General features: G+C 38.1%; 1 protein-coding gene and 1 pseudogene across 3 annotated transcripts; one reads left to right on the top strand and one right to left on the bottom strand.

Annotated features, from left to right (window-relative positions):
• The first annotated feature begins 6,160 nt into the window (after positions 1-6,160).
• AFG1L (AFG1 like ATPase) lies at positions 6,161-227,364 on the top strand. Of its 3 annotated transcripts, none has more exons than XM_028104251.2 (13): positions 6,161-6,439; positions 41,122-41,345; positions 78,656-78,707; positions 90,524-90,625; positions 91,560-91,690; positions 101,180-101,279; positions 125,460-125,518; positions 160,201-160,283; positions 188,826-188,896; positions 189,153-189,253; positions 220,703-220,843; positions 224,142-224,255; positions 226,233-227,364. In XM_028104251.2, the coding sequence occupies exons 1-13, from the start codon at positions 6,304-6,306 to the stop codon at positions 226,359-226,361; spliced, it is 1,443 nt and encodes a 480-aa protein (XP_027960052.1). In that variant the 5' UTR covers positions 6,161-6,303; the 3' UTR covers positions 226,362-227,364. The 3 variants fall into 3 exon arrangements, with proteins under 3 accessions (XP_027960052.1, XP_087880025.1, XP_087880026.1); XM_088023899.1 differs by lacking the exon at positions 226,233-227,364 and adding an exon at positions 225,894-226,040; XM_088023900.1 differs by lacking the exon at positions 90,524-90,625 and having other exon boundaries at positions 225,894-226,323.
• LOC114210051 (U4 spliceosomal RNA) lies at positions 124,789-124,917 on the bottom strand (annotated as a pseudogene).
• Positions 227,365-247,286: the final 19,922 nt, after the last annotated feature.

Here is a 247,286-nt window from a genome sequence, read left to right as displayed (position 1 = left end):
CCGTATTGAGATGATAGGATTCAGGTGTTATCTGGTGAAAGATTGGGTGTGAGTGATGAGGAACAGAAACTAATTGAAGGTGGCTGCCAGATTACAAATTTGCATATGGGGTTGGGGGGGTTAAAATTTGTTGGGGGTCACTGCTCTTTTAAAAAGAAAGATGGCAGAGAGGGCATGTGGAGAAATTATATAAGGAAAGCTTCAACCACCCCCCCCCCAAAGGTTGGGTAAAGAACATTTAAGGAGGAAAAATATAGGTAAATACAGACGTGTTGTCCTGTGGTTCAAATTATTATTATTTTTTTTACATTCATGCAATATAATACTCTTTAGCAATAAAAAGTTATAAACTCTTGATATAAGCAATGATAACCAATGTGGTTCAAATTAAAAAAGAAAAAAGAAAGAATAGCCCAGTAAAGGATATTAAAAACTGAAAGACAAAACACAACCAGTTATTTTTAATCTGTTGTTGAGAATAGGGTGAAAGTAAATAAAGATTTGAGCATGGGACTTGACTTCCAAATATTTTGTCTTTGGGCAGTCTCTAGTTACAGGTTAAACAATGTTTCAGTAAAGGAAAAAAATGGTAACTTTTGTTGGAAAGTTAGCAAATATATAATTCTTACTTATTAGAAGGAATGGACTTCTTGCAACAAAATTTATACTTTATGTAAATTCATGTTACTGAAGTAGGTGTATCTTGTTTAGAAGTTTCCATAGTGGGGTGCCTGGGTGGCTCGGTCGTTAAGCGGCTGCCTTCGGGTCAGATCATGATCCTAGGGTCCTGGGATGGAGCCCCGCATCAGGCTCCCCGCTCCACCCTTCCCCCTCCCACCCCCCCTGCTTGTGTTCCCTCTCTTGCTGTGTCTCTCTCTGTCAAATAAATAAATAAAACCCTTAGAAGTTTCCATAGTTAATGAGGCACCTAACCATGTTTAATTAGTTTGTGGAAATTAAGTAACTTAAATTATATTTTTGGTTCAGAATCTTTAAATACAAACGGAATTTTAAAAGCTAGATATTTGATTTTACTTTACAAAATGAGTTATCGTTTTATTTATTTTTTTAAAGATTTTATTTATTTATTTGAGAGAAAGACAATGAGAGATAGAGAGCATGAGAGGGAAGAGGGTCAGAGGGAGAAGCAGACTCCCTGCTGAGCAGGGAGCCCGATGTGGGACTCGATCCCAGGACTCCGGGATCATGACCTGAGCCGAAGGCAGTTGCTTAACCAACTGAGCCACCCAGGCACCCTCCAAGTTGTTATGGTTTTAAATCATTCCTTATGTGTCTTTGAATGAACCATATTGTTTCTTGTAGCTCTGAAGTATTTCTTTGTTAAATTAGAAGAACCTATAATTACGAGGCACAGTAATTATGAGGAGTCATGTGTAATGACAAGTCAATGAATAAATAAGTGGAAAATAAGTGCCCTTTGATTGTAATCCACTTCTGTGATACTGAGTTTGATGGTGTTTTTAATCTTGAAAATGGGCCAATTGGGTGTCTCATTTGGTTAAGCATCTGAATCTTGATTTCAGCTCAGGTCGTGATCTCAGAGTCATGAGATGGAGCCCTGCCTTGGGCTCCACTCTCAGGGGGGAGTCTGCTTGAGATTCTCTCTTCCTGTCCCTCTGCCCCCCTTCCTGCTTGTGCACTCTCTCTCTCTCTTTCTCTAAAATAAATGGATAAATCTTTAAAAACAAAATAAAATGGGCTTGAAATATTAGGAATATAACTGATTTCATGAAACAAGTAATTGGCTTTTTTTTAAAAAAGATTGTATTAATTTATTTGAGAGAGAGAGAGTAAGAGAGCATGAGAGGGGGGAGGGTCAGAGGGAGTAGCAGACTCCCTGCTGATCAGGGAGCCCGATGAGGGATCATGACCTGAGCTTAAGGCAGTCGCTTAACCAACTGAGCCACCCAGGAGCCCATTATTTGCTTTTTTGTAGAGATTAAAACAATACATTTTGTAGTTTTACTAAGACTTCTCATTCAGTCATTCAACAAAACTTGTTTACTAACCTAGGTGTTATCCTAAACCTTGGTTTTACAGCAGTAAACAAAACAGATATAAATCCCTGTCCACATGGAGCTTAAATTCTGGGAAGAGCGGATAATCAACTAATAAATTAGTGAAGTATGTATTATGCCATGATGGTAACTGTTGTGGAGAAAATAAAGCTGGGGGGGAAGAAAAAGTGCTGGGTGAGACTAATTTTATATAGGTAGCCAGGGAAGGCCTTAACTGAGAAGATATAAGGAAGTATGGACATGTGGAAGTGAACTAAGTAGATCTCTTGGAGGAGAGCATTCTAGGCAGAAGGCATAAGAACTGCAAAAGCTTTGGGGTGGTAAGCAGACTTGTGAGTTCCAGGAGTAGCAAAAAAGCCAATGTAGATGGACTGGGAAGATAAGGAAGAGTGGCATGAGATGAGATCACAAAGCCAGTTGGGGGCCAAGTCATGACACCTTTTAGGATGTTTTAATAATTGAGTGACAGGGGAAGACACTAGTGGATGTTAAACACAGGAATGGCATGATTCAACTTAACATTTTATTTTATTTTAGAGACTTATTTATTTATTTGGGGGTGAGGGGCAGAGGGAGAGAAAGAGAGAATCTCAAGCAGATTCCATGCAGAGTGTGGACCCCAGTGCGGGGCTTGGACTCATGACACTGAGGTCACTACCTGAGCCGAAACCAAGAGTTGGACGCCTCACTGACTTTGTGTTACCCAGACGCCCCTCAATTTAACATTTAAAACATAAATCTGGCTGCTGTGTGGAGAATGGACTGTAGGGGACAAGAGGGGAGCAGAGAGACAAGTTGGAAGGCATCTGCAACAACACAGCAGGGAGATGATAGTGACTTAGACCAGTATTGGTGGTGGCAATGTTGATGGTGTAAAGTGATGGGATTCTGAATTCTTTCTAAGGTGAAGCCAACAAATTCACTGTTGGACTGGATGTTGGAGGAGAGAGAAAGAGGATGACTGACTCTCTTATGATAGATGGCCTGAGCAACTGGAAGGCCAGTTGCCATCTACTATGATGGAGGGCCTACAGATGGGGGAGTGGAAGTGGGAATGAGAGATTAGGGTATCCTGTTCCCCCAAAGGAAATGGTCAAAGAAGAACAATAATAACAGTATTAGCAAGTGGTATCCTGGCTTGTTCATGCCAATGGTCTATTCTATCTGCTCCTCTGCAGTCTAGTCTGTCTCTGCATGGCTAAAAAGCACTTTCTAAAATGGCAACCTCATGAACCTAGGGTTTGAAAATCATAGTGTATTAGAGCTGGGGAAAAATTAGATATTCTAAATCACCCATATTTATTGTGGATTATTATCTCATTTATTTAAATCCTATTTAATTTTTTTTTTTTTTTTTTTGCTTTGAATGAGTGTCATAAATTTGCCACTTGAAGTATTAAGTTTCAGTAGAACTTCTTTTTTTTGGTCTACCAAAGGTATGTATGTATGTATGTATGTATGTATGTATGTATGTATTTATTTTTCTGAGTATTTCATTTTTATTTTAATTTTTAAAAAATTTTTATTAACATATAATGTATTATTTGTTTCAGAGGTACAGGTCTGTGATTCATCAGTCTTACACAATTCACAGCGCTCACGATAGCACATACCCTCCCCAATGTCCATCAACCAGCCACCCCGTCCCTCTCACCCCCCTCCACTCCAGCAACCCTCAGTTTGTTTCCTGAGATTAAGAGTCCCTTATGGTTTGTTTCCCTCTCTGGTTTCATCTTGTTTCATTTTTCCCTCCCTTCCCCTATGATTCTCTGTCTTGTTTCTCAAATTCCTCATATCAGTGAGATCATATGATAATTGTCTTTTTCTGATTGACTTATTTCACTTAGCATAATACCCTCTAGTTCCATCCATGTTGTTGCAAATGGCAAGATTTCATTTTTTTGATGGCTGCATAATATTCCATTATATATGTATATATACCACATCTTCTTTACCCATTCATCTGTTGATGGATAGAACTTCTATTTATTAAAATTTCTCCCTACATTTTACAAGCTTTAGAGTACATTCCTTATTTTTACAATTCTTGGATATCATGAATCCATGCTGTCCTAGACCCATTATTTTAGATTTTGACCTTATCCCCTTTCAGTTTCTGTTTATAAGTATATTTCATTAACCCTTTGTGTATATACATTATCTCATTTAATTCTCACAAAACCTCTGGAAGGTAGTCAGGATAGACATTATCTTAATTTTATAGAAAAGGAAAACAAAGGGAGAGGTTAATTTAGTGACAAAATCAGAGCCCAAATATAACTTCTGATTTCTGCCATAGTATGTTTTCTATGGACCAAACCACTTTCTTTCCTATTTCCTTCATTACTTTATTTGTCCCTCTCTTGATACTTTCAGTTTGCTTTTGTCCTTGAGATTAGATGCCAAAAGTACTTGGCATTTTCTCTAGGGAGGTTTTTAAAATAAGGACATGATAATGCTTTCTGGTTTTCTGCTTTACTTCTATTACTTTTTCCGATAATGTTACAAAATTACTTTCAGGGTTATTTTTGCTTTTTCATTTGTTTTAGCAATTGCAGGAACTGCAGGAACACAGGATTAATGTTTTAATAAAATGGTTTACAATGGCTACTTAATTAGTCTTCTGGTCATAATGAATTCTCTTGAATACAACAAATGTAATCTAAGTTACCTCATACTGGCACGCAATAAAGTTCATTTGCCATGTTTCTGTTCACTTGCACAGCCATGTGAAAATTTCTTATAGATGTTCCCACCAATTTGTCAATAAACTGTCTGAGTGCTGTTTCACTTCCATAATTGTTAAGCTGTTGGAATCTCTAATAAAAAGTAATTTCATTGACCAAGGCAAGCAACTATTTTCCCAAAGCAAACAAAATGACACATAGATAATCCCTGAAAGTCTTGAGTGTGATAAATATGTAAGTCAAGGAAGAATAGTTCAATCTTTTCAAAAGGTTTTTCACAAAGTGTCACACCCCAAATTAATAACATTAAATGAAATAAAGAAACATTCACTGTAGTATGGAGGAATAGTCATGTCAGACAATAGAATTAAAGATAGAAAACAAATAGTGTAAATTGACTTATTTTGACATACAATCAAAATAACTTTTTCATAAATAATTTGACAGTAGAGAGTCTCCAAACTATACCATGCTATGCTCTTTTTTCTGTTTCTTTGGCATTTTCTATTGTGGATGAACTGCTTAACTTCCTGGAATGCTTTCTAGGTAGTTGTTTTAATTTTCACTCATCTGAAATGTGGCTTTGTCCTTCCTATAATTCAGACTTTCTTGCCTGCCTGCCTTAGTTCTGTCTATTTCCTGTTCTTGGAAGGTCTTCATCTCCTGTTAAAAGTAAAGCTTCCAGAAGGCCTTTCTGATTTCCCAGCCAAAGTGCTCTCCTTTCATTGATTCCACATCTGGTAGAATCTTTTGTTGCTTTTTTCATCCCTCCTGCTGGATTGTCCTCCTCTTCTGGACAGCAGTTTGTATTCTTAATGCACTTATAATAACAAACATTTTTTGTTTAATCAAATTAGGGCAACCACTTAGAAATTCGTTTTTGGATACACTATACCATGGCCACTCCATCCACTAATTGTCCATCTTGGGTCATTCGCTTTCCCATGACAGTTACAAATTCTTTCAAAACATTTGAGTGTATGCCATTTTGAAAATGATTTATGCTATTCAAATATAGAAAGTAAAAGTGTAAGGAGCACATTTCAGGTACTCTGCCAAAGATGAGTTGGACGCTGGAGGCAAAACAATTAGGGCTACCATTTAGGGGGTGTGACCAGGTAGGTAACGTCAATATTTCGTTAAAATATGAGTGCCCACTGGGTCACCCACATTTTATTTAGGTCTCGAAATTTCGGTCAGGTACTTAAACTGAGAAGACTCAGGGGTGGTTACGTGACTAGACATCATAATCACTTTACAATTCCCCGAAACGTTTCGGGATCTTGTGCCGCGAAAGTGGGCCGGCGCTGGGCGCAGGATTGCCCTCCTCCCGAACCCATCCTTCGCCTCCGGCGCCCCGGCGCTGCCGCACTGCATGCCGGGAGTCGTAGTTCCGGTTGGAGGCACCCGGAAGGACGGAAGTCTAACCAGCTCTGTCGCTAGTGGAGGTCGCGTTCTTCTCTGGCTCCCTTTCGTTCTCTCCGGCGTAGCTTTGTGTGAGCACCGCTTCATTTGTCTGTGCCACCGTTTCTCTTTTGGGTTTCAATAAAGTTTTCTTCCCTTGTACAGAGCTCAAGATGGCGGCCTCCTGGTCTCCCTTGGTTACTCTGCGCTTAGTGCAGAGCCGGCTGAGAGGGAGATGTGTTGGGTGCGGGGCCTGGGCTGCTGCTCTCGCCCCTCCGGCTACCGCCCCAGGAAACACCTTTTGGAAAGGTCAGTGACTGTGCCATGAGTAGGCCGAGCCGACTGCATATGACCGGGGAAACCTCGGGTCACTCTCCCTACTCTGTTTCTCCCAGTTGCCTCCTGGTTTCACGATTTTCGGAGCTAGGGGCCCTTGGAGAGGAGTTTCAGCCTCTCTTGTCCTTGTCTCACTGCTCATGAAGGAGCCCTGAGCCTTGAGGAAGCTGACCCAGGGCGACTTAAATTTTGAGGTCAGAGGTCGACTAAGAGTTTGTTCCCTTCAGGCTGTTAGAGTTGACACCAGGTGAGCTCAGGTGTAGGAGTGCCTGGCTGAAGGGATGCAAGTGTGGGATAGGGGACTGGGGACCATTATACTTGCGCCTTCCTTGCTCTCCAACTGCACCTAAAAGCCAAACCTCGGACTTCTGCGGGCCAAGCTGGCTCTCGGGATTCTGGGAACGCAAGTGTGCAAGTATTCTCAGACTGAGGAAACAATTCCTGTTCAAGTCACCAGAGGCTTCAGTGGGGTGTATTTTCTCACTGGGCTTGCTCCATTCATTCATTCAAATCGTTACATGTTCGTGAGTGAATGATCATATATTATGAGTAACTAAGTCTTCAGGAGTGCTGATTTTGCTGCTATATTCATATACTCCCATTAAACTGCAGGCTACTCAAAAGCAAGGACCAGGTGTCTTGTTTCCTCAGCACTTGGCACAGTGTTTGGTGCCTGATGGTTAAGGTATATTTCCTGAATGAATGAATGATGTTATTATTGTTTTTTCCCTCCACACACTTACCTGTTTTTTTTCTCATCTCCAAGTACCCCTTCTTCTGTGTCTTAATAAATTGATTCTCATTGGCTTGTCTAGTAAAACCCTATCAGTCTTTAGAGTTGAAATTAATACTAGAACTCTGATTAAGTCACCTTAGGTTCTTCTGCAAAGTTTAGCATAATTCACTTACTATATAATGGAGTATTTTGGTAGTGTAAGGGTTGGGTCATAATGTAAATTTTATTTTTTTAAATTTATGAAATAGGTAATAAAAGCAACTGATACAAGAAGAAATGTGGTAAAATGTTCCATTCCCCCTATCCCTTAGCCACTTAGTTTTCCTCCCTAGAGGCAACCTCTAATACTAGTTTCTTATGTATTCTTCGGGGCATTATGTGTATGAAGAAACATGTATGTGTATATATAAGCGTCTATATTTAAAAAAAAGTGGTAACATACATATCCTCCTGTACCTTTTTTTTGTTTTGTTTAGTATATTTTGGAAGTCATTACATATTAATACATATAGAACTGCCTTATTTTATTTTTAAAAAATTAATTAATTAATTAATTAATCTGATAGAGAAAGAGCACAAGCAGGGGGAGTGGCAGGCAGAGGGAGAGGGAGAAGCAGGCTTCCCGCAGAGTGGGGAGTCCGATGCCGGGCTCCATCCCAGGACCCCAGGATCATGACCTGAGCCAAAGGCAGTTGCTTAACTGACTGAGCCACCCAGCTGCCTCTAGAACGACCTCATTTTATTTTATTTTTTTTTAAAGATTTTATTTATTTATTAGAGAGAGAGAGATCGTGAGAAGGGGGAGGGTCAGAGGGAGAAGCAGGCTCCCTGCCGAGCAGGGAGCCCGATGCAGGATTCGATGCAGGATTCAATCCAGGATTCGATACGGGGACTCCAGGATCATGACCTGAGCCAAAAGCAGTCGCTTAACCAACTGAGCCACCCAGGCACCCAGAACTACCTCATTCTAAATGGTTAAAATAGAATTTTATTCAATGCATGTACCATAATTTATGAAATTTAAGGTTTAAGGAACATCATCATAACATAAGAGTTACTGAATGCTTATTCTGTGCCATGCAGTATGCTAAGTGCTTTCTACATACTTTATCTTATTTAATTCTTACTATCCTCATTTTGGGGTTGATGAATCCAAGGTTGCAGAAGTTATACAGCTAGTTAAGTGTCAGAACTTTTGGCTTCAAGTAAAGGCTATACTTGGATTTACACCTGACCATAAAGGCTTTGCTATTAACCTGTACTCATATTTTTTAAAAATTAAATCAAGATATTATTGCATTCAGAATTATCTCTTAGAATTTCAAAACTCGGGCGCCTGGGTGGCTCAGTTGGTTAAGCGACTGCCTTCAGCTCAGGTCATGATCTCAGGGTCCTGGGATCGAGCCCCGCATTGGGCTCCCTGCTCAGCGGGAAGCCTGCTTCTCCCTTTCCCACTCCCCCTGCTTGTGTTCCCTCTCTCGCTGTCTCTCTCTGTCAAATAAATAAATAAAATCTTTAAAAAAAATTTTTTTTTCAAAACTCACCAGAAGCCAAAGCGTTAATGGGACTCATTGCAGCTGCAGGCTAAAAAGCACAGCTGCAACTTTTCCTCCAGACCTTTTTCATTTGCCTTTAAATTTTCCTCCTCCTTCGGAGAGGTGGATTTGAGGCTTGTTCTCCCATCTTCTCATTTGGCTGCCTCTCTAGTAAACCCTTTTCCTGCTGCCTACTTCATTCTCAGTGATTGTCTTTGCTGCACATTGGGCAGCCAAACTTGGGTTTTGTTACAGATTTGGCAAGCTAGCTAGGAGTTCTTTGCCTGCCTGTGGGTGGTTTGTTGGCCCCCAGTTGGTGATGGGGGCCTGGTGACAAGTCCAAGCAGCTGCCAAGGTTCTTTGCCCTTAGGGACTGTCCGGGGTCCCCACCCCAACTGGGTACTTTTGACTTTCGGCACCTAATTTAACCTTTGTGGCAAGGAAATGTTTTCTTGGATTCAGTTTGGACGGTTGTCTCTTGGTGAGTAGTATTTCATGTGTGATGGCATGTGAACTTATTTCTTCCTTCTGTTTGGTTTGGCTCTCAGATTTCTTCCTCCCATTCGGTTGCCTCCAAATAGTGGGTTTTGGTTCTCTTAGCCTCCTTTTCTTTTCTTTTTTTTTATTTTATTTTTTTAAAGATTTATTTATTTATTTGAGAGAGAGACAATGAGAGATAGCGAGCTTGAGAGGGAAGAGGGTCAGAGGGAGAAGCAGACTCCCTGCTGAGCAGGAAGCCCGATGTGGGACTCGATCCCGGGACTCCAGGATCATGACCTGAGCCGAAGGCAGTCACTCAACCAACTGAGCCACCCAGGCGCCCATCTTAGCCTCCTTTTCTTAAGAAAAGGCTTGACTAGGAAGCCATTTGGTTCAGTCCGTGAAGCCCCAACTTTTGGGGAGGAACTGATGTTCACGGAGGTACTCTGGGCTTCATTTTGTTGTTGTTGTTGTTGCTGCAGCTTTTGGAATTTTTGAATAAAACAAGCTGTGTTCTAATTGGAAAATGGGAAATGACAATTTCATCCCCACATGCAGCTCTTTGGGCTATATTCTCCAAAATTGGGCAGTCTTTTTTGGCAACACTGCTTGGCCACATCCATTAATTATAATACCATCTTGCCATTAGATTTGTGTTGGGAAAGGGGGATATTTGGAAATTGGGCCTTTAAGATTTTGTTTGCGTCTTGTGTATTTGTGTGTCCATGTATGTTGTAAATGTGAGATATTTTCTCTACCTCTGGATGTTACTGCTAAAATTAATTTTGTAAAAGAGCTCTATTTAGTTGGGTTAAAGGCAAGAACTTGTAAGAACTGGGCATTCTAATACTGAGAAAGATGGAAACTAACCAAGCTGTTTTTTAAGTTCACATGATCTTGGAAAATATTCAGTATTAAGGCTAATTCAAGGTTATTGGTTTAATTAAAATGGACATGTCTTTAGAATTAGCAACATTAAATGTAAAGGTTTTATTCTGCCTGTCTTTACTGAAAGTCAAATAAATTCATGTTATCTCCATTGCAAAATTTGTTAGAAAAGAAAAAAAACCTTAGAACTTTCTTATTAAGTTTTATGGGTGATCTAAGAATAAACGGATGTAAATAATTTTAATAAATGTAATTAAGACTACTGGAAATAATAAGGGTAACAACTCTATATGCAAGGAAAGTGAGCCTGGTTACCTAAAGAGGGAAAACTCAGGACAAAATCTGAATGTGAAAAGTAAAATTGTTGTGAGAAGTTGTTGTGAGAAGTAAAGTTTTAGAAGGTTTGTGAGAAGGGAATTTTTGGAAAGGAATTTTGTGGAGACTAAAATTATGGAGATTAGTATATAAAGAAGTTTATTAGTGATCAACACCAGAAGAAGAGAAGGAAGCATAAAAGAGGCAGAAGTTGAGCAGTGATATAATATCAACAGAAGCCTTAACTGATTCTCTTGAGGAGTTCCAAAAATTGAATTATCCTCAGAACCATCCTAAATTGAGACAAAAGGGCTGGACTTTTATTAATTTATTTTTATTTTATTTTTAAAGATTTTATTTATTCATTTGAGACACAGAGATACACAGAGAGAGAGAGAGAGCATGAGCTGGGAGAGAGGCAGAGGTAGAGGGAGAAGCAGGCTCCTCGCTGAGCCAGGAGCCCGATGTGGGGCTCGATCCCAGCACCCTGGGATCGTGACCTGAGCCGAAGGTAGACGCTTAACCATCTGATCCACCCAGGCGCCCCAAGGGCTGGACTTTTATAATAGTGATTGGACATGACCACTTGGAAAGAGGGCATACCCTTGGCAAGGCAGCTGTCTTCAGTCAAGACAATCCTGATGGTGTCTGAGAGTTGAGGACTGTTGGGAGCGTTCCTACAGCTGAGAGTCCTTCACTCCTGATGGAGATATGTTTATGGGTGGAACAGTTTTATGGATCGAAGACAATGAAGAGCTGGATGCAATGGTGACCATCAGCTATTGTCCATTGCTGAGGACACCAGAAATTGGACTGATTGCTCAAGGGAACAATGGGCAGATTAAGCTGCCCATTTGGCAAAGATTCCAAAAATCTTCTATGATGACTTTAGTGCCCGACATGGGCTTAACTAAATATCAACCCAGTATTCCTGGGAGGACCTCAAAAGAGCTAAGAAATGGGAATTTTTTTTTTTTTTGGAACAGGAATTTGGACTCCATGTTGGCACTAAAGCCAGTTGAAACTAAGATGAATCCTTACCCCAGAACATCTTACGGAAGAAATGGTTAGCCATATTCACCAAAGCACCCCTTATGATTAAGATATTACTTTTTTTTTTTTTTTAAAGATTTTATTTATTTATTGGACAGAGAGAGACAGCGAGAGCAGGAACACAAGCAGGGGGAGTGGGAGAGGGAGAAGCAGGCTTCCTGCTGAGCAGGGAGCCTGATGTGGGACTCGATCCCAGGACCCTGGGATCATGACCTGAGCCGAAGGCAGACGCTTAACGACTGAGCCACCCAGGCGCCCAAGATACTACTCTTAAGTGGATCCAGAAGTATATAGTGGGTCCCAATTTTTAGAGCACTGTTCAAAAATGTGACGTTTGTGCTAAAAGCCATCCTAAGACTGGCCCCCACCAGTTCTAAAAGGTATACAACTTAGAGGTACCAAACCTGGAGAAAACCAGCAGGTAGACTTTACTCTTATGCCAAAAACAACAGGTAATTTTCAATATTTCTTAGTATTTGTAGACACCTTTACAAATTGTGTTGAAGCTTTTCCATGCCATTCAGAGAATGCCTCAGAAGTTGTCAAAAACACTTAAAAAAAAGATTTATATATTTATTTGAGAGAGAAATTGAGAGATTGAGAGAACAGGTGGGAGGGGGAGCAGAGGGAGAAGCCGATTTCCTGCAGAGCAGGGAACCCGATGCAGGGCTCCATCCCAGGACCCTGGGATCATGACCTGAGCTGAAGGCAGATGCTTAACCAACTGAGCCATCCAGGCGCCCTGTCAAAAACACTTTTTTTTTTTTAAGATTTTAATTTTATTTGAGAGAGAGTGAGTGAGAGAGAGAGCACAAGAGGGGGTAGGGTCAGAGGGAGGAGCAGACTCCCCGCTGAGCAGGGAGCCCGATGCGGAACTCGCTCCTGGGACTCCGGGATCATGACCTGAGCCGAAGGCAGTCGCCTAACCAGCTGAGCCACCCAGGCGCCCTGTCAAAAACACTTTTAAGCAAAATTATTGCTAGGTTTGGATGGTCACTAACAATTCACCAGAGCAACAATGGAGCAGCATTTGTGGCAAAAATCACACAAGTAGTGTTCAGTGCCTTGGCCATCCAATGGAAATTACATGCTTTCTGGAGAAGCTGATAGGAAAAACAAAAAATGAACTTTGGCAAAAATATGCCAAGAAACCAACTTAACTTGAGAAGAAGCCTTGCTGGCTTCTCTGCTTTGGGTAAGAGTGGCCCCTAGAAGTGGGCTTGGTTTAAGCCCCTATGAGATGTTATATGGAAAACTCTCTCTACACTCTTTTCATGACTTTAAAGTTCCTGATGGGGCTCACGTAGGGGAATTAATACTATCAGCTATGTTCGCTATGTAAGTTTGCTTCTAGCAGGCTGTTGTATCCCTACACTGCCTGAATCCTGGAGACTTGATGTTATTAAGAACCTGGAAGAAAAGTGCTTGGAGGGCCAGCTCCACCTTCATTAGACAGGACCTTATGAGGTACTGTTGATCACCCATTCTTCAGTAAAACTAAAGGGAATTAAGCCATGGATTCATTACACTCGAATTATAAGAATTCACAGGTTCCCTATACCCTGTCACAAGGAGAACATCAAAAAAGAGCCCTGCTTGGACTGGTAAGCCTTTGATGGGCCTGAAACTACTTTTTAGGGGAGCTGGTCTGAAGAAATCATTGACTTAATGTTAAATAGAAGGAGGAAATAGACCAAGGAAAGGAATGAGGGGAAAGGAAGAGCATGTTCTTTGTTTTTATGTCTCATCTAAACTTTAGTGCCAGCCCTGGCTCCAAGATGTTTGGGAAGCTGAGCTATGAAGAATTTAGGGGTCCTAAAATGCTCTTCATCCAAATCAACCTACCTGATTGCCTAACTTTAAATTCCTTAGGAAACAGAACATTATGAATTCCATTTTGGGATGTGTATTTCTATTAGTTTATTAAAATTTGAGTTGAGGGGTGCCTGGATGGCTCAGTCAGTTGGGCTGATCCCAGCTGGGCTCCTTGCTCAGGGGGGAGACTGCTTCTCCCTCTGCCTCTGCTGCCGCTGTGCCTGCTTGTGCGTGAAGCACGTGTGCTCTCTATCAAATAGAGAAGTAAAATCTTTTAAAAAAATACTTAAATTGAAATTTGGTATCATATTGTAATTTAAGTATAGATGCTCAATTTTTATTTTATTGCCTGTTTTCTTTTAGGTCTAAATGTATCTTCGTTTAATGTAATGGTTGTTCAGCCTCCAAATAGTTAAGGGGAAACTTTTTTTAGAGATTAGATGGCCATGGTGTGGGTGGAAAATGCCTCAAATTTGCTAATTCAATTGAAGCCTTGTATTAAGTGTTTGGGTGGGTAGGGGTGGTGGGGGGGTGGTGGTGGTGGTGGTAGGGGAAGTGAATGAAATTGAGTCCCAGCCGTTGAATAGCTCACAGTCTTGGAAGAGCGATGATATCATTATAGCTAACATTTATCGAGCCTTTTCTATGTTCCAGGCGATCTGCTAGCAGTTTCTTTCTCTCATAATTTAATCTTCCTAAAAACCCTGTAAAATTACTTGTTTACTCTATTTCATAGATGGATAAACAGGCATGGCCACCCAACTGGGATGTGAACCCAGGCACTTTTTGCTCCAGAACCACAAACTTAACCATTGTCTTCTGGCTCCTTTTTTTTTTTTTTTTTTGTTAAAGATTTTATTTATTTGACACACACACAGAGAGAGAGCACAAGTAGGCAGAGCAGCAGGCAGAGGGAGAGTGAGAAGCAGGCTGTCTGCCGAGCAGGGAGCCTGATGTGGGGCTCGATCCCAGGACGCTGGGATCACATCCCGAGCAGAAGGCAGACGCTTAACCGACTGAGCCACCCAGGCTAATATCACAATAGACATTAATAACCCATCATTTAGGCTCATCTTAAGTGTTGCAGGACTGTGAAGGTGAAAGCAGCTCTGGAGAGGGGAGGGTGTTGTAGCACAAGTCTAGAAGTGGGTTGTACATGGCCCTTATTGGATTATGGGCCCTCAGGGAGAGCAGCTAGAAATGAAGCTGGAAAGGTGGCCTGGATCTGGTTAAAAGTTCTGTATAGTGTGTGAAGACATCTAGGCTCAGCAGGATGCTGGTGGAGGTTTTATAAGAAGAAAAGTTGTATCGGTTTTAGCATGATTATTCTTATTGCTGCCTGAAAAGCAGATTGGAAATGCCCTGGGTGGGGAATACTGGAAGCTCAGTGGTGATTTAGGAGGAAGTTGTAGTTCTGGAGAGAATGGTTCATAGCCTGAATTACTGCTGTGGTGAGGTGGGAAGTAGGGCAGCAAGGGAGGGGATTCAGAGACAGTTCTTTGGTAGAATTGCCAGGCTTTGGGTGAGACAAGGAAAGAGAAGAGTTAGGATCAACTTAGGTTTCCTAGTTTGGGTAATTTGATGGCATCACCATCTATCAGGGTAAACAAACACACAGAAAGTAGGGCCAGAGGCCTTCTAGGGAGAGATTCCTTTTTGGACTTGTTAAATTTGAGGTGGTTATGACATTTCTGGATAAATAAATTTAATTAGTTGTAGGAAATATGGGGGTCTGAAATTAAGAAAGGAAATATGAGGTGTTGAGAGCCAGGAGAATGGAAGAACTAGCCTGGGAATATTTGTAGAGAGAAAAGGAGAAGACACTGACAGTGAGTCCTTGGGAAAATTGACATTTTATGAGAAGAACATGACCTTGTCGGAGAGCATTAAGAGAGGCCATAGGAAAACTAGAAGAGAAACCAAAGAGGAGAATGTTTCTAGGTTTTCTAAAATTGAACATTAGTGTATATGAAAATTCTATTTTATTTACGCTAGCCTTAAATAGATTGTTTCATGGAGGCAAGGTACTGTGAGAGCCACATCTTGTGATTTTTTTTTTTCCATAGTGTCTTTTTGTATCTCAATGTTGTATTTTTAGGTGTCTTTATTAAATGATGACTCATGTTTACCCTTGGTTCCACAACCTCTTTACTATGTGTATACAGGAGATCTTGATGAGGCATTAATATGAGAACTAATGTACCTCAGCCATATGAATTCATATAATTTATTGGTAGTATATATTAGTGATTAAGAAAATGGGCTTTGGACTTTACTACCCAATTAGATGAATACCCTTATGTGAATCCTCATGTTTCTTGGATTTTCATTAACATCTATTATATTAGAAAAGAATGTTCATGCCTACTCCTGAGACTGATAACTTCATGATAATGTTTTTTTCCAATTAGCTTTTGAAAAGCACAGCTTATTACATAGGCAAAGCTGGTGCCCTAGACATAGTTCTAGGGGAGGGAGAGGCAGATAACAAAGGGTGGGTCTAAGAATAGAACTGATAGGAAGGAATGTAAGAGGTCCAGAAATGGGTGATTGATCTACTGTAGATTAGCACTGCTTTACACCTCAAGAGCTTCATTTTCTTTGTTTAAGAAAATAGTATTTAAATGGGGGTATAACTATTCTTTTGATTTGCCTTTTTACTAAAAGTACCACAGAAATAGTAGGTGTTAAGATTCTAGAAACTGGAAGTTCAGCCTTGGGCCCAGTGTAGTAATATGTTCCATCTATAAATTCTCTGACAAGTGACCTAGCCTCTGCTTGAATATATCTAACACTTGTTTTCCTAGGTCACTCATATTTTTCACTGACCTGTAACTAAGATTTGTTCTAATTTCTCTCTTAAAAAGCCTTTTCGGTACGTCTGTTCTTCCTGCTATGTTATTTCATGCTTACCTAAGGTCCTCGATTGAGGTCCCATTTCTGCATCTACTGTCCTGGAGGTTCTTGATACTTTAATCTCCAGAATCTTTTTCATAGCATTTGTTCACTGTCCTGCTCGTGCTCCGTTATTTCTTCTCTTCATTGAGCCCATTCTAGGAGTTACTTTTCAACGCATCTATCCAGATTCTTGACCGGGTAGCAGTTTTCAACAACTTTTAAAGCCTGAATATGTATTTCTTAGAGTAGTTCCTTCATAGCTTCATAATGCAACTATATCTCAAATGTAAACCACGTAGATTCCATTAAAAAATTGTTAGGTGTATGAGTATATAAAATTTAAGTAAATGAACCTAAAAAATGTTATTTTTCTTTAGCACTTGAAAGAAAATAGACTCCTTAGATCTCATTATTAAATAGTGTATGAACAGGGTGAATATTAAGGAGTTACTCAGTATGCTAGGCCATGCCTATAATTACTTCAGAATAGCTTTATTCAGATTTTTAGGCGATATTTTACTGATTTGTTATCATGAAATTTAAAGTACTGTTTTTTCCTTTTGTAAAGTTATACACTGGCACATTAAGATTAACCAGCTTCTAAAGGAAAAGAATGATAACCAGCAAGCATTTAGTTTTAATTTTCATAATTTTTCTATTTAAATCAAAAGCACCCTTTTAAAGCCCCTAAATCAGCCTTTTATAAATAAAGTAAATCATCTTGTGATGCATTCCTTGATGATGGCTTATGTTGTTTTTCTAAAGAAAGAGTTTAATTAAGATTTGATTTTCTTCTATTCTGCACTTTGTTTATTCATCACTGAATCAAACATAGGTCTTTAATGTCACTGGTAAGTCTGACTTTTTGGGTCATTGATGACCATTGCAGTTTTCAAAAAAACAGCTGAATATTTGTATTTGGGGTATGATTAGAACATAATAGAGCATAAATGGGCTGCCTATGACCTTAGTATGGGCTTCTGTCATTGTAGGAGAACATTTCTGGTCAGTGGCCACTGTTTACAGTTTGTTAAAATCATCAACACAAATGTACAAATAACTCATGAATAATTGTGAACACAGTATTTGAATGGATGTTTAATAAATATGCATTAAAAATCTAATTACAGTAATGAAGTTTACAGCTGAAATTTTAATCCAGCCCTTTAGAAATATTAAATGTGCTTTTCCTGATTGTGCATTTTTCTCACAGCAGTTGGGTAAACATTTTAAACTGGAAATCTAAATTCCTTATATAGTTTTGATTTCATTTAACTAAGCATGTGTTCTTTTTGGCAACAATCTTCTTCCTCTTTGTGAAGAAGTGAACCTCCTTTTATTCCATAACTGTTACTTTGAAGAATTTTGATCAGTTCTATCTTAAGACTGATGAACATATGGGATACCAGATGAATAATGAAATGTGACCTGCAAAGACTAGATTGTGATTTTGGTTTCATTGATTATATTGGGACAATCATTTAATTTGGCATTTTCCATTTTCTCATCTGTAGAAATGGGATTAATTATCCTAACTCTACCTTCCTTGTAGGTCATTTATGAGGCTCAAATAAGTTGTTATGTGAGAAAGCACTTTGAAAACTATAAGAATTGTCATATAAATGTGGAGCTATGCCAGGAGTAATTGAAATATTATTAAAATGCCAGAGTTGGTAGATTCTAGTCAGTGAGTAGAAATGGAATGAATTCAACTCTATACAGAATTACTGAAGTAATTTTAACTTTGGGGAGGATTCATTAAATTAATGGCAAAGGACCCAGTCTGATTTCAGTGCTTTGAATTCTAGAAAATGCAGTTTTGATTTTTTTCTTTAAGATTGTGCAAAGGGCCTCTGTAGGTAACCAGTGATGGTTTTTGTTCTCCTGGATTTAACTACCTTTTCTCTAGATACTCTGAATACCGAGAGGTTCTTTGTCATGATGTTTCAAAGAAAGCTGTTGAACTTTGATTTATAGTACTCAAGTAAAATATCTTCATTTAGTAAGAAATTGATACTGTTTTCAAAAGTAACTCAAGTATTTGTGAATTATTTGCTGTGCAGAAAGATATAAAGATAATATTTTATAGAATGAAAGAATATTAGAACTGAAGAGGACCTCTGGGTCATGTAGTCAGACGATGTTAGATAGGCCTGTACTTTCTGCCTTAACTGTTTCTTTCATTTTTGGATGCCCTCTAGGTTAGAAAATTCTTTTTTTAAATTTTATTTACTTATTTTAAATAATCTCTACACCCAGCATGGGGCTTGAACTCACGACCCTGAGATTAAGAGTCTCCTGCTCTTCAGACTGAGCAGCCAGGTGCCCCTAGGATATTCTTTAAGCAGAAAGAAATTCGAGCTTTTCTTTACCTTCTTTCCATTCATCTTGAAACTTTCCTCAGGTACAGCATGTGTAACTCTAGTCCTGACTGCACATGACAGTTCTTTAAACCTATCAGGACTGATAATATCATTTACTTATTTGCTCATTTATTTATTCATTCATCATCCTTGTCCTAATTCCATTTGACATCCTTTCAAACATTAAAGACTTAGATTTCTTCCATTCATTCATTTATTCCCCAAATGTTTCTTGGTGCCATCTATATGCTAGACATAGGGTGCTGGGATATTGTTACTATGTCCCTTCTCAGTGTCAGCTGTCTCTGTCCTGTTAGTCAAATCTCATGACATCATTTCTAGATCCCTAGAACTACTTCCCTTCTTGAGATTACAATCTACTTTCTGAATGTCGCTCTGAAAATATGGCCCCCATATCTCAACATATTCCTTCAGATATATCTGGCTAGAGGAGTGTTGTAGGTTACCTTTCCTGTGTCCTATTATATTCATGTCTCACCTTAAGACTCCTAGGGCTGTTAAGACAGATCTCTCCAATTTGTATTTGATTAATTTTTTCTTTTTAAAAATAAATATTATAAAAATAGTACATGTGCATAGTAGAAAATACAGAAGAGACAACTATTAAGTATGCTCAAAAAATTAAAAAGTTGTGGGGTGCCTGCCTTTGGCTCAGGTCATGACCCCCAGGGTCCTGGGATTGAGCCCCACATTGGGCTCCCTGCTCAGTGGGGAGCCTGCTTCTCCCTCTCCCTCTGCCCCTCCCCCCACTCATGCTCTCTGTCTGTGTCTCTCTCTCTTCCCCCAAATAAATAAATAAAATCTTTTCAAAAAAATTAAAAAGTTATTGAGGTATAATTGTAAAGCCTGCTGAATTTTCGTAAAGAGAATAGATCTGTGTAAATACAACCTAAATCAAGAAATAGAACATTTTTAGTGCTGGAGGCAACTGTTGTGCACCCTCTGAGTCGCTAGCCCTTTACTTGCAATGGTAATCAACATCCTAATATATATTACTATTAATTTATTTTGCCTGTTTTTAAATTTTATGTAAATAGAATCATGATTCTGGCTTATTTCACTTAACATTATGTTTGTGAGGTTCATCAATCTTTTACATATAGCAACAGTTAATTCATTTGCTGACTGTAATATGACATTGTATAATTATACCACAATTTTCTTAAAGGTCTTTTTTTTTTAATTGCAGTATAGTTGGCATACAACGTCACAATGGTTCCAGGTGTACACCATAGTGATTGGATAACCCTATATGTTATGCTGTGCACAACAAGCGTAGCTACTACTGGTCACCAGACAATGTTATTACAGTACCGTTGATTATATTCCCTATGCTCTATCTTTCATCTCCATGATTTCTATCTTCTATAACTGGAAACTTGTACCTCCCAATCCGCTTCACCCATTTTGCCCGTCACCCACCTCCCTTTCCTTTGGAAACCACCAGTTTGTTCTGTGTTTATGGGTCTGTTTCTGCTTCTTGTTGTTGTTGTTCATTGGTTTTTAGATTTCACACATAAGTGAAATCCTATGATATTCGTCTTCCTGTCTGTCTTATTGCACTTAGCATAATACTCTTGAGGTCCATCCATATTGTTGCAAATGGCAAGATCTCATTCTTTTTTTATAGCTGAGTGATATTCCATTGTATATAAATACTGTATCTTTTTTATCAGTTCATCTGTTGATGGACACTTAGGTTGCTCCATATCTTGGCTATTGTAAATAATGCTGCAATAAACTAAACTAGGGGTGCATATATTTTTTCAAATTAGTGTTTTTGTTTTCTTTGGGTAAATATTCACTAGTGGAATTACTGGATTGTATGTGTTTCTATTTTTAATCTTTTGTGTTATCTCCATGTTTCCCCCAGTGGGTGCACAAATTTACATGTCCACCAACAGTGCATGAGGGTGCCTTTTTCTCCACATCCTCACTAATGCTTATATCCTTTTGTTTTGATGCTAGCCATTCTGATGTAAGGATTCTACCAGATTTTTAAATCCATTCTACAGTTTTAGGTGTTGAGGTTGTTTTTCAAGTTTTGGCTACTGCTATGAAAGTTTGTACATATATTTTGGTGGCATACATAAATGCTTTCTGATGGGCGGATACCTGAGAATTGCTGGATCATACAGTATATGTTCATCTTTAGTAGATAAGGCCAGTTTTCGAAAATGATTACATCAAAATATATTTCTACTAGCAATGTATGAGATTTCAGCTGCCATGTGTCCTCATGAATACTTGTATTCTTTTTAATTGTAGTCACTCTACTAAATGTGTAGTGATATCTCATTGTGGTTTTATTTTGCTTTTCTCTGATGACTTTTGAGGTTGACTACCTTTTTTTTGGTACATATTTATAGGACACTTGGATAGAATCTTTTGTGACACACCTTTTCAAGTGTTCTGCCCATTTTCCTAATGCATTTTTTTGGTCTATTAATAATTGTAGTTCTTTATATATTCTGGATATTAGTCCTTTGTCAGATGTATAAATTGTAAGTATTTTCTCTTGGTCTGTGGCTTGCACTTTAGTTTTTTTTTATTTTTTATTTTTTTATTATTTTTTTAAAGATTTTATTTATTCATTCATGAGAGACAGAGGGAGAGAGAGAGAGAGAGAGAGAAGCAGAGGGAGAAGCAGGCTCCCAAGGAGCAGGGAGCCCAATGTGGGACTCAATCCCAGGACCCTGGGATCATGACCTGAGCCGAAGGCAGACGCTTAACCATCTGAGCCACCCAGGCACCCTTTTTTAGTTTTTTTTAATGGAGTTTTTTTATGAACAGAAGTACTTTATTGTAATGTCCATTTATCAGCCTTTTTTTTTTTTTTTTGTATCCTATTTAAGAAATCTTTGCTTACCTTAAGGTCATCAAGGTATTCTGATATCTTTTAGAAGTTTTATTATTTTTCTTTTCACACTTAGATCCATGGTCCATCTGGAATACTTGTATGTTATGTTAAACTGGGGTCAAGATTCATTTTTTTCTTTTCATGTGGATATTCATTGTCCTGGAACATTTTTTGAATAGAGTTATCTTTTTACCAGGCTACTGCAGCACTATCTTTGACATAAATCCAGTGACTGTATATATATCTCCAGTTTGTATTTGATTAATTTTTTCTTTTTAAAAATAAATATTATAGAAATAGTACATGTGCATAGTAGAAAATACAGAAGAGACAACTGTTAAGTAATAGTTGCTCTCTCTCTCTCTAGATATATAAAAATATATATATTATATTTATATACTTATACATAAATATATAAAATATAATAACATATAAATATATAAAATAGTTGCTCAATATATATATATATGGGTTTCCTTTTTTTTTTCCTTTGGTCTGTTTTTGTGCCGATACCACAGTGCCCAACTCTTTAGCTTTATAATTTTAATATCTATCTGTTTGAGTCCTTCAACTTCACTCTTTTTCAAGATTGACTAGACCTAAGTGAGCTGTCTGGTATCACAGCCACTAGCCACACATGGACATTGAGTGCTTGAAATATGGCTAATGTGACTGGGGAAGTAAATCTTAAATTTTATTTAATTTTAGTTAAATACAAATTTTAAAAAGGATACCTGATTCAGATATTGGAAAAAAAATTTTTTAAAGACTTAAAAAAATAATAAAATAAAAACAAAGATTTTATTTATTTATTTGACAGAGAGAGAAACAGCAAGAGAGGTAACACAAGTAGGGGGAGTGGGAAAAGGAGAAGTAGGCTCCCTGCTGAGCAGGGAGCCCAATGTGGGGCTCAATCCAGGACCTTGGGATCATGATCCAAGCCGAAGGCAGACGCCTAATGACTCAGCTACCCAGGCGCCCAAAAAGACTTTATTTTTATTTTTTTAGAAGATTTTATTTATTTATTTGAGAGAGAGAGAGAATGAGAGATAGAGAGCACGAATGGGAAGAGGGTCAGAGGGAGAAGCAGACTCCCTGCTGAGCAGAGAGCCCGATGTGGGACTCGATCCCAGGACTCCAGGATCATGACCTGAGCCGAAGGCAGTTGCTTAACCAACTGAGCCACCCAGGCGCCCAAAAGACTTTATTTTTAGAGCAGTTTTAGGTTCACAGCAAAATTGAGCAGAAGGTACTGAGATTTCTCAGATATCTCCTGCCTTCATACTTACATAGCTTTCCTCTTTATTAACATAAGTATTCTTGGGACAACTCAGGAATATGAATCTACTTTCTCGACTGTAGATTTTGTGAAGTCTAAGTACAGATTAAATATTTCCAGTGAAAAGTTAGCATCCAAATGGAGATATAGTCTAAGTGCAAAATACATACTGAAAAAAATATGAAAAAGATAACATATTTAAAAATGTAAAAATCTGAGGGGCGCCTGGGTGGCTCAGTTGGTTGAGCGACTGCCTTCGGCTCAGGTCATGATCCTGGAGTCCCGGGATCGAGTCCTGCATTGGGCTCCCTGCTCAGCCAGGAGCCTGCTTCTCCCTCTAACCCTCCCCCCTCTCGTGTACTCTCTCTCTCTCTCATTCTCGCTCTCTCAAATAAATAAATAAATCTTTTAAAAAAATGTAAAAATCTGAGTACATGTTGATTACAGTTCTTAATGTCAAGAACTGTGAAGGATCTGAGATTTTATCCTACTTGCAAGAATCATGTTAGCTTGTCAGGATTTCATGAATGTTGGCAGAAGATGTGAAACCCTGGGTCAGAGACAAAGAATTTTATTACTCATGGCCCAACAGGCGATGTATCATGTCTGCCTCCATTCCCCTTGCCCCTCAAGCCCCATGGGGGTGATGCAGAGGTTGGCCCAGGTGGATGCTGCCATACTCCGTGATTTTGTTTCACAATTGAGGAACCCTGAGCTTAGGAAACCCTGTCTTTTATAAGGGTATTGCAAGCAAATCTTAGCTTTTGACCTGTAGGGAGACATTATTATACTAGACAGCAACAACTATTGTTAAAAGACTCTCTAGGACAAAAGCTATCTGCCTCTACTCACAGGTGTGCAGAAATGCAAAACATCTATGAAAAATTATCTAACAGTTGAAATAATATTTTGGATATGTTGGATTAAATAAAATAATATGATTGAAATTAATTTCATGTTTTTGAAAAACCTTTTTATTTTATTTTTTAAAAGATTTTTTAAATTTATATTTGAGAGTGAGAGAGAGAGAGAGGGAGAGAGCACACGAGCAGGGGGAGGGGCAGAGGGAGAAGCCAACTCCCCACTGAGCAGAGAGCCTGATGCGGGACTGGATCCCAGGACCCCGGGATCATGACCTGAGCTGAAGACAGATGCTTAACCGACTGAGCCACCCAGACACCCTTAAAAAACTTTTTTTAAAAATGTAGCTCTTAGAAAAATTTAAGTTATATATGTTCACATTATATTTCTTTTGTATAGCACTGGTGTAGGCTATTCTGGGTCCTGTGCATTGCTATATAAATTTGAGAATCGGTTTAGGAATTTCCTCAAAAAAATATGTTGGGATTTTTAAAAAAGTGAAGTAAAATTTACCTAGAATGAAATGCACAGGTCTTACATGTGTTCAATGAGTTTCAGTAAATGTATTCACTGTTACTTGTACTCAATGAAGATACAGAATAGGGGTTGACATACTTACCTGGTAAAGGGTCAGATAGTAAATATTTTATGCTTTGTGGGCTGTAGGGTTTCTGTCACATTTTTTTCTTGCCCTTGTTGTGCAAAAGCAGCCATAGATAATATATAAATGAACATGGCTGTGTTCCAGTGAAACTTTTATTTATAAAAACAGGCAGTGAGCTGGATTTGGCCCATGGTCTATAGCTTGCCGACTTCTGATAAAGAACGTTTCCATCACCCTAGAAAGTTCATTCTGCCCTTTTATTCATTTTTATATCCTATAAAGGTGATCTCTGTTCTGATTTCTATCACCATAGTTTAATTTTGCCATAGATTAATTTTTCTATCACAATGCTTTTATCTGTTCTCGGAATTCATAAATGGAATTATATAGTATATATTTGTGTCTGGTTTCTTTGACTTTACATGTTTTTTAGATAAACTGCTAAAACATGAAATCACATGAGTTAATTTTTATTGTTGAGTAGTATTCCTTTATATGAATATACCACAATTTGTTTATCCATTCTCCTTTCAATAGACATTTGAGTTGTTTCCAGCTGCTACAATCTTATATTAATTATTTTTGGATATGTTTTCATTTCTCTTGGGTATATACCTAGGAATGGCATTTCTAGTTCATATAGAGTGTAGCTTAACTTTATAAGAAACTGCCAAACTTGTCTAAAGTGATTTTATTACTTCATACTCTCAATAATGTATGAATGTTCTATGTGCTATGTATCTTTACCAACAATTGGGGTTGTCAAGGTTTTAAATTTTAACCATTTTAGTGAATGGAAATGGTATCTTATTGTGGCTTAAAATTGCATATACCGGGGCACCTGGCTAGCTCAGTTGGTAGACCATGTGACTCTTGATCTTGAGGTTGTGAGTTTGAGCCCCATGTTGGGTGTAGAGCTAGCTTAAAAAAAAAAAGAACTTAAAAAAATTTGCATCTACCTAATGTCTAAAGATGTTGAGCAATTTTTCATGTGTTTATTACCATTCATATATCTTCTTTTGCCAAATACCTGTTGATACTCTTCTGTCCCTTTTATTATTTATTTACTTATTTATTTTAAAGCTTTTATTTATTAGAGTGAGAGCATGGGTCAGAGGGGCAGAGGGAGAGAGAATCTCAAGCTGACTCTGCAGTGAGTATGGAGCCTGATGTGGGGCTTGATCTCATGAACCTGAGATCATGGCCTGAGCTGAAATCAAGAGTCAGCTGCTTAATCAGCTGAGCCACCCAGGTGCCCCACTTCTGTCCCCTTTTTAAAATTGGGTTGTGGGGCTTATTGGGAGATGTTCTTTATATTACACTGGTACAAGTTTTTTTTTTTTTTTTAATATGTATGTATTGGGAATATTCCTGTTGGATTTTTTTAGAACTTTTTAATTAAAAAATTATACAATTCATATTCCATAAAATTCACCCTATTAAAGTATACAATTCAGTATATTTAGCATATTTACAAAATTGTGGCGATATCACCACTATCTAATACTTGTTAGCAGTCACTACCTATCCCCCTCCTACTCTCTTCTCCACGCTCCCAGGCCTTGGCAACCACTAATTTACTTTATGTCTGTATGGATTTGCCTACTGAAATTTCATGTAAATGGAACCATAAAACACGTGGTCTTCTCTTGACTTCCTTCACTTAGCATAATGTTTTTTGAGGTTTATCCAAGTTGTATCAGTACTTGTATGTATGTATCAGTACTTCATTCCTTATTATGGCTGTATAGATGGATATACCATATTTTATTCATCAGTTGATGGACTTTTGGCTTGTTTCCACTTTTTGGCTAATACGAATAATGCTGCCATGAACATTTGTGTATACATTTTTCTGTGGACGTGTGTTTTCATTTCTCCTGGGTGTATACTTAGGAGTAGAATTGCTGGATCATGTCCTAACTCTAACTTTTTGAGGAACTGTTACTGTTTTCCGAAGTACCTGCACTATTTTACATTCCCACCAGTAATATCTGAAGGTTCTAATTTCTCCGTATCCTCTTCAACACTTATTGTTGTCATTTTGATCTTCACTCTCCTAGTGGGTGTGAAGTGGTATATCGTATTGTGGTTTTGATTGACATTTCCCTATCGACTACTCATACTGAACATCTTTTCATGTATTTACTGACCATTCATATAAATGTGTCTGTTCAAATCCTTTACCTATTTAAAAAATTGGGTCATAAAATTGAGTTGTAAGAATTTATATATTCTGGAGCCAAGTTCCATAGCAGATATGTGATTTGCAAATATTTTCCTCATTCTTTCGGTGGTTTTTTCACTTTCTTGATATTCTTTGTATAAAAGTTTTAATAAAAAAATTTGAATTTTGATGAAGTTCAATTTATTTTTTCTTCAGTTGCTTTTTGATGTCATTTCTAGGAATCATTGCCTAATACAAAGTCATAAAGATTTACAATTATGTTTTCTTCTAAGCATTTTATAGTTCTTTACATTTAGGTTTTTGATCCATTCCTACTGGCATTTAATTGGGATTCATTAAGTCTGAGTTTCACAGGTGATTGTGATGTCCAGACAGGATTGGGCTTAGAAAGTCCACACTTATTAGGAGAATAGATCAGAGATTGGCAAACTTTTTTTTTTTTCTTTTTGTAAAGCAGCAGATAACAAATATTTTTGACCTTGCAGGTCATATGGTCTTTGTTGCAACTACTCAACTCTGGTATTGTAGTGTGAAAACTGTCATAGACAATACATAAACAATGAGTATGGCTGAATTTGGCCTGTAGGCCATAGTTTGCAGACTAATATGCTAAATAAATATTCTTGTGTAGTTTCTTGTTTGAATTTAATATTTATATTTTAAAACCACCTGGAATTTATTTAGGTATGTAGTATGAAGGGATAATCTAATCTTTTCTATTGTCTCCCAGTGGTCCAAATGTCACTTGTTCAATAATCTGTTGTCTCCCATTGCTTAATTTATTTATTCAACAAATATTTATTGTGTGCCTATCATATGTCAGGCATTGTAGGTGTTAGGTATATAGTGAATTGAACAGACAACCTATCCTCTTGTAGCCTGTAGTCTCGTTGAGAGGAACAGACAAGATGAATAACAAAAATATAAGTTAGGTGACCAAAGAACAGTGATAAGATTTAATATGCCTCCCTCTTTTATTATATATTAAATTATGCCATGAAGACTTTTTTTTAGTATTCTATTTTTTTTAAGATTTATTTGAGATTGTGAGAGAGAGAGAGAGAGCGAGCACGCACATGTGTGTGTCTGCACATGCGAGAGGGGAAAGGGCAGAGGGAGAGGGAGAGGGACTCCCTAGCCAACAGCGCTGAGCGCAGAGCCTGAAGTGGGGCTTGATCTTAGGACCCCCTAGATCAGGACCTGAGCTGAAACCAAGAGTTGGATGCTTAACCGACTGAGCCACTCAGGTGCCCCTATTCATTGATGTTTTGATCATAATGCTTCATTTTCACATCTGGTAGGCGAGGGCCCCTCTCATTACTTCTTCACAATTTTCTAAGGATTTTTGGTGGAACTGTATTTAATCTGTAAATTGTGAAGAATGGAAGAATTGGCAGTGTTGGTAAAGTTGTGTGTGTTTCTAATATTATGTCTATTTTTCCAAATTTTCATTTATGCCTTTGAGATTTTTTATCTTACAAAGATAATATTGTTCATCTTTATTCTAGACCTTTTATTGTAATGGTAAGTAGGATCCTTTTTTTTTTCTATTGTATTTTCCAGCTGGTTATTGCGAGCATGTTAGGAAGATAACTGTTAAGATATTTTTCCAGTAACCTTCTTTTTTGCTTAAGAGGGGACATAATCAAGCTACTGCATTCTTAAAAACTCGTAAGTGGCTTCCTATTGTCTTCAAGGTTAAATTCCACTTGCTTATCATTGCAAGGCCCTGTATCACCTGGCTCCTTTATAATTCTCTAGTATCTCATCTTCTGACCCATTCCCTCGGAGTACCCTTCCTTACCTCCCTAGGCTAGGTTACTAGCTTTGGCTCTGTGATCTCCGAGCATTCTCATCTTTCCTTTACTACTTCCTATACTGCATTAGAGCTGTTGATCCACTTGTTTGTATGTCTCCCAGTACACAGGCAGTATTTTGCGTGCAGTTACTGTCTTTCCAGCTCACCCCCGATTGTATTAGAAGTTTTTAGCACAGAACTTTGCGCTTTATAGATTCTTTATAAATATTGTTTAGCTGCTGACTGAATTCAGTTCTTTTATTTCATAGGTTTTCAATTGATTCTTTTCAGTCTAATTAAGCTTTTGAACTTAAATGCACCTTAGTTAAATTTTATGTTGGGAGTTTCATCCAATTTTTGTAGCACGTTAACATCCTCTTGAATCAGGATTGTGATCCAGCATTGATTTGTCTCCCAACTTTGTGTCGTCTTCATGTTTGAGGGCTAGGTCATTGTCTTATTTAGTGCCAAATATATTAGTATTTTATCATGAAAGCTCAAAAAGGTATACATAAATCTGGTTTGTCAAAACCCTAAAAGCCAACAATGTGAAATATAAGGGCTTTTTGATTTTATAGAGGGAGAGGAGTTCTTTCCTCTAGCACTTCGGTTTGGGGCTTTTAATAGAAAAAGCTGCTGCTGGTGTGTTTTGGAAGTGCTGTTTCTTAGCAGAGGCAGGCTGACCCTGGCGTGCAGGCAGGGCAGAGCTCTGGCAGGGTTTGGGGAGGATGGAGATCCAGGAGAAGAAGGGGTTGGTGGTTGCTCCAAGAGGCTTGAGTACTTTCAGATTAGAGGGCCTGAGAGAGGTTCGTGTTGTGATTTTCTGTTGCCTGGCTATGACAGGTGGGAGCACAGCCCTCACTCATCGATAGCATTATGGTTGTTTTAATGCGAGTGACATTCTGGTGGTTTGGGTCACTTAGCTTCAGATCATGGCTTGGTCATTCACTTAAGTTTTCTAACCTTTTAAGTTATTTTAGTTCCCTCATTTATAAAGAATAACAATAGCTACCTCAGATTTTTTTGAGAGAAGATAATGTACAGAAAGTGCTGTGTGCTAAGTAAGTACATAGTAGAAACTTCATAGTGTTAGTTTTCTTTACCTTTCAGAGTTCTGTCACTCATGAATTTTCTTTTTTTTTCCACTCATGAATTTTCAAATGAATCCAAGTTTTACAAAGAAAACCTGAAGCTGCTAAAATGATCATAAAGCATATAGCTTTCTGGGTTATATAAATACCTCTTGTAGTCTGTTGATTTTGTGTAACTTCTTTGATTATTCTACTGCAGTAAACACACATACTGCCTTGAAGTGGTCAGATTCATCACATTGTATTGAGTATTCTGGATATACAATTGTTCAGGAATGAATAATGCAAAAAGATAGTTACCTTGGAAACTCTTTATATTTGTATGGTTGTGTGTTGTGTTGCATATCTTTATTTCTTTCCTTTAATCATAGGATATTTTTGAGCTGAGAAATCTTTATAGAAGATTTTTGAACTGAACCGCACTTTACTGACAAGTTATATGTAAAGTTTCTGCTCATTAGGCCACATCTTTACTGATTTTGAGTATAAAGTTAGAGATAGGTTCTCAAAAAATATTTAACTTTGGGCACCTGGGTGGCTCAGTCGGTTAGGTGTCTGCCTTCAGCTCAGGTCATGATCCCAGGGTCCTGGAATTGAACCCTGTGTCAGGCTTCCTGCTCAGTGGGAAGCCTGCTTTTCCCTCTCCCTCTGCCTGCCGCTTCCCCTGATTGTGCTCTCTCTCTCTGTCAAATAAATAAAATGTTTAAAAAATATTTAATTTCAAGTATTAGAAAACCTCAAGGATGAAGCAGACCTTTAAAGTAACATTTTTAGAAAAATTTTTTATTTTAAGTAATCTCTCCACCCAGTGTGGGACTCGAACCCATGACCCCAAGATCAAGAGTTATATGCTCCATTACTGATCCATCCAGGTGCCCCTAAAATAACATTTCTTAATGGAAAAATGCTTACCTTCTGCTGAAATAGTCTGGTCTACCATTTTGCTTAAGTCTCTAAAGAGCATCTTCAAAATATTCTCAACTATCTACCTACATGTAGAATTAGAAATCTGTTCCAATTTAAAGCACCAAAGAATACAAAGTTCACATATTCCCTTTGCTATTATCACTCCAGCTCTATAGAAACTGTGTTAATACAATTAAGCTTATTAGTCAGGGTTCTCTAAAAAAACACAGCAAGTAGAATATATATACATTTAGAAAGAGAAAGAGGTTTATTGTAAGGAATTGGTTCATGCGATTATGGAGGCTGATAAGTCCCAACATCTGCAGTCAGCAAGTTGGAGACCAAGAGTCCCAGGACAGTTGGTGGTGTAATTCCACTCCAAGTCTGAAGGCCTGTGAACCAGGAGAGCGGATATTATAGTTTTAGTCTAGAGACTAGCAGGCTTAACGCTCAGGAAGAGCCTGTATTTCAGTTGGAGAGCAAAGACAGGAGAAAACTGACGTCCCAGCTTAAAGGCAGACAGTAATTCTCTCTGACTCAGGAAGGGTCAGCCTTTTCTTCTAGTTAGGGCTTTAGCTGATTGGACGAAGCCCATCCACATTAGGGAGAGCAGTTTGCATTACTCAGTCTACTGATTCAAATGCTCATCTCATCCAGAAATACCCTCACAGACACATCTAGAATAATGTTTGACTAAATGTATGGGCATCTCATGGTCCAGTCACCTCGAAACATAAACTTAACCATCACAACATATATCAAGACTATGATTGTCCTCCATGTATCACCATTTTCCCTCATGTTCTTAAGATGCTTGTAGCCGTACAGGTATTCTCCTTTGACAGATAAAAGTACAAAGGCAGGGGGCACCTGGGTGGCGCTGCCGGTTAAGCATCCGACTCTTGGTTTCGTGTCAGGTCCTGATCTCAGGGTTGTGTAATTGAGCCCCTCCATTGGGCTCCATGCTCACTGCAGAGTCTGCTTAGGACTGGCTCTCCCTCTCTTTCTACACACCCCGCCTCCCTGCACTCGCTCACGCATTCTTTCTCTCTGTCCCTCTAATAAATCTTTAAAAAAAGTACAAAGGCAGAAACGAATGAGTTCTTGTTCTGGTCTCCTTTTAAAGAGCACTGGGGGAAACTTTGGCAGAAGGCCTCAGGCATCATTGGCTAGGATGGTGATCACCTGCCCAATCTGCCATAGAGAATATTACCATGACTGAGAGTTGACTCCAGAGCCCATCCTGCCTCCCTGCTGTACCTGTTGGGACAGATGCTTGCTCTGCCACCGCCTGACTATTGGAACCCGGACAGGTTACCTACTTAGCCCCTCTCTGCCTCAGTTTCTTCACCTTTAAAGATAATGGTAGTACCTATGTCATAGAGTGGTTGTGAAGATTAAATGAGTTAATGTGTGGAAAGTACTTAGAAAAGTACCTGGCACCTAGTAGGTACTTAGTAAAGGTTAGCAGTTGTTGCTGCTACTGTTATTGGCCACATGATCTTGGTCAGTTTACTTAACTTGCAATGCTAACTCTGGTCCAAATTATGGACATCTTTGAACTAGACTGTTGTTATAGTTTCCTAACTGGTCTCTCTGCTTCTACTTAAAAAATATATATGTAATAACTTTATTGAGCTATAACTCATATACCATACAATCTATCCATTTCTGCTTCTATTTTGCATTCCTACCATCTTATTTTCTATAGAAGTAATCTTTTAAAAAATCATGTCATGCTATTGATCAAAACCTACTTGTTCTTAATCCTATTTGTACGTCTACACTGTTTACCATGGTTTAGAAGACCCTAAATGATCTGGTTCTTCCTCTTCTTTCCAACTTCATCTTATGATATACTCTATTTTGTTCATGTAAATCGGCCACATAAACTTATGTTTTCTCCCTCAAAAATGTAAAGCTTATTTCCATTTACACTTGAGGGTTTTTGCAAGAGCTCTTCTCTACCCAGGGTGTTCTCCCGGATCTTCCTCAGGGCTGACTCCTTTTGGCATTCAGGTGTCAACTTAAATGTCCCTTTCATAGGAAGGCTTTTTCTTACAACTCTTAGGAGTCCCTAGTCATTTCCTAGCATTGTGCTTTTTAAACTTTAATGTGCATATGAAATGCCCAGGTATTTTGTTATACTGCACGTTTTGATTCAGACCCCTGGTGTGGGGCCCAAGATTCTATTTTTCTGTTAAACTCGCTGGGGATGCCCATGCTGTTGGTCAGAGACCCTAGGATATCACTTTTATTTTCATCAGTGTACTGATCACTGTCTGTTCCTTTCTTTAATTTTTTGTTTCTTTTTCCCTTGACTGGAGTGAAGGTTCCACAAGGAAAGGAATTTGTTTTTAGTGTTTTTTTCCACTGATAGTACCTCAGATGTAGCTGGTTTTCAACAAACAGTGAATGAATCAACAAATTTATCCATGGATTTTTTTTTTAGTTATTTGTATAATAGGATTATTATGAGGATTAATAAAAATAATTATGTTGTTACTTACCCTAGTCCCTGGCACAAAGTGAGTGCTTAATAAAAGTGAGCTGCTATTAATAGATTTTCCTTCTAAAACTCTTAAGTTTTGGCAGTTCTTTAAAACAGTGGTTCTTGACCAGTTTTTGTTCACAAACTTGTTTGAAAATTTGAAGGAGGCTATAGTATATTTAGAGATCTTGCCTCAGAAAAAATACACAATAACACACATACATACACATAATTTTCTTTTAGTAGGCTCCCAGACCTCTCCTCCCTGACCCCCGTCATGGACCATAAGTTAAGACCTTTTTAAAAAAAAGAACTGTGTGTTATATAACAACTTTTGTCAGGGCTATTAGTGACAATTTGCCTTTTTCTAATTTTTTTTTATAATTGTGCTGTTCAGTTGCCTTTTTCTGCATTATAGGCTACCTATGTGCCATTAAGACAAGCATAACTGTGGTTTATTATTTATCAATGTAGTGAGATTAGTTAAGTGGGGCATATTAGCTTGTTGACTGCAGAACTAAAGAAGAATTTTTTTCTTCCAAATTTCTGTATTAGGATGAAAACTTAATAATTGGGGGAGAAGAAACCTAACTCTTGCTCAGCTCTGGTCCTTGGAAACACAGTTTGGGCCAAGATACAGACAGGGACAGGAGCCAGAGAGAGGTTCTCCTGTGCAGAGAGCCAGGTACCAGTGAGTATGTTGCAATCCTGGAAGTAATTCTGCAAACTGCTTTGATGAAAAGGGACCGATATTCAACCTACTTCGGGTGAATTCAGCAGAATCTTCCCTCCAAGCACTCAACCCTTCTTCCATGACAAGATTCCGGAACTTGAATGATGTCTTTCCTCTTTCTGAGAACTGTTTTGGATCTGGCTCTGGATCAGGAGGTGGAAGTGGCTTCCTAACTGAAATTGAACAAGAATACAAACCAGTAGATGAAAACAATGCTTTTTATTATAACTTCAGACCTCTCAAGAGAAGTCTGCCCTCAGACAACCAGGACTTGGGCCAAGATGGACCAGAAAAGATGATTTTATTATATAAGAGAGAGGGTTTCCCATATTGATGCCTGGCAATGCATTCAATATATTTTATATACCACAGTTAAATAATTAACTTTGGAACAAAAGGTTTTGTGGAAATTTTAAAACATCTGAAAAACAAGTTTAGGTTTTATCTTCCTCCCCCCCCCCCCATGAATTCTTAAAGCTTCCTTTACCTATCCCATTGTCCTGGAAAATACCTGTTTCCTTTGTATCATATTCAACCAACATCACTATGAAATTAACTAGACTGCCTATATCTATACAATTGCTTTAAAGAATAAATTACTGTTTTTTAAAAAAAATTCAGTCTGAGAAGCAAATTGACAGTATTTTGGCAGTGTTTTATATCTCAGTCTTCAGAAACCTGACTCTAATTGTGAACTATAGATATGCCTCAATTCTTTTGAAAAACCCAGATGCAACACAGGGTGAATTTATAGAGTGGGTATTTGACAAGCCCAGTGTAAAGTGCTCTAATGTTACGATTGCTTGTAGAGCTGGTGGACATTGTTGAGAAGTATGATTGCTGTTACAATTAGAAACTTAAGACCCAGCTAAAGCACAGTTATGCTTTCAATACTTCATACTGCTTTATTTTTTTCCTGGATATCTGTATATTTTCAAATGTTACTCTATCAAAGCAGAGCTATAACCAATGAAAAAAATTGGGAGCAATCACTTTCCCTGCTAATAGTGCCCCAGCAGACAAACATGGTGAACATTCCCAAAAACTGTGGCGTTTCTTATAAGAAGTGGGGCACAGAGTGACAAGGGACAAAAAGGGCAAAGATTCTTTGTATGCCCAGGGAAAGTGGCCTTTGATGTGGAAATGTTGGGGTTTGGAGCAAACAGTCTAGAAAGAATTCTTGAGATGTCTTCGGTGCAAAAAGGTGGTTTTATTAAAGCCCAGGGACAGGCCCCGGGGGCAGAAGGAGCTGCACTGGGGGTGTGAGGGGTGGCCCATTATATACTTTCAAGTTGGGGGTGGGGTTTAGGGATAACGTAAGTCTCTAAGGAATTTAGAAGTGAGGTTTCCAGGACCTTGAGGGGTCCTTTACTATTGTCTAGTAAAGTCTTAGTCATGAGACCCTTCAGATGTGTATCAGTGGGCCATATGCTTGGAGGATGATTGCTAACATATATCTTGGGGGGTAGAGATAAAGGAAGTTTCCAAAGGGGTTTTTGTACGTTAAAGTAGACTTTTAGGATCCTGGAGGTCAGGATAATGTTAAGCTAAGATTGCCTTTTGCCCTTAGCAAAGTAGTAACACCAAGGCAGTTGAGTTCCTAGATGAAGGTTACTCTGCCTGTCTCAAGGACTTGTTAATGGGCTGTAAGTTATAAGGAAATTTAATTTTTTTTCTTCTGCCTTTGTTCCCCACATCAGCCTTATTACAGGAAGCAGAGAGGTTATGGTGGCAGACTAAGCAGATTTTCTGGGAAAAAGCTAAAACTACAAAGGAGATGGTGCTGATGCCTGAATGCATTGAGCCCAACTGCAGATCTAGACAGTGCCGGCCATTAAGACATTTTAAACTGGGAGGTGGTAAGAAGAGAAAGGGTCAACTGATCCAGTTCTAAGCCTCATCTCTTGTTTAATATGAAGATAATAAAATCTTGAGGTTATGTTCACTTCAAAAAAAAAAAAGGAAATTGAAGTAATCATAAATGCAGTCAAAGGCTGGAGAAATTATTTTTTCTGGAGGTGGGTGTGTGTGGATAGAAATAATTGTCAAAATACTATCTAGGAAGTTATAATCATTCAGACAGGAGGACATCTTGACTAAGTCTTGCGGCACATGGGCTATGGAGTTCAGTGGGATCTTTCTAAAACTTATTTAGGAGAAAGTAGTAAAATAAAGTACAAAATTGAAACAATGCAGGCTTTATGGGCCTTAAAATCTTCCATTTATGTTTGTAGATCAGTGTGTGGATCTTCAGAATGGCATTTTCCCACTGTCCATTTGGAATACAATAAGACAAATTAATACAAATCAAAATAATATGGCAGCAGCATCCCATAATTTGTGTACACTGATGTAGTAACAGATTTAATTTAGTGCAGCTTTTGAGAAGCCTTTTGTGTTTCAATTTATACAGCTGCTATCCAGGCCTAAGCTGGCCAATCTCTCAGTCTTAAGTGTCTTGTCTGACTGATTCTCTCTCTTTTTTAGACATTGTTTTTTTCAATATCAGTTTTAGATTCATAGCAAAATTGAGAGGAAGGTACAGAGATTTCCCATATTCTCCCTACTCCCCCTCCCCCGCACATGCATGGATGCCCCTGTTTTCAATATCCCCCACCATGGTGGTACATTTGTTAGAACTGATAACCTATGTGGACGCATTATAATTACCTAAAGTCCATGCTTTACATTTGGGTTTACTCTTGAACTACGGGTACCTATGTATAATGAATGATGTGTATCCGTCATTATAGTATCATGCAGAGTAGTTTCACTGCCCTAAAAATCCTCTGTGCTCTGTTCCCTCCTCCCTGCCTCCCCACCCTTTCTCTACTGCTCATCTTTTTACTGTTTCCATAGTGTTGCCCTTTCCAGAATGTCATATAGTTAGAATATCTGACCTTATAATATGCAGCTTTTTCAAATTGGCTCTTTCACTTAGTTACATGCATTTAAATTTTCTCCATGTGTTTTCATGGCCTGATAGCTCATTTCTTTTTAGCGCTGAATAATATTCCATTGTCTAGATATACCAATTTATTTGTCCATTTGCCTACTGAAGGATGTCTTGATGGCTTTCAAGTTTTGGCTATTATGAATACAGCTCCTGTAAACATCTGAGTGCAGGGTTTTTTTGTGGATTTAAGTTTTCAGCTCCTTTGGGTAAATACCAGGGAGCATGATTCCTGGATATATAGTAACAGTATGCTTAGTTTTGTAAGAAACTGCCAACCTATCTTCCAAAGTGGTTTTACCATTTTACATTCCCACCAGGAATGAATGAGAGTTCCTGTTGCTCCACATTCCGGTCAGCATTGTTGGTGCTCTGAATTTTGGCCATTCTAATAGGTGTATAGTGGTATGCCATTATTGTAAAAAGGAATATGAAGACTGAGGAGTAGCTTCTGGGTTTGGCAACAATAGGTCTTGGGTGGACTTGGCAGAAGCTATCTCAGTAGAAGCTTGACCACAGTGGGTTGAGAATTGAGCAGGTTGTGAGGGAGTTGCCAGAAAATATAAAGGTAACTTTTTCAAGTGGTTTGGCTGTGAAGGAAAAGGAGGTAGAGCAGATGTCTCATGACTGTGGGTCAAGGAGGTTTTGTTATTATAATTTTAAGATAGGAAAGGGTTGAGCTGATATGAAAAAGTGGATAGAGAGAGAAGGGTTGATGATATAATAAGGGCTGGTTAGTGAAGAGAATGACATCTCTGGAAAGGTAGGAAGGGAGGAGATTCAAGATTATTTTTAATAAGCACCAATTATGTACCAGGCACTGTTCACTGGGGAATACAGCATTGAACAAAGCAGACAAAAATTCCTGTCCTCAGAGAGCATATACTCTGGGGAAAACAAACATCTACTCTGGTGGGGATAGACAGAAAACAAAAAGGTAAATAAGTATAATATATGGCATTTAATATAACTAAATCTAGTGGTTTTTGGCACATATATATGTCATATATATATATAAGTATATATATATAGTAAAATACATATTAAAAATACCAGAGTATCTAATACATAGTTGTTTTTTTTTTTAACCATTTCATACTCTTACTAAATCTCTTATTTCATGAAATTTGTTTTTCAGTTGTATATATGTGTGTGAGTATCGGGTTATGATATTCAGGAGGGCTCCAAAATTTGAAAGCCACTGATTAGAGGACAAGAAGGCATTAATATCCTTGTTGGAATGAGCAATAACACCTAGGCTAAAGAAAGAGAAAATGATGGGGTAATACAGGCGAGTTTGGAGGTTTGATGGTAGGGAGCTGAGGGACTTTGAAGGATTAGGTAAGATTTTGTGAGGGAGAAATTAGGCAGAGATTGGCAGAGGAGGATCTCCAAGTCAGGGAATCTATGAACAAAGGCATGACTATGAAGTGAAGTAATTGAAAGTGTTTCAGACACAGTAAGTAATCCACTTGACTAGAGGGCAGTTCACATTATTGGATCTACCTTTGCATTTTCCATTCTAACTAGCTCCGTGACATTTCTGCTATTGCCCGTCCTAATTTGGGCCTTGATTATTTCCCACTTAAAATAGTTTCATAACCCGTTTCTATGTATCCAAATTCATTTTACTTGCTAATGCCAGTTAATCTTGATGCATTACTACTACAATTTTTCCCCGCCACCCCCACTTAAAATAATAATAGAAAAAACCCTGATATTCTCTATTACCACATTACACATTACGTGTGGTAGACAATCATTTTTTGTATATGTACCTGCTTTTTAGAGAGTAGAGGGAGAGTCGTCTGGAAATGCAGTCTGGAGCCCTATTACAAATTTCTTAAACCCTAGAATGAGGACACTCTTTTTGGAGATCCCCAAAACTACCTCCAGGTTTGATGATTTGCTAGGAGGATTCACAAGACTTAGCATAGAGTTGTACTCGTGGCTATGGTTTATTACATCAAAAGGATATAAACACAATCAGCCAAAGGGAAAGGCCTGTGGGGCAAGGTCTGGAAGAAATTAGGTGCAAGCTTCCAAGGGTCTTCTCCTAGTGGAGTCACATAAGAAATACTTAATTTCTCCAGCAATGAACTGTGACAACAGATGTGAAATGTTGTCTATTAGGGAAGCTCATTAGAGACTCAATGTCTAGGGTGGTGGGGGGTCGTGGTGGTTACATAGCTACTCTTTGCATAGCATGTACCAAAATTCTGGCCACGTAGAAGGAAACTAGGTGTTCAGCATAAACTACATAGCTTGTACATGGTACAAACAGTTTAGGCACAGTAAGTCACTCTTTCCGTTTCTGGGAATGGTGGGAACCCTCTTGGAATCCAAGTTCTCAGCCAAGAGCCCACCTTGCAAGCAGACTTTTCTAAGGACAGTAATCTCAGGCCTGCTGTGCTCTTTTCTGTACACTGTACTTAATGTGCTTCTATCAAGTGAAAAAGTGGTTTCAGGGGCTTCTTTGGAAATGGGGTAGGACAGTTATAGAAATGAGGGAGATGTGAAGAAGGTGGGACTTTGTGCCCCCCTCCCATTTTTCTCTTCCATAAATTTAGGATTGCATGGAAGGTTTTGTATGTAAAAAAAAAAGAAAAAAAAAAGGTGCTGCTGTTAAAATTATGTTTGATGTTTGAAAACCACTTCTTTAAACAATGAGATGAATTTTAAGAAAAATATTAATAAAATCACAGTTTGGATTTTAGCAAGATCATCTCTGTAGTTGATGGAGGATATTTTCCAGATTGTGGTAGTGGTAAATTTGGGGCAGTGGAGGTGATCAGAGGCAGGGAGGCCAAGCCAGAGATCACGAGAGCCCCAGGTAGGTGGTAGCATGAGGAAGAGTGGGAGGGGATGGATTAGAGTATTTGCTCTACAAAGTGAGTAGTATTGTGATGGATGATTGGCTGAAGACCTGGTTGAAGAGTGAGATAGAAGTTTATTTTTTTACATAAAAATCTGGTGGGTGGCCCGGGGCTGGTTCAGCAGCTCAGCAGTGTTAGAGAACTTTGCTCTGCTTTGTTCAGCATTCTGTGGGCCTCGCCTTGCCAGGTTGGCTTTTCCAGCTGCAGGCATCACACTTACATTCCAGTTAGAAGAAGGGGAGGGAGGGGAGGAGGGCATGCCTTTCTCTTTAAGGGCATGTAGCAGAACTGCACAGGTTTCTGCTCACATCCCATTGGTTAGAACTGGTCATATGGCTGTGCCTGGCTGCTTGAGAGGCCAGAAATGGATTATTTATCTGGGCAGCCTAGTACCCAGCTAAAACTTCTATTCAGACAGGAAGAATAGCTATTAGAAGACAGCCCTAAAAAAAAAAAAAAAAAAAAAAAAAAAGACAGCCCTGCCCTCTCCCCAACACTCATGGCTTGTTTAGGATCTTCTTTCCTTTCTTGGGAAAAAGATGGAAATAACATTGACTCTTAATTTTTTCTCCAGGGTATGTAATTTTTATATTACTGAAACAAAGGAAACATGGTATTCAGTGAAACAAGGATAATACTGGTAATGTATCTTTGCAAAATCTTTGACTCAAAGAAGGGTGCCAGCCCTGTCTAAAAAATGTGCCAGTTTGCTGCTATTTTATTGTTGCTTCTAAAAAATACAGATAAAGATAGTCAGTAATATTATAATAACTTTGTATGGTGACAGGTGGTAACTACACTTACTGTGGTGAGAATTGTGTAAAGTCTAGAATTGTTGAATCACTGTGTTGTCCACTTGAAACTAATATAACATTGTATATCAATTATACTTCTATAAAAGAATAAATAAAATAAAAATAGAACGGGAGTTACTTGCTCATTCCATCTGGCCCAGATAAGGAATAGAGTTATGATTGATCTTGCCATGGCCAATCATTTCTCTCCCAGGAGAGGCTAAAAAAAGGATCAGAAAACCTCACTGCTTTGAAACAGACACTCTGTGGTGTTTCAACTTAAAAGTTATGGAAAAGGAAAGGAATCTTACAAGCATTGAAATCAGTGTGGTAATATCTGAATGCTATGTGGTTTTGGATAGGGAATAAGGGGACAGTAGAAAACCCTTTGTGACTAATCTCTGTCTCTGCCTTGTTACTCAAAAACCAGAATTAGGCTTAACTCAAAGGTGCCAGCCCTGCTGTGAGGAAGGATCTAATGAATCCAGGTGGCCCATTTAATGGAGTGGAGGCAAAGCAGAGACTTTATGGCAGGTTAGGTTTTCTAGAAGAGGAGTTACAATGATAGCTTATGGGGGGCGCCTGGGTGGCTCAGTTGGTTAAGCGACTGCCTTCGGCTCAGGTCATGATCTTGGAGTCCCGGGATCAAGTCCCAGATCGGGTTCCCTGCTCAGCAGGGAGTCTGCTTCTCCCTCTGACCCTCTTCCCTCTTGTGCTCTCTCTCATTCTCTCTCTCTCTCAAATAAATAAATAAAATCTTTAAAAAAAATGATAGCTTATGGGTTTGGGGTTTACTCTCTTTTATTAAAATGAGATGATTATATTCATTGAACAAATGTGTTTTTTCTTTTTCTTTTTTTTTTTTAAGTAGGCTCCACGCTCAAGGTGGGGCTCTAACTCATGACCCTGAGATCAAGAGTCCCACACTCCACCGACTGAGCCAGCCAGGTGCCCCAAAATGTGTTTTATTTTTATCAAAAAGAGATTTACAATAACTGTTCACATATATATACTTCTACCTGAAAGGTTTTAATGTGATCATTAAGAAACATGTGGAGTACTATGAAATATCTTCATTTAAGGAAGTCTAAGATTTTATATATTTTTTTGTTTATAGCCTATACAGTTCAGACACCTGAGATTACATCTCTAACTGCGGCTACAGACGTTTATTCAAAAGCTTTGGCTGTTTGCCATGGACCACTGGACCACTATAACTTTCTGATCAAAGCTCATGAGCTAAAGGATGATGAGAATCAAAGAAGAGTCATACAGTGTTTGCAGAAATTACATGAGGACCTTAAAGGATACAGTATAGAGACGGGAGGCCTTATTTCAAAGGTGAGATTTGTGTGATATTAAAGAACAGTTAAAAGCATTTTATAAAATGGATTAAATGCAGTCGGTACAATCATGAAACTGCTTGAAATTCCTCACCAGTTCGTTTTTTTTTTTTTTTTTAAGATTTTATTTATTTATTAGAGCACGACTGGGTGGGAGAGGCAGAGGCAGAGGGAGAAGCAGACTCCCCGCTGAGCAGGGAGCCTGATGTGGAGCTCCATCCCAGGACCCTGAGATTATGACCTGAGCCGAAGGCAGACACTTAACCAACTGAGCCACCCAGGTGTCCCTCTCACGAGTTCCTTTAAAGAAGCTCTGTTGGATCCCCATTCCTGACCTCTTGATGCTCCATGGCTTTCTTTTACCTTTGGGGGGATTCAAATAGCTTCATATTTAGGTAATGATTGATGCTATCTAGTCTAAATGGAAATTATACAATTTAAAAATCTCCCCTCCCTCTAGCTCAGGCCTGTCCCAGGATCAGCAGTGCAGAAGGTGGAGTGATTTGTTCCTCCCCTCTCCCTCCTCCTCCTGTGTCTGCTTGCCTGGCTTCTCTAGGGTCAGGATGAGAAGGTGGAAATTAGAGCAAAACAGCAAAGTCTTAAGTGAACAGTTAAGGGCCTTTTGTGTGGTAGACACTGATATGCTAGTGCTTTGTTGAAGGGGCACACTGGTGGGTTCTTTTGGACTCCCCTGGGGACTTCCCCACTGCTCCACGTTTGGACCTCTTATGACTCTGGTTGAATACCTTGTACCACTGCATTCTGCCGGTCCCCCTTGCCCTTGCACTTAACCTTCTTGGGTGGGCTCCTGTCAGGACAGCTCTACCCAGTACCCCTTTTATGGTGTCTGCTTAGGCCACAGGAAGCATAACATCTCCTTTCTCCAATCCCTACTCCAGCTTCAGTCAGCCTCCTGGAGACCTATGGCAAGTTCTTCCAGGGACATTTCCATAGCCTGCTTTGGTTACTGCCTGTGGGATTTCCTCACCTAAACAAGCATTCCGCTGAAGAGGGGGATGCCTATCTCATCATACACTCAATCCTAATCTCTTTGGACGCTTCCCTTGGGGGCCACCTGCTTTTGGCATGAGGTTTATCTGGGGGAGATGCCACAATATTCCTTACTTACCTAACAGCTTTCTATCTTGATCACTTTCTTCAGTTCCACTTTGGTTTTAGGGCTGTTTTTGCTTCTTTTTTCTTCTTAAAGTACTTCCTGCATGGATGTGACTAATACCTCTTTTTAGAATGGAGGGGAACTTGTTTCTCCTTAGCTTTGAGCTTTTGCTGAAATTTTGAGACAACAGGAAAACTCCCATTCCTTATCCCATTATAGAAGCCATTGCCATCAATGGTGTCCTCTTCAAATTATGAGGGATATTAATAGTAAGAAAAGTTGGAATATGGTTCAACCAAAGAAACTAGTTTTCCTTTAATTGGCCAACCATCCTCCCCCATGCACAAATGTTCTATTATTAAGAGGTCTTTAGAGGAAAGGTAATATATAACATATGTTAGTAGTGCTTGATTTAAAAACTCTAATCAAAGTAATTTTACTTTTCAAAAAGCACTTTAGAGTATACTTACATAGTTTTATTTTTATGGAAAGAAAAATGCTGTCATTGCATTAACATCTTTTGGTTAAATGGGCTAGGGATTCATTTAGATTACAGAAAGAAATGGAGATTTAGAATAAGACTACATATGCAAATAACAGTGGAGGGCATCTCTGTTACACAGCCAGGCCTCCCAGAGCCAGAGCCTGAGGCTTTGCATCAGTGGTTTTGAAAGTGTTGATGACTTGACTGGCAGGAGGCACAGGTACCTGCTGATTCTTGCTCCGGTGCTCTGCCATTCATGTAATTTGCTTACTCTGTTCTTCCTTCCCCCATGTCTGTTTCCACTTCGGTTTGTCTTACCAATTTATTAATTCTCTTCCTGTATCTGTGGTTTAAATTGCTCAGTAAGAATCTGATAGGAAACCCAATCACTTTATCACTGTTTGAGCAGAGCTTTCATACCAGGTTTTTTGGAGGGCACTAGCCAGTGTAAAGATCTGATCTCTGCCTAAGGTACCATTCAGGGCTCCCATGATTCTGCTGGTTCCCTCAGAAGTAGACTTTGACTGTGATGGCCACTATGATTGGCCGGCCCAGCGTAATGGTTATAGGAACTAATAAGGAATTATCCCTTTTGATGGCCACCCTTTCTTCATCTTCCAGTATTTCCAAAAGTTTATAGGCGAGTAAAGAACTAATAAGTTTGGAAAACGTAGACTGCTTAGGTACTGTGTACCTAATTATAGTTTGTAATACAGATGGTCTTCCAAATAAAATATTGGCTTGGTTATATGTCATAGCCAGCAAGCAGGATGTTTTACTTAACTGGGTTTTTGGTTATCAGAGTGAAATTGCTTTCATGAATTTTCTGTTTTGTTCTCTTTGTAGTCCTTTCCCTTTTAGAAATACAGTCCTTTTTTCTCCCCTCCTCCCCACTCTGTATCATCCCTAGGGCTCATCTTACTGTGATTGGTGAACTTACATCCAGTGAAAAGTATCCTTTAATCAATGTATCTGGTTGCCAATTCAACAACATTTTTTTTTTCTCTTAAGTAATTGTTTGGCTCTTCTCAGGGGTATTCTCCCACACTTCCTCCTTTGATTTCTGAATTGGCAGTGATGGGTCTGCCTGGTAAATTGACAGTTATTTAGCAGTAAATAAATGTAATATTTACTACCTAGAGTCCCTGGTTTTAATGTGTAGCTGTAATCTTATATAAGTAAGAGATTTGACATCTCAGGTAGTTTTAAATGTGTCTAATGAAAGCTTATATTTGTTTAATCCTAATGCATATGTGAATAAGTCTTTTGTAGATAGATCAGCATTTATTTTTTTTTTAAAGATTTTATTTATTCATTTGAGACACAGAGATACAGAGAGAGAGAGCATGAGCAGTGGGAGAGGCAGAGGGAGAGGGAGTAGCAGACTCCCCGCTGAGCCAGGAGCCCAATGTGGGACTCGATCCTAGGACCCTGGGATCATGACCTGAACCAAAGGCAGATGCTTAACCATCTGAGCCACCCAGGCATCCCGATCAGCATTTCTTTGTGGTAGTATTTGTCCTGTAATTTCTTAGGTTTGCCAAATCTTCAACATTGGAAAAGACCCAAACATCTAATGCAATCTGAGTAAAACATATATAAAAGCTTTAGTTTTCGTTTACTTCTTTGTTTTTTAAGGAGATAGACGTTTATTGAGAGAAAAAAGGGGTCCTTTGCCCTCACAGGCGTGGGCAGTCCGACCTGTTTGCCCTCAGACCTTCAGACCACACCAGGGAGCCACCCTGGCTGGAGACCTTCAGTTGTCTGAGGAGTACTCGGGTTAGACTGCTGGAAGGCTGAAGAGAGAAAGGAGAGGGAAGGAAGAATCCCTTCCAAGGGCAAGAGGGGAAATTCCTCACCCTTTTGGGCAAGGGCAGTCTAGCTGGTTCTCCCTGGGGCTTTGGATCCTCATCCAGGAGTAACCTCGGCCAGGAGGTGGGGGCACCAAATGTGCTGTCTCTCCTGACCAGATGGAAGCCCCCAAATGTGGGGCATATGATCAGGGGGAAACTGGCAGTGTGGGCAGTGAAAGAAGTTACCTGAGGCAGAACAAAGGAGATAGAAGTTTATTGAAAACACCGCAAGGGAGTGGTGGGGCAGCATAGCAAAGCAGAGACTGTCTGCCTTAAAGCTTTCGTTTTTGAAGATTGTAAAGATGCCACAGACCTATTTCTTTTTTTTTTTTCCCAAGTTTTTATTTAAATTCCAGTTAGTTAACATACAGTGTAATATTAGTTTCAGGTGTAGAATTTAGTGATTCAATACTTACATGCAATATCTGGTGCTCATCACAGCACTTGCCCTCCTTTTTTTTTTTTTTTTTAAAGATTTTATTTATTTATCAGAGAGAGAGTGCACAAGCAGGGGGAACAGTAGGCAGAGGGAGAAGCAGGCTCCCCACTGAGTAGGGAGCCTGATGCCGGACTCAATCCCAGGACCCTGGGATCATGACTGAGCCGAAGCCAGATGCTTAACCGACTGAGCCACCCAGGTGTCCCAACACATGGCTTCCTTAATCCTCATCTCCTATTTAACTCATCACCCTCTCCCTACTCTCTGGTAACTATCGGTTGTTCTCTATAGTTAAGAGCCTTTTTCTTGGTTTGCCTCTTTTTTTCCCACCTATGTTCTTTTGTTTCTTAAATTCCACATATGAGTGAAATCATATGGTATTTGTCTTTCTCTGACTTATTTTGCTTAGCATTATACTCTCTAGTTCCATCCACCTCATTGCAAATGGCAAGATTTCATCATTTTTTATGGCTGTGACATTCCAGTGTGTGTGTGTGTGTGTGTGTGTGTGTGTATGTGTATGTGTATGTGTGTGTGTGTACATACCACTGTTCTTTACCTGTTCATCAGTCCATGGACATTTGGACTCTTTCCATAATTTGGCTATTGTTGATAACGTTGCTGTAGACATCAGGGTGCATGTATCCCTTTGGATTAGTATTGTTGGGTAAATACCTAATAGTGCTATTGCTGGATCATATGGTAGTTCTGTTTTTAACTTTTTGAGGAACCTGCATACCGTTTTTCAGAATGGCTGCACCAGTTTGCATTCCCACCCACAGTGCAAGAGGGTTCCCCTTTCTCCACATCCTCACCAACACCTGTTGTTTCCTGTGTTGTTAATTTTAGCCATTCTGACAGGTGTGAGGGTGGTATCTCATTGTAGTGTTGATTTGTATTTCCCTGATGATGAGTGATGTTGAGCATCTTTTCATGTGTCTGTTGGCCATCTGGATGTCTTCTTTGGAAAAATGTCTGTTCATGTCTTCTGTCCATTTTGTTAAACTGTATTATTTTGTATTTTGTGTGTTGTTTGATAAGTTCTTAATATATTTTGGATACCAACCCTTTATTGGATATATCATTTGCAAATATCTTCTCTCATTCTGTAGGTTGCCTTTTAGTTTTGTTGATTGTTTCCTTCACTGTGCAGAAGAAGCTTTTTATTTTGATGAAGTCCCAATAGTTTATTTTTGCTTTTGTTTCCCTTACCTTAGGAGACCTACCTAGAAAGAAGTTGCTATGGCTATTGTCAGAGAGGTTACTGCCTGTATTCTCCTCTAGGATTTTAATGGCTTCCTGTCTCACATTTAGGTCTTTCATCCATTTTGAATTTATTTTTGTTTATGGTGTAAGAAAGTGGTCCAGTTTCATTCTTTTGCATGTAGCTGTCCAGTTTTCCAAAACCATTTGTTGAAGAGGCTGTCTTTAGGAGAGACTGGATATTCTTTCCTGCTTTGTCAAAGATTAATTAACCATATAGTAGTGAGACCTATTTCTTCTAAAAATAAACACTGATATGCCAAGTATCAGAGAAGGAAAACTTGGGCTACTAGTTTTTTGTTTTTTTTTTTTTAGTGAAAGCAGAACTTTATTTTTAGGTTTGTTGATTTTGGAAAGTAAGATTTATGATTTTATTTTTTCTCTAAGCTTATTGAGAAATTATAATTCAAGGGATACAATGTGATAATTTGATACTCATGTATTACAAAATGATTACTGCAGTAAGGTTAGTTAATATCTCTATCCCCTCACATAATTACCATTTTTTTTGTGGTGAGAACATTTAAGATCTACTGCCTTAACTACTTTTGAGTATATAATACAGTATTTTAAAAAAATTTTATTTAAATTCAATTTAATTAACATATAGTGTATTAGTTTCAGAGGTAGAATTTAGAAATTCATCAGTTGCATATAACACCCAGTGCTCATTCCATCAAGTGCCCTCCTTAATGCCCATCACCCAGTTATCCCATACTCCCACTCCACTCCCCTCCAGCAACCCTCAGTTTGTTTCCTATGATTAAGAGTCTCTTGAGAAGGAGCAAGATGGTGGAGGAGTAGGAGACCTAAATTTCGTCTGGTCCCAGGAATTCAGCTATGTAGGTATCAAACCATTCCGAACACCTACGAACTCAACAGGAGATCGAAGAAAAGAATAGCAGTAACTCTCTGAACAGAAAAGCGACCACTTTCTTGGAGAGTCATATTCTATCCCTTCATAGTAGTTAACCTTATTTTTGGTATATATATAAGTTGTTCTCTCTTTAAAATTTTGGGATACAGTTGTTTCTAACAGACCAGAATGTACCCTAAATCTCTAGTCTATGGCCTTGTTCTAGTCTCCTGCCTGATCACATTCTCTTCCCCCCCTTTTTTTTTTAAATTTCTCTTCTTTCTTTTTTCAACCAGCTTCTTATCAATTCCTTTTATAAAATCTTTTATAATTTTCATCTTTACAGTCATATTCCATCCCTTCATTGTATTTACCCTTATTTTTGTACATATATAAGTTTTTTTTTCTTTAAAATTTTGGGAGGCAGTTTCTTCTAACAGAGCAAAATATGCCCAAAATCTAGTGTGTGGCACTGATCTATTCACCAGTCTGATCATATTTGATCATATTCTCTTTTTTTTATCTTCTTCTTTTTTCTTTCTCTTTCCTTTCCCCTGGTTTCAGGTCTCTTCTGATTTGTTTAGTGTTTAGTGTTTATTTTTCTGGGGTCATTGTTACCCTGTTAGCATTTTGTTCTCTCATTCATCTATTCTCCTCTGGACAAAATGACAAGACGGAAAAAATCACCTCAAAAAAAAGAACAAGAGGCAGTACCGACTGCCAGGGACCTAATCAATATGGACATTAGTAAGATGTCGGAACTAGAGTTCAGAATGACGATTATAAAGATAGTAGCTGGGCTTGAAAAAAGCATGGAAGATACTAGAGAAACCCTTTCTGGAGAAATAAAAGAACTAAAATCTAACCAAGTCGAAATCAAAAAGCCTATTAATGAGGTGCAATAAAAAATGGAGGCTCTAACTGCTAGGATAAATGAGGCAGAAGAGAGAACTAGTGATAAAGAAGACCAAATGATGGAAAAGAAGCTGAGAAAAAGAGAGATAAACAACTACTGAATCATGAGGGCAGAATTCGAGAGATAAGTGATACCATAAGATGAAACAATATTAGAATAATTGGGATCCCAGAAGAAGAAGAAAGAGAGAGAAGGGCAGAATAGTATATTGGAGCAAATTATAGCAGAGAACTTCCCTAATTTGGGGAAGGAAACAAGCATCAAAATCCAGGAGGCACAGAGAACCCCCCTCAAAATCAATAAAAATAGGTCAACACCCCAACATCTAATAGTAAAACTTACAAGTCTCAGAGACAAAGAGAAAATCCTGAAAGCAGCTTGAGACAAGAGGTCTGTAACCTACAATGGTAAAAACATTAGATTGGCAACAGACCTATCCACAGAGACCTGGCGGGCCAGAAAGGACTGGCGTGATATATTCAGAGCACTAAATGAGAAAAATATGCAGCCAAGAATACTATATCCAGCTAGGCTGTCATTGAAAATAGAAGGAGAGATAAAAAGCTTCCAGAACAAACAAAAACTAAAGGAATTTGCAAACACGAAACTAGCCCTCCAAGAAATATTGAAAGAGGTCCTCTATGCAAAAAGAGAGCCTAAAAGTAACATAGACCAGATAGAAACAGAGACAATATACAGTAACAGTCACCTTACAGGCAATACAATGGCACTAAATTCATATCTTTCAATAGTTATCCTGAATTTAAATGGGCCAAATGCCCCAATCAGAAGACACCGGGTATCACATTGGATAAAAAAACAAGCCCCATCGATATGCTATCTGCAAGAGACTCATTTTAGACCCAAAGACACCTCCAGATTGAAAGTGAGGGGGTGGAAAACCGTTTACCATGCTAATGGACATCAAAAGAAAGCTGGGGTGGCAATCCTTATATCAGACAAATTAGATTTTAAACCAAAGACTGTAATAAGAGATGAGGAAGGACACTATATCCTACTTAAAGGGTCTATCCAACAAGAAGATCTAACAATTGTAAATATCTATGCCCCTAACATGGGAGCAGCCAGTTATATAAGCCAATTAATAACAAAAGCAAAGAAACCCATCGACAACAATACAATAATAGTAGGGGACTTTAACACCCCCCTCACTGAAATGGACAGATCATCTAAGCAAAAGATCAGCAAGGAAATAAAGACTTTAAATGACACACTGGACCAAATGGACTTCACAGGTATATTCAGAACATTCCATCCCAAAGCAACGGAATACACATTCTTCTCTAGTGCCCATGGAACATTCTCCAGAATAGATCACATCCTAGGTCACAAATCAGGTCTCAGGTAGTACCAAAAGATTGGGGTCGTTCCCTGCATATTTTTGCACCACAATGCTTTGAAACTAGAACTCAGTCACAAGAGGAAAGTCAGAAAGAACTCAAATACATGGAAGCTAAAGAGCATCCTACTAAAGAATGGGTCGACCAGGAAATTAAGCAATTAAAAAAATTCATGGAAACAAATGAAAATGAAAACACAACTGTTCAAAATCTTTGGGATGCAGCAAAGGCAGTCCTAAGAGGAAAGTATATAACAATAGAAGCCTTTCTCAAGAAACAAGAAAGGTCTCATATACAACCTAACTGTACACCTAAAGGAGCTGGAGAAAGAACAGCAAATATAGCCTAAACCCAGCAGGAGAAGAGAAATAATAAAGATCAGAGCCGAAATCAATGAAATAGAAACCAAAAGAACAGTAGGACAAATCAATAAAACTAGGAGCTGGTTCTTTGAAAGAATGAATATGATTGATAAACCCCTGGCCAGACTTATCAAAAAGAAAAGAGAAATGACCCAAATAAATAAAATCATGAATGAAAGAAGAGAGATCACAACCAACACCCAAGAAATACAAACAATTATAAGAACATATTACGAGCAACTATATGCTAGCAAATTAGATAATCTGGAAGAAATGGATGTATTCCTAGAGATGTATCAACTACCAAACTGAACCAGGAAGAAATAGAAAACCTGAACAGACCTATAACCACTAAGGAAATTGAAGCAGTCATCAAAAATCCCCCAACAAACAAGAGCCCAGGGCCAGATGGCTTCCCAGGGGAATTCTACCAAACATTTAAAGAAGAACTAACACCTATTCTTCTGAAACTGTTCCAAAAAATAGAAATGGAAGGAAAACTTCCAAACTCATTTTATGAGGCCAGCATTGCCTTGATCCCAAAATCAGACAAAGACCCCATCAAAAAGGAGAATTACAGACCAATATCCCTGATGAACATGGATGCCAAAATTCTCACCAAAATACTAGCCAGTAGGATCCAACAGTACATTAAAAGGATTATTCACCACAGCCAAGTGGGATTTATTCCTGTGCTGCAAGATTGGTTCAACATCTGCAAATCAATCAACATGATACAATACATTAATAAAAGAAATAACAAGAACCATATGATCCTCTCAATAGATGCAGAAAAAGCATTTGACAAAGTACAGCATCCTTTCTTGATCAAAACTCTTCAGAGTATAGGGATAGAGGGCACATACCTCAATATCATAAAAGCCATCTATGAAAAACCCACAACGAATATCTTTCTCAATGGGGAAAAACTGAGAGCTTTCCCCCTAAGGTCAGGAACACGGCAGGGATGTCCATTATCACCAGTGCTATTCAACATAGTACTAGAAGTCCTAGCCTCAGCAATCAGACAACAAAAAGAAATAAAGGCATCTGAATCAGCAAAGAAGTCAAACTCTCATTCTTTGCAGATGATGTGATAACTGTATGTGGAAAACCCAAAAGACTCCACCCCAAAACTGCTAGAACTCATACAGGAATTCAGGAAAGTGGCAGGATACAAAATCAATGCACAGAAATCAGTGGCATTTCTGTACACCAACAAGACAGAAGAAAGAGAAATTAAGGAATCGATCCCATTTACAATTGCACTCAAAACCATAAGATACCTAGGAATAAATCTAACCAAAGAGGCAAAGAATCTGTACTCAGAAAACTATAAAATACTCATGAAAGAAATCGAGGAAGACACAAAGAAATGGAAGAATGTTCCATGCTCATGGATTGGAAGAACAAATATTGTGAAGATGTCAATGCTACCTAGAGCAATCTACACATTTAATGCAACCCCTATCAAAATACCATCCACTTTTTTCAAAGAAATGGAACAAATAATCCCAAAATTTGTATGAAACCAGAAAAGATCCCGAATAGCCAGAGGAATGTTGAAAAAAAAAAAAAACAAAGCTGGCGGCATCACAATTCCGGACTCCCCGCTCTATTACAAAGCTGTCATCATCAAGACAGTATGATACTAGCACAAAAAGAGACACATAGACCAATGGAACAGAATAGAGAGCCCAGAAATGGACCCTCAACTCTTTGGTCAACTCATCTTCGACAAAGCAGGAAAGAATGTCGAATGGAAAAAAGACAGTCTCTTCAACAAATGGTGTTGGGAAAATTGGACAGCCACATGCAGAAGAATGAAACTGGACCATTTCCTTACACCACACACAAAAATAGCCTCAAAATGGTTGGAAGACCTAAATGTGAGACAGGAATCCATCAAAATTCTGGAGGAGAACACAGGCAGCAACCTCTTCGACCTCAACCACAGCAACTTCTTCCTAGAAACATCGCCAAAGGCAAGGGAAGCCAGGGCAAAAATGAACTATTGGGACTTTATCAAGATAAAAAGCTTTTGCACAGCAAAGGAAACTTTCAACAAAACCAAAAAACAACCAACAGAATGGGAGAAGATATTTGCAAATGACATATCAGTTAAAGGGCTAGTATCCAAAATGTATAAAGAACTTATCAAACTCAACACCCAAAGAACAAATAATCCAATCAAGAAATGGGCAGAAGACACGAACACATTTTTCCAAAGAAGACATCCAAATGGCCAACAGACACATGAAAAAGTGCTCAACATTGCTTGGCATCAGGGAAATCCACATCAAAACCTCAATGAGATTCCTCCTCACAGCAGTCAGAATGGCTAAAATTAACAAGTCAGGAAACGACAGATGTTGGTGAGGATGCAGAGAAAGGGGAACCCTCCTACACTGTTGGTAGGAATGGAAGCTGGTGCAACCCCTCTGGAAAACAGTATCGAGGTTCCTCAAAAAGTTGAAAATGGAGCTACTCTACGACCCAGCAATTGCAGTACTGGGTATTTACCCCAAAGATACAAATGTAGTGATCCGAAGGGGTACGTGCACCCCAATGTTTATAGCAGCAATGTCCACAATAGCCAAACTGTGGAAAGAGCCAAGATGTCCATCAACAGATGAATGGATAAAGATGTGGTATGTATATACAATGGAATATTATGCAGCCATCAAAAGGAATGAAATCTTGCCATTTGCAACGACGTGGATGGAACTGGAGGGTATTATGCTGAGCGAAATAAGTCACTCAGAGAAAGACTATTATCATATGTTCTCACTGATATAAGGAATTCTTAATCTCAGGAAACAAACTGAGGGTTGCTGGAATGGTGGGGGTGGGAGGGATGGGGTGGCTGGGTGATAGACATTGGGGAGGATATATGGTATGGTGAGCCTGTGAGTTGTGTAAGACTGTTGAATCACAGACCTGTACCTCTGAAACAAATAATACATTATATGTTAAAAAAAAAAATAAGGGAAAAATGAAGGGGGGAATCAGACAGGGAGATGAACCATGAGAGACTGTGGACTCTGAGAAACAAACAGGGTTCTAGAGGGGAAGGGGGTGGTGGGATGGGTTAGCCTGGTGATGGGTATTAAAGAGGGCATGTATTGAATGGAGCACTGGGTGTTATACACAAACAGTGAATCATGGAACACTACATCAAAAACTAATGATGTATGGTGATTAACATAACATAATAAAATAAAATAAAAAAAAAAGTCTCTTATGGTTTGTCTTCCGCTCTGTTTCTGTCTTATTTTTCCTTTCCTTCTGCTATATTCATCAGTTTTAATTCTTAAATTCCATATATGAATGAAGTCATATGATAATTGCCTTTCTCTGACTTGTTTCACTTAGCACAATACCCTCTAATTCCATCCATGTCATTGTAAATGGCAAGATTTCATTCTTTTTGATGGCTGAGTAATATTCCATTGTATATATACACCACATCTTCTTTATCCATTCATCTGTTGATGGATATCTGGTTCTTTCCATAGTTTGGCTATTGTGGACACTGGGGCTATAAGCATTGGGGTGCATGTGCCCCTTTGAATCACTATGTTTGTAACCTTTGGATAAAACCTAATAGTGTAACTGCTGGGTCATAGGGTACCTCTATTTTTAACTTTTTGAGGATCCTCCATACTTTTTATGAAACAATACTCTTAATTTTATTTTTTTATTTTTTATTTTTTTAAGATTTTATTTATTTATTAGAATGAGCAGTGGGGCGAGGGGCAGAGGGACAGAGAGAGAAAAGCAGACTCCCCACTGAGCAGGATGCCCAATGGGGGCCCCAGTCCCAGTACCTGGAGATCATGACCTGAGCTGAAGGCAGCCACTTAACCGATCGAGCCACCCAGGTGCCCCACAATATGATTTAATTTTAGTCCTCATGCTGTGCATTAGATCCCCAGAACTTATTCATCCTATAGCTGGCATTTTGTATTCTTTGATCAATATCTTGCCATTGCCCCCAGCCCCCAGTAATCACCATTCTACAAATTTGACTATTTTACAATTCTGCATATAAGTGAGAAAATACAGCATTTGTCTTTTTTTGTCTGACATATTTTACTTAGCGATATGGGCATTTGTGTTTGTGTGTGTGTGTGTGTGTGTGTGTGTGTCTGTGTGTGTTTAATGTACGCTTTATGCTCACTGTGGGGCTCGAACTCATGACTCAGATCAAGAGTTGCATGTTCTACTGGCTGAGCCATTTAGGGGCCCTTGGGCATTTTTTAAAAAAAGATTTATTTTAGAGAGAGAGAGAGCACACACATGTGGGAAGGGCAGGGGATGAAGGAGAGAGAATCTTAAGCAGACTCTGCTAAGTACAGAGCCCGGCGCAGGACTCAGTCTCAACCCTGAGCAGAAACCAAGAGTTGGGTGCCTATCTGAGCCACCCAGGTGCCCCTTGTGCATTTGTTTTTCATGCAGATATTTAAACATAAGCATTCAATAAGTGAATGTCCTTTTTTTTTTATTGTACTCCTAAGAAACTTGCTGTAAGGCTAAAGTATAATATTAAAATAAAATGCACCTTCACAAAATGTCTGAATTACTGATGAGAATAAAACTGGTACCAGTCTATTCGGCTGCTTTTACGTACGTGTTTAACAGTGTTTCCTCTAATAAAAATTGGAAAAAATTAGCAGATGACCATGCTTTAGAAGCAACAAACTATGAGGAATGAGCATTTATGAACATTTTATCTTTGTTAACAAATAACACTTACAACCAGGTTAATCTGACACATGTAATGTATGCATAATTGTTATTGTGCTATGAGGTAATTAGGCATAAATGGTAAGTAGTTCATGTAAATCACTATAATTAGAATTACTTTTACATAGCCAAATCAAGCATTTCTAGAGTCAGGGAGGGAGAGAATTAGAGTGTGGAGCTACTCTGCAAGTCTCTGTTTCCATTAATCAGGGCTATACAGGCAGCCAGGTTTTCCATTTCTTGGGAGGTGACATCATAGCCCAAGAGACCTGGGAATAGGAGTGGAAGGAACAGTATTCCTTTCCTTTTCCTCCTGCTCTCTACAAAATAATTTTAAGTTTTTCCCTAGTGAGAAATTATTTCCAACTTCCCTCTATATCCTATCATCTTTTGTTTGGATACCTCTTCTTACCCTCCCAAGAACAATGTGTATATCACATAGAAAAGACCTGCCTTGCCTTTAAAGCCATCTAATCTAAGGTCTTGATGCTTTCCTTGTTCTGGCTTCTAGCCCATGGAGGCTATGAGCAGAATACCTGGAATGCTAGCTGTGGTCTTTTAGGAGATGTGGGAGGCCTAATCTGAATCCCTTTAGTCATTAATCCAAGACTAAGCTATTTGCTGTTTTTCCTCAGTTCTCCCCTTCTCTCTTCCATCTAAAGGACTGAGCACTTATTCTCTACATTCCTTAGAACTGGCATTTCCTATAGGTAAAGTAGGTTGAGCAGCATGATTTGGGTAAAGTTTCCCTGATTCCTTTATCCATTAGAAAATCATAAGCAACATTGAATGTACAGTGGACAATATCTATAGCTACAGTTTTATTAAAGACCAGGAAGTTTTTTTATTTAATCCAGTGTGGGGCTTGATCTCAGGGTTGTGAGTTCAAGAGTCACGTGCTACACCAACTGAGCCACCCAGGCACCCCAAGACCAGGAATATTTTTAAATGAATGTTTCTTTTATCAAATTCTTATGACAACTGAAGCAAAAGCATTATGTCCTAACCCAATGATGGCATTGTCTGTAAGAAGTGAGATCAGAAGTCAAACTACTTTGTTTTTTGAGAACGAACACATCCCAGACTCATTTAAAGTCTGAAATTTGAGAAACAGAGTGTAATAGGCCTGTTTCTGTCTCTAGAATAATTAACCAATGTGTTCAATTACCTTTTAAGTTTTATCATAATTCCTAAGGTGAAATTATGCCATCAACATAGATGAGAATGTCTTTAATAAGTTCTTTGAAATGAATTTAAAGGAAAGGCCCTATTTCATAATGTTTAGGATTGGAATTTTTTCTGTCTTTATGAACCAAAACTGACTACTTTGGTTATAAAAGCAAAATTACATAGGCTGTAAAGAGGCATCATGCTGAGATTATAGTCAGATCTCTAGATCAGGGGTTGGTAAATACTTTCTTTAAAGGACCATGTAGGAAACCTTTTAGGCTTAGGGCGCTATATGATCTCGTCCCAACTACTCAGTTCTACCATTGTAGTCAAAACAGCCACAGAAATACATAAATAAATGTACTCCAACAAATACTTATTTACAAAAACAGGTGTCAGTCTGAGTTTGGCCCAAGGCCATGATTTGCTGACTCTGCTCTAGATGAATTCTGTGTGACCAGATTTTGAAGGCTGGGGGGAGACCATTAATTATATTGACGACTCTACTTGAACTGTACTTAGTCTAGCCTTCTAATCTAATTTCCCATTACTTGTCTTTATATATCCCTGCCTCTAGTCAACAGAACCACCCAGTTTTCCATTATATAGACTAATAAAGTACAAAGTTTGGAAGTTGCATGAAAACTTGATATACCGTTGAAGTGGCACTGAAAATCAGTGGGGAAAAAGATGGTCTAGTCAATAAACAGGGATGAGACAATTGATTATGTGAGAAGTAAAATAAAATCAGGTTTTTTTCTCTAAACATAAACATAAATTACATAGAATTAATTTCCTATACTTAAACTTCTTGAAGAAAATCTGGAGGGATACTTTATGAACCTGGGAAAAGGAAGAATTTCTTTTTCTTTTTAAAAAGATTTTATTTATTTATTTGAGAGAGAGAGAGAGAGCGAGCATGAGAGGGGGTTGGGTCAGAGGGAGAAGCAGAATCCCTGCTTAGCAGGTAGCCTGATGTGGGACTCGATCCCAGGACTCCAGGATCATGACCTGAGCCGAAGGCAGTCGCTTAACCAACTGAGCCACCCAGGCACCCGAAAAGGAAGGATTTCTTATACAAGATATGAAAACCTAGGAGCACCTGGGTGGCTTAGTCACTTAAGCTTCTTACTTTTGATTTCAGCTCAGGTCATGATCTCAGGGTTGTGGGATCGAGCCCTCCGTTGGGCTCCATGCTCAGTGTGGAGTCTGCTTGTTCCTCTCCCTCTGCTCCTTCCCCAGCTCCTGCTTACACACTCACTTGCTCTCTTTCTCTCTCTCTCTCAAAAAAAAGAAAAAAAAGACATGAAAGCCTAAATTATGAAGGTAAAAAGATGGATGCATGTGGTTATACTAAAATTTAAAAATTCTATCCAAGAAAAAGCATCATAGGAAAAGTGAAAAGGCAGAACAGATGAGAAAATATTTGCATCAAAAATAATTGACTATGGATTGTTATCTGGAATGTAAAAACCCAGTAGGAGAATGGATGAAGAGTCTGTTTTGGGAGGATAACTAGCAGATGCCACAAAAATGGATAAATAAATCAGAATGTATTTCTAAAATGGAATGTTGCATAGCATGGAATGATTTCAAAATCAGGATTGTTAACTCCAAGGAAATAGGACACAAAGGGAGACTTCAGCTGTATCTAATGTTTTACTACTTAAATTTTGGGATAAGTATGTCAAAATATAAAGATTTAATAAAGCTGAGTGGTAGGTAACCAGTTACTCAATATTCTGTCCAATTTACCCTGTCTGTTGTATTTTATAGTAAAAATATTTTTGAGTGTAATTGTTAGATATTTCAACAGGTTATTTTAATTCATTTTGAGGGAATTGTAACTAGATAATGTAATTTTAGACTTGTTCATCATTTGCTTCTTCCAGAAAGATTGAGGAAGGGGAACTGTGAGCACAGAGCTCAGGAAGGTGTAGAAAGTCCCTTAGTCTTTTTAGCAATGGAAATGTTTTTCTGAAATTTCATAAGCTGAATTTTCTTGGCCTTAAATCTTTTTCATGAATGACAGATGTTTCTGAGCTCTATATGTGTAGTTATGTGTTCATTTAATATTGGATCTAATCTGACCTCACATTCAGTAATGTTTTGTCTTTTTCGAGTAATGTACTCATTTCAAGTACTGGGGAAATAATGGACCATGTGTTTTCTTGTCTTCTAAAGGAGAATTAATAAATCTCCACAGTGGACACCGGGGAAAGTAGTTCTATTGTGTAGCTGGGAAAAGCAAATGGTTTTTAGTTTTATGGAAAAGTCTATCATGCTTAGCTAGAATATATCATTTAGCTTATCGGAGGACCCTGAATTGTTATACATGAATTCAATTCAATAAATTGGTCCTTACTATGTGCTAGGCTTCATGCTGGAAGCCAAGGATACAAGTGTGAATAAGAGTAATGGTTTCTGATTTCAGTCATACCTTGTTCAGTAGAGGAGATGATCCATAAACAGTTACAACTCTGTGAATTAAATAAAAATTCAGGTGGGTATGAAATGCATATGGGAACAGTCTTTGAGAGCTGACTAAATAAAAGGATTTTAAATTTATTCTATATTATTGCTTCACTTGGGACTTAAAATTCTAACTCAATTATAAAGAAATTTTATGAATCAAAGTACTATTGATTTACTCTTGAGGGACCAGATTCCAGATGTGGATATATACATTAAAATCAACAGCATTAAAATCCACAAAAATATATGGTACAAATTTATATATATAAGTTTATATGTATTAACTGTGTACTCCTGAGAAGGATCAATATTACTATATTTAAAATACTGTATTCAACATGTTTAAAAATGTGCCAATTAAAAATATATTCAAATTACTTTCATATTTGTTATTAAAATAAATGAAGATACTGCTGTAGGCATATGGTATTGGTTTTACCATATTAAATGTTTCCAGTTTCTGAATGGTTATATGACTGTTTCAGTATTAAATAAATTTAGTAGTATTTGTATAATCATTATTAAATATTACCATTAAATGCAATATTTACTATCTACAGAAAATAAAATGTAAATAATGCACTTGATAAGATTAATAATTACTTTATAAAACACTTCTGAGAACCATTCTGTAAAGCTTCCATTTGTGCTATTAAATAATATTAATTTTTGAAACTAAAACTGAGAATTCAAAATTAACATTTGAAGAGAGACAAAAAGAGTCTCAGGGTTCTTCTCAGATTCAGAATGTTCCGTAGATTTGTGTGAAGACTGAATGAAACCTAAGAGCAATGTGGTCATTTTCAGGATGTGGGGATTGTCGGGGAAAATTCAGCACGTAGAAAAGGAAAATCAGGATGGATGGATGGTAGGCTAGAAAGATCCCTTGGCAGAAAGTATTCACGGAGTAAGAAAACAGAGGTCTTCATTTTAAAAATTGTCCACTTAGATGCAGTGGCAACAGGGCCTTTGATTTGGAGGAAGCAGCGGGGAAGGAAGCATGGTAGCAAGGGTGAGGGTCTGAGCAGTGGTGGGTGATCTCTTTGCAGATGAAGGCCAACCTTTGGGTGAAGGGCACACTCTAACTGGGAAAGCCATGTGATGTGATAGATTTTGATTTGTGTTCTAGTAATTTCATTCTTCCTGTAAAGTCACCAGGCAATCTGGTTCTGAATTGTGTAGATTTTCCTTTTATTTTCAGTTGTTTTCCCATAACAATCTATTTCAGCCTGAAGTTCCGAGGTGTCCCTCTGAAGCTCTTCACTAGTTGCATTCACATTTGCTGTTCCTGAAGATTCTCTATGAAGGCAGCATCTTTGAAGGATAACCTAAGAAGTTATTCCCTTTTAACAATATTAAGCCTTTTAAGAATTAGATATTTGCCTTCATTTAGTTTTTTTTTAATTTTTTAATTTTTTTTTAAAGATTTTATTTATTTGAGAGAGAGAGAGAGTGAGAGACAGAGAGCACGAGAGGGAAGAGGGTCAGAGGGAGAAGCAGACTCCCCGCTGAGCAGGGAGCCCGATGCAGGACTCGATCCCGGGACTCCAGGATCATGATCTGAGCCGAAGGCAGTCGCTTAACCAACTGAGCCACCCAGGCACCCTCTTTTTTTTTTTTTTTTTAAAGATTTTATTTATTTATTTCACAGAGAGAGACACAGTGAGAGGAGGAACACAAGCAGGGGAAGTGGGAGAGGGAGAAGCAGGCTTCCTGCCTAGGAGGGAGCCCGATGTGGGGCTCTATCCCAGGATCCTGGGATCATGACCTGAGCCGAAGGCAGACGCTTAACAACTGAGCCACCCAGGCGCCCCATTAGTTTCTTAAGTTGAATAATAAGTGATTTTGCCTTACACATTTTTTTTTTAACTGAGTGAAAGCCTTTATTCTGAAACAAGAGGTGATAAAAGAAAAACTGAGCAATTGCAACCCATGCCCTCATCTCTCATGGAAATGTGCAGATACTAGGATCTGAACACATGTTTCAAGCCACACTGCCATGCCATGTACAGTTTCTCTAAGAGAAGCCTAAAGCACAGCTCCAAGGCAATCTGTACCTCCTTCATGGCAATGAAAACTACCACAGGGCTGCCTTCAGTTGCCTCTGCCCCAGTGAACCACACAGATGCCCCCACAAGTACTTCTTCCTGGACCACACTTTTACCTGGCAACCAGAATGCCTTGTCCATGGAGCAGATATGAGTGGTGGTGTCCTTGCCTGTAATTTTCTCCCATTCAATGTATTCTCCAGTGTATCAAGACCAGTGTTTCCAACACATAATCTGATTGTTCCATTCTCCTGCTTAAGACTTCTCAGTACCCTCAGGAGGAAGTACAAACTCATTAGTGTGTTCCAGAAGGTCCTTGAGAACCTGATCCCTGCCTCTTGCCAGCTTCATCTGTCTTAGTTCTCTGCTGTTAATCAAAGTACCAGCTGTGACAAACTACTTGAAGATCCTTGACAAGACCAGGACCTTCTCTTGCCTCTGGGTCTGCCAAGGCTAGCCCTCACTCCATCCTTTGATATCGTTTCTTTCATATTGCTCACCTGCTGACCACATACTCCTTAAGGAAATACTTTGTTTTCTGGGTCTTTTAGGTCTGCAGAGCCCAGCTTATTGCCTGGTACAAAGTAGGTGCTCAGTCCTCAATCGATGTTTGCAGAATAAATGAAAAATGAGTAACAAAGCCATCACTGAAGATTCACAAAACAATCTCTGCTGACGCTGAAGGCTGTCTGAAGGCTGTCAGTCTCTGCTGTCAGCGCTTTCTGTGTGTCTGTGTGTGAGTGTTGGTGTCATATCTATGAGCTTCTATCTCCATTTGCCTGTCTGTGGATGTGTTTGTGTCCTCATTCCCTCTGTAGCATCAGTTCTTTGATAATCCAGGAGAAGCCTGGAAGCTCACTTTAATTCCTCAAATTCAGAACCTCAACCAGGTTCAGAATGAGGGATATTTTTCACATCTTTTTTTTTTTTATGAATTCCAGATTGGTTTGAGAATTATGCTTATGTCTTGGACATCCATCTGAACTAGTAGTGGCCTGGAATAGATCACACGTAGCATAAAGTTGTCTAAGCCAGTCCAGACTCAGATTATCAGGTAGGAGTGAGTTAACATGGACGATTTGCTGAAGAAATTGCCTCCTGTCATTTGTCTTCTAGTGGCACATATAGACACTTATAAGTGCTTGTTGCTTGAATGCATGAGGCATTAAAAAGTCATTTGCATCTTCAAACTCTGTTATAATCAGAAATTGAGCCATTTCTTACACTAGTTGTTCAAGAGGTTTAAGCTCACCCACTATACACACTTGCTAGTTATTTAGATACTTAGTCTTTTTTTTTTTTTTTAAGATTTTATTTATTTATTTGACAGAGAGAGACATAGCCAGAGAGGGAACACAAGCAGGGGGCATGGGAGAGGGAGAAGAAGGCCCCCCGCAGAGCGGGGAGCCTGATGTGGGGCTTGATCCCAGGACCCTGGGATCGTGACCTGAGCCAAAGGCAGATGCTTAACAACTGAGCACCCAGGCGCCCCGATACTTGAATAGTCTTAATTCTACTAGCAAACTGAACAGATTGGTGTACTTAAGGTCAAGGGTTCTTTTGCAATTCAGCTGAAGGCATTTAAAAAAAGATTTTTATTTGAAGAGAGTTTATGGGTGCTCACATATAGTTCAGTTTTTTAGTTTTTAAAGATCTTCTTAGAAACCTGAAGTGATCTACTTTTATCAGAATGTGGTCTATGGGGTGCCTGGGTGGCTCAGTTGGTTAAGCGACTGCCTTCGGCTCAGGTCATGATCCTGGAGTCCCGGGATCGAGTCCCACATCGGGCTTCCTGCTCAGCAGGGAGTCTGCTTCTCCCTCTGACCCTCTTCCCTCTCGTGCTTTCTATCTCTCATTCTCTCTCTCTCTTTTAAATAAATAAATAAAATCTTTAAAAAAAAGAACGTGGTCTATGTTGAGAATGATATAATGCTAGTTTTTTAAAAGATGTAATTATGTTCAGCATTCCAGCTGGAATCATTGTCTCTGATTCTATCATTTTTGGAGATAATGGAATGATGAGGGGAGTGGGGAGAAACAGGAAAAGTAGTATTCCTGCATTTTAAACAAATTGAAAACAACCCTTTTTATTTTAAAGCACCACCCTTATTATCTAATTGTCCTAATGGAAATTATGCTGGAGTAGCAGGTGGATAGTAACCCAGAAAGGTGGAGGACATGCTATTTCAATTTATAAGTTTGATGGGAGTCACCTTGGATTACTTTTTAATGCTAACATTTTAATATAAGGAACAAAACATAAGTTAAAATGATTAAATCAAAATATTCAGAATGAGGATGACAAATGTTTACTTTGTAGCAGTTAAAGGAATACTTTTGGCAATAGTTGTGAAAACACTCATCTAAAATGTAAATATGCAGATACTTTTAGAATAATTCTAGACTTAATTCAAAAGTGAAAGCAATTCACCAAAAGAAAGTAAGAGCAATTTAGTAATTAATCACCATGTTTCCCCCCAACTTTTTTCTTATTTTTTATTTTATTTTATTTTATTTTTAAGATTTTATTCATTTGAGAGATAGAGAGAGAGAGAGAGCATGAGCTGGGGGAGAGGGAGAAGCAGGCTCCCTGCTGAGCCAGGAGCCCGATGTGGGGCTTGATCCCAGGACCCTGGGATCATGACCTGAGCCGAAGGCAGACACTTAACCATCTGAGCCACCCAGGTGCCCCTCTTATTTTTTAATATATATATATATTTTAATCTAAATTCATTAATTATAACAAAATGTATTAGTTTCAGAGGTGGAGGTCAGTGATTCATCAGTCTTATGTAATACCCAGTGCTTATTATATCATGTGCCTTCCTTAAATGTCCATCACCCAGTTACCCCATCCCTCAACCCCCCTCCCCTCTAGCAACCCTCAGTTTATTTCCTATGATTAAGAGTTCTCTTATGGTTTGTCTCCCTCTCTGATTTTGTCTTGTTTTATTTTTTCCTCTCTTCCCCTATGATCTTCTGTTTTGTTTCTTTAAATTCCACATATGGGTGAGATCATATGATAATTGTCTTTCTCTGACTTATTTAGCTCAGCATAATACCCTCTAGTTCCATCCACATCATTGCAAATGGCAAGATTTCACTTCCTTTGATGACTGAGTAATATTCCAAATATATATATATAATTACATATAAATATGTATACACACACACACACATACACACACACACACACCACATCTTTATCTGTTGCTCTGTTGATGGACATCTGGGCTCTTTCCATAGTTTGGCTATTGTGGCCATTGCTGCTATAAACATTGGGGTGCACATACCCCGTCGGATCACTACATTTGTATCTTTGGGGTAAATACCCAGTAGTGCGTTCGCTGGGTCATAGGGTAGCTCTATTTTCAACTTTTTGAAGAACGTCCATACTATTTTTCAGAGTGGCTGCACCAGCTTGCATTCCCACCAGCAGTGTAGGAGGGTTTCCCTTTCTCTGCATCCTCACCAACATCTGTCGTTTCCTTGAGTGGTTAATTTTAGCCATTCTGACCTGTGTGAGGTGGTACTTCATTGTGGTTTTGATTTGTATCTCCCTGATGCCGAGTAATGTTGAACATTTTTTCGTGTGTCTGTTGGTAATTTGTATGTCTTCTTTGGAGAAATGTCTGTTCATGTCTTCTGCCCATTTCTTGATTGGATTATTTGTCTTTTGTGTGTTGAGTCTGATAAGGTCTTTATAAATCTTGGATATTAGATCTTTATCTGATAAGAGATTTGCAAATATCTTCTCCCATTCTGTCGGTTGTCTTTTGGTTTTGTCGACTGTTCCCTTTTCTGTTCAAAAGCTTTTTATCTTGATGAAGTCCCCATAGTTCATTTTTGCCTTTGCTTCCCTTGCCTTTGGAGACGTGTTTAGCAAGCAGTTGCTGTGGCTGAGGCCAAAGAGATTGCTGCCTGTGTTCTCCTCTAGGATTTTGATGGATTCCTGTCTCACATTTAGGTCTTTCATCCATTTTGAGTCTGTTTTTGTTTATTGTGTAAGGAAATGGTCCAGTTTCATTTTTCTGCAAGTGGCTGTCCAATTTTCCCAACACTCTTTGTTGAAGAGACTGTCTTTTTTTCATTGAATATTCTTTCCTGCTTTGTCAAAGATTAGTTGACTGTAGAGTTGAGGGTCCATTTCTGGGCTCTCTATTGTGTTTCATTCATCTATGTGTCTGTTTTTGTGCCAGTACCATACTGCTTTGATGATTACAGCTTTGTAATAGAGCTTGAAGTCTGGAATTGTGATGCCACCAGCTTTGGTTTTCTTTTTCAACATTCCTTTGGCTATTTGGGGTCTTTTCTGATTCCATACAAATTTTAGGATTATTTGTTCCAGCTCTGTGAAAAAAGTTGATGGTATTTTGATGGGGATTGCATTGAATGTGTAGATTGTTCTAGGTAGCATAGACATTTTTACAATATTTGTTCTTTTAATCCATGAGTATGGAATGTTTTTCCACTTCTTTGTGTCTTCCTCAATTTCTTTTATGAGTGTTCTATAGTTTTCTGAGTACAGATCCGTTGCCTCTTTGGTTAGGTTTATTGCTAGGTATCTTAAGGTTTTTGATGCAATTTTAAATGGGATCGATTCCTCAATTTCTCTTTCTTCTGTCTCATTGTTAGTGTATAGAAATGCCACTGATTTCTGTGCATTGATTTTATATCCTCCCACTTTGCTGAATTCCTGTGAGTTCTAGCCATTTTGGGGTAGAGTCTTTTGGGTTTTCCAGATAGAGTATCATATCATTAGTGAAGAGTGAGAATTTGACTTCTTCTTGCTGATTCAGATGCTTTTTATTTCTTTTTGTTGTCTGAGGCTAGGACTTCTATTACTATGTTGAACAATAGTGGTGAGAGTGGACATCCCTGCCATTGTTCCTGATCTTAGGGGAAAAGCTCTCAGTTTTTCCCCACTGAGAATGATATTTGCTGTGGGCTTTTTGTATTATGGCTTTTATGATATTGAGGTATTTTCCTCTATCCCTACACTGTGAAGAGTTTTAATCAAGAAAGGATGCTGTACTTTGTCGAGTGCTTTTTCTGCATGTATTGAGAGGATCATATGGTTCTTGTCCTTTATTTTATTAATGTAGTGTATCACATTGATTGATTTGCAGATGTTGAACCACCCTTGCAGCCCAGGAATAAATCCCATTTGGTCATGGTGAATCCTGTTGGCTAGTATCTTGGTGAGAATTTTGGCATCCATGTTCATCAAGAATATTGGTCTCTAATTCTCCTTTTTGGTCAGGTCTTTGTCTGGTTTTGGGATCAAGGTAATGCTGGCCTCATAGAATGAGTTTGGAAGTTCTCCTTCCATTTCTAATTTTTTAAGCAGCTTCAGAAGAATAGGTATGTATTCTTCTTTAAATGTTTGGTAGAATTCCCCTGGGAAGCCATCTGGCCCTGGGCCCTTGTTTGTGGGGAGATTTTTGATTATTGCTTCAATTTTCTTGCTGGTTTGGGGTCTGTTCAGGTTTTCTATTTCTTCCTGTTTCAGTTTTGGTAGTTTATAGATCCCTAGGCATGCATCCATTTCTTCCAGATTGCCTGATTTGTTGGCATATAGTTACTCATAATATGTTCTTATAATTGTTTGTATTTCTTCAGTGTTGGTTGTGATCTCTCCTCTTTCATTCATGATTTTATTTATGTGGGTCCTTTCTCTTTTCTTTTTGATAAGTCTGGCCAGGGGTTTATCAATCTTAATTCTTTAAAAGAACCAGCTCCTAATTTTGTTGATGTGTTCTGTTCTTTTGGTTTTCTATTTCATTTATTTCTGCTCTAATCTTTATTAATTCTCTTCTCCTGCTGGGTTTAGGCTTTATTTGCTGTTCTTTCTCCAGCTCCTTTAGGTGTAAGGTTAGGGTGTGTATTTGAGACCTTTCTTGTTTCTTGAGAAAGACTTGTATTGCTATATATTTCCCTCTTAGGACCACCTTTGCTGCATCCCAAAGGTTTTAAACAGTTGTGTTTTCATTTTCATTTGTTTTCATGAATTTTTAAAATTCTTCTTTAATTTCCTGGTTGACCCATGCATTCTTTAGTAGGATGTTCTTTAACCTGCATGTATTTGTGGTCCTTCCAAATTTTTTCTTGTGGTTGACTTCAAGTTTCATAGCATTGTGGTTTGAAAATACGAATGGTATGATCTCAGTCTTTTCATATTGGTTCAGGTCTGATTTGTGACCCAGTATGTGATCTGTTCTGGAGAATGTTCCATATGCACTCAAAAAGCATATGTATTCTGCTGCTTTAGGATGAAATTCTCTGATTATATTTGTTAAGTCCATCTGATCCAGTGAGTCATTTAAAGCGCTTGTTTCCTTGTTGATCTTCTATGTAGATAATCTGTCCATTGCTATGAGTGGGTTGTTAATGCCCCCTACAATTTTTGTATTGTTTAATTTTGTTATTAATTGGTTTATATAATTGACTGCTCCCATGTTAAGGGGTATAAATATTTATAATTGTTAGATCTTGTTGGATAGACCCTTTAATTATGATATAGTGTCCCTCCTCATCTTTTATTACAGTCTTTGGTTTAAAATCTAATTTGTCTGATATAAAGATTACTACCCCAGCTTTCTTTTGCTGTCCATTAGCATGATAAAATGATTTTTCCACCCCCTCGCTTTCAATCTGGAAGTGTCTTGGGTCTAAAATGAGTCTCTTGCAGCCAGCAGATTGATGGGTCTTGCTTTTTTATCCAAGCTGATACCTGTGTCTCTTGATTGGGGGTATTTAGCCAATTTACATTCAGAATAACTATTGAAAGATATGAATTTAGTGCTTTTGTATTACCTGTAAAGTCACTATTTCTGTATATTTTCTCTGTTCCTTTCTGGTCTATGTTACTTTTGAGCTGTCTCTTCGCTTAAAGGATCTCCTTTAATATTTCTTGCAGGGCTGGTTTAGTGATCACATTCTTTTAGTTTGTTTGTCCTGGAAGCTTTTTATCTCTCCTTCTATTTTGAATGACATCTTTACTGGATAGAGTATTCTTGGCTACATATTTTTCTCATTTAGCACTCTGAGTATATCATGCCAATCCTTTCTGGCCTGCCAGGTCTCTGTGGATAGGTCTGCTGATAGTCCTTGTAGGTTATGGACCTCTTGTCCCAAGTTGCTTTTAGGATTTTCTCTTTGTCTCTGAGATTTGCAAGTTTCACTATTCTGTGTCAAGGTGTTGACCTATTTATATTGATTTTGATGGGGGTTCTCTGTGCCTCCTGGACCTGAATGCCTGTTTCCTTCCCCAGATTAGGGAAGTTCTCTGCTATAATTTGCTCCAGTATACCTTCTGCCTGCTCACCTTTCCACTTCTTGTGGAATCCCAGTTATCCTAATATTGTTTTGCTTTATGGTATCACTTATCTCTCGAATTCTCCCCTCGTGATCCGTAGTTGTTTATCTCTCTTTTTCTCAGCTTCTTTATTCTCCATCATTTTGTCTTCTATATTACTAATTCTCTCTTCCGCCTCAGTTATTCTAGCAGTTAGAGCCTCCATTTTTTATTGTATCTTATTAATAGCCTTTTTGTTTCAACTTGATTAGATTTTAGTTCTTTTATTTCTCCAGAAAGGGATTCTCTAGTGTCTTCTATGCTTTTTTCAAGCCCAGCTAGTATCTTTATAATCGTTATTCTGATCTCTAGTTCCAACATCTTACTTATATCCATATGGATTAGGTACCTGGCAGTCAGTACTGCCTCTTGTTCTCTTTTCTGAGGTGAGTTTTTCTGACTTGTCATTCTGTCCAGAGAAGAATAGGTGAAGGAGAGAACAGAATATTAAAATGGCAACAGTGACCCCAAAGAAATATACATGAAACAAATCAGAAGAGACCTGAAACTGAAAAAAAGTTTAAAAAAAAAAGAATATAATCATACAAGTGAATAGAACAGAGCAATACACTGGATCCTGTGAGTATTTTGGTCTGTTTGTTAGAAAAGTACATCCCAAAATTGTAAAGAAAAAAACTTATGTGTGTAGAAAAGTAAAATTAAATACATTGGAAGGATAGAATGTAACTGTAAAAATGAAAATTAAAAGACAAAAAAAAGGGGTATAAACAGGGGAACAGAACAGAGCAATACATTATATCCTGAGTGTGTTTTGTTCTGTTAAAAGAAACTACATCCTAAAATTGTAAAGAAAGAAAAAAAATATGTATGTATATATATATATATATATATATATATATATATACACAAAAAAAATTAATTACATTGAAAGGGTAGAATGTAAGTGTAAAGATGGAAATTAAAAAAGACTTTAACAAAAAGAAAAGAGAATATGATCAGACAGTGAAGAGAACAGAGCAATACACTAGATTCTGGAAGTATTTTCGTCTGTTTGTCAGAAGAAACTGCATCCCAAAATTGTAAAGAAACAAAAACTTATATATACAAAAATGAAATTAAATACAACAAAAGGATAGGATGTAAGTGTAAAAAAGAAAATTAAAAAGGATTTTAAAAAAAGAGTTGATAAAATAAATTGGTTGAAAAAGGAAAGAGAGGGCGCCTGGGTGGCTCAGTCGTTAAGCATCTGCCTTCGGCTCAGGTCATGATCCCAGGTTCCTGGGATCGAGTCCCACATTGGGCTCCCTGCCCGGCAGCAAGCCTGCTTCTCCCTCTCCCGCTCCCCCTGCTTGTGTTCCTGCTCTCGTTATCTCTCTGTCAAATAAATAAAATCTTAAAAAAAAAAAAAGGAAAGAGGAAAAAAAAATAAAATTGAAGGACTAAAGAATGATGGGGAAAACCCCATGAATTTTATATACTTTTTTCCCCTAGCCCTGGAGTTTTGCAGTTCTGTGTGATCAGGAAACCTGTCTTGGCTGGATGTTCTTGCTGATCTTCTGAGGGAGGGGCCTGTTGTGCTGATTCTCAGGTGCTTTTTCCTCGGGTGGAATTCCACTGCCCATGCCGGGGGGACCAGGCTAAGTATGCTATTCTGGATTCCTCTGTGTGGCTTTTGTTCCCTGAAGGCTTTCTGAGCCTCTTTAGGGGATGAGAATGAAAATGTCAGCCTCCCAGTCTGCAGCCCCAGAGCTGAAATCTCGGGGCCCCACTCCTGAGTGCATCCTCAGGGAAAAACTGCCAGTCACTCCTGTCTTCCTGGTCTCTTTCTGTACTCCGTGTTCACCCAGCCTGTGACCAAGCGTTTCTGTCTCAGGCATGGCATCCTGTTTGGAGTCTCCAAACCCTGAAAACTCCTGCTGCGCACACCTACACTTTTCCTCCCCGGGGGAGGAAGTTGGGGGGGGGTCTCATGGTAGTTCTGCTGCTTGCTGGGCCCCTGCTTGGAGAGTGGTCGTGGTAACATGCCGGTTTATGGAATAAACTGAGATTCCACTCCTGGGCTCACTGATTGCAGCTGGCTTTCTCACTCAGATGCCTGGGGACTCTGCCACACTGAGGCATCCCTGGTCTTCTTGTGTCCCTGGGCATCCTGAGACCATACTCTCCCACCTAGGATTCTGCCCTGCTTCACCACTTAAGCGTCTTTCAGGCAGGGCTGTCCCTCACGGGAGAAGAGTTTTAAAAGTTTTGATTTTGTGCTCAGCTGCTATATCACTTTCCAGTGCTGGCTGATGGAGGCTTCCCCCCCACCCCGTTTATCTATCCATTTATCACCTCAGATTTACTTCTCTGCACCTCCTACCTTGCAGAAAGTGGTTGCTTTTTTATTTGTAGAGTTGCAGCTATTTTTTGATCTCCCAGTTAAATTCACAGGTGTTCAGAATGATTTGATAGCTACCTACCTGAATTCCTGGGACCAGAGGAAGCTAAGGTCTCCTACTCCTCCGCCATATTGGACTCATTAAATTCCCTCCCCCCAACATTTTATTTTGAAAAATTTCAACAATACACTTAAATCCATGAATGGTTAACATTTTGCCATATTTGGTTTTTCTCTCTAAATATATATATAATTTTCTTTAATTAGCTGAAAGTTGCAACATAATAACACTTGAACCTTAAAAACATTATGTATTTCCTAACAAGGACATCCTCCTGCATAACTGTATTACCATTATCACACCCAAGAAATTTGACATTGATATAATAATATTATCTAAAATAGAGTTGCTTGATTTAGTAAAGAAAAATATAGGATGTCCAGGTAAGTTATTCAGATAAATAGTACTTTTTAGTGTATGTATGTCTCTTGTAATATTTGGGAGATACACACACACACACACACACACACACACACACACACATATATACATACTAAAAAATTATTTGATGTTAATCTGAAATTCACATTTAACTGGACATTGTGTATTTTATCTTGCAACCCTAAATATGAAGCCCACATTTAAATTTCTTCAGTTGTTCCCTAAATATCCCTTTAACTGTGTGTGTGTGTGTGTGTGTGTGTGTGTGTGTTTGGATTCACACTTTGCATTGGTTATGTCTCATAAAATTTTTATAGAATGATTGGACATTTACTTTTTAAAATGTAACCCCATGTTCAAAAGATTCTTTGGGTGGAAATCGGCTTTTATATACTGTATATAAACTTCAAAACATAAATTTTACTAAACTTAGTGGTTTGGAGTGTATCACCAAATGCATAACAGCCAGGACCCCAAACACTGGTGATATCAGCACGTTCTTTTTTTTTTTTTTTAAAAATTTATTCATTTATTTATTTGAGAGAGAAAGAGAGAGAGACACCGAGCATATTGGGGAGGGACATAGGGAGAGTCCCAAGCAGACTCTATGTTGAGTGGAGAGCCTGATCTCATGACCCTGAGACCATGACCTGAGCCAAAACCAGGATTTGGACGCCTAACTGACTGTTCCAGCCAGGTGCCCCACAGCACATTTCTTTATTGTACAATTGTTAGTTTAGCCATACTGTTTAAAACAATTTTACGACATTCTTTTGACACCTGCTTTTCTTATCCTCCCTTCTGATTTAGGTTATTACAGTAAGTCTCCTAAACTTGAGAAGGCTGTCTGACTAGAGAGTTCTAGGAGTTTTACTTTTTGGTTTTTGTCTAGGATTCCAGAGATAAGTGATATTATTCATTATATGTCTTTTTCTTTTTTTTTAAAGTTTATTTTAAGTAATCTCTACACCAGCGTGGGGCTTGATCTCACAACCCCAAGATCAACAGTCACAGGCTGTTCCAACTGAGCCAGCCAGGCGCCCCAGTATATGTCTTTTTCTGCCAGATTTATTTTACTTAGTATAATGTCCTCAAGGTCCGTCCATGTTGTAAAAAAGAAGGAAATGGCAAGATTTCCTTCTTTTTTATACCTGAATAATATCCCAATGTATATATTTTCTTTATCCATTTTCAGTTTTTGGACACTTTGGTTATTTTAATGTCTTGGTTGTTGTAAACAGTGCAGCAGTAACATGGGGGTGCAGATATCTTTCTTAGTGTTTTCATTTCCTTTGGATAAATACCCAGAAGTGGAATTACTAGACAACTTTTGGGGTATCTCCAAAAGTGTACAGTGTGACCTCCCCAAAGGGGAGGACATTAAAATTCATTGTGCTCTGAAAAAATAAAAAGATTGCAGCAGTTCATATTCTTACTAATTTATGAGCCTGCCTGTCTCCTTACATTTTTGACAGTACTGTATTCTCTCAGACTTTTAGATTTTTGTCATAGCAGTATTTCATTGTTATTTTAATACATACCTCTTTTATTGTGAAGGAGAATAAGCGTTCTTTCAAATGTTTAAGCCATTTGTATTTGTTTTCTTATCAGTTTCTAAAAACTATGCTTACTAAGGAAACAAATTCTTGTCTGTAATATTGCCAGATTTTTTTTCTTGCCTTTTGACTGTTCTTAGCATTTTTTTCCCAAACAGATATGTTTAATTTCACTGCTTTTAATATTTCTGTATTTTCCATTATAGCTTTTGGGTTTATGTCTTGCTTATAAGACATTACACTTACAGATTTTAAAAATAAATTCACAGAAACACATTTGTAAAGCTGTTGCTGAAAAGGATTACAAGAGAAATGAAACATTTAATTTGATGGGCATGGTTCCTGGGAAGGTGGTGGGGGTGAGGACTGAGATTCAGAAATTGATAAAAAGTTACATAGGAAGAAGGATCATCTTACTTTGTCATAGGAGAGAGAGAGGAAAAAATGAGTGCAGCTATGGGTGGGATTGCAATTTCTTTTTTTTTTTTTTAAGATTTTATTTATTTATTTGACAGAGAGAGACACAACGAGAGAGGGAACACAAGCAGGGGGAGTGGGAGAGGGAGAGGGAGAAGCAGGCTTCCCGCTGAGCAGGGAGCCTGATGTGGGGCTCGATGTGGGGCTCGATGCAGGGCTCGATCCCAGGACCCTAGGATCATGACCTAAGCTGAAGGCAGACGCTTAACGACTGAGCCACCCAGGTGCCCCTAGGGATTGCAGTTTCATTTAGGAAGTTGATGGAGTTCCACCCCAATGCCTTCTGTTTTCTCTCTAAGAAGAAGTAGGAGACAACTGCCGAGAGTGATGGGGGGGAAGTTGTAGTGTAACTTGAAGGGAACTGAGAAGGTTCCAGAGAATTATTGTAGAAACAGAGAGTGAACTAACCAGCGAAACAATTGTTGGCAATAGGAAGGGACTGGTGCGAAGGTACGCTGTGAAGGGCTTTTCAGACTTGTTTTAGCAATATTCCGAAGTCTGGGTGAGCATGATGGGAGCATTGATTTCTTAGTTTGAGATTTTTCTTATTAGCCATCCTTACATCATTTATTTGTAATTTTATTACACGATGGTTGGAGTACACTAATTCTTTGGAATTTATTGAGGTTTCCTTTATGGCTCAGCATATTGACTATATTTGAAATTGTGCTACATGTTCTTGAATGTACTCTTTATGTGTTTGGTATGGAGTTTATTAAATAGATAAAAAATAGCTTGAGTGCATATTAGTGTTGGGGGTCTTTGAGAGAGGTGTCTCATAGGCCATGATATTTCTTTCTTTTTTTTTTAATGGTGCATAGGTTTTGATGGGAACAGATATCAGTAAAACATGAAGTTTGCAGTCTTCAGCATGAGTGAATGGACCTTTTGATTAGTAATACAGAGCTGGGCAGTGAGTGGGAACTCCCCTGTGCTCTGCCTTGCACCTAGTAGATAAGGAAATGGCGGGTTGTTGAGTTCATATGGCTTACCCAGAGTCACAAAGCTAGTAAATAACGGAACCAGCATTTTTACCCAGATCTTTTGGGTTCAATTCCAGTGTTCTTCTGTTTTATCTTTTGTACTAGTGGGGATAGGTGATAGGTTACCGCTACCTTCCAACATCATCTTTAAACTTACCATCTGCACAGTCTATAATATAGTGTCATTGGATCCTTATCAAAAATCCATTAGAGATGGTGTTGTCATCCTACTTTACAAATTTCCAAAGATATAGCTAACATAGCAAATCCTACAACTGTTCACTAAAGAAACTTGTTCATGTTCAGAGTTTCAAGCCTTTGTCTAGTGTTAAGAGTGTGTGCTTTGTGGGGCGCCTGGGTGGCTCAGTCAGTTAAGCAGCTGCCTTCAGCTCAGGTCATGATCCCAGGGTCCTGGGATCAAGTCCCACATCGGGCTCCCTGCTCAGCAGGAAGCCTGCTTCTCCTTCTCCTTCTGCCTGCCGCTGCCCCTGCTTATGCTCTCTCTCTCACTATCTAAATAAAAATAAATAAAATCTTAAAGAAAAAAAAAAGTGTGTGCTTTGTAAGGGTAGGGTGCTTTGTAAGGGTAGGGTGCGCATCAGAGTCCTGGCAGGAAACCGTTCACAGCAGATGTTTCAAATAAAGACTGAATCAAGATGACTGAGTCATGGGCAGGGCAGTCCTAAGACAGCAAACAAGGGATAGAGGGCTGAGTGGGGAGCCTGGAGTGGGCTGGAGCTGTGGCGTGAGGCCTGATTGATGGTCCTGGAGGGATGCAGCTCTGCCAGAGACCCAGGACTGAGGCAGGGAGGGACCAGGAAGGAATGGCCCAATTTTTCTCTACTCCCTCCCTTCCATCTCCTGCCAGTAGTGTGTCCCAGGGGCTGAGGCCATTTAGCAGACGGCCAGCAAGGGTAGCCCTCCTGGGCTGTAGAGCAGGAGGGAGAAGACAGTGGGGGAGAAGCAAATGGAGAATATCAGCACCGAGGAATGATACCAGGGTGGAGTTTTCTGAGGCCTAAGAACAAATGTTAGAAATTGAAACATTAAGAAAGGAAATTTAGGGATGCCTGGGTGGCTCAGTTGTTAAGCGTCTGCCTTCGGCTTGGGTCATGTTCCTAGGGTCCTGGGATCGAACCCCACATCAGGCTCCTTGCTCGGCGGGAAGCCTGCTTCTCCCTCTCCCACTCCCCCTGCTTGTGTTCCCTCTCTCGCTGTCTCTCTCTGTCAAATAAATAAAATCTTTAAAAAAAAAAAGGAAATTTAATGGAACTGAAAAATAGGGTACATTGTGAGAAAATGTAAATTAGGAGCATGTAAATGATGTGGGTTCTTGTGTAAGTTAGTCATTTTGAAGAAAACTGAACCTTACCTTCCCTGAACTCACTACTATGAATACAGAATTTTAAAACTTCTTTAGGATCATTTTATAGTCTTACTGTTTGCCATTCAATTCTGATTTTCCCCTTAACATACAGATTTTTATCTATTTTTAAAGATTTTATTTATTCATTTGAGACACAGAGATAGAGAGCGAGCATGAGCAGGGAGAGAGGGAGAAGCCGGCTCCCCACTGTGGGGCTCGATCCCAGGACCCTGAGCCACCCATCTGAGCCACCCAGGCGCCCCAACATACAGATTTTTAAATCCCTTGAAGTAATTTCAATAGTTTTTGGTAGACTGAAAATATATTAGGAGAAAATTAGCTTACCTGTCAAAGTGGAAATACTTGGAGTATATATTGTTTAGGTAGATGTATCTCACATGTTATATATTATAATTATAGTTACATAATTAGAAAATATGTATGTAATATATAGTGTAACATATTTGTTAAAATGTTCTTTCCAAAATATGTTGAGTTTGAGTGGGTAAAACAGAAGATAGAACCAAATGCTATTTTTTGGGGCAGCATTGATTGAGTTCTCTCCATGTCATCTTTTTTCCCCAATCTTTGTTAAATTTTTGCCTCGAACTTCATTTATTTGACATATATTGATGGTATCATGTGACTACTACTAGAGTAGACCTGGGACTATTCCTGCAAAATGTGTTGTGAAGAATTATGAATTGCTGTGGCACCTCACAGAATACAGAATGTTGCTTTCTTTTTTTTTTTTTTTTAAGATTTTATTTATTTATTTGACAGAGAGAGACACAGCGTGAGAGGGAACACAAGCAGGGGGAGTGGGAGAGGGAGAAGCAGGCTTCCTGCCGAGCAGGGAGCCCAATGTGGGGCTTGATCCCAGGACCCTGGGATCATGACCTGAGCCGAAGGCAGACGCTTAACCGACTGAGTCACCCAGGCGCCCCCAGATGTTGCTTTCAAAAGATTTCTAATACATAGAATATACTTAGAGATTATGAGGTTGTATGCAAGTTTTCCAATTTGAAGTTGTTCTAAAATTATTTAAGAGCATAATGCTTTTTTCTGGCAAGTTGAAAATAGAATAACCAGTGTACAAGAATGGCACATATAAGATTTTAAAACAAAACAAATTAAGAGGTTTTGGCAGGAGTAGAATCTGTTTTCCGTTGAAGTTTAAGAATAGATGGAGAGTTAATGTGCAGAGGAACACAGGGAAGGCATCCAGCTGGCAGAATCAAAGCAAAGAAGATCCTTTTGCCTAAACCATGGGGAAGGTTCTTCTGGAAGGGGTGTGCTGGAGTCAGGTGCTGGGTTCACAGAGAAAGCCAAGAGGAGCAGGAAAGCTAGAGAGGTTTCTGAGGTATGTTGGAGTGAACCCACAGATTAAAAAACAAAAACATGATCAAAACTAGATTATATAATAGCCTTTGGGAATGTTCTCTGCCAAAATCCTGACTGCTCTGGTTTGTGCTAAGTGGCGTAACCTTCACTTCTTTCTGCTTTTACCCTGTCTGAATTCTCTCTGCCCTGGCTTACCTTGGCTTTTGCACAGGTGTCTAGAAACTGTTGCAGAGTTTGAAGATTACTCTTCTAAGTGGAACAAAATTTAGGATGGTTATTTGGGTTGATTATAATATCAGGCAAAGAGAAGTTCCATTTTGTTTCTTCCTTTGGAGCCCTTCATCCTCCTGTTTCCGTCTGGACATGATTGCTTTCTTGATCTGCTTGTACCTCTTTGTTTCTAGAGCAACCCTCCATCTTCTCAGGATCATCTGTCTCTTCTGGAGCCACGATGTTCCTGTTTCTGTTGGGGAGGTGTTTTTAAGACCCTCTATGTATGGAATGCCAATTTTCCGTTTTCATACTTGATGGATAAATTGGATGGATTAGATTGGAAATCATTGTCCCTCAAATCTTATTCAAGTTTTTATCTGTTGTTTGTGACCTGTTCCCTTGCCCCTTTGTCATCCTCCCGAAAAGCCACCTAGGATGTTTGTAGGGTGTTCTTTATATCCCTGGTATCTGAAATTTCAGGATTGTGACTTGGTATAGGTTTTATTTCCCTTCCTGTGCTGGGTACTTACTCTTTCCTCCCAATCTAGAAATAAAGCCCTTCAGATTTGAGAAAAATATTTGCATTCTTTCTTAGGTAATTTCCTCCTCTCCTTTTTCTTCTATTTTCTCTTTCTGGAATTCCTTTTTTGTCAGATATTGGACCTCCTGATGAATTAATCCAGTAATTTTCTTGTATTTTTCCATCTATTCTTGTTGCTGTTTATTTGTTGTATTTTTTTGAGACAGCTCCTCAAGTTTATCTTCTAATCCTTTTCCTGAAATTGTATTTCTGCTACCATACTTTTTTTTAAAGATTTTTTAATTTTGGGGGCGCCTGGGTGGCTCATTCGTTAAGCGTCTGCCTTCGGCTCAGGTCATGATCCCAGGGTCCTGGGATCGAGCCCCACATCAGGCTCCCTGCTCGGCGGGAAGCCTGCTTCTCCCTCTCCCACTCCCCCTGCTTGTGTTCCCTCTCTCGCTGTGTCTCTCTCTGTCAAATAAATAAATAATATCTTTAAAAAAATTTTTTTTATTTTTAAGTAATCTCTACACTCAGTGTGGGGTTTGAACTCATAACCCTGAGATCAAGAGTCATATGCTCTACTGACTGAGCCAGCCAGGTGCCCCCCTGCTACCATATTTTAAATTTCAAAATGTTCTTTTGTTCTTGATGTTCCTTTTTCAAAATTGCATTTTGTTCTTGCTTTACAGTTTTAATAGCTTCTCTTATTTTCCCCAGCATGTTAATTATGTTGATTGCAGTTTTATTTTTAAAAGATTTTCTTTCTTTCTTTATTTGAGAGAGAGAGTGCATGTGCATGAACAAGGGTGGGAGAGGAGCAGCGGGAGAGGGACAAGCAGACTCTGCACTGATTGTGGAGCCCCACGTGGGGTTTGATCCCAGACCCTGAGATCATGACCTGAGCCGAGATCAAGAGGTGGATGCTTAACCGACTGAAACCACCCAGGTGCCCCTGTTTCCTCTGAGTTTTTCTCCCTTCTGTACCCTTGTTCTGGTCTCCAGCTTTCATCTTGAATGTTTTCCTTTTCAAGTTTCTATTGATTGTTGTGTGTCAGTTCATTTTAGAATATTTTCAGATACTAACAAGCCAACTGAAGGCTCTATCATAAGAGGTTGGTTGACTGGTGTGCTCTACTGTAAGGTGATCTAATAGGGACCAGTTATTTCTTTTTTGGGGAGACCAGTTATTTCTTTAAGAGAAGTCTGCACATAAGTACCTTCAGGTTTTTGTTTGTTTGTTTTCCTTTTTTCCTGGAGACTATTCAGTGTCTCTAGAAAAATTCTTCTGTTCTCTTGCTTGCTGGGAATGGTCTAGGCTATTATTGTTTGGGGAGCCCATTTAGGAAAGAGGGGGAAGATTACATAGTTACTAAATGATGTAGGGGATGCAAACTCAAGTTGTGTCCCTTCAGAGCCCTTGCTCTGGGCTTTATGATTCTTGCCTCCTGTATTAAAATGTAACTTGGGCTTCATAGCCTTTTACATCAAATATTTCAACTTATTGTATACAATAGCCCATTTTAGTCCTGTATCTGACAGTTAGGAACACTCTGTATGTGATGATATTTAATTATTTCCGTGTTAGAGATTTATAATTTGTTCTTAATTTGCAGCTTTTTTCAAGGAGCAGACCTCCAAGAGGCCTATATGTTTATGGAGACGTTGGTAAGTATGTTAAAGTAAGTTTCGAGTGGTCTAAACAGGAGGGTCCCAGCTTTCACTCAAGGATATTTCCATTTCCACCCTTCAGTCCACTGCCAGCCAGGGAATGGGATGAGGCAAAGTAAAATGGGGGGGTGGGGAGAGGAGGGCCGTTATCTTAGTTTTCTTTTCTTTTTCTTCTCAGGGTACAACTGTAGTTTAGGATTGGTTAGCATGGTAGGCTGCAGACATTGCTTAGTGTATAAACTGAGTTGATCTCAGGGAAGGTAATCATCTATAAATAGATTATTAGGTAAATAAGAATCTCATTGCTCAAAGCTATTTGACTCAGCTAATACTTAAAAAAAACAAGCTGCTCTTTTTTACTTTTAATTTCCACTTATTTTTACGCATAATCTAAACCCTTGTCCTCAACTTAGTTATTATTATCTTTCATTCAGTTATTAGTGGATATTCTTTTTTTTTTTAAGATTTTATTTATTTATTTGAGAGAGAGAGCACATGAGAGGGGGGAGGGTCAGAGGGAGAAGCAGACCCCCCGCCGAGCAGGGAGACCGATGCACTCGATCCTGGGACTCCAGGATCATGACCTGAGCCGAAGGCAGTTGCTTAACCAACTGAGCCACCCAGGCGCCCATTAGTGGATATTCTTAATGAATGAGTGGTTATGTTTCCTTGGTCTCCCATATCCATATATTGGGTACAGTTTTCTTGGAAACCTTATGAGCTGTTGCTTACTTTTTAGATTTTCCTAATCAAAGAATGTCTTGCTTCTTTTCTGACTTCATTCTTGGTGAACTTGTCTGTTTTTTGACTTCAGTTTCCTTCAAACAAATTCTTCTCTCCTAGTTCTAAACCTCTCCCTATTTACCCACCTTCCACCAATGTCATAAAGGTGGCTCTTACTTTATCTGGTCTTATTGCTTATCAATCATTTCTTTTATTGGCTAACTAAAAATGCACATTTACATATAGCAAAATCAGTTTTGCTGCTCAGCTGATAAATCTCAGGCTCCCCTATAGCCATAACAAATTTGCATTTTGAGGAAGTAGAGGCAAAGTTTCTTATCTTAGTAAGAATTTTAGGATAAAAAAAATAATAGGAGCCAAATAAGTAGTTATAGTGCCTTAAAGATCCAACTGTTCTTTTCTGGGTCCTCCCTCTTATTTGTTTTTGAATGCCTGTTTTACATTTATAGATTTATTTAGCAAGTCTAATAAAAAGAATTGGTGAATTCATAAACAAGTGAATGAGAGAGCTTGCCCCTTAAAATTCTTTATGTTCTTGGAGCTTACAGATTTGAAAACTGTCAAAGAAGCTCAAGCTGTTCTTTTTCTCAGTTCATTGGCTAATTGGTATTTTTGAGAACAGTGCAGGCTTACTTCTTATTTAGAAAGCAATTTATACCAGGTGCTTGAGCAGTTTTATGTGTCCACCCCTTTGGGTACTGCTAGCAGCTCTCATTCTGTTGTCTCTCATTCTTTGCCTCTTTGGAGAACATTTACTTCTTATACCTTCACTTTCATGTTTAGTCATTGCTAAAATCAATATCTTTGTTTCTCCTGTTACTTCAACCACTTAACCATACATGGAGATGGTTAGTAAAACCCAACTGTTTCCACTTCTGCAAAAGGACTTAAAAAATAATAATACCCCAAACCTATAAAAGTTAATGGATTTTAGTTTGGAAGATACAGCCATATGCTAATAAATTAAAGGGAGGTATGATAAATATAATTCATCTGAGTGCTTGAAAGAATTAGAGAAGATATGGTAACATCTGTGGTTGTTCACAGAGCTGGGTGTGTGGCAACCTTTGGTTAAGAACATTTTTATAATGCAGAGAGGGGAAGAGAAAGGAATTCTACAGTAGGAAGGGAAATGAATATTTTTTATGACTGTACTCAGTTTAGTTTAGAATACTTACAAAACAGGGCACCTGAGTGGCTCAGTTAAGCGTCTGCCTTCGGCTCAGTTCATGATCCCAGAGTCCTGGGGAATTGAGCCCCATGTTGGGCTCTCTGCTCAGCAGGGAATCTGCTTCTCCCTCTCCCTCTGCCCCTCCCCTTGCTTGTGTGCTCTCTCTCTCTGTCAAATAAATAAAATCTTAAAAAAAATACTTACAAAACAGGTAATAAAAGATAGGTCAGATTCTTATTTTGAAGGGAGGGGGGTTGCTATCTGGGAGAATAGCCTCAGAATGCTCTCACAAGCTCTTTTTCATTACTATTTTCCTTTTTTAGACTTGGGAAACAGGTGTTCAATTTTGAAGAGATTCAGTGGGAGAGATAACTGTTTCATAGCACCCCCTTCTGCTCCTTATTCCTGTACTTGCCCTGGGCTCTGACATGAACACTCCATTCTACTTGTGTTGAGATGATTGACTCAGATGGACCCTCAATCCAGGGAACCCCAGTAGAGTTGATATGTAAACTGGAGACCTTATCATCATGATTCAACCTTGAAATGTTTTCATTAATAAAATGCTTAGCATATCTCATGCAGAAGCCAAATGCTGCAGTAGGAGTGTTTTGTGGCTTCATTCTTACTGTATAGTTGGCTTTCTTCTTCTTTTTTTTTTTTTTAAAGATTTTATTTATTTGTCAGAGAAGGGGAGAGAGGGAGCATATGCACAAGTAGGGCGGGGGGGTGGCAGGCAGAAGGAGAAACAGGTTCCCCGCTGAGCAAGGAGCCCGATGCGATGCAGGACTCAATCCCAGGACCCTGGAATCATGACCTGAGCCAAAGGCAGACGCTTAACCGACTGAGTCACCCAGGCGCCCCAGTGTAGTTGGCTTTCTTACAACAAGGTTTCAGCTCTTGACTAGCAGACTGTGGTGGTGATGGCAGGGTTAATGATTCCTCCTGTACATTTGGAGAGGATCAAAGTACATTTTTGTTTATCAGTCCCTTTGCTGCTGCCTCCTGGTTAAATTCTGGGCTTGGGTAATGGAGGACAGCACTTCCAGCTCCTTCAGCAGGGGGGTTGGCTGTGAAAAGGGCAACACTGGGAGGGGGACGCTCAAGTAGTCATTTTTGGCTTCAGAACTTTATAGGCTTGAAAGTTAGAACTTAGAAGAGTTTTAGCTTTTATAAATTACTCTTCCTTGTAAAAATCTGCTCTTGAGAAAAACACAAAGTTTTATTTAGGATACTATAGAGACCAAAGCAAAATTGTGAAGTAGGTAAAATTTAGTGCTGGTTTCTTCCCTACATTTTTTTAAACATCTGTCCTCATTCTTGTGTTCACTTGACAAATTTTATTGAACATTTGCTGTGTGCCAGGCAGTGTGTTGTTTCTGCAGATGTAATGGTGAATAAAAGCAGACACAGCCTTTGCTCACCCAAAGCTTATAGACTCTTGTGATGGCTCTGAAATATTTTTGAACATGACCCACAGTAAAACATATTTTTACATTCTGACCTATGTATGTATGTGTGCGTACATGTGCACACATGCACACACACACCCCTGAAAAATAGTTTTATGAAAGAAAACTTATCTGCCGTGTGATACATTTGGATATTTTCTATTCTGTTCTAGTCTATGAAAAGATAATTCTGGTTGTAGAGGTAGTTTGAAAAACACTGGTCTAGTGTCTCTAATATCCATTAGTACACGTTGGTGTGCTAGGGTTTGTTCCTGCTGTTTCATCTTTTTGGGCATTAGGATTTCTCATGCTGGACCTTCCATAGGACACAGCTTTCTCCTCTACTACTTAAACTGGTTGGACTCATATTATCTGAGGATCTGCCTTCTAGCTAAATGTCTGAACTACTTCTAAGCTGTTTCTAATCTAAACTGTTCTAAACTACTTGCTAAAATTTTAATGCGTTCCATTGGATGAGTAGGTTACCTCACCAGAACATTTGCATTTAAAAAGAGTCTTCTAGGGGTGCCTGGGTGGCTCAGCCCGTTAAGCGGCTGCTTTTGGCTCAGGTCATGATCTCAGTGTCCTGGGATGGAGCCCCACATCAGGGTCCCTGCTTAGTGGGGAGCCTGCTTCTCCCTCTCCCTCTGCCCCTCCCCACTCATGCTTGCTCTCTCTCAAATAAATAAATAAATAAATAAATAATAAATAAATTTTAAATTTTAAAAAAATTAAAAAAAAAGAGCTTCTAAGAGGTAGAATTTCACTGGAACTTGGTATATGAAATAGAACTGTAGTGATCCAGCTGATCACTTGGTGATTTTGGGCAGAGAAATCTTTTAGCATCTCTGAAATCCCACCACACACAGGGCTCTTGCCCACCATACTAAATCTAATGGTGTTTATCATAGCCACATTGAAAGAATTTAACATTTTAGAAAGACCTTTGTTACCTTTTTCCTCCCTTTTTTGGTAGTGTCATGAACTTAACATTTCCCTCATATTCTCCCTAAGCACTGTTTGGTGTTGAGGAAAGTAAAATGTTAATAATTACTTGGGTGTATCTACTAGTCTCTGTTAGAAGTAGGAAAAAAAATTAGATGTTGGTAAAAATAAGATAAAGAATGAATACAAAATAAGTAGAAATTTAAGTATATACCATTTTCACACTCTAAAAATTAACATTATTTGTAATTTCATTAAATACTCAGTTACTCAGATTTCTAATTGTTGTAAATGTTTCTGTTTTCATTGTGCTATTAATTATTAAGTCTTTAGTCTCTTTGTATATGTGTGTGTGTGGGACATCATACCAGAGATGCAGCAGCAAAATTCACACTGTTACACACACATATATATATATATACGCACATACATATATAAACTAATTTGTCCTGTAGGATTTCCTACAACTTGGGTTTTGCTGATGCATCCCTGTGGTGTAATGGGAGTCTTTTAACTCTGTCTTTTTCAAGATTGTTTTGCCCATTCTATGACCTTTGCATTTCCACATACATTTTAGAATTGGCTGGTTAATTTCTTATTAAAAAAATCCTCCTGGGATTTTGATTGGGATTACATTCAATCTATAGATCAATTTGGAAAGAATTGATAACTTAAAATATTGATGTTTTTGATAAATACTGATTTTTTGATAAAAATTGAGTCTTCCAATCTATGGGCATGGTATGTTTCTTCATTTTTAAAGATCTTTAATTTCTCTGCTGTTTTATAGGTTGTAATGCAGAGTTCTGCCATATTTTTTGATAAATTTATTCCTATGTATTTTATGTTTTCTGATGCCACTGCAAATGGTACTGTGTTTTAAAATTTTAATTTCCAACTGATCGTTGCTAGTGTATAGAATCAATTTAGTTTTTGGTGACCTTGCTACATTCAGTTATAAACTCTAGTGGTTATTTGATAGATTCTTTAGGAATTTTTATGTATACAATCATGCTGTTGCAAATAAAGACAATTTTTCCTTTACAGTTTGTACGTCTTCCGGTTCTTTTTCTTGCCTTATTGCACTAACTAGGAACTCCAGTATAATGCTGAATAGAAGTAGTGAGAGTGAATGTCCTTGCCTTGTGTGAAATTTTAGGGGAAAAGTGTTCAGTCTTTCACTAGTAAGTATGATGTTAATTGTAGGGTATTTTAGTTTAATGTATTATTTTTCTTAATGTGGCAAAATATACATAACATAAAATTTACCGTTTTAACCACTTTTACTTGTAAAGTTCAGTGGCAGTAAGTACATTGACATTATTTTGCAACCATCACACCATCCATCTCCAGAACATTTTCATCTTCATTTTTAAAGATCCTTAAATCTTTTGCAACCATTATACCATCCATCTCCAGAACATTTTTCATCTTCCCAAACTGATTCTGTACCTTTAAACAGTAATTCCCCATTTCATATGCCCCTCCCTCCCAGGCCCTGGCAACCACCATTCAATTTTCTGTCCCTGTAAATTTGACTACTCCAGGTATGTCGTATAGAGTGGAGTCATATATTATTTAAATTTTTGTGTCTAGCTTATTTCACCTGCTGTAGTTTTCTTCAGGGTTCATTTATGTTGTAGACTGTATCAGAATTCCATTACTTTTTAAGGCAGAATAGTATTCCAGCATATGTATTCAATTTTTATCTGTTCATCTGTTGATGGATGTTTGGGTTATTTCCATCTTTTGACTGTGGTGAACAATAAATGTTTGAATCCCTGCTTTCAGTTCTTTTGTGTATATACCCAGAAGTGGAGTTGGTGGATCATATGGTCACTCTGTGTTTAATTTTTGGAGCAACTTCTATACTGTTTTCCACAGCAGCTGCACTATTTTACATTCCCACCAGCAATGTACAAGGGTCCTCATTTTTCCACATCCTTACCAATATTTGTTATTTTCTTAAAAAAATAATAGCCATCCTAATGGGTGTTGAAGTGGTATCTCATTGTAGTTTTGATTTGCATTTCTCAAATGATTAGTGATGTTGAACATCTTTTCATTGTGTGTTTCTTTTTGTATTTGTCCTTTATGAGTTTGAAAAGTATGCTTCTTTTCCTAGTCTGCTGAGAGATTTGATCATGAATGTGTGCTGACTTTTGTCAAACATTTTTTCAAATGTGATGATTATATGGTTTTTTTTTTAAAGATTTTATTTACTTGAGAGAGAGAATGAGATAGAGAGAGAGAGCATGAGAGGGGGGAGGGTCAGAGGGAGAAGCGGACTCCCCGCCGAGCAGGGAGCCCGATGTGGGACTCGATCCCGGGACTCCAGGATCATGACCTGAGCCGAAGGCAGTCGCCCTACCAACTGAGCCACCCAGGCGCCCCCACTATATGGTTTTTATATATTGAATTTTATTTTGATGGGGAGTTAAGTTACTTGCATGCCAGCTTGATTCATTTGAAGTATTATTATTATTTTTTTAAGTAGGCTCCATGCTGGGCATGGAGCCCAATCTGGGGCTTGAACTCACGACCCTGAGATCAAGACCTGAGCTGAGATTTAGAGTAGTATGCTTAACGGACTGAACCATCCAGGCGCCCCTGAAGTATTTTTTTAATTGAAAATTTTCTTGAGATAATTATAGATTCACACTTGTAAGAAGTAATATGGAGATATCTGTGTACACTTTACTCATTTCTCCCCAAAGGTAACATTTTGCAAAACTATAGTATAAATATCACAAACAGAATGACATTGATATAATTCACTGATCTTACTCAAATTTCTTGTTTTACTTGTACTCATTTCTGTGTCTGTATTTAGCTCTGTACAATTTGTCAACTGTGTAGGTTCATGTATTTGCTGCCACAGTTGAGGTACTGAACAATTCTATCACCACGAGTCCCTGTGTTGCTCATAATTTTGTAACCGTACCTACTCACCCTCTCTTTCTAACTCCTGGCAGCCATCAATCTGTTCTCCATTTCTAAAATTCTGTCATTTCAAAAACGTTATATAAATGGAAAAGTACATAACTTTGAGATTGGCTTTCTCCCCCCCCCTCCAGTGTAATTTCTTAAGATTCATCCAAGTTGTTGCATGAGTTCAGTATCTCTGGAAATTTTTCATTTTACAGTTTCCTGATGGCCATTCTTTGCCTCACATCATGGAGTATCCCCCTACACATGAGCAGCTAGTATTCAGCCAAAGACTTAAGAGTACCCACATGTTGATTTCTGGAGTTCTTTCATAGATAGCTTCCTCCTCCCTGGCATTTTGCCTTGCCAATTTCACTGGCATTGGACTCCCATAATTCTGGTCTCTCTTAACCCAACTTAGCCTGTCCTGGATGTTTTGCTTGGATTCCTCCTTTCTGTGCAGCAGTCTGGAGGGTGCCTCCAAGCCAAAAGCTGCAGTGTTATAGGGCTCATCTTGTTTTTCCCTTCTGTCGGGGATCAGTCTTGTATTTTTATTTTCTAGTGTCTGAAAATATTAGTTTCATATATTTCATCCAGTTTTCAAGGTGTTTATGTTGGGATGGCAAATCTGGAACCAGTTACTCTCACATGGTCTCTCAGAAGTTTTCGTTTTCTTGATACACATTGTTAAACTTTTCTTACTCCAAGGTGATACAAATGTTCACACATATTATCTTCCGGGTTTTTCATATTTTTTAGCACCTTGGATTCATCTGGAATTAATTTTGGTGTGAAATGTGAGTAGGCATCTAGTTTTATTTTCTGCAAATGGCTGAGCATTTGTCTTTAACAATTATTTTTTTCATATACACTGTTATATATCCTTAGATCTGCTTAATTGGTTTAGTTGATTTTTTTAGAGTCCAGTACCACTCAAATATAATTTTCTAATTCCATGATACAATTTTATTGTATAGTTTCTCTTCTTTTCCTCCTTGCCTCCCCCAACCTCTATTCCTTGCCACTTGATCTTGTTTTAGAGTATTTTCGGCACTTTAAAATTTTTTTAATTTTAATTTTTTAAAGATTTTTATGTATTTGTGAGAGAGAGCGAGCAAGCACAAGCAGGGAGAGGAGCAGGCAGAGGGAGAAGTAGGCTCCCTGCTGAGCGAGGAACCTGATGCAGAAGTTGATCCCAGGACTTTGGGATCATGACTGGGCCGAAGGCAGACACTTAACCAACTGAGCCACCCAGAGGTCCCTTTTTCACACTTTTTAAAGAAATTAGCCACTCAGGAGAATTTTTAAAAGTGTGGGTGTTTTTATTTTATTCAAATATTAAGTGCTTTATTTTTTTTCCAGTTAATTGTGGGTCTTAGGTATCATGTCATATCAGAACATAGTTGATCTACCTCATTCATTTTACTGGGTATATACTATTTTATTATATGAATGTTCCATAATTCACTTAATCAGTTTCCTGCTGATAGACCTTTATTTATTTTTTATCAGGAGATTGACTTTAGGATCATGTTGTCAAGTTATTTCTAAATTGATTTTCATTGGGATTCCATTGAGCTTTGAAATAATTTAGGGAGCAAAAATATCTTTACAGTATTGATTTTGGTTCTGAGTATTTTTAAATACTTGTCTACCTTTTGATTGACATTGCCAAACTGACTTCCAGAAGGGTTGGTTTTATACTACCTCCAGAAGTATATTAGAATGCTTGTTTTCCTACATCTTCACGAACCTAAAAATGGTATGTCATGGGTGTTTTCCCTTGTATTCCTTTATTCCTGGTAGAATTAAACTTTTAAAAACATGTTTAAAGCTATTTATATTTTTTGTGTCATTTGAATACTCATGGTTTTTTTTTTTGTACATTGATCATCTTTTTTTCTTTCCCCTGTTAAATCTGTCCTGTTTAGTATTCTTTCAGTTGTAGTGGAAAAAAAAAAAAGCCAGTTGAATTGGCTGAACCAGGAGAGGAATTTAATGGGTGGTTTAATTATTAAGTTGAATAATGGTCTGATTCAGCTGTGGGTAGATCTATATTTAATATCTTAAGTGATATTTTTGGGATCTCTCTCCCTTCCCTCCATTTCCCTTTTCCTTCATCTTTTGGTTCTGCTTTCCTTTTTGGCTTCGTTCTTGTTCATAGTTTTGTTGTTGGCTTCATTCTTGGTCACAAGTTTTTGCTGTTATAGAAAATATTTCTGGAATTTTCTAGGTTGCTCCTTTAAAAAGAGAAGGGATGATTCTTATTTTCTGGATCCATATTAACTGCCTCCAGAGAACACTGACCTAACTGGGTCATGTGCTCATTACAGGGCCAACCACAGTGTATATGATAAAGGGGTATTTTGATTGGCTCATCCTGTGATTGATGCCCTCATAGAATCATGCTAAGTAGGGAAGTTTTCAAAAGTAAGAGATTTAGGACAGACCAAAAACAAAAACCAAAAAAAAACCCCGAAACACCATTGTAATTTCTAAGAGCTCTTCATATTTAAAGATAAGTAAGGTTAATCTTTCAGATTTCATGAAGACAGGGATTTTTGTCTGTTTTGTTTACTACCAGATCCCGAGCACCCAGAATAGGGCCTCACACGTGGTATTCAGTAACAATATATTGATTAAGTAAGGATATTAATTTTATTTATAGTGATTTTGATATTCAGAAGGTTAAGTTTTTTAAGGTTTTATTTGAGAGAGAGGGAGCGCGTGCATACAAGTGAGCAGGAGCAGGGGGGTGGGGCAGAGGGAGAGAGAGAAGCAGATCCCCACTGAGCAGGGAGCCCAATGCGGGACTCGATCCCAGGATCCCCGGATTGTGACCTGAGCCAAAGGCAGACACTTAACCTGCTGAACCACCCAGGCGCCCCCAGAAGGTTAAATTTCAGGTAGCCATGTTTTCCTTTATGATTTTTTTTTTGCTTTTATCTCCAGAAGCTTTTTATATGATGGTCTTGTTATATTTTAAGCCTGTTTTTTAAAGACTTAGTACAAGATTACATTCAAATATATATTATTCACATTTTTTGTGAGTTCCTGACATTTTTCTGGATCTACAAGTGTACTGTTTCATGCAGCAGATTTAAAAATTTTATTATTTTGCATAAATGTAATGATTCAAATCTGCTGCCACGCACTGTATCAAGAAATATTATACTAAATATTTTTTCAAAAAAATTACTTTTAGATCGAATTGGTTTCTTCATTAATGACCAGATGTGTTTGTTGAATTGTATTTTCATATACAAAAACTTTCTGGTGATTCAGATGGCATGGACTCGAAGCCATATGGAATGGAGGAAAGCCAAATAGATTTAAGACTTAGATCTCACATCCTGAGCTGCCTATGTGTACTTGTAGCTCCTGCGAGGAGACGACGGGCACTGTGGTGGGGTTGTGCCAGAGGAAGCAGTGAGCATGAGGGACAGCACCAGCATGCGCTAGCCTGGCCTGCTGAGGAATGCTGGGTCTGACCTGAGCCTGAGTACTGCCAATGTCCCCAAAGCTCTGGGCTTTCTGTAAGGGAATAAGACTTTCCATACATACTTTGTTAAATATGACTCTTCGATTACTAAAGCAACACTGGTTAAAAGTTTCAGTGTTGAAAATCAGATAATTAAATTATAAGGGTTAACGGTTTCAGTTTCTTCAAGTAGGCCTCATTTTGAAAGATTTATGTTCTCAGCTTTTTAAGAAAGTGTCATATCTTAAGAACACTTTCTTCAAAAGCTAAAACAAAACAAGCAAAGAAAAAAAAAGAGACACAGCAAGAAACAGACTTTTAACTATTGAGAACAAACTGATGGTTATCAGAGGGGAGGTGGGTGAGGGAACGGGTGAAACAGATGATGGGGATTAAGGAGGGCACTTACTGTGATGAGCACCAGGTGATGTATGGACGTGTTGAATCACTATATGGTACACCTGAAACTAGTATTATACTGTGTGTTAACTATACTGCAATTAAAATAAAAAACTTACAAGAAAAAGAACATAGTATCAACATGTATAAAGAAAATACTGTAGGATATGCAAAGAGAAATAAAGATAAACCTACCAAAAAGTGTTAAAATTGGCAATTCTGCAATTCTAATGTATGTCTATTATTTACTTTCAGCATTTATGTTAGATACTAATCTTTATTTTTTTATTTTTCATCTTTGAATTTCCCTAAGACCATTCCTCTTGCTTATGGACCAATAAATATTTACTTAATTAAGTTATTTTATTCAGATTGATATCTTTTGGAAGAGAAACTGAAGAATGAATAATCTGCAGATCTTACCAGTTTATTTACATAGTTCTCTGGGGGAAATAGCCCCTGTGATGTTAATTAAATGTTGTATTTTCTAATAACAGGATTTTAACAAAAAAGAGCAATATCAACATTTAATTTTTAGCTCGTTTAACATACAAAATAAACACTCCTTTCCAAAAAAGTAACTTAGTCTTAAGCTTTCCAGTAGAAGAGCGTGGTTTCATTATCCCAAAGCTAATGAGCAATCATTAGAGCAATCAGTACATACTGTTTAGTAGTTTTGTGTTTTTTTTTTAAGGTACAGGGAAAACAATGGTGATGGACATGTTTTATGCTTATGTGGAGATGAAGAGGAAGAAACGGGTTCATTTTCATGGGTTCATGCTAGATGTTCATAAAAGTAAGTTAAATGGTCTAAAAGAAGGGATTTTTAAGTGGGCAGACACTACAAAATAGTTCTCATCATCTTCTAAAATTCTTAATCCTTGAATCTTTTAAAAAATTAGTTTGCTTAAAGTGAGGTTTTATTTGGTTTCACTCGTTTTGTGCTATATTGAAACAACTCGTGATGTATTTAGAGTTGGTCCTAAAGACAAATTCAGTATTTCCCGTCAAGAGAAGAGAGGTTACTATATGAAGGTCAGGTATTTCCTCTTTCTACTAAGGATCAATAAGAAATGTTAAAAACTCACTTATTTCAAGAAGTTGTTCTTGATTAGGTCATTTCCTCTGTGTCACCTTAGCGTGTAGGCATTCATGTGCTTGTATGTATGCCTTACTGCTTTGTCAGTGTTCTTAGATTATTTCTGTTGTGCATTATTTGTCTACCAGCTATATTGTAACCTCACCAGGGCAGGAACATTGCATTTTTCTTCTAATACTTCCAACATTCAATACACATACGAGGAGTGAAGTGGGATTGCCTAGAGATAAGGGAACATCCTGATTATGTATGCTAGATGTAGGGCAGGATCACCTCCTCTGCCCGCATCTCTGAAATCCTCAGCAATAAGATTGATCTGTTGATCCATCTAGTTACCATCTTGTCATCTAGGCTATCACTTTGTCATCTCTGAAGTGATTGAAGGGTGAGGATGGAATAACTACAGAGTGTCCTTACAACCGTGGGAATGTATTAAGATGTGAACAACTTATTTTGAGGTAGAGAAAATGCAACCAATTTTTCAATAATCACATTTGATTTTATGTGGCATTTAAACTTAATTTTTATGTTAACACTGAAGTTTCATTTAGAGATTTAAAAGATACATTATAGTTTTTAAAATGAACAATTAATACAGTATTTGATTTGTGTTTAATTTCATCCATTAAAGGAATACACCGCCTTAAACAGAGTTTGCCAAAAAGAAAACCAGGATTCATGGCTAAATCATATGATCCAATAGCTCCCATAGCTGAAGAGATCAGTGAAGAAGCATGTCTCTTATGTTTTGATGAATTTCAGGTAAGGTAGAGATTTTCATAGATGTGGAATGGTATTCTGAATGACATGTGAAGATTTAAATTCTGTTCCTGATTTTATCATTGTTTTGTAAATTGATGTGACACACTACCTCTTATGAGTTTATTTTACTCTCTAGTCCAGGGGTTAGCAAACTATGGCTCACACAGAGCAAATCTGGCCCATCTGCTTTTGTATGGCCGGTAAGAAAAGAATGATTTTTATATTTTTAAAGGGTCTTTTAAAAAAGAAGAAGAAAATGCAACAGAGACCACATGTGGCTTTCAAAGCCTAAAGTATTTACTACTCAGCCTTTTATAGGAAAAGTTTGCCCACCCCTATATTAGGGTCATGGATTTACATTTCACCTGTACCACGATGGAGATAATGTCATGATTACAAAATAATGTCTTTAAAGATGTTTGTGGGTTTTTTAAAAAGTGTTATATAAAAAACAAGTGATGAACACATCTCAAGCCTCACAACTTGTTTGTGATGACAGGGGAAGTTGGCCTTACTTGAACTTTCAAAGTTCTTGTAGTTTTAGGAGTCTTTGAAATTGTGCATTTAAATTGGTAATAAGTTATTTTCTGATCTTTATTTCTTATGAAAGCAAAGATAGCATGCAGGCAAATGCCATGTCTTATGCTTTTTCTGTATCTTCAGTGTTTAATAATAATGATGATAATAATAATAATAATGCTCTAGGTTAAGAATTACTTCCTCTTTATTTGCTTTCTTCAGTCATTCTGAAATGTAATAGTTTATTTTTCTATAATGCTTACTGTAACAGCAGTTGATTATTTGAATGAAAATAGAAAAATCCACAAATACTGAATATAAGCTTAAAAATAGGGCTTCATACCCAGAGCTTTTGAATAATATCTCTGGAGCTGAGTGCATAAACTCCTGTGTCTGACTGCCTAGAATAAAGGCCCAGAGAACTTCGAAGGGGTAGGAAGCTAACATTTGTTTTGTGCCTACTCTGAGGTGGACCCTGGGTGAGTCACACATCTTATTTAAGCCTCACAACAGATTTGTGATGAAGTGAGGGAACTGTCCTAGTTGAATTGTAAAGCTTCTTAAAGTTTTAAGATTCTCTGAAATTGTGCATTTAAATTGGTAACAAGTTATTTTTTGTTCTTCTGTGTTTTAAAAACCTACATTTGGTGGGAAGATAAGATGACCAGGTTGCCTTTATCCCAAATGAGGCACAATAGGTCTCCATTAGCAACTTGATACACTTATCTAACAATGGTCTTGATTTATGATAGATGAGAAAGAAGAATTTTCACCAGGAAAGGTGTTACACTGGGCCATCTGGAAAGGAGGAATCTTTCCTTCTCCTTTCAGTCATATTAAGACAGCCTGGCATTGACCTTTTTTTTTTTTTAAGGATTTTATTTATTTATTTGTCAGAGAGAGAGAGAACACAAACAGGGGGCACGGCAGGCAGAGGGAGAAGCAGGCTTTCCACTGAGCAAGGAGCCCGATGCGGGGCTCGATCCCAGAACCCTGGGAACATGGCCTGAGCTGAAGGCAGATGCTTAACTGACTGAGCCACACAGGCATCTCATCACCTTTTGTATTGTAGAACTACAAAGGTCTTCAGAAGAAGGCTTATGGGGAAGAAATGTTCTACTCTGAAGAAGTATACTAAGTACACCAATGTGCTGCAGAAAGAGAAGGGCCTTGTTTAGTTCTAAAAATAGTACTGAGTTTGTTGTCGACAACAAAAGTCAGTGATAAATCAGTGAAGGCCATCTCTTGTTTTCTCATTATGATCTCTTAATCACATTATCACCAATAAAATTGAATTAGCACAGTTAAATTTTTGCTTAGGGCATTGAAGTTAAATTTTTTAAAAAAATATATTAATACCTAACCTTTGTAAAATGATTCATGGTTTACAAAGTGTTTTTATATCTATAACACAGTTATTCATTTAATTCTGTAAAATAGTTATTATAGTCATGTAGATGAGGAATATAGAGGCATCAGAATTTCCTTGGTATCATATAAAAATCATGACCTTTAACTTAAAAAATGTGAATTTTAAAACATTCAGAGAAAAGATTGGTCTGTTGCTGTGACACAAAGACCATTGGCAAGACTGTTTAAGAAGGTTAGGAAGCAATGACAATTTGGTGGTGCAAAGAGATCCTCAGAGGATTAATAGCAAGCAGGGCCAAATTACCCATTAGGTGTAGTAGGCACAGTACTTAGGGTCCGTTATACTTTCAGGGGCCCATGAAAATATTTTAATTTCTTTTAAAATTTGCAGAAAAAAATGAACATATCATAATGAATTCAGCCTGTATCTATATATATTTTATACCAACCCAGTCATAGAATACTATTTATGTATGTATTTTGTATTTTCAAATGCATTTTCTTTTTTTTTTAAGATTTCATTTACTTATTTATTTGAGAGAGGGTGCTTCTGTGTACGTGAGCTGGGGGATGGGGGGCAGGGGACAGTCAGATGGAGAGGGAGAGGGAGAAGCAGACTCCCTATTGAGCACGATGCTCAGTGTGGGGCTTGATGAGGGGCTCAATCCGAGGACCCTGGGATCATGACCTGAACTGAAGTCAGACACTTAACTGACTGAGTCACCCAGGCATCCCTCAAATGCATTTTCTAATTGAGGAAGGGGCTCATGAAGGTAAAAGTGCCTAGGACCCATGAATGTCATAATACCACCCTAATAGTGAGGCCCTAACAGAAACCTCTCTGGTTGCACTGGGCATTCTTCCCTGAGTTCAGACTTCAGAATGTTGATTCATGGTTGGGAAGAAGGAAACAAGCAACTCTCAGGATGCTCGTGTTCCAAATGAGTGAGTCTTGCAAAAGAAAGGCAGGCAATAAAAATGATTTTTCAAATTACGTATTAAGTATAAAGGAGATCAAGGGGGAGATAGGCCCCTCACTTGTAAAATGTTGCTTGCTAACAAAGAGAGAGTGGATGTGACGGAGTGATCATCGCCTGCCCCGTCCAGAGTTGGTTTGATGTTCATTCATTCCTTTACTCATCCATCCCAGTTGCCTTAAATAAAGAGCCTTATCCCAAACTGCAGGACCCGATCTGACCCACAGTCAAATGGACTATGTCTGGACATCTGATCTATGAGTACCAAGCCCACAAGCTTGCCAGCAACATTGCACTTATATGGTGTGCCCTGGGGATTGGGCCAATCATGTCCTCTGTCTCATGTCTTTCAACTAAAAGGCACTGAGGGCAGTTCCCGCACAATAATGAAGCAGGAACAAAGAGACATAGGAAATAACTGAATCACATTAGGGGGAGGACTACAAGGCTGCTCCCTGGACAGCTGCTGTGCTCTCCAGAGCTACCTCAGCTCCAGTTCCCAGCAGGTGTTATCAGTGCTGTTTGCATCCTGGAGTCTCAAGTAAACTCCTTTTCTTTAGCTGAATCTCCTGTGCCTGTTGCTTGCAAACAGTCTTGGGGATGGATCTGTTCAGCTCATGTTTTGCTCCTATCTGCTGTATCAGGAGGGATTTCCTTATGGCCTATAAAAGATAGCATAAATAGGAGTACTGTGAGGAAATGTCACCTTCCTTCATATAGAATCCAGTACCTCCAATGCAAGGAGAATTACCTGATGAACTAAAGACCAAAGAGCAAAGAGATGAGGTATCTTCTAGGATGCTTTCTACTATAGGTAGCAGAAAACCCAACTTAAAAAAGCTTAAACTCTAAGTGGGTGTGTGTGGGGGGGAATACAATAAGATAGTGTCATTTCTTTTATTCAAGCTTTCCTGCTTTCTCTCTTGATCCTATCTCCTATACTTTCAAGCCTTGCTCCTTGCAAATATTTTCCAACCCTATTTTCCTCAAAAATTAGGGAGCCATATCTAATAGTGGGTGTTATACCAAATGCTTCTTTCCCACCAGAGCTCTGAAGAACATATGCTCAGAGATGATAAAACAAGACTGAATATCAAATTGATTGCTTTTATTTGATTGCAAATGCTACTGCAGTGTAGCATTCTATTATGTTAGAGTTGACAACATGAGAGAACCCTCTGCTTTTTTCTTTTTTTAATTATTATTATTATTAACATGTAATGTATTATTTGTTTCAGGGGTACAGGTCTGTGATTCATCAGTCTTACACAATTCACAGCGCTCACCATAGCACATACCCTCCTCAGTGTCCATCACCCAGCCACCCCATCCCTCCCACCCCCCTCCACTCCAACAACCCTCAGTTTGTTTCCTGAGGTTAAGAGTCTCTTATGGTTTGTCTCCCTCTCTGGTTTTGTCTTGTTTCATTTTTCCCTCCCTTCCTCTATGATTCTCTGTCTTGTTTCTCAAATTCCTCATATTAGTGAGATCATATGATAATTGTCTTTCTCTGATTGACTTATTTTGCTTAGCATAATACCTTGTAGTTCCATCCACGTCATTGCAAATGGCAAGATTTTCATCTTTTTGATGGCTGCATAATATTCCATCGTATATATATATATATATACCACATCTTTATCCATTCATCTGTCGATGGACATCTTGGCTCTTTCCATAGTTCGGCTATTGTGGACATTGCTGCTATAAACATTGGGGTGCACATGCCCCTTCGGATCACTACATTTGTATCTTTGGGATAAATACCCAGTAGTGCAATTGCTGGGTCATAGGGTAGCTCTATTTTCAACTTTTTGAGGAACCTCCATACTGTTTTCCATAGTGGCTGCACCAGCTTGCATTCCCACCAACAGTGTAGGAGGGAGAACCCTCTGCTTTTGAACAAAGTTGCCCTGCATGTCCTAGGATGAAAAGTGTTAGTAGTTTTGCTTTTATTTCCTCTGCAATTCCAGACTTGAGCCTGGAGTTTGCCACAGTATGCGAGAAAAGGCCAGTTATCTCTATATACCCACTGTTGAGAAGAACCAGAGAAAGCAAGAGTATAAGGGCAAGATATGGCTCCTAAGGGCAGAGGTGATCACTGAGCAGAACCTGGATCTCCTAGTTTCAGTATCTGGACTGTTTTCTGCTGATTTTAGAAAAGCTCCTCTAGCACACCAAAACTGGATTATTACTAGTCCAGATCTCTCCTTGTCCCCTTTTTCTAAAATTTGGGGGTAAAAGGATACCCTCAAAATATTGCTACAGCAGCGCTCTGATTCCCAACATCCACACAACTTAGAACAAACAAGCAGAGGCTTTGCACTGAACTTTCTGCCTGGGGCAGTCTCCCCCAGATACCCCAAAGAGTCTCTCATTTCTTCAGATCTTTGCTCAGTTATCTCCTTAACAAGGCCTATTCTTACAAAACTTGTGGTTTGCCATTAACCAACGTTCCTTACTGTCTTTTTTAAAAACATTCTTTTTAAAAATAACATATATCACCTTCTGGCATATATATATTATTTATTATATTTACTGCTTATTATATATATATTCCTCCATAAGAATGTAATCTTGAAGGTGGGAATATTTGTTTTGGTAATTGATGTATCTCAAATGTCTAGAATTGTGTTTGAGGATGAGTGAATGCCTAATAGTGAGTGAAAGAATGAATGAATAAATCCTAGTACCAAATGAGAAATATTGAGGTAGTCTCCCAACTAAGTCCCACTTCCCTTATTTATAATAACAACCCACAATTTTTCCTGTCAACATTCTGAATTATCTTAACATTTTTTGCCTAATAAATGAAAAATGGTATCTTATTGTTTTAATATATATTCCTTAAGTAATAATATAGGTGAATTTTTTCTACATTTGTTTATTAACTAGTTAAAATTCATCTTTTATGAACTGTTTGAGACAAAGCCATTTATTAGAATGGTTACATTCCATCTATTATGTATATTCTGTTTATTGAGTACTATGTGCCTTTGTTCTTAACTACTGTACTATGGTATATACCATTCCATCTACAGCTAAAATTCGTTACAGCTACATATAAATAACATGCAATTATACTAGCATATATACCATACACAGACAATAGTCCTAGCTAACATTTCTTGAGGAGTTAATATAAGGATCATAACAATTTTGCAAGGTAGGTATTATTACTACCTTCATTATACTGATGAGGAAATTAAGGGTCAGAGAAGTTAACTAACTCATCAAGGTTACACAGCTGGTAACTCAGTTTGAATTCATCATTAGTGCTCTAATTCACTAGTAGTAACAGCTATGTTATATGTTCTCTTTGGTATATGATGTCTTACATTATGTATTTAAATATACAGATCTGGAGCTGGATAGGCTTTTAGTAAATGTTTTAATGATAGAACCTAAAAATTATCCTTAAGCCTATTAATCCTAGTACGATACATTGCCGATTTACTACAAAAGAATTTTTTAGGCACTTTATTCTTAACAATCGTATGTCTACAATCACCACTTCACTTTTAAAATTGAATCCTATTAGTAGTCTTGATTTTTAACTAGTTATTATTGGCCTTTACTCGGTGTTAATTAATATAATATTTATCTTACTAGGGAGCTGAATGAGAAGCATTGCTGCTTAAAACAAGACTATATGTACTCTTGAATTTGGGGAATTTTTAAATTATGTTTTGGCAGTATTCGGATTACATTTGCAGAATGTATTCCTCATTAGCTTGGTCATCTTTAGTAAAGTATATAGCATTTCAGTTTTGCCTTTGGTGTCAAATATACTATTATTTTGTTTGAGAAATTTGTCTAGGTAGGTTTTTATATGTTTTAGTTGCTGAAATAAAAGAGCAGATTTTCCTCAAAGTTTTCTTTAGGGTCTTCATTATGTTGACTTCGAATATTTAACATTTTTTTGTTAAACCATTTATGATTCTGAAGGTATAACACTGAAGGAAACTGATTTTTTAAAAAAGTTATTTTTTCCTGTCTTTTTTAGGGACACTGGATAGATGTTTTACTAATATGGTCTAAAAAAAAAAAAGAATTCTGATGAGCAGAATATCATGCAAAATTCTCCTCTATAAGCTATCAATATCATTTAAAAAATAGTTTTGACCGTTTTTGTAAAACAGGAAAGCTATTAAAAACTGCTAATAAAAAATAGGTGCTTATTTTTGTGCTAATACTAATTACTGATAATGCATGCTTATGTTTGTCACTCATTACATGGCACTGTACCAATCAGTGGGTGACTGAGACTCAAGCACTTACATATGTAAATTAACCATTAGATTTTTTTTTTTCTTTTTTACTTAAGTGAGTCATAATGGAAAGCAACTCTAGGTCATAAAAAACCTTTTCTCTCTAATGCTAATGAAATGTCTCCCCCTCTCTGTATTAGCAGACTACCCTTATTGGTAATCTGTAGCCTTCTCTTTTGTTCTTGGTGGTAATGAAATGCTGGGTGCTAAAAAAGCCTGCTCTCCAAGAATGTGTGGCCAATTGTCTTCTGTTCACTTATACTGTAAAATTACTGTTCCCCAGCAAAGCTGAACAAGTGTGGGGACAAGATCAAAAGAGTATACATTGGCACCCAGCTACCCCAAGTGACTCCTGCCTTATTAATTAGCCATAGCTTCTCCAAGTTAATTTACTCTGATAGAGCAAAAACATTTTGTAATACAAAAACAACAAAGTATGATTCAACCACAAGTCTTTATTGTTTGTTTTTCTTCAACTTGCAGCTTAAACCTTTGCACTGTTACAAGCTAAATGTCTCTTCACTTTTCTAAACCGTAGGGCACGAAAAGCTACTTTAATTTTTTTTCAAAAACATTGGTCAGATAGTCAAATGACCATTTTTATTTTCTAAAATTGAGCAACTTTTAATTGATATCATTCTCTTTCAAAGTCAGTGTATTGGGAATCCAATTTAAAAGTGCACTTGCTTCTAAAATTTGCAAGCTTGTTTGCTCTCTCATCAGAAATGCCACTGGTGTCTAAGCATTTTGAAAAGGGCCTTCTCTGTGAGTATTTTTGCGGAAGCAAAATTTGACAGTGATCCTAAGCTCCAAATTAACTATCACTTTCCTAAATAATTAAATAGTTCGACTTTCCTTTTCATTTTAATCACCACTCTGTAAGTTTCTGAAGTCTTTTTAATTTAAGGAATCTTCAGTAGTTTTCTAGTTAATGTTTTAAAGTTATAGCCTGAGGCAGCAAAAAAAAAAAAAAAAGCTCTGCACATCCCTGTTTCCTGGTTTAGTTTGGTTTTTGTTCAGTTGGGAAGGAAATAATGAAACTTTTGCGTAAAAGAGAAAAGTGACATCAACCTGTGTAAGTCAGGTAGGACCATTTATTGGGTAACTTTCAGTATTTTGATCTAATTTGAAAGAATTCCCCCAGATTCTGTGCTCTAACAGAATTTAAAAATAACAATGTGATATTTATTGTATGTTTTGTGAATATAAAACCAATTTTATTAAGATGATGTGAAATGCTATTAAATATCAAAATATTTTTGCATAAGAAGTATCTAAAACCCATATTATTATATTTATAAGGGAAGGTGCAATGATTAATATCTGTCTTCACCATACATTTGTTTTTGAACTCAACTTCCTTCCCTCCTTAATTTCTCTATTTCCTTGTGATTTTAAAAAGCTTTTTAAAAAAGTTATTAAGTTTGTTAATTGTGGATTTTTAAAAAATTTTAGAAAAGATAGTTATATGTGTCTGTAACTTAGATGGAATAGTTTTATCTATATTATGCATTTCTGCTTTTGTCAGAAGTAGTTTTTTAAAGCACTGCATGAACAATTCTTGTAAGGTTTTTCTTTTCTTTCTTTTTTTTTTTTTAATAGAAGGAATATTTGTGTTTGCGAAGGTTAGCAGAGGCTGGCTGTGCTGGAAGTGACTGCAGTGCCTTTTGATTATTCATGGACAGTAATAGAAGGCACTTAAAAAGAACAATGAAATTGCTTATTTTTGTGATGGGCCATCTGTTGAATTGTTTTGTGCAACAATTGCACAATAGTATCTATGTCATATCATTCTATTTTCAACAGCAGCTGATTATGTCTCACTGGCTATTTGTCCTTATTTCTAAAGTCCCATGACCATTTAAAGTCACCTTTTCAGGGACCTTTGCCAGAAAGGTATTAGAAATCTCAATCAGCTTGTTTATTCTTCTTCTGTTTTTTTCTCGCTTTCTCTCTCCTCTTTTTGCCAGGGTAGGGTGGGGTGGGGTGGACGGAGTCTGTGATGGGCATAGGAGGAGGGATTTCGTTATGTTATTTCTAATTGATTAGACCTCCTAAATGTTTAATACAATTATCTGTACTTTCCACCTGTAGTTTATAAAAGAAGTTAACATAGAACCATTTGATAATTTGCGTAGAAATGATAGGCTTGCAAAAAAGAGTCAAGTTTAAAAGACTACCATACAGTCTTTCATGCTTTTAATTATCTACTCTTTTCTTCATGAGATAATTAGAATTTTTCTCTTGGAATTCACTTCCATCCTTAAAAAAAAAAAAAAAAGATGAGCCATTAGCAAATTTGTTAGAGCAGAAGTGAAATTAAAATAAAACAAATGTGTTGTTGTCCATAGGTCACTGACATTGCTGATGCCATGATTCTGAAACAGCTTTTTGAAAATCTGTTCAAAAATGGGGTCGTCGTTGTGGCAACATCCAACAGGCCACCGGAAGGTAAAAACAAACATTGTGCTAGTCTCATCCAATTAGGTGGAAACTAACAAGCTTTGAAAAATCTATAATTTTTATATTCATCTTATTGTGTTAATAAAATCTGATGACTTTGCTTATCATTAGTTTTATAAAGGACTTAATCTAGAAAATCAGTTGGTATTTGTATTTGAAAAATGTTTATAGTCTTAGCAAGGTAAATTCATGTGATCTCCTGTTTTGACGAACTTGCTGTTTTTCTCTTGAGTATTTGATATATGTTCATACCAAAAAATGATGCTGGCAGGCCAGGTCTGAGGACCCGGAGGGGGTCCTATAGAACCAGCCAAGAGGGTCCACGGCTTCTGCGCAGGATGGAAATCAAATGCAAGCCAGCAGGAAGTGAGAGCAGAGTTTATTGAAGATATAGAGAGAGCAGATACGGAGAAGTGACTGGGAGACTTGGAAAGGAAAGGAGCATGAGTTTCGTCTTTGTTCAGGGTCTTGGGTTTTTTATTAAGGATCATGGTATGGTGTATGTGTCCTCTCAGGCATCCAGGAACTGGTTAGAATGAAGATGAGACCCAGGTGTTATTCCTTGGAGCCAGGGCATCTTGGTGTTGAGATGTCTAGCATTGGTGGTCTGGAATATGCATACGACAGCTTTGTTCAGTCATTATCACCTGGTCCTTCCTTAGATGTTATTTATTCTGAAGAAATCATAAACTCCTTGTCCCTTAGAAGGAGGGCATACACTATTTGCATTCTGAGGCATGTGTAAAGTGGGGTGGGGGTACAGGTCCTAGCAAGAATAGAAGCAGGAAAAGGAGCAAAAAGCAGATTTTTATGGAATTCTTCAGTTTCTGTGTCTCAGAAATACAAGCCTTTCTAATTGCTTTTTATGGGCCATAAAAGAAACTCAATGAAATGAAAGAAAACTCCTAATTGAATCTTAGAAAAAGACTTAAATCTTGCTTACATATAAGTGTTTCTAATACTTAATTTATCTCTAAGGAAGCACTTGTGGGAGACATAAATTACTTAATACTTTTGTTTTTAAGGATTTATTTGTTTTAGAGAGAGAGAGTACGAGTGGGGGGGGGCAGAGGGAGAGAATCTTAAGCAGACTCCCCACTGAGCATGGAGCCCAATGCAGGGCTCAATCCCATGGCCCATGAGATCATGACCTGAGCCGAAACTGAGTCTGATGCTTAACCGACTGAGCCACCTGGGCACCCCAATTACTTAATACTTTTGAATCCAGTTATTCTTTTGAATCCAGTGTAATTACACCTAATCTGATACACTACTAGAGAATTACGCATGATTCTGTCAGATGTGCTTATTAAAATTTATATAATGTTATGGATAGCATTCTTATGATTTACCAGGGTGGCAACCCTCTGAGATAACGCAGTGAGTTTTTTCATATTATATCATTTATCAAGACTCTCCTTTAGCTGACTGTTGACTAAACAGTGTCATCAGTATTATCTTTAGACATTCAGTGACAAGCTATGTTCATAAATAACATGGTGCTAGAATAAGCTTGGAACACTGCCCCCTCCCTCACCATCAGTAAAGACTGCTGTAAAGAAAATTGCAGTTGGCTGCTCAGTTGGCTGTGGTCAACTGAGGAAGGACCACCACAAGGAAAGGGTAAGGTACATTCTGGAGCTCATAGCTTTGTAGAGTGAGCAAAGTTATAGGCCCACCAAGATAGCATGTAGAAATTCAAAGTGGAGCCACTTTTCCAGAGAAGACTGAAAATTTAAGACGTGGAATTGAAAAAATTGGGCATTAACCACAAACTTAAATCCTTTTTTAAAATATGAACCATAGAGGGGATACTGTCATACATTTAGTTTTTGGCCATGGCAGACAAATGATCATCATAAATGGCTTAATATTTTATTATAGAGAAGATGGCATGAATATATGCCAGGAAAAGATAAAAGTACAGGACAAAGAATATATAGGTCAGTGGTTGCCAGAGACTACAGTGGGAAGGCGTTTGACAGCAAAGGAGCAACATGAGAGAATTTTTGGGGATGATGGAACTGTTTTGTATCCCGATTGTGGTTATGGTTACATGTATTCAAACTGATAGAACTGTACACCAGAAAAGTTAATTAAAACTAAGAACAAATCACATGGATAATCAATGCAGAAAAGAGATTAGAACCTAGGTTTTGTGACTCTTAACACGTCCTCTATCACTGCTTGTTGTTGGTCATCACTGATCTTTGTCTACCCTGTCCTAGAAAAAGCGGCATGTCCTGTTTTCCAATCATCAAAATTGCATTCAACTTTTTCCTTAGGTCACAGCTTTTAATCTAGAGCCCCAACATTGGTTGTTACTGTTTTTACTATTTACTGTTTTAAATAGCATATTAGTAGATGAATTAGTATTCTCTTGTAACGCTCTGAGAATTAGTATTCTCAGAGCGTTACAAGAGGTGGGGGAAGAATCTTCTTGTCAGAGGGTTCTCCCAATAGCTGGAGAGAGGATGAGCCATGTGAGGAATTGAAAGGTAGCCAGTGTGGCTGGAGTACAATGAAGGAGGGGCATCCTTCTGCCCCTCTGCATCCTACAGTGAGGTACTGGATGCAGTGAGGTACAACATGAATCTGGAGAAGTGAGAGCTAGACCTTCTAAAGCAATAAAAAGGATTTTGGATTTTAGTCTAAGAGAAATGGGAAGATACTGAAGTACTTTAAGTAGGGACTGACAAGATCAGAGTTGGAATATCACTGGGTGTAGTGTGGAGAACCGTTATGGGGGGTGCAGTAATATGGTGGATTCAGTGAAGATATATTAGGAGACTCTTGTAGTACACTGGGTAAGAAATGGTGTTAGTTTGGTATAAGGCAGTAATTATCACCTAGGAGACTATTTGGCAATGTTTGAGGCATTTTTGTTTGTCACAACTAGGCAGGGTGGAGATGGGTACTGCTACTGGCCTCTAGTCATTCTGTAGAAGCCAGGAATTCTGCCCAAACATCCTATAAAATGTGCGGCTACCTCACACAGCAAGGAATTATTTATCCAAAAATGTCTGTAGTCCTGAGGTTGAAAAACTCATAGGTATCACCTATGGATATGGAGAGGATAGATCTGAAAGATATTCAAGAAGTAAAATGGATAGCACAGGGCTGTAGGTTGAATATTGAGGAAAAGAGAAAGGCAAATGTAGAAATTGTTTTAAAATTTCAGGCCTGTACAACTAGGTGGTGATTCCTGTCATTCAATAAAGACAGTATAATCTGGAGGTTAAAGGTCCAAAAGATGGTGCTCAGTGGAGAAAAATATTTTTTCCCTTCATTAATTTTTTTAGCCTCTCTGTTTAATTTTCTTCCACTTCATTCATTTCATTCTCTCCATTTCTAGTTGTAAAGCTTCAACTTCATGAACAAGAATGGGAATTATTGTTGTGGATGGAAGCTATCATACCCTAATCTTTTAACAGCTTATAACTTAATTGTCAATTAATAGATTATTAATTTTAGTAGAAAATGATCAGAAACATTTAATAAGCAATTAATAATTTTAATGGGAAATAGTTGATAAACAAGTGAAAGCAACACCAGAGTATAGGAACCTAAGAGAGAAAAATCCTGTAGAAGAGAAGAAAGGGATGCAATACTTGGAGGGGGGGGTGAGGGGAATAAGGTACCAATGAGTGACTGCCTGTATGTTACTTTTCTCTAGTCCTGCATTTGAATTCCTGTCTTGGGTCCAAGGCTCACCCTCTGTACCCTATGTAGTTGTTAAAACCCCAAACCAGGGCATGTGTTGTGATGAGCACTGGGTGTTATATGCAACTAATGAATCTTTGAAAACTAATGATGTACTATATGTTGGCTAACTGAACATAGTAATAATAAAAAAACCCCCAAGCTACTCCAAAAAAAAAAAAAAAAAGAAAAAGAAATGGAAGGAAAACTTCCAAATCCATTCTGAGGCCAGCATTACCCAGATACCAAAACCAGGTAAAGACTCCACTAAAGGGGCGCCTGGGTGGCTCAGTCATTAAGCGTCTGCTCGGCTTAGGTCATGATCTCAGAGTCCTGGGATCAAGCCTCACATCGGGCTCCCTGCTCTGCGGGAAGCCTGCTTCTCCCTCTCCCACTCCTCCTGCTTGTGTTCCCTCTCTCGCTGTCTCTCTCTGTCAAATAAATAAATAAAATCTTAAAAAAAAAAAAAGACTCCACTAAAAAAAGAAGTACAGGCCAATATCTCTTGATGAGCATGGGTACAAAATTTTTCAATAAAATACTAGCAAATCTACTCAACAGTACCTTTAAAGAATCATTTACCCTCAAGTGGGACTTATTCCTGGGCTGCAAGGGTGGTTCAATATTTGTATTTCTCAACACCAGTTTATATTTATCTCACAAACATTGTCAGTAGAGTATTTGGTTATGTTTTGCTTTTCACGTTCACTGCGAGGAAGCTTAGATTCAAACTTGTAGATGACCCAGAGCAAATATTTAGGTCATTATAGTATGCGATTTGGGCTTTGTTCCCAGCTTCATTTAGTATCCTCTCATTTTTTTCTTCTTTCATCCTACTTTTAATCTATGTTCCTTTTTTGCATTTTATATAATCTTGTAAGACTCCTTAAGTCTTTTTTGGAACATTGGGATACAAACAAATATAAAGTACATAAACAAATGTATTTAAATGAAGCTTATATCTTTTTATGCAAATCCAAAAAAAAAAAAGACCCCAAAAAACAAACCCAAACCAGTATCAGCTGATGATTACTACTTTAGCTTTTAGCCTCCTATTTGCTGGTCTGTAGGGATTTTCCTAGTTTCTTGCAAGCTCAATATATGTTTAGTGTATTTTAAACAACAGTTGTAGTGTAATATTTGTAGTGCTACTGTTTTATATTATGTAGGATAATCTGGTTAAGGCTTTTTTTTTTTTTTCTTTTTAGTGAAACAGAGCAGATCTTGGATCAGATCCATAGGAATAGGAAATTGCTAACAAATTTCCAGATAAATTAGATCTAGATATAGTTTGTATTTAATTTCTTAATTTGTAAAGCCTCAATTAGGTGATTTATTTGTGATTTTTGTCATTTAGGGAAATAGTTTATGTGGCCCATATACAAATAAACATAGTTTTACTTTTCAAAGATTATGCTGTCAGGTCATTAGAAAAGCCTAAAACAAAAATCTACAATTAAAATTTCATATATGTGCTACTCAGTTTTTAGGTTCTGGAATAAAATTTCGTTAATTACATGATATTCTATTTTTTTTAAAGATTTTATTTATTTGACAGAGACACAGCAAGAGAGGGAACACAAGCAGGGGGAGTGGGAGAGGGAGAAGCAGGCCTTCTGCGGAGCAGGGTGCCCGATATGGAGCTGGATCCCAGGACCCTGGGATCATGACCTGAGCTGAAGTTAGTTGCTTAACGACTGAGCCACCCAGGTGCCCCTATGTGATATTCTAATAGAGAAAAAAAATATTTAAGAGCATGGAGACCCTAGCGACAAATTGATAATAGGCAAGTAAATTAAATTAATTAATATGTGAAATTAATAAATAAGTTTAAGAACTTATTCAATCAAAAAATAAGAATACATTTTTATGGGGAAATAGAATATGTAAATTCATTTCAACTGTAGTAAAACACAGAGTGGTAAAAAGAAAAAAGTCCCCTACTGACTTAAGTTAGAACTGTGAGAATAGTGCATTCTGGTCTTTCTAGTTTTAAATTTACTGTTTATTACGATGAAAATGCTGCAGGCAGCATTAGAATGCCCAAGAACAATCCTGTATTACTTAGATTATCAGGCAACAACACTATGTGATCCTTCCTCAAGCAACACATCCACAGTAAATAAAAAGCTGGATATCACTAGAAAGTTGGCTAACAATTATGCACACTCATACAACAAATGTAATTTATCATATTAATATTTCTAGGGAGAAAAAAATCCAGTTGTGTTCACCATAAAAGCTACAAACATTTTGGCAAAATTCAGCATCATTCTTGATAGAATCACTCCCTAAAATATGAACAGATGGGTAGTTTCTTAATATGATATCAAATATGTGTATATCAGTTCAAAAGTCAGAATTCTGCTTAGTGGGGACACTGGTATTTCTATTATAAGTGTGAACAAAGGAAGGATGCCAACTATCACTTTTTAACATTGAACAACAGTAGAGACAGACATTATAAGAACAACTAGGAGGTTGGGGAGGGGAACCAATATCTTCATTATAGGGATTCTCCAAGATTAGTCATACCACTCCTTTTTCAAGGTTATATAAAAAGAAAATACCATAATATGGGAACAATAAGTAGAAAAGAGAAGTAAGTATTAGAAAATTTGTTTTATATTCTTTAAAAATCAAGAGAACATAAACTGTATGATACAGAAGATCTAAGCAGAGAAAAGACAGATTGAGTTGAAAACCTTTTTACTAAGAAATTGGCTGAAGTAAAAGAAAGCTAAATGAAATAAAGATTAAGTTAATTAAATTAAATTAATAAAAGCATTGGAAACACTAAAATATAGAATTGAAACTACAGAAAATGAAATCAGTGATGTAAGAAAACAACTTAAGAGGTATGTAGAAATAGAATAAAGAAAATAAAATGATGAAGAAAAATAAGTGTCTTGGAGGAAAGAGGTCTTAATGTGAACTTATTAAAAAGAAATACTTGAAATAAGAAAATTGATGATACCAATGAATTGAGTGTAAATGAGTATTTGTAGTTACTGCTTGCTTAGATATTTGTAAATTGTGTTCCCCTTGGAGAGAGTGTTTGCCAATCCTGAGTGACAGTATCATCATTTGTTGTACTTATAACTAGGGAAATACACAGTCAAGTATTTTATTTTATTTTATTTTATTTACTATTATTATTATTTTTTAGGTTTTATTTATTTGACAGAGAGAGAGAGAGAGAGTGAGCAGCAGAGGGAGAAGCAGACTCCCCGCTGAGCAGGGAGCCCCATGTGGGGCTTGAGTCCAAGACCCTGGGATCATGATCTGAGCCGAAGGCAGATGCTTAACTGACTGAGCCACCCAGGTGCCCCACAGTCAAGTTTTTTAGAATTTAAGGTATACCTTCTACTTTTCAAGTAACTAGAAAAAAGATAAAAGAAAAAAGTATTTCTTAGAGCAAAAACTAGAAAGCAGGAGAAGCAGCAAAAAGTATGGGTAAAGAACATAAAACAAGATCAGGCATGTTGACCTGAAATATAAATGGGTTACATTTCTCTATTAAAAACTAAAACTTCTGATACAGCTGAGTAAGCGTCTAGCCAAATGGCCTTCTTACAGACAATAATGATAAATTTGGAAAAAATATATAACACAACTATCTGAAGGTCTTGAAGAGTAAAAAATGTCAGGCAGATTCTAGAAGGGAGGTAAGACTTGGAAGAAAGTCCAAAATTGGAGATATCTTTTCTTTTTTAAAAAAATAGCTATCACCTTTAGGGCAGATAAAGTCAGTGCTACACCGAGTGACTGAAATTCTGATACAAAACTCACGGTCTTTCTGGCCTGAAGAACCAGATGGTGGAGTTTGGGGCAAGCATTTCTACAGGAAAATGAGAAATGAACCCCAGAGTGAACTAGATGGATGTAGCCCCAAGTTCTATGTATAAATCTTGCCCAAACCTCTGACTGACCTCTGAACCATACATTTGTGGGGTAGATCACAAACTTCCTAACTAAAGGTAGGGTACTGATCTAACTACAGTTTGTAGTTAGAATCATCCAAGGTAATTTCTTGCTAAAACAAAGATATTGACACTCTCCAGAAAATGAAACGAATCCACAAGGTCCAGGAAACAATCTCAAAATGAAGAATGAGGAAAAATTGACCCATCCTCAAGAGAAAAAAACAGTCAACAGAAATCAACCCTGATATGACCCAGATATTGGCATTAGACTTTAAAGCAACAATTAAAACAATAATTGTTAGAGAAATGAGGTAAAGAAAATATGTTCATAATGAATGAAGAGTTAGGAAATCTCAGCAGAGCAAGAGAAATCATAAAAAAGTACCAAGTTGAAATTTTAGAATGAAAAAAGACAGTATCCTAAGTAAAAATTCACTTGATGAGCTTACTAGCAGAATGGAGATAACCAAGCAAAGAGCCAGAGAACTTGAAATTACTCAGTGTGAAGAATGGAGAGTAAATGAGAGAAGAAAAGAAAGAAAGCCTTAAGTTTGTAGAACCATAACAAGCTTTCTAACATATTTCTAATTGGAATCCTAGAAGGTAAGAAGAGAGAATGAGGCAGAAAAACTTTTGAAGAAATAATGACTGAAAATTTCCTAATCTGGGACAGACATAAATTTACAGGTTCAAGAAGCTTGGTGAAAGTCAAGCAGAGCAAATACAATAAAACACTGCTAGGCATATTATAGTCAAACTGCTAAAAATCTAATGTGAAAGGAAAATCTAGAAAGCATCTAGAGAAAAACAGCATGTAAAATACAGGGGAACAATGATTAGCTTCTGATGACTTCCATTAGGAACTATGGAGGCCAGCAACCATGGAACTACATCTTTATACTGGGGGAAAAACCCGTCAACCTAGATATGAAACAAAAATTTTCTTCAAGAATAAAGACAAAATATTGGGACATAACCAAAATAAAAAATTTCTGCATAGCAAAGGAAACCATCAACAAAATGAGAAAGTCTCCTGAATAGGAAAAGATATTTACAATGTTATGTCCAATAAGGGGTTAATATCCAAAATCTATAAAGAACATATACAACTCAACACCAAAAACCCCCAGATAATCCAATTTAAAAATGAGCCGAGGACCTGATAGACATTTTTCCAGGGAAGACCTACAGATCACCAATAGAGACATGAAAATGTGCTCAACATCACTAATCATCAGGGAAATGCAAATCAAAACCACAATGAGATATCATCTTACACTTGTCAGAGTGGCTAGTATCAAGAAGACAAGAAATAGCAAGTATTGGTAAGGATGTGCACCCTTGTGCATTGTTGGTGGGAATGAAAAATTCGTGCAGCCACCGTGGAAAATAGTATGAAGGTTTCTCAAAAAATGAAAAATAAAAATGGCATATGATCCAGTAATTTAATTCCTGGGTATTTACTCAAAGGAAATGAAAAAACTAATTTGAGAAGATAAATGCACCCTTATGTTCATTGCAGCATTATTTACAATAGCCAAAATATGGAGGCAACCTGAGTGTCCATTGACAGATGAATGGATAAAGAAGATTTGGTGTATATGTATGTGCACACACACACACACACACACACACACTCATCCATACACATACATACAATGGATTATTACTCAGCCATAAAAAAGAATGAGATCTTGCTATTTGTGACAACGTGGATGGACCTAGAGGGTATTATGCTAAGTGAAATAAGTCAGACAGAGAAAGACAAATATTCTATGATTCCACTTATATGTGGAATCTAAAAAAGAAAACAGACCAAAAAAAACTAACAGACCCATAAATACAGAGAACAAACTGGTGGTTGTCGGAGGGGAGGATGGGCAAAATGGTTGAAAGGGATTGAGAGGTACAGAATGGATTAAAAATTTCAGAAGATATAATTTAAATGTAAAGATAGATTGAAAGTAAGTGGTTGCAAAAAGATATACCATACAAATAGTAACAATATGAAGGCTGGCATGAGTTTATTAATGTCAGATTGAATTTACTATGGCAGGCCCTGCTGGTCCCTGTGGCCCCACTAGAGGATGCTTATGCTGGGCTCAGTTTCTCCTTCTTCAGTTCATGGCAGCAGGGGGCCTGTGCCCTTGACTCCTGGGCCATTGTGCTGGAGTTTGTCTGCTATGGATTTCAGTTGTAGGTAAATCATATTTGTAGAAAATAGTTTTGAGCCTAAGATCATTTCAATAAGAGGACATCTTTTGTCTAGTACCAAAATGAGCATGTAAATTCCTAATCTGGAATATAGCTGCACAAGAATGATTTTCTGCTTTACCAGAATATACTCTTATAGTTACCTTCAGCTATAATGATTTATGATACCAAAAAGAGGAAATATTTTCAACATTAAAGAATCCATTAAGAGATCTTTGACAGCAAGGCCCATCTAATTATGTAGTTGACATTGCAGGAAATAAGTGTGATATTATCATAAAAAGGAAGTCATGGAGAGAGATGCTAAGGACTCCACTGACTCATCCATACAGTTTTTGTAGAGATCAGTACAAAAACCACAATGAACTTAAATGAACTCTAAATAAATTTGTCAAAGAATTCCATTCATTCACACTAATACTCCATCTGGTAGTAAGGACCTCAGAGTATAAAGACAACTTTTATTTAGAGTCCAAGTGAAAGCTGTTGTTAACTAAGCCTCAGCCACTCACACTTGATAATGAAATAGATGGTTCTAAAAGTTAACAGGAGAGTAAGAGTCTCTGCCACTAATTTTTGCCTGGCTGGTTTTGGGTCATCTTCATGCATGAAAGATTCCCGGAAATATAGAGGTTCTGTTCTCTCATTGAACACTTAAGACATGATATTTAAATCCATTGACTTCCATTATAAAAAGAAGCTCTAGTGTGAAAAACTACTTCATTGATGTTTAACTTTACTGAAAATAAATAGTAAGTATATGGATGGTAGTATTTTTGTAATCAAGATTTTATGTGACATTTTGTGAAGTTTCTCTTTCATGGTTCTTAAAAACAATACCCTCTGGAGCCTATAATTTCCTTGGATTCCCACTATTACTCTTACAGGGGATCGTATCCTTTAAAATGTTGTAGGATATCTAAAGTGAAGGGCTGGCAATTATTTAAATAAAAAATGGATTTAATTTACAGGACTATTTGTAGGATTGATGGGAAGGATTTCATCTTCCTGCCATAATCTCTATAGCAGTTTTCATCGAAAATATTAGCTGAGGATATATGCAGTAACACAACATCAATAATAATAGATGTGTAGATCACCCTAACTTTTCTTTCTGATTTTTTAATTTGTGTATCACCAAACACACTATTGATATTTAAAAAAAATAAGCCCTTATGGTCAAGACAGTGGTGGTACAAAACCTCTCTAGAATAAATATAGTTTTATTTGTTGCTTTAAACTGATTGGCAGGGGCGCCTGGGTGGCTCAGTTGGTTAAGCGACTGCCTTTGGCTCAGGTCATGATCCTGGAGTCCCGGGATTGAGTCCCGTGTCGGGCTCCCTGCTCAGCAGGGAGTCTGCTTCTCCCTCTGACACTCTTCCCTCTTGTGCTCTCTATCTCTCATTCTCTCTCTCTCAAATAAATAAATAAAATCTTAAAAAAAATAAAAAAATAAACTGATTGGCAATGATTAAAAAGGAAGGAAAAAATAGAAGAACGGAAAGAACTAAGAAAGGAAGAAAGACTAAATTCAATAATGTAAATGTTAATTTTATATTTCACCCAAATGTTTTGTGAAGAAGAGATAGATAAGCATTATCTAGCATGCGTAACGTCTATGTGAGATCGGTACTTACGGTTTTATAAATTATATAAATACTTTTATAAATCTATAAATTCTAAGTTTCATCCAAAACTCCAAAAATGTAAATGTCAAAACAAATATTACTAGAGATTAAGAGTGACATTTCATAATGATAAAAGTCTATTTATTAGAAAGCCATGATAATCTTAAATATATGCACCTAGTAACACATCTTCAAATTACACAAAGCAAAAATAGATTTAATGAGTGAACTAGACAATTGAATAATCATAGTTGGAAATTTGAACATCCCTCCTAAAGCAATTGAATGAACAAAAATTTGTAAAGATATAATCATTTGTTTTGACCTAATTAGTACTTATTGCACATTAAACCCAATAACTGCAGAATTCAGTCTTTTTAAGTGCACATTGTATGTTCACCAAGATTGAACATATTCTGGTCTGTAAACCAAGTCTCAACAAATTTATAAAGTTTGAAATCATATAGAATGTATTCTCACCATAGTAGAATTAAATGTAAACAACAATGAGATATCCAGGAAACTCTCAAATATTTGCAAATTAAATAATATATTTAACTAATCCATGGATTAAATAAGAAATCACAATGAAAATTAGAAAATGTTTTGAAGCAAAATAAAATGAAAATGTAACATTGAAATTTTTAGGATGTTGCTAAATAAAACAGTTCTTTGAGGAAAATTTGTAGTTTAAATGTTTTTTTAGAGGAAAAAAAGTCTCTAAAATCAGTGACCTAAGATTTTACCTTAAGAAGCTAAGAGGCAACCTACCAAATTGGAGAAAATCTTTGCAAATCATATATTTGATAAGGGTTTAATATCCAAAATATAAAAAGAACTCTTACAACTCAATAGCAAAAAACCACAATCTAATTAAAAGTGGGCAGGAGGATCTAAATAGACATTTTTCCAAGGAAGATATACAGCTGGCCAACAGGTATATGAAAAGGAGCTCAACATCACTAATTGTCAGGGAAATTAAAATCAGAACCACAATGAGTTATCACCTCACACCTCTTAGAATGGTTACTATCAAAAAGAAAAAATAGCAAGTGTTGGTGGGGAAGTGGATGAAAGGGAACCCTTGTGTGCTGCTCATAGGAATGTAAATTGTTGTAATCACGATGGAAAAACATGGAGGTTCCTCAAAAAATTAAAAATAGACTGCCATATGCTCCAGCAATTGCACTACTGGAAACTGAACTCATAGAGGCAGAGAAGGGATTGATGGTTGCCACAGGTGGAGGGTGGAGGGTGGACAAAATGGGTGAAGGTGGTCAAAAGGTACAAACTTCCAGTTATAAAAGAAATAAGTTCTGGGGATGTAATGTAGAGCATGATGACTCCAGTTAACAATACTGTATTGTGTATTTGAAAGTTGCCAAGAGAGTAGATCTTAAAGTTCTTATCAGAGGAAAAAAATTGTAGCTGGTGATGGATAGTAACTAGACTTACTATGAGTGATCATTTTGCAGTATATACAAGTATCAAATCATTATGTTGTACACTTGAAACTAGTATATAATGTTATATGTCAATTATCAGTTTAAAAAAAGGAGAAAAAAGAACCTAGAAGGGTAAATTAAAACTAAGTAGAAAGAAGGAAGGAAATACAAAGAGTAGAAACCAATGAAATTAGAAAACAAACAATAGTAAAATTAACAAACCCCAAACTGAGTTTTTTGAGATGAACAAAATTGTAAAACCTTTAACTACACCGATCAAGAAAAAAACCCCACACAAATGACCAATATTAAGAATGAAAGGATTATAAATATTAAAAGGATAATCAGAAGAATATTGTGAGCAACTTCATGACCACAAATGTCACAACTTAGATGAAATGGACAAAATTACTAAAAAATAAAATTTGCCAAAACTGACACAAAATGAAACAGAAAATCTGAATATCCATATAGTTACTAATGAAATCTAATTTGTTATCAAAAACTTTCCCACCAAAAAGTCTAGACCCAGAAGGTTTCACTGATGAATTCTATCAAACATTTAAGGAAGAACCTTACTTATACTGTCTTACACAAACTCTTTCAGAAAACAGAAGAATGGGAAACATTTCTCAACTCCTGTTATGTGTCTAGTGTAGCCATAACAGCAAAACTCAACTAAGGCATTCCAAAGAAAGAAAACTAACAAGATAATATTTCTCAAGAGCATAGACATAAAAATAATTAACAAAATATTAGCAAAGCAAATTTAGCAGCATATAAAAAGAGGATGATAATACATCATGACTATTTGGAGTTTATTCTATGAATGCAATATTAATTTAAAATTTGAGAATCAGTGTCATCTATATTAACAGAATAAAGGAGAAAAATAATACTTTTAACAAATATGGAAAAAACATTTGACAAGATCTGGCTCACATTCATTATTAAATGCTAGGGCTAGCATTTTATTAAAAAAACAACCAACCAATGAACTGGGAATAGTAAAAAGCTTCCTTAATTTGATAAAGAACATCTACCAGAACCATCCACCAAAACCAGTGAGCATATTTAATGGTGAAATATTGGACATTCTCCCTCTCACACTGGGAACAAGACAAGGATGCTTACTCTTCCCACTTCTAGTCAACATAATATCAGAGGCCCTAGTAACTGAAATAAGGCAAGAAAAAGAAAACATGGAATGGAAAAGAAGAGCCAAAATGATCTGTTTTTAAACAGAAGGCACTGTTTACATAGAGGTATCTTTAAAATCTTCAAATAAACTCATAGAGCTACTGTGTGAATTTAGCACACTCACAGGTTTCATGGTTAGTGTGCAAAAATCAATGATATTTTTATATACTTGCAGCAAGGATTTGGAAAATGAAATAAAACCCCCAATTTTAATAATATCATCAAAAGCATAAAGTAATTAGAAATAGGTTTAACAGAAAACCTGCAATACCTCTCCACACTGAAAACTAGAAAACATTGCTGGGAGAAATTAAAGACCTAAATAAATGGAATGATATACTATTTTCTTGGATTGGAGCATTCAATATTAGAAAAAATGTCACTTCTTCTTAAATTGATATGTAGATTCAATACTATGATAATCATAACCCCAGCATGCTTTTATTTTTTTTGACAAGTTTTATATGGCAATGAAAAAAAAATACCCTGAGTAAGCAAAACACTCTAAAAAGCATAAAGTTGGGGCACCTGGCTGGCTCAGTTGGTAGAACACATGACTCTTAATCTCAGGGCCGTGAGTTCAAGCCCCATGTTGTATGGAGTCTACTTAAAAAAAATTTTTTTTAAAGATTTTATTTATTTGTGAGAGAGAGAAAGGGTAGAAGCAGGGGGAGCAGCAGGCAGAAGGAGAAACAGGCTCCCCGCTGAGCAAGGAGCCTGATGGGGGACTTGATCCCAGGACACTGGGATCATGACCTGAGCCAAAGGCAGATGCTTAACTGACTGAGCCACCCAGGCATCCCCCCCAATTTTTTTCTTAAAGAACAACAAAGCTGAAGGGCAAACAGTTTTAAGACTTACTAGAAATCTACAAAAAATTAAGGAGTGTGGTATTGGTATAGGATAGAAAAATTAATCAGTGGAAATTAATGATTGGCATGGAGAATGGAGAGCTCAGAAATACATACCTACCTACTTATGATCATTTGACTTTTGACAAAGGCAGTGGACAGTCTATTGGGGAAAGAAATGACGCTGGAGTAGCTGCATATCATTATGGGAAAAAAATGAACCTTGACCCTACCTCATATATCACAAAAATTAATTTGAGATGGATCATAGGCCTAAGTCAAAAAAACAAACTATAAAGCTTTTCAAGGAAAACATTTGAAGTATGTCTTCATGATTTGGAGGTAGGCAAAGATTTCTTAAGTCCTAGAAAGCAATAGTATAAAAATATGATAAATTAGATTTCAACAAAATTAAAAACTGCTGCTCCTTCAAAAGCACTTTAGGAAAATGAATGGACAAGCCACAGACTGGGAAAAAATATTTGTAAATCATATATTTGACAAAGGAATAGGATCTAGAATATACAAAGAATTCTTAAAAGCCAATAATAAACCGCCTGATAAGAATTGGGCCCAATTTTTGAATAGGCACTTCTTTTGAGGAGACATATGCAAAAATGCCAACTTACATAGTCACCAGGCAAATGCAAATTAATAGCACAGTGAAACATCATAATACGTACCCACAACAATGACTCAAATTAAAAAGACTTGCAAAACCAACTACTTATGAAGATGTGGGGCAACTAAAACTCTCCTACACTGTTGTCAGGAATGTAGAGTATAAGACACTGAAAAAAGGTTTGACATTTTCTTATGAAATTAAACATACTTCTAATCCTATGATCCAACAGTTAAACTCCTAGGTATTTACCCATACAAATGGGAAGAAAAAAAGTTGACAAAAATTTGTACAAGAATGGTTCTATTAGCCAACATATAAGCTAATTGAACCTTAAAAAAAAAGAAGGTTCTAGCTGCTTTATTTGTTATAGTCAATAACTGGAAACTGATCAGGTTTTCACCAACCAGAGGATGGATAAAGAAACTGTAGCATATGAATAAAAGGAATAAAAAAGAATAAACACATAACAACATGGGTAAATTTCAGAAACAGGCTGAGGTAAGAAGCCTTATACAAAATAATATATACTCTATAGTTTCACTTTTATGAGGTTTTAGAAAAGGTTTTATGGTTTGCTTTGGAGATTATAGTATAAAACTTTAACTTAAATCAGTTTACCTTTAAGTGATGTTATACTACTTCTAGTATAGTGTAAGAACCTTACTTTAAACAGTATACACCCATTCTTTTATACACCAATGTTATGCATGCCAAAGTATACAGTTATATTTGCTTTAAATACTTATCTTTCATTTTTTTAAATTTTTTAAGATTTGTTTTTATTTGAGAGAGTTAGAGCGTGTGTGAGCATGAGCAGTGGGGAGGGGCAGTGGGAGAGGGAGAAGCAGGCTCCCCGCGGAGCAGGGAGCCCAGTGCGGGGCTCTATCCCAGGGCCCTGGGATCATGACCGGAGCCGAAGAAGACGATTAAATGACTGAGCCACCCAGGCGCTCCCCCCCCCTTTTTTTAAAATTTTTTAAAAAGATTTTAGTAATTTGAGAGAGAGAGAGCACAAATGGCGGGGGAGGCGGGGGTTGGAGGGAGAGGGATAAGCAGCCTCCGCCCTGAGTATGAAGCCTTGTGGGAGCTCCTCTATCTCATGACCTGAAATCATGACCTGAAACGAATCAAGAGTCTGCCTCTTAACCAGCTGAGCCATCCAGGCGGCCCTAAATAGTTACCTTTTAGAAGGATTTAGATAAGGGGCACCTGGCTGGCTCATTTGAAAGAGCATGGAACTCATGATCCCAGGGTTGTGAGTTTGAGCCCCATGTTGGGTGTAAAAATTACTTAAAAAAATTAAAAAAAAAAAAAAAAAAGGACTTAGGGGCACCTGAGTTGCTCAGTTGGTTAAGTGTCTGCCTTTGACTCAGGTCATGATCCCAGGGTCCTGGGATCGAACCCGTATCAGGCTCCAGGCTCAGCAGGGAGTCTGTTTCTCCCTCTCTTCTCTCTTCCCCTGCCCCCCTCCCCATGTTCTCTCTCTTTCAAATAAATAAATAAAATCTTTTTTAAAAAAGGATTTAGATAATAATAAAGTTTCATATTTACCCATAATTACCATTTCTGGTGCTCTTCATTCCTCTGTGTATTACAGGGTTCCATCTAATATTTTTTTGCCAGGGGACTGCTTTTTAAGATTTTTTTTGTAGTTCTGGTATTCTGGTGATGAATTCTTTCAGCTTTTCAATGTCACAAAAAGTCTTTTTGTTTGTTTGTTTTGTTTTGTTTTTTAAAGTAGGCTCCATGGCCAGCGTGGAGCCCAACTCGGAGCTTGAACTCATGATTTTAGCCATTCTGACAGATGTGAGGTGATAGCGCATTGTAGTTTTGATTTGTACATCCCTGATGATGGGTGATGTTGAACATTTTTTCATGTGTGTTGGCCATCGGATATTTTTTTGGAGAAATGTCTGTTCGTATCTTTTGCCGATTTATTGGATTATTTGTTTTTTGGGTGTTGAATTGTATCAGTTCTTTATATATTTTGGGTATTAACTCTTTATCAGATATGTCATTTGCAAATATCTTCTCCTGTTCCATAGATTGTCTTTTAGTTTTGTTGGTTGTTTCCTTTGCTGTGCAGAAGCTTTTTATTTTGATGTAGTACCAATAGTTTATTTTTGTTTTTGTTTCCCTTGCCTCAGGAGACATATGTAGAAAAAAGTTGCTAAGGCCAGTGTCAAAGAAGTCACTGTCTGTGTTCTTTGCTAGGATTTTTATGGTTTCAGGTCTCACATTTAGGTCTTTAATCCATTTTGAAATTATTTTTGTGAATGGTATAAGTGTGGTCTAGTTTCATTCTTTTGCATGTTGCTACCCAGTTTTCCCAACACCGTTTGTTGAAGAGACTGTCTTTTTTTTCCACTGAATATTCTTTCCTGCTTTGTCAAAGAATATTTGACCATGTAGTTGTGGGTTCCTTTCTGGGTTTTCTATTCTCTTCTATTGATCTGTATGTCTATTTTTGTGCCAGTACCATACTGTTTTGACTACTACAGCTTTGTACTATAACTTGAAGTCTGAAATTGTGATGCCTCTAGATTTGTTTTTCTTTTTCAAGATTGCTTTGGCTATTTGGGGTGTTTTGTGGTTCCATACAAATTTTAGAATTGTTTGTTCTAGTTCTCTGAAAAATGCTGTTGGTATTTTGATAGGGATCGCATTAAATATCTAGATTGGCTTTGGGTAGTATAGACATGTTAACAATACTTTTTCTTCTAATCCGTGAGCATGGAATGTCTTTCCATTTCTTTGTGTCATTTTCAATTTATTTCAACAGGTCTTTTGCCTTTTTGGTTAGGTTTATTCCTAGGTATTTTATTATTTTTGGTGCAACTGTAAATGGGATTGTTTTCTTAATTTCTCTTTCTGCTGCTTCATAATTGGTGTATAGAAATGCAACAGATTTCTGTAGATTCTGCAACCTTACTGAATTTATTTATCAGTTTTAGCAGGTTTTGGGTGGAGTCTTTTGGGGTTTCTATATAGAATATCATGTCATCTGCAAATAATGAATGTTTTACTTCCTCCTTACCAATTTGGATGCCTTTTATTTCTTTTTGTTATATTGTTGCTAGGACTTCCAGTACTCTGTTGAATAAAAGTGGTAAGAGTGGACATCCTTGTCTTGTTCTTGACCTTAGGGGAAAAGCTCTCAGTTTTTCCTGATTGAGGATGATGTTTGCTGTAGGGTTTTTCATATAAGGCCTTTATTATGTTGAGGTATGTTCCTCTAAACCTATTTTTGTTGAGTTTTTGTCATGAATGGATGTTCTACTTTATCAAACACTTTTTCTACATCTAAAATGATCATATAGTTCTTATCCTTTCTCTTATTGATGAGATGTATCACGTTGATTGATTTGTGAATATTGAACCACCCTTACAACCTATCAATAAATCCCACTTAATCATTGTGAATGATTTTTTTAATGTGTTGTCGAATTCAGTTTGCTAGTATTTTATTGAGGATTTTTGCACTTGTGTTCATCAGATATATTGGCTTGTAGTTCTCTTTTTTTGTGATGTTTTTATTTGGTTTTGTTATCAGGGTAATGCTGGTCTCATAGAATGAATTTGGAAGTTTTCCTTCCTTTTATATTTTTTGGAATAATTTGAGAATTATAGGTATTAACTCATCTTTACATATTTGGTAGAATTTGCCTGTGAAGCCATCTGGTCCCGGACTTTTGTTTGTTGGGAGTTTTTTGATTACTGATTCAATTTCTTTGCTGGTTATCAGTCTATCCAAATCGTCTATTTCTTCCTGTTTCAGTTTTGGTAGTTTATATGTTTCTAGGAATTTATCCATTTCTTCTAGGATGGCTAATTTGTCGGCATGTAGATTTTCGTAATATTCTCTTATAATTGTAGCATTGGTTGTTATTTTTCCTTTGTCATTTGTGATTTTATTTGAATCCTTTCTCTTTTTTTCTTGATAGGTCTGGCTAGAGGTTTCTCAATTTCATTGATTTTTTTACAAAGAACCAACTTCTGGTTTCGTTGATCTGTTTTATTGTGTTTTTGTGTTTTGTTTTTTAGTTTCTATATCATTTATTTCTGCTTTAATCTTTATTATTTTCTTCCTTCTGCTGGTTTTAGATTTTGTTTGTTGTTCTTTGTTTGTTGTTCTTTTTATAGCTCCTTTGGATGTAAGGTTAGGTTGTTTATTTGAGAATTTTCTTCTTGAGGTAGGCCTGTGTTGCTATAAATTTCCCTCTTATGACCACTTTTGCTGCATCCTAAAGGTTTTGGACCATTGTATTTTCATTTTCATTTGCTTCCATGTACTTTTTATTTCTTCTTTTATTTCTTGGTTTACCCCTTCATTGTTTAGTAGCAGATTATCTAACCTCCATGTATTTGTGGTCTTTCCAGATTTTTTTCTTGTTGTTGACTTATAGTTTTATAGCCTTGTGGTCCAAAAAGATTCATGGTATGACTTCAGTCTTCTTGAATTTGTTGAGGCTTGTTTTGTGGGCTAAAATGTGATCTATTTTGGAGAATGTTCCAGGTGCACTTGAAAAGAATGTATATTCTGTTGTTTTAGAATGGAATCTCCTGAATATATCTGGTAAATCCATCTGGTCCAGTGTGACATTCAAAGCCATTGTTTCCTTGTTGATTCTTTGTCTAGAAGATCTGTCCATTGATATAAGTGGGGTGTTAAGGTTCCCTACAGTTATTGTATTATCAATTAGTTCCTTTATTTTTGTTATTTTTTTCTAAGATTTTATTTATTTGACAGAGAGAGAACAGCAAGAGAGGGAACACAAGCATGGGGAGTGGGAGAGGGAGAAGCAGGCTTCCTGCTGAGCAGGATGCGGGGCTCGATCCCAGGACCCTGGGATCATGACCTAAGCCGAAGGCAGACGCTTAACGACTGAGCCACCCAGGTGCCCCCCCTTTATTTTTGTTATTATTATATTTATTATTAATTCTTTTATGTATTTGGGTGCTCCTATGTTGGGTGCATAAATATTTACAGTTGTTATATCTTCTTGTTGGATTGTCCCCTTTATTAGTATATAGTGTCCTTCTTTGTCTTTGTTACAGTCTTTGTTTTAAAGCCTATTTTGTGTGGTATAAGTATTTTTACTCTGGCTTTCTTTTGCCATCCATTTGCATGATAGATGTTCCTTCATCCCCTCACTTCCAATCTGCAAGTGTCTTTTGGTCTGAAATGAGTCTCTTGTAGGCAGCATATAGATGGGTCTTATTTTTTTATCCACTCTGTCATCCTATGTCTTTTGATTGGAGCATTTAGTCCATTTACATTCAAAGTAATTATTGATAGATATGTATTTATTGTCAATTTATTATTTTTTTTGTGGTTGTTTCTAAAGATGTTTGTTCTCTGATCCTTACTTGTCTTTCTTTCATGTTTTGCTGAATTGTTTAGTGATATATTTGGATTTCTTTCTCTTTATCTTTGCATATTTATTAGTGGTTTTTGATATATGGTTACCATTAGGTTTGTATATAACCTCTTCTGCGATGCTTGGATTTTTAAGGAAAAAATCTGTATATCCATGTACATCTCCAAAGTATTTAGATCCTTGTAGTTGCTTTAAAAGTCCTCTTTGCATGTATTTTGTCTGTAAGTATTATTATAGTTATTCACTGTGGAGAATGTAGAGGTCCTTATTACCAGTCTTGAAAAATGAATGTGCCATAATTTCAGTACTCTCTCTTATATGACCAAGTGCTCATTTAACTCTGTTTAGAGATCATTAAAAAATTATAGGCAAGAACTTCTGCTGAATTTTTAAATAGTATTTAGTAAACAATGACAAATGTTGATATAAATGTATTATAAAATCTTTATGTCTGAGAGAATATTAAACAACTGGTATGAAAAAAAATGGTAGCTAAGTAACATTTTAGGAGATAGATCTATTGCATTGATAATTAGCCTAATATTTGAATTGCAAAAAACTCTTCAATTTAATGAGTACAGTTCTTTTTCACTTAAGTGTCCTATAAAAACCTAAAGGTTTTCAAGCCAAATGAATTTTGTTTGGAATTCTGTTTAGAAAATACTTTTCAGAGCATAAAGTTTGGATTATATATCCTTATAAAGGCAGAGTGTTTTTAAAGTTAACCCTTTAAAAAATTACTCTTGAATACTGAAAGGTATTATTTGATTTTACCTTTGCTGATGAGTGGAAACTTTCAATTAAGAATATTACAAGTGGGCCTTTTCATACCTTTCATTGTCATGAGCCTACTGAAAGGTACACACTTATTAAGTTACGTCTCAGAGCCTTATATGTTCATAACAGAGATACTCTTCTGTAAGTGAGACCAAAAAGTTACCTTAACATAGATAAACTTTCATTTGTGTAATATCTCAGTGTTAATTCTATAACACTGTGTTCTTCAATATTCACTTTGGTATTTTTCCCAATAAATTTTAAAAGAACTTATTGAGGTATAACTGATATACAATAAATGACACATATTTAAAGGGTACAATTTACAAAATAGTGGCATGTGCATACATCTGTGAAATTACCACTGCAATCAATATAATGACTATTTCTGTCACACTCAAAACTCCTCTTTTCCTGTTTTAATCCCTCCTGGTCATTGTCATCCTGCTGGCCCCTCTCTAGGCAGCCACTGATTTGCTTTCTGTTACTGTAGCTTTACTTTAATTTGCTTTTTTTTGGAGTTTTATATAAATGGAATCACACAGTATATACCCTTTTTTTGGTCTGGCCTCTTACTCTGCGTAATTATTTTGAGATTCATCTATTTTGTTGTATGTGTGGTTTCTACTTTTTATTGCTACATAGTATTTCATTGTACAGAAATATCACAGTTTGCTTATCCAGTCACCTAATGATGGACATTTGGATTGCTTCCACTTTTTGGCTATTCCAGATAAAGCTGCTGTGTAAACATGGAGTGTGTTTAAATTATCTTATATTTTGGGACACCTGGCTCAGTCAGTGGAGCTCAGGTCAATGAAGCATGTGACTGTTGATCTTGGGGTTGTGAGTTCAAGCCCCACGTTGGGCATGGAGCCTACTTAAAAAATAAATAAAATAAGATTATTTTATTTTCAAATTTTACCACTTATTGGTAATCATGGCTCTCAACTCTCATCATACAGCAGTGTTTATATGCAACTTCCCCAACAACTTGATAATTAGGGAAGATTCTGAAAATACCTAACTTAATAACCATTTCCTGCATTTTACCTATTTTACTCATTTGAGGTATTGATTGTAGGAAAGGAGGGATCTCACTTTGAATTTGAAAGTTCCAGCAGCCTGGCCAATATTATCTTACCTTTTATAATATCCTTAAATAAGAATATTAAATGTAACTGAATTAAAGCCTCCTTAATTAATCAAAGAGCTTTGCAAATACTTTCTACACTATAATGATGTTATGATGAATATTTTTCTAAAGAGAATAAATGTTTCCTAATGACCATATTTTATTTCCATAAGTAAAAGTGACAGTTGAAGTCTTTCTGTTACCAAATTTTCTCTAAACAAGAAAGTAGAGAAAGGACCCTATAAAGCATATTTAAAGGAAAATTAAGACACATAACCTAATTCATGGGTTTTGTTATTGAAAAAACTTTTTACTGTTCACATTTTTATACTTTTAAAAAAATCTCATTACTTTAGATTTTACTTTTAAAAGGAATGCTTTATATGCAATAACATTTCATTCTCTTGAATAAAGTTCCAAGTCTTCTTTTTTTAGAAAGAAAGGAAAAAGGAAGAATAAAGAAAAATATGCAAAGCTTAAAATTTGTTACCCCTTTCCACTTACTTGCCCTGGACAGTGTGTGTTCATGTGTGTGGATATATCTGAACATACATGCACTGTGACACAAGCATATATAAAAACCACCATTCTAAGGCAAAAAATACTAGCTGTTTATTATTTTATAACTGCATTAAATTTATAGTCTTTTGAGAATGGAATTTTAATTTTGAGGTAATTTAATTAGCAATAATCGTGCCTCGGATAAACCTCATTGGCTATGATACTGCCACTGCGCAAAGCTTAGGTAATTTCTTCTAAAGTAAAGTGGCCTTAGTGTCATTTACCTTAATGTTAAATATGTAGTCTTGATACAAATACATGCACAGTTCTGTCTTTTGATGTGTTTTCTTAAAAGGCTAATCTTGTTACACACTTTTAATTCTGTACTGACAATTTTTACTATAGACTGAGATAAAGGGCAGTATAATCCCTTTCTCAGTAAAATTCTATATGTTGAAATATTAAATACTTTAAAAATATATATGTTGAGTTTTTGACTTAGGATTATTTGTGATATCTTCCAAATTCTTTTATTGCTTTTTACTATAGTGTAAAGCCAATTTGATTGATGTCTTTTGATTTTCTTTCATAATTTTGTCAATTCTTCCTCTTAGTAAGAATATAATGAATTTTGTGTAGTACCAGAATAGAAATCAATTTTGGTTCTTTTTCTTTTGCGTGTTTATCTTTTTTATAAATAGAAAGCTTTATTTTCCAGACTGAGATATGAGCTAATATTAGATTTAGGCTAAGTAAAAAGTTAATAGCAATTTTTTCTTTCAGATCTCTATAAAAATGGACTCCAAAGAGCTAACTTCGTACCCTTCATTGCTGTCCTAAAGGTAAAGAAAATCACTTACTTGTGTTTACTGATTAATATCATATTGATTGATAATTAAGGGCTTTTATAGCATTGCCATGGTCTTGCATTCAAGCAAAATTCATTTTGATATTAGATAGTTACAGTCAAAGACAGTAAAGGAGAAAAGAATGTTTTTTATATAGTATTTTTATATAGTATTCAGCAATGTGTACACAGGAGAAATTATAAAATATAGTCTAAATTATTGTCTAGCTGAAACATTTGATAGTTTGCATTTATAAATTTTAATTTGAGGTTTGCTCATAAATATTATAGTGGAATGTTTAACCTTATACATTGATTTCTGAAAAAAATGTTTAATGTTCCTGTTTCTTTCAGGCTAATGGTCTTTAACATGTTTTCTCAGCTATTAAAGTTGTTATTCTAGAGTAGCATTATTACAAAAATATTCTAATATATTTAAATGTGATTGCCATCAAGTTATCATAAAATTATGTCAAGTTGAGGCACATAAATAGTTTAAATATTTGTGTGTATCATCACTGCATAGAGTTTGAAATAGTCTTCATTACAGTCTGATTAAGAATAAAGTACCCTCCTTTTTCACTCTTAATTTAAATAATTTTTTACACAATTATTCAATAATTCTATATTCTACCAATATTTGAGACCTACTATGTGCAAAGTGCTACATTAGGCATGATGGGTAATGCAGTCATGAAATAGACTATGTTTCTTGCTTATAAGTCATTTATAATCTAGTTGGGCATATAGTACATACACAAATACCTATAACACAAAGCAAAATGAAGTACTAAAAAAGTACCAAAAAGAAGCATATGTGCCAAAATATAATTCTCGTAATTCTTAGTTACATAATTTTTCCCAGTCAATAACAATATAACTGAAGAAGGGATAAAGTTGTATTATTTTTTAATACCTAAAAACCTCAAAAATTCTTATGAAGAAGTAGTAATGGGATGCCCTGCATGGCCTCATCGGTTGAGTGTGGACTCAGCTCAGGTCATGATCTCAGGGTCCTGGGATTGAGCCCCCGCCAGCGCTGCACTCAGTGGAAAGTTGCTGGAGATTCTCTCCCTCTTCCTATGCAACTCCCCCCAGCTCACACTTGTGTGTTCTCTCTCTCTCTCAAATAAATAAATATTTAAAAGAGAAGAATATTTTTTCTTCAAATATTCTAAAGATATAGTCAGATAATCTTTTTGAAATTGTTGTTGGTACCAAACTTTATTCTCTGTGCTATACTTAGGAGAATTAAAACATCTATTTCCTTGACCAATTTTAAGTTCCCAGAGGTTTTTAATTTCTGTGAGATATTTATAGATGTAAGGAAAAGTACTCTTTGAAGATTTATGCTGTTGGCATTTTTTCCCTTTTATATTCATGTTTTACATTTGGGGAGAAGGTAAATCTGCAGTTTTCTCCATGCTGGGAATCCAAAGTGATTTGGTATATGTTGATACCAAAATATAAATAGGGAAGCTGAGAAAAATGGGTGCTAAAAATAGTATCTTCATGTAGCAGAAAATATACAAAATATAAAGAGTGAAGGCTCACATAATGAAACAAGTTAAAGGTTCTCAGGGAATTTTGTAGGTACACTTTTTTTTTTAACCACAAACCTTATTTTTTGACCAGTAATTTATCATACTTTAATATGTAATAGCATTATTAATAAGCAACTAAATTGGCCAGATTTAATTTAATTTTTTTCCCTTTCTCACCCTTAATTTTTTTTTTCTTGGAGAGGAAGGAACACCAAAGAGATAAATAATCCAAATTTGAAATTGAACAAGAACAAATAAATTTGAACATAAACTAAAATTCATAGGGAACTAAATACCAGATTGGATGAGAAAATATTTAAAATGTCTCATTTATTCAAAAGACTTTTCACATGTAACAAAACATCAGCCCGATAAATATATGCTGTGGCTGGTTTCCCTGGAACTTTTTTGGTGGGCATATGAAGTTTCCCTTATAAGGAAAGGTTGTTTCATATTTATTTAAATGATATTTTGCCTAGTCACATATGCTCGCATTACTCTTGCATATTGGCCCAACTGAGAGAAATATATAGTAGAAGTCAATCTTAAAACAAATAGAGCATCTTGGTTTAATGAGAAGAGATTATAGGGATCCCTGGGTGGCTCAGTCGGTTAAGCGGCTGCCTTTAGCTCAGGTCACGATCCCAGTGTCCTGGGATCGAGTCCCGCATTGGGCTCCTTGCTCAGCAGGGAGCCTCCTCCTTCTCCCTTTTCCTGCCACTCCCCCTTCTTGTGCTCTCTCTGACAAATAAATAAATAAAATCTTTTAAAAAAAAGAGAATATAAACCAGATAGAAATTTATTTGGGGAAAAACTACAGTGTAAAATCCATTTTTTCCTTTATGTTCTCTTATTGCTTGGAGTATTGCAAAAAAAAAAAACCCACAAAAAACAAAAAACACCCAAGAGCTTTTGTTTTTTGTTTTTTGTTTTTTGCAATACTCCAAGCAATAAATCACAAGTTCTTGTAGTGAATTAGACTTGTTAATTAGACTATAAGCTCTTAAACAATAATATTGTTATAAGATAGTAGAAATGATGAGGAGGACTAATATGCTATTAAAAAACAAAATGTGGTATGTTCATACAATGAATTATTGTTCTGCCATAAAAAAGGAATGACATATGCTACATTATGGACAAACCTTGAAAACATACTGAGAGAAGCCAGAAACAAAAGGACAAATATTATATGATTCCACTTATATGAGGTACCTGGAAAAAGCATATTCAGAGAAACAGAAAGTAAAATAGAGGTTACCAGGGGCTGAGAGGAGAGGCGATTGAGTGGCCATTGTTTCATGGGTAGAGTCTCTTTGGGATGATAAAAAAGTTCTAGAAATAGACAGTGGTAATGATTGCATAACATTGTCAATGTACTTAATGGCATTGAATTGCACACTCAAAAGGGTTAAAATAATAAATTTTATGTTGTGTATGTTTTACACCACAATTTATTACAAAAAGAAAAAAGTCATTGTGCTGGCAAGGATTTATAAAATGTTCAGGTACATTTCCTTAGGAAGTCCTCCTAGAATAACCCCTTCAAACAAAGAAAGGCAAAACAAAACAAAAGCAAAAACTTGCATATTATTTCCACTGCCTTTTAAGTACGGAGGCTCCTGTTTCGCTCTTACTTGCACTTTCTTTGAGTTTATTTTGCTGTTCTTTTTCTAATTTCCTGAGATTAATTTTTAAAAAATCTCATTTCAGCCTTCATTCCTAAATGCATTTAAGGCTATTTTCTTTAAAATAGCTACATTCATTAAGTTTTGATACTTACTATTTTCACTGTTAAGTTCAAAGTATTTTCTAATTTCTATTGTGATTTCTTCTTTAACCCATGAATCACCCGGAAGTATGTTTCTTAATTTCCAAACAAACATAAGAAATTTTCTAGTTATACTTTTGTTATTTTCTTAACAAGTGCTTGATTGCATTGTGGTTAGACGATATGCTCTGTGCAACTTAAATCCTTTGAAATTTGTTGAAACTTGCTTTATGGCCTAATATGTGGGCAATTTTTGTAAAAATATTCTCTGTATTCTTCTTTTTTAAAATATTTTTTTAAGTTTTTTTATCTATTTAAGTAATTTTTACACCCCATGTGGGGCTTGAACTCATGATCCCAAGATCAGGAGTCACATGCTCTTCCAACTGAGCCAGCCAGGCACCCCATATATTCTCTGTATTCTTAAAAATAATGAGTATTCAAACTACAGTTGTTTGTGATAGTATATATAACACAGTACACCCATTAAATTAGAATTTTTAATTATGCTTTTCCAATTTTTATTATTTTTTCCCATCAATTACTATGAAGCTCATGGAAAACATCACTCATTATGATTGTGAATTTGTCTATTTCTCTGCTAGTTCTGTCATTGACCTTACATATTTGGAGGCTATGTTAATAAGTTGCATGCAGATTTAAAATTATTAAATATTGCTTGTGAACAGAACTTCCTTAATGAAATTTTTTACTAAGTAGTAATATAAGCTCCTTTGTTTCGAGCATAGTCATAATTGCCTGTTGAAGCATTTTTGTCATTTCTGCTTTAAATTGCACATGCATAGGGTATTTTTATTGGGTAATTTTAACATCTCTGTCACCTTGATGTTGGCATCTATTGATTGTCTTTTTACATTCAGTGTGAGATCTTCTTGATTTTTGGTATGAATGAATTTCATTGGAATCTTGGACATTTTCATAATTTGTCATGAAACTTTGGATCTTGCTTTTTAAATCATTTTTTATTGTGATAAGTACATATAACATAAAATTTACCATTTTAACCATTTTTAAGTATACAGTTCAGTGGCATTAAGTACATTCACATTGTTGGGCAACCATCACCCACCATCCATATCTAGAACTTTTTCATCTTCCCAAACTGAAATTCTGTACTCATTAAATAATAATTCCCCATTCTTCTCTACTCCCAACTCCTGGTCATCAACATTCTACTTTCTATCTCTGTGAATTTGCCATTTTTAGATACCTTATATAAATGGAATCATAAAATATTTGTCCTTTTGTTTCTGGCTTTTTTTCACTTAGCATAATGTCTTCAAGGTTCATCCATGCTGTAGCATGTGTCAAATTCCATCCCTTTTTAAGAAATAAGATTCCATTTTATGTATATACCACAATTTGTCCATTCATTTGTTGATGGACATTGGGTTAATTCTATCTTTTGGCTCTTGTGAATAATGCTGCTCTGAACACTTGTGTGCAAATATTGGTTGAGTCTTTTTAATTCTTCTGTGTATATACCCAGGAGTGGAATTTCTAGGTCATATGTAAATCTATATTGAAGTTTTTGAGGAACTGCCATGCTGTTTTCCTTAGCAGCTGCACCATTTTATATTCCCACCAGCAATGCACAAGGTTTTCAGTTTCTTTACATCCTTGCCAACACTTGTCATCGTTGTTGTTGTTGTTCTTCTTCTTTTTTGGATAATAGCCATCCTAACAGGTATAAAGTGGTAGCTCATTGTTGTTTTGATTCACATTTCTCAAGTGATTAGTGATGTGTAGCATCTTTTCATGTGCTTATTGGCCATTTGTCATCTTTATTTCACTTTTATTTTTTTAAGATTTATTTATTTATTTTAGAGGTTATTTATTTTAGAGAGAGCACGAGTGGGAGGAGGAGAGAGAATCTCAAGCAGACTTCATGCTGAGTGCGGAGCCCTATGCATGGCTGGATCCCATGACCCTGAAATCATGATCCAAGCCAAAACCCAGAGTTGGTCACTCAGCCAAATGTGCCACCCAGGAACCCTGGTTTGTCATCTTTATTTTTCTAAGATTTTATTTATTTATTATTTATTTGACAGAGAGAGACAGCGAGAGAGGGAACACAAGCAGGGAGAGTGGAAGAGGGAGAATCAGGCCTCCTGCAGAGCAGGAAGCCCAATGAGTGGCTCCATCCCAGGACTCTGGGATCATTACCTGAGCCAAAGGCAGACGCTTAATGACTGAGCCACCCAGGTGCCCCTGTTTGTCATCTTTAAACTTTAGTTTTAGATGGCTTTTTTGGACACTATTCTGACAGAAGGTTAGGTCCTGTCTCATTATTGCCAACTGTAGGTAGAAGTCCAGGTTCTTTGTTCAGCAACTATTGAGCAGATGCTCCTTGTTTCAGCTGGTGGAGAGGTTCCATTGATGTCATCAGGGGAGGGAAGTGGTGCTCATTTTTGACTGGCAGGGATGAAAGTTTCAGTTCCCTACTTGGTCTTCTCTGACATTACTGGCAGGAGGGTTAGAGTGCCTCATAACAGCCTTCTGAGAATATACTTCTAGACTCCTCTCTTGACTAGAATCGGTGGAGGTGGTACCACAGTTTGTTTTCCCTGTGGTATTTGCTGCAGTAAAAGTTATTTTTGGAAAGTTGTCTCTTTTGTTATGCTGCCATTTTCCTGGTCCTTTGGCTAAAGAGAACAGACTTTTGCTGGGTCCTCATTTGTCTGTGTCCATTGACATTTCTGAGATGCTGGCTTCTTCAGCTCCAAGTCTGAAAAATTTGAATTGGGAAAAGCGGAGAACTCACCATTCTTTTGTTTCTCAGGTCTTGGGATCCCTAGCTGTTCTTTCTTCTTTCCACTTTTTAATTATATTCTTATGTTTATTTTATATATACTCTCCAGGATTTTCAATTGTACATAGCAGGAGGCGTAGGGAAGGGACCTCTACTCCATCTTCCCAGAAGTAGAAGTCAGTTTATTAAATGTCCTTGTCTACTAATTCCATCATTTGTGGTTTTATTTTTGTGGTCTGATTTTTTTTCCCCTGGTTCTGAGCCCTACTTTCCTGCTTCTTGACAAATTTAATAATTTGTGATTGGATGCTGGACATTGTGATGATTATATTGAGTGTTACTTCCTTCAAGGCTGTTGAATTTTATTTTGGCAAGTGGTTATGTTTCTTGCAGATCAGCTTAATCCTTTCGAGGCTTGTTTTTAAGCTTCGGTAGTGTGTCTCAAGTAGCCTTTACTCCAAGACTATTTTAGCCTTTCTTTTACAGGTGACCCTTCTAGGCTCTTCACTGAATCCCCTTAGTGTCACTGACATCTCTCTACTCTGGCTGTTCACAATGCTCATATCTTCCAGCTTTGTGTGGATTATTCTTTTCCCAGTATTGTGAAGTTTCACCTTATGCGTGTGCAATTTACTATTCAGCCAAAGATTATAGACATTCTCTATGCAGGTATCTAGAGCTTTTTCTCTGCCTACTTCCTTTTTTACTGAACTCTTTCATACAAATCCCAACTGCCTCAATTTCCCTAAACTCTGGTCACTGTCTCTTCAACTCATTTAGACTGCCGTGCTACAGTCTAGAAATTGCCTCTGACAGGAAGCCATGGGAAATCAAATGCTTGCTTGTCTGACTTATTTCCCACATCTCAGGGATTGCTATCCTCTGCTACCCAATGTATTACGTCTGATGTTTTACATGTTTTGTCCAGTGTTTTAGTGTGTAATGGCAGGAAGGTAAAATTGAGTTCTAAATACTCTGCCTTGGCCAAAAGTATAAGTTGCTTTCTTAGTTTTGTTTTGTTTTTTTAAGTATAGTTAACATACATTCTTTTAATAAGAGTATAATTAACATGTATTAGCCTCAGGTGTACAACATATTGATTCAACAATTCTGTACATTACTCAGTGCTCACCACAATAAGTATAGTCACCATCTGTAACCAAACAGTGTTATTACAGTATTATTGACTATGTTCCCTAAGCTATACTTCTCATCTTCATGACTTATTTATTTTATAACTGGAAATTTGTACCTTTTAATCCTCCTTATCTATTTCACCCATCCCCCCACCTGCCAACAACCATCAGTTTGTTCTCTGTATTTAAGAGTCTGTTTTTTTCATTTTTTATTCGTTTTTTAGATTCCACATATCAGTGAAATCATATGGTATTTGTCTTTCTCTGTCTGACTTATTTCACTTAGATAATACCCTCGAGGTCCATCCATATTATTGTAAATGGAAGGATCTCATTCTTTTTTATGGATGAATAATATTCCATTGTGTCTATACCACATCTTCTTTATCCATCCATCTATTGAGGGACACTTGGATTGTTTCCATATCTTGGCTATTGTAAATAATGCTGCAGTGAACACTTGACTGCATATATCTTTTTGAATGAGTGTTTTTGTTCTCTTTGGGTAGATACCCAGTAGTGGAATTACTGGATATACTATTTCTATTTTTAATTTTTTGAGGAACCTCCATACTGTTTTCCACAGTGGCTGTGCCAATTTACATTTCCACAGCAGTGTACCAGGATTCCTTTCTCTACATCCTTGCCAATACTTGTCCGTTTGTTCATTCACTCTTTCTTTCTTTTTTTTTTTTTAAGATTTTATTTATTTGACAGAGAGAGAGACAATGAGAGAGGGAACACAAGCAGGGGGAGTGGGAGAGGGAGAAGCAGGCTCCCTGCAGAGCAGGGAGCCCAATGCGGGGCTCCGGGATCATGACCTGAGCCGAAGGCAGACGCTTAACGACTGAGCCACCCAGGCTCCCCTCATTCACTCTTTCTTTCTTCTCTCTCTCTTTTTCCCTCTCTCCTTCCTTCCCTCCCTTTCTCTCTTTCCTTTTGTAGACTCCATGCCCAGTGTGGAACTTGAATTCATAACACTGAGATTAAGAGTCGCATGCTCTACCAACTGAACCAGCTAGGCATCCCAATACTTGTTATTCCTTGTCTTTTTGATTCTAGCCATTCTGACAAGATGTAAGGTGATATCTCATTGTGGTTTTGATTTACATTTTTCTGATGATTAGCGATGGTGAGCACCTTTTCAAGTATCTCTTGGCTGTCTGTTCAGGTTCTCTCCCCATCTTTTAATCTGATTACTTGGGGCTTTTTTTGATGTGGGGTTGTATAAGTTCTTTATGTATTTTGGACATTAACCCCTTATTGGATATATCATTTGCAAATATCTTCTCCCATTCAGTAGGTTGCCTTTTTGTTTTGTTAATGGTTTCCATTATCTTGGCTTTTAATTGTAAAGAAGAAGACAGGATATTTTGTTATTTAGGAACTCAGAACCATTTTTTTTTTTTTTTTTTTACAGATACTTCAAAAATATAAATAGGATAACTATTTTAAAAAAGCAGTGATGGGAACATCTTTCCTATGTTTAGAGGAATCTTTAAATGATGGTGCAATCACATGAAGGGATATAGTATACTTACTTGGAATGATATTTTCAAAAAGCTTTTGATAATGTATAATAATGCTCACAGGTAATGTGAGTGAAAAAGTGTGATGCAAGGGTGTATCTATAACTCTCTTAATTATGGAGGTAATATACATGCATAGGAAAATACTGGTAATAAGTACCATCAAAATGTAACTAGAACTTATTTCTGGATAATAAGATAATAGATGATTTACATTTTCTCTGTTAGACTTTTCTAAGATTTCTAACATTAGACTTTTCTGGAATGACCTTGTGTTATTCTTTATAATAAGACCCATTTCTTTTTAGTGGGTAAGTTTTTGCCTACCCTTCTTAGGAAATCAGCAGACATGGATGGGACTACTCACATTCGAAGTTGAGAAATTAGCAAAAAGCAAAATGGAATGAGCATAGGTCCTCTGTACAGAGGCTATCATGAAAAGAGTAGAATGGCGGGCACAGGAAGGAAGCAGCAGGAGCAGACAGGAGAGGTAGATACGTACTAACAAGTAAACGTACATGAAGAGTGTACTTTGGAAGAACTACCCCAAGAAACGGGAGACTTTTTCAGATAAAACTTTTCTGTATTTTAAAAGAAATGAAAGAGGTTATGGGTACCAATGAAATATGAGAACAGAGATGAAGTAACTGTAACATTAGATGGAAACTGAGGTGGCAGAGCCAAGAAAAGAGAGTGAGGGGAGACCCATTAAAAAAGTGAAGAACATTTTAGAAAAAGCAAGTTAAAGAATCAAAACTGCTAAAAATAAAATTAGTGATAAAAAGACCCAACTTATGAAGAAATCAGACAAAAGGAAGCTAGAAGAGTCAGAGAGAAAACTATAGCTATGGAAAGTGGACAACAGAGAGCAAACATTCACATAATTCATATTTCTAAAGAGAAAAATAAAATAGAAGAATAATACATTTTTCTGGTGCATAACTGAACTTCAGGGATAAAGAAAGAGTCCTACAGTTAAACAGAAGAAAATTCAGTGGGAAAAAATCAAGCTGGATTGAGACTTATTTGCTACAAGTAGATAGTAGAATAAAATAGTTTTTGCTTTATTAAAAATAAATATGTGCCCTCTTGTTAGCTAAGCTGACATGAAAATCTAAGCCTGCAGATACATATTTTTGGATATGTGATGTCAAAGGAGTGTAGAACTTATGAAAATTCTTGAACAAACTACTTTAAGATTAAGTCAAAATTAGTAACTTGTAAATGGAGATATTATGGTAAGAAAACATTGGTGATGATCATTGAATTTATTAAATATTGTCTTACTCTGGTCGGGAAGTGAGTAAAATTTTTTCATAACCAGGTGGGAACTTTTGTAATTGAGTTAACTACAGAATGCTAAAGAATATAGAAAAGGGGACCCAACCCGCACTAGTGATTTGAGTGGAGTAGATGGTACATGTCAGGAGTATTTCCAAAGAACAAATGCTTAAATTAAATAAGCATATAATAAAAGTTACCAGGCGGACGCCTGGGTGTCTCAGTCGTTAAGCTCCTGCCTTCAGCTTAGGTCATGACCGGGATTGAGCCCCACATCAGGCTCCCTGCTCGGCAGGAAGCCTGCTTCTCCCTCTCCCACTCCCCCTGCTTGTGTTCCCTCTCTCACTGTGTCTCTCTCTGTCAAATAAATAAATAAAATCTTTAAAAAAGTAAAATAAAAGTTACCAGGCAAAGTGGGAAAGGGCATTCATCATGGAGGAGAAAATACATGGAAAAGACAAAAGCGTTAGAATTACCAATTTAAAATTTTGTGATTAGTAATTCTTTGAGCTTTTCATAAAATAATAACTATCGCTATCCTTCTGTTTGCTTGAAACTTGGGAATTTATTTAAAAGTCAGATTTTTGGGACACCTGGGTGGCTCATTTGGTTAAGCATCTGCCTTCGGCTCAGGTCACAATCCCAGGGTCCTGGGATCAAGTCCTGCCTTGGGCTCCCTGCTCAGCGGGGAGCCTGCTTCTCTCCCTCTGCCCTTCCCCTACTAGTGCTCTCTCTCTCTCTCTCTCTGACAAATAAATAAAATCTTTTTTAAAACAAGTCAGATTTCCCCCCCCAAATAAAAGAATATGTTTATATTATATGTACAGTAGTTCCTTGTTATCCAGTTTCACTTGCTATGGTTTCAATTACCTGAGGATCCCCCATGGTCTGGAAGCAGGTGATCCTCCTTCTGACCTATTGTCAGAGGGTCAGTAGTAGCCCAACACTACATCACAATGTCTTTGCCACTCCATTCTCTTCATCTAACCACGTAGGCATTTTCTCATCTCACCTCATCACAAGAAGGGTGAGTACAGTACAGTAAGGTATTTTGAGAGAGAGAGAAACCATATTCACATAACGTTCATTACAGTATATTGTTGTAATCGTCCCATTTTATTATTAGTTATTGTTGTTAATCTCTGTGCCTTATTTATAATTTAAACTTTATCTTAGGTATGTATATATATAAGAAAAACCTAGTATGTATAGGGTTCAGTACTATCTGCGGTTTTAGGTATCTTGGATTGTATCCCTCACAGATAAGGTGGAGGGACTTAAAATATTTTAAAAACAAATACTACTTAATATTCCCTTATGTCTATAAAAAAGAATGGTTGATACTATGATTATTGTGCCTGCCTCAAACTTGAAACTCCTTGCTGACCATGTGACACAATGTCCAGATTTTGCTAATTTATTCTTAAAGAATCTTTGTTGTGATTTTAATAAAACTTAGGCAGTTCTTCTAAGAATATGAACAGATATAATTGTGAAAGCATGTGTTGGTATCTACCTAGCACTATTCTATAAAGTTAAGTACATCCGTCTCAGTTCTGCACTGAAGGACTGTGATAATCTATACGAGGAGTTGATAAACTATAGCCAGTGGCCAAATCTAGGCAGCCACCTGTTTTTGTAAATAAAATTTTATTGAAAAACTTCATGCCTATTCATTTATGTATTGTCTATGCCTGTTTTCACACTGCAGTAGCAGAGTTAAGTAGCTGTGGCACTTACGGCCTTCAAATCCTAAAATATTTACTATCTGGCTTTTTATAAAAAGTTTTCTTATCCCTGATTTATACAACATGCAAAGGAAAGAGAAACAAGTGTTTAAAAAGAACATATGTATATAGCACTTTTTTTCTATAAAGTATGACTTGTTTTATGTGATGGAAATCATGTGTCAGCATAGATTCATTACATTAGTAGATCTTGCAGAAAGTGGCATTTTAAGAGCTTGCTATATAAATGGTTGATAGAAGGGATGAAGCTTGGGGAACCAAAAAGTAAGGGTGGTTCAGTATCAATCTCAAATACTTTGGTAAGTTGAGAAATATCAGCTTTGTTAGGATCAACTTTCTTAGAAATATCTTCAGTTTTATACATTTAAGAAAATAACATCTTAGGGAACGCCTGGGTGGCTCAGTCAGTTAAGTGTCTGCCTTCGGCTCAGGTCATGATCCCAGGGTCCTGGGATCGAGTCCCACATCAGGCTCCCTGCTCAGCAGGAAGCCTGCTTCTGCCTCTGCCTGCCGCTCCCCCTGTTTGTGGTCTCTCTCTCTCTGACAGATAAAATCTTTTAAAAAAAAGAAAGAAAATAACATCTTAAATGTGTGTTCGTTGTATAAAATACATTGAACATAATCTCGTTCCATTGTAAACATTATTTAAAATCACTGTGGTTGAAAGGAAAAGAGGACCAATTGGTATTTTGAACAGAAGAATAGTTTCTTAGGTTAATTTCAACTGGACTGCTATTATTGGCTTTCTTGATACATGGATTGCCTGGCAAGCATTGCTCTTCTCATCTGATCAAATTCCAGCAATCCATGGTATTTTGGACAGCTGTTTTATATTTGGGTAAGAATCTGTGTCTTTATTCCATCATACTTAAATAAACCATTGTGTCTGATGCATTCCATAATGAACCCTTAAAGAGATAAATACCATTCATAATTTTAGAGTTCAAAAAATTTGGAGAATTCCAAAATTCATATGGAGTTTTTTTTTTAACTTTTTATGATTTTTTAAAGATTTTATGTTTAAGTAATCTCTGCACCTAACATGGGGCTGAAACTAAAAACCCCGAGATCAAGAGTCTCATGCTCCATCAACTCAGCCAGCCAGGCACCCCTTTTCTTTTCTTTTTTTTTTTTTTTTAAAGATTTTATTTATTTGACAGAGAGAAACACAGCGAGAGAGGGAACACAAGCAGGGGGAGTGGGAGAGGGAGAAGCAGGCTTCCCACTGAGCAGGGAGCCCGATGCGGGGCTCAATCCCAGGACCCTGGGATCATGACCTGAACTGAAGACAGATGCCCAACGACTGAGCCACCCAGGCGCCCCTTTTCTTAATAGTATGGACTGAACTATAATAATCCCCTCATGGGAAATGTTCCTGGGCAATATTATATGTAGTGTTTTGCCACAAAGTAATAGATTCTATTATCAATAATGTGGCATTTTAACTTTCATTCACACTAACATTTTAGCAAACTCTCTTCTTTATTAAGTTTTAAAATTTCTATTTAAAATTAAATGAGTTTAAAAAATTAAATGAATTAGGTGATTAATAGAATACCAAAATCACAATTAATAGAATACCAAAATCACAACTATAAGCTGGTCAGAAATAACCAACAAGGCATTCTACAGTATAATTTCCTTTGATGAATTGTAGATGATGAAATTAGAGAAAAATAAGGTACTGCATTAAGTCTTATAAATATGAATTTTCCTTTTCCTGATAAAGAGTTGTCCATTTGGAAAGCATCATAATCTGATTTGGTTTAACATTTGTTGGGTATAAATATGCAACACATAAAAATACTTTATAATCGAAAGTAGTAATAGCTTTGTTATTATTAACATTTTTATAGTATTTGTTTAATGTTCAGGTAATAACTTCATTTCTTCTATTTGGTTGTTAATGTTTCTCATTTGTTATGCATCCTTTATCTAAAACTTGCACACATAAGAAGCCATGTATTAGCTTTCAGTTTTGTTTCCTGAGGGATTTTTTTTTTCTAAGAAATCTTATATCTATAAGGAACTCTGAGAATATTCCGATATTGTGATTTCTAGTTATAAACTTTAGAAAAATTGTTTATAACCCTTAGGTAAAACATTTTAATGCTCAGACTGCCCAGCTACCTGCATTGGGATTTATAGACTTGCTAAATATATATTTGCCATTTCTTCCTGCCACAATTTTCATTTTATTGTTGAAATTGATTTGTCAGTTTGTTCATTATAACTTGCAATACTGAAGCTTTCAGATGGCTAAATAATCAGAAGCAGCTTTTGAGGTCAATGTCAGCCCCACTGAGTCAGTGTAGCAAGGATTAACCCTTTGTTAGTGTGATATGATAATATCTTTACTTATGAGTTAACTTTTTATCACTTAAGATCGAAAGAAACAAAATATAGTAAAGTAGTAGTCTGGAATTGAAAAGAGTTCTGGCTTTCCCCCCAAACTACTAAAGTGTTCATTTGAACCTTAGTATTTAATGTTTTAAGATACAAAAATGACTGTTTGACTTGCAGAACATTCCTATATTTTGCCATTTTAGGCTAAAGAACTTAAGGAAATTTTTTTAAAAGATTTTATTTATTTATTTGACAGAGAGACACAGCGAGAGAAGGAAGCAGGGGGAGTGGGAGAGGGAGAAGCAAGCTTCCTGCTGAGCAGGGAGCCTGATGTGGGGCTTGATCCCAGGACCCGGGGATCATGACCTGAGCGGAAGGCAGACGCTTAGCGACTGAGCCACCCAGGCGCCCCTAAGGAATATTTAAGATATTTTCATAAACCTATTTCATATATGTTGGAGAAAATATATTTAAGCAAATTGGCTATAATAACAGGCATTAAACTTTATTTGTGATGTTATTTTTGTGCCGTGTCCTTGAAATGAATAAATATCTAGAATAAAAGTTGTAATGTGAATTTAAAATGTAATTCTTGTCTGTCTTCATACCAGAATGTACACGTATTAGTCAGGACCTGCCTCTGGAAAAGTCATTTTGGGTGTATGCTTTTTAAAATAATATTTTCTGTAATAGTCTTACATAAAATGAAAACAAAGATTTTCCATGAAATATATAAATTATACATTTGTATTTATGTAATATATAAAATATAAAAGTGGTGTGTTTGTATCAAACTGGACTACAGCAAGCTATTGCTTATATGTATTATATATATGAAATATGTACTGTTAGGTCTTGAATTCTCTTTTCTTAAATAAATAGTTATTTTTGGCTAAATTAGAAGAAATCAGTTCTTTAATGGTGAAAATGGTTGAAAGGAAGTGTGTCTTAAATATGAATTAGTTGTTTCTTTGACTCATGAGATAAATTAGTTTAATTACACGTGGCAGTTTTCTTGGCTGGTGATGTAATGTGAAATCAAATTCTCCCTTTCTCCTCCCTGAAAACTCAAGCCAATTAATAGAACTTTTAAGCTCTTTGTCATAGGCCACCATGGAGGTCTGCAGAGAAGAACTTTAATCCAATAAACATTTCATTTAGATCATGAAAGAAAGCATGAGGAGAAGCTCCTATAAGAGAGGGTGTTACTATGATTCCAACCATGAAGAGATGTGAGGAATTTGCCAAATTAACCAAGAGGTCCTCATATTTAATGCATAAATGTGTCAAAACTAACAGAATAATTATTTAATTTGCTTGAACTTTATATTGAGAAAACTCTAAAAAGCCACAACTGTTTTCTTCAAAGCCTTCACTGTTGGGCTGGATGGACAGGGCAGAGGGAGGTTGTGAGAAATCCAGATAGCAAATAACACTGGCCGAAGCCGGTCAGAAAAGGGAATAGATAATTAGACGTAATTAGCGTGTATGAATTGTTGTCTCTCTGCCCTTAGCTTGAATAAATTTTGAAGAAAAAACCCTGGTGGTGAAAATCCTTTGATGTAGGAAGAGTCATTGTGGCTTGGCAGCATAAAGGCAGTGTTTTATACTTCTTACATAATGGTCGTGATACAGAAAGAGTGAATGGACTCTGCACCCCCCTGTCTGCTTTATAGCAAGGACTTTTGGATTCTCTTGAAACAAAATGCATCACAAGTTTTCAGTTGTTAGTAATGAGGTAGCGGACCTCATCAGTGCTCAGAGGAAGCCATCTTTAGCTTTTGTTTAAATCTTAATCACAGTTTTTTTTCTTTCTGGGAAATCTGTTTTCTTAAATCAACACTTCTTTTCCCTTCTTTGCTTGCACCTCCAATAAGAAGAAGGAATAATGATCAAGAAAGCTAAATGGAAGAGTTAAACAAAAATTATCACATAAAAGACATACATTTTTATGTCGTGCTTTTTTTTTTTTTTAACATTTTTGTGGTTTTAGTCCCATATGAAAAAGATGCTTGCTAATGCCATTTTGCCTCAGATGGGTAACATTCTAGGAAGATCATTTTATAATAAAACGTATAAGAAAACATTTAGGGAATGATTTTAGATTGGTTTTAGAAGGAACTTATTTTTGAAATTGAAATTACACAAAGTAAAATGGTAAATATGTTCCTTTTTCACTGTAGTTAAGTTTTTAAATGGCAGTCATCTTGATTAAAAATTTCACTCAGTAGATTTACTGTAAACTTTACTTATTTGAGGGACATAGTGAAAATATAGGTTTGGGAACCTAGCTCTGTGTAGATGTTCTGTATTGCTACTGAGAAGACAGGAATTATTCTTAAGAAACATTGCATTTATTTTGAAATCTTCTAAGACCTAAAACAATAAATCACCTAAAATGCAGTATCAGTTTGTTCTGATATTTGAATTATGTTCACGTTGACTATCAAAAATATTTCTAAAGGTCTTCAGCAAAAAGAGAGATTAGCTATTTCAAAACTCTAAAGTAAATCATGTCTTTGGCGGGGGAGGGGAGTCGCTGGTGTTAAAAGGGTTTGCATTATTATCCTCAATATCAGAGTAGTATCTCTAAGTAAGTTTATATTTCTGATAAATTTCCATCCTCTTCCATTAACTATTATGGTCTTACATTAAAAAAAAAATCTACCCTTTAACTGCTCAGATTTCCTTCTAATTAATATTCTTCTTTTAACATATTTTAATGATAAGACTTTCTGCAGTAGTCATCAGGATCCATTTCTTAATGTGTAATCTATGAGTCTATTTTTGTAAGTGTCACTTTGCTTTAGCGTATTTTTGTTCTGACGTGTTGATTCTGGAGAGACTTCTTTCAAGCCACAATGCTCTGAGATGCTTTTGGCTACTTAACCCATTTTGCATATTGTGCCATTTGTAGAATAAAGTAGACTTTTATACTTGAAGTTGATTTGAACTCTGAAAGGCAACACCTGAACATCTCACAAAACTGGATAATTATGGCTGATTGTGTTTTTCAGGTATAGGTCACAGGAAATTCATTTGGGGTAAAGTATGTACAAAGCTAAGAAATATGCAGATTTTCTGTTGTAGGATTGTGTAAAAATTATTTACAGTTAATACTTGCATAAAGGTTAGAAAGGTTGATGAAGTGATATTTAGTTTTGCTTTACTATTCACTGCATGTCAGAATGTAATTATGACTGATTCATGAAACTGTCTTAGAAACGAAGCATCTTTATTAAAATGCTGATCAAGATAAGAGCTGACAGTAATAAAGAATAGAACATTTTAGTCTTGTTGCTTTTGAATGATTGCTAATTACCCCAGAGGTCATGTATAGTGCTTGGTAGGATTCATTGACATTATTTCTTTTAAGTCTGCTGTTTCAACAACATCTGAGCATGAAGACACAAACTGTGCACACTGAACAATAGTTTGGCCAAGTTTTTGAGGCTTCAAGATATCCAAGAAACCTTTTTCTGCTTTAGTGAATTTAGCTTTTCTCTCTCAAAATTCTAGCACATTAGAGGTGCTTAGTATAAAATACTTTTATCTATTCTTTTACTATTGACTGTATCTACACTTCCAGTTTCAAGTTGGTGTTAAATAGTATACAGCTTATTGAGACAATGTCCTCTCTGAATATACACAAACAAAATAAATAACAAAATGTAGATTGACACTAAAATTAGAATTAATAGAAAGGACTTCTTAATGTAATTGGAATGTACTTTCAGTAGTGTTTCAACTTATTTTTGTTTTTTATTAAATGTGCACTTTGTAATTTGTCTCTGAAGACATGTGCAAGTCCTTATAGTGTATTCCTCAGTCAATAATGATCATTAGGATTCATATATTATAAAGATATGGTTGATTAGCTGAATGAACTCTGCCATAAAATCTTTAAAATTTTTAACAGCTGAAAGCAGAAGAAACTATACAGTCGTATCACACATATTTATGTGGTGTCCATGATATAGCAGAAAAACAGTGGTTTAAGAAGACAGTTCTTTCTGAGCCTAGCTCTGTTCCTGACTTTGCGCAAGTCTCTTGAATCTACTTGAGTTTACATTTTTTTCATCTGTAAATGATGGGATTAGACTGCAAGATTGCAAAGGCCCTGATATATCGTGCTACAAATTTTCAAAAAGATTAAGTTTCAGAAGTTTACTTATAAATTATTTCTTTTGAATTATGATAGATTTCTCCTCCAAACATTGTTCTAAATGCAGTGTTACAGTCCTAGGCTGGCTAGTCTACAAAAGCCTTATTGCCCAAGTAGCTCAAATACAACACATTTGTAAAATAATATAGAAGAAAAATAATATTCAGATTTCAACATGCATTTATTAAGTGCTTAGCTACTGGGATTACAGTCATGAAATTGTCCTGAAATGAATCCTGCCATCAAGGAAATCAAGATGTTCTGGTAGAGGAAATAGGCACACTAACAAATAATTACAGTATAGGAAAAGTATTATACTTCAATATAGAATGAGTTAGGAATGATTAACTGTGTGTTAGAAGATGACAGCGCTAACAATTATAAAAAACAGTGATAAACCCACAAATTTTAAATAAATTTTCTCCTTTCTGTAATGCTGGTGATTGTGGAGGATAAGTGAATGAAATGGAAATTTATGTGAATTCTGAATGGACTCCTGTGTGTGTCTGCAAATTTCAGAGGCTGATGAAACTGAGCCTTTTGTTTGTTTGTTAGGCCTTTTGTTTTCTTCACTTAGGTTTATCCCTGCCATCAGTCCATCACTCTTGGTTTAATAGTCATGCTTATGGTTTCCTTTGCTCTAATTGGAATTAAGTGAAGATTTTCCTGAGAAAGCTGGACAAGGCTTAGGAGGGAAAGGTGAAGGCAGAGGGAGAAAGCAAAAAATAGTTTCAGTGTATGTGGGAGAAGCTACCTGGTGTGGCACTAAATAAGTTATGAATAGTGAGAGCTGAGAAATACAGAGCAAGGAATATGTTGGGAAATTGGAGGGGGAGACGAACCATGAGAGGTGATGGACTCTGAGAAACAAACTGAGGGTTCTAGAGGGTAGGGGGGGTGGGGGGATGGGTTAGCCTGGTGATGGGTATTAAGGAGGGCACGTATTGAATGGAGCACTGGGTGTTATACGCAAACAATGAATTGTGGAACACTACATCAAAAACTAATGATGTAATGTATGGTGATTAACATAACAATAAAAGAAAAGAAAAAAAAGAGAAACATTTGTACCATCACTTTATACAGTATGAGCCAATTGAGGCTCATGCCTGAGATTGCCCAGCTAGTGGCAGAGCCAAAACTAGAACCCAGATTTCCTGCTTTTTTACTGAGCGTTCTTTCCACAAACCATGTTGCTTAATATGTGTGTGCGCATGTGTGTGTCTTAACATTATATATTTGTTATATTTACATGTCTTTGGGTAGAATTAATTATATTTTATATTATAATTATAATTATAAATTATATTCTCATTTGCTTTTATCAAAAAGGAATTCTTTTTCTTTTATAAAAGTATAATCTAATTTATTAATCTACCTTTAGTTGTACACAATGATAAATATAGTGATGTTCAATCTTGTTTTAGCTAATAGCTTAAAATTTATTCTTCAGATCTTTTATCAGAGGTTAGAATAAGTTATGAGACTGACTGAATTCATCTTCTTTCTCTTCCTCTTTCATCTTTAAATAAAAGTGCTAATGAACAGTGAAATGACAAAAAGCCAAGCAGATACAAGGCAGGAAGAGCAGAACCAGAGTTGAGAATATTTCTAAATGCTGTCCTGGGTACTAAAAATCTTAATGAAGTCTCTGAAAATTATTTTTTAAGCTAAATATTTTGAGATTTAGTTTTTATCATTCTAGAAGTGATTATAGTATAAATGAATCACATGCATTATGTACTTTGTATATTCATATGGTTTTATTTTTTAAGGTAGAGAAGTTATTGTTTACCCCTGATTATTTGTATAGAAGAAGGAAAAAAACTTATGAGTAAATTTACTGGATTTTCAAAAAATAGATTTTGCACAGCCGCAGATGTAGTGGGAAATTCCTCTTGGCCTGAGGGTATATTGCACAGTTCCTTTTTGTGGGAGAGAAAGAAAGCTTACAGGTGCTGCAGTTACAGGTTGGTAGCATGGTTATAAAAAAGATTCTCAAAAAGCATATACATCAATTTCTTTCCAGTCTGTGATGTCATTCTTATGTTTTTCTTTTTTTACCTCAGGAATGAGGACTCTGGTTTTCTTGGATAAAGTAAACAGTGGGAGAAGAAATGGAATATTAATTAAAATTCTGGTGGTTATGACAGAGCTGGAAATGTATTACGGCTGTGATTTCAGTAAGACAGCTATCAGCTTTTTCCAAGTACCACTATTTGGGGACAATACATGGAGTTCTCTAAGATCTTTCCTTTTATAAAATTTCATGAAAGAGAAATGAATGCATGCTATATTAAAAAATCTGAACATCACATAAGTGTATATTTACTAAATATCAAATGCTCCCTCCTTCACTACTCTCCCCTCTCCCCATTTCTACCCCTCCTCCACCCCTATTTCATTCCTACTTCCCTCCTCAGGAGTAGTTGCTGTTAAAAATTTAATGTGGAGGAGTGACATCAGTATCAGGATTGAATAAGACATCTCTTGTTCGTGCTCCCACGCCCGCCACCCCCCCGCCACCAACCAACAGTAATTTGGCGTTTATTCACAGACAAAAGTGCCTTTGCGGGCGGTGTTGGATTTAGCACCATATGCCAAGGCACCTGGGAGGAGGCTTGCCTACCCGTATGTCAGGTAATAGGAATATAGACCTTGGTCCTGGCTGTGGACCTTACAGTGGTCTGTGAACCATCTCTAGCACCTCTCAGTTGTGGTCTGGGAGCCCCTGGAAACACTATCTTAAACAGTCACCCAAGAATGAGAGAGCCTTTGTAGATGTCCAGGTTTCTAGAGGAAGACTCCTCCAGCATACTGTTGGAGCAAAAAACAAACAAAACCTGAGTTTGGACACATTGGAGAGGGTAAGAACGGTTTGACTTTACCTGCATCACCCCTCCCCCAAGGCAACACAGCTTAGGGCCAAGAGAGAACTTCTTGGCCTGTGATTTCTCCTGCAGGGATCATAAGAGGATGTGAGTGATCACCCTGCTTCCACAGCTGTGTGGGATGCTAAGAGGCTCATTTCTCTTTTGCCCCATCCAGAGTACTGAGTTATGAGCTGCATGACTGGAGGGCAGGAAGAGGCTAGGAGAGGAGCAGATAGAACTCTTTGAAGGCATTAAAGAGAGGTGGATCCTACTAACTGCTTCACATACATTCACAAGCTGCTGGGGACCCTCACCCAGATCCCCCTCGTTGGCTCAAGGGCATCCCCAGTGCTTTGCATATCACAGACACACACACACACACACACACACACCCTACTTCATGGCTGATGCCCTGTGTATGCTCCCAGTGGCCATGGTAAGAGTGAGCTTTGGCATCTTTGGCTAGTGAGCATGTTCAGAAAGCCAGCCTGAATCCACACACCAGGGAGAGATCACAAACTTGAGCTTTAGTGCTCCCTTTGGGAAAATAAAAGGAAGGTTGTCAGCACTCAGGATGTTGCAGGATTGAGAGAAGGCATATAGCCTTAGAATTCAAGAAAGAGCAATAATTGTGGAGCACATGTATCCATAGAAGGCCTGAAAAAGGCTCAGAATTCCTAGCAGGCTGATGGAAGGTGTTTCTCTCTTGAAAGTATTAGTGAAGACAGCAGGAGGAGGAGGACTGCTACTCCAAATGTGAAGAAAATAGTATAAAACTTCAAAGAATATGAAAAATCATGGAAACATGACACCACCCAAGGATCACAATAGTCTCCCAATAACCGATCCCAAAGACATGGACATCTGGGATTTACCCCATAAAGAATTCAAAATACTTGGGTAGCTTGGTGGCTCAGTTGGTTGGGTGACTGCCTTTGGCTCGGGTCATGATCCCTGGGTCCTGGGGTCGAGTCCTGCATCAGGGTCCCCCTGCTCAGTGGGGAGCCTGCTTCTCCCTCTCCCTGGCACTCCCCCTGCCTGTGCTCTCTCTCGCTCTCTGTCAAATAAATAAATAAAATCTTAAAAAAAACAAACAAAAAAAGAAAAACAATTCCTTTAAAAAAAAGAATTCAAAATAGCTGTTTTAAGGAAGCTTAATGGCTAAGGAAAACACACAAAAGTAATGCAACAAAATCAGGAAAACATACACAAACAAAATGAGAAATTTAACAAAGAGAAATAATAAAAAAGAACCAAATAGAAATTCTAAAGCTGAAGAATACAATTAATGAAATGAAAAAAAAAAATAAAGGCAATAGAAAGCAATCAACATTAGGTTTGATCAAAAAGAAGAAAGAATCAGTGGGATTGAAGACAGGGACTTTAAAATTATCCAGTCAGAGCAGAATAAAGAAAAAAGACTGAAAAAGAATGAAGAAAGTCTGCATAAACCATGGGATACCATCAGAAGAAACAATCTGTGAATTATTGGGGTTCCAGAAAAAGAAGAGAGGGAAAGGGGGCAAAAAGTTTATTTAAAGAAATAATGGCAGAGAACTTCCTAAATCTGGGGAGAGATTTGGATATCCAAGTTCATAAAGATTATAGGTCATCAAAAAAACTCAAAAGAGTCTTTTCCAAGGTACATTATAATAAAACTCAAAAGTCAGAGACAATCTTAAGAGCAACAAGAGAAAGGAAATTTGTTACTAGCACACCACAAGGCTATCAGATTTCTCAGGAGAAACCTTACAGGCCAGAAGGCAGTGGAATGATATATTCAAATATAACTAAAATTAAAAAAAAAAAACCCTACAATCAGGAATACTCTCTTCTGACGTTATCCTTCAGAAATAAAGTATAGGCAAAGACTTATCCAGACAAACAAAAGCTGAGGGAGTTCATCATCACTAGACCTGCTTTATAAGAAGTTCTTCAAACTGAAATGAGAGAATAGTAATTAGTAACATGAAAATATGAAAATATAAAATACACTGGTTAAGGTATACAGTCAAATTCAGAATAGTCTAATTTTGTAATATGGTGGTGTGTTAGCCACTTAAATCTAGTACAAAAGTTAAAGAACAAGAGTATTAAAAAAACTATAGCTACAATAATTTGTTAATACATAATATGAAAATGGCTAAATTGTGACATCAAAAACAAAAAAGGAAGGGTAGTAAGAGGGTACAGATTTTGTATGAGATTGAGGTTGTTACCAGTGTAAAATATTCTGTTATATTCATAAGGTATTTTATGTAAGCCTCATGGTAACCACAAAACAAAGGCTGCTGTAAATACACTAAAGATAAAGAGACGGGAATCAAAGCCTACCACTATGGAAAATGATCTGTTCACAGAGGAAGGCAGCAAGAGAGAAAGGAACAAGGAAACAGCCAGAGTATAACTAATAAGATGCTATTGATAATTACTGTAAATATAAGTGGATTAAATTCTTGAATCAAAAGGCATAGATTGTCTGGATGGATTAAAAACAAAAAAGGAAGACCTAACTATATGGTGCCTATAAGGACACATAGCTTTAAGGACATGTAGGCTCAAAGTGAAGGGATGAAAAAAGATTCTGTGGAAGTAGAAACCAAAAGTGAGCAGGGATAGCTATACTTACAAAAGAGAAGAGCGAAGATAGACTTTAAGTCAAAAACCGCAATGAGTCAAAGAACACCATTATATAATAATAAAGGGGTCAATTTATCAAAAAGGCATAACATTCATATGTGCACCCAACATCAGAGCACCTAAATATATTAAGAAAATACTCACATCTGAAGAGAGAAATATATAAACAGTACAATACTGGTAGAGGGCTTCAAAAAATGGGCAGAGGAACCGTATAGACATTTTTCCAAAGACCTAACAAATGGCCATGGGTACATGAAAAGATACTCAGCATCACTAATCATTGGGAAAATGCAAGTCAAAACCACAATGAGATGTCACCTCACATCTGTTAGAATGGCTACCCTCCAAACCACAAGAGATAAGTGTTGGGGAGGATATGGAGAAAAAGAAACCCTTGTGTACTACTTGTGGAACTATAAGTTGATGCTGCCCCTAGGAAAAACAGTATAGAAGCTCCTCAAAACATTGAAAGTAGAGTTAGCATATGACTCAGCAATTCCACTTCTGAGTATATATCCAAAGGAAATGAAATCAATATCTTGAACAGACATCTGCACTTCTGGGTTCTTTACAGCATTATTTCTAATAGCCAAGATACAGAAACAACCTAAGTGTCCATCAATGGATGAATGGATAAAGATGTGGTGTATATATATTCCTCAGCCATAAGAAGGAAACACTGCCATTTGTGACAAAATAGATGGACCTTGAAAGCATTATGCTAAGTGAAATAAGTCAGAGAGAGACAAATACAGTATGCTATCACTTATATGTGGAATCTAAAAAAGCTGAACTCAAAGAGACAGAGAATAGGTTGGTTGTTGCCAGGAGCTGGGGAGTGGGGGAAATGGGGAGATGGGTACAAACTTTTAGTTGTAAATGACTAAGTTTTTGGGATCTAATGCACAGCATGGTGAGTACAGTTAAAAATACTGTATTTTATGCTTGAAAGTTGCTAAATTCTTGCCATAAAAAATGGTAATTATGTGAGGTGATAGGGTATTAACCAATGCTACTGTGATAATCATTTTGCAATATGTTATCAGTTCTACACCTTAACCTTACAAATGTTATATGTCATTTATACCTCAATAAAGCTGAAAGAAAACCTGTATCTTTTCAAGCATTTTTCTGTACATTTATATGCATTACATATCTCACTATATGCCTAAGCATATAGTTTTGTTGTAAATTAACAGGGTAATAGTTACATCTTAATCTGACTTGTGCTTTTATATCTTGGAGAGATCCTGGAGATCTTTTTATATCAGATATAACTCTAGCTCTTTCTTTTAAATGGATGTTTTGTATTTCTACTAATGACTGCACTAGTATTTTAAAACTAATCTGCAATTTTTGTATGCTTAGGTTTACTGTGTTTCTTTTTAAATAATGCTTTAAAAAAAGCTGTTTACAAATGCGTTTTTAGTCATAGGAGTCAATGTTTTTGTAGGATAGTTTCCTAGAAATGGAATTTCTAGGTCAGAGGTTCTGTGCAATTAAAGCTTTATTAGGTTTTGTCAAATTACACTTAATTTGTATATTAGATAATATTGAAAATTAAATGGTGAAACTGAATATACAAATAGTATAGTATGATGATTTTTTTAAAGAAGCCACATTAATCCTTCCAGAACACAGTAGGGTATAAATAAATAAATGACAACAAATCGTGTGGAATTAATGTGTGGTACTCTAGGAATTTTACTGAATGTTGCTTGGACATACCGAGTTGGTATTATGTTATTGCAAAGTGATAGTGGCCAGAATGTTTAAGGGTGGTGGAATTTTTGAACTTTTATTCCATGTCTTTCTGAATATAGCAGATACATGTAGTGGTGATGAGCACGTGGTCTGCAGAGTGTAGTCTCTGCCCCCAGGAGACAAATACATATAGACAAGTAGAGAGCAGAATATTTACTGTTTTTGAACCTTAAGTACTGAATTGGTAAATCGAGGCTGATAATCCTATTTTTAAAGGTGTTGCAAAATTAAGTGCTCAATAAATGGTGGCTGTAATTATTTTTATTCTTTTGTGACAGTTTTATAAAGATAACCATGATTAAACATTTCTATGTAACATAGATGTGATTAAACATATATATGGCAGCAGAGTGTCTTCTATTATAACAAGAGGAAAACACGTAAACTCTATGTAGCATCCTGTGTCTCAAAGGTTACCATTTTTCTGATGAACAGAAGCATCTCTTCTATAAACATTAGGATTTTTTATTTTCCACCCCTATGTCAAAATAATTTGATCATGTAAGGATAAGACCTTCATCAATTCTGATGTGCTCCCCATCCTGGTACATAGCTATTTAAGATACAAATTGGTATCTTGATCATCCAAATTAATTAAGTCTTACAGGACACCAGTCTACTAACAGCACCTAAGGTCTTGACCAAGTTGGCAGAGGCAGTATAGATTCTTGTTCTTTACAAGTTCCTACTTCTTGATGGTCTAAAGATGATAAATACCATGCTTTAGTATACTGGAGTCCAAATATTTTCTAAGAATCAATATGTCTAAGATGAAGAATATAGACGGGAAAGTAAGTCATTGGCCTTTTGAACAAGGTCTCTGGTTACATAGTAGCAGTTGCCACAGTCAGATGTTTCACCTTTCCTTTTATAGATGGTGAGAGTGGAGGTGTGTTTTTGAAGGGCCATGGTTTCCTCTCAGAGTTCCAAACACTGACAGAGCGATTCTACAACTGTTGTGCTGGGCTTCAGTGCTACACCTACTAAGTTTGATCAGGTATGCCACCAGATGTTGGTGCTTTGCCTCTTTTTTTTTGGAAAATATTTTTGGTGACATCCAGGAACTCATTATTTCAGAGGCACATTGGAATGCTCCAAATCACAGTGGTGCTCAAAAAAGATAAGAATGTAGCCTCATTAACAATATGAGATGTGAGTTGAAAACCTAACTCTATAAACTTAGGGCCATCTAGTTTGAGATCTTGGAATCCTCTGCTGGACTAGTCACTCAAGTCTCCTTCTGTCCTTTCTGTACATTCTCATATTTCTATTTTCCCTAAGGAAATTTATTCCAAGTCCTCTTCATCTAATCGAACTATTCCACTTATAGATTATTTCTCCAACCCATGTTAAGCGTTATCAGTCCTTTGTTTACTTAGTATTCTATTTATTTCCTTTGTGCATTCAAATAGTTCTTGACACCTCATACGCTTTTATGTCTTTACCCCCATTGCAAAGTCATGGTGATTTCTTTTTCATCTCATTTTATCCAAATAAGAAAGGAATCAATGCTACCAATCTCTGACTTTTTGATTCTAGGACCATAAACACCAACCCTGGGTGGTCCTATGGCTTTAGTTATCACCTATGATGGACATTGTGATTATTTTCTCCAAAATTCATTCCATCTTCCTTCTACTGTGTAGTAGTCATGTAATTTGGATGGGACCACTTGGAGGTGGGGCCGGATTAGGCTAAGCCAGTGGCTCTCAACACTGATTGCTCATTAGAATGGCCTAAGGAGCTTAAAACAAAACAGACAAAAATCAGCCAACATTAAGTCCTCCTCTACAAAAATGACCTGGGCATCGGTACTTTCTAAATAATTGCCAGTTAATGCTAACTTGCAGCCAGTGTTGAGAACCACTGGTCTACCAACCAGGGTATTTCCATCTTCCCTGCCACTTGCATCGGTTTAGAAAACTCAGAGTTAACTTGTGTCTTTTTCTAAGCTACATGAGTTGATTGTGGTGGGTGTAAGCAGCCAAATCAGCATAGCTCACGACTTTTGTTTTATGAATGTGGATATGTTCTCAGTTTCATCTCTTTGTCATTGAAGAAACCCTGCCTTGGGATGATGAAGCTCTTACTTGGAGGAGGATAGAATTCCTTGGCTGAATTTTCTGTCTCAGCTGAGTTCTGACAAAGACTTTCTCTTTGACTGTACTTTAGTTAGCCTCCTTGAAGCCCTCTTCTCTACTAGGCCTCAACCTTGGCCTACCATGTCCTTGTCAGTCTTTGCTGAGTCTAGTTTTAGCAAGAATCCTACTAATTTAGTTCCCATTTTGTCATAAAAGCTCCTTGGGAAAGGGACTGTACTGGTTGGCTTTTTCCTGTAGTTTCTGACATATTGACTTGCACCTAAGCTTTGCACATAGATGAGTTTGCTAATGATGTGTTCAGTTGATCAGTATTTACTGAGCATTTACTGTGTATTATGTACTAGATATTGTGCTAGGTGCTAGGGACACAATGATGAACAACATAAACATGATCCTTATTTCAGAATTTACAAGCTTGAAACCCCAATCTGTTTCTGTTATCTCAGCGATTATAAGAAATCTTCCAATTTTTTATGCGCAGTGTAATGTAACTGGATAGAGTTTCTGAAAAGTTGCTCCATATCATTTTTGTATGGGGTATGGTTACAATAAGTAAATTCATCTATTCATTGCAACACACCTGCTTCTCAAAATAACCATCAGGACTAGGCCTTACCTGGTTAGCATATGATCAGAAGGCAGCAGAGGTAGCACTGTCCCAAGCAGGCTGACAGAGTTCTGCAAGGACTTGCAATAAACCCATGTGAATTTTGCATTGCCTTGCATATCCAAGTAAGAGACCTGATTGCTTGAACATTTCCTGGGTATGGAGGCAATATAGCAAAGTAATTAAGAATATGAACATTGGAACCAAAATGCTTGGGTTGAAATCCTGGTTCTCTTATCAAAACCCAAGTTCGGCTGCCCCTTGCTTGATAAAAAGAAGAGATGCAAACCTTATCAAGTAAGGTGGTAGGGTGTGGATATTTTAAGCAAGAGACAAGTGGGGTAGCCAGGGAAGTAGGAGTGGGGCAGTGGGAAAAAAATTTTTACCATGTGCCATATATAAAGGGTAAACCCTTTTATAAGGGTTTTAAAGGCATACCCTTTAAATATATGCCTCTTACACTCTATAAAATTGGTGGTATTATTATTATTCCCACTTTACAGATAGATAAGGACACTAAAGCACAAGAGAAGTAAACTGTCCATTATCTAAAACCTCAAAAGTGGTAGAACTGTAACAGCACTCCAGTTGATCTTAAGGGTTAACTTGCTTCAAGTTGACACACTCCCTTGCCTGCTAACTTAAGGTCCTTGATCTGTAACAGAACTAATTTACTTTACTTTCTTTGAGACTGGCAGCCCACTGGCCTTGGGGAATGAAGGACCAGAACATTCCTAGGCAAAATTTTTTAATGTATTTTGGAATAGATGAGCAAGAAAGCAAAGGAGGCAAAGTGATTTGTGGTAGACTCTGAGCCTTGGGTCTACTTCAGAACTAAAAAGTTCTGAACAAGAACTTAGCTGCGAAGTGTGAGAACTTTAGGATTGTATTAAGAATTTTAGATTGAGGGGTGCCTGGGTGGCTCAGTCGGTTAAGTGTTTTACTCTTGGTTTCAGCTCAGGTCATGATCTCAGGGTTGTGAGATCAAGCCCCTCATTGGGCTCTACAGTTGGTGCAGAGTCTGCCTGAGATTCTCTCTCCTTCCCGCTCTGCTCCTCTCCCTGCCTGTGTGCATGCCTGTGCATTCTCTCTCAAATAATAAATAAAATCTTTTTTTTAAGATTTATTTATTTGAGAGAGAGAGTGCACAAGCATGGGGAGGAGCAGAGGGAGAGAGAAAATCTCAAGCAGACTCCCCACTGAGCATGGAGCCCAACTGGGGGCTCTATTTCACAATCCTGAGATCATGACCTGAGCAGAAATCAAGAGTGGGCTGCTTAACCAACTGAGCCCCCCAGGCACCCCAATAAATAAAATCTTAAAAAAGAAGAATTTTAGACTGAAAGAGATCGTAATTCAATTCCTTTATTTTATAAAAGAGAAAACTGAGGGGGAAGTTAAGTAACAGGCTAAAATCACAATTTCTGGGAAATCGGCAAAGGACTTAGCAACTTTGAAAAATTATGTCCATGATTGGGAGAAGAAGAAAATGGTAACTTTGAGGCATATATCTGAATTCTACCAGGCTGTCAGAGCAAAAGCTTATTCATTATTGTATTTCTAGGAAACAGGGAAGTACCCAGTATATAGTGTTCGGTGTTTGTTAAGTTAATCCAGAGTAAATATTGAATTTGCAGGAGACTTATTAAACCGTAAGTGTATAGTTTTTGTGATATAAAACAATGTAGCATATTTATGGGACATCTTTAGTATCATCCTAAAAGATTAACATACAAAAATATTACATTAATCGAATTTCTAAGACTGCTGGATATAAGATGAGCATTCAAAAATCAATTGTATTTCTTTATACTAGTAGCAAACACATACTTAGGAATGCTCATACACCACTGGTGGGAGTGTAGATTGTGCATTGCCTTGGAACCCTGACAGCATTTACTAAAGCTAAGCAGACTCTTATCCTATGGCCAAGCAGTTACTCTTCTAGGTATATATCCAACAAGAGCATGTGCAAGTGTGCGCCAAGACTCACATGCAGAAATGTTCGTGGCTGCATTATTTGAAAGAGCAAGTAACTAGAAACAGCCCAAATGTCCATCAACAGTAGAATGAGTCGATAAATTGTGGCTTATTCACATAGTGGATATGACACACCAATCAAACTAACTATACACAACATGTGAATGGATGAATCTCACAAACATAAAGGAGCCCAATCACAAAAGAATACATACTGGGTGGTTCTACTTATATAAAACTCCCAAAACAGGCAAAATTCTATGTTGCCAGAATAAGCGTACTGGTTACCTTTGAAGAGGTAGACGAGGATACTAGGGGGACTTCACAGGTGCTAGTAATGTTCTGTTTCTTGACTGAGCTGGACATTTATGACTTGTGTATTTCTCTGTATTTGTGTTACACTTACATCATAAAAAAGCTTAAAAATATGTCCAAGCTTATCATGTGTTGAATTTTTATATACCATTGCTTAAGCTTAAAAGTGGTAGCACATGATTGTTTTAAATGAGATTGAAGGAGGTATCTTAGAGTGCACACCTGCTTCAGCACATATATCTGAATGTATATCCTGCCTTGAAAAAAAGAAGAGACCCCCACCCAGTCTCCTTTTTTTGGCTCAATATCTTTCTGGTATTCTTACTTGTCATTTACTTATAGAATTATATTCTTAGCAAACAAAACAGTACAGTATACATGGTAGCTTTCCTATTTTTAAATGTAGTTATTTCTCTCATAGAACTTTTAAGATCTTGGAAAGAAGCTTAAAACTGCATGTATAAATATGATCCCAATTTCTCTGTCATCATCTCTGTACATGTAGAAAAAAACTTGAAGGATATCAGCTATAAGCAAACTTTTTTCTGAGAAGGGGATAGACTTTCATTTACCTTTGCCCTTTTAATATTTGAATTTTTTACAATGAGCCTTGATCACTTTTTTTTTAGCTTAAAAACATATAGTTTTAAAGCACTTAAGTTAAAAGACAGATTTTAGTTATTTAAATATTTTATTTCCTGGAACTAGAAAGGCCTCAGCCATATTTTCCTCTTATGCTTACTTATTAAAAATGTATAAAACTGATCAGTTAAATATTGTCAAAAAACTTCAATAGTGTATATCTTTTAAGTTCCTATTTAATATAATCACTTAGATAAGACATAAAATTTTGACTTATGTATTTTTTTCTCTTTTTCCATTGTAAGCAATATTACTTTTATAGTAAAGAGTATTTAAGGTAGGCAAATTTTTATTATTTCAGTCTTTGCTTACGAGGTTAATATATTGTGGTTTTAAAGGATTTTCTCCACAATATTTATTGTTCTTTTGTTCCAACTTGGAAGGAAAAAGCCAGAGTAGAAGCTATATAAGGTTATTTTGTGAGATGGCTATTTTTCTGATGGTATTATTCATAGTTGCTAAAAATACACACAATAGATCTTGAGGAAAATGCAAACTGCTAGAATATGGTTCTTTTAGTAGTACATTTTTCTTTGCAAAGTCAAGGCCTTTCACTCATGCATATGCTCCCAGGGGTGCATTCACCTCCCTCCATTTCCTCCCCAAATTTCCTAATTGCATTTTTAGATTGTGTAATTGTATTTATCCTTTGTATATGTAAATATACAAACTATTTTAAAATAACTTTCTTTTGGTAGCTGATTAGTTTTATTCATTGCAATTGGATGGTGATAAGAGGTCACAGGTCTTGTAACTATCCCTGGAAATTAGAAAATTAAACCATGCCGTTTTGACTAGATTCATCAACTTGGAAATAGCTTAGCTTTCACCCTCCTCCATCCTTCTGCAAAGTGTTCTGAAGAACTTAGCTTAAGTGAATAAAATCTGAAAATTTGAGCTTTATTTTTCTTTAAAAATATGAACGGAGTGTTAGTATTTTTCAGACAATTAAGAGCTAAAATCTGAGGGCTTTGGTTGTAGTTCTTTTGCTGCTGATTAGGTATTCCTCAGTGGTGATTAGTGAATGTACAAATGCAATCATTTGGTAGGGCTTAATCACTCCTATGAGAGAGAAGTTAGTTACCCAGAAAGAGAAATTGAAGCTTGTATAACTTCCATTAGTTTTATTTTTTAATAGCAAAAAAATAAAGAAGAAAAAATTTTGGCTAAATTAGGAATATTGGGTCATATAAGACAAATTGTGGTTTAAAAGAAATAGAGAGCCTGGGTAGATATGCTTACATGAATAATTGCTGTGCTATTTATTATATTGTCTGCGGTATAGCTAGCTTATGAAAAACTGGCCCTTACCACAGCAGGACAGATTTCCCTCAGAGAGATAGAGTGTGAAGTGCTAGCTAAAAAAGTCCATCTCTTCTTTGTACTGGGTGGCTGGGCCCCCACAATGACAGCCTGGGCAAGGGGGAGGAGGTACCTCTTTTCCCAATTTTAGTACATTAAGTTGAGAAGAAGAGAGATATATGGCTATACCATTTTTTCAAAAAACAGATCATCTGAGGCAAGAGGAGAGTGGAATGCATGTATTTAGGCAACACCATATTCCTTTCTGGTGAGGTGGGTTACAGGCCCTGAGTCCCAAGAGTGAGGCCCGGGGAGTGGGTATGAGTCACTTGGAAGGGTGAGCTGTGGCGATCTATATGGGGAGCCCCACCAGCTGCTCAGGTCTAGCATTGTCGGGTGGCATGACTTTGTTAAGTTCAGGGGTTGTTTGTCACAGGTATGGTTCAAAAGCTGTGTTTTGTAGACTTCCCCAGAGGGCCAGCTTCTTCTCGGGGATTATTTTATTTTATTTTTTAAGATTTTACTTATTTATTTGAGAGGGAGAATGAGTGAGAGAGAGAGAGAGAGAGAGCTTGAGAGCGAGCACAAGTTGGGGGAGGGAGAAGGAGAAGCAGACTCCCCGCTGAGCAGGGAGCCCAACGCAAGGCTCGATCCCAGGATCCTGGGATCAAAATACTCCAGCCTTCCAGCCCTGATTTCTGGGTTATTCCTAAGGTGATCCACTGTCCCAGTTTGCCCAGGACTGTCCTGATGTGAGCACCAAAAGTCCTGCATCCGGGGAAACCCCTCCGTCCCAGGGGGATGGTTGATTGCCCTGTTTTACTTTCTTGAGCCACTTGGCAGGTCAGACACCTCTGTCTTCATGTCATCTCAGGGCCCCTCCAGGCTGAGTCTCTGTCTGGGCTGCTTTAAGCTCTCTCCAGGCAGTTTGATGCTTACCTAGCAGTTCAGGGTTCCAGAGCAAGTGTCCCAGCTAGCGAGTAAGAAGCTGCCTTGGCTGTCACATAGGATACTACTGCAGAGCATCATCTTGTCCTAGTCACAAGATTCAGGGGAGGGGGAACATAGACCCCACTTCCTGATAGTTGGAGTATCAACATCATAACATGTTGCTGTGGAGAGATTATTGCAGCCATCTTTGGAAAATACAGTTTGCCCCAATTACCTTGACCCAAAAAAGCAGTTTTTCACTAATAAAGGTAATGATGTTGTTAAAATACAATTTTTTCCTCATGAATTTTCATAAAGCAATTTTCATTTAGGATGAAAACAAAAAGATCAGCCTGTAAATGTTTCTTGAATTGTTCTGAAAACCCTTGCTCACCATTGTTCTACTGGAATGAATATGTGTCTATAATATATAATATATATACCCCCCCTTACCCCTAAAAAGAAAGCCAACTGACCAAGATAGGTGTAGCAAAAGTTCATAAGCTTCTACAGGAGGAGTTTCAGTGTGTGTGTGTGTGTGTGTGTGTGTGTGTGTGTGTGTGTGTGTGGTATGTGAGTTTGCACACACATGTGCGGGGCAGGGAGCAGGGAGCAGGGAGGAGGGCGATGAAAAGGAAAGAGTAATTGGGAGAATAGAAGGACGTCAGTGGCTCAGGACTCGGGCTGAAGGGAGGTGTCTGCAGCAGGAAAGAACTCGAAAGACATTGATGGCTGGAAAGGGGACTATAAGGGACAAGGGCAGTGGCGGTCATTTACAAGTGAAGGGCAGGTAGACATATATAGTGTAGCTTTAGTACGAGCATTTGGTTTAAAATGTGGGTACTAACGTTCTGGCCTAGCTCTCTCCCATTGTGATGCTGAAGACCCATGAGTTATTCTTTCTGATAACTTCTTACTTAATGGTTAACAGAAATTGGGATTTAAAAAATTTTTAATGTAATGCACATTATGTGGGAATTTGCTGATGAGCATTGTTTTAGCAAAGTGTCAGAAAGGCATGCTGCTAATCTTAACTTCTTTGAACTGATTTCTTTGGGCTTGATATATATTTAATGTTCAACTTTTATGATTCTTATGTGACTACTCTTGTTTTGTCCTAAACTCATTGTTTTACTAAGGAAAAATTTCAGAGATTAAAAAAAGAAAAAGGATAGCAGAGAAATCATAATTCGAAGCCACCACTTGTTTGTGTGTTTGGATTGCAGAAATACTGTAGTACGGTCCAGCTAGATTCTGGGATTGACTACCGGAAAAGGGAGCTTCCTGCTGCAGGAAAACTCTACTATCTGTAAGTTTTTCTTTTTTTAAATTTAATTTTCTAAGTTTAATATCAAATAATCAGGAAAAGATGAGAAAAATAAGCAGGGTAATTATTAGAGCAGGAAAGGCTAGTTCTGAAGCCTGTGATTTTTAGAATACAAAATGTTATAATGTTAACTTCTTTAAACTGTGTTTTTTGCCATCCACATTTGCATGATTTATAATGTGTGATTGGATGAAACCCTAATTAGTTTTTTGGGGAGGAGTGATGACAGATGGTTAGGAAGTAATGAGATCCTCTTATGAGACTCTAGGATTAAGAGAATATCTTTATTGTGTGAAAGTAATTAATTATTTGTGGACATCTCCTGACAAATGTGCCATTTCTGTTCCCCAAAAATTGTTTTATTTTGTTAGACAGTCTGTATTTATCATTGTTGATTGACTTCCGTACATAACTATGTAAAATATATATACACAAGTACAACTGGATATATTTTATCTTTTAAAAACAGAGACTCTCCTGAGTAGGAGCCATTTCTAATAATAGATGTATTCAGCCCATGTAGTTAATGCTGAAAAACAAATAGTTGGTTTTAAAATGTCATTCGTGAGAACCTGAAAAGGGACAAGTGCTTTATAAACGTAAACTGCTGTTTAGCATACATCACCAGTGTTGGGCACATAGTGGGTTCTCAATAAATAGATCTAACGGCTAATTGTGATTTAACTCAAAGGCATGTTTCTACTAATTTAAATTTTGATAACGTGTGTATGAGAGGTACAGAAAAGTTCTTGTCTCTGCCACCTTGTAAGCAGAAGTACTTTACTGTTTTTGAAGCAGAAATTAGCTAGAAAAATCACATAATTAAAATTGCATGCTTTACAGTGTGCCAAGGGGGACTATTTCAGTTTATTATTCAGATTCTGATGATTATTATAGAAGGTTCTTCATGTGCCCTTAAGTACTTTGTCTTTAAAGTACTTTATAATTTTTAAAAATTCTTGTAGCACTTCTTTCTGCTTCAGCTTGGACTTTTTCCCTTCTGTTTCTTTTATGTTTGTGTTTTCTGGTTTTTATATTTTTCTGGTATTTGCAATCTCTTCCCGATTCTTTGCTACCAATTTCATGATATTCCAAATGTGTGGTACCTAGAAATTAGCTTCTTATTATTCTCTGCATTCTTTTTCAAAGGGGGCAATTCTTGTTCCCAGTTTTCCCACAAAATGTATCCTTATGTGGAAGAATTAAAGCATATTTCTAATGGGAAGTGCCTTCAGTCGGATGGTAGTCTGGGTCTAAATCATGAAATTTGTTTCATACTGCTAGAGAAGTCTCAGTGGAATTTACAGGTCGTGGAAAGCTGCTTTTGTTGGGAGGATAGCCATTTTCTCTCTGACCTGAGGCTGCCTCTTCCTTTTCCTGCTGAAGTACAATTTTAACCCATTGAAATTCAGGTTTGTACTTAAAATATGCACTGGAGGAAAACAACATCTAACAACAACCCAGAGTCCAGGAATGAAACTTTGGATCAACTTTTTTATAAATTCATTTAATCCTCAAGGAAGGAAGATTTTGTTCCTGTATTTAACATCAAAAAGGACTTCACTATAAATGATAACCAAAACTAGAGAACCTAAAGGCACACCTCACTCAGAGGGTAAGGCAGATATGTATCCCTGAGGAGAATCAGGAATTATGATCCTCTCGGGAGTGGGAGAATAATATTAGCTACAGAGACACGGTGCTAGGGATGTAATTTATATTGTTTCACATGAGCCCTTAGGGAGAACTTCTTTCATGACAAGGAAAATTTCCTAGGGTCATGTTAACATTTCTGATTTAATTAGGTTTCTTTTGCTCTTGTTCTTATAGGGAAACTTATTAATTTCCCCCATAACAGATTTTAATGTACCATGTTATATATTGCCCTATTACAGCATGTGTTTCTCTTTATTACCCTCTGCCTAAACATCTGGCATTCGTTCCTGAACATACAAGTTCAGACTCCCCCTTTGTCAATCTCACTGGCCTCCTCAGCTGCCTGAAAAGAAAAACAAAATTCTAGCCTCCCTCTAGGGGAACATGAAGCAATATCGCAGGATTTCATACGAGCAGAATCCTACATCTGATCTTTAATGAAATAGAAATATTCATTAATTCAGTGTTTTATTAGTCTAACTTTCCAAAAGCTAATTCAAAATGTCCCAAAACATAATCCAAATAATATCAAGAATTATCAGAGATTTTTAAAAGTACCCAAAAAATTGAAGTGGGAGCACTTTCTATGGTTCTTAATATCGTCCAGGTTACACAAGAAGTAATTCGTATACAACAGTGTGTGTTTCTATAATTTATTTCAGTTGTAGTTTTACATCATAATAGATATAGAAATCCTACAGTACCTTTATAAATAAGTTCCAGATGTTTTTGGCCCATCCAAAGACGTTTTTAATCTCATATAAAATACTCTGAAACTTTAAATTTAGCAAGTTACAAATGACAGAAAGCTTGAGCCCAGACATCTGAACTTTTGCAGAAATTAAAACACCCCGTGGTTGTCCAATTTTTCATTCTGTGGTAACTGCATGGTCACCTCAGATATGAGCACAAAGTCATTCTCTTCCTTGTTGCTTGGTGGATTGGACTCAACAGGAATCCCATGTGGGGAATATGGTTTGCTGAAATCCAAACAGGTCGACTAAGCATTGGGCTTCCTGTTTGTATTTGGGTGGGGGCTTGGACTTGTAATTTTTTTTAACTGCCTGGTGTTTGCCAAGGGTGGTCCTATCCCATACCTTCCAGAGAATTTCACTGCTTCAAATTAGTTCTCTGCTTGGGGGCTGGTGACAGTGGAGGTTATCATTTTATATATACAATAAGCCTCTCTTTTCAGACAGGAAACACCTTGTTCTTCTTCACCTTGTTCAGACGCTCCCTTGTTCTTTTCTCTTTTTCTTTTTCATTCAGGAACTGAGTAGTACAGGTTCTTTTTTCTAAGTCTGTTGAAGGAACCAGGGGTTGGGGGTGGGGAGAGAGTTCCTATTCAAATACCATATCTTCATGCTCACATAAAAACACCCCACCCCTAGCAGAGAGGTCATGGCCTCAATGGAAGACTTTAAACTGAACCAAAAGGGATGGGCAGGGAAGGTATTGGGCCTGGGGTTTGATTTTACCCAACTTACCAGCTAATAGGTTTGCCTGTTACTGTTTCATGGATGCTGGCAGAAGACACGAGAGATCTGGGTCAGAGACAAAGGATTTTATGACCCTTGGTGTAGAGAGCATGTTGTGTCTGTGCCCTCCTTGCCCTGTGGTCCCATTGTAGGGAGCACAGGGAGTTTTGCCAAGGGCCCAGATGAATACCTGCATAGGCAGTGAATTGTATTATAGCACAGGAACTCTGAGCTTGGGAAATCTACACCATTTTATAGCCAGAAGTATGCAAGCCTGTTTTTTGTTTCAAGGGAGACATTGCCTCGTCCCTCAAGGTTTCTTGTGCCAAACACAACCTTGAGAAATGGGCCATGCATTCCTGGCATGCTCAGCAAGATGTGCAGAAGAGTGAGAGACCCATGGAGGACTGTTTCTCCCAACAGGGGACACTGACCAGACTTTTAACCTTAAAGAAGCCAGGCTTTCTCCCTTTATTTCTTTTGGCTCCTATCTACTGAGTCATCCACTACTTCTACAAAATTATATCTGAACCTGTTATTCAGTTATTTAATATTTCAGTTAAATTGTCTAGAGATCATTTCACTTTCGTGTATATGGAGACTATTGATCATACTGAAATGATGAAAAATATATTAACTTTCAGACAAAGCCCAAATATTCACATATTTTTACCTGGTTTAATACAGTGCATATAGTCATCTATCTTTCGAGCCAATCTCAAAAAGAAATTTCTTCTTACTTTTACCAATAGAAGTTTCATGTCTCAAGTACTCCTAATCTCCCACTTGGGAGATATCTATTCCAAATAGAAAATAATTTTTGAGAATATATCTTTGAAAATTAAAAGAAAAGGTGGCTGGCAAAAACCACACAGCTCTGTTTTAGATGAAAGTTCTGTGAAAACAAAGACTGGAGCTCAAACATGTTAAAACAGCCCCACAATTAAAAACTTCATGTTTCTTGCCTATGATAGTCCCTATACACACTCCTCTTCCCTCAACTGAGAGAATCAGATCAATGAAAATTAAAACATTTCTTAGCTCATTTGTCACATCTTTTCATACCTAAAACATTGGTAGAGTTCTGTCTTCTGCCTGGAAGGTTGCCACCTTCTAGTTCACCAGAGTCTCTAGGACATCTTGGGACCTTCTCCCCTTCCCCTATCATTACCATTCCAGGTGTTTCTGTCTTAGACATTGGAATTTACAGTGTCTTAGTTTTTCTTACCAGTTAGAGTACCAACCCAGTCAGTCATTTCCTGTTCCAATTCCCACTGAAGAACTTCTGAAACATCTGCCAATAGAAGCAACTTGAAAATTGTTAAGTCTAGTTCCTTTTCTTTTAGACCATAATTTGTTCCGGTTCCACGTTCCCGACCGTCCAGAGTCCTGGAGCAGGCTGTGTGCATACCCCATGGAAACAAGTTTTTCTCTCATGATCTATAACAAAGTTTTTGTGGTCGAATGCCAGATATCCCCTGTATTCTTTTCCCGTTAATTCCCTGAATTCCCTCATGTATCTTTTTAGATTCTTGTACATTCATACTCATCCTATCTGACACTAGTTTTCATGGTGTCGCAATGGAGTCGTGATAGTATTGAAGGGAAAATACCACATAAGTTACAGAATGTAAAATTTGTTTAGCAGCAAAGGATACAGAAATGTATCCATATGGTGATAGTTGCACAAAAACAGAGGATGACATAGCATATTCTCATTTGATGTTGTAAGTTTTTCTGGCATTTGAGGGCCCATTAGCTGACAAAAGTAGCACCTGATCAGGATAAGGATCCCATCAGGTCACATTTGTCATTCTTGGGTTGATAGGTGGGTGGGGGAGAAGGGAGGCTTATACCCTCCCGTAAGTCTTGACTGCTGTGGAGACTTTGGCTATTGTACGTGACTACTCACCAGGTATAGTTACCAAGTGCAAACTCTAGGATATGCCTGAGTGTTCACTGTCAATCAGTGTGAATTAGTTTCCAATCCTTCATCAAGACCAGACACAATGGCTTCCTGAAGTCTGTTCCTTAAAGGATAAGGGAAAGAATTTCTGCCTCTGGCAGTTAGAGAAACTACTTTCATGGGTTAAGACTGTTGATCTGGCCATTCCTTAAGCCTGGGGAAGAGAAGATGGTTGGGGACATTTTTGATGTTTACGGTAAGATTAAATTTTATTCCTTCTCAGCATCATAACACAGAACATATAGGTTTATATACTTAAGAGATAATCATATTCATAAACCAAAATATTTACAGATAAAATAATACAATGTGTGAGATTTGCTTCAAAATAATCCAGGGTGAGGGAATTGTGGGAGGGAGGTAGTTTAGATGAAACATTGGCCACAAATTAAGCGGGTGATTGTGTTGAGTTTTTTATACTATTCTCTCTACATGTATGTATGTGTGAAATTTTCCATAATAAAAAGATTTTTAAAAGATACAGAATCTTTTTTTTTTTCTGATCATACTAGCAGGAATTTTATTAATTTTGATGATTCTAAAGAAATAGCTTTTGTTATTTGATTTTCTCCATTGCTTTCTGTTTTCTATTTCATTGATTTCTGTACTTCTCTTTATTATTAATTTTATTCTGCTTAGTTCGGATTTAATTGGCTCTTGTTTTTCTAGTTTTTAAAGATAGAATTTTTTTTTAAAGATTTTATTTATTCATTTTGACAGAGAGAGAGAGACAGCGAGAGAGGGAACACAAGTGGGTGGAGTGGGAGAGGGAGAAGCAGGCTTCCCGCAGAGCAGGGAGCCCGACGCAGGGCTCAATCCCAGGACCCTGGGATCATGACCTGAGCTGAAGGCAGACACTTAACGACTGAGCCACCCAAGCACCCCTAAAGATAGAAATTTAAGTCCTTGATTTTTAAACCTTTCTGTTCTTTTTATATAAGCATTTTAATGCTATAAATTTTCTTCTAAGTACCATATGAATTGCATCTCATACATTTCAGTATGTCCTGTTTTCCCTTGTGATTTATTCTTTGACCTATGGGTTATTTAAAAGTATGTTGTCTAACTTCCAAACATTTGATGATTTTTCTATACATACTTTGATTGCTTTTTCTATACATCTGGCTCTGAAATCTATGCTTAGTATTAATGTAGCCACATCAGCTTTTTAAAAATTAGCATTCGCATGATCTGTCTTTTTGCTTTCAGCTTATCTGTGTCCTACTTAAAATGGTTTCTTGTGAGCAACACATAGTCGGGAATTTATTTTTTATGCAATCTGACATTCTTTTTCTTTAATGGGAGTGTTTAAGCCATTTGCATTTAATGTGTTTATTGATATGGTTGGATTTTAATATGCCATTTGTTTTTTTCTGTTCTTCCCATTTACCTCTCCCTCTGACTTATTTCATTTTTAAGATTCCATTTTCTCTCTCATATTAGCTTATTTGCTGTACTTTCTTGTTTTTGTTTTTGTGGTTGCTACAGAGTTTAGAGTAAGCATCTTTAACTTATAATAGTCTACTTTCAAATAACAATTTACCATTTGATGTAAAATATAAAAATTCTACAACAGTATACTTCCATGTTCACTATCCTGACCTTTGTGCTATTTAGTCATATATTTTATTGTGTAATGTATTTTATTATGTAAAATAATTATATGTATTTTATATTATATACTGCACAGTACAATGTTATTATTTTTGCTTAAACAGTCAATAATCTTTTAAAGAGATTTTTTAAATAAGAAAAAATTCTTTTACATTTACTTACATGAATACCATTTCTTATGCTCTTCATTCTGTTATATAGATTGAAATTTCCATTTGGTTTCATTTTCCTTCTTTTTGAAGGTCTTTAACGTTTTTTGCAGTGGTATTGGTAGTGGTGAATTTTCTCATCTTTTGTGTGTCTCATATGTCTCTGAAGTCTTTTGTTTTTATTTCTGAAGGACATTTCTGCTAGCTAGAGAATTTGTGGTTGACAGATTTTTTTTTCCTTTCAGTACATTAAATGTTGTTGCTTGATTATCTTCTGACTTGTATTGTTTCTAATGAGAAATCTATCATTCTTTGTCCTTCTTTACATAAGATGTCTTTTCACTAGCTGCTTCTACAGTTTTCTTTTTGTTATTCATTTTAAGCTCTTTGTTTATGATGTGCCTTGGCATGATTTTTTTTTGTTTGTTTCTTTTTCCCAAGGTTGGTTGTACTTCTTGGATCTGTAAGTTTATAATTTTAATTGAATTTGGAGAATTTTTATTCCTTATTTCTTCACATACTTTGTCCCTTCTCCCCTTCTCCAATTTCTGGGACTCCAGTTACACCTATATGAGACCTCTTTATGTTGTCTCACAACTTCCTGATTCTCTGTTCTTTTTTTTTTTTTCCAATCTTTTTTTCAATCTTGTTTCATTTTGGGTAGTTTCTTTGGCATTGTGTAATCTGTTATTAATCCTATCCAAGGTATTGTTCATGTCAGACATGGTATTTTTTTCTTTCTAGAAGTTCAACTTCCAGAAGACTTTATATCTTCTTTCTCTTCCTCGCACCTTCCAGGGCGCCTGGGTGGCTCAGTTGGTTAAGGGTTTGCCTTGGCCTCATGTCAGGATCCCGGGATCAAGCAGACTGCTTGTCCTTCTCTCTCTGCCCCTTCCTCTGCTCTCTCTCTCCCTCTCTCTCAAATAAATAAATAAAATCTTTAAAAAAAATACCCTCATGCCTTCCTCTACCTTAATGAACATACACAGAATATTTATAGTCACTGTTTCAAATGTCTTTGTCCACTAATTCTACCACATATGTCATTTTGGGGTCTATTTCTACTAATTGATTTTTATCCTTTTTATTTTTAAAGATTTATTTATTTTATTTTGGAGAGAGCACACAAGCGGGAAGAGGGGCAAAGGGAGAGAGAAAAAAATCCTCAAGCAGACTCCCCACTGAGTGTGGAGCCCAGTATGGGACTTGATCCCAGGACCCCAAGATGACCACCTGAACAGAAATCGAGAGTCAGATGCCTAACTGACTGAGCCACACAGGTCCCTGGATTTTTATCCTTTTTAGAAGTTATATTCTCCTGCTTCTTTGCATGCCTGTTAAATTTTATTGAAGGTAAAATATTGTGATTTTATATTTTGGGCTTTGTTCTAGGACACAGTTAAGTTTTTTGGAAATAATTGTATCCTTTCAAGGCTGAGCTTTGTAAAGTGGGAGCAGAGTAACTTTTATTCTATGGCTAATTATTCTCACTAGTGAAGTAATACTCTTCTGAGGACTTTACTTGATACTCCATGTATTAGTAGGGCAATCTACTCTGATTGGAGGAAATATGAACTATTTCTGGCCATTATGAGCTCCAGGGGTAATGCTGTGTGATTCTAGTGGCGTTTTGTTGTTTGTCTGTTTGGCCCAACCTCCCTCCCTGCCCCCTCACCACCACCCCCCTCCGGAGGCCTGAGGGTACAGGAGACATTAAAGCCAAGAGTCCTGTCATTGGGCACTTTTGAGGACTCCAACACTCAAATGCCAGGCCTCCTGTTGACAACTACAGCCTCTTGGTCTGAAGTCATCCATTTCCTTTTATTTGCTCTGCTTCACCAGTAGCATATTCCACCCCCAGCCTTGAGTCATTTCTTCTCATGCATGCAGAGATTAGTATTCAGTTCAAAGACCCGAAAGGGACACTTTGCAGATCATGGAAACTTTGTCTTCGGTTGTGTAGCACTCTCTTCAGTATTCTACCTTGCAAATTCTAGCTGCCATGGCCTCCCCAAATTCTGAAATCTGTTTCCTCAACTTAGAGACCATTGGGATCTAATCAGGTTTCCTCTTCTGAAGCCTAGAAGCTCACCTCATTTGTTTTCTTTCCCTCAGGGGTCACTGTCCTGTGCTTTCTGTGCTCCAGTGTCTGAAAAACATTGTTTCAGATAGTTTAGACAGTCTGTAGTTTTTTAAGGTAGGAGGGTAAATCTGGGCCTTGTTACTTCATTATGGCCAGAAGTGGAAGTTTCCAATCCATTATCCTGAAAACAGGTAAATAAAAGCATCAAGTATTTTTCCTGCCTGTTTTAAAAGAACTGATTTTTAGTATAACAAAATAGTTGATGGGGGATGCTTATCTTTATAGGAGTTTTATAGATAACAGAAGAAAAAAGAATGAAAATTAGAATATCACCATTTTGTAAAACCCACATAATATAATGGAACTAGTTAATGGTCTTAAGTTCTATAAAATTGCAATAGAAATCGAACCTGAATTTGATCAATTTACAGGAAATATTAGGAGCAATGGAATATGTTAAATAACATCATGGGAGTATATTCACCAAAATGTAGACTGCAGACTTTTTTAATGACATAAATAACTTGCTTCTTCAGCAAATAAAAAAAGAGAGAGAACCTATAGTTTAAAAGAGACTTAAGGACTAGAACTCATACAGGAATCAGTAAAGTGGCAGGATATAAAATCAATGCACAGAAATCAGTGGCATTCCTATACACCATCAACAAGACAGAAGAAAGAGAAATTAAGGAGTCGATCCCATTTACAATTGCACCCAAAACCATAAGATACGTAGGAATAAATCTAACCAAAGAGGCAAAGGATCTGTACTCAGAAAACTATAAAATACTCATGAAAGAAATTGAGGAAGACACAAAGAAATGGAAAAACGTTCCGTGCTCATGGATTGGAAGAACAAATATTGTGAAGATGTCAATGCTACCCAGAGCAATCTACACATTCAATACAATCCCCATCAAAATACCATCCACTTTTTTCAAAGAAATGGAACAAATAATGCTAAAATTTGTATGGAACCAGAAAAGACCCCGAATAGCCAGAGGAATGTTGAAAAAGAAAAGCAAAGCTGGCGGCATCACAATTCCAGACTTCCAGCTCTATTACAAAGCTGTCATCATCAAGACAGTATGGTACTGGCACAAAAAGAGACACATAGACCAATGGAACAGAATAGAGAGCCCAGAAATGGACCCTCAACTCTATGGTCAACTCATCTTCGACAAAGCAGGAAAGAATGTCGAATGGAAAAAAGACAGTCTTTTCAACAAATGGTGTTGGGAAAATTGGACAGCCACATGCACAATGAAACTGGACCATTTCCTTACACCACACACAAAAATACACTCCAAATGGGAAAGACCTAAACGTGAGACAGGAGTCCATCAAAATCCTAAAGGAGAACACAGGCAGCAACCTCTTCGACCTCAGCCGCAGCAACTTCTTCCTAGAAACATCACCAAAGACAAGAGAAGCAAGGGCAAAAATGAACTATTGGGACTTCATCAAGATAAAAAGGTTTTGCACAGCAAAGGAAACAGTCAACAAAGAGACAACCAAGAGAATGGGAGAAGATATTTGCAAATGACATATCAGATAAAGGGCTAGTATCCAAAATGTATAAAGAACTTATCAAACTCAACACCCAAAGAACAAATGATCCAATCAAGAAATGGGCAGGAGACATGAACAGACATTTTTCCAAAGAAGACATCCAGATGGCCAACAGATACATGAAAAAGTGCTCAACATCAGGGAAATCCAAATCAAAACCTCAATGAGATATCACCTCACACCAGTCAGAATGGCTAAAATTAACAAGTCAGGAAATGACAGATGTTGGCAGGGATGCGGAGGGAACCCTCTTACACTGTTGGTGGGAATGCAAGCTGGTGCAGCCACTCTGGAAAACAGTATGGGGGTTCCTCAAACAGTTGAAAATAGAGCTACCATACGATCCAGCAATTGCACTACTGGTTATTTACCACAAAGATACAAATGTAGGGATCCGAAGGGGTATGTGCACCCCGATGTTTATGGCAGCAATGTCCACAATAGCCAAACTGTGGAAAGAGCCAAGATGTCCATCAACAGATGAATGGATAAAGAAGATGTGGTATATATACACAATGGAATATTATGCAGCCATCAAAAGGAATGAGATCTTGCCATTTTCAGCGACGTGGATGGAACTGGAGTGTGTTACGCTGAGCGAAATAAGTCAATCAGAGAAAGACATCTATCATATGACCTCACTGATATGAGGAATTCTTAATCTCAGGAAATAAACTGAGGGTTGCTGGAGTGGTGGGGGGATGGGAGGGATGGGGTGGCTGGGTGATAGACATTGGGGAGGGTATGTGCTATGGTGAGCGCTGTGAATTGTGCAAGACTGTTGAATCACAGATCGGTACCTCTGAAACAAATAATACAATATGTGTTAAAAAAAAAAAAGAAGAAGAAGAAGATAGGAGGGGAAGAATGAAGGGGGGGAAATCGGAGGGGGAGACGAACCATGAGAGACGATGGACTCTGAAAAACAAACTGAGGGTTCTAGTGGGGAGGGGGGTGGGAGGATGGGTTAGCCTGGTGATGGGTATTAAAGAGGGCACGTTCTGCATGGAGCACTGGGTGTTATACACAAACAATGAATCATGGGACACTACATCAAAAACTAATGATGTAATGTATGGTGATTAACATAACAATAAAATTAAAAAAAAGAGAGATAGACTTAAGGAACATATCAACCAATTACTGTGTGTAGACCTTACTTAGATCCTGAATCAAACAAACCATAAGAACAAAAGCAAAAAACAAAAACACTATGCAACAACAATCAGAGAAATTCACACACTAACTGCATATGTCATGACATTGAAGAATTAGTGTTAGCTTTGTTAGGTGTGATAAGGATATTATACTTATTTTTTAACAGCTTTATTGAAACAGAATTCACATGCCATACAGTTCACCCATTTAAAGTGTATAATTAATGACTTTTAGTACATTCATGGAATTATGCAACTAGAACCACAGTCTATTGTAGAATATTTTTATCACTCAACCATCCGCCAACCAGCCCAGGCAACCACTAATCTACTTTCTGCCTCTCTGTATTTGCCCATTCCTTTGTGATTGCCTTCTTTCACTTAGCATAATTTTTTTCAGGATTCATATTATTATTGCCAAACAATATTCCATTAAATATAGAACTTTTATTTGTCCACTCATTAGTTGATGGATAGTTGGGTTGTTTCTGCTTTTTGGCTATTGTGAATAATGCTGTGTGAACATTCATGTACAAGTTTTTGTGGGCTTACATTTTTATTTCTTTTGTGTATACCTAGGAGTGGAATTTCTGGGTGTGGTTACTTCTACATTTACTCTTTTGAGGAACTTCCAGACTGTCTTCCAAAATAGCTGTACCATTGTATATCTCCACCAGTAGTGTATGAGGGCTTCAGTTTCTTCACATCTGTGACATCACTTGTCAATACCTCTGTTATTGTAGCCACCTGTATTAGTTTCCTAGGAATGTTCTTACAAAGTATCATGATCCAGTGGCTTAAAATACCAGGAATTTATTGTCTTGCAGTTCTGGAGGCAAAAAATCCAAAATCAAGTTTTCGGCAGGGCCTTGCCTCCTCTGAAACCTCTAGGAGAGAATCTTGCCATTACCTCTTCTTGTTTCTGTTGTTTGCTATCAGTACTTGGTGTTCCTCAGCTTGTAAATGTGCCAATCCAGTCTCTGCCTCTGTTGTCACATGGTCCTGCTCTGTGTCTCCTTGTAAGGGTATTAATCATAGAGGATTAAGGTCTCTCCCACTTTACCAATTACATCTATAAAGACCCTATTTACAAATAAGGGCATATATTAAGGTACTGGGACTTAGGACTTCATATCCTTTTGGGGAAACACAATCCAACCCAAATATAATCCTAGTGAGTGTCAAATGGTATCTTATTATGGTTTCCATTTGCATTTCTCTGATGGCTAATGACATTGAGCATTGTTTCATTTGCCTGTGACCATTGTCTGTCTTCTCAGGAGAAAAGTCTATTCAGATACTTTACCCATTTTAAAATTGTGTCAATTGTCTTTTTAGTATTGAATCTTAAGTGTTCTTTATACATTCTAGGTATAGATCCCTTGTCGTATATATGATTTACAAAAATATTTTCATATTCTGTGGTTTATCTTTTTATTTTGTTAATGATGTCCTTAGAAGCACACAAGTTTTAAGTTTTGATGCTGTCCAATTTATTTTTTTCTTTCATTGCTTATACTTTTGGTGTCATATTTAAGAAACCATTGTCTAATCCAAGGTTGTGAAGATTTATGCCTATGTTTTCTTCTATGAGTTTTATAGTTATAGCTCTTATATTTAGGTATTTGATTAATTTTGAGTTAATTTTTATATATAATATGAGATAGTGGTCCATCTTCATTCTTTTGCATGTTGATATCTAGTTGTCATTTTTTGGAAATCATTTGTTGGAAAGACTGTCCTTTCCGTATTGAATTACATCAACATCATTGTTGAAAATTAATTGACTGTAAATGTAAAGTTTTATTTCTGGTCTCAATTATATCCCATCAATCTATCTTTACATCAATGTCACCCTTTTTTTTTTTTTTTAATGTCACGCTGTCTTGATTGCTATAGCTTTGTAATAAGTTTTGAAATCAGGAAGTATGAGCCCTACAACTTTGTTCTTTTTTTCTCCCCAAGATTGGTTGACTTATTCTGGGTCCTTTGAATTTCCATAAGACTAGTAGGATCATCTTGTCAATTTCTACAGCAAAGCCAGCTGGAATTTTGATAAGGATTGTATTGAATCTGTAAATTACATTGGGAAATACAATATCAGATATTCTAATTCATAAACATGAAGTGTTTTACTAGTTTCCTAGGGCTACCGTACAAAGCGCCACAAACGGAGTGTCTTGGAATAGCAGAAACGTATTCTATCATTGTTCTCGAGGCTAGCAGTCCAAAATCAAGATGTTGGCAGGTTAGTTCCCACTGGGTACTCTGAAGGAGAATCTGTTCCATGCTTCTCCTGTAGCTTCTGGTGATTCCTTGGCTTGTAGGTGCATCACTCCAATATCTGCCTCTATCTTCATAAGGCATTCTCCCTGTGTCTTTGTGACTAAATTTCTTCTTCATATAAGGATACCAGTCATTGCATTAGAGACTACCCTAAACCAGTATGACCTCATCTTAACTTGATTATATCTGCAAAGATCCTATTTCAAAATAAGGTCACATTCAGAGATATTAGAGGTTAGGCGTTTTACATTTATTGAGGACACAATTCAACCCATAACAAATACCTTTTCTTTATTTTGGTCTCTGTAATTCCTTTCAACAAAGTTTTATAGTCTCCAATGTATAAAGTTTTATAATTATTTTGTTAATTTTATTCATAAATATATTATTCTTTTGGAAGCTAGTGTAAGTGGAATTGTTTTTCTGATTTCACTTTTGGTTTCTTTATTGCTACTATGTAGAAATACAATTGATTTTTGCATATTGATCTTGTAACCTGCTACCTTGCTGAAATTGTATATTTGTTCTAATAGTTTCTAATAGTTTATTTCTGATAGTTTCTAATTCCTTAGGATTTTCTAAATATAAAATCATGTCATCTGCAAATAGAGGTAGTTTAGTTCTTCCTTTCCAATCTGGGTGCTTATTATTTACTTCCCTTGTCTAATTTTCTTGCATAAAACATCTGGTGCAATGTTAAATAGAAATGGTATATTCCACTATAGAGTGGACACCCTTGTCTTGTTTCTGAGCTTAGTAGGGAAGACTTTATTCTTTCACCATTAATTATGATGTTATCTCTGGGTTTTTCATAGATGCCCTTTATTAGGTTTAAGACATTCCCTTCTATTGTTAGTTATTGAGTATTTTTATCATGAAAGGATGTTGGATTTGGTTGAACGCGTTTTTTGTGTCTGTTGAGATGATCGTATTTTTCTTGTCCATTCTATTGATATGGTATATTTCATTAATTGATTTTTGGATTTTAAGTTAATCTTGCATTAGGGTGTTGAATTTGGTTGAGTGCATTTTCTATGTCTATTGAGATGATCGTTTTTCTTGCCCATTCTATTGTTATGGTATATTTCATTAATTGATTTTTGGATTTTAAGTTAACCTTGCATTTCTGAGATAAATCCTATTTGGTCATGGTATATAATCCTTTTTATATGTTGCTTGATTTCGTTTGCTAGTATTTTGTTAAGGATTTTTGTGTTTATATTCATAAGAGATAATGGTCAATAGTTTTCATGATGTCTGTCAGGTTTTGCTATCAAGGTAATATTTGCCTAATAGAATGAATTGGAGAGTTTCCCTCTTCTATTTAGATTTTTCTCTTTCTTCTTGAGTCAGTCTCAGTAGTTTATATCTTTCTAGGAATTTGTCCATTTCATTTAGGTGATCTAATTTGTTGGTATATAATTGTTAATAGTATTCCCTTATTATCCTTTTTTATTTCTAATATTCTCTCTTCCATTCCTGATTTTGATAACTTTTGTCTTCTATCCTTAGTCTGTCTAGGTAAAGGTTTGTCAATTTTGTTCACTTTTTCAAAGAACCAACTTTTTTTTTGACAGAGAGTTAGCAAGAGTAGGAACACAAGCAGGGGGAGTGGGAGAGGGAGAGGGAGAAGCAGGCTTCCCGCTGAGCAGGGAGCCCAATGCGGGGCTCTATCCCAGGACCCTAGGATCATGACCTGAGCCAAAGGCAGATGCTTAATGACTGAGCCACCCAGGCGCCCCACCAACTTTTTTTTTTATTTGCTATATTTTTTTTCTATTCTCTATTTCATTGTTTTCCATTCTAATCTTTATTATTTCCCTCCTTCCACTTATTTTAGGTTTAGCTTTTTCTTCTTTGTCCAGAATCTGATGGTGGAAGGTTAGGTTATTAGTTTGAGATTTTTCTTCTTCGTCGTCGTCTTTTTTTTTTTTAATGTAGGTATTAAAAGTTATACTTTTCCTTCTAAGCACTACTTTAGCTGTATCCCATAATTTTTGGAAAGTTGTATCTTCATTTTTGTTATCTCAAAGTATTTTCTAATTTCCTTTTGATTTCTTTCTTTCTTTTCTTTTTTTTTTTACCCATTGATCATTTAGGAGGATATTGTTTAATTTTCCTATATTTGTGAATTTCCAAAATATCTTTCTGTTGCTATTTTCTAATTTCACTCCATTGTGATGCATATAATTTAATCCTTTTTAATTATTTAGGCTTGCTTTATGACCTAGGATATGCTCTTTCCTTGAGAATGTTCCATATATACTTGAGAATAATGTGTATTCTGCTATTATTGGGTGGAGTGTTTATAGAAATGTCTGTTAGGTCTAGTTAGTGTATATTGCAGTCCAAGTTTTATATGGCCTGTTGGTCTTCTCCCTAGTTGCCCTTACTGAAAGTTGGGGGGTACCAGGCTGGCTCAGTTGGTAGACCATGCGACTCTTGATCTTGGGGTTGTAAGTTCAAGCCCCACATTGGGTGTAGATTGATTTAAAAATAAATCATTAAAAAAAAAAGTTGGATATTGAACTCTCCAACTATTATTGTTTCTCCCTTCACTTATGTCAGTTTTTGCCTCATGTATTTTGGGACTCTGTTGTTAGGGGCCTATGTTTGTAATTGTTATATTATCCTGATGGATTAAACTTTATCATTATGAGATGTCCCTTTTAATCTCTAACCTCATTTTTTGTATTAAAAAATGTGTATGTTGTCTGATGTTAGTAGTGGTTGCTATTTGCATTAATATGTCTTTCTTCTTGTCCTTTTACTTTCAACCTCGTTGTATCTTGGAACCTAAAGGATATCTCCTATGGAAAATATATTGTTGGATCTTGCTTTTTTATTCAGTCAAACAATCTCTGCTTTTTTTTTTTTAAGATTTTATTTATTTATTTGAGACAGTGAGTGAGAGAGAGCATAAGAGAGCAGGGTGAGGGGCAGAGGGAGAAGGAGACTCCCCACTGAGCAGGGAGCCTGATGCAGGGCTTGATCCCGGGACTCCAGCACCATGACCTGAGCCGAAGGCAGACGCTTAACCAACTGAGCCACCCAGGCCCCCCCCATCTCTGCTTTTGATTGAATTGTTTAATACATTCACAAATTATATTATTATTGATGTAGTTGGATTCACACCTCTTTTACTTTGTTTTATGTTTCATGCCTTTTTTGTTCTTTGGTTCTCCTTTTACTGTCTTTACATTAAGTGAATATTTTTAGTGTAAATTTTAGTCTTTTAATTTTTTTTTACTATGTTTTGTATTTTTTTTTTAAGATTTTACTTATTTATTTGACAGAGAGAGAGACAGTGAGAGAGGGAAGACAAGTAGGGGGAATGGGAGAGGGAGAAGCAGGCTTCCTGCTGATCAGGGAGCCTGATGCAGGGCTCGATCCCAGGACCCTGAGATCATGACCTGAGCCGAAGGCAGACGCTTAACGACTGAGCCACCCAGGCTCCCCTATTTTTTGTATTTTTTTAAGTGAAGAACTATTTATCTCTGATAAGTATAAAGTTTCATCAAACTGAAATGTCTCAAATTTATAATGAAGCATTGTATGTTGCTGTATGTTTTGAGAATTAAAAGGTCAGTAATGGTATGAATCTGTACTCTAAGCCCACCTGTAGGAAAAAGGGCTCTATGGTGGAAGAATATAGTTGGTTCTCAAAAGCAGATACATAGTATCTTTCTTATAAGAATCCCTATTGATATTTTATGAATGAGTAAGGCTCTGTGACATTACAAATTATAATTTTATATTAGTAAACAACAACTTTCTTTTTTATATCTTGTAGGGCATAGTCAGGTAGGCTGTTTATCATGTCTTAAAATCACATAATTTAGATGCACATTTAAATATTTATTAATCCTGTATTAACTTAGGGAGTACTGAATTAAAAATTTCAAGGGTTTGAAACTATTTGAAATACCACCTAAGAAGTGATACAGTAGCAAAGTAAGTTCATCTTGTATAAACTTCAGTATCAGACCCTATCAGTCAGCTCAGCATACCTTTTATCTTACATTCCTTTGTTGAACAGTAATTTGACAATAGCATATCACAGTGTTTATTTCCAGCAGGCCAGACAGGACCAGAAAAGAGCTGGCCCACCATTTCCTGCTGAACACATTAACAAAGTATTCAACTGTATGGCTGTCCTCATCTAGTAAAGTGTAAATAAGCTATATACACAATATGTACATGAGTAAATGATATGTATGCTTATAGATATAAAAGTACAGTTAATATTAAGTTTTTAGATTTCCTTAGAATTCTTATCTTTTATTTCATCTTCAAATAGATCACATTTGAAATAAAGGTCATTTATGAATTTATAAATAAAGGTCAATCTTCAACATTAGAAAAGCTGATCTGGCAAACGCCCAAGGTCTTTAGTTCCTTGCTGTGTACCTCTTTTAACTACTAAAACTCCCTTGGCCTCTTTTTCTGAGGTAGACGTGACCATTTTCTTCTTCTGAAAAGGAGTCAGACCTTCTTACTCTCTAGCTTCTTCCTCATTTTTATTTATTTATTTTCATCATCTTCAGTCCATTCTAGCTTTTCTTAAGTTTTATGAAAAGGAAATATTATTGTGTCTACCATGTTGTAACTCTGCATGTTATACCACTGACTTATTTTGGGGAAAATGCAATATTTAGATTTGGTAGAAATTGTATATGGAGTTTGGGGCTGAGAAGAGGGGGTGAAGGTCTGAAATTTGAGAGCAAAAGGTGCTAGGTCCCACTTTCTGCATTATACACAGGTCAAGATTAATGGAACCAGGTAAGTTACTCTCCAGGTGATTGAGAACGGTGGGAAATTTAGAGATTGAAATGGATCTCTGAACAGTCAATTAAGCCTTTGAATGATTGAGAAGATAAATAGTAGGACAAAATCCATTCTAACAACTGATTCCGTTATGTAAAACAAACCTACAGGATTTGAAATGCAACCAAGTCTGTTTTATATTAAGGCAAATATAAACCAACTTAATCTTAGACCTGCCTCCAGCCCTAGATTATGTTTGGTAAGAGCACAAAGAGCTGTACAGCATGAATGCACAAGGAATCAGTAGAGTGAGAAGGCTCCCTGCCAGGGAAGTTTGGCACAAGAACTCTAAGAGGAAGGGGAAATTTCTCCCTCGTTGAATCAACTTTGGCTCTCTGGAATAGAGAACATGGAGAGAGAGGGACCAAGGAAAGCCAACCCTATTCTACTTGTTGATACCCTAACAAGCTGTTGATTTTAAAAAGGGGATAAAGGGGCAAAGTGTGGGTAGCATTCTGTTCCTCTGAGTCAATCCTAATGAAGTGGGAGGTTCTTGAAGAAATTAATTTCCATTTAAATTCATGTGTGACCCTCTTCTAGAAACCTCCACTTCTTTTGGAATTTTTGTTGAGAATTTCAAATGATCCAGCAATAATAAGGTCTTCTTTGACATGTTCTATTTCTCTGTCTAAGTTTTGTGTTGAATGCCTGGTTTCAGCTATAGAAATTTTCTTAAAATTGGAATGACTGATTACTTTCCTCTCTGTTCACTAATTTGATATGGAAAAATAAATCATGATTCTCATACTTCCAAAGCAATCAGGCTTTTAATCCAGGGTACTGTACTCACAGGTTTCCTGTAGGAGTTGATGCCAAATTTCCTGGCAACGAAACAGTGGTTGATTCCAGGGCTTTTCTGACTTAAAGACACAGTGGTACTACTTAACAGAAAATAGAAACCTGCCCCTCCACTGCAGTTTCTGAGCTTAGCAAAAAGTGACAGAAGCAATGAAATGGGTGGATTTTACCAGGGCATTATAGAACAAAGGAAAAAGAGTGCACTCTACTTGGGCCCTATACCCTCCACCCTCCAAACAAAAATCATTTGAAAAGAGTGACTTTGCTTTTTCTTCAGAAATGACTTTAATTCTCTTACTTTTGATTATTTGTGGGCAGATTTTCTGTTTCACATCTTATCTGCCCCAAACACTGCCATACAGTAGCATCCCAATGGTGGGGCAGTGACCCAGAATTGAAGGAAGTCACTTAAATTCTTTATCCCTACTCATTTGTAGGAGCTTATGTTTCTGTTTCCCCGAGAGGAAAGGGGCTACAATTCATAGCATCTGAACTTAATTCCAATTTTTTCTCCTGATCATATTGATGTTACCGAAATCACTCTTTCTTAGGATATGCCACTTTGTGGTTAACATTGAACTTCACAGAGCAGAACAGAACATTTTCTTCCTTGCTGTGTGACATGATATTCTTGTAGCCCTGAAAGAAAGCTCTGAATTTAGCTTCCCTTCTACACTGAAAAAAACATTTAATTTAATGCCGTCTTCAGGCTGCCGCTTTCCCATGCAACTGCTCTTCACTACTAGCTGTTGCACTTTCCTCTAATTTTACTGGTTAGGCTGGAATAATTTTAAATTATGTTTATAACTTGGGTCTAATTTTAATCACTATTTGTATTTTTGTATAATCTATATCCTTGAGTGTTTTTGTACATTTGTTTTCTGAATAGGCCTATGGCCAACCGTGGGTCTTGTGTCCCAAACACTTGATTTTTCTTTAAAACCATCTGACACTAGTCCTTTTTTTTTTTTTTTAAGATTTTATTTATTTATTTGACAGAGAGAGACACAGCAAGAGAGGGAACACAAGCAGGGGGAGTGGGAGAGGGAGAAGCAGGCTTCTCGCCGAGCAGGGAGCCCAATGCGTGGCTCAGTCCCAGGACCCTGGGATCATGACCTGAGCCGAAGGCAGATGCCTAATGACTGAACCACCTTGGCGCCCCTAACCCTGGTCCTTCTCTGGAGCTTCACAAGCATGGTTGTATTTTTGAGTATAGATTTTTAGTATAAGGTAATGTTGCTACCTTTTAAAATAGTTTCCCTGGAAAACTGACTAGTGGGGCCCTGGAGTCATAGACTCTTTCCCGTTACTCCTGTTTTTCTCCATTATAAATTCTTTTCCTATTTTGAGACTAATGTCATTTTCTGCAGCTGAAGATTTTACAATAATGTTATGTTCTTGAAATTTCCTACCTAAAAAAGTCAAGAGATCTTGGTGTTTTTAATTTAATGTTATGTATACCATAATGACATCTTACTAAGAAAATGCTTCTGGATTAACTATTACATTAATTATATTTGTATTTTTATGCCTCACCCATCTCTAAAAATAATTTGAAGCATTAAAATCATTCATAATATGTCCACTAAAATTACTAAAATGGAAGAAATGGAAAAACAAGTGTAGGCAAGGCTGTGGAACAAGTAGAACTTTTTGTACATGCCGGTAAGAGAGTAAACTACTACAACCACTCGGGAAAATTGTTTGGCAATATTTACTAAGCTGAACGTTGGTATACCCTATGAGCAGTAATTTGGCTCCAGTTATATACCCAACATACATGTATACAAAAGGTTACCGAAAGGCGTGTGCTAGAATGTTCACATAGTGGCACTCTGCATAGTAATCCTGAACTGTAAAGTACACAAATGCTCATTATTAAGGACTGAACTATGTCCCCCCAAAATTAATAGGTAAAGTCCAAACCCCCAGTGTGACTGTATTTAGGGATAGGGCCTTTAAGTAGATAATAGTGATTAATGCAGCCAGACACATGTTAATAAGGGAAACAAGTTTATATAAAGCAGTATGTACCCTAATGCCCAACTTGAAAATGATTTAGGACACACTCTTAATGATTTGATCAATGTCAGTGCCAAATGACATTTTCCTATGTCTGGAATAGTTGTCAACCAGCAAAGATCAGGACTATCAGATACGGTGATTATGCTTTGTGTTTTAAAAACCTTTAATTTAGAAAATAACTTTTACATACTAAATATTGGAGATACTTAAATTTTAAAATAATCTTATTTGCATTTATTTTGTGTTAAAGTTTCCTTTTAATATTTCCTACTATCAAGTCTGTATCTGGTAGAGATCATTTTTATGTTATTGAAATATATCACAATATACATAATATAATATAGAAATATGTCATAGTATATTGATTTGTAATAGTGATAAGCCATGAGTTTATTTTTATGCCATATTTTTCATAGAAAACCACCGAAGCTTTTAGTATAACCCAGTAACAGAAAAATAATTCACTGTTTATTAGTATGGTGATAAATACAGAATAACTTATGATTTCAGGAATTTTCAAGATTAATATCTTCAGGGACTTTGGAAACACTTGTGGGGATTCCCACAGATTTCCCACCTTGCGTGGTTGCCCCCAACTGTCCTCTGGTTCTTCAGCCAGGACTGCAGGTTTTCTGTTGGAGTTGGAGTTGCCCTGAGCAGGCCTGATTTTATTGTCTTCAGTCTGAAAGCTGTAAAATGGGTAATTCACCATGTTTTTTCCCTTTTCCCAAGTGTCTGCTCCCTCCAGAATCTGCCTGCTTCTCTTCACTGCCCAGTGCCTTCAGGTCACCTATTTTTGTATTTTGTCCAGAGTTGACAACAGCCCTGGGCAGGAGGGCCAACGGGGATAGAGCTTATTTGGTCCTACTGGACCCAGAACTCTTCTCCCTGGTCTGAGAGAGCCCAGCCTACCTAGTATCTTATGAAGAAGGCTGCACAGGAAATAGCTTTTTTGAGAACTCACCTGTCCAAAAATGTCTTTATTTTTCTTGATTAATAGTTTGGGCATGGTTTGTTTGACAATAACTTCCCTTTAGAAAATTTTAGATGCATACCATTCTCTTCGTGCTTCCATTATTACAGCTGCCAAGTTTCATGAGAACTGACACAAATCAGTTTGTTGACCTTTTTATATTTAACCTGTTTTTCCTCTTGAAGTTTTTAGGATATTCTTTCTCTATTCCTGGTTTCTGAAGTTTCCAGATAATATGCCTTGGAATGGAGCCTTTGCCCCCATTCTTTGTCATAGGTGTTCACTGGAGTCTTTCAACTTAGACATTCATGCTCTTCAGTTCTAGGAAACATAATTTAATTTTTTGATTGCTGCTGCTTTTATTTTTTTCTCCATAGCCTTTGGAGCTTCTCCGGGTTAGATATTGGGCCTTCTGGATTTATTTTCTGATTCTTTTATTTTCCCTTATGTTTTCCAGTTTTTGTTCTTCTTGTTCTATTTTCTGAAAGATTACTTCAACTTTTTCTTCTAATTCTTTTCCTGAATTTTTTATTTAACAGTCATAGTTAGAGCTCTTTCTTATGCACTAATTGTTCTTTTACTTTATAGCATCCTTCTTTGTTTATGCATGTAATATCTTCTCTTTAGGTGTATTACAGTGTATTTCTCTTTGCTTCCTCCAAGATCCTCTTTTTCTATCTCTTTTCGTCTTTATTTTATATCTTAGAGGCTTTCCTTAAGTGCCTAGAAATACTTGGTTGCCCATTCACAAGACTGAGGCATTAAAAAGCTGATTAGAAGTTCTGTGTGCATGGATAGGGTTTTATTGATTGGAGGATGGTAGATAAGGTGGCAGGTCAGGTTTTCCATTGAAGAACCCCCAAATGTCAGTATCTGCAAGTCTTTCTTTTGCCTATTCAGTTTCCTCCAGAATGTTTCCTTCAATCTTTCTTCTTCCTTCGGTAGAAGTTTGGCTGGATGCTGAAGAGGGAAGGACTGTTGGTTTCACTGTAATATGTAGGATTTGAGTATGGTGTCTCTCCCACTTTCTTCATTGTTAAAAATGACCCAGATGGTAAACTTATCAGTTTCAGCTGGAGTGGAGGAGGTGTACAGGACTCTTGCTGTCCAGGTAAAGGCAGGGCATCTAAAGAACTGTCTTTGTCTTATTTTCCAAGAGTGCTCTTATTTCCAGCCTGCCCCCTCACCTGTAACAAGTATATGTAGTAGTGCTAAGCCTTTGGAGGGTTTTTAGTGAGAACTGGCTTGCTTCATTTTGGCTTAGCACCCCACCTCCCACCTTCTGATTTCTCAATCTACCAAGGTCCTACTCATCCAACTAAGGACAATACCAGATTTTTCTTCTTTCAGGCTCCCCTAATCTTTCCAGGTGACTTGTATAGAGAACCTTTCCCTCCCGTCACTTGTCTTTGGGGGAGGGTAAGTCACCCTCTTCTTTCCTAAGGGGAAGGCACTTACATCGATAATACAGATCATCTAAACAGAAAATCAACCAGGAAACAATGGCTTCGAATGACACACTGGACCAGATGAATGTAACAGATATTTTCAGGACATTCCATCCTAAAACAGCAGATACACATTCTTTTCAAGTGTACATGAAACATTCTCCAGAAGAGAGCACATATTAGGTCACAAAACAAGCCTCAAAAAATTCACAAAGATTGAAGTCATACCATGCATCTTTTCTGACCACAACACTATGGAACTAGAAGTCAACCTGAAGAAAAATCCTAAGGGGAAGAAGAGAAGAAAAAGGCTCTTACCACAAATACTAGACATAAAGATTCCTGACCCCTTCTTCCCTCCTCATAAAGACATTGTGGTGTGGTGGAGAGTAGGGAATGGTGGAGGAGGAGGAGGCATTTGGAATAGGGCTGGTTCTCTTCATGATTTAGCCATGGGGGCAGGAGTCTGGATCGAGCCATTGGTGGCGCATTGGTGGTTCTCTTTAGAAATTTGGGGGTACTAAGCACTTCTAGCCGTCAACTTTGACCTTAACTGCAGTTCCAGGACCAGGGGGAAGAGTTGTACTTGAAAACTGCATACTATTTCATTGTGTGAGTGTATTCAAATGTACTTCATAGTCCCCATTGAGGGACATTAGGGTTTTATTTTTTTTTAAGATTTTATTTATTTATTTGACAGAGAGAGAGAGACAGCAAGAGAGGGAACACAAGCAGGGGGAGTGGGAGAGGAAGAAGCAGGCCTCCCGCTGAGTGGGAGCCTGACTCGGGGCTGGATCCCAGGACCATGGGACCACGACCTGAGCCGAGGGCAGATGCTTAACGACTGAGCCACCCAGGCGCCCCAGGGTCGTTTTTTTCTCACTTTTTTGATGTTAGAGGTGTCACTATGAACATCCTTGTAGTTGTTAACCATTATTATTTCCATAGGTGAAATTCTTATGAGTGGAATAGCTGGGTGATGTGGTATGCATGTTTTTAACACTTTTATCACAAATTATCTGGTTGCCCTGAAATCTTGTACCAATTTTATACCACTCCCAGCAGTATGTGAAGAGGGTCCATTTTCTCCTTACCTAGGCTTGCTAGCTTTTTTCTCATCTCTGCTAGTTTAGATAAAAGAATAGTATTGCATGATTTTACTTTGCATTTGTTATCACTAGTAAATGAATGACCTTACGTAGCCTTCTTGCCCATCGAGCTTTTTAATGCAATTTTCCTTTTCAGATCCTTTGTCAGTTTCTCTGTTTGTGGTATTAAAATTAATTTTTAATGCATTGATAATAATATGCCATACATGTTGCTACTGTGTTTCCTGGTTTGCTCTACCTCTATATTTTATTTATAATACTTGGTTATACAAAATTTTAAATTTTTATATCTTCAGATCTTAGGTAAGTGAGGGCTGAATTCTCTGAGTCTCAGTTTTCTCTTCTGTAAAAATAGGATAATAGCAAATACTACATGGACAGGTGGGGGTAGTATAGGTAAACTAACTGTTACATATAGTTGCTTGATAAATACAGCCTTTGTTATTCTCTGTGTGACACATTGAAATAGTTCAGAACCATCTAAATTTTTTACTAGAATTACAAAACATATTCAAAGATGTATAAACCAGACATGAACCTGGATAATGAGTAAAACTCTGAATCTTTTAAGCTAATATGGACAGGTAAGTTTTAATTTTTTTTACTTTCCTAATTCTCATCCTTCAAAAAAGTTAATGAGCTCTGATTGATGCATCCTTTTAAGTAGGGGAAATCTGGTCTGAGTGGACTGTGAGAAGACTAGTGTTTTCTTGTAAAGTATCTGTTAAGGGATTATGAATAAGTTCATTTCTGGTAAGGATTTCTTCCACAGCATCCTCATTTATTTCATGTCAATACAGAGATATATCTAATAAAACCAAAACACATACTAGCCCCTCCTGCTTTTAAAACAATATGAAGCTGAGGTTTCTGCCCTTCAACTGGTCAATAGAACTCACTCCCTGAGGTCAAGTACAATTTGGCTTAGATGGATAACAGGCTGTTTAATTTTAAGTTACATGAACTACTTTTGTGAATATTTATTTTTAGGCCACTTAACACCAGTAAAAATTTTTATTTTGCATGTTGTAACTTCTGAGTAACTTTTTACGATAATTTAATAAAATTTTATCTATCTATCTATCTATCTATCTATCTACCTATTTTTGAAAGAGAGTGTGCATGTGCAAGTAGGGCTGGGGGTGGAGGGGCAGAGGGAGAGAGAAAGAGAATCTTGAGCAGTCTCCATGCTCAGCGTAGAGCTCCACACAGGGCTCAGTCTCACGACCCTTAGATCATGACCTGAGCCAAAGCCAAGAGTCAGACACTTAACCGACTGAGCCACCCTGGTGCCCCATATATAATTTTTTATAAGATACTGGTATAATAAAATAATTATGCCATTTCATATATAATTTCACTATAAGTAAATCATACATAGTAATTTCATTGATGATGCAGAAGATGTGGCCTGACTGAAGTCTTGTGAGCCCATTTTTTTTTTAAAGATTTTATTTATTTATTTGAGAGAGAGAGAGAGAGAGAGAAACAGCATGAGAGGGGAGAAAGTCAGAGGGAGAAGCAGGCTCCTCGCTGAGCCGGGAGCCCGATGTGGGACTCGATCCCGGGACTCCGGGATCATGACCTGAGCCGAAGGCAGTCGCTTAACCAACTGAGCCACCCAGGCGCCCTGTGAGCCACATTTTAATATTATAGTATATGAGAGCACTGAGTAAACGAGAAATCACTACTGAGGAAATTTGTAAGCAATTGTTTATTCACTAAATATGCTCCTAGAAATGTGACTGTCTTGGTTATTTTTCAGAATTCATTTCTCCCCCTCTGTTGGGTAACATGCCTATCCTAAGAAGAAGTTAACTTTCTGCAAGCCAGCAGAAACCCTGGGTGGCTGGTTTTGCTCCTTCTGTTTTATAGCCCTTAAAAAGTACCTTCACTTCTTTTCCAATAGTTGAGTGTGTTTATGCCACTATTACAAGGTGGGGACAATTCCAAATGAATTCCCAAGAATAATGTTGGCAAAGCCATATAAACATATATGTGCTTGGTGTGGACACTGACATTTATATTGGCTTGTGCGATTTCTTTGTACCTTTAAAATTGTTTTTTGTCTCTATAATCCCTTTCTGTAGTGTCATTTTATTATTGTAATACTGCCCTATTCAAATGTCATAAAGCCTTTACTTAAGTAAAATAGCATTTCCCCTGCAAAGTTAACCATTGCAGATGATGTTTTTAAGATCCTTTGAGGTGGAATGGTTATCACTTGGAGGGTACAATTCCAAACCCTTCATAATGACCATGTGCTGTCCTGCATTTTAAAAGCATTTGCTGTACAACAGGTGAAGAATTAAGTGCTTGTGTGTTAAATGCCTGCCACCTGGTAATTATCTCAAGGGAGAAATGAGTTTGGTTTCGTTTAAACTTAAAAAATAATTTGTCATATTAGTTTTCAAAAAGACTTTATTAAGATGAATGTCCAGAATTGAGTTTAATTGCTTCCACACCTAGATAAGCAAAATTAAGCATATCGGCAGGTCATCCTATATAGGTTTGTATGTAGAGTTGAAGTAAACTTACATTTAAACTTGAAGTTTTTTTTTTTTAACAGCATTTATTTCTTCTGCCGGTTATTTTATTTTATTGACAGTTAATTTACAAACTCCTCTTTAAAAAAAATGACAGGAAGAAAGGGCATAGTGATATCACATTTGTGTATGTGGGTTCCCTAAACCATATGGCGATTTGTAATTAGAATACAAAGGATTCTTTGATGAGACTAACTTCCGTAGGAGCTGCAATGGTAGGCATCACGAAGGAGAGAGTTTTCTTGAATTTCTGACAAGGACATTTTTGAGAGAAACTGTGTCGTCTATAATTGTACTTATATTCGAAGTCCGATAAACTTATTGATGTGCAGATCAAGTTGGTATTTCGAAGCTGGTAATTTAATTCTGGATGTTTGATCCTCTCAGTCAGTGGCTTGACTTGATTTTTTTTTTTTTTTAAGCAGCTTCAATATTTAATTTCACATGTACCCTCTCAGTAGAGATTTCAAAGGATACTTTGCTGGATGCTTGACTGCCTTGTCTATTTGCTCTTGTTTTGCATGCAAGAGAGAGCCAGAAGCCTTTCTTCTCATTGTGTACACATAGTATTAATGGATTTACTCTGCCTGTATCGTCTCATTACTGGAAACAGCCAGAAGCACAGAAGTCTTTCAGTGTATGCAAATAAGGCAGAATCATCTACCTGAGAGTTAATATTCTCTGCTTTTAAGTGTATTCTAAATCTAATGTTTGTATTTAGAGCATAACATCCTGTTCTCTTTTTTTGTGGGCAAAAAGCTAAGCAGGCTCAGGCAGCTGTTTGATGTTGGCTTCAAGTGTTATTAATTTCATATTCTATTATTCTTTTCACTGTAGCACAAGTGAAGCTGATGTGGAGGCTGTCATGGATAAGTTGTTTGATGAGCTGGCTCAGAAACAAAATGATTGTACGTAAGTTAATTTCTCTTGAAAGAGAATACATTTAGAACACAATGCCCAATCTCCACTGACCAATTAATAAGTTCCATTGCTGTATATGGGTTGATGCCACGCTCAAGTGGCAGTCATTGTATCAGCATTTTGTCTAATTTATGTGTTGAATCATGTGCTATTATTCATCAAGCTATGCATTTCCTATCTGTAAGAGATGAATTTTATAGTAATTATCCAGACAAGATTGAGTCTTTGTTCATGTTCCCATAGTAACTAGACCAAGGATTCTAAAAGTGCAAGGCAGAGAGCTGCGGCTGCATAAAGCGTGTGGAACTGTCGCCGACTGCACATTTGAAGAGCTGTGTGAGAGAGTAAGTATCCAGACACATCCAGACTCATTGGCCTTTTCACTTGTTAAAATACCTCATATTTTCCTCTCTGCCTGGTTCACATTTTAAAATACTGTTCCTAGAGTTGGAACTGATTTAACAGTCTCATGAAGGGAAATACTCATCCGTCTATGTCATGTGCCTTTAATAGACGTTGGCTCAAAATTTGCACTTAGAAGGATGCTAAAGCAAAATTGGAAATACGGAGAGAACTATCAACTGTTGCTGGAAGCAAACAGAAACCAGTTTCAGGGATGTTTTGTGAAAGTCAAACATAAGAGAATTATGTTTTTTTTAATTGTGGTGAGGTTAGTATTGGGGCAAGGAAGATGAAGTAATACTACCATGATCCAAGGAAGTATGACATGAGAGAATTTCTAGCCCTCATTCTCAGTGCCCACCTGTGATTGCCATTTCTGATCTGTTTGGGCGACAAAGAAAGTGAATTCCTATAACTGTGACATCTATATTATATAATAATATATTCAACAGAGGAAAAAAATGCATGTAACGTGCACATTCATATAAATGAGAAAGACCTTGATTGCAAATTCATTATTGACATGAATTCTGTCTTTTTTAAAAGCTCTACTCAGTGGATATTCAATACATTTATTAACTGTAAATCTTGAGAAAAACAAATCCAAATTATACATAACTTTAAGCATAATTTCTCAATTGTCCTGTAAGTGGTCTCTGACTTATCTCAAGTTTTAAGATAACTAAAAAAGAATTGTTTTTCAGTGAGGGGGAAGAAGAGAGAGTCTTTGTAGCTGCCAGCCATTTTGTGAGTACTTTTCTCAAAAAGCTAATGACTTATTTACTTTTAACCAGTGTAAATTTGTAATTTTTAAACCAGAGAGATGAATCTAATATGCACTTATTATTAGAGAAATAAAGCACTTCAAATCGATAAGGTTTAAGATCAAGTAAGATCCTCTGACAGGGCGAAAATATCATCCTTGGTGGTATGGAAAGTCATCCTAGGTCATATGGACCCTTCACATTTCTATGGGGTCAGTTTTGTCAAGGTCCTAATAACCTATTATCTCTAGACAAAATTCTCTTAAGGCTTACATTTAAGATTTACTTACTCTGCTAGAGAAATAAACTTGAGAAAAATCTTGTATATTGAAAAGATGAAGCTCCTCTTTCTTCCACAGAAGGGGACCTAGTGAGAAAAGGGGAAGGACAGACCTGTTGTATCTTGGGCAAAGATGGTCTCTTGGAGCAGACACTGAGTATTTGTATTTTTTATGTGTTATTTCAGGAGACACTTAGTGTCAGGAAAAGGCCCAAATCTTCATAGTCTACTCTGGGGAGGAGGTGGGGAAGAAGGTTGTTGCAGAGAATTCTTTTTCCTTTATTTACAAAGTTTCAGAACAATTAAATAAATTCAGGTAAAAGGTTACTAATGTATATCTTACCTTTTTAAATCAAATTATGGTATAAGTCAATCACAAGATTTTATTCCACCCTTTTTATATAATTCTCGGGGCCCATGTGAAACAGGCTAGGTCCAGGTATGTGTGTTGAAATTTTACATTTAATGGCATGTGTCCTAAATTCCTTCTCACACATTCTTTTTAAGATTTTATTTATTTATTTAACAGAGAGAGAGAGAGAGACAGCAAGAGAGGGAACACAAGCACGGGGAGTCGGAGAGGGAGAAGCAAGCTTCCCGCTGAGCAGGGAGCCCAGTGTGGGGCTTGATCCCAGGACCCTGGGATCATGACCTGAGCTGAAGGCAGATGCTTAATGACTGAGCCACCCAGGTGCCCCCTTCTCACACATTCTAACTGCATCCTGCAAATTGACATTGCAAGGCAGCTAAAGGACTAGAGTTTGTAGGGAGGTTTCAGGATTGGTTGAACAGGTAGATAAGATAACTTTCAAGATGTCTTTCAACACCAAGATTATGAATGTTTAACTTAAGGGTTGATGAGGAATGTGAGGATGGAAAGAAAGGACAAAAAGATTTAGGGATAATTTTTGACATTGGATTCACATCCTCCTTATGAGGATCTGACCCATTCTCTACTTAAGCTCTTTGTAATCTCACTTCTGCCATACCTGTCCCCTATGCTTTAGCCAGGCTGGCTGCCTGCTTATTTGAACATGGTATTGCCCGAGCTCAGCATATTTGGGAAATGGCACACACAGATCAGCAGTGCTGCAGGAATGGTTTTGCTGCTGGGAAGGTAAAAGGCCAGGGAGATTCCTGGGCTGCCTCAGTTCTGGTGATTAATGCCCTTATTCCCTGATGCTAATCACTACTGTTGGCACCCAACACCATCAGCCTTGACTCTTGCCAAGTAGTAGAGATAAAAGCTATTCATCCTTTAGTATTTACTGAGAGTGTACCAAGCACGGGGCACAAACCAGAAGTAGTTCCCATCCGGTGGTTTCATTTGGAATACATGAAATGAAATAAAGCATAAAATAGAGATAGAGAAGTGAAATGTTTTTTAACAATTCCCCAAAAGATACTATTAGGTACAGTTGTAAGTCTAACCACATATAAACTAATTTGATATAATCAAGATTAATAGATAGATGAAGGCCAAAACACATATCTGATGGATCTCCATTCCTTGAATACTAAAAACCAAAGAAGAAAAAAGCTAATAAACAAGAAGTTGACAGTGAACATGTGTATACCCATGCATATGCATCAACTGATATATTTCTCTGCTTAGACTTTTTACAAACACACCTGGCTACCTGTCATTATTTTTAAGACACAAATAACAAACTACTCTTGCAAATAGTTACTCATGAGCACAGTTATCAGTTGAGGAAACAATTTTCTGCAGGTGTAAAAATTACATTTTTCAATAAGGAAAATTTAGGTATAGTCAGTTTACTCATTAAGCCTTTAGAATTCAGTTTTGGCTCACTTTCTTTGAGCAGGTTCTTTCATTTTTGGTCTACGAAAGCTTAACCCTAAAGCAAGTGGTTCTCAAACTATTTGGTTTCAGGACCCCTTTACACTCTTAAAAATTGTTGAGGAACCCAAAGAGCTTTTGTTTATATGGGTTGTCTCTCTTAATATTTACTCTATGTATTAGAAATTAAAACTGAGAAAATTTTAAAGTATATATAACTGATTTAAAATAACAATGATAAACCCATTATATTCAGCCCATCAAATTAGCATAAATATCGCTTTTATGAAAAATATATTCCAAAGTGAAAGTAATTTAGTAAGAAGAGTGACAATATATTATATTTTTTGCAAAGCTCTTTAATATCTGGCTTAACAGGAGATACGGACATCCTCATATCTGCTTCTACATTCAATCTATTATGATACGTTGTTTTGGTTGGAGTGTATAAAAAAATCTGGTCTCATACAGTTATGTAGTTGGAAATGGGAAAAATATTTTAATAGCCTTATCAGATAATTGTGGATGCTCCATTTTGATGCTACATGAAAATTTAATAAGACCTTCCAAAAAGCACAGTATGGAAAGGGGGAAAAGAGTAACTTTATATTAGAGAAACCTGACAAACACTACCTCAGGCAAGTGTGATCAACATTAACATCAACAGCAATGATTCATGTTGATAGTTTATGCCCTTGATATGATGTGATGAAAATAGCACTTGACCTCTGTGGTCTTTCTCCCACTACCCATAATTTCACTCTAATCATGAGAAAAATAGGCAAATTCTAGCTGAGGGACATTCTACAAAATAACTGGCCAGTACTCTTCAAAACTGTCAAGATCATCAGAAATAAGGAAAGTATGAGAAACTGTCACAGCAGAGGGGAGCCTAAGAGCCATGATGACTAAAAGGTCATATGGTATCCTCGATGGGATCCTGGAACAGAAAAAGAACCTTAAGTAAAAAGTAAGGAAATCTGAACAAAATATGGACTTCAGTTAATAGTATATCAGTATTGGTTCATTAATTGTAACAAATGTGCCATGCTAATGTAAGATGTTAATAATAGGGGAAACTGGATTTGGAAGTGTATGAAAACTCTGTACTATCTTTTCCATTTTTCTGTAAATCTAAAACTATTCTAAAAAAGTCTATTTAAATTTTTTTTAAAAAATTTGACAAGTAGATTTTATTTCCAAAGTTTATTTTTTTAATTAATTAATTAATTTATTTGAGATGAGAGAGAGTGAGCGAGAGACAAAGAGAGAAGGAGCAGGGGGAGGGGCAGAGGGCAAGGGAGAAGCAGACTCCCCACTGAGCAGGGAGTCAGCTGTAGGGCTCTATCCTGGAACTCTGGGATCATGACCTGAGCTGAAGGCAGACGCTTAACTGCCTGAGCCACCCAGGCGCCCCAAGAAGTAGATTTTAAACTGTTAGTTACAAGAATCTGAGACAGTATCAGTGTATTTTTGGACATACTATTATATTAAAATCCACTAATCCTTTTTTTTAAAAGAATGTTTATTTGAGAGAGAGAGCATGAACAAGAGAGCATAAGCAGGGGGAGCAGCAGAGGGAGAGGGAGAAGCAGACCCCTGCTGAGCAGGGAGCCTGACATGGGGCTCCATCCCAGGACCCTGGAATCATGACCTGAGCTGAAGGCAGATGCTTAAATGACTGAGCCACCCAGGTGCCCTTCCATTAATCCTTCTTGAACTTTATTTTTCTTTTAAGGATTTTTTATTTATTTGAGAGAGAGACTGTGAGCAGGGGGAGGGGTATAGGGAGAGGGAGTAGTGGACTCCCCACTGAGCAGGGAGCCTGACGCAGGGCTCAATCCTAGGACCCCGAGATCATGACCTGAGCCGAAGGCAGACATTTAACTGACTGAGCCACCCAGGCACCCCTCCTTCTTGAACTTTAAATGGATCTTTATGCAGTGGTTATTGGAAAATATTGGTTGATTGAGTTATATAGATCTTCCAAATGTTGCCACATTTAATTATATAATATCAAAGCATTAGATTCCTTAATATCATATTCAGTCTCATCAGAAAAAAATGTTTTAAGAATTGGAAAGCTGTCAAGTTCATGATGGCAGCAACAGGTTTTCCAAAATTCTAATTTTCACTTATTTGCTCAAATCTTATCACTAGCAACAAATTACTTTTAGTTGTTTTCCTTGAAGTGAAAGTCTTACTTGGTTCATTTTCAAGAAACTGTCTGTGGAACATTGTAAGAAAATGTCTGCCCAGTCTGAATAACCATAGTTTACCTGTAACTTAGTCTTTCAAATAAAAATGATGTTCCATGATGAAAGTGGCTAGTTCAGCTAGCAACTTAAGCAACCGGACACATGCTTTTCCTCAAGACAGCAATTATATTTGGTGTATAGCAGAAGTACTTTATGTGTACTTCCTTCACCACAAAGAGTCCTAAAAAGATGTGTTCTCAAGGGTTGAGATTTAACAAAATCCTTCCTACTGATTCTCTAAGGATGTTCTTTTTTTTCCCCTAAGGATGTTCTTAAGTAGAACTGAATTTATTAATTAATTTTATTTTATTTTTTACTGTGAGTACATGGGCAGTGAAGAATACAATATGGTTTGGTACCACTGCTTTGATTCATGCTTAAGTGCCACCAGTTTTACCCACCATTGCTTTTGCCCCATTACTGCAAATGTCCCACCATAGTGGAAAAGGTAAATTGTGTCCTAGTGTTATTATAGAAAGTTTTGACCTCAAGGACCCCTGAAAGTGTCTCAGGGACCCCTAGAGATCTAAGAACTGTATTTTTGAGAGCCACTGACTTAATAACAGTATTTCTGACTTATCCACTGCCCTCTACTTGAGCCAAGTAACTATGTCAAGGAAACCTGAACAAGTCATGTCCACAGAGATGAATCTGCCTCACTTTCCCTTGCTGTAGCTCTGATATGGAGAGAGTGACAGGGATGACAGGGAACAAAGATCACCCAAATATTTTCTCTTTTACCCTTCCACAGTTCCCTAAAGCAGGGCTTCCCAACCTTTTTCATATCATGACAGGGAGAGAAAATGATAATATTTTTATTAAACAGTGAAGGAATGAGGCTGCCTAAGGTCACTAGCCTGGAGGTATAGGTCCTTTCCAGCTTTCAGGAAGACACAGGGGTCAGTAGCACAGCTACTGGATAGTGTGGATATGCCAAGCCACATGAGTTGGACAGTCCTGTACTAAGGGTCTCAGCACAGAGGGGGCTCTCACACTGGATGATGTTTGTTTCCCAGCCAGCTTCATGCTCCATAAAAAGCTCAAAGGTTAGTTCAGATATAGGAACTCACAAGTATCTGATTGTATTTCATGGTTGAACCAGAATTGAAGATTTGATATAACTTGTCCAGAACATTTTCAGATGGAGTGTAGTGATTAAGAGCACAGAATCTAATTCCCAGACTAGCAAGGAGTTCAAGCCCTGGTTCTGCCACTTGCTAACCATATGATCTTGTGAAAGTAACTTGACATCTCAGTGCCTCATTTCCTCCACCTATAAAATGGGCACAATAATAGTGCCTACCTATTATAAATATTAAATGAGTTAATACATATACAGTGCCTAGAATAATGCTTAATACATGGCAATGTGTGCTTTATTATTTTGCAGGTGCTATGGGGCTCTCCTAATTGGGTTTCCTTTTCTGGGCATGACAATATTGAATTGTAGACTTGCAAAGAAAGAGAATCCCAGAGATACCAAGAAGCTAGATGTTAACCTTGGAGCAGGGAGGGAGAGAGGTGTGAGAAGAGGAGAATGATCTGGGCTTTTTAAGTTTTACTTACGGCATACATCAATGGCTTACAGTCAAAACCTTCTTTTATCTATGATGGCACTAATAGACAAATTTCTACCTACTATATAAATCTATAAATATGTTATTTTTTTCTTGGAAGGGGCCATGGCTCAAAAATAATCTTTACAGACAGTCAACCCATTCACTCCTTGCCAAAGGTTTTGTTTCATGGTGGTGTCAGGTGTGGTGGTTGGGTGAGTCTCAAGCTTTAAGAGCTTCCCAGAAAACCAAGCCATCTAAAGCTGGGACTGTCTGAAACATACCAGATCCTGCTTTTTCACTTGGGGTTAGGTATGTTTTTTTTCTTTATTGAATGATTTTTGTTTACTGAACTATTTAGCCTGACTCAGAAGATCATTTTAATTAAGAATTTTAGGTTACATCTGAAACTGAATGATCTCAAGAGTTCTCTTCATGCAAGTATTCAGTATCTGAATTGCCACAGTTATAAGTTTGCAAAGTAATGCAAAATTATCAGGGCGCCTGGGTGGCTCAGTCGGTTAAGTGTCCGACTCTTGATTTCAGCTCAGGTCATGATCTCAGAGTCCTAAGATTCAGCCCTACAGTGGGCTCCACACTGGGCATGGAGCCTGCTTAAGATTCTCTCTCTCCCTCTCCCTCTGCCCTCCCCCCTGCCCCGTGCACACACGCTCTCTCTCTAAAAAGAAAAAAAAAAAAGAAATGCAAAATTATCATAATAAGAAAATAGTCATAAATGAACTGACCACTTAAAAATGTAGCCCTTCCTGGGTGCCTGGGTGGCTCAGTCGTTAAGTGTCTGCCTTCAGCTCGGGTCATGATCCCAGGGTCCTGGGATTGAGCCCCGCATCAGGCTCCCTGCTCTGCGGGGGGCCTGTTTCTCCCTCTCTCACTCTCCCTGCTTGTGTTCCCTCTCTCACTGTGTCTCTCTCTGTCAAATAAATAAAACCTTAAAAAAAAATGTAGCCCTTCCTCAGACATCTCTCACAGCTTAATACTAGTACCTAGCCCCACCCATCATGTCAGTCTTTTGCCAGTCATTCAGTGCTTGTCTGATGTAGTGAACATCCCACCATAACAATATAGATAAAAGTAAACCTATCCATGCAAAGCCACTGACAAATGAAGATTGGCCGACTTGATGAATGAAAAAAAAAATTGAAGGGTAATGACACCATAAAAGCTTTAAAAGAAAATAATTGAAATATTTATGAATTAAAAGAGAATTTTGAAAAACCTGATGAAGTCCTTAAATATTTTTGTAAAAATATTTACAAAATATTACAAAAAATATTTTTACAAAAATATTTTTCCGGGTAGTTGAGCAACCAAATTGTGAAATGCAGGAGGTACTATTTTATGAACCTACAATTTAGTCAAGAAAGTTATGCTGAAAATTAATAGCAATTTGTTCATTATCCTAGGAATTTAGTTCATAGTTACTATCACCCATATTTTTATTAAATAAGCTAAAATGACATTTTTATGTGTTATTTGCATTTTTCAAGATAAAGCAAGATTGGAGGTTGAATTGAAGGATCAATTTTTACTAATTGTAGATGGTGATTTGTATCTTCCAAGGAAATAAGTGTATATTGGGTTATAAGTTGTTATGTTTTTTGTTTTTTTTTTTTGTATTTTGCTGGTTTAAAAGGAAAAAGAAAAAAAGACCTTTACAGAAATGCCCCTAAAAGAAGGCTGGATTAGAAACTTGGGAACTATAGCCGCTTGGAATGTGGCCATTTCCATGATGTCAAGGTGGGGGTGAGGGGAGAAGCATCAGAAGGAATGAAGAAAAACTGGGTTGAGCGAACACCTTCCTACTTTCTTCACATGACAAGTGTTCTATCACAGGGCACATTGTGAAGCCAAGCAGTCTTGCTCACCTTCCGTTCCCAAGCTAGGGCAAGAACAGCTCCTTAGGTGATACAGTGTATGGCTATAGATTTTAAACTCTGCAAGCCTTTTACGACTTAGACTCAGCTGCCCGAAGCTTCTCTGAGGGAGAAAGCTGCCTTTCATTTTCTATGAAAATGCGTCTGATCTCTGTAATGGGGAGAAAGCCCCTAGGGATTCCCTGAGTGTCTCGAGGGATGAATGAATGTGCTGAGAACTGTACAACTTCGATATGTTTCTCTGTCTTAGGAGTAGAATTATATTTTGAGGATCAGATTTAGTAGTAGACACAACTCCTCATGTTCCCTTTAAGATCACTTATGTAAGAAAGTATGACAAACTAATATTTAATATTTGCTTTGGTCTTTGAGAGGAATGTGTCATTTTCCTGCTCAACAATTAAGAAGTATGAATTAAAATTTTAAAAATTAAAGTGGTCCTTAGCTTTTTAAAATTAGAACTTGTGTTTAATTTTTAAGTGATCTGACTTGGATTTAATAATAAATATATCACAATCCTAAACTACAGAATCGGATTCTCAGAGTACCGAGGAGTTCAAGCCTTGACTCTGCCACCTACTAGCTATGTGATCTTGGGAAAGTAACTCAACATCCCAGGGCCTCAATTTCTCCCCCTACAAAATGAGGACAATAAAAGGAATAGTTCTCAAAACAGAAGATCTGATCAATGAAAACACTGGAAAGTTTTGAGGAAACACAGATCAACCAATTAATAAGATTGTAAAACACTCTATAGGTACTTTAAAAGGTACTTGTTTGATGTTTTTTTGAAGTTTTAACACTGGTTTTTGTAATGCTTACCTACCAACTGGCTCTTTCATTTTTTTGACAAAAAGTTTTATGTATCAAGTAATTCTTTGATTTTTAATTTTCAGGTTTTTCTATTTCCCACCTCAAAACACATGATTTGATATACTCTGTAGTACTTTTCCCTGGATTAAGTCAGTTGACTCAGAATTAGTGATTACTCAGTACAATGCTAATTAGATATTTAGCAAGATATATCCTATATCCTGTTAGATATATTATGACTTTGAAATGTATTTTATAGAAAAAAAGTTTGAGAATTGTTAGGATACATGATTTTTGTCTCTTAAAATAACTCGGTGAAGATATTAAGTCAGGCAAAGATTTTGAGAAAAAACTAGAAATGAGTTGTAGTATCAAAAAACTGTAGGATTGGGGTGCCTGGGTAGCTTAATCGGTTAAGCAACTGCCTTCAGCTCAGGTCATGATCCCAGAGTCCCAGGATCGAGTCCCACATGGGGCTCCCTGCTCAGGAGGGAGTCTGCTTCTTCCTCTGCCCCTCACCCCATTCGTGCTCTCTCTCTGTCTCTCTCTCAAATAAATAAATAAAATCTTTGGAAAAAAAGATTGCTTAAAATGTAAGATTTCTGTGTATTTTAGGATCAAATATTACTTAGCTCTTTTATCTTTTATTGTTAATCAAGAAATATATGTTGTGTAAGACTCCCCCTTTCCCAACATTGTTACATCGATTCAGTGGCCAGCAACTATTTTTTTTTTTTAAGATTTTATTTATTTGACAGAGACACAGCAAGAGAGGGAACACAAGCAGGGGGAGTGGGAGAGGGAGAAGCAGGCTTCCTGCAGAGCAGGGAGCCCAATGTGGCGCTCGATCCCAGGACCCTGAAATCATGACCTGAGCTGAAGGCAGACACTTAATGACAGCCACCCAAGCGCCCCATCAGCAACTATTTCTTAAGTGCTTCCATATTGGTATGCCACTATGTTATGAGGAATATAAAAGAAGTATAAGAAGTTTCTTTCAAGGATTTTATAATTTGGTAAAGGAAATAACATGAACAAATATCAGACAATGTTGTAGAGTGGAAAGAGGTCCAAATGAATCAAGAGATAGGAATTACAATCCTTATCCAGATACTTTGTAGCTCAGTGGCCTTGGGCAGATCACTTAACCTCTCTGGGTCCAAGTACCTCATCTGCAAAATGTGGGATGTGATCAACTAACTTCTTCCCTTTGTTTGAGCTACAATAGTCTATTTTGAGGAGTTGTGCTCATTAGTACATATGACGAGTACATCAGGAGTTAAAAGTAAGGATAGTGAGGAGTGGGAAGACTCTGAGGAGACATGAGATTTAAGGAGGAAGTTCATCTTGACCTTGATAGGTGAAAAGAATTTAGATGAGCAGAGTGAAGGTATTTCAACCATGATCTGAAGCCAAGCACTGAATGTTTCAGGAGGAATAGAAGATACTTGCCTAATGAGAGCAGGGTACATGTTAGAAAAGGGAAATAAGAATGAAAATCTCAGACAGATCCTCCATGAAAACCAGGCAGAGAAATTTAGACTTCTTACCACGATCCACAGAATGTCATTTTAGATTGAGCAGGACTATGGTACATAAAGTAATAGGATGACTAATGGGGCAATATACTCTAGGAAAGTTTGTAACTTTTACCACCATGTTCCAGTGGGTCAGCAAATAGTATCTCCTCTTGGGAATGCCCTCCTTTCAAGAAGGAAAACTTTGTTAAATAAACCAACATGCTAGATAATTGTTACCTTTTATGCAAGGTAACAGAGAGAGGCCTACCCTTTTTCTATTTTATGGTACTTCTTTCTAGTCATTCAACAGATATTTACTGAGTACTTAATGGAAGGCTGGCATCATTCTAGGTGCTGCACGGGGTACCAAGATGAATAAGAATTAGTCTCTACATTTATGCAGTCTTAATTTAGAAAATACCATCAGTACCTAGACCACTAGAATGTGAGGTAGATTATAATTAGTACTGCAGGATCAGTAAGAGCAGAATGCTTTGGGTAATTAAAGAGGAACTAGGCCTTAAAGGCTAGAGGGTTGAAGATTCTGCTGGTGTGGGAGAAGTGGGGGAGAGTGTTAGGGTGGCTCTTTGGTTGTTTCTAAGAATAAGGGATCGTGAAGGCAACCTTTGATCTTTTCCTCCTCTGAGGTTTTGTGTTTTTCTGAAAAATACAGACGTAGGAAATTACAGAGTACATTCAGAGAGTTGAAGACTCAGGAGGGTTCTACTTCCATTAATGATAGAGTAACACCTATTTGACCAACCCACTTTTATTTATTATTATTTTTTAAGTAGGCTCCATGCCCAGCGTGGAGCCCAACGTGGGACTTGAACTCATGACCCGGAGATCAAGACCTGAGCTGAGATCAAGAGTTGGATGCTTAACCGACTGAGCCACTGAGGTGTCCCCAATCCACCTTTAGATCATAACTGTAACACTGGGCAAAATCTAAGAAATAACTCTGGAAGGCACTGTTGAGCAACCAAAACAGGGAGAAAGTGGAGCACAGACCACACTGGAAGAGAGGATTGATGCTGGTAAATTTCTTATTTTTATAGTTTTTTGCCAGAGGACAGATCACAGTTGTTCTCATATGGACCATCTAAAACTTAGTAGAAACCTGCAATATTCCTGGCCTGAGGAATGAGAAGAGATTGACTATAGCAGCTGGAAAATAAGAAAATTGTGGAAAGGAGAGAACCACAGAGAAAGAGCCCAAAACTCTTCACAGAGACTGCCCAGATCTTGGGCCAACCTGTGAACTCCACATGTATAACTAAGACTAAAAGTACTGAACAGAGATTTCAGTTGCTGCCCATCACAGAGGAGACAGAGTTTGGAGTTTGAGACTAGCCAAGTTAATTACCTGCTAAAATAGCAACAACAGAAAATCAGTATATTTTGGTGGAATATAAAAGAATTCCAAGTCTCCAATAATATATCCTTCACAATATCTAGAATACAATCCAAAATTGCTAGATGTATGCAGATACGGGAAAATCTGATCCCCTTTTAAGAGAGAAATGATAACAGAAACTGACCCTGAGATAATACAGATGTTGGCATTAGAGGCAAGGATTTTAAAGTAGCTTTTATATCTATACTCAAGGATAAAGGAAAATATACTGATAATGAATAAACTGATAATGAATAGGAAATCTTAGTAGAGAAATTAAAACTATAAAAGGAAGCAAATGGAAATTCTCAAACTAAAAGTTGATAATTCTGGACCTAAAATTTTTGAAGTTTACTATATGTACTTAATACCAAATTTCAGAAGACAGGAGAGTCAGTGAACTTGAATATAGATCAATAGAAATTATGCAGTAATCTGAAAAACAGAGGGGAAAAAAAAAAGCAAAGCCTCATTGCCTAAGAAACCATATCAGAAATCAAACTATATCATTGGAGTCCTAGAAGGAAAAGAGAGAAGGGGGTAGAAAAAATTTTTGGAGAAATAATGGCTAAAGCTTTTCCAGGTTTAAGAAAGATAGAAATTTACAGACCCCAGAAGCTCAGTGAAGCCCTAGCAGATACAAAGAAAATCACTCTGCGGCACATCATAGTCAAACTGCTGAGAACCAAAGATGCAGCCAGGAGAACAATAGTATGATTAAAGACCTCTCATCAGAGGCAGTGAACACCTGAAGACAGTGCAATATCATCTTTAAACTGCTGAAAGGAAAAAACACCCAACAATCCAGAATTCTTTTTCCAAAGAATTTAAGGGTCATGGGTAGAATTTAGTTTGTATGTAGGAGAGTGGTATGCACTCAGGCAGGGTAGATGGGTTGAAGTCAATATAAAGGAGCTTGCATATCAGGCAGTAGAGTTTAAATTAGAACCTTCCTCAGCATAAAACAAACTAGTCATTATTTTTTAACAGATCTATATTGGATAATCTGACAAAGTTGTATAAGACTTTGGCACTGCTACCATATATGGAGGCTTTGTGTGCACTAGATAAAGCTCCCCAAGATGGGCATGGAGCTAAGTGAGCACATCATGCCTTTATGTGGTCCTTCCTCTAGATGGATGCTGCCCCTCACCAGGGTCCATGGCTTGGCAAACAGAGCATGACTGATTCTCTGCCCCAATTGCTCCCTAAAACAGGTATACATGATAGATTGGAAAGAACAAGGTAAATATGAGGGAAATCTGTAAGATTGGATGTAGACCAGGGCCAAGGACGAGCCACCTAGGGCTCTGACGTTTTCAGTCTGGATGACCAGAGGGATGGCAGGACCCTTAACAGATAACTGAGGAAGGAGAAGGGGACTTACAAACAACTGGAAATCTAAGACTGAAGATCCAGATCTGGAAGTCATTTATAGAGATGTGCTCTTTTGAAGTTGAAAGGAGTCAATGAAATCACCTGAACTAACACTGAAAATGGAAGAGATGAAGGGTGTGGATGGGACTGGAAAATCTTGTCATGGGATTTAGTGGAAGGAAACAGAGTTAGGGTCCTAGTACATCTGAATCAAAGTTACATTAGAAACAACTAAAATTTCCCACCGTTTTCTTGAAAAAAATTTTTTAAGATTTTATTTATTTATTTGAGAGAGAGAGAGAGCGCACGAGCAGGGAGGAGAGGGAGAAACAAGCTCCACACCGAGCAGGGAGCCCGATGTGGGGCCACATCCCAGGACCCTGAGATCATGACCTGAGCCGAAGGTGGATGCTTAACCAACTGAGCCACCCAGGTGCCTCCTTGAATTTTTTAAAATGGAAGTAATTTACTAGATTGGTAACATCTTGGGATTTGGAGGTTACTTTGTAGAAGGTCTTGGTAGACGTATATAATAAGCGTCTGCTCTTAATAACCTAATCTTACTGTTTTCCAGCCTTAATATACATGGAAAAACTGTAAAATGTAAATTCTTATTCACATTTACATGGAGATAAAAAAAATTATTCTGCATACCTTTTCCGCCAGTGTTGTTGAGAAATAATTTACATACATCACCATTATAAGGTTTAAGGTGTACAGCATGATAGTTTGATTTACATATATTGTGAAATGATTACCACAGTAGGTTTAGTTAACATCTATTGTCGCACATAGATAAAAAGAAGAGTAATTGTCTCATGACTGAAAGTTTGTACCTTTTGACCACCTTCCTCCATTTCCCCTCCTCCCAGCCTCTGGTAACCACAAAGCTGTTCTTTTATTCTATGAGTTTGGTGGTGTTTGTTTTTAGATTCCACATATAAGTGAGTTTAAGTTAATCAACACACTTAAAAGAGGTCTTGCTGTTTGGTATCTGAAGTTCTTACATTTTATTTCCCTGGATGCCCTTTTGCTTCCTATTTAAAAGCAAACTAAAAACAAAATAAGCTTTAAAAACAAATAGAAAAAGAGGGGTGCCTGGATGGCTCAGTCAGTTAAGCATCCGACTCTTGATTTCGGCTCAGGTCATGATCTCAGCGTCATGAGATCAAGCCTGGTGTCGAGCTCCATGCTGGACGTGGAGCCTGCTTAAAATTCTTCCCCCCCTCCCCCCCCAAAAAGAAATACAAAAAGAATAATTCAGGCGTGTATTTTTTTATACCTTACTTGGTTCCAAAAAGTATTACAGATACACATGTACACTCACAAATAGAATTATGTAGATTTTTTTAAAGCAGGGCAAAGAGAAAACAATAAGTTGAAAGGAAAAGTTAGTATATGTAAATCTATGTCATAAACTTCTATGAGGTTCTTAAATTGAACAATTATATCAGCTCTCAGCCTTCTCTCAATTAGGGGGGAAGATGTTCAGTAAGTTAGAAGACAAAATTAGAAGTGAAGGTCTTTCTGGCACTTGGACCTTTCTATATAGGGCCTTCTGAAAGATGCCAGCAGATGGCTTTCTCAGCACTATCCCTGCTGCCAATACAAGTTTGTATTGCACAGATTCTTACAGTCAAGTGGGAGGCATAATGAAAAAGCACTTTTCAATGAAACTAGTGCTATAGAGGTTAAAAAAGCACTTTACGAGTAAGCTTTTCTATGTATTATTAGGCTTGACCCAGAGAAATCGTTTAGAGATTGGATAAATGCTTAGAGATTGGATAGACTCATGTTCAAGCCTCTCATGAATGTTGTATATTTTAATAAAACTTGAGCAGCAGATAGTTCAAGGTTATCTTTTTGGTAAGAAGGTGGAGTGAAAAATTCTATTGGTCTACTCAGTTTGAGGGATTCGGCCCTTTGTATAGCCAGCAGCACAGAGAAGCATTCAACCTTGCTCTGATTAACTTTTAATATCTTTAGAATATGAATTAGCATTTTTCGCCAAGTATTTCCATGATTTGGGAAGCAGAAGAGTGGGGGGAAGAATAATTCTTTGATAGCCATTTCTTTTCCAACTCTGATTAGGCTTTTTAAATATCCAAGTCTAAGAGGATTGGGGAGACCCAGTGAACTCTCACAAGGAAAACAAAACAAAAATAACAAAATCTCTGCATTTATAAGACTTTAACATTTTCAGAAGTGATCATCCTCAAATTTAAAATAAGTTACTTGCGGGGCACCTGGGTGGCTCAGTTGTTAAGCGTGTGCCTTCAGCTCAGGTCATGATCCTGGGGTCCTGGGATCGAGCCCCGTGTCGGGCTCCCTGCTCAGCTGGGAGTCTGCTTCTCTCTCTCCCACTCCCCCTACTTGTGTTTCCTCTCTCGCTGTCTCTCTCTCTGTCAAATAAGTGAATAAAGTCTTTTTTTTAAAAAAGTCTAAAACAAGTTAACTTGCTATTCTAAAGCCTCTTCTTGCATTGTAGTGTATTGTTACTTTTTATGCCACTTCATTTTGATTTCCAAAGAAAGAAGCTTGCATCGATGGACCTTTCTTTTCGAATGCACATGTAGGACCAGTGGCAAAGGTGTAGAACCTCCTTTGGGAGTAATCTTTCAAATTTCTTCTGGATCTCAAAGCCAGGCTAATTTATAACAGTTTCCTCCAACAGAGATGTAGCAAATACTGCCCTCTACCGAGGGGATGTTCAGGATAGGTTGATTATGTTAATAATCAAGTGCTAGTCTTAAGCTACTTATTTCAGTGAATTTGGTAGAATCATGTTGTTACTAATTACTTCATCATTACTGTATACATTCTTATTAAAATCATTATATTAAAAAATGGACAACAGGATGGAAACATATTTCAGCCTTGGCCACAGACATTTATTACCTTCTGTAGTCTGTACAATCAGATATTATAATGTCTGAGGCATTAATAATAATGTTTACATTTCCATTTGTTTTAAACTGCTAATAAAATCCTTTTTGCCAGTGGGAAATTAGAAGGGGGTTGTTACAGCATTGTTTTAATAAATGAGTTTGTAAAATAATTCTAGTAATAGTTGGGCTATTTTTCTTCCCCCACCAATATTTTTTTCAGTGTCTGCTAGATTGCTAATATCTAGATTAGTCATTTCAAAGAACTAGCTGTTTGTTCAGCTGAAAGAAGTTTTCTCTCATTCTTTATGACTTTAATGGGTTAATTATATATGGCTAATTATCAGTAGAGGATCACATTAAATACCTTCTGACCAAAAACTCCTTTAAAAAAACTAACGAATGAAATAGTTATAACACACTCACATATATTTGTATATGGAATGTTTTTGAAAAGTGTTATGCTGTCTGTGTTCTGGATATGAAGAATATGGGTTTTCTTATTATGATAAATGCTTGATGTAACACATTGTTCAACTAATTTGTTTAGTTCCCATTTTTCTAGAACCTGGTTTGCTTAGGGTTGGCTTGAGGCTAAACAAATTTTAGAAGCCATGAGAAATAAAACCTGGTAATCCAAAGTGTGCCCGTGGCTTCTTGTAAAATCTAAAGCTTAAGGTCACCTGCCTGGCTCAGTTGGTGGAGCATGTGACTCTTGATCTTGAGGCCCATGTGAGATCTTGGGGTTGTGAGATTACTAAAAAAAAAAAATAAAATAAACTTTTAAAAAAATATCTAAAGTGTAAACCTCTTGTACCTTAATTCACAGATTTTACGTACCTTGAGAACTAGTAGGAGAGTCTAGCCAGGTTGAATAATCTCATGGTAAAGTCAGGTTCTAGGATGAGGTTAGCCAAGGTCTGTGAGGGAGGCTGTAAACGTTCATTTTCATCAGCCTTAAAAACCAAAAAAGCAGACCTGTTCTTCATAGACTCTAGGGTGCTTTCTCATTGAAAACAAGCAGAATAAAATACTTGGGCAGGGCTTTTTAATTCCAGAAGTATCGAGGGTCTTTCTGAGTGGAGGGATCTAAGCTACACTAATTCATTCATTGTTGTTAATTCCTTTGGCATGGTTGAACCCAGTTTATCCCACTTCCAAAAGGAGCAACTCTTCAGTCCTCTGAAGTTTTAGATGTCTATTAAACAATTGAACACTCCATCCTAGTCAGATGCCAGCTCATCATTTAACAAATTATAATCTGGTTTACTCAATCCCAGGTGGTTAGTAAAATCCATTTCAATAATTCCTACCATCTCATGGAGATTCTTCTGTAGTTTTTATGTTGTTTCCTTGGAACTTTATTGGTGCTTACATTCAGTGGTGCTTTTTAGTAATAATGATGATGCTAATGATTTCCTACTTCTTCATATTCTTCTAATGTTGTGTTTTTAACTTATCTCCACATTTTTCATTTTGGTTTTCTGTGCTATAGGCAATAAATCAAATGTCTTTGTGCCAATTGTTGGGGTTTCTATTTCCCAAATGAACTGGAAGTATTCCCAGGAATAAACCCAGCACAGTGCTTTTCATATAGCAGGCACTTAATAGATCTGATTTGATGTGGTTTGTGTTTTAAGAAAGCTGTCAGTTCCGGAATCTCCAGAATTAGGTATCTTCAGAATTTGGAGATTTATTACATACACAAAGCTAGTCAAGTCAGGGTGAGGAAAGAGTGCAGTTGCCTCTGGTTTGCCACCTTGATTTTATTTGTTTGTTTGTTTAGTCATTGTTTCTACAAACTCTGCTAAAAATAAGATACACCCCAAAAGAGTACTGTATTTGGTCATAGAGGGGACAGAGAGTTTAGGAAAGATCTGGTAGTTTTGGGTAGAACTAGCCTCCTGCCATGGAGACTCCATAAGTAAAGCAGTAAAACTTTTCTTCAGCACAGCAGAGAACACCTTCTGAAGTAGAATGTGTAAGAGATGGAATGGTGAGATATCTCCCAGTTGGATGTTACAGACTTCATATTAATGAGATTTCTCATAGTAAGGGGCCATATTACCAATCTTGGGAAATTATGTACTCTACAAATACACACCATTCAGCGCTTTGTTTTTCCAGTTATTACCTTTACTGATTTGGTGCACATAGTTGTTTTAACAAATTCATATGATATTCTTAGTTTGTTTTGAAAAGAATGCATTCATCCTAATTCTGTTAAAGTGCTTTTTTCTATTAAAGAGTACTTTTCTTTAAGATACGAGGTATTGTCATTTCTGTGTACACAAAGCAAGATGCCACACATACTTGTTTAATGAGGAGTTATCAGGGTAACACTGCGAGGAATTTATAAAGAGGAGTCTATAGAGATAAAGAGTAACCCTTAGGACAATATAATCTAGACAGCGCTTGAAATAATAATCATCCTACTTGAGCTGAAATAATCGTGGCAGAACAAGCATTAGCCAGGCAGAGAAAAAAGAAACTCAAGCTGACAGCTCATTCGTGTGTGCTGGAGTGGATCAACCGCTCCTTGCAGGGCAGAAGGCAGCCCGGTGGTAAGGCTCGTGCATTTCACTGGTGTGGCTTTGAGAAAATCCCCACTCCCGGCACCAGGGTCAAACCATAGTGGACAGCTGTGCTGGTTCTCATGCGGGAGAAAGAAGACCACAGGCAAGCTCTTTATTCCTCAAAGTTTGGTAGAGAAACTGTGCTACATATAATCCAGCTGTATACTCACGGTAATTAAGGAAAACAAATGCTCTTTGCAAACTCATTATAGATTTAAAGTTCTTTAAGTTTTCATCAGGTTTCCACAGAAACAAAGAGATTGAAACAATAGTGGAGAATGCACAAACCATCAAATAAGTGGATTTTAATTGTTTCTGTTTAGAAAATTATTCAGATAACCAGCCACATCAAAGACTATTAAACTTTTTAATTGCTCAGGTAGAAAGATGGAGAATGTCATCATTATCTAGCATAAGAATCTGCATTAGATAATGCTACTTGAATTTTGAGCTAGAATAACGTACTCAAGGATGCTACCAACTGAAGTGGAATTTACTACTCGAAAATAATCACATGCGTTAATTATTCATAGGACACAATGCATGAATTTACAATACTAATTATGGTTTCAGAAGGTGTCTTAATGCTATGGTTTACTTACGGAAAAGGATCAACTAATGCAAACAAAAGTATAAATACTTGCAACTGCTGTGGATATCCTATGCATGCAATTTAGTGGTGTGTTAGGTTGAAAGAGTGGAGAAATGTGTCTTTATGTTTTGCCAAGTTCTTGTAAGATTTAGTACAAAACTTGTATTTTTTAAGCAGTCAGGTGTTATCTGTGATTCTGAAGAAGACTTGGTGAGTGTTCGCTTGTTTACTCGTCTTGTATTGTGCAAGATCCTGTTCCCTGGTCTGCTCGGCACTGTGGACACTTGGGTGGACAAGAGGGGACTCCCCGTCTCATACAATGGAGTAAATGAGGGTGGCAAGGGCAATCTTGAATAGATTTGTAGCGCCTCAAGCTCTTTAGTATATGCACGGACGGTGACTGTTTGACACACTCACTCTTCCTTATTGGGGGAGATGCAGGGGATCACATAGCTGAAAAACAAAAACAAAGAGTATACTTTGGACTCAGTGAAGATCTTCAGCATTGTTTTGCCACATCATTCTGTTTTTACTCTTTTGTCATATTTTGTTTCTCTCCCTTTTGAAAAATACAGAAAAATCTAAAAAATAAAGATGAGAAAATATTATAAAATATAGTCCTCTAAGTCTATCACTCAGAGATATCACTTAGAGATAGCGATATCACTTAGAGATAACAATTGTTAGCATTTTTACATATTTACTTGGCCTTTTTCCTACATATATATTTTGAGCAAAATAGATACCGTAGTACAATTATAATTTTGAGTTATGCTTTTTTTCACTGAGCTTTTTATCATAAGCATGTTTCCATGTCATAAAATGTTTCATGAACATTGCTATATGTTGGTAGTATATTCCATTATATCAGTGTGCCATAATTTATTGAGCCATTCCTCTGTTGTTATATTTTAAAGTTGTTTTTGGTTCACATAGTTATAAATAATCCTGTATATAGCCTTTGGTTGAATTTCTGATCGTTTCCTATAAATTGATTTTTAGAAACAGAACAACTGGGTCAAGTTTATGACTTCTCCTAGGGCTCTTAATACAATCCAACAAATTTTTTTTGGAGCCACTGAACTGATTTACTCTTTTAGCAGCAATGGATGTCTCATTACCTGCTTGCCAGCATTGAGTAGTATAATTTATTTTTCTTTGCAAAATTGCTATATGAAAAATGATATTCTTATTTTGTCTTTCTCTGGTTACTAGTGAGCTTGACTGTATTTTTCATTTGTTTATTAGCCTCTTAGACTTTTTATACTTTTTGTTCCAGGAATTATCTATTCATATTCTTTATCCATTTTTCTGTTGGAATGCTCTTACAATTTTAGTTTCATTGTAATCAGTCCTTGTCTCTCGCAGTTTCCTTTCTCATGTCAACTTTTTTTCTCTCTCTGACTTCCTGTTTTTATTTGACTGGGTCCATGTCTTCTTTCTTCTAGAGGGATGCCACATAATTTTCTTCCAGTTCTTGTATACAGTAAATTACAAGTTTTATTTTTAGAAATAAGTTTTATACTACACCATAAAAATTCCAAAACTGATTAAGAAAAATAAATGAACATTGGGGTGCTTGAGTGGCTTAGTTGGTTAAGCGTCTGCCTTCAGCTTAGGTCATGATCTTAGGGTCCTGGGATTGAGCCCTGCGTCGGGCTCTCTGCTCAGTGGGGAGTCTGCTTCTCCCTCTCCCTCTGCCGCTCCCCCGCTCATGCTCTCTCTCTCTCTCAAATAAATAAAATCTTAAAAAAGAAATGAACATTGGGGCACCTGGGTGGCTCAGTTGTTAAGCGTCTGCCTTCGGCTCAGGTCATGATGCCAGGGTCCTGGTAGTGAGCCCCGAATCGGGCTCCCTGCTCGGCAGGAGGCCTGCTTCTCCCTCTCCCACTCCCTCTGCTCGTGTTCCCTCTCTCGCTGTGTCTCTCTCTGTCAAATAAATAAATAAAATCTTAAAAAAAAATAAATGAACATTAAAAAATGACAATATGTGTTTTTACATATCTTTATCAATTATGTAAAACCAGTCTTGCTACAAAAGCTAGACAGATTTTTCTACATGTGCTGAACTTGCTAAGGACTTTTAAAATATGGGCTTTTCCTAATAAATCTCACTGTAGAAAGTATAGTGTTTCATTCAGCTATTGCTACATAACAAACCACCCCCAAAATTCAGTGGCTAAAAAAAATAAGCATTTTATTCTTGCTCTCTAATCTACAGGTCAATTGGGAAGTTTTTTTGATATATTTTGGATTCACTTAAACATATGCAGTCAGCTTTGCTGGTCTTGGTTGGGTCTCTCATCCACTGTGGGTGGTTGGGGAGGGCTGGATGTAGGTTGGCGTAAGATGCTTTCTCAGCTTAGACAACTGGCTCTCCTTATGTTCTCTCCTTCATCAGCAGGCCAGCCTAGCTGTTACAACACAGTGAGCAGAAGCACACAAAGCTTCTTGAGACCTAAGCTCAGAACTGGAAAATTGTGACTTTTGCCTCATTCTGTTTGACTGTGGTAAATTATAAGTCCAGCCCAAATTGAAGAGTTGGGCAGACTCCATGTCTTAATGGGAGAGATGGAAAGACGCAATCCAAAGAGTGTAGACAAGGAGGCAAAAACAAATGGAGCCATTATTATAATCAGACTGCCCCACATAGGCATTCTTCATTTCTCCAAAAATATTTTAAATGGGTTTTAAATTATTGTAATTTTTTAGAGAATTTTTAACTTAATGTACTTGAATGCCCCAAGCACACTTAAATACTGAATACGAGGGAAAGGGGATCAGTAGTCCTGTGGCAGCATACCGTTTGGATGGTGCACAATTTGTCAGCACCTTATTTCTATGATAAAAGCAGAAGAAAAATAAATTTACAAAAATACTTCAAATATTAAATTTGAACAAAACTTTTAAATAAAATCTTTTCAAATTTGTAATAAGAAAAGTTGGCTCCATGAACATAACTTTTTAAAAATCAGCTTTGATTTGAAATGGCTAGGTGCCGTTTCTGATTAAAAATCTTTTAAGGAGGGCACCTGAGTGGCTCAGTTGGTTAAGCCACTGCCTTCGGCTCAGGTCATGATCCTGGAGTCCCGGGATCGAGTCCTGAATCGGGCTCCCTGCTCAGCGGGGAGTCTGCTTCTCCCTCTGACCTTCCCCCCCTCATGCTCTCTCTCTCTTTCTCATTCTCTCTCTCAAATGAATAAATAAAATCTTAAAAAAAAATCTTTTAAGGATAATAAAATTTTTTAATTTAAATTCAATTAGCCAACATATAGTATATCATTAATTTCACATGTAGAGTTGAGTAATTCATCAGTTGCATATAACACCCAGTGCTTACCACATCACGTGTCCTCCTTAATGCCCATCACCCAGTTACCCCATCCCCCTGTCCACCTCCCCTCCGGCAACCCTCAGTTTGTTTCCTATAGTTAAGAGTTTCTCATGGTTTGTCTCCCTCTTTGATTTCCTCCCATTCAGTTTTCCCTCCCTTCCCCTATGATCACCTGTGCTGTTTCTTATATTTCACATATAAGGAGTGAAACCATATGATAATTGTCCTTCTCTGATTGACTTATTTTGCTCAGCATAAAACCCTCCAGTCCATCCATGTTGATGTAAATGGTAAGATTTCATCCTTTCTGATGGCTGAGTAATATTCCATTGTGTATATATATATATATATATATATATATATATATATATATATATACACATACCACATCTTCTTTATCCATTCATCTATTGAAGAACATCTCAGCTCTTTCCATAGTTTGGCTATTGTGGACATTACTGCTCTAAACATTGGGGTGCTGGTGCCCCTTCGGATCGCTACATTTTATCTTTGGGATAAATACCTAGTAGTGTAATTGCTGGGTCATAAGGTAGCTCTATTTTTAACTTCTTGAGGAACCTCCACACTGTTTTTCAGAGTGCATTCCCACCAACAGTGTAAGAGGGTTCCCCTTTCTCCGCATCCTTGCCAACATTTGTCATTTCCTGACTTGTTAATTTCATCCATTCTGACTGGTGTGAGTTAGTATCTCATTGTGGTTTGGATTTGTATTTCCCTGATGCTGAGTGATGTGGAGCATTATTTCATGTGTCTGTAGACCATTTGTATGTCTTCTTTGGAGAAATGTCTGTTCATGTCTTCTGCCCATTTCTTGATTGCATTTTTTGTTTTTGGGGTGTTGAGTTTAATAAGTTCTTTATAGATCTTTATAGATCCTTATCTGATATATCATTTACAAAAATCTTCTCCCATTCTGTAGATTGTCTTTTAGTTTTGTTGACTGTTTCCTTTGCTGTGCAAAAGCTTTTTATCTTTTTTTTTAAAGATTTTATTTTATTTATTTGAGAGAGAGTGTGAGAGAAAGAGCACAAGAGAGGGTAGGGTCAGAGGGAGAAGCAGACTCCCTGCTGAGCCGGGAGCCCGATGCGGGACTCGATCCTGGGACTCCTGGCAGTCACTTAACCAACTGAGCCATGCAGGCACCCCAAAAGCTTTTTATCTTGATGAAGTCTCAATAGTTTATTTTTGCTTTTGTTTCCCTTGCCTTTGGAGACGTGCCTAGCAAGAAGTTGCTGCGGCCAAAGGAACATGGTAATAAAAATTTTTAATGATAATCTGAAGAAAACTTGAAGAGAAATTTTTGATAGTTACCATCTTGTGTGAACAAGAATCCTATACACATAGGAATGTCAGAAGGTCTTCCATTTCCAATAGTGGTGAACTCCATCATTAGGACAATGAAGGAAGATGGATGAAATCAGAATTAGTGTAGGCTAACATGTATTTCTTGCTCATATGACCGTCCAGTATAGGTTGGCCAGGTCACTACTCTTGCTGTCCTTCTTAGAACCAGGCTTTGTCCCTGTTGTGCTTCTACCCCTCTTTCAAGTCCTCAGAGCCCATCTGTTCAGCCTGCAGATGAGAAAAGGAAGTGAGGATTCTGTGGGCCAGATCAGGAAGCCATGCTGTTCACTTTTTCTCACATTCCACTGGCCTGCACCTGATCACATGGCCACACCTAAACACAAGAGTCTGAGGAATATAGTCTAGCTGTGTGCCCAGGAAGGTGAGGAAGACATGGATAGTGGTAAGTGCTAGCAATCTTTAAAAAAATGAGCCTTTAGCAGCCTCACTGGGTCAGTGGGACAAAAGTCAGAGTTTAGGGCCAGCCCAGGATGGGAACCCAGTAAACTGTCCCCCACTTTGGATGGAGCTCCAAAGGACTGCATGCTAGGAATAAGTGTGAGCCAGAAGTCAACCAGCTCTCTAATGGACTTCAGTCAAATTCAGTGAGCTGAGTAACTTAGAGTACTTCAAGCCTTGAGCTTGGATTTTTTTCTACAAGTATTCTTTTTTTCAAAGATAAAATCCAATACACAAAGATAACCAAACATATGAGGAGACAAGACACTGCGGATGTGAACAAGCAAAAAGAACAAATGATAAAATTAGGAACTCCAGGTATTGGAATTATGAGTCCATATTTTAAACAGCTAAGCTTACATATTCAGAGAAGGTTTTGTTTTTTGTTTTTTTGTTTGTTTGTTTGTTTTTGTTTTTAAAGATAGGCTTGGACATTTAAGTGTAGGGGTCTAGAGACTATAAAATGAGATATGTCAGCTTTGGAAAAGAATCAATAGAAATTCTGGACCTGTAAAGCACAATAACCAAAATAACTCAATGGATGAGTTTAAGAGCAGATAAACCACAGCTAAGGAGAAATACAGTGGACTCTAGAATATAGGTCAGAGGAAAGTGTCTACAATGAATCGTGAAGAAATGAAAACAGGAAAATAGGAAGTAAAGGATAAAAGCAATGGAGAATATGCCGTCTAACCCAGGTTCCCCTAGAGAGCCGGAAGGAGGCGAGAGACAGAGAACGGAGCAGAGGCAGTGTATGTTTACAGACGGCCTGGGTACTGTCTGAGATTGTGGAGAAAAGGATGCTGACAGCACACATCAAGCTTGCATGGAGAAAATTTGCTCAGGCTCAGACGTGATATAAATGGGAGTATATCTCCCTGGGCGGTGACGTGGATTTTGACATCACTACGCCTTTGATCCTGGGAACTCTCGTGCTTGACTGCAAGAGTTAACCGTGAGCTACTGGGGGATGCTGCCATTCACCTCATCCCCTCTCTCTCTCGCTCCCCTAGTGTGAAGAAGCATGAGCTGAACGTAACTGTTTAACTGAAGTCAGATTTTACCCCAAATATGAAATCCTTTATGCTTTTGTCACACCGTAAAGGAGAAAATATATGTTCAGCCTTATGTTTTATTTTCTTTTTAAATGTCCCTGAAAAAGTTCCACTTCTATAGCTTAAGAAAACCTTGGGGAAAAAAATGTCCATGACACAACTCATGTTATAATCTCACACGTGTGAGGTAAGTGATAAGATACCCATTATAAAAATGACCCCCCCAAAAAGCATTATTGTTTTTGCTGTTTAAAAGTAACACAAGTTCATGGGGCGGGGGCAGTGGGGAATCAAAAAAGTATAACAAACAAAATTCACCTTTTATTCCACCACCTAAAGGTAACTGCTGTTAACATTTTAGTCTATATCTTCCTAGACTTTTCCTACGTACATTATAGGCTATACAACAAAGGCTTGCCTTGGGAGTGGGGAGTTCGAGCCAACTAAGAAAGAGTGGGGTTTTTTTGTTTGTTTGTTTTGTTTTGTTTTTTTTTGGTAGGTGGTTCAATTGTTTTTGGACACAAATGGATATAAAAGAAGGAATAAGCCTGCTCCTTGGGCTATGTTGTGTTTTATGCATCATTCATTCACTAATTCATTCTGTAAAGATGAAGCCCTTCCAATGTGCCATGTGCTGGGGTAGGGGCTGTTTGTTCTGTGGGCCTGGGGCCTTCCCCACATGTGATGCTAATAGTATTACCAAAAAAGTGGGAGGGAGAGGGCCTGAGACAGACGCTATTTTTGTCATCTATATATGACTTCATGGAGGGCTAAGGCACCTGGCTAGCAGATATTTTGGTGGACCGGAGACAGCAGGAAGGAACAGAGGAAAGAGCTTTTACCTCCTGAGTACAAAGGCAGAAGCAGACTGGAGTCAGCCAAATCATTCACTTGTTTAGGCTGCCTGGCCTCATGAGCTCGGGAAAAGGTTATTTGATAGTTAATAAAAAAATAGCTACTGTTCATTATCTAGCTGTTGTATGCCAAATAGGTACTATGCGTATATCATTTCATTTGCTTTTCACATAAACTCTGTAAATAGCATTTATTGAGCACTTACTGTGTGACGGCCACTATTATAAAATTTTACATGTGGTCAGTACAGCGAGGCCTCAGGACAAACCTGAGACATGTCCTGCCATGATCCCCCGTTTACAGATGAGGAAATGGAGGTTCAGAGGAATTGCTCAAGGTCACTTGACTGGAAGTGACAGACAATGATTCCAAAGTGTCTTAACATGGTTTTTGCCCACAGTTGTTTGACTTATTTATGTAATGAAAAATAGCACTTCTGAGTAATAAGGAAACCCCCAGTCTCTCACCAGAATCAGTCCTGAAAGTTTGTCACTTCTTGGATACTTCAACATCAAAGCCAGTATAAGAAAACACTCTTTTAGTTACCTTCTAAAAACTTCATATTTTAAATTAATATTAATCTTATTGGAGATGATTTCCTTGAAGATGTCCTTCAATTAATGCACTTCATTCTTCCTATTTTTTTTTTAAAGATTTATTTATTCTAGGGGTGTAAGGGGCAGAGGGAGAGGGAGAGAGTCTTAAGCAAACTCCTTGCTGAGTATGGAGCCCCAGGAGGGGCTCGATCTCATGACCTTGAGATCACGACTGAGCTGAAATCAAGAATTGGATGCTTAACTGACTGCACCACCCAGATGCCCCCATTCTTCTTATGTTTTTAAAGAAAAAAGTAATATTGTTATCCTTTTTGTGGCCTAAATTGGGATTTCTTTGGCAATGAATAACATTTCTTAGGTTTTTAAAAAATTTTTTATTGTTATGTTAATCACCATACATTACATCATTAGTTCTTGATGTAGTGTTCCATGATTCATTGTTTGTGCATCACACCCAGTGCTCCACGCAGAATGTGCGCTCTTTAATACCCATCACCAGGCTAACCCATCCCCCCACCCTCCTCCCCTCTAGAACCCTCAGTTTGTTTTTCAGAGTCCATCGTCTCTCATGGTTCGTCTCCCTGTACGACTTACTCCCCTTCATTCTTTCCCTCCTGCTATCTTCTTCTTTTTCTTTTTTCTTAACATATGTTGCATTATTTGTTTCAGAGGTACAGATCTGTGATTCAACAGTCTTGCACAATTCACAGCACTCACCATAGCACATGCCCTCCCCAATGTCTATCACCCAGCCACCCCATCCCTCCCACCCCCCACCACTCCGGCAACACTCAGTTTGTTTCCTGAGTTTAAGAATTTCTCATATCAGTGAGGTCATATGATACATGTCTTTCTCTGATTGACTTATTTCACTCAGCATAACACCCTCCAGTTTCATCCATGTCGTTGCAAATGGCAAGATCTCCTTCCTTTTGATGGCTGCATAATATTCCATTGTGTATATATACCACATCTTCTTTATCCATGCATCTGTTGATGGACATCTTGGCTCTTTCCACAGTTTGGCTGTTGTGGACATTGCTGCTATAAACATTGGGGTGCACGTACCCCTTCGGATCCCTACATTTGTATCTTTGGGGTAAATACCCAGTAGTGCAATTGCTGGATCATATGGTAGCTCTATTTTCAACTGTTTGAGGAACCTCCATACTGTTTTCCAGAGTGGTTGCACCAGCTTGCATTCCCACCAACAGTGTAGGAGGGTTCCCCTTTCTCCGCATCCCCACCAACATCTGTTGTTTCCTGACTTGTTAATTTTAGCCATTCTGACTGGTGTGAGGTGGTATCTCATTGAGGTTTTGATTTGGATTTCCCTGATGCCGAGCGAAGTTGAGCACTTTTTCATGTGTCTGTTGGCCATTTGGATGTCTTCTTTGGAAAAATGTCTGTTCATGTCTTCTGCCCATTTCTTGATTGGATTATTTGTTCTTTGGGTGTTGAGTTTGATATGTTCTTTATAGATTTTGGATACTAGCCCTTTATCTGATATGTCATTTGCAAATATTTTCTCCCATTCTGTCGGTTGTCTTTTGGTTTTCTGGACTGTTTCTTTTGCTGTGCAAAACCTTTTTATCTTGATGAAATCCCAATAGTTCATTTTTGCCCTGGCTTCCCCTGCCTTTGGCGACGTTTCTAGGAAGAAGTTGCTGCGGCTGAGGTCAAAGAGGTTGCTACTTGTGTTCTCCTTTAGGATTTTGATGGACTCCTGTCTCACATTTAGGTCTTTCAACCATTTGGAGTCTATTTTTGTGTGTGGTGTAAGGAAATGATCCAGTTTCATTCTTCTGCATGTGGCTGTCCAATTTTCCCAACACCATTTGTTGAAGAGACTGTCTTTTTGCCATTGGACATTCTTTCCTGCTTTGTCAAAGATAAGTTGACCATAGAGTTGAGGGTCTATTTCTGGGCTCTCGATTCTGTTCCATTGATCTATGTGTCTGTTTTTGTGCCAGTACCATACTGTCTTGATGATGACAGCTTTGTAATAGAGCTGGAAGTCCGGAATTGTGATGCCGCCAGCTTTGCTTTTCTTTTTCAACATTCCTCTGGCTATTCGGGGTCTCTTCTGGTTCCATACAAATTTTAGCATTATTTGTTCCATTTCTTTGAAAAAAGTGGATGGTATTTTGATGGGGATTGCATTGAATGTGTAGATTGCTCTAGGTAGCATTGACATCTTCACAATGTTTGTTCTTCCAGTCCATGAGCATGGAACATTTTTCCATTTCTTTGTGTCTTCTTCAATTTCTTTCATGAGTATTTTATAGTTTTCTGAGTACAGATCCTTTGCCTCTTTGGTTAAATTTATAACATTTCTTAGTTTTAATGACCTTTTTTTTGTGGTTGTAAAATAATACATAATGTAAAATTTGCCATTTTAACCATTTTTAAGTGTACAGTTCAGTGACATTAAGTAAATTCACATTGTTGTACAACCATCACCACTGTCCATTTCTAGAACTCTCTTCATCCCAAAGTGAAACTCAGGATCCATTAAAAACAGTAACCCCTCATTGCCTCCCATCACCATTGTTTTTAAAGGAGATAGACAACTATATAAAGCTTAATTTTCTTTACATGAATGAGCACATGATTGTTTTAGGGATGTGAAGGAAGGGGATATTTGCTAATATAACGGCAACAGAACCTACTGACAAAGGTGTATAATTTGTAAAAATAGCTGAGTGGGCAGAATCCTGATTTTCAGTTGCCCTAGGCACTTCAGGGCGCTCCTGATGATGATTTTCCTTGGGCATGTAGTTATACTGATAGAAATCACATTCGTGCATAAAGAACGAGTTTAATTATACATAACTACATACCTAAGATGAGCTTTTACATTTTTTTACATATACTTTATGATTTACAAAAGATGAGACACTAAATTCTAACTGATCTCAAAAACATGGTGTGTGTCACCCTCAGAGCCTGAGTGTCTTATTGTAGGAGTTTTGCTTCTTATCCGAAGAGGCCGTATCTTGCCCCCCCACCCCCACCATAGGGAGTTGTCCTTTTCACGTGGGATCCCACAGTCTCTGTTGGTCCCTGCTGTGACCCTGAGGACTGGCAGATGCACAAAGACTGATTTAGGGTTTTGGATATAGCCGGTGGTGGAACAAAACTAACTGGTCCTATTGGGAATGACACTTCTTTACGTCCTCAACTTGTCAGTATTGAGCCTAATCCTAATCCTTTGGGCTCAAAATAATCTAAAGAAAAAGCAGCCAAAGTGATATGAGTGTAATGTGTGCCCTAGGCACTGTGCTAAAGGCTTTACACGTATTCTTCCATGTAATCGTCACAATCCTGTGAGCTAGGAATCAAACTCCCGTTTTATAGATAGGAAAACTAAAGGAAGAGAAAGATGATGTGACTTGCCAAAGGTACCATTAATAAGTAACAGACTGAGGATTCACTCCTGGTCCATAACAGGCCTAACAGCAGGGTTCCCTCGTAAGAGAGCCAAGGTTAAACAGACAAACCAAAAAACCCCACACTCCAGCCCCTGTGTGGCCCAGTGAGTGGGAGAGTCTCAGGTAAGGCCAGGCACCGGGTCTGGAGGTATCAACTGAGGTGGCTCGAGATATTCTGTCACTCCCCACCACACTCGTCTTCTCTCTCTTTTTTTTTTAGATTTATTTATTTGAGAGAGTGAATGAGAGAGAGAGCACGAGAGAGAGCACAAGCAGGGGGGAGGGAGAGGGAGAAGCAGACTCCCCTCTGAGCAATGAGCCCGATGTGGGACTCGATCCCAGGACCCCGGGATCATGACCTGAGCCGAAGGCAGATGCTTAACCGCCCGAGCCACCCAGGCGCCCCTTGGCTTCTCTCTTGCCGCTTTTCTACATCACTATTACAATTACGGTAGACACCATCCTTAGCCCGCAGTGAAAACACTGCTCCATTTGGTCAAGTTACCCCAAAGCTGCCACCTAGATCAGACCGTGACCAGAAAAAGAGGTGTTTTCAAATTCAGGGCCACCGGAATTGGTGTCAGTTTTCTAGTCTTTATTTTCATTTTAATTACAGCCACTTGGAGCCAGTGACTATCTGGAACTGTCAAAGAATTTTGATACGGTATTCCTACGAAACATTCCACAATTTACGCTTGCAAAGAGGACGCAAGCTCGAAGATTCATAACCCTCATTGATAACTTCTATGATTTCAAGGTAAGGATGTAGTGCATTTTCTCAAGACTAAACATTTTGGACTGTGGAGTCAGATTGCCTGGGCTGGAATCCTGGTTTATTCTCTGGGCCTCAGTGTCCTCATCTACAAATTGGGGAAAATAGTATTTCCTTCAGAACATTGTTGAGGGCAAAATAAGCTAATCCATGAAAAGCACTGAAAGCGAAGCTTGGCACAAGCCAAAGGCTGTATACATAGTATCAGCGATAGCAGTAAAATTGTAGTATTGTAACGCTTCCATCAGAAGACTCTGCAATATCAACGATGCCATCATGCACCAGACCTCGCGTGTGTGCACTACGATGATGTACAAGGGAATGCCTTACCCACACTGAGTGCTCAGTCAATTCACGAGTTGCGTCAATACATGATTGGATGGAAAAAATAATGAATGGACAAATGAATGAGTGACTAGAGACCCTCCTCAGTACTGGAGCTCTCTCTCCCTGTGACCCAGAAACCCTCATAACTAGCATTGCATCATCTTGTTTGTTGGTTTTAGCCATGTGTTTTCAGGTGAGTTACGGAGCCCGTGTCCATTCATCAAAGGCAGAACCGCCCACTGATTAAAGAGTGGGCCTTGGGGCCAGGCTGTCTGGCTTGAGGACCAGCTTAATCTCTTGAGCTGCAGTTGCCTTCTGTAGAAAAAAGAGGGGGGAATAATGGTACTTATTCTATATGGTTGTTGCAAGGATTAAATGAGCACATAAGGCACTTAGAACATTGTGCGGCATAGAGTCAGATTTCAGTGAAGGTGAGCCACTATTTATAGTATATATCTGTGGGGTGCCTGGGTGGCTCAGTCGGTTGAGCATCCAATTCTTGGTTTTGGTTCAGGTCATGATCTCAGGGTCGAGAGATCAAGCCCCACATCAGGCACCAGCCTCAACACGGAGTCTGCTTGAGATCCTCCCTCTCCCTCTGCCCCTCCCTCCCGTGCTCAAGCTCTCTCTCTCATAAATCAATAAATCTTTTTAAAAAAATAGTATAGGGTGCCTGGGTGGCTCAGATGGTTAAGCGTCTGCCTTCGGCTCAGGTCATGATCCCGGGGTCCTGGGATTGAATCCCTCATTGGGCTCCCTGCTGAGCAGGGAGCCTGCTTCTCCCTCTGCCTCTCTCTCTCTGTCTCTTATGAATAAATAAAATCTTAAAAAAAATAAATAAATAGTATATATCTGTAAATACATATTTATAGTAAAAGCATAAGTACAACTTCAAAATAGAGTTAAATATCATTTTACTGTTAGATACAATTTTTCTCCTTATTGTATAGAAATAGAGCAGTGATTCTAAAATTGAAGGGATCTTGAGGGGAGGAGGAAAGTACCAGAATCCACTGGGAGGAAGAGATGAAATTTTAATGTTTCTTTTATTCATCCATTCAACAACCTTTCTCATACCAAGTGCAGTGCTAAATATTAGAAATTCGATGACAGGCAAAGCCAGATCTGGTGCCAGCCTTCATAGAACTTACAGTCTGGTGCAATAATTAATCAAATATCCACAGAACTGAATGTAAAGTCGCTCCTCAGCGCTGGTGTCTTGGAAGGCTTGAGAGAGGAGTATGGTGCCGTGAGGGTCTGGGGGAGAGTAGACTGATCTCTGTGGGGGTGGGGGTGGGCCTAGGGAAGTCCTGCTGAGGACGGCCTACTGTCAGAATCCCCTGGGCTACCTAAGATCCATGTTCCAGAGCCCACCCACCCCAGCTCAGTAAATGAACCCTCATCCTAGAGGATGGACATGAAAACCTGCATGTTTGCAAGCCGCTCAACTGCTCCTTGTAAGCGCTGAGAAGTGATGCCTAAACGCCAATGCCGGGGGGACGTTTGTAGCAAAGGCCCTGGGGCGGGCCTGAGCGCAAAGGGCAGCTGGCTTGGCTCAGGTGCAGTGCTGAGAGGAGCCTGCCATAGCGAGTGACATCCAAATGTGGCACATGCTCCCAGGGGGCCGGCGTTCATGTGCTCCAGGAGGCCGGACGGCAGGGAGCTGAGAACACCAGAGCAAGGGGATCAAGTCCCGTCACCTACCAGACACTGATCTGAAATACTCATGTTGGGTCCGGAATGAAGGGAATGAGCCTGGAGGTGGCCCTCTGTTTTTAGAGGGCTAATGCTTCAAGAAAAAAGTGGTAGAGGGGCTTTAGTAGGTGGTTCTTAGAGTAGGAGGATTGATAAACTCTTACTTGTCTACATGGCAGCTAGGAATACCTTAAAGAAAACATATGGCCCCAGCCCTCTGTCCTACCCCTGGTCCTATCTTACCCCCCCCCCCCCACTGTTTCACTTCTTAGTCAATGGGAGGGAAGAATTCTGTGGTGATATGATGGAATACCAGAACCACTCTCCTAACATTTGCTTTAACTGTATCACACATTGAGAGTTTGTGTTCTTTCTTTAAAGACTAGTTGAAATTATCTTATTTCAGAAATTGGGAGCATTAAACAGGCATTAGTCTAGAATGTGTTCATGGAAATTGGTGAAATTGGAGTATTCATATCTAAATAATGAAAAAAGTGTCATTTGTGATTAAAAGGAATGTATAAGAGGAGGTAGAAGGCCATCCAGATATGGAAAAACTATTCCCAAATGTCATACATTATTTTAAGGTATTGGCATCGTTGTTTAATGATGTTTAAAGGGTAGCTGTGAATCCTGAAAACAAATTCAGGACTTTTTAAACATCAAGAAAAGTATGTTTTGTATTTAAACTGATGGACATAAAATTTTATAAAGATATAAAAGGTGTTTCCAGTATATGATCACATATGCACATTCACTCAAACACTTGTGTAATCAAGAAATATTAATGTCAAGCTTAGTCTTTTTGAAGAATGCCTTGGTAGGATGCTGATCGAAGTATAGGTTCTAGAAATTCAGGGTCTAGTTAGAGTACCAATACATTGAACATACCAGAGGTGGTAACCTCTTTGCAGTGCATGAAAAGTACCCCCCGCATGCACGGACCCGAAACAGCCAGGTGTAAATGTCAGCCTCGGGGTGTAATGGAAAGATCACTGGACCTCGAACTGGGAGACCTGAGCTGGCCTCATGAGCTGAGACCTCTCCAGGCCTAAAGTCACCCAATAAAACCTTTGCTCCCTACTTTATAGGATGTTACAAGCTGTGTGGAAAGATTTTGAAAAGCACTCTGAAGTTTAAAAATATCACACAAACTAGCTCCCTGTGATGACAAACAGATTTGATTTTGTGCGATATTTGTTCCTACCTTGAACTTGTGAGATGTAGGGAGTACTACCATTCACTCATCTTCCTCTTTCAGGTGCGTGTCATTTGCTCAGCATCGACTCCTATAGCAAGCTTATTTTTGCATCAACATCATGACAGTGACTTGGAGCAAAGCAGAATACTGATGGATGATTTGGGGCTGAGCCAGGTAGGCAATATTAACATAATCTCTTTTTATTATAAGACAGCGTAATTGTTTTTGGTTTTATACGTGGCTACATTTTGAAGAAGGAATGCAGTATGTATTTAACCATTGATTTGCTGCTCCTTTTAAAGCCAAGAGAGCAGCCTTTTCCTCAGTATCACTAAATGTAAAGAATATAGTCTTAGGGTAGAAGGAATCTGCATGATCTGTTTTTGCATATAATGAAAACAAAGACCAGAGGGGTGGACCCGTGGGCCTGTGGTCACACAGCTGACTAATGGCAGGCCAGCGCTGGACACCAGGGCACCCGTGTCTGGTTCCGGGCTCATTCTGCTACCCCATGCTGCCTGTTCTAGGTACTCTTCATGTCTCCTGGATTTGTAGAGCGCGAGATACAGTATCCAAGCATGTGGGCTGGCTATCCCAGGACCAGGGAGTGCCTGGCAAGGCCCTTGGCTTGCAAAGAAATCCATTATTCATCTGCCAGCCCCATTCCATAAACATTTCAGGAGCACCTGTGGTGCAGTGCTCTAGGGACACTCTGTGGAAAACGAGCCGGTGCTGGCCCAGTTCTCCTGAAGCTTGGGGTCTGGTGATTTGCCCCAGGCCAACCGGAAGTGATTTTACATTTCCTTCTTCTGTATGAACATGGCAGGATATATTGCTCAACAGTTGAAATATTAGTCAAAATTTTAAAGCTATCCATAAACACTTACCTCCAGAATGAGCGATCCCCATTCTTCCAACCCCAGAAATGAAAGGCCATTGGAATGAGGAAATAGTTTCTTAGTGACCTGAGTAGAAATTATGCATTCTTAGGAGTTTGGGGGAAATGAGGCCTATAATACGTTAGAAAGTGAACTTTCCAAATATGACTACTTAAACCTATGTGTAGAAATAAATAGTTGCTTATAAACCCATATGCTGGGAACCTTCAAAATGGTGGTTTCTCTAAGAGCAATACATCTGTCCAAATAATGTATTTTACTGTTTGAAAAAATATACTTGAGGGGCTATATCATTTCAGTTTCTAAAGTTCCTTAAATCATTGGTTCTTCAATTTTTCTCCATAGGATCAGGGTTCAGATATAGGGTCAAGCAAGCTCAGCATGCGGGGCTAACAATATATGAAGAAATGAGGGCTCATGACCACAGGGTAATGTAGTTTTGCAGTGGGTCAGCAGGAATGCATGGACTAAGGAGTCCAGAAGTTTTCTCTGAGGAAGTGTGATAGCAAACCCCTAAGGAAAGACACACAATTTCTCTTGCTCACTTACTGGCCACAAGCCCATGTTGGTATCACCAGTCCCAGGCTATTTGCTGGTCTCACAGAGGGATTCCCAAACTTAACCCTGGTTAAGTAGCTCAAGACCCAAGGCAGCTCTGCCTTCCCAAAGTAGACTCGCAGACCAGATCTCTAGGCCCACAGGAGACCTCTCTGTCAGCCGGTGCAGAAAAGGCTCTGTGGAGGCTTGTCCTCGGGGTCTCCTGTTGGGCATGTGGCACCGCCCGTGGTGCTCCGGAGGAGGGTGTCAGCCTCTTCCTAACTTGCCTGAACTGCTGGGGGTTTTTTGGTGTTACTTATTTCTGGCGTACATTTTTAGAGAAAGAATTCTTTTTCTGACATTGTCTTTCCTTTAGGTTTTGCAGAAAATTTTCATCTTGCAAAAACTTTCTTCATGCAAAAATCTTCCTATTTGGATTTTGGGACATTGGTTCAGCTTTAATTACTCTTGTTTTCCCTATTGTTTTCTCCCTGGTAATTTGTTCTGACTATTGATTATTGGTTTAAATTAGTTAATTCTCCAGTCTAGTTTAAGAGATCGTATATGGAAAAAGTGTATAGAACATTTTATAATCTAAACCTAAGAAGTTGTTTTAAACCTGCACTTAGTTCTGTAAATTTTTATTTGTGGTAGTTTTAATTAGTGCTGGGTTGTTTTGTTTTGTTTTGTTTTTGAATTGTATTTTGGTAACCAGGACTCAGCAGAAGGACTCTCTATGTTCACTGGAGAAGAGGAGGTCTTTGCATTTCAGCGCACGCTTTCCCGACTCACCGAAATGCAGACTGAGCAGTACTGGAATGAGGGGGACAGAAGCAGGAAGTAACCATTGCTTTGCGCCAATAGAACTCTGGACACGTGATTACGGCAGGGAGAACTCTTTTTTTATGGGACTTGAAGGAATCATTTTTCTCATCATTAATTATGCACTTTGTCCTCTGGACCATTTTTATCTCAAATTGCTCTCAAAGATGGACTGGATTAGTAAGTTAAAGCCATTTTTATAGGTTTACTTTTTGCCTATTTATTTGGCTTTATTTCTGCACTACAAAATTAAAATCATCACTTCTGAATATTAAGGTAGGACCAGACATTTTGGCTTCATATGAAGCCACCTGCATAACACACACACACACACGCACGCACACGCGCACGCGGTTAAATGCAGTGTTGTTCTGGACATCTCCAAGCTTTGGCTACATGGTAGCCGCATGATACAAACATGCCTTTTATGAGAGGGAGAAAAACCCTACATTTCAATACAAAGCAGAGAAACTTTCTGATGCTATTATAAACTAAAGAGAACAACATTTTAGAATATGGTCTTATCCACGTGATTTTGGGGGGCCATAAATTATACTAAATCTCCTAGGCCTCAGGTTTCCTCACAATTGAGACTCTGTCTTTTACCCTGAGATCAAGCTTGGCAGGCAGGACCAGATCTTCAGTGGACACAGAGTTGCCTGAAAAAATTGAGGATTATGACACCAGTAGAATAAGCAGCACGGGTGTCAAATTCTAACCGACAGGCAGAGCCCACAATCCTGACTGCCACTAGGAGGACAGATCCCAGGAAAAGGGGCCAGTGAAAGCGAGTCAGGAGGAGACCGAGTCCTGGACGTACCAGCAGCAGAGTGGATTCCAGTTCATCTGAGGCCAGCAGGACCCCGGTGGACGGGAGCCTCCTTCCCATGGCGCAGATGCATTTGCTGTGCTTGCAGAACCCCACCCTCCACCCTTGCCTCTGCTTCTGTGATGAGATGAATTTAATAGTAAATAGGGAAGAACACTTGATGAACCTACTTAAATAAAATCTGACTTGTCCTTCATTGAGGCCATTCCGTGATTCATTCAAGTACCACCTGACTTTGCTAACTCTTACCACAGAAGGTGCCTTAGTTCAGGCTGTTATGAGAGTCTCAGTCCCTCTTCAAGAAAAAAAGAAAAAAGGAAAAATGTGACATCTTATAAAGCGTTGTGAAAATCACATATATTTTGAGGGGGTAGGCCCAGTTAAAATGAAATGGTTACAGCTATCAACATAAGTAAGCTCTTTGAATCTGTTTAATTTGTAAGTGAATAATCTATCCACATTAGTCTATTTTGGACATTAACCTAAGGCAAGCAGATTGATGGATAGGGTACCCAAGTATAGAGAAAAGTTTAAATCCTGGCTTCTGAAAATTAAATGGGGGTTTAAAATCATTAAAATTTTCTAAAATTGAAGTACAGTTGATACAATATTACTTTAGTTTCAAGTGTACCAGCATGATTCAACAAGTCTGTACATTCTGCTGTGCTCACCGCGTGTAGCTCCCGCGCATCCGCACTCGACGCTATTACAGTACTGTTGACTGTGGTCCCTACACTGTGCTTTTAACCCTGTGACTTACTCATTCCCTAACTGGAAGCCTGTACCTCCCCTTCCCCTTCACCCATTCTGCCCCTCTCCCCTCTGGCAGCCATCAGTTTGTTCTCTATATTTATGGATTTGTTTCTGCTTTTTGTTTGTTTCACATATAAGTGAAATCACGTGGCCTGACTTATTTCACTAGCATGATATCCCCCAGGTTCATCCATGTTGTCGCACATGGCAAGATCTCATCCCCTTTTATGGCTCAGTATAAAAAGACCTTTACTGAGGTGAAACAAAAAAGAGTTCAAAAGAGCCACATTTATTGCTAGACATTTACATGATCTCAGAAAAAAAAATTTATCCTTGAGAGTTTTATAATCGTCCTTGTTTATCAATAAGGAACCAAGGCTTGGAAAAGTTAAGTAGCTGAACCTAAGATTCACAACTATAAAACTCACGGACTATACCACACCACTTCTATGAGGAAGAGATTATTTTAAATAGTGATTTTTATTTGTTTTTTTTAAGATTTTATTTATTTATTTGAGAGAGAGAGAGAATGAGAGATAGCACGAGAGGGAAGAGGGTCAGAGGGAGAAGCAGACTCCCTGCTGAGCAGGGGAAGCCCGATGTGGGACTCGATCCCTGGACTCCAGGATCATGACCTGAGCCGAAGGCAGTCGCTTAACCAACTGAGCCACCCAGGTGCCCTAAATAGTGATTTTTAAAAAAATTCAGTGAAGGGACGCCTGGGTGGCTCAGTCAGTTAAGCGTCTGCCTTCGGCTCAGGTCATGATCCCAGGGTTCTGGGATCGAGTCCCGCATCGGGCTCCCTCCTCGGCGGGGAGCCTGCTTCTCCCTCTGCCTCTGCCTCTCTCTCTCTCTGTCTCTCATGAATAAATAAATAAAATCTTAAAAAAAAATTCAGTGAAGATGAATTTACAACAGAACCATTGCTTTGAACTCTATAAATATAAAATGTGTAACTCATTTCTATCAATCGTAGCTTTTTGCTTTTCACTTTTTTTTTTTTTTTTGCTTTTCACATTTCTTTGGCAATTATGCTGTATCTTAATAAAAAGACAGTATGAATGGATGGACAAACAGACAGATGGACAGGCTGACTGGTAGAAAGAGGAACTGTCTCTGTGTGTGTTGGGTGTATGTGAAATAGTCCCCACTCAAATTCTGTTGTAAAAGTTCAGTTGAGGTCAGGTATTTATTTGGACCTAGGTTTTAATTTTTCCATTTCCAATAAACAATGATGTGATATTAGGGCCCTGACTCAATGCACAGAAGCCCACACGATTCTCAGTGTAACTGCCCCAAATTTTGGTACTAAAGAACTTAAACTTTAAATATTGTTTCTGTAGGGCAAAACTATAGTTCCGGTTTCACCTGAGTACCCGGATCACGTCCCTTATGCCCCACGTTCTCCTGGGCCTGGTAGGATGGGCTATAGTGACGGCGCTGTCTGAGCTGGGAGTGGGAGAGGGGAGTTCCATGGTGGCTGGAAATGGTACATCTTTATCCCCATCTCTTCTCCACAAAGTCTGTTTCATAAAACAGCCTGCAAGAAGGAGAAACAAAAGTCTTAAAGAATAGCTATTACAAAAACAAAAACAAAAAAAACTGTTACCAGGAAACAATATGGTACTAAAAGAAAATTAATGCCAAAATGAGAGATGAAAAAAAACTTTTAGATTGGAAAGCAGTGTTTCAATTCATGTGTTTTTCTTCCAAGTCCTGTCCCTATTACATTCTCAACATTCCAGCCTTTCTCCTTGCGGTTGCATGAAATCTTTTAGAGCAAACGCTCTCTTTCTCTCTCTCTTTTTTTTAATGCTTTAAATTGATACTTGAAGATGGGCGTTTGAGCTGAGTGTTGCTGTGGAATACTCCCATTCGCCTAGAAACTCAAACCGAGGAAATCTTTAGAGTCGGGAAAATGCCCAGGGCACCCTCTGCAATGATCCCTAATTTCCAAACTTGGAAGAAATTAAATAGAGAAAAAGGAAAGCTTTTTTTTTAAAAAAGGAGAAAGAAAAATCCGATCACTGCATTATTCTTGCTGGACAGGCTTATGTGCCAACACCAGTAATAATGAAAAGAAAAACATGGTGGACTTAAAGAATTTTTAACCTATTTCTTACATTTATAAAATGTAAAAGACTATTATAGTACCATTCTAATCAAATTTATGCATTTTCAGTGGGATTTCAAATTTTAGTCATAAGGAAATATTTTAATCTTCCTAAAGTACATTTTTTTGTACCCGTAAGTGTACAAATAACATAATATTTAAATTACTGAAAAAAAAGATATCACTTGTAAAATATATAAATGGATGTGCTCAGATTCATTTATTTAACATTATTTAAGAAACACATGGTGCTTACTGTGTGCTGGGCATGGTTCTAATGCTTTGTACATAAACTCTTTTGATCCTTATAACAGTCCTGTGAGCTAGGTACTGCTCTTACCACTTTATACACAGGGAAGCTGAGGCACAGAAAATGGTAAAACAACATACTGAATTGCTAGCATGTACATTGGAGCCGTAAAATTACCCACATACTAATTTATGAAGCTTTCCATGTAACTGCTTTGGTCCTGAAAACAGTCTCCCTAGTCCAACTACTTGAACCTACACTTGTAGCTCCTTCATCTGGAATAGAAGCACCCAGAGACATTGGGGTCCTGGGGCCCTGACATTTGGGTTCCTGACTGATTGCCGGAACCTGGCAGCAAGTCTGTAATGAGTGATGTCGTGCTCTTGGAAATTATCATCATCAGATCAACTAACCTGAAAGACATCCCTTGCTGGTAGAAAAAGATTTTCTTTGGAGATGGAGTTTACACCTTTTTCTTAAGGCAGAATTGAGATTTGTTTTTCCCATTGGCATAGCAGTTCATTTTCCCGGAACATAAAATTAAAACTAATAAAATCTGTCCTCTTGTTGAATGTCTGCTGACTGTCCAGCTTTGCACCGGAACCTCTCATCTGTTACCTCAGCCGGCCACTCGGCCCGGTCGAACATGTCGTCTGCGACAGTGTGAAACTCCAGAGGATATCTGTTTTTCCTACTTGCTGACGAAGTCTTCCAGAGGTTGTCCTGAGAAGTTTCCTGCCTCTGGGCTGTACTTTTTGGGTCCCCGGGGGTTGACTGCTGGTCTCTATGCTCTGCCTGTTCTTCTCATCTGAGCACAATGGGAAGGGTGCAGGATCTGGTTCTGCCAACTTTTGATCTCTGAGCCCCAATTTTCTCGTCTATAAATGAGAACAGTAATACCCATTTCCTAGAGTTATTCCGAGACTAGCTGGTAAAAAGTACTTTGCAAATGGTAAAAGGTTAAGTGAAGAGTAGCTGTTATTGATACTAATAATGAGGATCATAAAGCAATAATAAATGCCAGCTCTGCTTTGCATTATAGCCTTTGAGGAATACAAAACAGTAGATGACACATCCCAACCCAATACGGTTTCTAGCAGAAGGGAAAAGAGACATATTAAATGGCTAGACCCAAGGGCACGGAATTCTGGCTTAATGAGATGCTGTGAAGATTGTCAAATTCAAATGTATTCTTTCAGGACTAGAGAGAAAATAGACTTGCCTGTTTGGCGAACATCGAAGATTTCCCAGAAAGAGAGCTCCATCTTGTGGTCAGTGGGATGAACTGACAGAAAAAAAAGTCCAAGAATCCCACAGGGTTGGAGAACAGGGGCTCTCCAAGTCGCATGTTCCCAGGCCTAGGTTCCACCCAGGGAGACCCTGATGTACTTGGTCAGAGTGGGGTCTCAGGCCCAGTATCTGTTAATGCTCCCATGGGATTCTGATGGCCAGCGAGGGTTGACAACTGCCCGTCAGGAGCTTGTGCCCCTCACCGCACTGCCAGGAAGAACAGCGTTGAGCCTCCAGGTGGGTCTCTGGACTCCCATACCAGGCCACTTCCCAGGGAGCAAACCCTGCTGCTCAGAGGCCCTCGAGCCCAGGTCATGGCGTACGAGGGCTTCTTGGGGCCTCCCTGCTGCCCCCCAGGGCCTGCTCTCCTCCTTCCTCCTATCAGCTTTTATGCACTCCTTCCGTTGTGATGCAATACATCATGTAGCTTCCAGAAAATTCAACTGTATACTTGTGAGGGAGAGTGAGAAAGGTCCAGAGTGAATCAGTGATATTATGAAAAATCGTTTTGCCCTCAACAGACTCACTGGAAGAAACTTTGGACTACATTTGGACAAGTTTGAGTTTATTGCTAAAGGGATAAAGGATTCCTGGGAGCCCAGTGGGGCCCAGTGCCCCAAGAGCTGGTGTAGGGAACTGGACTGGGGAGAGGGCACGGAGCATGGAGACGGGGTGGGGCTAAGCCAGATGGGAATTTGAATACAGGAGAAGATGGTGGCCAGTCTACCTAATGAAACCTCTCTCTCTCTCTCTCCAGCCAGCCCTAACTTCCTTATCACCAAGGGCAGAGCCCTGGCTTTAGTCGTCAGTAGCTCCTGCTGTTCTCAAGCACTTGGCACTTTGCCACCCCAGCCCCACCCTTATAGCTCTCTCTCCTTGAGCTGCCCTGGACCCATACTTGGTTCTCCTCCTGCCTCTTATGTCCTCCTTCTCTGAATGCTTCTGGCTCCTTTTCCTTTTTCTCGCCCCCTAAGTTCTTTCTTGAACACATTAAAAATGGTTATTATAAAAAGACCCAATATTATACAAAATGCTTTCACACCCATCATCTTCATATTCTTTTCCTGATTCCCACAGCTACAAATACCACCCAATGCTGATAAATCCCAAGTGCGTAGCCCCATCCCTGACTTTCCCCAATCTTCTGCTCTGTATTGCCGGCTGCCTACTGGATCTCTCCTCCTGAATGTTCTGTCAATTCGGTATGTGAACCCAGTCTTCCAAGTCCACAATATCTTCTTGCAATGATATCATCCCAGGCACTCATGCAGCCGCCATACTCGAAGAATTGGCAAGGGCCAGTGATGCTGGGAAAAGAAGTGATAGACATTAGAAGCATGTTGATACCTGCTTGAGAAATGGTTTGAGCAAGTGTTTGTACAGGACCAGACCTGGTAGGTGGCTAATTACTGGGATGCGTAGCAAATGAACAATCTGAAGGTAGGAGCGGTCGGAGCAAACGTGGTCCCAAGCCCTCTGGGTCTGTCCTGAGTTTCCACAGTAACTGAGTTAGGCCTGGTGTCTCCCCCATCCTCCTTATTCACCCTGGGGCTGAGGAGAGTTTGGAGTCTTACAGAATGACACTGGCCTTCAGGACTACAATAGATAGTTGATAGTTCTCATTCCTCTTGTTCAGTCTCTAACTGAAGGAATGAAGAGTTTCTTATGGTGAGGCCCTCTGCCAGGTGCTATGTGGGATATGACCATGTAAATGCTTACAAAATCGTGGTTATTTTGATAAGGGAGTCTCTGTGTTGACTCAACTGTTCCTTAAGGAAATCTCTCCAATTAAAATCAAAATAAAAACTAGAGTCAGGCAGGGACGAGCCATACTTGCTGAGTGTCGCCAAATCTTAGCTAAGACAAAGACTTGATTCATGTTTGGGGATTCAGACAATAAACTCAGAAAATGCTTGGAATCTAGATGATCTGGCTTATCACACTTCATGTTCTTATCTTCAGCCTGCATCTCCCCTCTGCTTCAGCTCAACCCCCACAGTCCAGACACCTTCCTCCATCCCCTGCCAGAAAGGGATACTCTAATAGACACAAAGATCCCTCCAAGAACTCCCCCAGGGAAGACCAAAAAGAACCTCCTTCTCCAGCTTTGGCAGATGTTACTAGAACTTGCCCATTGTCCAGTTCGCCTTTCCCTCCAAGCTTATGGGAGGATCACACCTCCCGGCCCCTCCACAGTTAGGCAAGGCCATGTGACTAAGTTCTAAACAATCAGTTGTGAGCAGAAATGATGTGCCGTGTTGCTTCCAAGGTGAAGAACTCACTAGTTTGTTTGAAATCTAGATTGCTCTTCTCTTGCCATGGAAAACCTGGAAATACATTAAGACAGATATACCCAAGATGAAAGTAGCCTGGGGGCACCTGGGTCACTCAGTCAGTTAAGCGTCGGACTCTTGATTTCCACTCAGTTCATGATCTAAGGGTTGTGAGATCGAGCCCCGCGTTGGGCTCTGCATTCAGCATAGAGTCTGCTTGGGATTCTCTCCCTCTCCCTCTTCTCTCGCTCTCTCTCTGTCTCAAATAAATCAAGAAAGAAAGAAAGAAAGAAAGAAAGAAAGAAAGAAAGAAAGAAAGAAAGAGAGAGAGAGAGAGAGAAAGAGAGAGAAAGAAAGAAAGAAAGAAAGAAAGAAAGAAAGAAAGAAAGAAAAGAAAGAAAGAAGAAAGAAAGAAAGAAAGAAAGAAGAAAGGAAGGAAGGAAGGAAGGAAGGAAGGAAGGAAGGAAGGACGGACGGAAGGAAGGAAGGAAGGAAGGAAGGAAGGAAGGAAGGAAGGAAGGAAGAAAGAAAGAAAGAAAGAAAGAAAGAAAGAAAGAAAGAAAGAAAAGCTTGGAATGCTGAGCCGCCACATGGAAACCCATGGTGAATGTTGCATGAGCAAGGAATACAATTACATTCTGATAAGCCATGGAGATTTTTGTGCTGCTTGTGTATTGCAGCATAAACTAGCCTCTTTTGACTAGGTACCAGCCATCCCCCAGGCCAGCTCTTTTCATTTTTGTTAATTGTCTGAGGACCGCACTCTTCCCTGAGAATTCATACTAAGAATGGCTTCTCTCTTCAGCTCTCTATCTCCAGATCCACCTGCTGTTCCCCTGGGAGGGCGGAGCAATGTCAGCTTCTCTCTATATTCTCCCAAACTCCAACATTCATACATATGCTATAACTGTCCTCACCAGCCCCACCTCATTCCTAGAGTACTTTTTAAAATCCTTGCTATCTTTTTAATACTTTCTTCTTGTGTGTGTTCATGGCCACAGTGCACACATTAGGTGGACAGGTTCAAATTTATCCTATGACTTTAAACCCATCCTTGCTTGCGCTCTCATAGCTAAGAAAGCTTCTTCAAGTTATTTAATGCTTGGAGTTCAGTCGCCAGTTGCTTAAAACTTTAAGTAGCTGCAAGTTATAAAAACCATCTGCTCAAGTACAAAGTCTGTACCCAGGGAGAACCATTTTCAGAGATGAAACCCATCCAACCAAAGAAGAAAAGATACGGCATAAAAATCAAAAAGCACAAGAGCACATGCTTATACTGATTCATATGGAATCCAATCGCTTCATTCATCCATTGGGGTAGGAATCCAAAGGCGACCGGATAGAAGGGCCAGGTGGGAAGAACCGAGCACTTGGTTAGGAGTCAGAATCCATCTGAGACCCTGTACTGCTACTGGGCATGCCTCAGCTTGGGTACCTCACTTAACATTACTCTTTGGGACTCATCTGTGATGTTTTCCTGTGAAGCTCTGACATTTTATCATTTGGTTCAGTAGTGTACAGATATAAGTGGCCAATAAGTTCATGAAAAAAGGCTCAATAACTCATTAAGGAAATGCAAATCAAGATCACAACGATACCACTCCACACCAGCGCGATGGCTAGAATCAAAGAGAAAGACAAAATAACAAGTGTTGAGCAGGATGTGGGGAAAGTGGAACCCTCGTACATCACTGGTGAACATGTAAAATGGTGCAGCTTTTGAAAATAGTCCGGCAGTGCCACAAAATGTTAAACATGAAGTTACCCTAGAACCCAGCAAGTCTACTCCCCTTTGTATCTACCCAAGAGAAATGAAAATATATGTCCCCACAACAACTTGTACATGAATGTTTATAGATAGTCTCATTCGTATTAGCCAGAAAGTGGAAACACAAATATCCACCAACTGATGAATGGATACGCATTACGTGGTACATCCAGACAAGGGATTATTATCCAGCCTTTAAAAAATGAAGTCTTGATACCTGCTGCAACACGGATGAACCTTGAGCACAGTAGGCCAAAGGAAAGAAGCCAGTCACAATGGCCGTCTATTATGATTCCATGTATATGAAATGTTCAGAATTGGCAGATCATGGAGACAGAAAGTAGGTCCTAGGGGTAGTGGCAGGAATGAAAAATAATTGATGATGGATACAGAATCTTCCCTAGGGGTGGTTTCAGGGGGGCTGACTATTAGATGTCTGAATTATTAGATGTCTGAAATTCAATTGTGGTCATGACTGCGCCATTCTTTCAATATACTAAAAACTACTGAACTGTACACTTTGAATGGTCGAATTTTATGGTTCGTGAATTCTATCTCAATAAAGTTGTTAAAATAGTGTGCAGGCATTCACTAACCATTTATTCATTCAGTCATCATTTACTTGCTCTCTAGTCTGCGCCAGAAGCTAGGCACACCAAGGTGAAGGAGACAGAGTCCCTAGCCATGATGTGCGCATGATCTTTCAGGGACAACACAGGGACATCTTGTAGTAAATGCCAAGAGGGCAGCTTGCCCAGGGGTCCCGGGAACACGGAGGGCACTCAAGTCCACCAGGAAGTTTAGTAAAATGTGGAGAAGGACGGAGTGACAGACACTGTGTGCTGAGGGAGAGGTGCCAGGGTGGCAAGACTCGTTCCTCCTCTCCAGGAGATGAACCCGGTACAGAGGCAGTACTGACAGAGGGCAGGTGTGATAAATACCACGAGAAATTACTCAGTGTTTTGGAAATTCAGAAGAGGGAGAAATAATGACTTGAATGTTATTCTTCTGAATGTTGAGAGAAATGGGATATAATTTGGTCCTCCCAGACTAAATTCATTTTTAGAACCCCAAATTTAGGGTGCAGAGTGTTGAAAACTGCTGCTGTCATTAAAACATACCCACATTTTGCACTAATAACCTCTCATATTTTTAACCAGATTCTGTAACATGCAGAGTATTACATTCAATTGCTAAAAAAGTAGCAGTTGATTTCTGCTGATTAGAGTAACATGGTCTGCAGAATTAAAAATAATTGCTTACACCTCTGTGGTACTGACAGAATCAGATTTAATGGCACAAAAATAATCCTGTAACCACGATAAGGTAGCATTAAGTTTGGGGCAAGGAGACACCCGGAGCTTGGGTGAGCGCCACTGTCGTGTTAGGACGCCTGTGACGGAGCCCCTCAACCTGTGGCGGGCCGACAGAGGACTCCTTCGGCAGGCACGGAGGACGGACAGGCTATTAACGCCCAGAGCTGCTGTAGCACAAGGCAGAGCGTCCCACGGCGGCCTTCTGATGCCACCAGGGGGGCTGTTCCTTCTTCCTGCCCGAGCTGGTGTGACGAGCGCCCGAAGAGGCCCAGGGCACGGCTCCCTACGCGGGGCTGACGGGCATCTGCAGCCTCTGTGTGGCCTCTCTGGGCCCTCCTACCTCCTTGGCTCAGAAAGGGCTTTCTCCTCCAAGGCTCTGGGCTGTCCCCAGTTCGGGCCACTGAGTTACAGCCCCATCAACTCTGTCTCAAGGCCAGAAATCGTGCCCCAGGGTTGCGTGGGTGGGGAGGGGTTGTGCTCACCCCTGTTCCCTACCTCACAGCCCGCATTTGCCCCCCCCCCCCGCCCCGGAAGTCCTAGGCAGAGCTTAGCTTCCATTGGTGGTGGAACGGGTGGAACTGGGACCATGTGACATCAGCTGGTCGGGGGGGGGCAGCTCTGCGCAGGGGGTGGGGGGCAGGCAAAGGTCAGTGCCTACGAACGGACCTGGGCGTCTTCACTCTCCTGTTTGGAGTCGGACCCGCGGTTCAATGCCCGCTCGGCCTCTCGGTAGTGTTACCTCGCCGCGCTGTGGGGCAGCGCACCGGACCCTGCAGCCTGTTACAGGACGAGGCGGCGGCACTGCAGGCCTCCGTTCACTGTCAGCATCATCCAGGATTCTCTCCCGGAGACACGTGCCGGGCACACAGCCACTCCGCCCCGTTTCCCAAGGCCAACATTTCAGTTCCATCTGAAGGATTTGAGAGACGCTCCTGAGGAACCTGCCCCAGGAACTCGGAGGCGCAGAGGACGACTGGATGTCCGCAGACCCTGGCCTGGGGCAGCGGGCTGCCACCCTCGGGCTTCCTCCGGGCCGGCTCGCTGCTGCCTGCCCGCCCCCTGCTCCCGGCGCGGCGGCCCGGGTGAGCTGGGGGAGGGCCGGCCTGGGAAACCCCGCAAGGACCGAGGCCGGGCGGGAAGGGCCTGCAGGGGAGCCTGGGCGGCGGGCACGGTGAGGCCCTGGGGAGCAGGCTCAGTCTCTCCTCACCGCTGGGCCTCCTCGAAAGCTGAGCACGAATGCCCAGAAAGGTCTTCTCGGAGTAAGGGCAACACGGCCCATGCTGTACACAGATCCTCTGAGGCCCTTGCGTGGATTCTCGGGGGCCCCAGGTTGAGAACCCCCGAGGTGCCAGCCCCTCCACGGCCGCGTGCCGAGGCCTCTCCCAGGAAGGGAAGGGGCTCAGAGGCCACCCGCTCTTTGAAAGGTGCGGCATTCGGGGCGGCCCAGGTGCTGCCCGCGAGGCACCCCGTGCAGAGGAGTGTGTGCTGCCCTCCTGCGAGGCAGGCCAGGCCCCCCCCCCCCGCCACCCCGCCCCGGGCCACCCGAAGGTGTCCAGAACATTCGGGGAGAGTCTGGCCACATGTCAACGTTATAATCAGCAAGTCTGAAGCAAAATCTTTCACTGTTTTCCCACTATTTTCCTCAAAAAATGAGCCTTCAAGCAGTACAACGAGGCCTTGACACGTTTCTGGACGACTGGGCAGGGTAAGTTACTGTACTGTCCCCAAACCTGGGGAGCCACACAACCACCTGCGAAGCCTAATGCAGAGTAGAGGAGTCCCCCTCAGACTTCCCTCTGTGGAGGGGCCTGGAAATCTGTATTTTAAATAAGTGCCCTCAGAGAACCTGAGGATTGATTGAGACAGGGAAACAAAGACTTAAGAACACTTAACATTTCTAGAGAAATCTGTGGACAAATCAAATACTCAAAGTTATATTCCCAAAGTATGTATTTATTAGTTCTACCAACTTTTGTCTACGACCAAAGTAAGGTGCCTTTGAGAGGTGCATAGAAACACAATGAGGTATTTTTTTGTTTTGTTTTTTAACTGAAGTAAGAGAAATGAAACAAATCAGATTTAAAAAGAAGTTAAACTAAAGCTGCCTGGTAACCTCATACATCAGATTTCACCGGAGCAATTTCTACTTTCTTATATTCCTCTCTCTCTCTCTCTCTCTCTCTCTCTCTCTCTCTCTGTTTTCCCCCATAAGTGGATTTGGGGTCATCTCAAGTGAGACTGTTTCATCAAACTGACCTGTAACAAGTATTTTAAGAGGACCTGAGTCAAGTCTCTTGCTCAGTATTCATGCTCAGCAGCCCTGACCCTTACGTTAGTGTGTGTGTGTGTGTGTGTGTGTGTGTGTGTGTGTGTGTGTGTGTGTGTTGGGGAGGAGGGGGACAGAGAGTTAACAAACCACCATAAATAAACCAGAAAACATCAGGGTGTGGTTGGAGCTGGGATGAAAGTGGAGAGAGTGGTAGGACAGAGAGGGCCCAGCTTCCCTCCGCTGGGTCAGAGAGGCCCTTGAGCAGGTCGCATCCAAGTGCAGCCCCAAACGACATAGGGGACCAACACTGTGACGCTCTGGGGGGGTGTTCAAGACAGAGGGAAGCTACTGCAAGTACTCTAAGGCAGGACCATGTTAGGGGTTGGGGGAAACAGAAAGAACATCTGTGAGTCTGCACCTAAAGACCTTTTTTTTACTCACTAGAGAAAAATTTGTCTTCGAGACCCAGTGTATCTGGAATATACTGTCGGCAAGGCTACTGTATCGTTCCAGCCTGTGACCTGTGGATTGTTTTAATTTGTCCTTGAGACTGACATGGTGAGCTCTTCCTTTTCCATCCATACTTTCCCCTGACAGTTTCTTCTTGATGACATCTCTGATAGGCCACTTCCTCATCTTCTTTCCATCCTTGCCCTTTGTTGCAATGGTACACAAACCAGTACCACCGAACAGCACACCACCTCCTCCAGGAAGCCTTTCTCAATCCTTCTAAGGAGAATGAACCAGAACCAAGAGTCTTTAGCTTCCTTCTCCCACAGCTCCTACTTCATTCTGTCCTGGATTGTATGTCATTCCTCATTTACACATCTCTCAGCCCAGTACATGAGGAAGCCTCAAGAAAGGGGTCTAGGCTTTCTTCATCTGAGCCCTGCGCCCCCCCCCCGGCATTGATGGGCACCTGTACATCAGTGGGCTCATTGTTGGTGGAGCCCACTCATTCCAAGGTCATGGAGCCCCTGAGCTCTGCTCTCCCTATGCTAGATTCTTGGGGGGGACGGGAAGGACAAGGCGGAACCCTTGCTCTTAAGAAGCTTAGAAATCTATAGTTGGGGTGGTGGGGGGACAGGCAAGACTGGCCCACTGGAAGCACTCTCAGTGGCAGTGGTCTCCAGATGAGGGGGCGTGCACACCCCAGCAGCACTTGACGGGCACCAGGATGCAGGAGGAGAGCACGAGCAATTATGTTGTATTGATGATTACAGATTTAGAAATAAATTAAACACTTAGAAATAAAAATTGTGGTACTGATTTTCGCTATCTGCCTTGCCCTTGACAAGCCAGCCACAGCTGTGTGACTCCTCAGGGGGAGGTGGTAGTGGCTTGAGGAAATTGGCCCCTCTCCCCCCCGCCGCCCATCTGCTAGCGACGCATCACCTCACACCTCTGTCTAGGGGCCGCACAAGGCCGTCAGCATGGCTACTTTTATAAAGGCAAGACCTTTAAATAATAGGAACTTTATGGTATTTTGTACATGACATGGTGGGGAAGAGGAGTTGGTCATGAAAATCTCTTGTGCCATGTAGAGGTTTTGGACTGCTCCTGGCAAAGGGTTTAAAGGAATTGCTGGACTTAAAGATGAATGACACGTTTTTTCCTTGACGGCCAAATAGAAGAAGAAAATGAGGGCGCCTGGGTGGCTCAGTCGGTTAAGCGTCTACCTTCGGCTCAGGTCATGATCCTGGGGTCCTGGGATCGAGCCCTGCATCGGGCTCCCTGCTCAGCGGGGAGCCTGCTTCTCCCTCTCCAGCTCCCCCTGCTTGTGTTCCCTTTCTCCGTCTCTCTCTCTCTCTCTCTCTCTCTCTCTCTGTCAAATAAATAAATAAATAATCTTTTTAAAAAATTTAAAAAAAAAGAAATAGAAGAAGAAAATGTACCTTCTAACTGTGCCCGCCTTTTCTGGTAAGTAGTTTAGTAGCATGCTGCCAGTGAGTGTGCTTTAGTTCAGTCCCTTCAAGGCACGGGTGAGATTTTTGATAAGTGTGAAAAAGAAGCAGCCTTCCCACAGCCGTCGCTGCTGTACAAAGAGAGCATTTTGAACACATCTGGGAATACTGCATCATGACAGGATTTGTGGCCAAAAATGATGTTAAGTGTCATTAGTAAGAACTCTCACATCAGCACACTTAAACAAAGTCTTCCAAATTAAGGGTTCATTTATTTAAAAAAACACAAAATAAAATACCCTTTGGTGTCAAGAAGGTGGAAAAAACCTCCTAAGTGGTGGATAGAACTGAAATACTGGTGTCATGAATTAGTAAGTGCAGCCATTAATACAATTTGAATCTACAAACAATCTGCAACAACAGCCTTTAAAACCAAGTATGGAGGGCGCCTGGGTGGCTCAGTTGGTTAAGCGCCTGCCTTCAGCTCAGGTCATGATCCTGGAGTCCCGGGATCGAGTCCCACATCGGGCTCCCTGCTCAGCAGGGAGTCTGCTTCTCCCTCTGACCCTCTCCCCTCTCTCATGCTCTCTCTCTATCTCATCCTCTCGCTCAAATAAATAAATAAAATCTTAAAAAAAAATAAAACCATGTGTGGAAATAAACCTAAGACTGGGCTTTTGAATCCTAAAGTATTAAACTATGATTTTTAAAAGAGAATAAAGCACTTCCAATCTTTTTTTTTTTAAATTGAGGTATATTTGAGGTATATATTTTTTTAAATTGAGGTATAATTGACATCCCACATTATGTTAGTGTTTGGTGTACAATATAATGACGTGTATATACTGTATTGTGAAATGATCACCGTAATAAGTCTAGTTAATATCCGTCACCAGATATAGTTACAAACATTTTTTTCTTGTGATGAGAACATTTAAAATCTATGACTCTCATAGCAACTTTCAAATATGCAACAGAGTGTCATTAACTCTAGGCACAGAGCTGGACATTACATCCCCAGGGCTTATGTATCTAATAACTGGAAGTTTGTACCTTTTGACCACTTTCACCCATCTCCCCCATCCTCCAAACTCTTGCCTCCCCTCTGGTAACCATCAGTTTGTTCTCTATAGTTATGAGTCTGTTTCTTGGTTTGTCTCTTTCCCCCCCCTTTGCTCATTTGTTTCTTAAATTCTACATATGAGTGAAGTCATATGGTATTCATCTTTCTCTGGCTGACTTATTTCGCTTAGCAAAATACTCTCTAGCTCCATCCATGTCATTGCAAATGGCAAGATTTCATTCTTTATTGTGGCTGAGTAATAGTCCATGGCATATATATATATATATACATATATATATATATATATATACACACACCACATCTTCTTTGTCCAGTCATCAATCAAGGGACACTTGGGCTGCTTCCATATCTTGGCTACTGTAAATAATGCTGCTATAAACATTGGGTTGCATATATCCCTTTGAATTAGGATTTTTGTATTCTTTGTACAATCTTAGGATTGTAGTGCAATTGCTGGATCATAGGGTAGTTCTATTTTTTAACTGTTTGAGGAAACTCCATACTGTTTTCTTTTTCTTTTTTTTTTTTTAAGATTTTATTTATTTATTTGACAGAGAGAGAGAGAGAGACAGCGAGAGAGGGAACACAAGCAGGGGCAGGGGGAGAGGGAGAAGCAGGCCTCCCGCTGAGTGGAGAGCCTGACGTGGGGCTTGATCCCAGGACCCTGGGATCGTGACCTGAGCTGAAGGCAGATGCTTAACGACTGAGCCCCCCAGGCGCCCCTCCATACTGTTTTCCACAGTGGCTGCACGAGTTTGCATTCCCACCAGCAGTGCAAGAAAGTGTGGTACACCTTTATTGGCTGCCTCCCTAGCATCTATCCCTTTTCTTCCATCAAAATTCAGGGTCCAGTTTTCTTTGGACAATGCTCCCACCCCACTTTGTGGCCCTGTGAGACTGTGCTGTGTGAGACCGATTCCACCCTAACTCCAGAGTGGACCCTGTTTGGCTTAAGTTAATTAGAAGATCCCACCCACCCATTGTGGTTGGCCTACGGATAAGAGCAGGACCCAGTCTCGTCCTCACAGAGATAAGAGGAAAATACTTACCAAGGGCTTCTGACCTTGAAGCTTCCTCGATCTTCCAGGCACTACCAGCAGAGATAGCTTGTCTGTCCCTGGACTGTGCAGCGTGCAGATACGAGGCCTCGTCTGGTGCTGCTACAGTGAGTTCTGCAGCCTGTGGCTGATGCCAACATACAGAAGGGTCAGGATAGAAAGAATCACACAGACAGACCCAGAACCCTGAAGGAAACATGAACCTCTGGGTCAATCCATGCCTGAAGTTTTCCCTCCCTTTGCTTTTTTTCAGTTATATGAGCCAAGAAATTCCTTTTATTCTGTCGGTATTTTATGTTACTCAAAATATGAAAAGTCCCCATTAAAACATGTAGAGAGTAGTACATTTAGCTGAACTATGGAGCAGAGACATCATAAGTGTTCCGTAATATCACCAACGGGAGGGTGCAATGCTGGTTCAGTTAAGACTTGTTCACAAAGCCTGTCCTCAAGCATAGTTAGCTCTGCACTTTAGAACAAAGTTGGGCTGATGGGAAGGCCCCAATTCTCAGGGCACCTCATATACCCAATTTCAGCAAAAGTTCAACTTGGTGAAAGTTGGCATCTGACGTTTTCTGCCTCCTTTTTTTGATAACTTTGCCATGCTCTCAAACAATCAGTTTCTTTTCCCCTGTTTCAGACTAAGGGGTAAATGAATTATGGGTCTGGTGAATTCTTCCTCTCATGGTGTGGATTGCAAGAGATGGAAGCTCAGTCTCATTCTTCAGAGAGCTTGGGAGATGAAGATTGGAATTTGTATGTATGCTTGGCTCACAGCCACAAGATGGCAGGAGGAGACCAGGAAACACAGGCGAAGACCCATGTCTTCAGGCTCTGCAGAGACCGGCCCTGAGAACGCTCACTCTACCTGGATATAACCACAGCTTGCCAGTGCCTGGCCGGCTCACCGGATTCGGTAAGTTAGAAAGGACAGAAACCATTTTTTAAAATCTGGAGTTCTCTGTAAAACAGTGAGAGGCGCTGAGGAAAGCAAGTAGAGGCTGTGAAGTTTGATAGTGACAGTAACCAGAGGGAGGGATGTGTGTTTCTGCTTTCTCTCTCCATCTGCCTCTTTCTCCATGTGCAGAATCGGGGTTCTGGTTGTAACCTCATTCACTGTGATAAAAGCAGGTGTAAGATGCACAAAGTGCCCTGAGAGCCACAGAGGGAAGATGTTTTTCTAGAAAGACTGGCGTCAGGGCACCATGTGTGTCTGACCCTCCCGGAACCTTCTGGGCATGTATAGTGTGGCCTGGTATTCTGGTGGCTGTGGACCATGGATGGTCTCTAAATGTGCCTCCCATTTTGACATCATTCTCCACCTAAGTAAGACAGTGACACCCACTGAGTTACAGACACTCGTGGGAAGGCGTTGCCTCTTGAAAGAGACGCCAGGGGCAGAGGGAAAGACGTTTTCTTCATGGGGGGGATTCTGCGAAGGATGGATTTGGATTCAGGTGCTGTGGTGAGTCCCCAGCTTTGTTCTGACCGAGCCATGGTTCTCAGCCCCAAGGCTTCCCCCTGGAAATGAAGGAATGCCTACCCTGTGAGCCCTTCACAGGGCCCAGGGGAGATGACAAGAAACATTATTTATGATCTGAATAAACTTTGTACATAATCATGTGTGGCAGTTAGGGACGGTCTCTTCCCGGTCCTTTGTGTTGAATTTCGCCCTTTACTGAGAAGATCCGATTGTCCTTATCAGGGAAACTCAGCATCTAGGTACCTCATTGCGTTAGAAGTGGTAGGAAGGGCATCATCTGTGGTCCTCTGGTCAGCCAGTTTGGGTTTCTTTCTTCTTCTGAGTAACTTCATCCTATTTCATAAATATCCTTGTTATTTCTTGGCATTTTAAGCTGGGAGATGAACAACATAACTGGGATCGCTGTATATTTTCACTTTGGTCAGCAGATTCTTCTTGAGACTTCTGCTAAAGGTTTTTCTGTTCCCATCCTGACCCTCCAAATGTGTTACACGTGGTAGCTGGGAGGTGAACATTAAAATGAACTGTAGGAGACTCTGGTGTTCCTGGGGCAAAGGGCTAGAGGAGGAGGGGGTGTGCTCAGGCCTTGGCCAGTAGGTTCCCTCACGCGATCGGGTTTTCTCCAGGTGTAGCTGGAGAAGCCCTGCTGGCTCTTGGGGAAGCTGAAAAACCTGGCCTAAGAGCAAGCCTTTCTTTTTCCATCAGAGTGTTTCTAGAATGGTTATCAGGAGAAAGTCTGGTGGCTGGAACGAAAGGCACTTGAGAAATACAATTAAAGTGAAGACATGTCACTGGTACAAAACAACTCAGGAACAGGCAGGCTTAGGTGGAGGTAGGCTCTGGAAGCACTGTGGGGCTGGAACGAGTGCTGAGCTCCTCAGCCTCACCTGAGAGACCTGCTGTGCTGCTCATTGCCCCCCGGCGGGGAGGGGGGGCAGTGGGCTCCCTGATGGTGGCCCTCCTGCATGGAGCTAGGGGACCATGGCAGCTGGTGGCAGCAAGAGTGGGGAGCCCACAGCTAGCGGGTTAATGACAATCCACAGCAACCCCCGCAGAGAGACTGATGTCAAACAGCACCACATGGATGCTTCCAGCAAGGATGGCAGTGGCAAGGGGTACGGGGACTATTGGAACAGCACTTGTCTCAGGACGCAGAGTAGACCAATCCACCCTGGTTCACTCAGGGTTCGGGCAGGCAAACAATGGCGCAAATACTGATGGAGGCCTCCGTTGGCAAGCCCCAGTTTCAGCTTTCAAGATTAGTCTGAAAAATTACCGTTTCGGGAGAAAAATGCTCCAGACTTGGGTCTCATCCCCCAAGTGATTGAATCACTTTTCAGCAATAATTCAATTTTTTAAAGATATGCAAGATTAGAATGAGGGTGGTGGTGGTGGTTATAAAACCCAGAATAAATGTTAGGGGCTTTCTTACGTAGCTCATCTCTTCTTAAAACGGGATTTTTTTTTTTTCTTTTTCCCAAGCTGAATCTTTCCTATGGCAACAGTTACAGGCCAACTAAGGCAGAAGCGTAAAGACATCAAGCCCATCCATCATCCACTGATGCGGAATCCCCTTGCTGATGAGAAAGTGTTGGCATCTTTCCTTAGCCTAATCCCAAAAGAACAGGACATCAGGGATCAGGAATGGGGCTAAAGGGCCATCAGTCAGATAAGAAATATCTATTGCTATCTTTTGCCCAACCTTTCTGTAGATGAAGGCTTCCTTTCAGTGTTAAAAGGAACTAAGGTCTCTCTCATGATTATGGCTCTACTTTATTGTCCATTAATTGAGAAAAAATTAATGATGACAAGTGTTTATAACAGTGCCTAAATACCATTCGAAAACACATGCGTAAGATACTGTTTTTCGATCTCAGGCAATGGTTGGAAGTTATTGGCAAAGCTGTTGTAACGGCTCCTGGAAACGCAGGAGGAGAAAAAGCTAAGACATAATCTTACCCTTAAGAAATCTATCATCTAGAGGTGCCTGGGTGGCTCAGTCAGTTAAGTGTCTGCCTTCAGCTCGGGTCATGATCCTGGGGTCCTGGGATTGATCCCACATCGGGCTCATTGCTCAGCGGGGAGCCTGCTTCTCTCTCTGCTTACTTGTGCTCTTTTTCTCTCTGTCAAATAAATAAGATCTTAAAAAAAAAAAGAAATCTATCATCTAGTTTTTAAAGTGACCTCACAATGATGGGATTAGCATAGCCCTGGGAGACTGAGAGCTATTGGGACAAGTCAGGGATTTACTTGGCACTTGACACAGTACCTTTCACCCACAGAGTTCCTCCGGAAGTGCTGCTGAATAACTGGGGATTACGGAGGGGGAAGCAGAGGGGAGGGATCACCTGTGGTCAGACGCTGCCCCAGGGCTGAGCTCCACACAGGAGAGAGGCAAGTGCTGTCTAGGGGCTCCACACCTGGGGCCTTCCTTCAGAACGACCACGTCTCCACTGGCTTGAGAACTGTGGACCTTACAGACAGAAACAGCTTGAAGTCAGCCTGTCTCTATTACAGGCTCACTGTGGTGCTTTGAAAAATAGAGTTCACCTTTCTA

Source organism: Eumetopias jubatus, unplaced genomic scaffold, assembly GCF_037043125.1.
Source record: "Eumetopias jubatus isolate StellerSeaLion01/CBP00866 unplaced genomic scaffold, mEumJub1_p1.0 scaffold_6, whole genome shotgun sequence".
In the NCBI taxonomy this organism is placed as follows: Eukaryota; Metazoa; Chordata; class Mammalia; order Carnivora; family Otariidae; genus Eumetopias; species Eumetopias jubatus.
The sequence above is the reverse complement of the archived record's forward strand: the minus strand, read 5'-3'. Positions and strand labels throughout refer to the sequence as shown.

Excerpts from the sequence above, each read along its gene's own strand:
- AFG1L (XM_088023899.1), top strand. The coding sequence starts at position 6,304 with ATGGCGGCCTCCTGGTCTCCCTTGGTTACTCTGCGCTTAGTGCAGAGC. Across the intron at positions 91,691-101,179 it reads TATGTTTTGATGAATTTCAG|GTCACTGACATTGCTGATGC; the intron begins GTAAGGTAGAGA and ends TGTTGTCCATAG. Across the intron at positions 220,844-224,141 it reads ATAACTTCTATGATTTCAAG|GTGCGTGTCATTTGCTCAGC; the intron begins GTAAGGATGTAG and ends TTCCTCTTTCAG.